The sequence below is a fragment of the Sarcophilus harrisii genome, chromosome 3 (assembly GCF_902635505.1).
Source record: "Sarcophilus harrisii chromosome 3, mSarHar1.11, whole genome shotgun sequence".
Taxonomy (NCBI): Eukaryota; Metazoa; Chordata; class Mammalia; order Dasyuromorphia; family Dasyuridae; genus Sarcophilus; species Sarcophilus harrisii.
Window position 1 is genome coordinate 573379435 of NC_045428.1, and position 260102 is coordinate 573639536.

The window sequence follows — 260102 nt, forward strand, 5'->3', positions numbered from 1 at the left end:
GAAAGTGAAGAAGCAGCTCTCGCAGTCTGAAGTGCTCCCACCAAAGACCTCAATAAAGGGGAGAAGGAAAATCAAAATTTGTGTGTAAGGAAATCTGGGAAGCATAGGAAGCCTGGGAGAGAGAATTTCAATTTACCCCAATCAAAGAAAGTGGAAACAGAAGTGCTAATAATTAAGACAAATTACTTGGATAATATATATATATGGATAATACACACACACACACACACACACACACACACACACACACACGTACGTAGAGACTGGATAGCCATGGAGAACTTCATTTATCCAGAAATCTGTGGGAAATCCTGCTTTACCAAAATCATGGCCACTAATTAATTACTTCTCAATTTGTCTTTGTGATGATTTCATATTTAAAGCAGAGAACCTTCCTCAAAGACAACAAAGAGAACCAAATGTGACCAGCGAGGACAAAATGGTGGCTGTAATAGGAATGATGGGCAGGGAACCATTTCATCTTAGAATTTTGTGATTAATCAACAAGCATTTATTAAGCACTTACTGTATGCAGGTGCTAGAGACATAAATAAAAATATGAAATCAACTCTATGTCAAGGAGAGAGACAACAAAGATACACACATACACTATGTGAATCCAAAAAGAATGATTATGAACAAATACAAAGTAGTTAAAGGCAAGGTAACCTGCGAAGGAGAGGGGCTCGGAAAAGGAATGATGGGAGTCTAACTGGATTTTGAAGGAAGAGAAGGATTCTGGGAGGTTGGAGTGAGAAGGAAGTATCTTCCAGGTATGGGAATCACTAGGACAGTCTTGGAGACTGAGGTTGGAATATTGAGTGTGAGGAACAGAGAGAAAGCCAGTTTGGCTGGATCACAGTATGAGATGAGGTTCGATGGCCAATGGGGCCGAAAGAAAGAGATTGGGGGCAGGTTACGAAAGACATCAGAAGTTACAAAGAGCAGTCTCTAGCTTATCAAAGAAGCAGTAGGGAGGCATTGCAGGTTATTGAGAAGGGGTAGAATGAATATAAGAAACAAAATATCTCACCAAGAACTTCACCGACTCATTGATGAATGCTGGAAAGATTTGATTTGATATTCTTGCAAGAATGAGCACCAAGGCTAAGAGACACGGTTTTATTTATAATCTCTTATTTCCTATCCTGAAAAGCAAATCCCTCCCCTGATTCCCCACGAATTGAGGGTTATAGAAGTAACAGAGTATGAATCATTCTATCACATAAGCCAGTCCCTGCTTACATTCTTTTGGGGGAACTAGCCAGAGAAGGGGAAAGGGGAAAAGTCCAGAGGGTTCCTCACAACTGGGAAGTGAGGCTGTTCTTATCTCCACTTTACAGATGAGGAAAATAAGGCTGACTTGCCTAGGGTCACACAGCTGGTTAAGTGTCCCAGGCTAGAATGAAACTCTTCCTGTCTCTGGGCCTGTTGCTCCATCCACTGAGCCACCTAGCCACTAAATTAACCTTAAGCAGCAATAATGGTGGAGGTGATGATGATGATGATGGTAATAGTGATAATTTTTTAAGCTTTTTATCTATTTACTGAGGCAATAGGGTTAAGTGATTTGCCCAGGGTCACACAGCTAGGAAGTGTTAAGTGTCTGAGGCCAGATTTGAACTTGGATCCTCCTAACTTCAGGGCCGGTGCTCTATCCTCTGTGCCATCTAGTTGCCCCTAAGCTTTTTCTTTTCTTTTTTTGTGTTTTTTTATTATATCTTTTTATTGACAAAACATATGCATGGGTAATTTTTCAGCACTGACCCTTGCAAAACCTTCTGTTCCAACTTTTCCCCTCCTTCCCCCCACCCCCACCCCTAGATGACAAGGAATCCAATATATGGGAAACGTACAATTCTGCCATACGGACTTGCACACTTATCATCCATTTTGCATTCTAGTCCAGCTCTTCTTTGGTCACAAATTCCTTCCTTCTCCCCAGATCAGAGAGAGAGAGACAATCCTTTGTTTTTCTAATTTGCTTTATAACATCCCACCCTTTTTTTCCTTTTTTTTTATTATAGCTTTTTATTTACAAGTTATATGCATGGTTAAATTTTCAGTATTGACAATTGCAAATCCTTTTGTTCCAATTTTTCCTCTCCTTCCTCCCACCCCCTCCCCCAGATGGCAGGTAGACCAATACATGTTAAATATGTTAAAGTATAAATTAAATACAAAATAAGTATACATGTCCAAACAGTTATTTTGCTGCACAAAAAGAATTGGACTTTGAAATAGTGTACAATTAGTCTGTGAAGGAAATCAGAAATGCAGGCGGGCAAAAATATACACCCCACTCTTTATGTCTAGACCACGACCCATTTCGACCTCAGGTGGTAGTGGTCATTATGATGGTGTTGAGAACTGTACTTGTTCTCCAGGGCCACAAGAAAACTAGACCTTGTATCCAGGCAGCGCAGCCTAGTGGACGGGAAGCTGAACTTGAGGTTTGAAAGAGGCTCTGGTACCTCCTGGCTCTTAACTCTCAATGCCCCCAAGGAACTCCTGAGACCATTTGCACTGGTTGCCTGATCTACCTTGGTGAAGAGAACTTTCACACTGGAAGCATCCAAAGCAATCAAATAATAGGTCGTCTCCTTCCTCTGGTCCATCTTATGTACCCATAATGTTCAAGCGGTAGAGGGAAGGCCTGGGCTAGTGCTGGAAAGTGAAATATTGGGGTAAAAGAAGAATGAGTTGCTAGGGAAGGCGGTGGGTGAGCTCCCCATTCCTGGAGGTCTTCAGGCAGAGACTGAATGACCAGTTGGTGGGTGTGTGGGAGAGGAGCTTCCTCTCCGAGTCTGGGCTGGCTCCAGTTCTCCCCCATCTTCTGGGATCTGATTTCTCCCTCTCTGTCTCTCTCTGTTTCTCCTCCTCACCCCACCCCACCCCACCCCACCCTCCTCCCTCTCTCTCTCTCTCTCTCTCTCTCTCTCTCTCTCTCTCTCTCTCTCTCTCTCTTTCTCTTTCTCTCTCTCTCTCCTCTGTCTCTGTTTCTCTCTCACTTGTCTGTCTCCATCTCCATTTCTCTCCCTTCTTCCCTCTCCCTCTCTCTCCCCTCCTCTCTCTGTCTCTCTCTCCCCATCTTCTCTCTTTGTCTCTGTCACTCTCTTTGTTTCTCTCTGTCTCTCTCTCTGTGTCTCTCTGTCTGTCTCTCTCTGTCTCTGTCTCTGTCTCAGCTCTACATATATTCAGAAGCACTTCCCCTCCAGATGTCCGTCTCCACCCTGTGGCCGAGCACCCCGAGCTCCCATTGGTCTGATGGACCGCAGTCGGCCACACTGTACCCTGCCCCCGACAGTGATGTGACTCTGGTCCTCCTGGAGAAAGGCCATCCAGCCTCTGGGTTGAGTGTGAAGCTCGGAAGCCACGAGTTCGGCCACTAGGGGTCACTCTCACACCAGGCTAACAAGACGCCTCCGGGTCCATCCACAGCCTCCCTAAGAACATTCTGCAGAGGCCGCTGGTCAGGTCCACATCTGAATGAGGATTCTTCATCATCCCCATCACCACCGTTGTCCTCCTCCTCCTCCTCCTCCTCTTCCTCCTCCTCTTCCTCCTCCTCCTCACAACAATAACACTGATAGCTAATATTTATCCAGCACTTTAAAGTTTACAAAGTGCTTTCAATTTATTATCTCATTTGAACTATAATGTCCCAGGCAAGGGGTCATTGAGTGTTTGAAGACTCCCAGTGATGGGCAGCCCATCGCCTTACCCAGAAGTCCAGTCCCTCCCTGGACAACTTTAGCCAATGAACCTTTTCCTGCCATTGACTCCTTCTAGAACTTCCAGTGCAGCCGCGTGGTGCAGTGGATAGAGTAGCAGAGCAGGGGTCGGTCTGAAGGAAAACCTAACTTCAGACACTTACTAGCTGGTGACCCCGAGGAAGCCCCTTCGGCCCCGTTCTTTGCCCACATCCACGAGGCTCTGCAGATGGAGCAGCCCAAGCAGTGGCCTCCCCAGCCCACTCCTTTCTTTTCTTTTTTCTTTTCTTTTCTTTTTTCTTTTCTTTTCTTTTTTCTTCTTTTCCTTCCTTCCTTCCTTCCTTCCTTCCTTCCTTCCTTCCTTCCTTCCTTCCTTCCTTCCTTCCTTCCTTCCTTCCTTCCTTCCTTCCTTCCTTCCCTCTCTCTCTCCCTCCTCCTTCTCTCCCTCCCTCTTTCCTTCCTTCCTTCCTTCCCTCCTTCCCTCCCTCTCTCTCTTTCTTTCTTTCTTTCTTTTTTCACTGAAGTAATTGGAGTTAAGTGACTTGCCCAGGGTCACATAGCTATGAAGTATTAAGTATACGAGATCAAATTTGAACTCAGGTCCTCCTGACTTCAGGGCTGCTGCTCTATCCACTGCACCACCTAGCTGCTCCTGATTTTCTTTTTTTTTTTTTTTAATTTTATTTATTTAAAAAAAGAAAGAAGAAAAATAAAAAAGGAGCACAAAAGAGAACATTGTGGTGTGCCCAGCAGAGCACCAGAGAGGATTCGAAATATATAACAAATTACCATATAAAGAAAATATATATTAGTATTATAATTTACATTCATGAGTGTCCATCCTTTCTTTACTTCCTTGCAAATTGTTCTTTTGTTCTCCTTTTCCCCTCTTTCATTCCCTCCTTCAAGCAGGCTAGTAGTTAAGGATATATTTATGTTTACATATGTAGATATATACATACACACACCTTGCCCCTCCCCCTATACACACATACACACACACACATACACATCCTTCTTTCCTATCCCTGCTGATTTTTTACTTTAATTCTGCTCCTAATTTGCCTCGCTACTCCTTAACCCCTCCCACCCCCCATGGATTCCTTCTTTGTCTCCTCCCCTCACCCTCTGCTTCCCCACACACCCATCCCTCCCCCCTTATTTCTTTATAGATTTTGGAGGGTGCAGTACCCCTGGTGGTATATATGTAGTGCTGCCTATTGCACCCATTCCCCATGCGAGGTTTTCAGAAGTCGGAGGCCCCCCCTCCCATTTAATGCCTCTGTGTCTCTTCTTCCTCTGCACCTCATTTGTATAATTACTATTTTTGTCTCAACTCTGCTCCAATCTTTCCTGTGAGCTGCCCTATTGTTGTTGTCAATCTTAATTATAAGACATTCATTTCCCAGTCATAAAAATCATGAACAATTTGTCCATGTTGAGTTCCTAGAAACTGATCTTTGAGATTGGCTCTTATATGTTAAATTTTCTATCAAGTTTGGATGTGATTGACAGAAAGTGCTGAAAATCTGTGAGTTCGTCGAGTGTCCATTTTTTTCTCATCCAGTATTACCGATAATTTTGCTGGATATGGTTTCGGAGCTCTAGGTCTTTTGATTGTCAGTAGATGATTCCAGGAGTTTCAGTCTTTTTACGGTGGCCGCTGATATATCCTGGACAATTCTAACTGTAGGTTCCAGTGTATTTGAATTGTTTTTTGCAAAATTGTCTTTGATCCGGGGGTTGTGAAATTTGACAAGAATAGTTCTACACGTTTTCCACAAAGGATCTGGTTGAGGTAGTTGGGGATTGGTGGATTTTTCCTATTTCTACCCTTCCCCACTTTCTATCACTCCAGAACGATTTTCTTGGATTATTTTTTGTATTACTGTGTCAAGGTCCTTTTTTTTTTTTTGGTCACAACTTTCAGGCAGTCTAATTATTCTTTCTTTTTGCTCTCTTCTCCAGATTTGTTGTTTTTCTTCCATTTTTTTTCTTCTTGATCTCTTCTCTAGATTTGTCTTTTTTTTCCATTTTTTCTTTCTATTTTTTCATTCTTTATGTTTTGTTATTTCTTGTTCTCTCAAAACTTCACTGACTTTCTCTTGTCCAATTCTAATTTTCAGTTATTTTCATTTTTGAGATTCTCTAGCTCCTTTTCTAGTTGGTCAACTTTTTCCCATAATCTTATTTTTCTTGGATTTTTTTTGTTTTGTTTTTCCTCAAGGTCTCTTATTTGATTTTAAATTCTTTTTTGAGTTCTTCTATAAATTCTCTCTGGGCAAGGAACCCTTTCACATTACTCTTTGGAGTAGAAATTTTTTTTTTTTACTTCAATGACTTTCTCTGAAGACAAACCCTGCTCTTCCCTGTTCCCATTATAAGGTTTCTATCTTTTTTGCTGGTTTATTTTTTAAAAGTAATAGTGTAAGCACCTCTGATTGTGGAGTGGGGGGATGGTGCCTCAAGTTTTCTTCAGGTGTTGTACCAGGACCCCAGTTCTGCCCAAGTTTTTATTTTTTGCCAGTCTAATTGCCCTGAGGGGCAAATTTGTTCTATTTGTGGGGGAAATTGGGAGAGCTTGAAATTTACCAACCTATTCCACCATCTTCCCAGAATCCTCCCCCCAGGCTTTCTTGAAAGAGAAAAAACCCCAAACAAATTAAAAGAAAATTAGGCCAAATGTAAGAAAAACAGAGTCACAACGAGGGATGATGAACGAGCCTCATCCCAGGCTGTCTGAGAGTTACAAGGACCCCAATGAAGACCCCAAAGGCAAGGAGAAGCCGTCAGAGGAGCCTGGCCCATCCCAGACTTTTTCATTCCCCACCCGTGTGAGCGTGGCAAACTCCTGAATCTCTGGTCCCATCCGCTCCACTCTGGCTGGCCTGGTGGGGGCCTTCTCTGGCCAAGACAAGGGGCCCTTCTCTGGCCAAGACAAGGGGCCCAGCGGCAGGCGGTGCCCTGGCACAAGGGGGCAGCCTGGGTACCCCAGAGGAGCTCGGGATCCCTCCTGGGGCAGGGCCGGATGGCTGGCAGAGCCCTGGCCGGCTCATGCCTGAGAGGGTTGGTCCGGATGGTGGCTGAGCGTCTGTGACTCGGAGCGCCTGAGATGGTGGCATTTAAGAGGCTGGAGACCAAAGGGTAAATAGGATGGTGCTTTTATTAAAAGGTAAAACGGGGATCACTCTCCCGTGCCGGAGAGACCGGGACTCCAGTTTGGACGCGTCCCCCCAGAGAGCCCAGCCATGACGGACAAGCTGCCGCCCTCCGGGAGCCTGTTCCCTGCCTCGATGCCCCGCTGCCGGGGCAGGCCGCCGGGCAGAGCCGCTGTTCCCACGATCAGTTTCTAGAAGTTCTAAGAAAGCAAGGGCAGAGGGCACAGGAGGGGTCTCCCTAGGGCCGCCGGGCAGACCCTACGGGAGGATTTTCAGAGCCTGGGACAGGAAGAGACGCAGCGCAAGCTGAGGAGGGCAACAGAACGTGCCGGGTCTGCGGAGTCTGCAGCGTGCTTAGGCGTTGTAGGATGAGGAAGACACGCTGCCCCCGTGGCCCGTCCAGTTGGTGTGGATGAAGTGTCCTGGCTTGGCTAAGAGTTCATAGGTGTGAGCCCCGAAGTAATCTCTCTGAGCCTGGAAGAGAGAAACAAGTTGTGGTGATCACAGCCCAGCACCGCCCCTCCCCCCCACCTCAGGACTGCTCCGCCCCGGGCCCAAGAACCTACCTGGATCAGGTTGGCGGGAAGCATCTCATGCCTGTACCCATCATAGAAGGAAAGCGCAGTGGTGAAGCAGGGCATGGGGATGCCAGCCTGCACGCCCGTGCTGATCGCCCGCCGCCAGGAGTCCTGGGCAGGAAACCCAAAGCAGGTTTGCTCAGAAAAGTGGAAGAGACCTGGTCCAAGCCAGAGTACCGCTGCCCCCTCCCCCACCGCGGGGGGCCTCAGAGAACAAGCTCCGACCTCCCTCCCCCCTCCTCCCCCCCCTCCGGGGCACACACCTGGCTGTTCTGCACTGCGGTCTTGAAGAAGTCGTCCAGGAGCAGGTTTTGGAGCTGAGGGTTCCGGTCAAAGGCGTCTTTTATCTTCCCCAGGAAGACGCTGAGAAACCAAGGGACAAGTGAACCAGGGCCCTGAGCCCGGGGAAGGGACCGGCCAGCTGCCGCATGCACCATTCACACCCGCAGCCCCTCTCCTCTCTGCCCCAGGGAGCGAGGATCAGTTCTCAATCTGTTATCTGTGGCCAGGACCGGACGTTACAGTTTGTGGCCATTTAAAAGAAACACTGGGGGAAACACAGTTTGAGAGCCTGGGCCGCTGCCAATAACAAAGCGCAACCAGCAGGAGGCAGGACTGGCAGAGAAGCCATGGAGAGGCTCCGGGGGCTCTGGCACGGCCACCACAGCTGCCAGTCTGTGACAGAGAGGATGCTGACCCCCACAGCAGGTGGCAGGACTGGCAGAGAAGCCATGGAGAGGCTCCGGGGGCTCTGGCACAGCCACCACAGCTGCCAGTCTGTGACAGAGAGGACAATGACCCCCGCAGCGGGCGGCCTGTCCGGGGGCCAGGGGAGCCTTCTCACCTGCGGATGATGCAGCCGCCCCTCCACATGAGGGCGATCCCACCGTAATTGAGCGTCCAGCCGAACTCCTTGGCTGCCTGACGCAGAAGCATAAAGCCCTGGGTGTAAGAGATGATCTTGGAGGCGTAGAGGGCCTGGGGGGGAAACACAAGACTCAGGCAGGCTCTGAAGCAGAGGTTCTCGCAGGCCGGTTGGCCCCTGGCAGGTCCCGATTTCAGAAAGTGAGCAGGGGGCAGGGAAGCCCACCAGCCCTGGCTGGCCTATTCCTAAGATCAGAGACAGTGGAAGGGACCTGAGAGGCATTCTACTCTGAGCCCCTCATTTTACAGATGAGGAAACCGAGTCCCAGAGAGGAGACTCCAGTTACCAAAGAACCTCCAGGACCCTTTCCAATACCCACCATGATCTCCCTGGACAGGTCACCTCTCAGGGCCTCGGCCTCCTCATCTGTAAGGAGAGATCATCCTTACGTGCCTTTGGCCCCGTCTCGGGCAACACAACGGCCTTTCCAAGATGGCAGGAAGGCCACGGGGGCCAGGACCACGTCCCAGACAGTCTGACCCATGTCTCCAGCACACGCGCTGCTCCACCCTCTGCCCAGATGACACACAGAAGCATGGACCTCTCCTCAGACCTACCTTTCGAATGTCTTCCAGGAATGATTTCTTGTCACCCTCAAACTTAGTTTTTGGGGGGCCTGCCAACTTCTTGCTGGCCTGGACACGCTCATCCTTCAAGGATGACAGACATCTGGCAAAGACAGCTTCTCCTGTAGTGAAACAAGAGGAAGATGTTGAAGATCCCGCTCAGGGAGGGGCCACAGCTCGCAGGCCGGGCACGGGGAGCCAGCGAGGGACAAGGTGGGCCTCGGCTCCCATCACCACGTTGGCGGCGGCTAATTTCCGGCAGGAACCCATCTTCCACTCTAAGTATAGGGAATCTCAATGGAAATCAATGGAAAATTCAAAGGGCAGTCACAGGGAAAAGAAGGCAAGAGGCAGGCTCCAAGCCCCCAGCGCCTCGGCACCCGGGATTCTGCTCAGGCGGCCGGCACCTTCTCAGGCCCTCGCAGATGGTTGTGTCATGGAGCCTCCAGCAGGCAGGGAAGCCCAAGTCTCCTGTCAGAGGAATGCTTTTAAGTGCATGAGATACAAAGAATTATAAAAGGAAATTAATGCTATTGGAAAACTTCTAAAGATATTTTTTAAAAATCCAAGTTCACAGAGAACTGAATCCAGAGGTCCCAGGGGCCAATAACACTCCTGGCTGTGGCCTAAAGCAGATTACCGGTAACTAGGAAATGTTTAACAAACTAAATTGAAATGAATAAAGTGCAGAAAATATTACATTTGAAAAATAACAACAGGGGCCCACGGGGAACTGTGGGTTTGCAAGAGGATCCTGCTTCTCTCAGGGTCTGGCCTCATTGGTGCTGGTTCAGGGACACACGGCCAGCGTGTTTCAGCAGGACTTACACCCAGGTCTGCCTGACTTGGGAGTGGGCTTATCGTCAGCCACCCCACTATGGCTGGTGCTGGGGAATATGTGCCATTCGCTGCAGCTCTCCGTCCCCTGTGTAACGCTGTGCCCCTGGGAGCTGACACAGCGTAGGGAGACCAGGAGAGAAGGGCTGGGGCTGAGCCATCAGGGATTTTTAATTGTTTTCTCCTTTCTACCAAAAAAACCCATTTGTATCTTTTTTCACCTATTACCTAAATTCCCTTGCATGTTTTTTCCCTCTCAGAGGGCCGCACAACATACCAAAACCTCCACCACGTGTTCAGTGTTTCATGAGCCCTACGCCCTCCACCCCCTCCCTGCAAGGAATAGTGGGAAGCACCTTCTCACGTTTCTTCACTGGGGCTGGGAAACCAGAGCAGATGGAGGGAGGCAAGTGTGTGTTTGCTGCCCCTGAGAAAGCTGGGCCGATGCCCCGGGCAGAGACGGGAGGCTAAGTCTGGGACCGGCCCCTCCCCTACAGCCGGAGAGCAAACACCCACCCAGGGGTCTCCCAGCCGGGCCCCAGGGGCCCCCGTTGCTAATGCAGGATGACTTGGCATTTGTGGGGAGGGAGATGTGTAAGCTACCTGGCGCAATGAGAGCCAGGGAGCCGCCGCCCAGGGGTTGCATAAGGGCCTTCACTTCCTCATCTGCTCAGGGAGCCAGAGGTCGCACCCCCAGCCTTTCTCGCCCTCGCCCAAAGACCGGACAAAACCAGGAAAGCCCCGGAAGGCGCCCCTGAGCATCTCTATGCTTGTGTTCAATCAGGGGGACCTTCCTCTCCCCGGTAATCTGCCTGCGCTGGGCTGAGCCGTGGCCAGCTCCCTTCTGTGCATGCCAACCTGGCAGGGTAGGGAAATGATCCAAGAGGAAGGAAGGCGGGGAAGAGGAGAAAAATATCACTTAATCCTCTTGCGAGGACAGAGAGCTCTATAGATGATGAGAGCTGACAATGTCAGTGTGGGATTAGCTGGCTAAAAGCAGGGGCTAAGCCAGCTTAGACCTCACCTCTGACTGGATCCCTTCCTCCTCTCCGCACACAAAGCCGCCACCTCCTTCACCTGTTCATCACCTTTCCCCTGGATTCTCAGCCTCCGGCCACGTGCCAAAGGGCCGGTCTGATCATGCTATTTCTCTTTTACATAAAAATCAGTGGCTCCCTAAAATCTCCCTGATCAAATGCAAAATCCTCATTTTGGCATTCAAAGCCCTTGCCACCTTTTGTGCCCTCCTCACTGCCAACGGCACACCCAGGCAGCTTCCCTGCCCCTGCCTGCACAGTCACTGCACTCGGGATGTGCCGGTTCCACACCTCAGGCTTACTTCTAGGCTCAGTTCAAGCCCAGCCACCCAGCCCCACTGGCTGCTAGTGCCTTCCCCTTTCAGATCGCTGCTCATTTACCACGTATGCAGCTGGTACATTCATGGTGTCTTTGCTATTAGAATATAAGCACCTTGAGACTAGGAAAAGTTTTTTTTCTTTTTATGAATTTCCAGAGCCTGGCACATAGTAGGCACTTAATAAATGCTGGTGGACCAACTGTGTGACTACAGTTAATGTGGGGAGCTGGCACTAATCTACAGCCACATAAGGCCAACCTTGAATAGGTTGGAATCTCCTAATCACATTATACCAACGACTTCCTGAATAGGAATCTCCTAATCACATCCTAACTTTGAATAGGCAGATATCTAGGCATCCCCTAATCACATCCTAGAGCTTCCTGCCACCAGAAACATCTAAGCAGCTCATCCTTGGGCGGGATACCAACCCTTTGTCTAGGACCCCCACCCTGTACTGTGTTTGAACAAACCCTGCCTTCTTTTCTACTGCTATATATATCTGTACTATTGCACCCATTAAAATGAGGCTTGATCAGAATGATTTGACTTGCCTCCATTTTGCGTGTCCCCTCTCTCTTGCCCTTATCTCTTTTCTTCCAGGGTCCACACACTCTGCCTCGTGGGCCGAGGCAAGTTAACATTTCACTTCTCCAGCCCTCAATTTCCTCATCTATACAGCTGGAGAATTACACCTGAATCATCTGTCTCCTAAAGGAGCAAGGGGATGTATGGGAAGGGCTTGGAGATGCCTGAACCACTGTATACATATTAACAACAAATACTGATGATGAACCTTTCCTAATGGTATACTTTCATAGTTCTTATTCCAATGCCTTCTGATTTTTAGGCTGGGACCTCTAGTCTTACACACATCAACTCTGAGTTAGCCAGGTCTCAGAGGCTGCCCCTTCCAAGTCCTTCATTTTACAAATATAGAAATTTAGGCCCAGCAGAGGGAAGTAAATGATCAAGATCACATAGAAGGGAAACCCCAGAGCCCAGCTCAGACCCAGACCCTCCCTAATTGATGTTCTTCCTCTGAGTTGCTGCTGCCAAATGAGAGACTAAAGCTATTCCAAATATTCTCTTGAGAGAGGATGGCACCCTGATGGCCCCAGAGCCAAAAAGCATCAAAAATGTCTAGAATTGATGTAGAGTGGAGAAGAAAGGGGCTAAAGTGAGAGAAAATGGCTGAAATGTCCTTTGTGTATCTTTTTAAATTGAGACGCAATCTTTGATGCTATAGGTGCTCATGTAGAGAGCTCATGACTCTCCCATATCAGACAAAATACCAATTTAAAAACTTATCCCTGTCATAAGTGATTAAAAACATCTGCCCCAAAAGTAATGGGATGAAAAGCATGCATCTCTAGATTTAAAGCTGGAAGGACCTTAAGACGAGATCTTCTTGCTTAGTTTCTGAGTTTTATGGGTAAGAAAAGCAAAAAGGTTCATCCTAGTTACCCAAAAGTTCTAAAAAAGAACTTTCCCTGCCTTTCTAACCTGCCTAAGTTCCCCCAGGAGGCCAACAGGTCAGAATGGGGGCAGTAGGGTGGGGAAAAAAAAGGGGGAAAGGAAAGGGTATTGGGCATTACCGATAAGGGTCACAGGGATCCCATACTCCAGCGCAGAGATGGCCGTCCATTTCCCAGTGCCCTTCTGGCCGGCGCTATCCCTGATCTTTGGCAGGAGGTGCTGGCCATCACTATCTTGGAACTTAAGGATGTTGGCTGTGATTTCAATCAGGAAGGAGTCCAGCTCTGTCTTATTCCATTCATCAAAGACCTAAATACAGAACGTGGGAAGAAACGAAAGGATAAAAATGATGATGAGATCAACAGGTACTCTGTGGCCGGTCTTCCGAACCAGATAGTCCACTTCCATTTTTAAATCCTGCCGGACTCAGTGCCAGCAGCTTCCCGAGCATTCTCAGCCACAAGAGCCAGAGGAAAAGAGGCAAGGACGGAAAAGAATCTTATCAAATGTTGCAATGTAAGAAAAGAATAAACACGGAAGAACAGACCAAGAGTGATCGAACACATGGAATGCTAGAGTGGAAGTAGGCGGACTAGGGTTCGGCTCTGGCCTCACACCTGGACAGGTCACCTGACCTTTCTGAGTTCATCATGGCCACAATATCTACAGTGGTGATCCCAGAACTGTGGGAGGGATCGAATGAGACAGTCTTTGTGAGATGCTTTGCAAACTTTAATACACCACACAAATGTTATTTAAAAGAGAGACCCTGTGGCCTGGGGCACTGTGTGCCCAGCATCCAAAATACAAAAAAGGTAGAAACCCCTGTCCTGAAGGAGCTCCCCTTTCAGGGGAATAGACAACTCGTACAGAGCAGAACATATAAGATAAATGCAGAGTGGATGGGCACTGATCCTTGGTAAAAGTAAGAACAGAGCCAGTCTTGGAGTCCCGAAGAGCAGATTCTACCTCTATAACAGTCTGAACTGGGTGACTTCTTAGTTTCCCAGGTAACTTCTAAAGGCACTGAGTTATGAGTTTCCAATTTGCATAAAAAAAAAAAAAAAAAAAAAAAGGCTTTCACCCCAGGAAATGCCCACAAATCCAAACTCAGTATAAGAGGAAAAGAAGATGAGAGAGAATGGACAAAGAAGGCTGATGGGAATTTCCCAACTCCCCCTCCCCACCCCCCCATCAGAGAGAAGCCTTTCCTATCAAAGAAAAATAATTAACCCAAAAATCTTGAGAGAGGGACCATGACGGAGACGGCATCCTTACCTCTGCCATGATGGAAACAAAAACATTTAGTACTTTTAAAACAAAGGCCTGAAAAGACAATTATTAAGCACTCACTCTATGCGGAGCACCATGCCAATTCCTGCTTTCAAGGAGCATACATTTTAATAGGGAGATAACATACCCAAAGGAGAGAGCAGCGAGCAGAAACAAATGCATTTCATTAGCGGGTGTGCTGCCGTACAGCCAGGCCCGGGCTCCAGACCCACCTTGGCCATCTCCTCGTGCTCCATGCCCAGGATGTCCTTCATCAGGTGGTAGGCCTCACAGATCAGCTGCATGTCTCCATATTCTATCCCATTGTGCACCATCTTGACAAAGTGACCGGCACCTTCTTCTCCCACCTAGCAGAGAGCAGGTACCAGAAGAACGTGAGGAAGGCTGCTGGAGCACGGAAGGGAGCCGCCACTGTGTACATGAGTCTTCCTAACCCCGACTCCAAGATCCCTGCTCCTAAGGACAGACTTGAAGCCACTGTCTTACTGCTTGTGTGACTAGGTCCCTTATGAGAGAGGTCGTCTAGCTTAATTTTTTTACAGCTTTGTTTTTTTACAGATGGGGAATCGGAGGCTCAGAAAGGCTAAGGGACACGCATGACACCATATAACCAACAGGACTGGGATGAGAACAAGTTAGGTGGTGCAGTGATAGCCACGTCCTCTCTCCAGGCCCCAGTTTCTCCATCTGTCACATGAGGGGGCTAGGCTGGATCATCTCTGAGGACCCTTTGTGGTAAAGGCCAGTGACGAGAAAGCTTCTGGTCTTGCTCTCTCAGTCCCAGGCCTAAGCCAGTATTCCTGCTCCTCTCTTGCCGAAATGGCCCACGGCCCAGCACAAAGGTTTCTATGGCAATTTAGCACAGGGTGGAGGGATGACTCTTAGCTGGGAACTGGGGCCTTGGCAGCCTCTCCCCATACTTTCACTTAGGACAAGGGCTGTTCCTCCTTTAAACAGAAAGGGCAGATTTACTACAGGGCCAAGAGACAAATGAGGTCAGCAGGAGTGGCCAGGGTCAGGCCCAGGGTCAGGGCCAAGCCCAGGCCAGCCAGCTTCTAAACCTCCCCAGGCATATCCTCAGAATCCTCCCTCTTCTTTGGATCCAAGCTGGCCTCCTGTCCTAGAACATGGAATGGGCTCTTGGAGGGAAGTTAAAGCATGTTTTAACAGCAACAGGGAAGCACTGAAGTGCAGTGGAAAGAACACAATGTGGAAGCTGAGGATTAGGTTCAAATCACAGCTGACATTTATAACCCTGAGACTTTGGGAAAAACAGAGTCCTCCTGGCCTCAGTTTCCCCATCTGTATAAGAGCTCATAGATCTGACAATGTGGTGAAGTGGGAAAAGAAAGTTGGATCCAGAATTTAGGCACTTAGTGTCAAAGGCTGGCTCTGCTGCCCATGAGGAAGTCATGGAAACCTCAGCTTCTTCCTCTGAGGTGCCCTCCACTTAGGCCTGGAAAGCCCTGTCTCATCTGACCATGACCAGAGACCAGGTTGTGGGAGGTGCCGGCTTCTCCATCTCTATCCAGAGCCCCATGGATGTTCTAGATCGCCTGCTTTCTCCTGAGAATATCCCCAGGTGGGTTCTTGCTCCAGCAGCTATCAGCTGTGGAGTTTAAGAACCTGCCATGCTACAGACCTGCCCCATGCAGCTCTGGAGTCCTCTCTGCCCCATCTTTCCCAGCCCCAGCTCTAATGGCACAACCCGGTACTTGCCCAATCACAGCAGGGTTCCCCAGTGCCCACTTTGGCAGCGATGCTTTGGAAGATGGTCTTGATATGGGGCCTGTGGAAAGGAACACAGTAAACTCAGCAGCCAGAAAGAGGGGGCCAAGGTTTCCCCCCCACCACTTTGTAGTCCCAAGAATGAACTCTTTCTTCCAAAGAACAGGGAGAGATGCCTCCCCCACCCCCCATTTAGGGAACAATTCTGTAGGATAATCCCAGAAACCAAAAAGTGTTTTTCAATTACTCACTAAGCAGGTCCCTCTTTTAGCTCCCAGGGGCCCTTAGAAACAGCAACCAAAAAGAGGGTGGGGCAGAGAACTATTTCAAAAGCTAAAGACAAAACTTCTGGGTAGAAACGGCCATTCCAAAGAATTGGGAATTCCCCATGGGATAAACTCCTCCCAGCTGCTAGCACTCCCCCTAATTTAACCCCAATTATTTGCATTTACTTCCTCCCCATCCACTAGTCCCCAGATGTACCATTTCCCCCAATAAAAGTAAGATCCTTGAGGATGTGGATGGATTCATTTTTGTCTTTGTAGCCCCAGAACCTGCCAGAAAACCAGGCCAGAGAGACTGTGTGTACCCTAATGTAGGAAGACTAAAGAATTCAGGGAAGAAGGAAAGATACATGAAGTGATACAAAGTGGAGCAACCAGGGCCAGAAAATCCACACACAGGCTGCCTGCAACAATGTAAATACTAAGGGAGTATGAGGAGCATACGCAGCCCTCGCAGAGGTGGGGGTCTCTGGGACAGGGAATGCTCTAGGCTGGAGACTGAGTGATATTCTGGGAAACGAAGGGGACGTAAAAACAAGGCAACAAAACATTTAAAAACCGGGTTGGGCTGAACTGATTATCAAGAGAACAAGCTGCGACACAGAGCTGCAAAAGAATTTAAAAGTCCCTTTCTCCCCAATCAGCCCTCTTCTCCTGCTGGGCTAATCGTGCAAAAACTTAATTCAAAATCCCTCTGCTTTGTAATTCTAGTTCAATGCCAGCTCCAGGGTGGCCCAAGGTAAATCCCTCAAGGCTGAGATGGTATTTTAATCTCACCAAGGGAAATCTGGGTAAAGAGCAAGGGTTGTCCCAACTATGTAAGAACTCAAGATTGTGTGTGTATGTGTGTGTGTGTGCATGTTTTAAATAATCTTTTAACAACATTTTTTGTTTTTACATCATCTAATTTTCTTCCCGCATCCCTCTCCCTTCAAGAAAACCATGCCTTTACAACCAATTTTTTGAGGGGAGAAGATCTGTTATTCAGAGGAAAAAAATGTAGATGACTCTCTCCCCAGTTGAACATAATAGTCACCATTTTGAGACAACTATTTTTTAAAGTTGTTAATACTGGCTACTCTGGGACTCCTTCAGACCAGTCCAGGGGAAGGCCTGATGAGCAGTTCCAGTCAACAAATATTTATCAAGCTGCTACCATGTACAAAGCACACAGCGAAGTACTAAAGATGCAAAGACAAAAATGAATACAGTTCCTGTCCTCCAGGGGCAAGATGGGACTGGTCTGAAGCAAATCACAAAATCTGGCAGGAGATGAATAGCTAACACATAAGGTGAAGGGTTAACACTGCTCTATCTCTGAATTTCAGTGCCTTTCCCCAAATCTTTCCCATAGATCTTTGTTGCAGTTTTCCCCATAGCACTAGGTAGAAAAGTTAACATGAGGGACCATGAGGAGGGCAGGCATCTTGACCTCCCTCCCCACTACCTTGGGTCCAACAGTTCTGAAAAATGTCATTGCCTCCTCTTGATTTCAATATCCTGAAGAACTTCCCTATTTAAATAAAAGCCGCTTCCCCAAAGTTACCCTTGAGACTGAGACAAGTTAGAAAGGAGCCTTCTCAGTCTGATTCGTTGCGTGCAGCAAAATAACTGTATGGACATGTATACATATATTGGATTTAACATATACTTTAACATATTTAACATCTATTGGTCTACCTGCCATCTGGGGGAGGAGGTAGGGGGAAGGAGGGGAAAAATTGGAACAAAAGGTATTACAACTGTCAATGCTGAAAAATTACCCATGCATATATCTTGTAAATAAAACTATAATTTAAAAATAAAAAGGAGAAGCCTTCTCATCCCTGATAATATGCATATTCCATCCTATACCATTAGGGAATCAAACTGAGAAAACAAGGTTACCTGTCTCTAGCTCCCTCACAAAGGATCCTTCCTTTGCTATTTTCTCTTCCTCTGTTCCGTCTCTGTCTTCCTGTATCTGGCTGTCTCTTTTTTCAGGAGTCTCAGTGGTGATCTTTTCCCTCAGACTAATTTTTATATATAATTAAATCATTTGCAATTTTCAGTTTTGATTCCCCCTTTCTCCCTCCCACTTTCTTCCAAAGCTCGATGATACTCGAATTTTTTTTTTAAGATTTTGTTCCCAGCCCTCCATTCCCACCAACCTTTTACAAAGGTTTTCCTCTTTTCCCCTTTATTTGTCCAGAATTATTAATTCTTTCATTTGGCAAATGTATTCTAAGAACCTATGATGTCCCAAGGACTGTGCTGGGTGGAGGAAGTCAGAAACCTGAACCAGCACTGGTCTCTCTCTCTCCCTCTGGGTATCTCACAATCCAGGAAGGGAGAGAAGGAAGGCAGGACAGTGGCATTATGGAGTGGGGGCAGTGCAGCCACACCCACCAGGCACTTATGTAAGCTCTTTGGAAATGAGGGTCTTTGATCTACAGAGATCACAGTGAGAGCAGAGGCCTTCCCTGCACAGGAGCAGCAAGACTAGATTGGGTATTCCCAGGAGGGGCGACTGCTCTGTCCCATCTGTTGAGTCTTTCTTTTGGCAACAAAAAGCGACTCGACAACAATGTCCCCACTTCTCCCCCTATATCTGCACTAGATACAGAGCTTGTACTGCTGTAAAGGCAGGGGCCATTCCCCAGGCCGTTGTGAGCTGGCACGCAAGTGTCCAGGGCAGGCCGAACCTTTTGAGTATTTCAGTTTGGGCCCCATTTAAGGAAGGAACACGAATTTGACAAGACATACGTCAAAACAGTGAACCGGCTGGGTGAAAAAGAAGATCCCTAAGATCCTTCCCCTCCCTGCTCAGGGCACACCTCCACACACCCTGCTCCTCATTCATAAGTAGAGACTTCTCCAAAGCTCGCGGGGGTTAAGCACCTACTACATGCTTGAGACCACCAGACTCACCAGGCTTCTTTGTTCCCTCCGGGCATGAGAGACGGCCCGTAGCGGGCTCCATCCTCTCCACCACTCACACCACTTCCCACAAACAAGATGCCTTTGGCCTTGAGGTCTTGGCAGCGCCTCTGAAGGGAAAAGAAAAGGAGCTTCATTACATCTCAGATAAGATCCTCTCTACTCAAGGACAGGGTCCGAGGGGCAAGAAAGAAAGGGAATGATCCTTATGCCCTCTAAGGATCCTTCCCTCTCTCTATTACAAAGGGATCCAAGAGTGATGAAATCACCTAGAAATGCATAAAGAGAAGCAAAGACAGGTTTTGGAATGGGCCCATGGGAGAGGGAGATTCCACGAAATAGACTACCATGATCACACCTAATGTCACATGGCAATGTTGCTGGGAACAACATTGGGATGGAGGGGGGGAAGGGGGAATCTGTTGCACAGGACTCCCCAGAAAAATAAATTAATTTCTCCAAACAGATGAAGTTGGTGGAAAGCCTCAGAATAAGGATGCCAAGAAAGAAAATTAAGCTCCTCCTCTCAGAAGGGAGGGGGAGAACCCTGAGCTGGTGAAGCAGCTGCCTCATTCATTCAATGGGCCACTCTGTCATGTCTTTTTGCCTAACTTTTTTCTGTTATAAAAGAAAGTTTAAATGGAGAGGAGCATCTGGGGAATGACTAGTGCACAAATAAAATGTATCAATAACTGTTTAAAAAGAAAAAAAAGCAAAGATACCGGCATACAAAAGCAAAAATAGGAACCTCTCAACCCCATTCTAAAAACCAAACAACACTGTGAGGTGGTCAGTGCCAGTGCTGCCGTCACAGCCAGACCACAAGGGCTCCTGTGAAGAGTCACAGATCATGTTGGGTCAGAGCAGGGGAACTCCTCCTCAGACAACAAAAGTAATATAAATGCTTGAATCAAGGACAAACCTTGGACAGCCCCAGTCCTGCTCTCAAACCCTGAGCTTTGGAAAGAAGGAGAGAAAAATACTTACTGTGGTATCTCTGTACTCTGAATTCCCCCCATCAATGATAATGTCACCAGCTTCCAATAGGGGCACCTGCAACAAGACCCAAGCGTTAAGAGGAATACTTTATTAAAATCAGAACTGCCTTCCCAGGAAAACCAATGGAACCTCTGTGGCCTGAGATTACTAAGTCAAATCAAGAGAACCCAATCAGAAACTTGTGCCTTTTAGCGAAAAGGCAAAAAGAACCAAAAGTTTGGTTTCGAAAACTTACAAGGCAAACCCTGATGCCCTAAAACTATTCACAGACCCAACATTAAGAATTCCTGGTCTAGAATCTCCCAGCTCCCAGGCCAGCCTTCTTTCCACATGGTTTTTCTGCCTCAATAATCATCTAAGAGAGAGGTATCACATATGTGAATCCCAAGTCTGCCCTGAATCAGATTAAGATGCAACTGAGGGATTTAACAACAACACAAAAAATGCCATAGAACATAGAAAACTGCATTTAAAAAATAAGTCACCATAAGGGCTGTAGGGATCCTTCCAAACAGTTTAGTGGCCCCTGTTTCTATTTAATATTTGGATTAACACTGAGAGGAGGCAGGAGAAAGCTGAGGCTAGGATCAGATGTTTCTCCCACTGGCCATCCATTAATTCATGCTCCCATTTTTAAAGCATCTACTATGTGTAAAACACTATGCTAGGGGCTCAGGGAGATACCAAATGGATCTTTCAGCCTACTCGGATAACGTCAAGATCCAGTATCACAAAACGCACACATTACATTAGAGAGACAAAACAAAGGTCCCTGGCAGGATTCTGATCATCTGTTACCAATAACTGCCAGAAAGGAAAGAGAAAGGCTTAGAGAACACCATGAGGCCCGAACAGATGCTCCCTCTAACCCCAATCTCAGATAGAAGCTGACCCAGCTTTGGCAGACCAGGTCCCTGATGCCCAGGTTCTCTCCCACTCACGGCACAATCAGGCAGAAGGAAGGCAACTGAGACCTCTGTTTTACCAACATTTACTAGGGATGTCCCAGAACATCGGATGTGGAAGACTCAGAGCCCACCTGATCTGGTCCAGTGTCCCCTTTCTAGGACAAATGGTCATTAGAAATGGCTGGAGGAAGGGGAGGCCTGAGGCACCAAAGTGGACCTTAAACCTCCTGCTGCCTGCCATCGCTGGCTTTCTGGGAGACACTAGCAGGTAGTGAAGGTATCCCCAGCCCCCTGCTAATGACACCATCTCTTCTGGACCTTGAGGCTCAGGAAGGGGGAGAAACTGAGCTTCACTAGGAAGAAACCTGAGTCACCACTTGCTATAGGCTGGCAGAGGAAAAGGTAGCAATAATAAACTCCATCAATTCCCAGAGTTTCTGAAGAAACTCCATCTTGTTCCTATGTCCTCTGGGACATTCTCCAAAATGTTTGTTCAGCCCTCTCTTCCATTTCCAGCCACATCCCCCAAACACCCATGGTCCCCCACTGACATCTCTGGAAGCCTGGAATACATGGGTTCCTCCCAAAGGAGCCAAATAACATGTAATGCCCTTTTCCCTACCCCCATCCTCAGTGGAGTAGACAGACAGGTGTAACTTAAGGCCCAAGTGCTCAACAAAGGGCTCACCCTAAAATGGTTCACAGCTGTCTCAGTTGCCCAGCCCAATCCCACCCAGTCCACCTGAGAAGAGGGCCCTTCCCAGTAGCTTTCAGGGCCTCCCTGCCTGGGGCTGCAGAACCTTCCAACCTCATACAGCAATTCCATGTACTAGGGACTCCCAAACCTAACAAAGTGCTGGCCAGGCACATGGCGTGCTCACACACCAGGGGAACTAGATTGGCCCCTTCATGGTCATTCACCAGAAAGGCTAAGCAGGACTTAGCCAGAATGCGCCTCCCAGGGAGGCACCTCCCAGAATGTCCACTGCCTGAAGGTAAGTTCATGTCTCCTTTCTCTGGTCTTTTGCTCTCCCAAAGCTGCCCATGGGCCCAGCAACATCTGCACCTCAGTCAGGCCTCGGAGTTAGGAAAGCTGCTGGGGCTATACATCCTGCACTCATGCAGCCCCTAAGCCAAGGGCAGCCCCAGCCCTTTGAGAGCCAGAGGGCAGCCGGAGGAGGAAAACCAAAGCCATGAACTTCCTCTCTAAGCTGGATTTCACTACTTCTGTCTGCATCAGGGGTTCTTAACCCAGGATCTGTTTTTTTTTAGTTTGACAAACTATATTTCAATAGAATCAATCTCCTTTGTAATCTTCTCTACTTGATTTTATGCACTTAAAACATTCTCCTAAGAAAGATCCATAAGTTCCATCAGACTTCTGGTAATGACTAAAGGGAGGTACACCCTTATTAATCTGGTCAGGTAAGTTTGGCTCCTTCCCTGCCTCTGGCAATGACAGGGCAGGAGATGGCCTCTCTGAACCCCAGCTTCCTGTCCTCTCCAGAATAAAGATAATGTGACCTTCAGTACTCAGCCCAAATCTAATGTCTGCAAAATCCCTGGCAAACTTTCAAGGGCTATCAGCTGTTGCTATTACTTTCTCCATTCTCAAAAATGCTTACTTTTTAAGAATTCCCCCATTTAAAAAAATAGGCTATTTTCCCTCTAAAATGCTTCCTTAAGTCTCATCCAGCTGTGATTGGTAGAGCTGGAAGGGATGCTTTGGACACCTCTCCCAGACCACGCCTTTTACACCAGAGGCAATGGAAATCTCAGAGACAGCCAAAAACAATGGGGAAAGGACCCAAGTTCAAATCCAAGCTCTTTGACCTGCTACCTCATAGTTCTGGGCAAAGCGTAATTGCATCTGTGTGGGCTGAGATAAGATGACCCCAGTGTTTCTTCCAGCTTGGGTTCTATGATCCTAAGGGAAGTGACCTGCTCACAGTCACAAAGTTTTCAAGAATAAATCCTAATACCAAATCCAGGGCATTTTCTGCAAGAATAAAAGCTCTGCGACAGCAAGGTCAGCTTTCCTTTTTGTCCTCAAATACCCAGAATTTAGCACAGCATCTGGCATAGAGCAGACACTTACAATTGTTATCTGATGAGCTTTCATTAAGGCCAAGACATCGGGTGACTGGCCCAGGGGCGTACCGTGGTTAGCACAAGAGCTTCTGGGGGCTCTTGCTCCTAATTATTTGAGAATGACTGACTTAAAGTTATACTGAAATTCAGTGCTTCTGTTTGGGGGCCAAGTAAAAGACAAAGTGAGCAATAGAGTCACTGCATGAGATAATAAGCACGTCTGTTATGGCCTTGGAGTCTGTCACAGATAAAGCTCACACAAAAGAGCCTGCATGCTACTATGATTAGTTAATGAGGTGTTTCCCAGAGTCAACTAAATAGTACACCTAGGGAATCCCTCCAGGAGAGTGGGTGAGGCTTAATTAGAGTTCATCAACCTTGGGATAGCTTAGGCCAAGAGGGCCCAGGGGGCCACTTCTAGGCAGGCTAGAGAGAGGCTGGGCAGATGCGACAGAAATCTGGGAGGGCGGGAGGAAGGAGATTTCAGCTCAGAGCAAGGCTCACCAGTTTCACAATGAAATCATCCACAGCCTGGCCGGCCTTGACAAGCAGGATGATCCGACGTGGTTTCTTCAGTTTGGAGACCATTTCCTCCAGGGAGTGAGCTCCAACCACCTTGGTCCCCTTTGCCTCATTGGCCAAGAAGTCATCAACTTTGGAGACCGTTCTGTTAAAAGCACACACCTGCAAGGGAGGAAATTGGCCATGAATCAGGATTCAGAATCCAAGGGTAGGTGGGGGTGGAAACAGTTTCAGAGTATTTCTAATCTACACAGAGTTACAGTTGCAAGGCCACTCAGTCCAGGGCTCAGTTAACTGGAGCACCCTGGCTCAGACAGGCCTGTTTCCTATTTGGCCCTGCAACATTCACCTAGGCCTCGGATTTTAGTGAGCTCAAGATACAAACTTTCAAAGACTCATTCAGCAAAACTACCATTTGTCACTATCTCCAAAGAACCAGTCCTCCTACAAAGGGGCAATGATTGTTGTTTTTTTATTAAACTGTTTCTAACATCGACCACGTCCAAATATCTGATAATCCTGATCCTCCTGCTCATGGACTCACCAACCAGCTACTAGAATAAAAAGGTGTTACTTCCTCTACTCACCACAAAGCCATGGTCATTCATGTTTAAAATGAGGTTTTGGCCCATGACAGCCAGTCCAATCAGTGCAATATCAGCTCTGGAAAAGATGGGGCAAAGACCAGAGAAAAGGATGTCAAAATACTCAGTCACTCCCAATTGAGGAACCTTCATTTTCTAGACCCTGCTAGCAGGGACACCCCATTGTAATTAATGTGGAGATTCCTTCTAATGCATAGAAGAAAACTCAGTCATCTCTGCTCACCCTTTGAGTCTCTTGCCAATGTTTTCTAAGTTTTCTAGTTTATGATCAATTTCCTACCATTACCATTCATAACTGGGTATAATTAAGTGTGTGTGGGGGCAGTCTTCCCTGCTTAATTAGCTAATCATTCACTGTCACTCCACAGAGTCTCAATGTAACCAATTAACCTAGAAAAAGGCCACCCCAATGTATTAAGTACTTAAGTTATCTGCTGTGGAAAAACCTCAGCAGCTTGATTTTGTTCTTTGGTGGTTTTTGTTTTTTAATTTATCTGGCTTTGCTTTGTCTCCCCAAAGAATCAGGGCAAAGAGCAGACAGGTACTCTGAAATCCACAGTTTGAGTCTGATTAGGAGCAGCGAGCGGGCTGCTATCCCGCACAGAGCAAAGCTCAGCTCCAAAACTTACTGAGTTTCCTTTGCCGTAAGATGGTGCCAGCAAATTCTAGTGATGGCCAGCTTCCTACGGCTTATAAAGTGTTTTTTCTCGAAACAAGGGAGGGAGACGGGGACCACAAGTGTAAAGATGAGGAAGCAGGCTCAGGCTGAGGACCCGACTGACCCGAGGTCATTCAGGGAGTGTCGGGTCCAAACTTCAAATCCTCTGGGGTCCCCAGGGGGACTAGTCGAATCCACTAGGCTATAACTGTTTACCCTCCCCCCCAAAAAAAGTCCTCCGCAAAAGTGGAAGGGCTGCCCAGAAAGGCGAGCTCTTGCTTATTACTGCTCCCCAGCCGTTTGGGGGTGCGCATGGACCCTGAGGGAGGGGGTCCGAATGTCCGCATCTTTAGAACAGTCAGATTAGGGATAAAAATCTTCTTCATCCCTTCCCCCTCCTAAGATTCTCCCACTACCCCTTCCCCCTCCGCTCCCCAGACCCAGCCAATAGCTTAGGGAGGGGGTCCTCCTCCAGCCCGGGAAGGAAGGATAGGGGGGAGGGAGAGCGCAAAAGGGGAGGGGGAGAGAAAGCAGAAGGAGGGAGGGCGGGAGAAGGCCCCCCGGCCCCCGGAGGAAGGCGGACACGTGGGAAGCTGTCTCCCCCCACTCCCGGAGAGGAGCCAGGGAGGGGTCGGGCCTGGGCGCGGCCCCGGGCTCTGGGGGTCCCCGAGGCCGGCTCGGGCACTCACTGGGCCATGGCGGCGGGCAGGACGGGCCGGGCTGGGCAGGGCAGGGCCGGAGCGGCGACCAGACAGAGATTACCGCGCGAGGTTCGGACTCGGAATCAGCCAGCTCAGGCTCGGTTCGCCCACTTTGGCGTCCGCGTCCCCGCCCCTTCCAGCGCTGGCCACACAGAGAGCGGGGCTCGGGGAGGCGCCGCGGCGCCATTGGTTCGTCCTGGCGCCTGCCAGCCGCCTGAGAGCGAGAGGCCCCGCCCTCGGGCCGGTGCCGGATCAGTGGAAAGCCGAGGATATCGATCGTTTAAAGGGCCCTGGGGCTGGGCGCTCGGTCCGTCCCCTTTGGCCCGGTGGCCGCGTTCTTTCCTCCCTCGTAACCTAGTCGGCCCGGGCTGAGGATAGACTAGGCTGGAAGCCAGCGTTCCGGCCCCGGGATGATCCCTTGACAGCACCGGAGTTTGCACTGAGCTCCGGGACGGGGAGCCGCGGAAAATGCACTGAAGTTAGGGTTGCCCGCTTAGTCCCAGGTGAACTCTGGTGAGTCACCCAAGCTCCCGGGCTCGTGGTGCTCCTCCTTAGGGGTGTTGTAGGCATGAACTGGATAAAAGTCCGCAGGGCGCCCCTAGTACTCCGCAAACACCGGGCGTGATCAGGAGCCAGCGTCGGCGATCTGATAGCATCCCCCGGGAGGAGGGATTCCTCACCCCAGGGCTGGCCCGCACCGTCCGGGCCTGCTCCCTTCTACTCGCCAGCCCCTCAGCCGTTGCCTCCTTTGCGCCTCTTTTGCACCTTGATTTACTCAGCGGAAGCCTTTCCTGAGCGGCAACTTTTGGTTTAAAAACTAAAACATCTTTAAAAAATGCAACAAGTAAATCTAAGGGAATCCTCTAAGTCCATAAGCATTTATTAAGCAACAACTGTGTGTCAGGCACTGGGCTGAGCGTTGGGGACCAAGGAAAAACAAAACAGAGCCTGCGCCACCAGGCAAACAGCTATCTACAAACGAGATAGCGATGGGATCAATTGGACATTATCGCCAGATCGAAGGCTCTAGAATGCAGGGGGATTGGGAAAAGGTTTCTTATAGAGAGAGGATTTTAGGAAAGACTTGACAGAAGCCAGGGAAACCAAGAGAGAGAGCGTTCCAGGCCGGGAATCATCCCCAAGAAAATGCCTGGAGTTGAGAGATGGAGAGGAGAACTATTAATTTAGACATTTATGTAATTTATATTTCTTTCCCTCTTTTGTAAATTATCTATGGTGCCCGTAAGGGGATTGTTGATTGACTTGTTTAGGTGAGGTGGGAGGGCTGAGATTAGAACTGGCCCTCTCTCAGAAACAGCATACTGTGCTATAGAAGGAGCATTAGTCTGGGAACCAAGAAACATCCTGGTTGGACATTGATGAGTCAGGGTCCTCCTGTGTTAGTTAAAAGAGAGATCTGGCTGTAGCTCCTCTATAATAAAGTTCCTTTGAGTTGTATAGGCCTATAATTCTCAGTAGCTTTTGCAAGGTTCTTGTGATTACAGCTAAATAGTTTGTAAAGGCAGTCCAGCTCATCTCTAAAGGACTAAGGACTAAGAAAGGATATGCAGAAAGCAAGGACAGAAACCATATCTAGCATTACACACACACACAATTGTAAAATTAAAGCAACTTCAGCCATCTAATGAGCAGCAGTCTTTCTTAAGGGTTTTCTATGGTTACAAGTCAATCTTGATACTCTGGTTACCCTGGAGCTGGTTTGATCCAATACTAAAATTAGTGATGGCAGCAAATATTGTTATTACTTTCTGCCCCCTTTCTATCCCCCATCCCCTTGGCCAAAAACTGCTAAAGAGGAAGAAAGAAATTCAAGTCATGGCAATTTGCCAAAGATCTCTTTTCAACATACCAATGTCTAAATAGAATTGGGAAACACTTTTTTAGAAGATAAGAAATGAGGTAACAGAGGTAAAGTGCTTTGCAATTCTTAAGGCATCCTAGAGATCCTATTATTATTTTTATTTGCTTGCAACAGAGATACAAAATATAAAAGTGCCACTTGGGAATTTCTGGGACAGGGTGTCTTAAATTTAATTTTACTTTCAGCCCTGAATTCTATTTCTTCAATTTCCCCTCTACCACCTATTGGGAAAGCAAGAAAAACAGAACTTGTTATAAACAAGTGTAGTCAAGGAAAACAAATTCTTGCAATAGGCAGGCTTACACATACATACATTCTGTCTTTGTCTCTCTCTGTGTGTCTGTCTCTCTCCTGTAGGCCTACCCCATCTCTGTAAAAATAAATCCCACATACATGTACATGGATATTTACATATACGATACATATGTGTATGTATGCCTCAATCTGCACTGAGTTCAGGTCTCTCTCAGCAGATATGCTATGTTTTATTATGAGTCTTTTGAGACTGTGATTGGTCATTTATGTTGACTAGAATGTCTAAGTCTTTTAAAGATATTATCATTTATTGTATAAATTGTCATCTTGATTCTGCTCACTTTACATCAGTTTTTCCCAAGTTTCTCTGAAACTGTCTCCATCATTTGTAGCACAACAGCTTTCTATCACATTCATACATCATAACTTGCTTAGCCATTCTCCAGTAGATGGCCATTCCCTCAGTTTTCAGTACTTTGCCCACTCCTACAAATATCTTTGTACATATGCATCCTTTTTTCCCCTTTGATCTCTTTGGGAATGAGACCTAGTATCATTGGGTATAAGGCTATATTAGTCTCATTCCCCACGTTTTCCTTCTTCCTTTGCTCCCTCCATTAGATATGATAAATTGCAACACTGAGGGCAAAGTTTATCTTTCTTGTTTGCATCTCTAGTGCTTAATAGTACCTCACATATAGTAGGAACTAATAGGATGATCTTGGAAAAGTCACCTAAACTGTCTCAGTTTCCTCATCTGTAAAATGGGGAGATAAATAATAGCACCTCCCTCTTGTTGTGAAGATCAAGTGAGACAATAATTGTAAGGTGCTTTGCATAGTGCCTGGTACATAGCAAGCCCTATATAAATGTTAACTATTATTATTATCATCGTTATAAAAACAAGATAGTAGTAGCATTTTATGTGACCACAAGATCAAAGAAACCTTAGAAACATTTAGGTGGCTCAGTGGATAAAGAGGAGGGAAGATAACAAACATTAAGCTCCTATGACATGCTAGCACCGTGCTGAGAGCTTTATGAGTGCTAGTTTGGGGGTTGAGATCTGCCTCAGACATCTAGTAGCTCTGTGACCCGGTCTTCACAAGTCATCTGCCCATCCCCATCTGTTAAATGAGGAGTTGGACTAGAACACCTCTAGAACTGTGACCCTGTGGTCATTGGAGATCTACCTCATCATGTTAAGATGAGACTGCAGAGGCTGGGGGTTTGCACTAAGATGGAGCTCTCCCTTCTGGGTTCTATGGCAACCTGACCATTTTGTTGATCCCTATCTCAGTAGGGTCCTTCATCCATTCAGGGTTAACCAAGGTTCTTTGGTCTGTAATAAGCACACAATGGTTGCTCACCACACAATTATGTCTGGGAATCAGAAGGGACTTAAGGTATGGAAGTACTTTACTTAGGGTACAATTTTACCTAAGAAGCCAATACTGTCCCTCAGTATTTCTATCAGTAGCAGGTTTCCGAGCCAGCTCTGTTTTTAAGATATAAGGGCATCTCACTAGAACCTCCCTTGTGCCAGGCTGGCCCTGGCCCACTCTCTCAAGCCTAGGGACTTCTTCAGAAGAGACCCCTTTTGATCTCGCTGCATTTGCCCCTTAGCAATTCCTTTTTCATGACTATTCTGAACGAGACAGATGCTCCTCCTGATTTGACAGCCTCTACAAAGATGGCACTATGCCATGTTGACTTGAGGGTCTGAGCAGAACTTTTAATTGTCTGAATCACACAGGATTGTAAGGACTTATTTCTCTAGTGAAAGTCAAAGTTTGCACCTGAGAACCAGGAACATATTTACTTTAAAACACGATGACTTCTGGCTGAAGATCTAAACACCACTTTTGGAGAACCAGGAGCAAAAAGTGGCATATTGGGTAAGTTCCTCACACAACAAACTCACTTGAAGAAACTGGTGGCAATGTGAAGTCATCTAGGCTTCCATTTGAACAACTTCCTTGTTCCATAGCTTTGCCTACAAGGGTCATGTGAAAGGACTGTATTTCTGGAAGCAGATTGATTGCTCTAGTCTGAACTTTAGAAAGGGATCAATTGTGCTGAGTCAATGTGACCATACAAAATGATCCACACCAGCACAGCCTAACCTGTTCATTGAATAGGCAGGAAATAGTTTAATTACACTGCAAGTGGCTGATTTTTTTTTTTTTTAATAGAACCACATATGAATTTTTATTCAAAATGCTGCCGATCAGGGACACTGGCAACAGCACACATACGTGTAAAATGGTTTCATGGTTACTCCAAATGAGAGAAAGCAGCCCAGTCCAGGTGCCTGATCTTGGGCCCCTTGTCGATTTAAAAAAAAAAAAAAAAAAAAAAAAAAAAAGCCTTTCCTATCTCAACCTCCCCTACTTCCCCACCCATCATTCCTCTCAAAACATGATTTTGATACAACACTTATTTATAAGTAACAAACAGTGGCAACAGTACACATATTCCCGGATGCACTGCACTCTGAATAAGGAATTATCTCACAATATGACTGTACCAGTGGAGGATGGGAAGAGATACTGGACTCCCACCTGTGCCACTAAATTGCTATTATTATGACTTCAGAGTAAAAGGGTGAAAAAATAACATAGGGTAAAGATGAACAAATATTTAGTAAGGGGCAAGAGGTTTCTAAGGAAAATGGCAACATATGTTCATCTGCCCCCCCAAAATACTGAGAGTAGTACTAGAGTAATTAACTTCATGGAAAGAGCTGAATTGAAAGGCAAAGGACCATTGTTTGAGCTACTGGCTACTTGGACTACCCATTTGAAAATAAGAAGTCACTTCATAGTCAATAATAGCTTTTAGGGTCCTTCCAAGTTTAGATGCTAGAACTTCTTGCTGCTAGGTAACATCCAAAAGCACTTTGTAAATTAGAAACAAGGCAGGGAGCAGAAGGGTCTGCTGGGAGATGGGCAGTTTGGTCATGCTCATTGGTAAGGGGATTAGATTAGCTGACCTCAAAGTCTCCTTTCAGTTCTAAATCTTGTGATCCCACAGTCCTGCTGTCTAACCCAATACTTGGAAACACCATGGGAATTTGTGGAGTGGCTAAATACAGAAACAGGTTCACGTCTGTTCATCATCTTTACAGGATGGCCAGACATTGCTTTGTTCTATTAAATTCATAAAGCATAATTTAGAGATATTAAAAACCAAGAGTTCAAAAGTAACTATGTCTAGCCTAAAACAGGAACAGTGATACATATCCTGATTTAGTCCTCAAAGTACCCATAAACTCCTTGAGAGCAGTGACTGACAGGCAGCAATAATTTTTTTGTCAAATTGTTTTTCAGTCATATCTGACTCTTTGTGATCCCATTTGGGGTTTTCTTAGCAGACATACTTCCCTTCTCTAGCTCATTTTTACAGATGAAGAAACTGAGGCATACATACTTGCCCAGAGTCACACTAGGAAGTGTTTTGAGGCCAGATATGAGGCCTGGAGTTCCATCTACTGTGCCAACTATTACTTTCTATTAATGCTTTTGTCCTGCCAACTCCAAAGTTCTTTAAGCCCCCAGGCCAGTGTCCTGAACATATTGGATGTTCTATTAATTGAGTTGCAGGAGGGCCATTCCCAAAACAATAAAGGTCTTTGGAGAATGAAAAGGAGTAATAAGCAGAACATTCAGGCAAAACCATGGCAAATGTCCAGTTTCTGAGTTATAATTTACAGACGGGGCACATTTGATCTTCTAAACAAAAAAAGCTATAAAGGAATGCATAGTGACTGCAAAGGATGACCTTGGAAATCCAGACAAGAAAATCTGTGCTAATCGATGCCTTAGCATGAGAATCAAAGAACAGTCACACAGGGAGCCCGAATGCACTGGTTGTACCTTTATTATTTTACCTCGTTCACTAACAGTTCCATGGTGCAAGGTTACCATACACAGTTATTGAATGTCTGCATTGCACATCTAAGGCTATACAGCAAATGAATCAGAATTAGTACAAATACATGAACTATATTTACATTTTGTATACTGAAGCTCCAAACATCAGATATATTTACAAAATAAAACATGAAATGAAAATCTGAAATTAATAATGTACATCATTGCTAATGTGCTTGATTCCTTCACTGGGGAGAGATCAGTTTGCAAAGTATTGGTTCAAGAAGGCCACTTATGCTTTATGGTTTTTGTTGCTGGATGAGAGGATGGCAATGGGAGGTGGGTATAAGGGTAACAGCATTTTTAGCAACAACATCTAAAATACACAAAACACATGAGTGTTGATGGAATCGTGTAGGTCAATTAATGCCAGACATGAGAAAACGAGACAGCAGCAAAGATGTGGTGAAACACCAACAGTACTCTAGCTTTCCATCTGAGCACAGCTGTTTGGCTGTAGGTTTTGGAGAGAGACTTAATATCAGGTACGGAAGTTTTCTTTTTCTTAAGTAATTGACAGTTTTCCTAAATTTCTTACAGGGCCTGGACCAAAATTTCACAAATGGCCTTTTGAACAACAAAACTCTCTTTCTACTGAACAGCTGATGTTTCCATTTAACAAGGAAGCACAAAGTTAATACATTCCCACTACATACAGTAATGGTTTGGAATATTGAGTAATTAATTAGTATCCACAGTGGAGAGATGCAATGCACACAAGTTAGAGTCCTATTTCAAATACATTCATTCAGCAAACCTTCCGAGAACAGCAGCATTAGTCTCTTTTTAAGAAGCAGGTTAACAACTGGCCTTTAAAAAGAGAACAAAACTAAAAGGAAAGACAAAGGCCCACAAGAACGGAAGAACTGGTGCTATACAATAGAAACAGAGTGATGGGCAGGCAGTAGGAGTCAAACACAGAACACCAAACAGTGTTAACCTCTGGATAATCTTTTTTTTTTTTTCCCCAGCTAACGTGCAATTAATTACAGATGTGTAAATATACAATACATTATAAAACAAAATTAAATATCCCTGTAAATTAGATAATAAGCAGCAGGCAGCAAAGTCTTTGCTTTGAAATATGTGCCAGGAAAGTCACTATTTTGGGAGGGGAGGGGAGAGAGGGGCCTGAAAAAGACCTTTTGCAATGATTTTATTTCCTTTCCTTTTATCATAGAATAGGGGAAAAAAGTGTTAAGTAGTCCATAACTTTCATGTAGCTGCAGAAAAACCACAAATGTTAAGGGTAGTTGTTTCTTGGCTAGGATACAATCATTTTTGATATAATGAAATAATTTAAAAAACAACTAAGAATTCCAGGTTACTCCTGAGATTTCTGGCCTAGTGGCCTACTCTATGCTGGTGGCCATAGTCAGTGGGTTGGCTGGCCCCTGACATGGTCCCTGCCCTGAGAGCTGGCTGACTCTCAAGTAGGCTGCACAAAATCAGGTCGAATTTTTTTTTTTTTAACACAACTGTTGCTTTCTAAAGGGAAAGGAGGTGTGAGCAAATGAAAAGAGAGGGAAGAGTGCTTGATTTTTAACCATCACACATTCCCCTTTAATTCTCAGGGTGCTTTTTAGAGGCTCAAAGGCTAATTAGTATCGCCTTGTGAAAAGTAAATAACTTAAAATCACTCTACATTTCCCACTGTGTGAGTACAGTTGGATTTGTCTACTCAAAGCATCATACAATCGTGTTTCCTGGGGACCTAGGTGGTATGAGCAAAGTTCCTCAAGTTTGAGCCTCAAGACACAAAATGGGTCCCTTAAAGAAAAGGTAGGAGGGCCCAAAGTAACTTTTAATAGGGATAAGAAGAAGCCATGCATCTGTTCTAGTCCCCGACACAGGATGGTGTCATTCCTCTAATTCAGTTAAATGTGTTTTCTCATGACTTATCCAAAGCAAAGACTTTCCCATCTAGTTTTTTCCTACTTAAGAAATAAACCAAAAACAAAACCAAATTAAACTAAACTCAAGTTACTTGAGTGTGCCACATGATTTCACTGCCTCTCGGCCTTTCACCCACATCTGTGACAGACGTGCCCTCTTGAGTTGGGCATCACAAGAGCCTCAGCCTTATTGCATAAGGCCTAAGTGAGTCTCCACTTTGTTCTTCATTCATCAGTAAGCCAGATGAACTTCGACCCAGGAAGCCATCCACGGCATGAGCAGAGCCTGGTTTGTACCATGTTGTGTCCATTACAGAGATAATAAAGAAACATCTGAGTGCAGTAAAAATTCCACAAACAGCTAAGAGAACCAATGAGGGGAAGGGAGGGGAGGGGAGAGAAGGAGAGTGGAAAGAACCCCCAATAAGAGATTTCAGCTCTTTCCAGGGCCCAACATGTTACAATCTCTGCCTTCCTGTTCTTCTTATGATGCTCATCACCATAACTGAGGGGCAGCTGTGGGAATGATGCCAGGGAACCTGGTGCTGAAGGGACGAGACCTAACTGGGTGATGAACAGCCCGCTCAGCTGGTGACCAATGCTCTCGCTGACTTCTCTGGCTTGTGCTGTGCCCTGCTGGGGATGCCATCCACCTCCAGGCCAAAATCTCGGGGCAGGGACTTTCAGCAAGGCTATGGTGGAAGTGAGGGGCTACTTTGGAAGAAAGCAGAGAATGGCATAAACCTCTCCAGCCATCCAATCAATTAATGGCGGGAACCTGGAGACCTTTGTTTTTTCTGTCATTTCCATAACACTCAATGGCCAATGAAAAAAACAGCACATAGGGATAACATCTGAACAAAGCCGTGGTCCTCTCCAGGGACTGTCCCTCTGAAGCAGAAGTGGTTACCTAGAGGGGAGGATGCCCTTGCCCAGTAGCAGCCTTCTCCTTTTTCAGTGGGGAACTTTTCTGTTCTAAGCAGGACCTGCTAACCCTCTGGAGAAGAAAGGCATAGAGCAGAAGAGAGGAGAGAACACAGAAGAAGAAATGGTTTCTCTCCAAGTGAAGGAAAAACATGACACCAAACTCATGAGTTCAGGCATATACACTCTCTTCTCTTCCTTTGTATGCCCACACACACACACACATACACACACACACCCCAGAGGAGATTTTGTTTCGGCTATCTCAACTCTGGGACCTGCAAAATAAAGCTAGAAGTCCACAGGGGTACAGAGGAAATGTAATTCCTCCTCTTGGATGAAGGCCAATCTGGTCAAAGGCAGGGCTGCTTGATTACCACTCTTGGTGATGATAGTTTTCTTGGGTCAATCATGATCTTATCAGTTAACAACAATATTATAATTATCGTTTATCACAAATGAAACCTTCCCCCCTTCTGGCAAATTCTCCTAGTGCAATGCATGGATTCCTAAGGGCAGCCCCAGGACATGACTGGTCCTAAGGAGATACTTTCCGGTTCCTAATCAGCAGTCCCATGGCCCACAGGTATTGTGTCTTTCCAGCTGTGTGGGACCTGGAGAGAGGAACGAGTTGGTGAAAACTCATCTATCGATTCTCATCCCATGTGGTTTGGAGCCTATGTTACAATCCTTACCTGATGCCAACAGAAGAGCCTATGAAAATAATTTTCTCCTCAACACCCCTAACCATCAAATAAACTATTACAGAATCTCATTCCAGGTGAGCTCCAACTAGTTCTCAGAATGAGTGGTGTCCAATTTTTCATTATAGCTGCTTTGTCTGGAAAGAAATTTAAGGAGAAACCAGAGCCAAAAAAGGAAGAAAAATAAAGAAACAGAAAGTGATCTAACTGTGGTTTCTGGCATTGGAAGGCCCCTTATCCAAGTCATAAAGGGGCTGGATCCCTTCCTCTTTCCATAGGTTGGAGGTCACTGGGGAAAACTGTTAACAACCTCACCACAAATTGGGAATGGGGAAGAAAAGTCACAAGCAGTTTTCAGAGACAGACAAAAATATCCCAAGAGAGCAGTACAGACACCAAAGGTGGTCAGAAGAGCTAACCGATAATCCAAAACGAACACCCTCTACCCCAACAAAAATAATTTAGAGATTCATTGGATCCCCTCTTTTCCCCATTTTTCCTTTTGTTTGACCACATGCTACTAGTAGTATTCTCAGCATAGGAGAAATGAAAAGAAGACAGAGCAAGAAGAGTGGGGGAACAAAAGGGCTAGAAAAACTGCAAGGTGGGGAAGAAGCAGTAAAGTCACAAGAGCACGTACAAGGAAAACCGTCAAGAAGCACAGAGAGGATGTGTGACGACCCTTTTCTCCCCTGTCTGAAGGCGAGGGGGGTTCGGCAGCATCTGCTTAGTACTTCAGTGGACCTGTGCGTCTGCGAGAGAGTTTTGACCTATAAGAGATAGGTAAAAACCGTAAGTAAATTGGATTATACTTTTCTCCCCTTCCTGCCCCTCCTCTATGACTCACACCTGGAGTCTCTTCTCCCAGGGATTAGTGCCAGGGAAATGGGCCTCTTGGACAGAAAACCCAGACTATCACAACTTCCTCCTGCAACATTAGCAGAATAGCTTCTTACAGAGCTGAACAGTTTTTAACTCCCAGATTTGTAGCTATTACCCAAATGATGGAAGAGTAGAACTTAAAAAATTCTAAAACTTGGCTTCCATCTCATACCTGAAGAAGTGTAAAGAACAGGAACAGGAAATGGAGACAATGAAAGACAGAGAGAAGGAGCCAGTATGATTTGAGCTGTACATATAAGAGTAGGATATGACAGGATATGTCTCCCTGGGAGTACTGGTAGCCTCAGACTATTTCCAAGGCTCAAATATGAAATGCTTTTTCTCCTTTTCATAGTTATAATAACTATTCCTCACTTACAAATCTATTGCTTTTATGGGGCTCAAAAGTAAATATCAGAAAGGAAAGAAAGGAATGTGCCATTTCTTACCGTATCGTGCCAGCAAGGAGTGGGTTAAAGGCATATAACCAGTCATTCATGTCTTTATCATTGATAGCTTGCAAAAGGACACCACGGTGCTTTGTGAATACAGCAAAGGTATTGGATGTCTAGGAGGAATGGTAAGATACACAGATGGTAAGAGTTAATAAGAAGACTAATAATATTCCAGTATTTTATATTTTTGCTAAATACTTTCACCAAGAGGCAACAGAATGGCACAGAAATAGTACTGGAATAGGACTGGAAATCTTGTCAGAAGCACATGTTCAGCACCAGTTAAGTGAGACGGCTCATTTAATATGTTGGTTGGGAAATGAGGTGCTTCCTCTAATTCTCCTGACAAAAGATGGCATACTTGTGGAATATGCTAGCTGTCCCTCAGTTTTTGTCTTGTTCTCACCATGAGATTATTCATTCTTTTGAGATCATCCATTTCTTTAATTATATCTTTTACAACACTTTACCCAGCCTAATTTCTGGCTTGTGACATATTGTAGACTGTTTATACCCATCACATACTTCTCCAGGGCTCTTTAGGAAATCCTTAATCCCAATTTTTCAGACTATAACTACTCCATGACGTGGAGCCATCTAATATCACCAAACACTACTGATAATAAAAGGTCTCTTTAGGAAGAATGTTTGGGATCACTGTGGCAATTTTTCAAAGGTAATCCAGCCTCTGTTCTTTTCCTATTCTGTTCTAGGTCCAGTTAACTGCTTGTTTGCAAAGTCTGTCCAAGTCGTCTAAACTGATGGATGAGTGCTATAGATTGTTCATCCATATTGCACAACGGACTGAATAACAGGCAAAAATTTCACTAATTATAGATTTCACTTAGAAAAATATGTCTTGTTCCAGAGTTTGCTGCAGTCAACATGTCATTCACCAACAGGAATGTTTGGAGTACTTGTATTTACAGGGACCTTCTCTTTGGAGAAAATGCTCTTTCCCATAACATTTTTAATGACTAAATGTCTCCCTGGCTGCTGTCTTGATTCACATTAACAATCAGCTTCATAGAATCAGCTTCAGAGACAGAACATTCAGAAAGAACAACTTCCTAGGCTATAAAGGTCACCACTTCATTCATGTGCTGCAGTAGAAACCAGACATGTCAGTACTGACCTTTACCATGGCCTGCTGGTCCTCACTGTATTCCACCTGGGCTGTAGATAAATTAATAATCCCTCGCTCCACTGGATCTTTGTCACTGTTGTAAATGAATGCATATGGACGTCGCACGACTACAAAATGTTTAGCCCAATTGCTGGAATATGGCTCCTTAAAATGGAGGTAGCCCTTTTTAGAGACCACTGAGCTGGAGGACAACAAAAGAAAGATCAATAGCCAAGGTTACATATATATATATATATATATAGAGAGAGAGAGAGAGAGAGAGAGAGAGAGAGCGAGCTTATTTGACTAAGAGCTAAAATTAACTCTGCTTTTTCTTCCCCAATTAGAAAGTTCCTTGAGAGCAACAACTACCAAAAATTTCTAATTATACCTCCAGAGATTAGAAGTGTTTTGTCTATAGTATGCACTAAATGGTTTTTCATTCATTCATTCATCCATCCATCCATGCATCCAGAACAAGTAAAAACAGGTAAATGGGTCATTTAGACATTCATATCTACTCCTGTGGCTTTAACTTTTCTCTCTCTGAAGGTGACTCAAATCTAAATCTTTATCCCTAACTTTCTCCTAAAGCTCCAATCCTAAAATTTCTGACTACTCACTCTGTATATTTTCACCTGCATGCTAGACCAGCACTTTATTCCCAAAAAGTTTTCGGGTTTTTTAATGAGGCAATCTGGATAAGTGACTTGTCCAGAGTCACCCAGTTAATATGTGTCAAGGGACTAACTCAGATCATACTGACTCCAGGACTAAAGTTCTATCCACTGCATCATCTAGCTGCCCCTCAAAAAGTTCTTAACAGAACACATCTTCACCTAAAATTTTTTTGTCCCTATTTCTGGTACCAATAATCTTGAAACTTTGAAGTCATTTTTTTTGTCATTCCTTTTTCTCATCACAAATAATCAGTTTTCTATATAGAGAATTAACTCTAATTTATAAAAAATCAAGCCATTCTCCAATTGAAAAATGGTCAAAGGATATGAACAGACAATTCTCAGATGAAGAAATTGAAACTATTTCTAGTCATATGAAAAGATGCTCCAAGTCATTATTAATCAGAGAAATGCAAATTAAGACAACTCTAAGATACCACTACACACCTGTCAGATTGGCTAAGATGACAGGAAAAAATAATGATGATTGTTGGAGGGGATGTGGGAAAACTGGGACATTGATTCATTGTTGGTGGAGTTGTGAACGAATCCAACCATTTTGGAGAGTAGTTTGGAACTATGCTCAAAAAGTTATCAAACTGTGCATACCCTTTAATCCAGCAGTGTTACTACTGGGATTATATCCCAAAGAGATTATAAAGAAGGGAAAGGGACCTGTATGTGCACGAATGTTTGTGGCAGCCCTTTTTGTAGTGACTAGAAACTGGAAACTGAATGGATGTCCATCAGTTGGAGAATGGCTGAATAAATTGTGGTATATGAAAATTATGGAATATTACTGTTCTGTAAGAAATGACCAACAGGATGATTTCAGAAAGGCCTGGAGACTTACACGAACTGATGCTGAGTGAAATGAGCAGGACCAGGAGATCATTATATACTTCAACAACAATACTAGATGATGACCAGTTCTGATGGATCAGGCCATCCTCAGCAACGAGATAACCAAATCATTTCTAATGGAGCAGTAATGAACTGAACTAGCTATACCCAGAAAAAGAACTCTGGGAGATGACTAAAAACCATTACATTGAATTCCCAATCCCTATATTTATGCACACATGCATTTTTGATTTCCTTCACAAGCTAATTGTACAATAATTCAGAGTCTGATTCTTTTTGTACAGCAAAATAATGTTTTGGTCATGTATACTTATTGTGTATCTAAGTTATATTTTAATATATTTAACATCTACTGGTCATCCTGCCATTTAGGGGAGGGGGTGGGGGGGGGTAAGAGGTGAAAAATTGGAACAAGAGGTTTGACAATTGTTAATGCTGTAAAGTTACCCATGTATATATCCTGTAAATAAAAGGCTATTAAATTAAAAAAAAAAACAAAAAAAAACCAAAAAAACAAATAATCAGTTTTCCATCTTGTCCCTCTCATTATAATCACCCTAATATTTCCACTTGCTACATCTCTCCCCTTCCAAACCACTTTATTTATTTATTTACAAAACATATGCATGGGTAATTTTTCCAACATTAACCCTTGCAAAACCTTTTGTTCCAAATTTTCTCTACCTTCCCCCCAACCCCTCCTCTAGCTGGCAGATAGTCCAATATATGTTAAATATGTTTCAAACCATTCTTAATTTTGTTCTCCACATGATGTTCCTGACAGACTGCTCTAATAATGTCCTCTCTTGCCCATTCCATGCTTTTCCACTTTCCTATTCCAACAGTTACAATCTTCTTAGTTTATTCTCATTTCATAGTCCTTTTTCACCTGGTACTCTGGGGTACCAGCTAAGCTGGCTGACTCTTTGGCCCCCCCCCCTTTCATCTCAGACTTTGTTTCTAGATGGCTCTATAAGGAACACTTCAACCCCAGACAAAGTCTCCCCTTTTTCAGGTTCTCCCTTTTTTCCCCCAAGTCTATATGGTTCAGATAGTTCCTCTGTCCCTGACAGACTTGTTTTTAGAGCAGAGACATCTGCATACCTGTCTTTTCTGCTGTTTAAGAAAATGTGTTCTCTTTTCTTTTTACATAACAAATTTCTACCATAATTCTGCACATATTAGTTCATTTTTAGTGAATTAAATTTAGGCAAGGAATCCCTCCTAAAGCAGCTCACATGAAGTAAGCCCTCCTGCTCTCAAAGCACCAAATATATTTGGCTTAAGTGACCCCAGCTGGAGAGCTTTCAAAGCAATAGCAACCTCATAGCTAGCAACCCTGCGCCAAAAACAAATCCTTCTTACCCAGGTCTAATTTCTTCAATATCTGGAACCAGGTTGAGGAATTCATTTTTTCCAGCTCGAGCCAAGTAGGGAGTCTCCACTGTTGGGACCAACTGGAACTGTTCAAACTCTGGGCAGGGACTTGAGGCCCGAGAGTTAGCTTCTGGGGTCCTATAAAATAGGGATTAAAAGTATGAGAAGTAAAATTAAAGTTATTCCTAACTTCTTTTCTTTTAATTTTTTAAAATAATAGCTTTTTTATTTTCAAAACACATGCAAAGACTATTTTCAACATTTGCTTTTGAAAAACCTTGTGTGCCAAATTTTTCTCCCTCCCTTCTTTCATCCTTCTTCCCTAGACAGTAAGTAATTCAATATAAGGTTAAACATGTGCAATTCTTCTAAACATATTTTCACATTTACCAGATATATTTTCATAAGAAAATCTGAGTAAGAAAAAAGAAATCTCCCAGATACACTAATATCACGAGAGAAACCAACAACTTAAATTAGATGGAGAACCCAAATAGCTATGTTGAAAGGGATGCTTCCTTTTCTTAGCCATTCTCTTCACATCCCTAATAGTCTTTTAAAACATCAACCAAAATGAATCTGTCTGGAAGAATATAACATTTTGTTTACTGTGGGTGGGGATTTTAATTTTTTTGATTTGTCTTAGGACAATGAATGTCTTAGGACAAATGTGTTCCTATGATAGTATTATGTTGTGGTTGCTTGGTTATTTCAATCATGTCCAACTTTTCATGGCAGTTTCAAAGGCAGTTTGCCATTTCTTTCTCCAGTTCATTTTACAGATGAGGAAATTGAGGCAAAAAAGGTGAAGTGACTTGCCCATGATCACACTGCTAGAAAGTATCTGAGCCCAGATTTGAATTCAGGTCTTTCTGACTCCAGATCCAGCACTATGTCCATTGCATCACCTAGCTGCCCATTTCATTTTACAGGATTATCCTATATATGTATTTCTTTCTATATAGAATACAAAATTTATTTTAGAACAAAGATATTCTTTTTCTAATGTACAAAGTTTTTTTTTTTTTTTTTTTTAACCACAACAGATTACATTTTTTTAAAGGGAAAGTTATATAAAAAAAGGTAAAGATAAAGAAGGGTACTTTGGAGGCAACCAAAACAAGAAAACAGAATCAATTCAGCAGCTTAAACTGGGTGTTGCCTTGTGTCATCCACATTATCTTTTCCATGTGGAGAGGGTACTTACTTCTGGTCAACTGAACTGCACCTTGAATCTACCAGAGAGGGACAGGTAGATGAAGGGGTAAGGGTAGCACTGCTGAAACTGGACACTGAAGGATCTCGCCCAATTGGAGATATATCAGACAACTGTAGGCACAAATAAAACAGGATACATTAGATTATGGTAAAATATCAGAAACGTTAGGGAGGAGTTTAAAGTTGCCATTTACAAAAAACATGAAATGCCAGATTGTGAAGGACTTTTGCCTTTATAAGCCTTATGCATTAGCAAGTCATTTTTAAAAATTTATTTATTTACAAAGCATATGCATGGATACTTTTTCCAACAATGATCTTTGCAAAATCTTTTGTTCCAAATTTTCCTCTCCCACTCCCTCCCTTAGCTGGCAGGTAGTCCAATATATGTTAAATATATTGAAATACATGTTAAATTCAATATACGTATACATATTTATACAGTTATCTTGTTGCACAAGAAAAATCAGATCAAGAAAGAAGGAAAAGAAAAACTGAGAAAGAAAACAAAATGCAAGCAAATAACAACAGAGAGAGTGGAAATGCTAGTTCCCCTGGTTCTCTCTCTGGGTATATTCAGCTCTCTTCAGCACTGAACAAGTGGAACTAGTTTGAGTCCTTTCACTGTTGAAGAGAGCCACGTCCATCAGAATTGATCATCATATAGTCTTCTTGTTGCTGTGTATAATGATCTCCTGGTTCTGCTCATTTCACTTCAGTTCATGTAAGTCTCTTCAAGCCTCTCTGTATTCATCCTGCTGGTCATTTCTTACAGAACAATAGTGTTCCATAACATTCATATATCACAATTTATTCAGTCATTTCCAATTGATGGGCATCCACTCAGTTTCCAGTTTCTAGCCATTACAAACAGGGCTGCCACAAACATTTTTGCACATACAGGTCCCTTTCCCTTCTTTAGTATTTCTTTGGGATATAAGCCCAGTAGTAACACTGCTGGTTCAAAGGGTATGCACAGTTTGATAACTTTTTGAGCATAGTTCCAGATTGCTCTCTAGAATGGTTGGATCTATTCACAGTTCCACCACCAATGTATCAGTGTTCCAGTTTTCCCACATCTCCTCCAACATTCATCATTATTTTTTCCTGTCATCTTAGCCAATCTGACAGGTGTGTAGAGGTATCTCAGAGTTGTCTTAATTTGCATTTCTCTTATCAATAATGATTTGGAGCACCTTTTCATGGGACAACATATATGTTTCAATTTCTTCATCTGAAATTGTCTGTTAATATCCTTTGATCATTTACCAATTGGAGTGAATTTACCTATCTGAGTCAATTCTCTATATATTTTAGAAATGAGGCCTTTATTAGATGCTTTGGATATAAAAGTGTTTTCCCAATTTATTGCTTCCCTTTTAATCTTGTCTGCATTAGTTTTGTTTATACAAAAACTTTTTAACTTAATATAATCAAAATTGTCTATTTTGTTTTCAATAATGGTCTCTAGTTCTTCTTTGGTTGTAGAGTACAGGCTAGCTCCCTGAAGGGCCTGGAGGTCAGACAGAGTCAGGAAGAATTAAAGTCCTTGGTCTTTAGAGGGAAAAGTGAAGAAGGCAGGCAAACTGCCATGAGGCTTGCCAAAGATCTCTCCTGGACTGTGGAGTCCAGAGTCACCAGCTTATCTCCTCCTCCTCCTGCCACCAAGTGACTCTGGCCTCTCCCTCCACCCTCCAGTCCTTGCCTATGATTATTTTAACATCAAACATTCAGCAAGCACCAATGCTGAGAAGAGCCATTTATCCAAATATATGCTAATAGAGTCATTATCTCACATTGAATAAGTAATTAGCCCTAAGTGCTCTAATTCAAGCATACCTTTTTGGAGTTTCAGCCTTCTACATTTGGTTACAAATTCCTTCCTCCTCCACAAATCTGAGAGGCAAGATTTGTGGCAAGTTCAGCCAAAGTGGACTATTCTTTCTCCTCTCTAATCTAATTTGTTTATAATATCATTCTTTATGTTTAGATCATGAACCCATTTCGACCTTATCTTGGTATATGGTGTTAGGTGTGGGTCTATGTCTACTTTCTGCCATACTAGTTTCCAATTTTCCAAGCAGTTTTTGTCAAATAGTAAATTCTTATCCCAAAAGCTGGGGTGGTCTTTAGGTTTATCAAATACTAGATTGCTATAGTCATTGACTATTTTATTCTGTGAACCTACCTATTTCACTGATCAGCATGTCTATTTCTTAGTACCAAATGGTTTTGCTGACTGCTGCTTTATAATATAGTTTTAGATCTGGTACAGCTAGGGGCAAGTTATTTTTTAAAAAAGAATTAAATCATTCCATCAAATGCACCATATTCTTGATAAAGAGCAGGTAAAGGAGGAGAGAAAGGCACAAAGGCACACACACACACACACACACACACACACACACACACACACACACACACACAAAGACAGAGAGACCAGAGACAGAAAAGAAAGACAGGAAAAAGGAGAAAGAATAAATATAAATGGAATTTAAATACTCAGTATTCAGGGGAAAAGGGCCCCTAGTTGTATATCGAGGAATATTATTAGAGGAAAGAAGGAAGTTATCAAGGGGATAATGCAAAGGCATAGAAAATGGGAGATGGAAGAAAGAAAAGTCCAGTTTGGCTGAACTGTTGAGTATGAAAGGGGATGACAGGAAAAATGGGTTGGAGCTAGATGGTGAAAGATTTAACAAGCCAAGCAGAGGAGATTTTATTTCTAGCAGGGATCAGATCTGTGCTTAAGAAAAATCACTTTGGTAGCAGACTGTGGGAACAGACTTGAGGCAGGGAGTTCAATTAGGAATGTGTTACTGTAATCCAGGCAAGATGAGGGCCTGAATTAAAGTGGTGACTATGGGAGTAGAAAGAAGGGCTCAGAAGTCAGAGAAGTGGTGACAAGAACCATCAAATGATTAAATATGTGGAATGAAAGAGAATGACAAGTCAAGAATAATGCCAAAGTTATAAATGTGAGGTCTTGGAAGAATGGTGGTTCCTTGTACAGAAATAAGAAAGCTTGGGAAGAGGGGAGATTTTAGAGTAAAGATAATAAGTTTTGTTTGGACATGTTGAGTTTCAGATGCTTATAGGACAACACTCAGATTGAAATGCTGAAATATGGAAAGGGAGGAGGGAAACAAAAGCAGTAAGCCCCTTAATGGCCGAATAGACTGAGAGCATGAATATAATGGAACATGACTGTACCATAAGATATGATCCAAGAGACAATTTCAGAAAATTTGAGATACTAATTCATTCAGAGTAAAGTAAGCAGAACCAGGCCAACAGTTTATATAAGGACAACATAAAGAAAAACAACTCAAAAAGACTTATACTCTTTTCTGGTACTCAAAAGAACAAAAGAATAATAAGCTAAGAGGGTTGGATTCAGTGACTTCTAAGGGCCTCTCCAGTTCCACTAGATCTTGTGACTCAGGAAATACATTCACACTTCTAAGGAGTCCAAAGCTGGTGTTTTTCATATAGCGATTGCACAATGAGGTTTAAAAGCTCTTATTTTCCTTCAAGGCTTGACTCCGAAACATCTCTTACATCAGGGCTTTTTAACCTTTTTTGTGTCCTGCATCCCTTTGGTAATGTCTGGGGAAGCCTCCAAAATTTTACTTAGAATTATAGCTTAAAAACACACAAAATAAAATACATAAGATTACAAAGGAAATCAATTATATTGAAATACATTTTAAAATAAGGTCATAGATTCCTCAAGTTAAGACTCCCCTCTGTTCTACTAGGGACTTTTCAGGATGACCTCAGTTGTTTTGTCTTCCCCCTGAAAATACTGTGCATTTACTTATCTGTGAGCATGTTCTTATCTTTCATTTAAGCTTATCTCTTCCCAATGGAACATAACCTGTTTGAAGACAGAGACTGTTTCATTTTTATCTTTGCAGTTCTCCTGCCTAACACTCTTCTATATGAGGTACTTATTAAGTGTTCATTGAAATGAATAAGGCTTTTCACCTTCCTCTGGTGAAGGCTGACAAACACTTTTCTCCACTAAGGAGATATGGAACACCTTTTCCCAAATCCCTCAATGATGTCTTTATTGGGGGTTTAGGAATCCAAGCTCCTGGTCTAAATATGTAGGAACAAATACAAGGAGCTGATTTCTTGACTGACCTCAGCAAATATTAGTATGCTTAACTTAAGGAAAAGAATTAAACAGATAACTTGGGAGATGGAAAAGTAAGATGAGTTGGAGAAAAAGAGTCATTACTATATTACAATGATGACTAGGGGTTAAGCAATTTGCTCACCTTACAGTCACTGATGCTATTGTGCACCTGGTTAAATTCTCGGTTGAAAGTGTGGGTGAGAAGTTGCAGGCACTGGAGAAGAGAAACAAAACAAAACTCAGAAGATCCCCAGACACATAACAAGAAAAAGGAAAAGTATAATTATTAAAGCCTCAGAATATCAACTGCACATTTACTAACTTTATTTCATACAATTCTTCACTTTAGCCAGGATTAGGCATCTAAAAGTGTTCACCCTCTTGGAATGCCTTGATCATTTTGGCATAGGTCCACTTCCCTACTTCCCCCCACTTCCTCCTCCATAGCCCAATTCAGACATTTAGCAGTCATTCATGAAGCCTTCATTGGGGCTACCTTGTGCTGATCAGAAACCCTTTTTCCCTTTACTTTCCTCATGCTCAGCCTAGTCTGCCTTTGAGCTGTTACACAGGCGCTCACATTGGTCTATGTGCTGCACCACAAACTCCATTGATACTTTTCTTTGTTTTTCTCAGTGTCTCACAGAGTACACTGAATGCAGAAGTTATTTAATGAATGGGGGAACAATGTAGCAAGAAGGAAAGAGCTCCACAGGGAACTTGAACAATTACATTATATGAAATAATGCAGTTACAGTTGCAGAATTCTTAGGATCCCCTATTTTGAATAAAACTGAGCACACTGACTCACAAGGTTAAATGATGAGGAGGTCTTGGAGGAAGTATTAGTTAATAATATACAATATATTATTATATTATTATAATAAAATAAGTAAAAAGCATATTCCTCCCCACTCCCCCTCCCCCACAAGAAAACACTCTTTCCTAGTCCCTCACATTGTCAGTTTATGAGACTGACTGGTACCTTGGTTGCCAGCTCTTTCTCCCGATCCACCAAACTCTCAATGTCAGCTGAATCATAGCCACTGCTCTCACTTGGGGTGACTGCACTCTCCAACGTGGTGGTGGAGATTTGAGAAGAGATGCTGGTGGAGGTGCTCAAGGTCCCACTGCTGAGGCTGGGAGACAGTGAATCACTCAGGGATTTGGGGATGCTATCACCAAGCTTCTCACGGAGCAGCAGGAAATGACGAGTCTTCTCTACCTAAAAATGGCCACACAAATTTCAATGACTGGGAACAGAGAGAGGGGAACAAGAAGGTGTGATCTACCTAGCACAGTCTAGCTTTGTCTTACCTAAAACTTAAGAATGGCTACTAATTTGGAAAGTGGATATAAAGCAACCAAAAATAAGTAGACGAATATCCACAATTTCCCCTCCTGGATCATTCCCTGACATGGCAGACGGGCTTTTGTGTAGATCAATGGAACTACAAAATATGCCAGGCAGTGTTATCTAAGATGGCCAGGTCAGAAGTTCTGACAACAAGTAATCCACAAAACTGAATCGATGTCCATCAGTTGGAGAATGGCTGAATAAATTGTGGTATATGAAAATTATGGAATATTACTGTTCTGTAAGAAATGACCAACAGGATGATTTCAGAAAGGCCTGGAGAGACTTACACGAACTGATGCTGAGTGAAATGAGCAGGACCAGGAGATCATTATATACTTCAACAAAAATACTAGATGATGACCAGTTCTGATGGATCAGGCCATCCTCAGCAACGAGATCAACCAAATCATTTCTAATGGAGCAGTAATGAACTGAACTAGCTATGCCCAGAAAAAGAACTCTGGGAGATGACTAAAAACCATTACATTGAATTCCCAATCCCTATATTTATGCACACCTGCATTTTTGATTTCCTTCACAAGCTAATTGTACAATATTTCAGAGTCTGATTCTTTTTGTACAGCAAAATAACGTTTTGGTCATGTATACTTATTGTGTATCTAATTTATATTTTAATATATTTAACATCTACTGGTCATCCTGCCATCTAGGGGAGGGGGTGGGGGGGGTAAGAGGTGAAAAATTGGAACAAGAGGTTTGGCAATTGTTAATGCTGTAAAGTTACCCATGTATATATCCCGTAAATAAAAGGCTATTAAATTAAAAAAAAAAAAAAAAAAAAAAAAACAAGTAATCCACAGTGGAAGAAAATGCAAACCACTCCAGTTTCTTGTCTAAGAAAATTTCATGGAAAGTATTAAAATGATAAAAGAGATAACACCAGAAGTAAGGTCCCTCAGTTTAGAAGGTGTCCAATACTGAGGAAGAGTGGATGACAATTACAAGTCGCTCTAATTAGCTGCCAAGGGATCTGAAGACAAAAATCTAATGCTAAAAAGATCAATATTGTGCACAGGAGCCAGAAATGTAAGTTCTGTGAAGCAAGATAAGCTATATGTAGTCAAACAAGAGATGGAAAAATTAAACATCAATATCTTGGGTGACAGTGAATTTAAATGGACAGGAATGACTGACTTGTCATTAGATATATTATTATGGGCAAGAATTCCTTAGAAGAAATGCAGGAGTCCTCTTAATTAATAAAAGGAGGAGAAAAACAGTACTGGGGTATAATCTCAAAAATGACCAAATGATATCTGTTTAAAACCAAGATAAATAGTTAAACAGTAATACAATTATATACTACAACTACTGATGACAAAATATCTATGACATCTTCTAGAAGTAAAATAAAAAAGAGATGTCACATTCATCATAGGGGAGTGGAATGTTAATGTAGGAAGTCAAAAGGTAACTGAACTGGAGTAACAAGAAAGTTGGTTTTAGAGTATAAAAGAAAAAGGGCAGACTAATAAGAGTTTTGTCAAGACAATTCACTGGTCATAGCAAACACTTTTTTTTCCCCAACAACCATAAGGCAACTCTACATATGAATATCACCAGATGGACAATAACAAAATCAGACTGATTATAGAATTTGCAGACCAAGATGGAGATTTATATAGTCAGTTAAAAAAAAAGACCTGGAGCTGAATGTGGCTCAGCATCTCACTGCAAAATTCAAACTTAAATTGAAGAAAGTAGGAAAAACTCTCAGGCCATATAGATATACCTCTTATATGATTAGGAAATGAAGGTGATAAATAGATTTAGGGGATTAGATCTGGTCTGAAGAAGTATGGACAGAGATTTGCAATATTTATACAGCAGGCAATGATAAAAACCATCCTTACAAAAAAGAGGAGCAAGAAAGCAAAATGGCTACCTGATGAGTCATTACAAATAATCAAAGAAAGAAGGAAAGAGAAAGGAGAAAAGTAAAGATACATCTAACTGAATGCAGAATTCCAGAGAATAGCAAGGAGAGAGAAAGTTTTTTCTTGAATGAGCAAAGCCAAGAAATAGAAGAAAGCAACAGAATGGGTAAGACAAGATCTCTTCTAGAAAATCAAGAGATATCAAGGGAATGCTTCCTATAAAAATGGGCATGATAAAAGACAAAAGTAACTTAACAGAAGTAAAAGAGATTAAAAAGAGTCAGCAGAAATATTCAGAAGAACTATTTGATAAAGATCTTAACATCACTGATGGTACAGTTACTGATCAAGTGCCAGATATTTTGGAGAACTGAAGTCAGTTGGGCCTTAGGAAGCAACATTACTGATCATGGGCTAGCAATATTCTAGCTGCTAGCTATTTAGCAGCTAGCTAGCAGAATTCTAGCTGAGTTATTTAAAATTCTAAAAGATTTTGATGTTAAACTTAACATTTGGTTACGGGATTGAAAAAAAATCAATTTATATCCAAATCCTAAAGAAGGGTGAGGTCAAAGAATGCTGAACTCATTTCACATGCCAGCAAGATTATGCTTAAGATTCTGCAAGCCAGGGATGTGAACCATGAATTACCAGAAGTGTAGGCTAGGTTTCTAAAGAGGCAGAGAAACTAGAGGCCAAATTGCCAACATTCACTGGATTGTGGAAAAAGTAAGGAGTTCCAGAAAAACATCTCTTTCTGCTTCATTGACTTAGCTAAAGCCTTTGATGATGTGGATCACAATAAAATATGGCAAATTCTAAAAGAGATAGGAGTACTTCCGAGGAACCTGTATATGAACCAAGAAGCAGCAGTTAAAATCAAACATGGAACAACTGATTGGTTTAAGATTGGAAAAGGAGTACAATAATGCTATCTATAGTCCCTTTATTTAACTTAGGTACAGAGTATATCACAGGAAATGCCAACCTGGATGAATCAAAAGCCTGAATTAAGATTGCCAGGAGAAATATCAACAATCTCAGATATGCAGACAATACTAATCTAATGGTAGAAAGTGAAAAAGAATTAAGTCTCTTGAAAATGAAAGAGGAATGTGTGAAAGCTAGCTTGAAGCTTAACTTTAAACATTAAAAAAATTAAGAAGCTGACAAGTGTTCCCATGACTTCCTGGCAAATAGAGGGAGAAGAAATGGAAGTAGTGTCAGATTTTGTATTCTTCAGTTCAAGATCACTGCAGCTGGAGAATGCAGCCATGAAATTAAAAAGACATTTGCTCCTTCACTTTGCTGACAAAGGTCCATATTGCAACAACTATGGTTTTTCCAGTAACATTGTATGGTGGTGAAAGTTGGACTATAGGGAAAGCTGTGTGCCATGCAATTGACATTTTCCAAGTTGTGGTGCTGAATAAGGCTTTTGAGAGTCCCTTGCACAGCAAGGTGAAAAAAATCAGTCAATACTTAAAGAAATTAATTCAGATTATTTACTGGAAAGACAAATACCCAAACTGAAATTTAAATACTTTAGCTGCATAAGAAGAAAACAGGACTCATTGGAAAAGATCATGATGTTGGGAAAGAGTGAAGAAAAAAGGGACCGTAGAGGATGAGATGGATAGATAGTGCCATGGAAGCAAAGAACATGAACTTGAAGAAACTTTGGGAGATAGCAGAAGAAAGGAGAGCCTAGTGTTCTGTTTTCTAAGGAGTCATGTTAGATGTGATTGAATGAATGAACAACAAATTCATGATTTCTTTCTTTTTTTATGGAAGCAATTATAAAGATTATATTTTTCATTTTATTTTTTAATATAATAGCTCTCTATTTTTCAAAACACAAGCAAAGATAGTTTTCAACTTTTACCCTTATAAAACCTTGTGTTAGATATTTTTCTCTCTCACTTCCCCACTTTCCCCTCCCCAGAAAGCAAGAAACCCAATAAAGGCTAAACACATACAATTCCTCCAAACACCCCCCCACATCCACATGATTTCTTTATAATGTGAGATGATGGCTGTAAAGGAGTTTTCACTTCTCAAACTATTTTTCTGTGATATCTCTCACTTTGAAGAGAAGATTCTCTGAAAGCCCTGATGGTATAAAGGGACCCCAATCTTCTGATACCTCATGCAGAAGCTCTAATTTCTCCAGTTCCCACTGATGCTCAAGAATCAGGCTGTCTCCTCTGGGTCTCCATCCTGCTAGGTTCTCTTCTCCCCGGACATATGCCACAGATGTATCCAGAACTTTTCTCCTCCTTCTTTGCATACCTAAAATGAAGAAAGCAGAAAAATTTCAGAACACATTTTTATAAATTTACAATATCTTCCTTAGTCTACAGAAAATTAATGATCCACTAACTTAACAATCTGTGCTTAGAAACTGATTTTCAGAGACTTGGAGATTATGCAAATTCTATTTGGCCTCTCATACCCCTTCCTCCCTCAAAAAAAAAGGGAAAAAAATCCTACTCTTTTTTTTAAACCACATTTGTACTGTTAACTGTTAGTGGAACTGTGAATTAGTCCACCAATCTTGGAAAATAATTTGGAGGTATATTCCCTAGAATGTGCTTTGGCCCAGAAATTTCACTGTCAAGGCTAAGGAGGGAAATGGAAAAACAAAAACAAAACACCAAGCCCCCATCTCCAACTTTAACACATCAAAAAATTCATCCTTAGCAGAACTTCATGAAGTAGCAAAAAAGGCAAGCAAATAGATGCCCACTGACTGGGGGGATGGAAGAATAAATAAGTTGTACTACACAAAGGAACATGATTATGCTATAAGAAATGCTATGAAAAAGAAAGAAGTATGGAATGACGTCTATAAACTGATTTAAAATGAAATAAACAGAACCAGAGAAAGGATACATAGTGACTGTGACAATGAAAATGGAAAGAGCCAGAACAACAAAACAACTTATTGAAATTGACTACTATGAAACTGTAATGACCAAAACTAGCACCAAAGAAGCTAGAGGAGAGAGGAGCTGCCCCTAGTTTCTTTGCAGAAGTTGAGGACTCTAAATGTGAAGCCTTGAATATATTGTCAGACTTTTTTGCTGTTTGTGTTGTTGAGCAATTTTCTTTCCCTCCTTTTTATTCTTTGTTATGAGATTATTCTCTAGAAGGGAGATGTAAAAAAAAAAATGAAGATTAACCTCCCCCCTTACAAACTTCTGCTATAAAGACTTAATTTCAAATTAAAGGCTTCATCTTTTCTATATGAACCAAGCATATGAAATCCTGGTTTTCTCTTTCTCTCTTTTTTTGCTGAGGCAATTGGGGTTAAGTGACTTGCCCAGGGTCACACATCCAAGAAGTGTTAAGTGTCCGAGGCCAGATTTGAACTCAGGTCCTTCTGATTTCAGGGCTGGTGCTCTAGTGGTTTCTCTTTAAACATGGTTCCTATAAAGGTGACAATCAGCTAGAGACTGAAAAGTTCTCGTTCATTCAACTAAGGTCCTTTTGCTCTCTCTGATACTATTAACAAGAGGATGTGAAGATTTTTTTCAGTCCATGGAGCTAGTGATAAAAGCAATCAACTTACACCAAAATTTGTGTTTTGAGAGCAGTTAGAAGACCCTTTCTAAATGGCAATGATTCTTTTGGAGTTTGTGATATCTCAATGTGCTGTCAATTCTCTCCAGGAATCAAATTTCCAAAGTAAGTTCATTTAAATTTACTTTTAATTTCTAAGATATGCAGCATTCTATGTATGCATCATGTCATTTGGATGACTCAAAATTGTGCTGCAATATAAGAAACAAAAGAGAAACCCACCACCACTCTCAATAGAACTTGTGAGAAGATCTGTTACAACAAAATACAATTTTTGTTTATGTTTCGTTTCATTTTCTTTTATCCCAGATGGATATTTTCGAGCTTTCTGGAACAATATAACTCTACCAACCCATGTGGTTATAGCACCCGTGAGTAAGTATGACACCATGCACAAATGGCAGGTACTTACCAGGACTGCCTGTGTCTGCCATTTTGCATAAACTGAGTTCATAAATTCCAGTTACACGGTTTCTGTTTAAAAAGAAAGCAAACCACAATAATCTCATTAATTTTCATAACAGAAATATGAAAAAATTTTTCTCTTTCACACAAGTTGTCAGTTTACCTCTGTAAAAATGATCATCCATCTCAAAGATAATCAAAAGCACTTTAGAAATAATAACAATGTTTGCATGGAATTTTAAAATATACAATATATCTTAAATCATTTGAAAAACTGTGTGAGTATTGTTACCTCTATTTCATAGATGAGGAAACTGAGGTACATAGTGGCCAAGTATCATGCTTACAGCTGTGGTGGAGCCTGATGCTTCAGAAGGAGGCCAGGGAACTAGATCTGATTACTGGCAATATACTGGAATGTATTATCAAAGAGATAGATTTAATAGATGGTGACGGTCACAGAGAGCTGTGCAAAATCATTTATTAAATGCTTTCTCTGTGCAAAGTACTAGGGTTACAAATAAAACACGCAGACAGATCTTGACCTCAAGAAGCTTCCCTGCATTAAACTGTGAACTCCTTGAAGGTAGGCACTGTCTTTTTAGAGTCAACGAGTATTAAAATGTAATTCTTTTTATATCCCCAGTATTTAACATAGTGCTTGGCATACAGAAAGTGCCTAATATGTGTTTACTGACTGAATGATATTCAAATGGAGAGACAATAAATATAGGAAGTTCCAGCTGTGAGTCAGAAAAGTCTAGTAGTCATTAGAGTACAACAGCAAATGAGTGGCAATCTTTAATATAGATTTCCATTTGTAGAACTACACCCTGTTTCTGATAGTGAACCATTTAATGATGTGAAGGAGTCTGAGTGAAAAGAATTTTAGTAGCTCTGGCTGCCAGAAGGCAAGCATTACAGCACCTGCAGAAGCAGCTGTCAGGTCACATTTCCACAAAGGGTGCACCGTGGACAATGACTTCAGGAGTTGGATTGGAAGAAGAGTCAATGGTCTGGTTACCACTGCTTTTTCTAGGCTTACTAGGATGGGCTGTGTTCACCAGAGTCAATGAGTATTAAAATGTAACTATTGGTACAGTAGTGGTCTAGTCTCTGTATGAAGATTTCCGGTGAGCAGAAACATGCCTTTTCCTGAGGCAGCCACTTGGGAAAGTTTGTCCTATTTTCAGGTATAAAGTTGCTTCTGCCCATTTACTTCTGGTTCTGCCTTCTTCATCTAAGCACAAATCTAATCCTTCTTGAAGACAGCCAGTATCTCTTCCCTGATCCTTTCCTTCTTTGGGCTCGATATTCTCAGTTTCTTTATCTGATCCTTATTCGGAATGAAGGAGGGTTCTTTTGCTGTCCTGAGGGCCTCTTCTGGATGCTCTCTACCTAATTAGTGGTCAACCCAATGGGGGTACTAGAAATGAAGATTGCAACAAATGATTTTCATCTTATTATTCCTGTATGTTGTACATCTTTTAATACAGAATAATATTCATTAACTTTCTTGCCTGTCACATCACATTATTAATTCATATCTAGCTTACTTTTAAGTCTATTAAAACTTCCAGTTCTTTACAGACAAATTGCTATCTCTTTCTCCCCCATATTGTATTTATGAAGACGGGTTTCTATCCCCACATGTAAGACTTTCCTTTTCGCTCTAATACTCTTTACTGCCATTCTTCTACCTGTCACTGTAAAAAAAAAAAGGGGGGGGGGTGTGTGCTTAGGGCAATTTTGTATTTTTTTTTGTTTATTTTTGTTTCTTTGTACACTAAAGTAAAACAAAAATCTGGCCTTTGAACTTCTTGGGAACTTCATATTTAGCAACTCATTTAAAAAAATGGAAATATGTATGTAAATTTTGTTTTCAAAAAGCTATTTTTGAAACCATCATACTAATTTATCAGTGATTAAAAAGGCCTTCCTAGTACTAGCCTTGCAATACTATATTAAGGGAACATTAGAATGGAATGGATTTAACTTAATTATAGCAAGAAAAATTTAGACTGGACCATTTGTAAAAACTTACGAGTCTGGGGACTTGGAGTAGCCACTCCCAAATAGACTGCGAAGGGAACGTGGTGGTGAGATCTTGGCATCTCTCGAATAGAAGACCATACAAACATCCTTAGTGATTACAGCTGGTTGAATGCAATGGTCAAGCTGGAAGCAGACAAAAACATGCTAAGGACTAAAATACGGCATGCTACATATAATTAATTAGTGGGGCTTAAGTACTTTAGAAGGAAAATTGTATTGAGACAAGTTTTAGTCTTATGGGACAAGAGGAGATTTTTGCAATGATTCCTCCAACAAGTGGTCAGCTTCTATGTCAGACTGCAAACTCCTTGGAGCTTTGCCCTCTCTACTTGAAGCAGTTAATTCAGTGCGGAGCACATAAAAGGAGCTAAATAAGTAACTACTAAAGTAATGCTCTTGCTATCTTGGTGTAGACCAAGATAGATGGGACCATAGGAACTAGGAACTGACTTTGGTATATCTACAGTTTCATAATCTGCCAATTCATTCAAGTAATGAACATATATTTATTGAGTGTCTACTGTGTACCCTCAAGCATTGCCCTTTCAAATGTGTTACTGTTTTCAAATTATTTTCAGGCTATTTTCAGACTGCTTCCATAGAGGACAGCCAAATGCAAGTTTAGTCCACAACTATAAGGACACATTCTAAGAATAATAGTTTTATTAGGATGCTAAAGCTTAAACCATAATAAAAGTCATGCCTTAACAAAAGACACACACATGTGGTTTAATCTGTGTCTGGGGGGGTCTGGGGTGGGAATTCACTGTACCTATACAGATGGACAAGAGGCCTGTTGCTTCTGGTTTCAAAGAATTATCCCATGCAGAAGAGATTAAAGTGACATGTCACACACTGCTAATACATGTCACAAGGATAAAACCTGAAGACAGGTGTTTCTGACTGCTAGGTAAGCCCTTTACACATGATGTAACATGTCCCTTGATGTACTACACCTAGACCAGTCATAGCAAAAAGTGGCCAAACAAAGCTTCAGCATGTGGGGTACTTTTGTAAAGGCACAAACCAACCATCCGACCCTTTTCTTAGCATTTATTGCTCTCCTGATACAGTGCATTTCCACTATCAGGTCTGAATATGTGTCCAGTATCTCTGACCCAAATACAAAACACAAAAAAATCAGGACCCACTCACCTCTAGGTATGCAGACAGAGTCATATAGATCTTCTCTCCATAAGGAGTCACTCGGTTCAGTAAAAGGGAGTTATGCAAAGAGCTGTCCCACACAGCCTCAAAACGATAAAAGGTCCTGAAGTAAGTACAAAGAGGAAGTGTGATCCAAGGGAATCTATGAGCACTTAGGACCAGGAAGCATCATTATCAAATAACATACTAGTGCACCTGTCAGGATGTGATATGTTCCAGGAAATGTCCCCTAAAACTTTCAGTTTATTATTTAACAAATGGTTCTTCAAATTCATCAGAGCATAGCCCTAATTCCAACAATGTTGAAAAAGCAAAAGGTACATTCAGATCAGCATTAAAACTCATTAAACTATTCTTGGTCTACAATCAGTTTGTCTTCTTCCTTTGAGAGAGACAAAAAAATCTGGGAGATAAAGATTAACATAAATAAATGGACGGGTAAGAGAGTTTAAGTAGAGAGCTTCTCAGTGGATATGGAAAAAGAGTCTTTTTTTTTCACATACTTTGACACAATTATTTAGCTTTCAAGTTCTGCCAAAATCTCGATAGCATTTTACTGAATAATTCCCAATGTTATCTTCCATTTCTTGAGTTGCTAAAATTTAAGTTTAAGGAGAAAACTGATTCAGGACTTGAGAATAAGGTTCCCTCAGTAAGTCTCCACAAGGTAAATTGCATTATCCTTCTAGAGAATTCCTTCCTACCTCCTCCCTGACCTATGAGAACAAAACCAAAGAAACCTTTACCAAGTATTCTGATGCAATAAATCCTTGGCATTTATTGCCAACTCTCTAAACATCTATGCCTCCTTTAAATATGACTGCCAAAGAGGTCTCTAGAATCTTCAGTTTCTAGGTTTTCATGTCAGTGTGATAGAGATTGTTGATTGTATTATGTAATTGTAGGTTCATTTAAAATTCTTTATGGACCACTGACAATATGCTCTGTCTTTCTCTTAGAGAGAGAGGGAAATGAAAGTGCATCAACAAACAACACTAATGGTGGAGGGGGAGTGAAAATGTGGGAGAGAGCAACAAGGAAGGGGAGAAAAGGAGGGAAGGAAGGGGCGGGAGGGGGAGACATACATAGAGAGACAGACAGACAGACTGACTAACAAAGGGAAACCTAAGTCTCTTCTGAATAAACCTTATACTCAATTAACCATGTTTAAGGCCAAATTCTATTTCACATGATTCAGATAACTCAAATTTAATGAAAGTTTCAATTTATCTCCAAATATACACAATTTCTTTTTGACTTTCTATATTTCATAACAGAATGTAAATATTGCTGTAATGATTTAATATTGCAAATTCTTATATTATTATACATAATTTCTACATAATTTCCAATGTTTAGTCCGCCTTTAGTATCATTAGGTGGGTTACATGATTCAAAATTAGTGAGGCAAAAACTTCCAATTCTCAGTAGAAAACAACTTGGCATTTCTATAATTCAGGGTCCTATTTTTATGCTTGTGTCAAGTAGAATAGGGCAAAAGAGTTAGGGCAAACACATAAAAGAACAGTGAAAGCTTTGGATACCTCCTGATGACCTTCCTTTCAAGCGAGCACTTTTGCATAAAGTTCCTTTGGGAAAAGTGTTTTAAAACCCTGTAGCAGCTCTGGAGACCTAAGCTTAAGTGCAAGTGTTATCCCTTCCTAGCTGTATGCTTTCTAGAAGGTCCCTTTCTCTGGGCAAGCTCCTGTGAGCTCCCAGATAAGCTGAAGGCTTAGACCCTATGTCCTCTGAAGGGTTCTTCTGAGTTTTAACTTAGTGGATAGTCATTTTCTTGAGCAATTAAATTAGACAAATTGCTGGGGGCGGGGCGCAAAGGAAAGAGAGGAGAAAGAAAAGAAGAGAAAGAGAAACAGACAAAGGAAGGACAGCAATAAAATAATGGTTTTTAGAGTGTCGCTTACAATGACTCTCCTGGAGATACTTTTAACCATGTCAGTATTGGTGGAAAAAAGGCACGGTCAACTAGGGAGAGCTACAATCCTCCTTTTTGAACTTTATGGCTTAATTTGTGTTGATTAAAACTCTCCTGACTTTATAGGCACAGCTGGCAGACTTCTCTGAAAGGCTCATGAGAAGTTATTCTAAGCACAATAGATAATACTTCAAAATACTAACTTAAGCCAAAGGTTTAAGATGAAACAAGTTAATTTATTTACCTAATGAAAAATACCTGGTAGTTTAAAAAATGGGTACTAGGACTCTATTAAGCAAAACAGTTATAGAAAGTTTCCAATATAACGCAACCAGAGCTTTGGTTTTGCTCCAAAAACAGGGGGGTCAACAGGGTAAAGAAGTCTCAGTCATCAAAGAAAGAACATTTTAAGTACAGTCTTTCTCACAGGTTCTGCTCTCAGACAGCTAGACTTGACTTTGCTATAATATAAGAGAAACAAGAAAGGACAACATAACCAACAACTTAAACATTTATGAAGCATCTACTATGTGTTAAGCACTGTGCTAAAGCCCTGGGGAATACAAAAAAGGGACAAAAGACAACCCCTGCCCTCAAGGAGCTCACAATCTAAGGAACAATCAATAGCAAACCTCTCTAGCTTTTGGTTTAGATAAATAAGAAAATCAAAGAGTGAGGGATTGTGAATCAGGGCTAAAACAAATACTGGGAACAATTTGTTTTTCAAATAAGAAGACTGGGAAGTAGTATGAAATTTACTCAAAAATCTCCCACTGAGTAAATTAAGAACAAGATCATTTATAAAGAGACAAAGGAATAAAAAAGGGCAAGTTTAGCACATGGAAAAAGTAGTAAATCATCCACATGCTGTACTATGTTCATGAATCACAGAATTTCAGTGGAGAAAGAGAATTACTTCAGAATAATAAAAAACAACACAGATACTATATCTTAAGCATCAGCTGAGAGGTTTGCAGAAGGAAAAATACTAGGTGTACAATTATAAAGAGGGTACAATTATAACAATATAAGGCAGAGCATTCTGCTAAACATGAAACTTTAGGTGCATAAGAAGCAAACAAAAAATACCTAGGCATATCCTTATCAAGAAAGAGCCTGCAAAAACACAGAAAAAGCTCTTGTTAGTGCAGCCAAAAGCAAGACAAGAAAGCAGAAAAGTATAAACAAAAAAGAAAAGAGAAAAACCAATCTGCTGATAAGCAAAGAAAAAATAATTAGAAAACAACTGTGTAGACACTCAGCTAAGAGAATGCCCCAAAGCCCTCAATCAGATCGGGAACGCCTGGCCCCCTGGGGTGGGAAGAGGGTGGTGCTGGCCTCTCCCCATCCTCCTGTCCACAGCCCTCTTTGGAGCTGCCAGAGTCCTGCAGAAAGCGACAATGAGAAGTCTAGGGAGGGAAGGATCTAATTTATAATGTAACATTAAGAAAGACAATCTTGGGGGCTCTGAGATAAGTGCTGGCTAGGTGTAAATGAAAATCCATTCTCCCTGGATGTAGTTTTCTCTTGGCCTGCAGGATAGGGGTGTCATCTCTTTAGACATGGACAGGCCAAGCCTCTTGAACTTTGCCAACACTTCAAGCTTCTTTCTCGATGAATCTTGCAAGCTGCACGGCACTCTCGGAGATAACAAGCTGATGAATACCAGTTACTGGCAGCAGAGGGCAGTCTACACACAGGGATGTCTAGCTTCAAAGCAACAAGGTCCTCTGGTTTGCTTACCAGCCTGGACATGCTGGATGGGCTCAGTCAGTTTCTGCCTCTTGCTCTTCAGATACAATAATCTGAGTTTTTCTATTTATGTCCTAAGGCACTTATGAACATACTTAACCTCATCACTGACTTATGACACAATCAATATACAAAAAGATTCTTAAAGTGGAAGGGGTTTTAGGATACAGGAAGAGGCAGTGCCTTCCCCAGCTGATGATCACTCCCATATTAGCAGGTTAAAGGAAATGATCTAAAAGAAATTAACATAGGCTCATTTATTTTGAACACATTTTCAGAAATAAACACACTCCTCTCCCTCACCATGGAGAAGATCAAGAATTCTGGCTTCCCCACAACAAACAATTTGGTTTTTCTTGGGCAAAAAGAAACCCTTCTATTAAACTGGGACCCAGTGAAAACCCTGGAAATTACAGTCTGACAGAAGGAAAGAAGATGGTCACTTAATCAAGACATTTACAATGATCAACATTACTGGGGAAAAAGAAATCCAAATGATTTTAAAAATAGAGACAAAAAGATCTTTACATCAGTCATGCTAGATCAAAGAGATCTATATGTAGATTTACCACTGTGAATCAAGACAAAGAAAACGGCAATGAGCAGGATCAACACATTTCTTTCAAACAGCAGCAGCAATCACAACTACCCACAAGAGGCTTCCTTAAACACTGAAGGGATGGGAGGAGTAGGGGGAAATGTGTCTGTGCAGGAACACTGCCATCAACAGCACCTCTCTCCCACAGCAATTATTCACAAAAGTATAGCCTTAGTGATGCCTTATTTTTAATTTTAATTCTTTGGATAACATGCAGATGCCTTTCCCCCACCTTCTTCTTTCCTAATCTCTTCACTTTATTTTAAAAAAAAACTATTTTCCTATCTATATATTGATCACTACTATAAACATAGACACACATAGAAGAATTATTCTGGTGGCAGCATGAGGACATCTGAAAACAGAGTGGAAGTAAATGAGACCCCTGCCCCAAGAACCTTAATGATGCAGGGTTCAAAGTGCGCACTGACCACTTCTCAGTATAACCTCAAGGGAGTTTCTGGAGCCCTACCTGCTAGAGTTGTGGGAAGACTTCAGATACTTGGCAGAAATAATGTTCAGAGAGAGAATGGCATCAACAGCAGCTTCATCCACCTCTGCTTTGCTCCTGATTCGACCTGAGGAAAAAGGAAGTTCTGTTATTGTCAGAATACATGCCTAAGACAAAAAAAGTAAATTCCTTAGACTACAAATTATTAAATAAATTCAAAATTCTAGAGTTCCAAGAGCAAAGAGAGCTCCTCAGGTTGACTGTTTTAAGTGCTTGGGCCTCTGCTTTTCTTTGATCCCCTCTGCCACTTGTGACAGTTTTCAAGATTTCCTTCCTGGGTCAGGAAGAAAATGGTGAAGAGAGGAGAATGAGTGTCCAAATGCTGGCTCTGCTCTACACCAAATGGGAACTTGGGAATGGTGATTCCTCCACTCTGAGCCCTAATTTCCTTATTTCTAGAATGAGCTAGATAATCTCTAAGGTATTTCTCTATCTCTAATATTCGATGACCTTTCATTCAAAGGTACTTCTAACTACACAGAGGGAACAATCTATGTGGATGACCCAACTTTATCCCAAATTTGTCTCCTAAGACAAACTTTTCTTGAACAGAACAGGATCCTTTCCATTATCTTTCAGTGGTACCAATCTCCTCTTGTGAATCCAAACTTAAAAATTTCAAAATCATCACTAAGTCTTCCATTTCATCTTCCATTTGAAGTCAGTCACAAAATTCTATCATTTCTTCCTGTAAAACAGCTTATATTCATCCACTCTTTTTATCCCTAATGTCACCTGCATTTTAATCAATCAAGAAGCATTAAAGACTTAGTTATAGCAAGCACTAAGGAAAAAAGTCAATATACAAAATAATTCCTGCTCCCAAAAAGGCTATATCCTAATATAGAGCAATAAGTATATTTAAAATAAACACAAATAAAAAATTGATAGAGAAGGTGGGCACCAGCAGTTTCAGAGGAATTGGGGGATTTTTTTGTGGCAAAGATGAGGAGCAAGTTCTCTTGAGTGGGAAATAATCACTTCATATGGGAATATTGCAATAGGGTCCTGAATGGGAATTCATCTTATCCTATCCCTCAAATTAATTAATTTAATTATTTAATTAAAACCCCCAAAATGCTCATGTACAATATTCATATTCCTTCTTTATTTAGAGCCTTTACTTGCACTGTCCCCCTTTCCCCAATTTTCCTGTAGAATGATAGCCAAATTTCGAAGCTTGACATACATTCTGGTCCTAGAGTACTAACAATTCAGCTCAGTTGTCCCCTTCACTGTTCCCTTAGATGTTAACAATTTCTTCCTCCTCACATTCTCTAATATTTACTTCTCCACAGACATGTCATATATCCCGAGCAGATGGCAATAAATTTTGTGGGTGAACTTAGGACCCAGAATCAAGTAGGCACTTAACTAGTATTGTAATGAACTGAATTCATGTTGAAGGTTCAAGGCTAACCATATCCACAATATCTTTCCTGATTGCTCCAGATCACTCTAATCTGTACTTTTCCTAGCCTTCTGTCATTACTCACTCAATGACTTAACTAATTAAAGAATTAAAGAATGAACTGATAAGTCAATAAACAGATACTTGTTATTGAGATGCACAATAGTGAGGCTATGCCATATTGAAGACAGAAAATTAAGAGAAGGATAAGGGTTCTACCCTCACAGATTACAATTTAATAGAGGGGAGAAAAGAAAGATAACTATAATTTACAATGGCATTACAGGGTAAGTGCATCAGAAAGTTAAAAAACAAAAGACTATGTGAGATCAGAAGGAAAAAGCTGTTGACCAGCAACAACAGGAACCAATGTTCTGCAGGAGGTAGTGATTGGGTTGTGATGAGTTGTAATTCAATACATGAAAAGGGAAAAGAGAAGACATTTCAGACAAACAATACCATAAACAAAAGCATGAAGGAATGTGAGGACACAAAGTAGGTATGGTTTTGTTTTCCCAGTGATATTGTGAGCTCATAAAGAGAGTTTTTATAATTTTTTTTAATAATTCCTATGGTCCCTGAATAGAGTGCTTTTACAGAGTAAGTAATTAATATGTACATGTTGAATGAATGAATGATTACTGTGACAGTAACAGGAGGGAAAGTAATTTCAGAGCCAAGGTTCTTATATGAGGTCGCTGAGTATACTGATCCTCCCTAGCTCTGGTTTAGTCAATATCTAGGAATTATAGCCAAAAAAAAAAAAAACCTCTTTGGTGACTCTCAATTTCTTCACTTTCCAGTGGGTGCACTTACCCACCACCAGCTCTCGAACATCCTTCCAATGGAGCTCACTGCCCTTCTCGTGGATAATGGTCACTGTGATCCTACGCTGGATGCCCTATGAAGAAAGCAGAATGGTGGGTCAGGGGGAACTGCACTTCTCTCATCTGCATACCAGTCTACTGTCTGGGAGGGGGTGCTGTCTGAGCCATTGTACAAACAATTCTCATTGAGTTTCCTGCCTCACAGAACAGGCCTGAGAGTATCCACATAGGAAAAATCTAGTTGTGGATCACAAAAAGTGTTTAATCACAACAATTTTCATTCCTACTTCTTCCTCTATTGATGTAATCTGGACTGCAAGTGCACAACTTCTTTAAACATTTCAACATGAACTATACAAACTATATTAAACAACTAAATGTGCTTGTGAGAAATGTATCACCTAATTGCTTAATGTTATTGAGATACAATAATATTTAAATGCTGTGAAAACTTTTAAAGTCCTATAAAGAGTTGTAACTTTTTTCTTGAGACTTGAGGCTGGAAGGACAGTGGCCACAATTCCAATACTGATCAGCACAGAAGCTTTAGCTTGATCTGTTTTCCCATGAGGGTCAGCTCATCCTTTCTTACACATACTAATGACCTTTGGCTACTGGTGCTAGACATACTGAGGTCACGATTACCTTTAGCCCCACTGTTGCTCATTCCCCTTCTTAAGCCTTAACAGAATGGCTACTGATGTACACCACCATACTCAAAAGTTATTTACAAATTTCTTTAAAATTACAAGGATATACAGCAAAATATTGAGAGGAAAAATTCAAAAGCCAAATTTATGAAAAAAAAAAGTTACTGGAATCCTATTATCCCTCTCTCCTCACTACCTATAGAGAAATCTTTGTCATGAAAGGGAGAGTTCTTTAATTCAACACTTTGTATGCTTGCTCCCAAGCCCCTTCTCCTTTATTAATACCTGGTGAAGCAGAAATGTCCCTTGACAGGGAAGGCCTGCAGTGTGATCAACCACAGCTGGGATATACCTGTATAAACATTGGCATACACACACAAAGAATGAGTTAGAGAGGAACACTAACCTAGTTAAACAAACCTGACCTTTTCAAGACCCTACTGGTTACTTAGTATATAAACACAAAACCACAGAATCTCAGAGTTGAAAACTACCTCAGGTCATTTAATCCAAACTATACTTGAAAAAGAATTCCCTTTGTAACATTCTCAACAAGGGGTTATCTAGTATTTACTTGAATACTTCCATGGAGGGGAAACTTGATACATGTTGGGTCAGTCCATTTCAAAAGAGGAGAGCTTGGAAGCCTCTTCTAATATAAAGGCAAAATCCTTTCCCAACATTCCATATATTATTACTATTTCTACCTCTGGGATAAGAAGAACAAATCTTATCTCTCTTTCATGTAAGAGATTTTAAAATACTTGAAGAAAGCTATCCTCTGCCTTTAAATATTTTTTAACTTGATAATATTTTATTTTTCCAATTACATGTAAAGATAGTTTTCAACATTCATTTCTGTAAAATTTTGAGTTCCAAATTTTTTCTCTCTCTTCCCTCCCTTTTATCAAACAATCTGATATAGATTATACATACACTATCATTTTTAACATAGTTCCCTATTATTCATGGTGTCAAAGAAAAATCAGAACAAAAGAGAAAAACCATGAGAAAGAAAAAAACTACAAAAAATGGTGAAAATAGGATACTCTGATCCACATTCAGTCTCCATAGTTCTCCTTCTGAATGAGGATGACATTTAAGTTTTCTTTTCTACAAGCTACACACCTCCAGTTCTTTTCTATGTACCTTTAACAATTTTTTTTTTTTTTTTTTTGCTGAGGCAATTGATGTTAAGTGACTTGCCCAGGGTCACACAGCTAGGAAGTATTAAGTGTCTGAGACCAGTTTTGAACGCAGGTCCTCCTGACTTTAGGGCTGGTGCTCTATCCACTGAACCACCTAGCTTTTCCCCATACCTTTAGCTTTTATCTTCCCTACCTTCTCCTTTCCAGGCTAAACTTCCTCAGCTCATTCAGGCAACTCTCCTGGCATGACCCTGAGGGCAGCAGCTGTCTGAACTGCCCTCTCTCTGAAGCTTTTCAAGTTACTAATGCCTTTCCTCAAATGTGGTGCCCAGAGCAGTCCAATAATCTAGATGTGGTCTGCCCAGGGAAGAAGACAAGGGGATTATTACACCTCCCTCCTTCTGCATAGAATTCATTAATTGCAATCCTAGTTTGTATTAGTTTTTTTGGCTGACAAATCACACTGATGACTCATATTGAGTTTAAAGTTAACTAAAATTTCCAGATCTTTTTCATACAAATTGTCATCTAGTAGCCATAGACTTTGTCTGCATTTCCATTTCTCCCTGATCTTACACTTATGAAGCTGATTTTCTGAATCCAAGTATAAGATTTTTCATGTGTCTCAGTTTCATCTTATTAAATTTAGCCCCATATCATGCTATGTAAACCTCTGGAATCTTGCCAGTGGCATCTAATGATTGCCACCATATTCTGCCTCTCTGAACTCTTGGCAGCACTTGTCTGCACTGGTCCTAGAATAATTGAGAGTTATTTGCTTTATTGCTTCTATGAACTACACTTTCTCAGGAATGTAAACAATAACTGTACAATGGATCTGCCTCTTGTGAACTTCCTCACCAGATTCTTGGTCACTCAATATGCTATTTGGCATTGTGCTTTAATGTAGAGATGACAAACATGCAATCCACAGGTGCATGGTGGCCTGTAACATTCCCCAATGTGGCCCCCAAACCACACTGAAATGTAATTAGGAATATTTAACAAAACAAACAAAATTACAATGGAATATACATAATGATAACATGTGGTTTTTGAATTCAATATACAGCCACCAGAGATGTTTAGTTGAGTGGCTCCCATTTCTATTTGAAGTTGATACCATTGCTCTAATATATTAGAAGTTCAAAAATATTTAGGATTATTAATAAAACTACATAAAAATACTAAAAAAATTTCAAGCTTACAATTTCCCTTCAGTCTTTTGCTATATGCTAGAGTACTTTCCTGTTACAGACGTATTAGATTTTGCAAATAATTTAGACACAGCTTTTATTCAATATCCACATTTATCATAATGTGGGAATTATCATAATTTATCACCCCAGAATGAGAAGGTCAGTGTGAGTCTGTTTTCTTGATCCAGGGGAGGACTTTGCCCTTTAGAAACTCCCTGAAATTCCTGACAACTTTCTGTGGAATAATCTCCTATATCTTTGCTTCTGATGAAACTCACACAGCGGAAAGAGAGTAGGACAACATGCTTACATGACAAAGTATAATGAGGTTAACAGCACTGTAGCTCTAGCTGGAAGGGCTTTAGAGTCCACACACTGCAGTTTACAGACAAGGACACCAAGGCGCAGAAAGGTGATGGAACTTGACACTTAAGTATCAGAAGTGAGCTAGAGGTCTTCCTGGTTCCAAGTCCAGGGTCCTAAGTACTATGCCATACAGCCTCTCAAGTTGTTCCATCAGTCCCCTCTGCCATCTGGTAGCAGTGAAAGAAGCTAAAGCACTTATAAATAGAAAGTTCTGTGATGTGAACACCTCACTGGTGAATCGATGCTGACATAACCAGGTCAGCTCATAATTGTAGATGACAGGGATTCAGCAAGTTGAACTAGTAACAACAATAATAGTTAGCATTTCTATAGAGCTTACTACATACCAGAAGTTGTCTAAGGGCTTTACAAATATTATCTCATGATCTTTACAACCTTGGAAAGTAGGTGTTACTGATAGCTTCATTTTATAACTGAAAAAACTGAGGCAGACAGAGATGAAATGACTTGCCCTGGTCACAGAGTTAAGTCCGCTTTTCTTGACTTCACAGCAATCTGTGCACTATGACACTCTCTAGCAACCTTATATATCACATATTATAGTCCTCTGTTTCCAGCCTTTTTCTTCAGTGAAAAATAGATTAAGATGGACTTACTCTCCTGTAGGTTCCAGTTCACTGATCTCAAACCAAACAAGAAGGTCATATTTGCTCATACTCTGGCCCAAGCTTGTTTTGCTCATAGTGTTCAACTTTGTTGCTGGTACTTTATGGGGAAAAAATGAGAAAATATGAGTCTTGCTTATTCAAAACCCCCTACTACATTGCATGCTGTTCAAATAGCAGTCTCTGACTCTTGGATCATTTTGGTAATTGCCACAAAAACCAAAGGAGTAACTTAGGACCAGAAAACTAGAAGGTAGAAGCTAGAGAATACAGAGAATAAATAGAATTGTTCTTTCTTATTATAGAGAATGAGATAAATGGGTAAATGGTAAGTAGATCCTCAGACAATATACTGCATTTGTGATCTGTATTTCCATTCCCTATATAATCATTTCCCCCTAAAAGAATAAATGACATGGTATGATGCAGTTTGCATGTTTGAATCAGACACATCTAGATATCACAGCATGAAAGTTTCACAAATTGTGCTAAATAACTTAGGCATCTTTGTGGGAAGATTTCAAATTTAAACAAAATCTTTTCTACAATTTGTTTCAAAAGCATCTTTTTGAAACCAAGAGTACAGCAAAACCCCAAATATTCCAGAGCAGGAGTTGGTAAAATATTATCAGTGAGTCCACCACTTGTTTTTGAGGGCCCAAAAGCTAAGAATGCTTTTTACATTTTAAAATACAATAATATTTTATTTTAAAATGTAAAAAATAAAAAAGTCTTAGATGATGAGTATTATAAAAAAACAGGAAAAAGCCAGATTGGGTCATAAGCAGCAATTTGCTGACCCCTGCTCTAGAGAATCACATTTTTTAGTTTACAAAATATCAATTACAATACAGTTCCTTTTTTTTTTTGATACAGTTTTGAGAAAAGATTCACGTTTAAAATTTTCATTTGCACAAAGTTCTCTCCAATTTATGAGTAGAGTCTCTATCTCCAAATACAAGATTCTGAAAGTTATTTTATATTGTTTACTTCAGATTTAAATTTTATACCTCAACTAACTTTGAAATGTTTAAATGAATAAATTAGCCAAACTCCTAATTATTTTGCTAAGAATTTCAATTCTTATTATTTTGTTATGCTTTTGAAACACTACCTAAAAATAAACTTGAACTAAAGAGATCACAGTATATTCCTAGAACCATAGTAGGCTATCATTCCAATCTTTCCAGTTTATATATAAGAAAACTTTAAGCCCAGAAATGTGAAATGATTTCCTCAAGGTCACAGGTAGAAAGTGGCTCCAAATTTCTAGTTCTAGTAAGTCATGGAAGAATTCTACTTCTACTCATAAAATCTATGCCTGAACCAAAATCAACTTATTTGAGCCAATGGTGCCAAGCAAGAAAGAAACAGAACCCTTAATTCAGAGTTATCTCTGTTGTTGGGGGAAAAAATCTAACACCAAGAAACTACTTCTATATATTGTAACTTTGGAATGAAAACTTCCTTGAAGTGTACAGCTTCTGAAATCTAAGAAACCCAGCAGTCAAGCCTTCAGGTATAACCTGCCAAGAAAGGACTTCCCAAAACCTTTTTCTAAGCCATGTTTTAGGACTTCCTGACTAAAAGAACCAGGTATTAAATTTACAGTATCCAAAGAGGGCAGAAAAGTCTGCGTTTCATTCATACAACACCAATGTCTTAGGACAGTTCTATCTCTAAGGTGGAAATGGTTTGGCCACTAACCATCTCGCTTAGGCAGCCGTTCGTTCTGGCAGCCAGGGACGGGCAGAAAGAGAAAAGGCAGTTGTGGGTCAGCCCCCTCCTGGAAGCTGGCGACGGCAGAAGATGCAAGGACACTGGCATGCTCAGAAAACACGTCCAGTATGTGAACATTCACATAGCCAGACATGAGATAGCGAATCAGTTCAATCTTTCTCTCATGGTCTGGTGAAAGGGGGAAGAACCACAATACAGAGAACAAGGAAGGAGAACAAGTGGGTTAGGAATTAGGAGGATGGATGGTGTGGGAAAAGGAAGAAAATAAAAAGAAAACAAGATAATTGAACATGCAGAATAACTAGATTATGCAAAGAAAAGTTCTGAATCATTTCAATGTAGCTAAAAACATGCAGGGAACAGGAGAAATCGTAGTTACAAGAAGAGAAAGAGATGGATCACCAAGATTTGGCAAATGCTTAGGAAGCACACAAGAGGGGTTCAGCTGGCCAGTAGGAGTATGCTGTCTAAAGGATTATACAACCTTATCTCATCACACTTTAGGTGCTGAACGATTTAGAAGCTGAGGAGATAGCTGCTTTCTCCAGAAAATTTAAAGTTGATAATGTAGACTCTATTATACCCTTACAGCTGTTCAGAATGATGGACATGCATAAGAGTGTGTGTGTGTGTGTGTGTGTATGTACACACATACAAATGACGGGATTCTCACCTGGTTTGGAGAGTGGCATAGGTGGAGGAAAGAATCGCCGGGAAGGTTGAGGAGGACTGCAAAGAAAAGCAGTAAGTGAGGTTTCCTACACACTGACAAAGGGTTTGGGGGACTTATACCACCTCCATTCTAATTTCTCTTCAAGCAAATCTTTCCATTTTTCATTTCCATATTGCAGATGCTCCTCTTTTCCCTCTACATTCCTACATTAGACCTCATTTCCCCTACATTGCAATGCTAACTAAAATGACATTTTCTATGAATTTTGTCTTGATTAAAACATTCTATCATCATCATTACTCTACCATAGAATTTCTATGCATTTTTTTCTTTCATCAGTTTAAAAATCTTAAGAAAAAAAATTTTTTTTTCCAGCTAATCTGAAGTATAGCACAGCAGTGCATCTCTGGTAAAGCTGCTTTCTATAAAATCATATAAGAAAATCTCAGTGTCCTCAGAAAGGGGATCTTTGGTAAAGTCTCTGTAAAGCTAGTAATAACTTTAACTGAACAGAGAGAAATATAGGGTGGCTGAGATAATATGTCCCTATAAGGATCTCTCTCTCTCTCTCTCTTTTTTTTTTTTTTTTCAGTGAAAACAACTAAAAAACAAATCTTTTTGATTCATTTGGTTCAAACCTGTGAAGGTCCTGTCCTTGAACATGAAGAGGGTGTTGCTGGTAATGCCCAAAAACTTCAAATACTATAGGCTTGGTCTTGATGTAGTCCACAAAGGATTCAGTTACCTCCACTGCAATCTAGCAAAGGAAAAGGAAAGCAAACAAGAGAAGTGAAAAAACTAACAAAAGGGGCTTTTTCCTTACCCAAAATCTGAATTCAACATTTCCTTGTAAAAAGTACACACAAACATAGTACCAAATACCTCCATAAAAATGATTCAATCTCAATTCCACATTTCATTATGTGTGAGTGTTAGAATTTGCATTATGTATATATGATCTACCTTTCTTCCTCCTCTTAGATAAGGAAGCTGAGAGCCAGAGAGGACATAAACAGAGAATTAAAAATTCTGGGACTAGAATCCAGGCCTGTTGTCTTGTCACTATGCTCTCTTGGAATTAGTATATGAGGTGTGTCACCCTTTGGTATTAGACTTTACTACTTTTGGTTACACACTCCTTCCTGCACCTGTACCCCTACCCATCACAAGCCACTTTAAAACTCAGTTTCTTCTGTGATGTTCTGCCCAACGAGCTCTCCTAGAGGGTTCTCCTCGATTGGGTGGGTGGCCCAAACAATCATGGCTATTAGTGTGACTGAGATAGTGCAGAGAGCCAGGCATGCTCCCCTACTCCAGAGGGGCCTCCCCATAGGTTTTGTGTTCTTACTACTCTAGTCAGAGAACAGAATACAGCCAGGAGCTGCACAGTCTTAGAGGTTTGTTATCTACCATCAGGAAACAGAACCTGGAATTCAATATAAGATAAAAAAGCACAAAAGACTTAAGTTTGTTTTCTTTAAAAAAAAAAAAAAAACTTTCAAAAGTTTTAGAATTTACTAAGGAATTTATTTTATTCAGTTTAGTTGACATTGGGGTTAATGGCTTAACATTTAGTGGTCATCTCAATAAAATGCCTATTTAACTTGCCTGTATTTTTCTGCAGAGAAAAAAGCAATTGCAAATGATATGATAAGCCCAACACTAATGGAAGATTTCCTTAGCCTCTCCTACCATCCAATCATACACCCATATACATACTGATGACTAACTACAATTTGCACAGGGCATGCTTACACTTGACAATGAAGATTGTACTACTACTTTAGGTAGTTCCCTCTATTATCTTCTCTTGGGCAGCACCTGATCTCTGAACTCATCTTCCTTTGATTTGGGAAAGCTGAATGGAAACTGTACAGTACTACCCATTCTTAGCCAAACTCCAAAGAAATTAATGTATCACTTACATTCTGAACGTGATAAAAGCCAAGAGGACTTCCCCTGCCATTGTTTTTTAGGGGCTCAGTAGAGAATGCTTCATCATGACGATGTAAGAAGCTAAGTGAATAAAACAAAAAGAGCTTTTAATAACTTGTATCATTAGGACCCTCAATTTCAAACATATATAGAGATACAGGAATTCTTAACTGAATACTATCTACAAATTTTACATATATGTATATATGCATATACATGAAGACCAAAACAGCATAAATAAAAGTGTGATTGAAATTAATACCCAAAGTAATCAATATTTTTTAATTTGTTTAGTTGGTTTTTTTGCGGAGACAACTGGGATTAAGTGACTTGCCCAGGGTCATATAGCTAGGAAGTGTTAAGTGTCTGAGGCCAGATTTGAACTAAGGTCTTCCTGACTTCAGGACTGGAGCTCTATCCACTGCGCCACCTAATTGCCCCAATCCGTATTATATAAAACTAACTTCCAGAAATTGTTTTAGGGTTTAATCACTCAGCAATATGTGCATCTGAAAAACTGCTTGGGGATAGAGTGGTGAAGAACTGAATAGCCTCATTTCAATCCCATAATCATGATTTACAAAATCAGGAAATCATTTCATATAAAATAGATCTGCAAGGGCTTTAGATGTTACAAAAATGTCCTGAGGCCTGTCAGTAGCACCTACATGCCTGGGGATAGTTTATATAGAGCATCCATTAAGAGTGAATTGTTGAGACTAATAGAAGGTACTCTTTACATTCATAGACAATTAAAACTATATTGCTAAGGGAAAACAAGGAATAAAAATAAGCAGATAAGAAAACGGTAATCAGTGTGTGAACTATTCTCAGATTAAAGATGTAATATTAGGAGGAGAATACTGAAAAGCAAAGTAAATGAAAGTTTCACTGGAGAAGGGATTTAAAAACATTTGTTTTGCAGAGTAGTTTTGTGATCTTGAGGAAAAAAGTAGTTTTTGACAGGAGGGATATAAATCATTTGTGAGTAATATGTCACTCTATCATTTGCCACATAAAGACCTTTCTTTTGTCCCTCCTCCCTACTTACTTCATTTATTCTCTTTCTTCTCCTTCTTAGCTATCTTATAGAAAGTTCCAGGTACATGGTAAGTAGTTGACAAATACTGATTGCATTTGTTATTGGTGGGGATCATAAAGTCCCACTAATACTCAGAGTTAAAATGGTTACTCTCAACTGTCCTATACCATTTCTACTATGTCAGCAAAAATACACTATGATTATAATGTAATGAGATTGATTCATAAATCATAGACCAGATCATTAACATTATTTTATTTTTAATTCAATTTTATTTTATTTTCAGCACTAAATTCTCTTCCAACTTCTCTTCCCTACAAGAAAAACAAAACCCATTACAAGTATGTGTAGTCTAGCAAAACAAATTCCCACATTAAGCATATATATATAAAGAAGAGAAGAGAAAAGCATCTCAATCTATTCCCTGACTCCATTGCCAATCTCTCAGGAGGTAGGTCACAATTTACACTGTGAATCTCTGGAATCATAATTAATCATTTTTGATCCCAAGTCTTTCCTAATTTTTCCTCTTATCTCTTTTACTTTATTTCCAAATCTCTTTTGAGCTCTTATGTATCCTGAGACCAATTCTTATTTTTCTTGGAGGCTTTGGATGTAGGAGCTTTGACTTTCTTATTTTCTTCTGAGTGTGTATTTTGATCTTCTCTGACACCATAGTAACTTTCTTTGGTCAGAAACTTTTTTGTTTGTTCATTTTCCTAACTTATTACTTGATTTTTGACTCTTTTTAAGTAGGGCTCCATTTCCAGGGTGGAGGGTGCCCTGTCCCAAGGTTCAGGGATTTTGTGCAGCTATTTTCAGAGATCATTTTAGGGACCACAAGCCCTTTTTTCTGCCCTGAAACTGTTAGGAGTGGCCCCGCTTCACTGTACCTATAAGATCTGCTGTGCAAAAGCAACAGAGTCCTGCTTTGCTTTGCTGCTGTTGGGGCCAGGCTGTGTTGGCATGAGCTACACTGGGACTGTGCACTAGACTCCCACCCTGTTGCCACAGATCTTTTCTGCTGACCTTCCAAGTTCTCTTTGGTGTCTCTGGGCTAATAGGTCTGGAAGCCACCAGTACTGCCGCTGATTCAGAGGTTCTTACATGCATTTCTGCTCTACTGCATGGGGTTAAGGCTACACTAGCACACCCTGCACCAAGACTGCATGCTGGACTCCTACTCTGTCACAGACCTTTTCTGCTGACCTGCTAGGTTGCCTTCAGCTCAAAATGTTCTACTCCACCTTTCTGGGCATGCTCTAAAGTTTGTTTAGAGTCATTATTTAAAGGAATTTGAAGCAGTTTGGGAGAGAGGTTGGGCAAGTTGCTACCTTTACTCTGCCATCTTAGCTCTGCCTCTAAATCTCAAGTCTTTCAATTTTTGTAATCGTTATTATTGTACAAATTGTTCTGGTTCTGTTCACTTAAGTTTGCACTGGTTTATATGTGTTTTCCTAACTTTATGTAAAATCATTCTTTTCATCTTTATTATTGTACAACAGTATCACATCACATTCACATGCCATAATTTATAGAGATTTCTCCAAGTGATGGGCATCTTCTCAGGTTCTTACTCTGCCACCAGAAAAAAAGGCTGCTAAACTAATTTTGTACATATGAATCCTTTTCCTATATTCTTGATCTTTTGGGGATATAGATCTAGTGGTGGTATTGCTGGTTTAAAAACACAATTTAATAGCTTTTGGGGCATACTTTCAAATTGCTTTCCAGAATGGCTAGACTAGTTATACTAGACAACCCTCAGGTTATTAATATATCTATTTTCTGACATCCCTTTTGATCATATCATGTCCCATTTTTTCAAATTTGCACATTTGATAAATGTGAGGCAGTGCCTCAGTTTATTTTGCTTTTTAAAAAATTTATTAGTTTTCAACATTTATTATTATTATATTTTGATTTCCTTTTTTTCCTCCTGCCATCTCTCTAAGATGGCAATCAATCATAGTTGTTTTAATTTGCATTTCTCTAATTATTAGTGACATAGAACATTTGTTCATATAGCTATTGATAGTTTGGATTTCTTCCTCTAAAAACTGTCTTTTCATATTCTTTGACATTTCTCAGTTGAGGAATGGCTTTTTTCCTGTAAATGTGACTCAGTTCCCTATTGTAAGCTCTTTGAGGAGAGACTGTCTTTTGCCTCTTTTTGTATCCATAGTACTTAGCACCATGCCGTGTATATTGTAGGAACTTAATGCTTATTGCATTGAACTAATATACTGAATAAATGAAACCTTTATTAGGGACAGCTGCTGCACTGATGTTTTCCTAATTTTCTGATTCTTTTTCTAATTTTAGCTTCAGGGATTTTGTCTGTGCAAAAATTTTAATTTTACATAACTGAACATGTAACCTCCTGTGAACTTTTCTATCTTGTTTGGTCATGAACTTATCACAGATCTATTATGTCATTCTTTTTATCTAAATCGGGAATTCGTTCTGAGTGTATTTTGGTATACTATATGAGATGTTGCTCTATATGTAGTTTCTATTAAACTACTTTCTAATTTTCCCAACAGTTTTTGTTGAATAATGAATTCTTATTTCAATAGCTGGAATTTTGGGTTTATCAATCACTAGATTACTGTGCTCATTTGCTTCTGTTTCCCTGCCAGTACCAAACTGTTGGTTTGTTTTTTTGTTTTTTTTTTTTGACCTTGCATTTTTAAAAATTTATTATAGCTTTTTTATTTAAAAGTTATATGCATGGGCAATTTTACAGCAATGACAATTGCCAAACCTTTTGTTCCAATTTTTCCCCTCCTTCTCCCCACCCTCCTCCCCCAAATGGCAGAGTACACAACTTTTGACGACGTCAATTCTCTTTTCATACTTTTGTTATGTATTGCTAACTCTGGCATTTTGTAGTTCTTTTTTTTAAACACTTGATTTCTTTTTTCTAGGAATTTTGCTTGGACTTCTGTCCAAGCTTCATTTTTCTTTGAAGCCTAGCATGTAGATTTTTTAAAAAGTCATTTTCTTTATCTGGGTTTGTGTCTTGAGCATCTACATCACACAATAGAGCTTCATGATGGGCTTTTTTTATGGAGGGCTTTCTTCTAGGCTACTACTTGACTTTGGGTTTTGTTTTAGGATTGGGCTACACATATTTCTGGGGGGAATATCAGGGCTGAGTTTCTAGCCCCTTACATTCTTCTGTTGCTTTTAACAACCTTGAGCTGAGGACCTATAAGCTTCCAGGGCTCTCAAAGAGAGATCATCTGGGAGTAAAGTCTTTTGGTCTGAGCTCTTTAAGTTCTTGACCCAGGTTTGGGCATGCTAATTGTCTCTGGTTGGAAGTGCTAGTACTATCTTAGTGCTGTTGGATTCAGCCACAATTCATTCCATTGGGAAAATAAAGTTAGATCTGAACAATTGAAGAGTACCAAGTGTTCATGGGCAGGTTGAGCTAATATGATAAAAATGACCATTCTATCTAAATCTACCTATTCAATGTTATACCAACCAACTGCCAAGATATTACTTTATAAAGTTCGGAAAAATAATAGCAAAATTCATCTGGAAGAGCAAAAAGTTAAGAATTTCAAGGGAATTAATGAAAAAAAAAATACAAAGGTAGCCTAACATTACCAGACCTAAAGCTATATTATAAAGTAGTAGTCATCCAACCATTTGGTACTGGCTAAGAAACAGAGTAGTGGATCAGTGGAATAAGATTAGATTCATACACAATTCTCAGATGAAGAAATTGAAACTATTTCTAGTCATATGAAAAGATGCTCCAAGTCATTATTAATCAGAGAAATGCAAATTAAGACAACTCTAAGATACCACTACACACCTGTCAGATTGGCTAAGATGACAGGAAAACAATGATGATTGTTGAGGGGATGCGGAAAACTGGGACATTGATGCATTGTTGGTGGAGTTGTGAACTAATCCAACCATTTTGAGAGTAGTTTGAACTATGCTCAAAAGTTATCAAACTGTGCATACCCTTTGATCCAGTAGTGTTACTACTGGGATTATATCCCAAAGAGATTATAAAGAAGGGAAAGGGACCTGTATGTGCACGTAATGTTTGTGGCAGCCCTTTTGTAGTGGTAAAACTGGAAACTGAATGGATGTCCATCAGTTGGAGAATGGCTGAATAAATTGTGGTATATGAATATTATGGAATATTACTGTTCTGTAAGAAATGACCAACAGGATGAATTCAGAAAGGCCTGAGAGACTTACACTAACTGATGCTGAGTGAAATGAGCAGGACCAGGAGATACTATATACTTCAACAACAATACTATATGATGACCAGTTCTGATGGACCAGGCCATCCTCAGCAACAGATCAACCAAATCATTTCTAATGGAGCAGTAATGAACTGAACTAGCTATACCCAGAAAAAGAACTCTGGAGATGACTAAAACCATTACATTGAATCTCTAATCCCTATATTTATGCACACCTGCATTTTGATTTCCTTCACAAGCTAATTGTACAATATTTCAGAGTCTGATTCTTTTGTACAGCAAAATAACGCTTTGGTCATGTATACTTATTGTGTATCTAAGTTATATTTTAATATATTTAACATCTACTGGTCATCCTGCCATCTAGGGAGGGGGGGGGGTAAGAGGTGAAAAATTGGAACAAGAGGTTTGGCAATTGTTAATGCTGTAAAGTTACCCATGTATATATCCTGTAAATAAAAGGCTATTAAAGAAAAAAAAAAAAAAGATTAGATTCATACAACACAACAGTCAACGACTGTAGTAATCCAGTGTTTTATAAACCCAAAGCTTCTGGGATAAGAACTCACTATTTGACAAAAATTATTGGGAAAACTGGAAAACAGTATGGCAGAAACCAGGTACTGACCAACATCTAATATCCTATACCAAGATAAGGTCAAAATGGGTTCCTGATTTTGATATAATAGTGATACTATAAAGCAAATTAGAACAAAATATAATCTACCTCTCAGATCTGTGGAAAAGGAAGAATTTTATGGTCAAAGAAGAACTAGAGCACATTATGAAATGCAAAATGGAAAATTCTGGTTATATTAGATTTAAAGGTTTTTGTACAAGCAAAACCAATGCAGCCAACATTAGAAGGGAAACAGAAAATTGGGGAAAAAAATTTATACCCAAGAATTTTGATAAAGACCTCATTTCTAAAATTATAGAGAATTGACTATAAATGTTCAAACATGAATAGATAATTTTAAAGCCATTTCTGATGATATGAAAAAAATACTCTAAATCACCACTGATTAGAGAAATGCAAATTAAGACAAATCTGAGATACCACTTCACACTTCTCAAATTGGCTAAGATGATATGAAAAGATAATGATAAATATTGGAAAGGATGTGGAAAACTGAGACACTAATACATTGTTGGTGGAGCTGTGAACTGATCCAACCATTCTGGAGAGCAATTTGGAACTATGCACAAAAGGCTATAAAACTATGCATACCCTTTGATCCAGCAGTGTCTCTACTGGGGTCTGTATCACAGAGAGATCATAAAAAAGGGAAAAGGACCCACATGTGCAAAAATGTTTATAGCAGCCTCTTTTGTAGTGGCAAGGATCTGGAAATTGAGTGGATGCCCATCAGTTGGGGAGTGGCTGAATAAGTTATGGTATGTGAAGGTTATGGAATATTATTGTTCTATACAAAATGATGAGCAGGTTGATTTCAGAAATGCCTGGAAAGACTTACATGAACTGATGCTGAGCGAAGTGAATAGAATCAAGAGGACATTGTACAGCAACAACAAGATTTTGTGATGATCAACTGTGATGAACTTGGTTCTTTTCAACACCGAGGTGATTTAAGGCAATTCCAATAGACTTATAATGGAAAGAGTCATCTGCATCCAGAGAGAGAACCAAGGGGACTGAATATGGATCAAAGCAAGAGTATTTTTGTCTTTGTTATTTGTTTGCTTGTCTTTTTTTTCTTGCTCATTTTTCTCCCTTTGATCTGATTTTGGGGGAGGCACAGCATGATATATGTGGAAACATGTTTAGAAGAGCTGCACATATGTAACCTATATTGGATTACTACTCGCTGCTTAGAGGAGGGGAAAGATGAGCAGAGAAAGAGAAAAATTTGGAACACAAGATTTTGCAAAGGTGAATATTGAAAACTATTTTTACATGTATTTTGAAAAATAAAAAGCTTTATTTAAAAAATAAGAATGCTAAGCTCCTCTATGGTAGGGCATGTTTTTCTTTTTTCTTGTATTTGTAACTCCACTGGTTAAGCACAGTATGTGGCACAGTTAGTGCTTAATAAATGCTTGTTTCCTTCTTTCCTCCTCCTTTCTCAGAATGTAATATCCCTAGAAATCAGTCACAAGAGTTACTGATCTTTATTTTTAAAGAGTTAAAGGTGACAGAGATGAAAATGTTAATATAATTTCAGTCACCATATCAACATCAAATAATAAAAGACCTTTTTCTTTCAAAGTTATCATTGGTCTGACTTGAATAAGACTTGACAGTCCCTCAGAATTGTCAATTTTTATGTCCAATTCAAACTCATCCTAACTTTAGTGAGACTAACTAATATAAATTAAGCAAATGAATGATACTTGACAGGAAATATTTAAGTATTAATAGGCTACTATAAGTATTCCTGATATTATCCACTAAATCTTAGTTTAGTACTGAATTGAGAACTCCCCAGGGGATGGAAGCAGGATTTCTCGATGTCCTGGAATCAGAAACCACAAAGAGGGGAACAGGAAACTTAGGAAGTGCAATGTTTGCAGTGCTTGAGTTCTAAACAGCTCTTTAGTAATAGCAGTACCAAATTAGGGGATGCATATATCAACCTTAAGCATACTCTATATCTTTAATCTCATATTCTTTTACTTTTTGAGGGACGGACTAGACTTGGAAATTCATCTGCATGAATTTCATCAAGCATATATTTAGTGCTTACAATGTGCTAGTATGCTTACTAGTACCGCAGTTGATAGTGGGGGATACTTTAGGAAAGGGCTAACAAAGAAAAGCAAGAAAACAGTCCTTGTTCCAAAAGAGCTCATATTTAATAGGGCAGACAACATGCAAACAACTATTTGCAAAGAAGATATATGCAGAGTAAGCTGGAGGTAAGTTTAAAGGAAGGCCATAACATTAAAGAGAACTGTAAAAGGTTTCTTGTAGGAGATAGGATTGTAGCTGAAACTTAAAGGAAACAGGGGAGTCAGGAAGCAAAAAGTAGAAGAAAGAGTTCTAGGAATAGAAGACACAAATGGATATTCCTAGAGTCAGGAAGATGGTGTATCGTGTGTTAATAACAGCAAGAAAGCCAGTGCCACAGCATCACTGAGGGGAATGAAGTGTAAAAAGAGTAGAAAGATAGGAAGAGGCCAAACAGAAGAATTTCCTGTGATATTGCAATTTATTGAATGGAACAAGGGAGGGGAAGAGGAGTACTATGGTGAGACCTTAGTTTACTGAAGACCAGCTGAACAACAAAGGCAAAGAAGGGCTGAAGTGGGGAGTGACTAGAGCGAGAGAAACCAACTAGCAGGCTGCTGCAAGCATTTTAGCATGGGATTAGAAAGGCCTACAGCAGGGTAGTGTAGTATCAGTGTCAGAGGAGAGAAGAGGGTAAAGAGGAAAATAAAAGGAAAATTGATAAGATTTGGCAACATATTGGATATGTGGGAATAACAGGGAAGTGTCAAGAATGTAAGTCTGTGACAAGAGAGGACGGTGATGTCTTTAACAATATTAGGGAATCTGGGAAGAAGGCAGGGTTTTGAAGGAAAGACAATGAATTCCTTCAATCAGTTTGGCACCTTCTTTGCATTTTGTACAATAAAGAATTGTCCAGAGTACTAAGAGATTAAATCATTTACCTAGGATCACAAAATCAGTGTGTGTCAGGGGCAGGATCTGAATCCAGGTCTTTTTGGTTTCTAGTCCAGCTTCCTGGCCACTGTATGAAGCTGCCTCTGCACTAAGTTTTGGAATATCTTGTACAATATCCAGTGGCTATGGAGAGCCACATACATAGCTTCTTTACTGTAAGGTTTTTTTCCTCCTCCATAGACTGGGGAAGAGGACTGAATAAGTCTGATAAAAGAATATCACTTAATACAGAGGTCAGGAGAATTGAGTGTAGGATACATGATTTTATTGTTTTTAATATATATATATTTTTAAACTTTATTTTAATTTATTTTTGGTGAGGCAATCGGGGCAAAGTAATTTGACAAGTATCACATAGCTGCTAAGTGTTAAGTGTCTCCTTAGACACTTAACATTTGAATTCAGAGCCTGAATTCAGGGCCAGTGGTCTATTAATTGGGCCATCTAGCTGCCCAAAGCACGATTTTAAAAAAAAATGTTTCAGAGCCACTCTCTTGTTGAACAAATCATGAAGCTGAGAACTAGCTGGCCTCTTGCTCTTCACTTCATGTACTACTGATCATTACATATGGATTGTCTCCTCTACTTAAAATTGCAGACGCTATCTTATATAGAACTTATTACTTAGCATAAAGGAATAAATGGCTATCAGTGACAGCTAAGCATGGGTCACAGTTTTCAGACTCCACTGTCTTATAACATACACGAGTATTTCAGCGTCTAAGTGCCAGATACAATGGCCCTTCTAGCCATTCTAGTCTAATCAAGTTCTATGCTTCTGACAAAGGTTGACTGCTTAACTATTAGAACATTATTGCTAAACAGAGAAAGCATTCAAATCCCTATAAGAAGAAGAAAATTATATCAACAACTTAATTTTATTCTATTAATTTTATATTTCTTGTTCTCATTCCTGTCCTGTGTAAAGAAAGCATTGTTTTAGGGTACACTTTTCTTACACAAGACAAATTGTAGAGAGAGAGAGGAAAAAAAAAACCTCAACAGCTTTGCTTACTTGAATTGGCAGAAGATGTCCGCATACTCTGGGAGAATACCACTGGCCTGCAATACGGTCACACGGAAAGTGAATGCACTGCCCAGTTTCAGATGATCTCCAACCTCTTCAGGAAACCCTTCCATCACCATTTTACCATCCAGCAAAGTGCCTGACTTTAAGTCTAGAAAGGAAGAAATGACAATTGTGTGGTTGATATTATATACAACTATCCTTCAAGAAGTTAGTCTGACCCTGCTCAAAGGCAGCTTCTGGAATGCTTACCTTTACTCACAAGAAAGAAACATCCCTTCCCCACCATTACATCTTTTTTTCATTTACCTGGCTCATTTCCTCGAATGATTTCTTCTGGAGGAGTAATAATGTCAGAACTCTGACCCTGCCCTTCTACAATCCTTAGTTCTTCAAGGGACAATCCAGAGCGAGTCATTGCAACTGAAGAAAAATCATTCTGAAAACAAGGCAAGGAGTCACACATGACCTAGCATTCTGATACTATTAAAAAATTTTTTTTGTCTTAAAAAAGGACCAGCATTTAAAAATACATGATTAAAGAGATTAGAAAGAAATTATAAAAGTATTACTTGAACTTTTAAATCTTAAATACAGGGGCAGCTAGGTGGTGCAGTGGATAGAGCACTGGCCCTGAAGTCAGGAGGATCTGAATTCAAATATGGCCTCAGACACTTAACACTTCCTGACTGTGTGACCCTGGGTAAAGTCAATTAACCTCAATTGCCTCAGAAAAAACAAAAATTAAATTTAAATAATTTTGTTATAATACTGTAACTTTTTAAAATGTAAAATTCAGAACAAAAATTATTTCTTTAAAAAAAGTACCTGGTAAATGCTGAAAATTATCTTTGCATGTATTTGGAAAAATAAAATACTATTAAGAAAACAATAAAAAATAAATTAAAATGTACCTGTTTAAAACTATCTGAAACAAACAAAAAAAATGACAGTAAAAGATAAATGGTTCCAGAAGTGAGTGCAAGAGATAATGTTATAAAAAAATTTCCCAGGCATGGGCTCTGTGAATAAAAAGTTATAATAAAAAAAAAAAAAAGAAAAAAAAGATAAATGGTTCCCCTCTGTTTGAGGAAGATATGGAAAAAGGAGGCAGATTGATCAGGCTTGGAATCAGTATTGGTTTGACAATTCCAAGCTGATGACAATGGCTAATAATAAGTTAAAATTTGCTGACAACTTCCCAGGAATTGGATGTACAAATTGTTTTGCAGCCAACAGTAGTGTAGAATTTTTGGTCCAATTTCTGGAGTTTTTTTCCACATTTTTCTTCTACTCCCCCCAACCTCAAATCTTCCTATTTTATTTGAAGCCTTACCTGATTAAAATATTCATTATCAAACGATATTTTAGCTGTCCCTGACTGCCGAATTCCAGAGCCATAATCAGGAGCTTCTTCATCAGCTGTTGAAATAAAAAAAAAAAAAGAAAAAATCCAACATTGTAAGCCAAAACTAAAATCAAAGTAGGGCTCAACAAAGACTAAATTCTCGGGCTAAAAGTGAATGATATCATTAGACTGTTGAAGTCTTGCCAGTTTAGATTTTGAAAACTGGACAACACCAGATCTATCTATCTAAGAAAATCTATCAAGGAATAGGGATGGAACAACTCAAGTAAAACAATTCAGTTAATTCATTTTAATCCATTTGTCCAAATGAAACTACAAATAAGTAAAAAAAAATGCAATCAGATAAATGGGTTGAATTATTATAATGATAACAATTAAACTAGTTCCAAAGAACTATGAATCTTAAACCAGTCCTACTGTAGATTCTTGATGCAATAAATACTGTATAGCGATAGTATTACACTACTTAACACCTCCCATATAGCAACTACTTTATCTTTTATAAATGTTTTACATTATATCAGACATTTTAGCAATTCCCTCATAATCTGATTTAGAAACACTACTAATAAAATAAGCTGCTTTAGTGGAGTAATAAGCAAGTGGGGATTCATGTAATACTTGAATGATAGAACCTACATGTCAGGAAGGCATGACCTCCTGAGGAAGCTCATTCTATTTTGGAATAGTTCTAATTCCTGGGAAGTTTTTCCTGAAATCAAAAGTCTGAATGTGGCTCTTTAAAATTTGCACTCACTTATATTTCAGCCCCGAAGATGCTCTCTTTACTTTGCAAAAGTCTGCTCTATTCTAGGCTCACCATCCCCATTTACCTCACTTAAATAGTTCTCCAAGTAGGGTCTGAAGATTCACCCTCAACTCTAGCCATCCTGGCTAAATATTTTCTGCCTTATTAATTTCCTTTTTACTTTGTGGTACCTAAAGTAAATACATTACTCCAGACACAATCTGACTAGGGCTGAGTACATCAGAACCTAATCCTTAGCCTTGGAAATTCCCTACTCTTTCCAGTGCAGCCTACAAGACATTAACTTTTTTGGATGACATAACACTGTTGACTCACAGAAACTTACAAATCCACTAAGATCCCCAAGATCTTTTTCCAGACCAATTGTTACCTAGTGATGTTTCTTGCATCTTGTACTTTCAGATTTAATCTCTTTTCTGAACTTGTGTAAGACTTTTTATTGATGCCCACTAAATTCAACTTCTCTAGGTCAGTCAAACTTTGTAGCTTGTCAAGACTTTCATGAATCTTGACATCATCAATTATTTTTGCCATCTCATCCAATTTTGTATGATCAGCAAACCTGATTATGGTGTTGCTTTTTATATTCCAGGGTGGGTATATATTTTGAGCTTGTCATGGTGCCTTGTTGAAGATACTGATCTAAATCAGATTGAGGACCTTTCATAGCCATGGCTAAGATGGAGAAATTCTTTTTCTTCTTTCTCTTTTAAAAAATTAATTAGAAGATTCTCAAAAAATATATTTTCATCATAAGAAGGCTAGAAATGAGGTTGCAGATGAAATCATGAATCAATTAGATACAGCTTTTAAAGAAATATATGAAACTTAATGTGATAGTAACAACATTGCCAATAAACAGCCTGTGGCCCTTAAATTTTCTTTTGCTTTCTTTTGTGTATATTTAAAATATTTCATTTCTTTTCTTCTTATTTTTGCCATAAAGTCTCATACTTTCAGAAGTAGAAGGGAACCAAAAGGCCCCCTAGTTTAATCTGCCCACTTTGTCACACAATTACTTAAGTGACAGGGGCAGAATTTGTATCCAGGCCTTCATGACTCTAAAACTGTACTCTATCCACTAAAGCATGTTGCTGCCATTACTTCCACCCCAACTCTCCCCATTTCTTCATCCACATAAAACCCTATCTTGTAATAAGCAAAACAAATTACATAGGAGAAGAATTCTTAATCATTCTAGGACAGAGAGGCAACATTATGTGGTTAAAGGTCTGCTGGACTTTGATTCAGAAGGCCCAGGTTCAAATTTCAGCTTTGCTACTTTATTGTCTTGGAAACCTTCAGCAAGTTCCTTAACCTGTCTGAACCTCAATTTCCTTAACCATAAATCAAAAGCATTGGGGTAGACTGCTTCCAAAGTCCCCGATAGCTCTAAATCTATGACCCTATGACAGCTGACAATTAAAAAAAAAAAATTCAACTGCAAGGAACTGAAAAACTTTGCATGAAGAAAATCACTGCAGCTAGAATAAGAAGTGATCAATTGAGAAAAATCTCTGTGTCAAGAATTTCTGACAGAGATTTGATACAAAAGATACGATATGAAATATTACTCCAAATCACTACAAATAAGAGATGCAAATCAATCTAATTCTGTTTTACATCCAGTAAAATTAATAAAGACAAAAGATACTAAAGGAAGTTGCAGAGAGTGGTCAGTTATAAACTTACAAACTTTGGCAGAGCTGGACAATGATCTAACCATTTATAAAAGCAATGTGTAATTATGCTAAGAAACTAACTAAAATGTCAATATACTTTGAGTCAGAAGCCCCATTCCTAGGCACATATTCCAAATAGGCTAAAGACAGAATAGATTTCATATACACCAATAGTAGCATTTTTTTGTAGTAGCAAAAAATTGGAAACAATGTAAGTCCTGATATATTAGAAAAGAGCTCATCAAATTGTGATGGATGAATATGAGAAAATATTACTGTAATATAAGAAATGATAACTAGAAAGAAAAGAGAAACGTGGGTAGACATATGAATAATGCAAAGAGAAACAAATAAAATTAAAAATATATAAATTACTGCAGCAATGTGAAATAGAAAGAAAAAGACTGAATGTGATGTAAAGGTAGCTAGGTGGCACAGTGCACAGATCTGAATTTAAATCTGCCATCAGGCACTCACTAGCTGTGTGGACCCTAGTTCATTTAATCTCCACCTGTCTCGCTTTCCTCATCTATAAAAGGCTGTAACAGTGAGGATCAAATGAGATAAAATTTGCCAAAATCACTTAGGCACTATGTAAATGTTTATTCCTTTTCCCTTCCCCATTGTGTAAGAATACCAAACTAGCCCAGAAAGAGATTTTATAATATACCTCCTTCCCTTTTTTGTAGATGTTGGCAATTATAGGAATGTAACACTGCATATACTATTCATCTTGGTTAATTTGTTGGTTAGTTTCACGGAATTTCTTTTTTTTTTTTAATTTTCTTTCTTTATTCTTTGTAATAAATAATGAATCTTTAGGTAGAGGACTAGGAAGTAAGGAAGACAAAAACGACAGATATTCATAACATTTTAAAATAAAAATTAATAACATGTTTCAATGATTTTGTCTAAATCAATGATAAAAATTTTAAACCACACAACCATCTTCTCCATCAGAGACCTCCTTCCACAAGGTGACACAAAATAATTATTAACTAGACTGGTTTTAGCCAAGCACTCCTGAATTTATTTAACTGTAGTCCAGTTTAGCCCACAAGATCTCCACAAAGATCAGCATCAGTGATTTTATCAAATGCCTTGCGAGGTCACTCTTACAAAGAGAGAATATTTTTCATTCCCCTACTATTCCATTTTAGTGTCAGAGAGGGACAATTTCATTGGTAGACACCAGAACAATTCACAAAAAGCAGTCAGTTGGTAGAACTATCTCATAAATTGTTTTATGTTTAAAAAGGATTAGTGGCACATACATGGCAGAGGCAGGAATGGACAGAGTCTTCTTGGTTTCAAGTCCAGCACTCTGGCCATTATTCCTTTGTTTAGCTACCTTATCAAAAAAGGAAATGAGGTTCACATGGTTTGACCAGACCTTGATAAAACAACAACAACAACAACAACAACAACACCCCCAAAACTGTTGGCTCTTTGTGTTAAACACTTCCCCCCCAAATGTTAACTAGCCAACTCATTAAGAATACATCCTTGGGGCAGCTAGGTGGCACAGTGATGGAGCACCAGCCCTGAAGTCAGGAGGGCCTGAGTTCAAATCTGGCCTCAGACACTTAACACTTCCTAGCTGTATGACCATGGGCAAGTCACTTAACCACAATTGCCTCAGCAAAACACAAAAATAAAAACAAAAAAAATCCTAGAAAATTTTCAAGACTCAAAGTCAAGTTTACTGGTCCACAGTTGAAAGATTCCATTCTTTTCCTTCCCCCCTCCTCCCAAACTGGGACATTTATCCTTTATCCAGTGGTTTCATTTTCTTTCAAATTTTCCATGACCTTTCAACAATAACTGATAATGGCTCAGAAAGTACATAGTACATTTCTCTGTACCCCAGGATGTAATTCATCTGAGCCAAGTGATTTGAACATTTCTAGATGAGCTAGGTTCTCTCTACTATCATATTTTCCTTTTTAGTCTAAATACCATTCTCCAAAGTAGAGAAAACAGAAACTTTGAGTTGAGTACCTCTGTGTTTCTCTACCATTACTTTCTTCCCATTCAGCAAGTAGTCCCCAGCTCTTTGATTTTTTTCTTCTCCCCATAACTAAAAAACAAATTACTCTTGTCATACTTGGCTTTCTTTGCTACCTCAGCTCATTCTGAGTTTTATTACTCCTATGGGCAATTTCTATTTACTCTAGTTAGATCAGGGCTACACACAAATGGATGTGAATGAACTAAATTCTACCTGGGCTTCTTGAGAGCAAGGAATGTCATTGTTTATTTTTGTATTCTCATACTTTTTATGAACACAATTATGTAGTGTTTGTATGACTGATGACTTACTATTCTTCTTTGAAAGTAATCAGGGTTAATTGACTTGCCTAGCATCCCCACGGCAAGTTAAGTAAGTATCTGAGGCTGGATTTAACTCAGTTCCTTTTGACTCTGGGACAGGGGCTTTTCTTTAATGAGAATCCCTTCCTTCTATGGCACATACAAGTAATCATTCAACTTTTTGTTTTAAAGTCTCTAAGAAAATAGGAATTTATTATGTCTAGGGCAGTCCGTTTCATTTATGGATAACCCTGATTATTACCAAGTTTTCTCTTACATCAAGTCTAAATCTGCATCTGTAATTTCATCCATTTCTCCAAAATGGAAAAGCAGAACAATTCTAATCCTTCTTCTACTTATCCCTTCAAAACTTAGAAACAGCTATATCCTTCCACTAGGAATTAGCTCCACCAAGTTCAATATTCTTGGTTCCTTCAATCTTAATATGATAAAAAATTTGAAAAATTTCAGCATCTAATTACTCTATTCTGGAGATCAATCAGACTGATGCTGTCCTTCCTAAAACATAGCTCCCAGAACCAAATGCTTCTCATTTTGTCTAATCAGAGCAAAGGTCAGAACTATCAACCATTTTCTTGATTCAACGTGAATATGCTTTTTTTAATGCCAGCTGAGATCACATCATAGCTTTCTTGAATGCCATATCACACTTGTGACTCATAATAAATTTGTAGTCCATCAAAACTCTCAGATCTTTTTAAGACACATTGCTATAGACATAATTCCCTTATCTTTAACTTGTGAAATTTCTTTTGAGACCTATGCATAAGATTTTATACTGGTTCTTATTAAATTTCATCTTATTGTCAGCCAATATTTTTGCATCACAACTTCATCCTCCAATGTACTAGTGCTCCATTCAAGCTTTGTCTCATGTAGGCCTTCACCCAAGTCACTGATATAAAATATTAAATAGCAGAGGGTGAAGAATAGATCCCTGGATTACTGCACTGAAGATTTACTTCCAAAGGAGACAATGAATCATTAATGACAACTCTTTAGAGTTTGGCCATCAAACCACTTTTGGATTTACTTAACAGTGCTATCATTCAATGCATTTATCTGAATAGCCTAAGAGATTGGACCAAATATTTTCTAAAATCTCATTAAGCTATATCTATGCATGGAACAGCTAGGTAGTACAGTGGATAGTGCTGGGCCTAGAATCATCTTCCTCAAATCCAGCCTCAGACACTTATTAGCGGGGTCACTTAACTCTGCTTACTCATTTACTCATCTGTCAAATGAGCTGGAGAAGGCAATGGCAAAGCACAAATCTGTTTGTCAGTACACCAAATGGAGTCATGAAAAGTCGTACATAACTGAAATGACTGAATAATAAGTATCTATGCAGTTCCCCAATTTACCAGTCTAGTAACTTTGCCAAAAAAGGAAATGAGGTTATGCTGGCATAATTTATTTAATGCAACTCTGTTGGCTTTTTATGTCCATCACTTCTTTCTTAGCTATGCATTAGCCAACACTTCAATATGATAAAAATCAAAGTCAAATTCATTGAATGGACTATCAGTTGTTAAGGATGATACGTCCAAATAAAGTTCATTTGAAGAAACTTGAATATGTTTGTATGCTTGATAGAGGAAGACTGAAGCTTAAAAAGAGTGAATGGAAAATAATTATAAAAGTAATCTGCCAAAGATATAGGAAGGAATAGGATCAAATATAAAAGTAGAGGCCTTGGTGAAAGGAATAGCCATCTTTCATCAGTGATGGTTTTAAGTGATAAAATTTAGAATAGGGGAAAAGAAAAAAGTTCCTAGTTTAAAATTTTCTAATGTCTTAGAAAACAAAAAGGCAGGTTCCTCAAGAATAAGAGAAATGAAGAGGGAATGATGTAGAAGACCAGAGGAAAGAAGTAAAGGTTTGGAAGAGCACAGAGATTCAATTAGGGAAGAATAAAAGGCAGCAAGAACCCAGTAGAGAGTAGATAAATTATTAATGAATTTAGGGAGGAGGACCTGGAGAAGCTATGAAAGCAGCAGATGGGGAATAATTTACTGGCAGCTATTTTCTAAGGCATGGGTGAATGTGTGCCTGTACTAGTGCACAAGCAGGCAAATGTGCTTTCTCCTTCCTTTTCAGTTTAAGGACAGTCTAATTAGATTCCAGGTAAATACTTCCCATCATTCTTATATAAGCAAGTGTCCAGATAGCCAAATCTCATTCTAAAACCACCTTTTTTTAGGGAGTCAGGGAGGGGCAGCTATGCCTTTCGGATTTGAAGCCTGCTCCCTCAATTATTCATAAGTAATGAAAATACCACACCTGTATCCTTAAGTCTTTACTTTCTTTGGAAGATTACATAATCCTATGCAAAGGCTATTGTGCTTTCAGCTTCACATAAAAAAACGTATTTCTATGGTTTAGTTATTTTACTACAACACTGTAGAATGGTAGCAGATTAGTATAGTATAATTGTCTGGCACCACTATTATCAAAGATGAGAAGAGGTCATTATAAATCTGATAAACCTATTCCACCTTATGTCAGTTCATCATCATCCTTCTAGTTTCATTTAGAAACACTTTTCAGATGGCTGGCCTTAATTGGGTTTCATTCTAAGCCATCAATAGATTCATGTCCCCTACTACCTTTACTTTTATTCTTAAGTGTTTCCTATTTTTCAGAGTCCAAAGCTACTGGTTGAATGGGAACAATTGTAATTGTATACAGTATCATCTCATTTTTATCCTTTATTCTAATCAGGTAGTGATGATGAATTTTGCTATAAACCACTGTTAATCCAAAGGCACACAAGAAATTGATTGTGAAAATGGCTCCCACAATGGTCACAAGTTGTTGTCTATCAAGATATATTCAATTTCAATTTTTGTCAAGATTTTTGGTGTCTCCCACTATCCAATTCCTTTCCAGCTTTCTTATTGAAAAAATATTCAGAATATGTGTATGAGGCTTCTGAATCATTTACAAATCTCTTATATCTCATTTTTTAAAATGCCAAATCATTTTTCCTAGTATTTTAAAATGCTTTCCCCCAGCGTTACCCTTCAAACTAAAAATATTAAAGTATACAATGAAATGCTTTGGAGGGTTTTGTTACTGGTTCAGTTATTTCAGCTTTTTCTGACTCTTCATGACCTTAGTAAAGATATTTCCTTCTCTAGCTCATTCTATGTATGAGGAAACTGAGGCAAAGAGGGTTAAGTGACTTGCCCCAGATCATACAGCTAGTAAGTAGTGTCTAAGACTGGATTTGAACTCAGATCTTCCTATCTCCAGACTCGATGTTTTCTCCACTGTAACACTTTGGAGGGCTTTATTGAGCTCTTATATTTTCTCAATTTCAATCTCTACAACAAACATAAACTGTAATTATTCAATGGTAGTGTGTTGCTTAAGCTCAAATATCCCATGAAATTATTCTTGTTTTCTCTAGACACATAATGAAGACAATTATTGCAGTTCCATTACTCATAACCTGTGGATAACCCTTCCATTTAACTTCAGTTTCTTTATGCCTGATGATGTCATTTATATGACAAAAATCTTAATGCAATATGGTTTGGGCGTTTTAGTATTGTATAGACTCTGATTGTAGAATAGATTTCACATTTAGGGTACTGAAAATTAAATGACTGTGTATGTGGTCTAAAAACTGCATAACTGGCAGCCCCCTCTGCCTCCTCTTCAATTTCTATATGACCATTCTTTAAGCTCTAAATTTATGATACTCTGATCAAGGGCCATTGTGCCTTCTGTTTCTGATCTGTTGTCATATTAGACATGATCATGACAGGATGCGAGGACCTAGAGGCCAACTTTATGATGTAGATCCTCTCTTGTTATATATAGATAGACTGTAATCTGTCACTGGGACCACACTCTTTGCAGTTTGGGCGAAACTGAATTTTGCTTGCAGACCCTTTATAAATCTAAGGTCCATACTCAAATATGCGGGGCCATTGGAAATTTCACAGAGAAAATGTTTTTCATGAAGAACCATTTTTTTTAAGAAACAAAGATATCTGAAAAATTTTAAAATAATAACACTGAGGACTGTGTAATGATTTTTTGCTAAACATCAAATTAAAAAGTATAAAGCTATTTTATGAAATGGCATTTACTTACCTGCAATAGCTTGTACTGCCACACGCAGAAATCCCCGAACTTCTCCCTTCTCACTGACAATAGCCACTCTATGAATCAGGGGTACTGGGTATAACAGGTTACTCAGGTATACAAATGCCCTAGTTACAGAAGTAGAAAGACAAATATTATAGCCTTGACTACAGAGAAAATCCAGCATTTGGATTCATGGAATCTTCATGAAGTCTCTTGCTGACTTTTTTTTTTTTTTTAAATAAGGATCCCTCTCAAACTATACTGCACTGTTAGGTTGCTTCTAAATAGCTTCTAATGGGACAGTTGCTCATATGAACACAATCAAGTTCTTGGCAAAACATTTGCAAAAACTGAACTGCATCATTTCTTTCTCAATTATAACAGGTGGATGAGTAACAACTAAGAGCTAAATGAATTCTATGAAGTTTGTTAGGAGAAAAAACATCCATTTATGAACTTACTGGACTATGCACAAGTAACGGCATTAGATGATTTGATTTATATTCCTGCCCCCGCCCCAAATGGTTACAACAAAAAGCAGAGACATAAAAGACAAAGAAATGTGGCTGAGACTCAAAGTACAACTCAAGAAACCGATATTACTCAAAACAATGTCTATTAGCACTATGATAAAGAATTTATGTTAGGAAAAAAGAGTTTCTATCAGGAAAGAAAAGTGGCATATAGAAGAAACAGATAGAGAAGCAGAAAGCCTGTGCCGTCAGATTTTTCTGAATAAAATAGTTTGGGGGGACGTTGGGAGGGCATCAAGATAAAATTACCACAAAGAACAAAAAAGTTACTTCTCACGGGAATGTGTGTATGTTTCTGTGTGTATATACATACACACATGCTATCTCTGTCTATCTATCTCTCCCCTCCATACTCTCTAAATTATCAGGAAAAGAAAATAATCCCGTGTGGGGATTAAAATGTATAATTACAGACCTGATTTTTTTTTGAGACCTGATTTTTAATATCATAAATTAACTAGAATCCTCTCACATTTAGCTTCTTTCCTTTTCAATTAATTGGTAAAAATTATTTTTATTTAAAAAAAGCTTTGGTTGATGCAATTAAAAAAAAACAAGTCTGATATCAATTCAAAGTTTCAGATATTAGTTTGGATCAACAAATATTAGTCTTCTGATATAAAAGAAAAGCAGTAAGCATCTAAGAAATTAAATGACTACTTCATATGAAACATAATTCTCTAATCTGTCCTTTTGACCTTGGAATAAATAAATTGGAAACAAAGGCAACCCCCCCCACACATAAAATGGATATATAGAAATTTCAATTGCAAATTAACTAAACAATTAAAATAATAAAGTAAGCAAACTATATTACAGAAAAAGAAAAGGTTACTAAAGCTTTAAAACTACAAATGAAACAAATGTACATAAACAACAAAATAACTATAAATCTACAACAAAATAGAAAATATTTTCAGTCTGCTCCAAAGTACAGGCATTATTAAAATAGGGAGTATTTAACTCTGTGGTATAATTTAAAGTGATCTCAAAAAAAAAAAAAGTTAGATTAAATCCTAGGTCTTTTGAAGATGATTTCACACAAAATTAGCAACTGTGGATTACTTATTAAAAAGTCAATACAATTTAAAATCTGCTTAAACTGGGTACTGAATTATGTTTTTTTTTTTCCACCCATAAGGATGAAAGACAAAACATACCTCCAAAAGAGTATGCAGTCTGCCCTGACTCTTTATCTGAACACAAGACTTCAGCCCCCTCCTTTCTCTTAATCTCACGTAGGAGGGTATATAACTGACAGTAGGCCCCATTATAGAAAAGAAAGACAAAGGCACTGAGTCTAGATGGCTAAAGGCGGTACTTTATAAATGACATGAAAACATGTAATTGTAGAACAGGCAGGAACCTTTAACATTATCTATTCCAACCATAAAAAATGATCATCTAAAAACTGAAATCCCACCTTTTGAAAAAGGAAGATTACCTCTCAGATGGGCTAATGAACATGACTACAAAAATCACACAAGGTAAGGCCCTTCTTTAGTACCAATCATATTTTGCTACTGATAGATCTTTAACATTTAAACACATGAATCTGCCTCACAGTGATCTTGTAAAGATTACTTCTGACTAAAGACACCTGGAATCTCTATAGTGGTTATATCTCTGAGCACGGGAGTAGCAGAAGCTGTGATTGCAGTTACTGCGAACATATCATCTATATCTATATCAGGGCTTCTTAAATTTTTTTTCACTCATGACTTCTTTGTGCCCAAGAAATTTTAAGCAATCCCACATATATAGGTAGACAAAACAAGATATATAAATTAAACATTTTGTGATAATCATAATTTTGGAACCTCCACATTCAATTATGAGACCCCATATGAAGTTGTGACCCATAGTTTAAGAAGCTGGAATCTGGATATCTGAAGTTCTTTGGTATCAGGGGACACATTAGTGAAAAATGAACACTACAGACCAAATTCTTCTAATATTTTAAAGAACTTTTCATTCATCTTATTATGGAGTACCCTTAAACCTTGGCCAAGCAGACTGAAAGTGGAGGAGGGATGGTGGAGGCAAAACACATATTAGATGAAACAATGGCAAGTTAAAATGGAACAAGCACACCAGAACATAAAATGAATATAAAAAAATTTTACACCATTAAAAAAAAATTCCACATAACTAGTAATTTTTATAAAAGTACAGGATAACTGTTCATCATTAAAGAAGTCAGAATATAATCATCTTCACTGCAAACCTCCCCCTTTCCCAGAAACATTAATTACTTAATACTGTGTCCCAAATATTATTGAATGGTTCATGATATCCCAATATGTCTTAAGAGATGGCTAAAGGGACAAGCTCTTTTTATTTTCATACAAGGATTCAGTAAAAGGCAGCCAAAGCTGAAAATCAAATGCTACAAGCAGAATAACATGAGAAATTGAAATTTTAAGACTGAATAGTATTTTTAATTATAGCCTAAAAAGGATATATAATCTTTTTTTTTCTTATAGCTTTTTATTGATAGAACATATGCATGGGTAATTTTTTAATATTGAAGGAACATATAATCTTGTGAATCATTACAAAGGTAAAAAAAAGGAATCTACTCCTCCAATATATATGCAATGAAGACTTCACATTTTGAAAAAAAAATGGATGAAGATTACTTTTCTAAGACATTTAGCAATTTATTAAAGACAAAATGCAATGCTAGATGAAGAAAAAGTTTAATCTACACATAGAATCTCTGTTCAAAGACAGCAAGCATGGGACAAAAACACAGAGAGAAGATGTTTATTTCTCATTTTACTGATTTCTGAGATTTCTTTCTTGCTTTTTGGTTTTTCCAGCTGCTTCAAAATTAGTTCAAAGAAAAGCCCCACCAAGATGAGGCCCAAAACACTGCTCAAATGGGAAGGCACAGAATCAACTCTATTAATGGCCAAAGGAATAAAGCAGAAGCAAATGTTCTATACCTACTCAAATCAAATACAATAGTATTTGCATTGTAGTAAATGAATAGTAGTCAATGAAATTGCCTTCAACTAAGGAAAAGGGTCAATAAATTTCTGCCTTGAGATGGGTTGTAATCCAAGATGCCTCTTCCAGTATTGCCAAGCAGCAGTTTGATTGTTAGAGTAGAGAAATGGCCCATCACTGCTCAGAGTGAACTCAAAGGCAGCTTTAGGTAATGTAGGCTGACCTCTAATAATCAAGAAAGCTAAGGATCAGAAAAGTTATATCACTTGCCCACTGTCAATACAAGTTAGTGAGAGAGAAAAGAAAATTGTTACCTCTACTCTCAGGGCAGTGCTTTTTCCACCATAATGTGTTATGTAATATATTTGAATGAGACTTCACTACATGGCACATAAGAGAACCAGTTAGCAGTTGCAGGGAATGCACAGGAATCCCTGAGATGAAGGAGCTCAGATACAGTACTTCCTTCCAGCTGCTTCCAATATTTTTAGTATGAATTTTGCCATCAGCTAAGATCCTAAACATCTATTTCATAATAGGCTTTACAAGATTTTAAAGTTTATTTTGTTTATGCTCTTTTCTCACCTCACATATCATTAAGTCTGTTTCTCTGAAATTCTAAATATTATTTTCTTAGCTAAAAGCCAACAGGAAAGATGACAAGTGACTAAGAATACATATAATATCTCTTTACTTTACATTGGTTAATTTTCAGAAACAAATTTAAAAAGCTATTTCCCCTGCAGACCAGACACTGCCAGTATTATTTCCACTTAACATTTAAACGAAGTTCAAAAACTAGCACTCTTCATAGGTGTCTGATAAGATCATATAATCTTTAATATAGGGCTTTTTTTTAACCACCTAAATGCTATTCTCCCATTTTGCATCATTATCATCAGCAATTCACTTGATAAATTCCACTAAGCATATGACATTATACCAGCTGCTGTTTTCTTAAGAGTATAACAGGGTTTCCCATCTAACATTGATAGTACTGGTTAACAGCAAAATATAAAGTGGTTCCACTACCAACTACATGGTCACTTTAGTGCCCAGAAATATTGGGCAAATTTTCTGATCAATATGAACTTTCTGTTATATGACGCAATGCTGAGTCTAGAAGGAAATCACTTCATTATGGAAAGGATGGTTACAAATAAAAATGTTAGGAATGGAGTCCATGCAAAGGAAGTCTTCTGGAACATACAGATGTACAAACCATAGAAGAATGGAGTGACCATGTAGTACTAAACGATGACCTAAAGCAATAGCCGCAAAAATCATGCTTTCAGACTTTTAAGAACATGCACAGTTAATTCCTCAAGGAGAGGTTCTGTGTAAAAGGTATTTAATTTAGTCATGAAATAGAGAGAACTTTTTAAATTTCTAGCTTTCACTATTGAGAGGGAAAATGAATGCTGTTCCCATTTTTATATTTACTACACTTATTGCTGCCCACACCATTATAACTCTGGATTGATGTAGACTATCCAATTGTATCCTTCTTCTCTATTGATAAATATCCCTGAAGTAATTTCTTTACTGCAAATGGTGCCAAAAAGAATATCTGGGCTCCATTGAAATACTGCTGTGCATCAAAAAAAAAGGGATAATGATCCTATTTATATGAAAATATTTATAGCACCTATTTTTGTGGTGGCTAAAAATTGAAAATCAAAAAATTCCTCTAATCAATTGGGGAATGGCTAGGCAAGCTGTGGTATATGATTGTACTGGAATATTATTGTGCTGTACGAAATGACAAGCAGAATGCTTTCAAAAAACCTGGAAAGACTTGCATAAACTGATGCATGATGAAGTGAACAAAACCAGGAGAATGTTGTACACAGAAATAGCAATATTATTCAATGAAGAACTGTGAATGACATAGCTGTTCTCAGCAGTGCAATGATCCAAGACAGTCCCAAAAGACTAATGATGAAGCATATTATCCGCTTCCAGAGAAAGAACTGATAGTTGAATACAGACTGAAGCATGTTATTTTTCATTTTCTTTCATTTTTTTTCTTTTATACAAGTCTTGTTGTACAAAATGATTAATATGGGAATGTTTTACATAAAAAAAAAGAAATCCTGTCTGTGACCTCATAATTTCAATCTCCAACCATGGCTATGTTTACATATATATTATATAGACTCTTTCTAAGAGCCTTATTCTTTGGGGTACATGAAGTGAGCACACAAGAATTTTGAATGACTAACTCTGAATTTATTCATGTAGCACAGAGATGCTTATATAACAAGAGCTGGTCCCTTTATGCCTTTCTTACAATAACCTCACCAACCTTCCCACTAAAATGAACCAAGGGGATCGGTCGTAAAACGGGTCGTGCCCATCACTGAAGAGATCTGATCCCTCCTCCGTCCCTGCGTCAGAGCCAGTGTCATCCACGAATGCCTCATCATCAAAGTCCTCCATTTCATCTTGCTGCTCATCAGCCAGCTCAGTGATGTCGGAATCGGCCGTGGAAAAAGTGGGGGAAGGCGTACGGTCAGCAAGGCGCTCATTCACACAGCCGTGGAAAATAGGGGAGCTAGATATCAGGTAACGGAACATGTTGATTAACACAGCCAAGGAGAAAGGAATATTTGGTTAAACAGAAAGAAATGGGTGCCATCAGGAGGGAACCAGCTGTTGAATCAATCAAATAAATAGTATAAAAACAAAAAAATCAGGTAAGGGACAACTGAGAAAGGTAAAGCAATAGGTGGTTCTTAAAATTAAGAGAAAGCAAGAAAATACATGGCTAGGATCAGATAAATACTGGGTTTATTTACAGAGCTACAAGAAGCATTTGTATGATTCAATATGCAAAAAGAATCATACTCCTCCTAACCCATTAAGTAATCTAAAGGAAGAGGCTCAGAATAAAGGTTAAAAAGCAAGAAAAGGCTTTTAGTCTTCATTCAATACATTATAAAATACCAAGTATAGACAGACTGATATTCCAGATAAAACATTTACATGTTAGGGGCAACATGTCTGGCAAATTTTAACTCTTAAAAACCAACAAATTGTAAGAGTAGTAAATTTAAAAAATTACATTTTATTTCTAGAGCACGCTATGCTTCTACCATTTCTTTAATGCTTTTGAAAATGTCTTTCAATCATTATTTGTGCTACTAAAACACAAGTCAAATTCCAAACAAGAGTAAAAGCAAACCAGTTACCAATGAAAAGAATTTAATTCACTAATCTCAAGGCTATAAGGTTTATTAATGTTTCCTTGCTTCTCAATAAAATTCTAAACATCAAGAAGCCTTTGAGATCACAAAAAGGTAGTTTATTTTCATCAAGTCCTGATGCTAGCTACTATATGAAGAGAAAAGTAAGGCATTGAATGAAACCCTAAGGATACAAAATATACCACTGATCAAGAATAAAGTCACATGAGTTAATAACTAAAGTTAGCCAAGTCAAATAAATACATACCTTCCTACAAGTTTGAACCAATGGAACCGATCATAAAACGGGTCACTGCCAGTCATTGTTGCTTCTCCATCATCCTGGGCACTGGAAGCCATTTCTCCAGCTCTGTCATACATCTCTCGCATCAGTTCCAGCCTTTGTCTACAAAGCAGATAAATTATCAATAAGAGGCTATGAAACTTTTGCCCCTAAAATAGTCATAATCCTGTGTTTGTTGATATTCCTCTGTAGAAGTGAAGCTCTTGAGACCAAGGACTGCCTTTTTTTCCCCTCCACCTTTATATTTCTGCTCCCTATCCCATACCAGTCTAGCACTTTTCATACAGCTGGTTCTTAACAAAGGCTTGTTGAATTGGACTCCCGAGTTCAACTCAGTAATGATAAATTGCTACTAATACAGTGTCACTATTTATAAAAGAGCACATGTGACAGCAGGTTGTGGCAACTATTTTGGAAAGCAATAGAGAAACATTCAATAACAGCAAAAAGCCTTATCATACTTTTAACTCAATAATTCTAGTTTTAGGAATTTAACCAGAATTATCATAAAAAAGAAGGGAAAGGACCTATCCTTGCAAACAAACTCAAGCTACTCTATTTGTAATGGTAAAAAATTGAAAACAAATCATTTAGGAGAGCAGATAAATAAATTGTGGTACAACAATAGAAACAGAATATTACAAAGCCTTTATAGAAAAATAAAGCATGTAAAATAATGAAAGCTCTTCATGAGATAACACTGTGTGACATCAGCAGAACCAGAATTATTTCTATATTGATTGTAACTATATCTCCCTACATATGGTAGGGAAGGAGGGAGGGAGATTTTGACTTCTATTTCATATATTTTTATTGATAGTAAGTCTGTAACTTAACATTTTTAAAAAAATAAGTCAATGCAAAAAACAAATGGTCCATAAGCAAGAATATTCATTTTTCCAAAGTATGTATAAATGTAGAGAAAGAGCCAACAGTACCCAGTTTGGCTATCCGTCTCATAGGCTTAACAATCCATAACAGAAATGTGTTCTAGTTTATATATATATATATATATATATATATATATATATATATATATATAAATACTTCAGTAGTACTGAAATAAGAGATCTTCTTATCTTAGCCAAATGCATAGGTTTTTTCCATTTATCACTGACCTTCACTGAAAGGTCAGACTGTGGTTAAGGTTAAAAAAATGAAGTCCTTAGTGATGTCAGAAATACTGCATGTATACAAGCAACATGGAAAAGACTTTAAAAACAGCTTTCCTTCAGAGGGTAAATTTAAATTATGTTTGGTTAAAACTGTGCAAAGATCTTTGAAAACTAAAGTTATGATGTTTAAAAACAGATACAAATGGTGAAAGGTAATTTCAGAAAGACAAGGAAGTCAAAATATTCTGGAGGAAAGAAATGACCAAGAGAAGAAAGTAGTTTCCAGGGTATTAATTTGAAAAGTATAAACAGTTGGATTATGCCACTGTTATTTCTAAATTTACCAATTTTCAAAACAATATTCCTTCTATAGGGTTTTCATACTTGAGTTTTTCCAAAGACCAATAATGTGTTGCTCCATTTTTCAGATCCTGCACTTCCACAGCCACAACTGTACGAGGGAAAGGTCTATCATCCTGAGTTTTCTCCATCTCAGGGGGCAGCAGCTCAGGTGGCAAAGGGGAGTAGAGTGTATCAGTCAGCAGAACAAACTGGAACTGTACCTGAATTGAGAGGAAATATCACTTAAAAATTAAGGATAATATTGGCCTTTATTTAGTATTTCCTGAAAAGGTTTTTTAAATGTTATCTGGAAGGATAAGCAGAGGGCAAGGCTTTTAAAATTTTCCTAGTATGGGAATAGATTGAGGCTAAAATAAGTACTCAAACTGTTAATGAATGATGAGAAAATATATTTTCCTAATCTCAAGTTTTTTGCTTTAGAAGTTAATCATTGGGAATAACACAAATTTTCCAAGATAAGGCTATTTTCTTTTATAGGACATCTGAAACCTTAATTTGGAACCAAGTACAATTTTCTCTAAACTCAAAGTATAAGAATGTAACAGCAGTACTAATGAACTGTATCAAATTATTTTTGGCAGAAAAAGACCTAAAGAAGACAAGGTTAACTCATAGATATTAGATTAAAATACACTTGGAATTGTACTAATGAGATTTAAAGCGAGGGAAAAGTTGCTGAAAAAGGGTCACAGGACTTAGTAATGAATCAATAAAATGTATGTATGTCCACATGTATCTGTAGGAAACAGGAAGTCAATATGGTAAATGGACTTCTGTAAAAGTTTTTTTTTAGTTATTATATTTCTTTAGTACTAATCAACTCAGTTTTCTCAACTGCAATGTGAAGCAGCTAGACTAGATGACTTTTAAGGTCCTTTCTAAATTGAAAATTATTATTAAACTTAGGTAATGTATGTGTTTTGTAGTAATATGCAAGCGAATCAAAAAAAAAGTTATTTGTGTTATAGGCTGAAAGAAGGCATCTGGCATATAGCAAACATTGTTGAGTGATTTCAACACATCCCATACCTTCTTCTTCAACTCTACGCTGATAGCATTGGCTTCCTTCAGGTAAACTGCATTTCCCCAGAGCAGATCTCTTAAGGAGGTAAACTGGTGAAATTTCCATTTCCGAAATGCCCACTGTGCCAGTTCAAATTCATGTTGTGTCCAAGGGACTTGGGAGAAAGAAGGGATGACGGAGAGAAAACCAATAAACAAATCAGAATCAGTAAGTTTAATGATGATAAAAAAACTGAAATAGTAAATTACATATTTTTCTTCTCTAAAATTGTTTATATAAAATTCAGTAAGTTTACTAATTATTCTTTTATATTGAAGTTTTTATTTTCAAAACATATGCAAGAATAGTTTTTTCAACACTGATCCTTAAGGGAAAGGGACCTGTATGTGCACGAATGTTTGTGGCAGCCCTTTTTGTAGTGGCTAAAAACTGGAAACTGAATGGATGTCCATCAGTTGGAGAATGGTTGAATAAATTGTGGTATATGAAAATTATGGAATATTACTGTTCTGTAAGAAATGACCAACAGGATAATTTCAGAAAGGCCTGGAGAGACTTACATGAACTGATGCTGAGTGAAATGAGCAGGACCAGGAGATCACTATATACTTCAACAACAATACTATATGATGACCAGTTCTGATGGACCAGGCCATCCTCAGCAACGAGATCAACCAAATCATTTCTAATGGAGCAGTAATGAACTGAACTAGCTATGCCCAGAAAAAGAACTCTGGGAGATGACTAAAACCATTACATTGAATTCCCAATCCCTATATTTATGCACACCTGCATTTTTGATTTCCTTCACAAGCTAATTGTACAATATTTCAGAGTCTGATTCTTTTTCTACAGCAAAATAACGTTTTGGTCAGGTATACTTATTGTGTATCTAATTTATATTTTAATATATTTAACATCTACTGGTCATCCTGCCATCTAGGGGGGTGGGGGGGTTAAGAGGTGAAAAATTGGAACAAGAGGTTTGGCAATTGTTAATGCTGTAAAGTTACCCATGTATATATCCTGTAAATAAAAGGCTTAAAAAAAAAAAAAAAAAAAAAACACTGATCCTTGAAAAACCTTGGGTTCCAATTTTTCACCCTCTTCCTCTACCCCCTCTTCCCCAGATGGCATGTAATATGTTAAACATGATAAAAATATATATTAAATCCAAAATAGGCATATATATATATTTATACAATTATCTTGCTGCACAAGAAAAATCAGATCAAAAAGTAAAAAACAAAATGAGAATGAAAATAAAATTCAAAAAGAGTGAAATGCTATGATGTAATCCACTCTCAGTTCCCACAGTCCTCTCTCGGGGTATAGATGGCTGTCTTCATCACAAGACCATTGGAACAGGCCTGAATCATCTCACTGATGAAAAGAGCCATGTCCATCAGAATTGATCATAGTATAATCTTATTGTTGCCTCAATTTTGATTATATTAAGTTAAAAAGTTTTTGTACAAACAAAACTAATGCAGACAAGATTAGAAGGGAAGCAATAAACTGAGAAAACATTTTTACTTTCAAGGGTTCTGAGAAAGGGTTTCATATGATTAGAAATGGTTTCAATTTCTTCATCTGAAAATTGTCTGTTCATATCTTTTGACCATTCATCAACTGGAGAATAGCTTGAATTCTTATAAATTTGAGCCAATTCTCTATATATTTTAGGAATGAGGCTTTTATAATAATTAATTAAAGAACTAGTTAACTAAATATATTCCTAATATGCTATAAAAGAAATGTTTTTGTTCTTGTTCATTTGTTTCACTTGCGACTCCTTTAGGATTTTCCTGGCAGAGACACTGTAGTAGTTTGTCATTTATTTCTCCAGCTCCTTTTATAGATGAGCAAACTGAGGCAAATGAGGTTAAGTGACCTGCCTAGGGTCACCCAGCTAGCAAGTGTATAAGGCTACATTTGAACCCAAGAAGATTGAGTCTTTCTGTCTCTAGGCCTACCATGCTATGGACTGTGTCATCTAGTTACCAAACATAAAATAGCAGTTCACACCTTTTTTTTTTTTCTTAGAATCTAATTTCACTTCCTAAAACCCTGAAATTTCTGCATATCAGAGACAAGAGAGATGAATGCTAAATAAAGAATGAAAAGGGGTTTCAAAAGTAAAATTCCTCAAGAGACTTGATGATCATGGACAGCTATATTCTTTCTCCACCTGGGACATTCAGGCTGACCTTAGGCAAGGGGGTCTGAAAAAGCAGGGGAATCACAATTAGCAATTGTCTGAGATCCATTCAAAGAAAGGCTGAACCAGTTGCAAGCACTAGGTCTGGCATCTACTTGAATTCAAGCCTTTACTCGGCCACTTGCCAGCCTGTCACCAAGGAAAAGTCATTTAAGCTCTCAACTCTGGTTTTCTCACTAGAGATTATTTGTATATTATGGGGATCACTGTGGGAAAAGATTTTTTTATTAAACTGTAAAGCACAATTTAAATTAAGGCTTATTATCTCCATCCCCCTATTTATGGGATGTATTATAAAACACTTAAAAAAGAAATCTAGGAAGTCATCCTAAGTGGTGACTAAAGTACATTTACCATAATGAATTTAATCGCATTCTATGTAAAGAGCACTGATGGTTTCCTCCCCTCTCTTGCCATGATATGAATGAATGGTGCTAATTATGTAGAAAGGCAGTATGCAGGGACTCAAAGAAGCTGTGACCAGAATCAACTAAAAGCTCCCTCAAAAAATGCAGCCTTAGTTTCCAGAAAAGAAGGTCCATTAAATCACTACCTGGCTCAATGACATGGCAAACAAAGTCAAGGATGGCCATGGAGAACACTGTGTACATCATTAGTGAAAGGCAGCTCAATGGAATGGGGAGGATATTGGGACAAACGAAGCTCAAATGACACCCTAGACATTTCCTATTGGGAAGTCACATCTCTGTCTCACTTAATCCATAACCAAGAGCTGGCTCTGATGGCCTCAAAGATCCTTTCTATTCTCTAGGAGGCTGTGATGGAACAATTAACTAATAACCAACGAAAAATGAACTAGTAAAAATTTATACTCATGAGAGCTTTTGATCTAAAGAACTCACCTTCTTCCTCTTCCTCTTCCTCCTCAGTGGTTTCAGCAGTAAGTGAACGGGTCTCAACCTGCTTCTGTAGCGCCTGCAATTTACTTTCATAATCCTGAAGGAAGAGAAAGGAGATACCATGTAGGAGAGAGAGAGAGTGTGTGTGTGTGTGTGGAGGGATGGGGTGGAAAAAGAAAACCAGAGAATTGGAATAGAGAAAAAGAGAAATTATAGGAGGTGTGTAGGGAGAACAAAGAAAAAGAGGGAGGAATGAAAGACAGACAGACAGAGACTGGAGATGAAAACAAAGTTCAGAGAAAAAGCTTAAGAAGTACAAAACAGTAGGAAAAAACTAATACAAGGTATTCTCCTGGTGGTAACTCCAAAGAAATGTAACAATCTCTTTCAGTTTCCTCAAAGATCTAAGGACTTCTAAAATTGGGGAAATGAAATTGGCAGTAGCAGGGGAGAGGTTGGTCGAGTGGGCAGAGGAATAGTGCCCATAAAATATTAATTAATCTAAAATGGACTATAATATATTTTTTGAAGAATAAAATAACACTGGAAAAACATCACTATCACTCCTTATTACTAACATGGTTTTAATTAAATATTTCCTCTAATGGGGAAAATAAAAGTTATAGCCATTAAATCCTTTTATGTTTTAAAGTCAGAATGATCACCCATATGGCTTCTGTTTCTAGATGAGCATAAAATTTACAAATCTAGATTTTCACAGGAACCTTTTAAGAACTAAAATAATGTATACAATTCATTTACTTATTATGAGAAAGGTTATATTATTAACCACATTGGAATAATAATAGCTAACATTTACATTGTATTTTAAGAGTTGTAAAGTGTTTTATAATATCCTCACAATAACCTGGGAAGGTGGGCAGTACTACCAATCCCTATTTTACAGAAGAGAAAACTGAGGCAGACAGTTAAGTGACTGGCCCAGAATCAAATAGATAGTAAATATCTGAAACTGGATCTGAACTAAGATATTCCAGGTCTGGGGCTCTATTCAATTGTACCACCTACCAGGCTCTTTACCCTAAGAAACTAATATTAATAATAGCTGATATATCAATAAGTGCTTTAGAGTTTACTAAGCACTAGATGTACATTACTTGACCATAAATTTTAAGATAATCTGTTCTTCAAAATACTTTAAAGGAATAAAAGAGATTTCATTGTATTCTGTTTTGTGAAATATAAGAAAAGACATTAACGAGTTCAAATTTGTTGAATTTGTTGAAATAAAAATTCACTTTTTAGGTGGAGCCAGAATGAAAGAAATATTATCAAAGGCAGAGATAACAAGACATTAACGAGTTCAAATTTGTTGAATTTGTTGAAATAAAAATTCACTTTTTAGGTGGAGCCAGAATGAAAGAAATATTATCAAAGGCAGAGATAACAACACACACACACACAAATTTTAAATTCCTATCCCTCCATAGAAGTCTCAGAACAAAGAATAGATCATTTTCTAGATTGGATGGGAAGTAAGGTCCTTAATTTAAGTGTGTTTCTCATAACCACCATGTGGTAGATAACAAGTATAAAAACAGTCTACTGAAAAAAAAAAACAAACAAACAAACAAACCCTATTTGCATTAAAATAGAAGAGCTAAAGTATGTACGCAGCAGAATGAGAAATACTGATTCGTTTATTCTGATTATTCTCATTTCTAATATTGAGAATAGATTTTAACCAATTTCCTTTTAGAAGGTATCTAATTTTCAGAATATTGAGGTAGTCTAAAAAAAAAGTACTACTTTCTCATTAATCTAAGTACATTTTGTAAAAGCAAAAACAAGGTTAGATAAGAAAGATCCTCCTGAGAAAAAGTGTAACAATAGCATTCCAAAAGCAGCACAGCCCAGAACCTTCCTGTTTTTTAAGGTTTCATAGGTGTGGTCCATTAATGGAGATCCTTTTAAAGTCCAGAGAATTTCAGGGTTGGGCTGTTGGAGTGAGGGAGGGAAGGAAGCTAGCTTTTCAGAATCAAAAACATACTCTGTTTTGAAGACCATAACTAAAAGCAGACTTCATAAACTTTCATACTAAGGCTCCCCATGACAATGACAGGCAGAAAAGGAAAGAGTTTTAAAAGGGGATGTGTGGGTTGAACACATACTACTAGTTACAAGCATTTTCTGAAGTTCATTCTTTTTTTTTTTTTTTTTTTTTTTTTGTTTGTTAGTGAAAGCAGCAGTTATCAGGAGGTAAGGTTATAGCTCTACAAATAAAATTCATTTTATGATGATGGTGGGGGGTATGCAGTATAATATAGCAGAGAGAACAACAACAGCAAGAAAACCTGAATTTGGGAGCAACCACTAAATAACTAAGTGATTGTGAGAGGGTTGCTTAAAATTCTTTAAAGTTCAATTCCTATAAATATAAAATGAGGATAAAACATATTCCTGCTTAACAATGCTATTGTTTGGTTCCAACATGATAATGCACATGACAGGGCTTTGTGAATGGCAAAGAGCTTTAAAACCTAAAGTGTTTTAAAATGTTGTGTGTCCTACAATTGATATATTGGGTCCTTTGATGCTAGGATGGTGATAGTGGATGTTTTCCTATTCATTCATCAAGTACAGAAAATATTTCAATAATAAGCTTGGTTGAGTTATCATAATAGCTAGGATTTTTATAGCATCTACATGTCAAGAACTCTACTAAGCACTTTACAAATATTTCATTTGATCTTCACAACCCTGGAAGGTAGGTGCTATATTGTTCTTATTTTGCAGATGAGAAAGGGGATAAAGTGATAAAGGTAGAGTAACATGCCCAGGGTTCCACAATTAGAAGCTGGCTTCAGACTTGAGTTATCATAGCCAAGTTTCTATAAAATGTTCCAAATTGAGTTCTAGTTAAAGGGCTGTGATTATATCTATGTAGAAAATGGCCTCCATGATTCAACAGAAGAGTGAACGGATATTTCCACACATCTTATTAGTGGTCTGAGGCCCACAGAACTTAAAGAACCTTTGTAGGGTCCACAACTCAGAAATGATCAGTGGTTAGAGCTGAACACCGGGCACTCCACTGTGCTACCTCAGTCAATATGTTGGCTAAAATAGGACTAAATATGGCTAAAATAGGACTAAAATATGAAAGAAAAGCTGTCTTTAATATAAAGCAGTTTTCATAATGACTCACAAATTTGCTCTTAGTTTTTTATAAAAACCAGAAAAGTATATTCCCTTCCTAAAGTCTGTTTGACATCAATGAAACCTTACCATTTGATTTTGTTTGAAACTAATGGGAAATATAAACTGATTAGAGTACTGGATCCTCATCAGAAAAATACAAGTTCAAATTCAGACACTGATTAGTGATGTGATCCTGGATAAGTCATTTCATTGAAACCTCTTTTTCCTCATCTAAAAAATGGGGATGCTGGCATCTACCTTACTGGGTTGGGATGATTAAATAATACTCAAATGATATATCTGTAAAGCACTTTGCAAATGGCATAATGCTATATAAATACTAGTGATGATGATGATGAGATACTGTAATTTTTTTCATTCTAGATTCTTAATCTGAGTCTTGGGGGTGGGAAGTGCCTGCCTGTGAATGTGGCAAAAAACACAAACATATCTTCATTTTCATCAATTTCTAACAAAGGAGGAATGTGGGCCACAAACATTCTGAAAAGGAATCCTCAGATTCTGCCACACTGCAAAGGGAATTGATAACACAAAAAAGGTTAAGAATCTCCCATCTAGAGTGAAAAATATATATCACAAAAGATATATTTCAAAGTATGATAAAATTATCCATTAGCTGTTTTGGTTCACAAAGAAAGATCCTAGGCCATATTCTCAAGCTGACTCAGATGAACAACCTCAGAATGAATGCTTTATAAAAGCATAGTTCTAAATGTATTAGATATTTGTATCTTCTGAGAAACTGGGGAAGTTGAGAAATAAAATTAGATGGAAAACTACCTTACGAAAAATCGACAAACCAAAGAATAGAATAGGTTCTTTCTGATTAAATCCCACTGAGTAGTACTTATCTTGCCATTTTTAAAAGAAAAAAACATCGCCTATCAAGTGGCAGTTCTCAGCAACAGGCAATTGAGTGAGCCTGGTTTTCTAATGGAGAGTAGAAAATGAAGTGTGAAATAATCTCTAGGCTTTATGGATGAAATGTGGGGAGTTTAAACTGGCCCACCTGCTATAATATAATTTAATATAACAATATTCATTTATACTGGCAGATTGTAATCAACAGGTTGAAAAATCCAAAATTGAAACAAATTCCTACCAAAGCAGAAAATGTTATTTAAAAATACGGCTGAAATATAAGAAAACAAAGCTAAGCAAAAATATTTTATCCAATGAAGTTCGGTTTCCACTGGCATGAGCACTCGAAAACAAAATAGCCCTAAGCTATAAATGAAAAAATGAGAGCTTCATCTTTTTGTTCATGGGAAAAATACTTCTTAACTATAGTATTCTATAGAGAAGGTGCTCAGTCATTTTTAATTAAGAATACCTTTAAGATAGACTTTTGCTAGAAAGAAAAGCTAAGATCAATTGATTTAGTGAATTAATTTTGCACTGTAATACAGGATTCCATCTTTAATTCCAGATGTCCTGAAAATGGAGTCTCTCCCTCCCCCCCCACCCAAGTTAGACCACACAAGGCCATACTTTTATTTCACTCTCCCCTCATGGCAAAATGAGGAGTAGGTACCCACTTCTAAGAGACTTACAGAATTTACTGAAGGACCCTCTGTACCAATACAAACTATCTTTGCTTTTCTAGAGACTAAGTTTTTGCACTCCAGACATTTTTAAGTTAAGAAACATGGAAACAAATGGAAAAGTCCACAGGGTTTTTCTTTTTTATTGGAAGAAAAATTCAACACTTCCTTTTACAGTAAAATGGGAAGAAAAATTAACAAGAATTTCACATCCTAAAATGGTTCAAGACAAATATGTAAAGCAAATTTTATTATCTATAAGGGATGACAACATTAAATACATATTACCAAAATTATTATCAAAAGGCCCTCATTTTATCAGGCAATTTCCCTAGTTTGCATCGCTCCTAAGAAGGCTTCTTCCTTAAGAGAGATGAGGACAGAAGAAACCTCTTTGTACTGTCTTAAGGCAACTGAACAAATGACAAATAACAGACCTCAACATTCCATCACAGGGAGTTTGCATTGCATCACTTCCTGATAAGAAGAAACTTCAACAGGCCCCAAGTGTGAAAATTTCAGCATTATCACCCTTATCTAAAATATGAACAGTATGGTCACTTCAAGCCACTTCAATGTAATAAACAAATTCTAAGAAGCTGTACTATTAAGGACAAGTAAGTAGTAAAAGCATTTAAAGGAAAAAACACTTTGGTTGATAATTAAGTTAACAAAATATTGTTAATGAGGTTTCACCCTTTTTCTCTCTTAGTGATACATTTTGGTTTGCTTTGTGAAGTTATATTAGTTAGTAGGGCTCCCCTAGATTCCCATTATTGTCCATTAGGCATAGATGCCCATTATGGTCAACCACTATCTAGTTCCAAACCTAAGGGTTGTAGTTGTGTCCATTCACCATTATAATAGTATATAAAGTTCTGATTATCTTTTTTATTCCTCCAATATTTAGATTTAGAATTAAGATTAATATAACATTTAAGATGCTATTCAAATAATAAAATTGGGTTAAATGGAAAGTATCACATTTCAAAGTGTGAGGTGGATTAATAATTTCATCCAGAAATTCATTAGGTTTTTTATTAAGAAAGATATCTCTTCTGAAATGAGTTCCTAGAGGGCATCAATGCTATCAGCCCCAACTGCCAATTTTTGTGCACTAAAGGGCTACTTTAGAATTTTGAAGGTTGTTTTTTGACCAAGAAGGTAAGTAAAAAATAATTTCAGTGTGAATATAACTATATAACCAAATGTGACAGACACACATGAAATTCTTTGGAATACCGTTGTGCATATTATGATCTATAACTATAAAAGCAAATAGACTTTTTTTTTCCATTTTAACAATTTACCAAGTTATTTCCACCATCTACAAGAGAAAGGTAGCACAGACATAGGTTAAATATGCTACCATATATAAAAATCATATAACTATTCAATTGGAAATTAAGAGCAAAAAAGAATATTTTCTAGAGTTGGGGCTTGAGTAATTACTTTTCAGATTCTAATATGTATATATATTGCAGAAGTAGAAGAGTGAGAACATATAAAAGGACAGGTTGGTTTCAATCACCTAAGAAAATAATGATAAGGGACAAAGACAGCCTATACCAAATGCACTGAAGTGACCTGAGGTAGTCTACCAAGTACATTCATGTGATGCATGATAGGAGATTGTCATTTTAATTGAATGTATTACAACTGTGATTCTTCCCATGTTCAATTAACAACAAAAAGTTTAAGAACAGGATTGGGTTCAAACACTGAAGGCAAATGTGTTCCCCAAAGATTCTGATTTTTATTTTTGAAGGTAAAAATCAAAGAGCTAATATGAAGCAAATTAATGTTTTAGCACATTAAGAAAGCATCTTCTCAGAAGCAAAGAAACAAATCCCACAATAGTAATGTGTTTCAATAATGCCTAAGTACACACACACACACACACACACACACCACACACACATAATACCCCTCCCCAAAATAAACCCCTCACACAATTATTATCCTTAAAATTTCCTTAAACATTACCTGCTCTATAATTTTCCCCTTCATCTAAGAAGGTTCAAGATTAAGTAGATGTCTTTACTTATATAGTTTTGTAAAATTTGAAAAATTAACTTTACAGGAATCTCTGGTTCTCCATATTTTTCTAAGGTTAGACTGTGAGAAGGCACAAAGAATTGGGAAGGAAATCAAAAAGAAAACTAATCTCTGCTTCCCATCAAAAATAGTTTCATTTGCCATCATATTTTCCAAAAAGTGAAACAATCTGAAGCTAGAATACACTAAACATGAGGTATCTATATGAACACGGATTTTTACCATCTTTCTCTTCTCAATAAGACTTGTAAAAAATACATAAAACTTGTAGGTCTCTCCCCTCTCCCCCAGCCAATTTTTAACTAAAAGAATGCCTTCTCCATCTACTCTTTCAAGCCCCAAACAGATTTACTTTTCTGATTTCATTATCTGGTCAATGAAAGCAGTGCCATTTTCTTACCCCATTCTACCCCAACCCATATCATTTTACAAACAATACTATCTAAAGACCAGATTGCTTCCTTGACACTTTGTTACTTTAGGTTTAAATTGGAACAAGAACACAAAGTTTATTAAACATTGGGTTAAGATTCAAGCTGCAAACAATATACATATTCCCAATTACTGTGCCATCTGATACAAGTTTCAATGTCATGGCAAATTTCACACAAGTAATGACATTAACAGAAGTAGGAGGGAGAAAAATAGCCTTTTTTTTTTTTTTTTTAAACTCATTCTACAAAACAATTGACTCAGCTCTTCCCTGCAAACTATGGAAGAAAAAGAGTAGCTCTGTGGAAGATGTAAACCCAAAGCTCTATAATACTTCCATGTCAATCAAAATCAAGTTTTGGTTTGTGGATAATTAAATCCAATTTGGGGAAAGAGAATGGAAGTTGGACAGAAATCTAAAATTGTGATTATGTAGTTGCATGCCATTTTATCCATTTCTAAGAGTTAAGAAACCTGACATTCAACACTGGACAAATATTTCCTTTTTAACTATCTGCATAAATTTAAATGACAGTTTAACTTTTAAAATATAGCACTAGATCAAAACAGAAAAGTTTCTGTTATTAAATCTAGTATTCTGGCAACACACAAAGGCACACACACAAACAACACTCTGAAAAATCAGGGAATCTGAAATCCTTCCAGAATTCCAGAAAATGTCCCATCAATGGTACATAATCAAAAAGGAATATATTCAAACTCCAGTGTTTTTATGTATGGTATAAGATTAAGAATTAGTTCATCTCTGTTGGAATACAACTTCAAAATCACAACAGGAATCCTATATGGCCACAATATACAAAAGTCAACCCATTTCAAGTGTTTTTCAATCATAGGTCAACATTTCCATTCCCATCTTTCTCCCAACAAAATTTCAAGCTTGTTCAAGTTCAGTTACACTGTGGTTTCTCGACCAGTTTTGAGATTAGGTGCAGAGAACTGTCTTCTCATTCGAGGTGGTGTCACAAACTGGTTATAGTGGTTGGGTCGGTCAGTCTGCTTCTGGTAGAAACTGGATATATTGCCTTCCATTTGGCCTCCAGTGTTGTAATTATAGTAAGGCTGGCGGTGCTGATGAATATGGCGCTTCTGCTGGAAAGTTTGTAGATCAGGGTTCTGGTGCCCATTGAAGGACTGTAATGACTCTGATGAAGAGGACTGAGCACGTACATTTTTCTGCTGGCCATTATTGAGGGAATTACTTCTCCACCGTAACTGAGGAGGTGGTTGTTGATGATTATTAAGTTGCTGCTTGCTAACTTGTATGGAATCTTGGCTTCGATTGCCTTGATGACCCCACATGAACTGGGGGTCTTTAGATGTTGCTCTACTGATTTTTTCTTGGCTCTCTTCACTTCCCTTTCTTTCCTCTTCCTCCTTTGGAATTTTTAACTCGATAACCTCATCTTCTGTTATAATAATATGTGTTCCTGGACTCCAAGAGTTTCTATGTTTGGGATTGCTTTTAAATGGGAATCTAGGTTTTCGGTTCTCTGGGGGGATAAATCTATGTGGTACATTCTGTCTGCGGAGCTGCTTAGTTATCTCCTGCTGTTGCAAGTTCTTAAATCGAATTTGCTCCTGCCTCATCCACCGAAGACGACCACGCCTAAAGGCTGGATCCCCATCCATCAACTGTGAAACACGCTCTTCTTTCCCAGGTTCCTCACTGTCTGACTTGTTAGTAACACCAGCAGAGTTTGGGTCTTTAATTCTATAGTTTCCTTGAGCTTTCTGCTCTTGGGATCCAATCAGTGGCAAAACCTTTTCCATTTTTAACATTTTATTTCTCAATACCTTGATCTCTTCATCTTTCATATTGTTTTGTTTTTTTACTTCTTGTAAAATATCCTCCAGCTTATCTATGTGTACTTTGAGGTCATCTACATCAGTGACTCCTTTCCCATTGGCCATCACATCCTCAATTCGCTCATCTCCAACACCAACTGTATCCCAGACATCTCTGGCCACTGCCCTCCAAGAATCTCGCTCATTGGGGTCTTTCTTCCCATACATAGCACAAAGTTCTTTCATTTTAACAATGGCTAAGGCCTCAATCTCCTGCCGGCTATGTCTGAAATCATTGAGGGCAACCTCATAGCAGATTTCTTTTACAGCCTGAATCTTGAGGTCTGAGATGGTGACCCATTTGGAGTCTTTGCTGAGGCGCCTTCTTTGGGGAATCTGGTACATTTTGATTGGTTCTCGTTTCTTTCCGCTGCTGGGGAGTCCACATTTTTTAACAATGGTTTGTAACTTGCTGGGAGGTAGCTTTTCTCTCAGTGAAGTGATCAGCCTCCAGCTCTCCTCACAGGACCTCTTGTCTGAATCGTCCCCGCTATCAGAATCTGCATCCTTTGGAAAAACAAAATCAAAAAATGGCCCCCAAATAACCAAAATTAAAATGGAAAAAGGAAAATCAAATTGAAGAAAAAAAATCAAGCAAAAAAAAAAAACTTAACCAAACTTAAAAAATAAACCAATTATGTAAAAACTTCTAAGGGCTCAATATTAAGATACTAAAAAGTCATTGGCCCCTAGCTTCATTTTCTTAAATGATGACAGCTCTACTTAAAAAATTTTCATGATGCCTGGTAAAATGAACATTACAAATATTTCAATCGTTTTTGGTCACCCCCAAACTATAAGAATATAAAATATTGTTTAAAAAACCCAAAAAGCTGCACCCCAGACATGCTTTAAAACCATGCAAACACTCCCCAACATTTGCCTTGGTTATTGCTGCTGCGTCTTCCAGAAACTCTTTCCCCCATGAGCGAGCACAGGTGTCATACAGAGATGTGACGAGTAGCCAGATTAACATTGGTTAGTAATGCTGTAGTATGCTGAGGCATATTTTTTTGGTTGTTGTTTAGAGTTGGCTTTACTAAAAAGAGAGGAGCCCTAGAAAAAAGTTAGAAGATAAGAAAGTAGAAACTAAGCAGTCAACAGGGATGGTGTTAAAAGTGCGTAGAGTGCCCCTCTACAGAATTCAGTGTGAAAGTTTATCCACCACAGAAGTTTACTACAAGATAAATAAAAGGACAACTACAAAACTATTTTTCCCAAGAATGTTTTCAGTTTGCAGCTTTCTCATGTCATTCATTATGTGTGCATCCAGTTCACATACAAAAATAAAATTTATTGTTCAAAGAACAAAAGAGGAAAAAGGAACAAATACAACTATGTTGATTTTTCTTCATATGCTTAAACCAGGAAATATCATTTTCATAAAGGGAAAAAAAGCTTCACCAGAAAATACTAGAAGGTATTAGATGATAATTTTTAAAACCTACTAGGCCAAATAGGCTTTGTTTAAGTTTTCTTTTCATAAATCCTCCAGCTAATTTGTTTAAAAATAGATTCCATTTTTACTGTTTTCAAACATGGAAAACTTTGCTATTTGTAGTTGCTGTTATTTCCATGCTGTATTTCCATTCATTTGTAGTTACTGTATTTTCTATGTATTTCATATATGGAAAACTATGCTATTTGTAGTTGCTGAGGCAGCCAGGTGGCGCAGTGGGATGTTGAACCTTGACTTCAGAACAAGTAGGAGTCATCAAAAGTCCTAGCTCTTGCTTGACAACATGCTAACCACAAAAGATAAGAATTTGCCAATTTAAAAACAAAAAACAACAGTAACAGAATTTTAAAATTCTTTGTTTCCAAAGTAATCTTTCCAACCAGTGCTTTTTAAAGCCACAATGATTTAGGGTTAATACACTAAATAATTTGCAGTTATATTTAGTCAATCACAAATATTTAGAAGTGAAAAATCTTATCAACAATTCTCTAAATGAAAGTAATATATTTTTCCTTTTTAAAATTGGGTATTTTAAAGGTTAAATAAATCAGTTTCTTTAAATATGAAAAAAGTTCTATAGAAATTCAAAAATGAAAAATAAAAATATCACATTATCCATTCAAATCACAGTAACCATTTCCCCTAACCCCTAGGAACTTTTAAGGACAGCACAAGAAAATCATAATTTGAAAACAGCCAATCCTAATTCATTTTTCAGGCTAAAGTAAACATAGTGCATTTTATACATATACATGTATATAAATGCATATCTATTTATGGAAAAAGTAGGTAATCTTTAATTGCAATTATAGTAATAAATTATTCATAATTTATTTTTCAATATTATTGAATAATTGAATAAGATTATTCAATAATTTATGAATAAGTGATTTACCACCTAAAAAATTAAAACTATATATCAAAGGAAATTTCATTTCTTGCCTTTTTTAAAGGGAATATATTTCATGAGTTTTCTCAGTTTATGTGATAATAATGTGGCACTAAACAGCTGGCTTATAGTTTCTATACTTACCCCTATCTTTTTGATTTTTAGTGAAGAAAAATTTATACTTATTTGATGAACTTAAGAGCATATGTGGAATACCTATTAACAGTATGAAAAACAACTGAAAAATATATTTTTTTCCTAGAAATTTTCTTGAAAACATATATGAATTAAATTCATGGATGATGATGATGATGTTGATGATGATGAATTTTTAACAGATAACTTTGTTCCACAAATCTTATAAATACTAAACTTTAAGTCAATCCCTTAACAATGTGCAATATCTGAAAACTATTAAGAAAAACAGCATGGAATTAACGATGGCTGATACACTGCACTTGAAAATTTTTTACAAACATTTTATTTAATTAGAACATCACTACAATCCTTTGAGGTATAGTATTGCAGATACTTATATTACCATCTACATCTTAACGATGATAAAATCGTCTCAAAGAAATTGCAACTTTCCCCTGGTCACAGAGTTCCTGAAATAGTATTAAAAGAAGGTTTTCCTGTCCAATTGTAACCATCAAAAATTATAAGAGATAGGAAGAGAGGAATTTAATATGTCATTACTAATTTTATTATGAATTCTATAATTTTTTGAGTTGTTTTGCTAGCTTTATATAGCTTTAAGTTTGTGTATATTATTCTTTTGGTTCTGGCTTCTTCATTCTACATAATTTCACGCAGATTTTTTTCTTTGAATTCTTAATATTCATTTATGGTACAATAGTATTCCTTTACAGATAAAGTCTTAATTTTGCCTTTTCCCAATCATTGGGAAAATAAGCTGTTTCCAACTTTTTGCTATTATAATGATGCTATGACTATTTTAATAGACCTTTATTGTCAACTGCTTTCCTAAGGTAGAGCATTGGTCCTGAAGTCAGGAGGACCTGAGTTCCAATCTCAGATATTTGATACTTAATAGCTGTGTGACCCTGATGAGTTTCTTAATTGGGGAATTGTCTTGCCAAGGGAAAAAAAAAGGAAAGAAAAAAAAAGAGATATAGAGAGACCACTGGGTCAAGGTGTATGAATAATTGTTTAACTTTTTTTTTTGCATAATTCTATTTCTTCTTTCTTCTGAAATGCTTGAAAGAAAATACATAATGACAGAAGTAGGAAAAAGACCTCAGGGGAAATGTCCTTACTCAAGTCCACATGTGAAAAATTATTTCCTTTAAATCAAATATTTGAAATGGTCAAGATCTAGATATCCTCCATTAATGGTGCAGGTTGATAGCATTGTCAATAGAGTGCAGAGCCTAATGTCAGCAAATCCTGATTCAATCCAGTTTTAGACACATTAGTTCCATAACCTGAGTACAATGGATCAGAAGCCTTTCTTTAGGTCTAATTTAAATTTGCCCTTTTGATTCTTCTATCCATTATGTCTAGTTTCACCTTTTGAGACCAAGCAGAAAATTAAAACAACCAATAGTAAACCAATAGTAAGTTGTCATCCCTCCACCTACATTAATTTTTGATTAATTAATGACTTTTAGAAATCATATTTGTCAATTAAATGTGTGATGTGAATTTTTTGGAGTTGTTTTAACTTGCATTTCTCTAATTATTGGTGATAGGAGCACATTTTAAACTTGTTAACAATTTGTATTTTATTCTTTGGCAGAGTGTTCTTATCATTGATCATTTCTCTACTGGGAAAAGGCTCTAAATCTTATTGATTTACTCATAAATTCTCTATACATTTTAGATGATGTTTTTTGTCAGATGTTTAATGCAGAGGTTTTTTTTTTTAAGTCCATAAATTCTTGTTCTAAGCAACATTGATTTTATCATTGTACTACTGAACTAATCTGTTTTGACTTTTATATTTGTCTCTATATTAGAGGTATCAAATACCTCTAATCAAATAACCATGGGTTATGTGGTCTGTAACATATTCCAGTGCAGCTCAAACAAAATTAAAATATAAGTGGGAAATATTTTAAAATATCATGGTAAAGTGTAGTTTTCTAAGTCATAAAGCTTCAGAGATCTTCACATATGGTTCCCCCAATTTTTAGTTGCTTTTTGACACTTGTTTTCTAATATGGCTAGTTACAGATTCTCCATCTAGTGAGAAGTATAAATCCATATTTCTCATTTTTTGTAATGTGACTTTTTAGTTTAGATTATATATCCAGGTGAAATTTGTTGAGGAATAATGATATCAAATGCTTGTTTCACTCTCCTTTTCAGAAGCAAATTTGCCTAGCAATTCTTTTGGGCTTTAAAGGTTTCTCAAAGATTAAACTGCTATTTATGCCTTTAAGTCTTGCTTATTAGTGAAGGGCAAACCCCTTTTTACAAATTTTTTTTTTAATCCATATAATTCTGCTCTTTTGCTTCTCTCACATTGATTTTGTGGTCTTATTTTCTGATTCTATAAAGCATTCCTTTAGCAATGTGAGAGTGATTGTATATAATGTGCATGGTATTATCATTATAACAATTATCTTATGTCTGTATTTAAATGAGCCTTATATACCATGATAGGTAAAACCCTCAACATTTAATTTATTTTATGACTAAAATATTTCTCCTAATTTGTCTTTTTCCTGGCTTTTACTAAAATATTGAAAATTAAAGATTTTTGTGAATTTATATTGTTACTACATTTGAGGTATTATACCGATTTTTCTAATTAGCCTACTCTAAACAAATATCCTACGATCCATGAAAAATTTGGTTTTCCTTCTTATTGCCAATTCTTATGAACTTTCCCCCCCTATTATTCTGGCTAGAATTTCTCATATTGTCAAATAATAACTGTGAAAATAGGCATTCTAAGTTCACTTCTGAACTTACTAATAATGCTTTCCCATTAAAACTAATTCTAGCGGGCAGCTCTATGGTGCAGTGGATAAGAGTGCTGGCCCTGAAGTCAAGAGGACCTGAGTTCAAATATGACCTCAGACACTTACTTCCTAGCTGTGTGACACCCCAATTGCCTCAGCAAAACAACAACAAAAAACCCTAATTCTACCTCCTATCTGTAGATAAATGCATTTAGCCAAAATTAAAATTCTTATTTGTTATGTTTTTTAAGTGTTTTTAACACGAGTACAGCAGGATCTCTCTGTGTCTATAGATATAACCCAGTGGTTTTGCCAATTTAAGTTGTGATATTTACTTTCCTAATGTTGACCTACCCTTAAATCATGATGATATAATGCTGTAATTTTGCTGCTTATTTAATCATTTTTAAAAAAATGATTCTACAGTTATCTCTTAAGAGAGAAGTAATATGGTGTCCTGGATAGAACGTTAAGCTTGGAATTAAGAAGACCTGGATTCAGATCAGGCCCTTAACATTCATTATTTAGCTAACTATAGGAAAGTCACAATCTATGAAAAATGCTTTTCTTTTCCAGGCTCATTATCATTTTTCTTTGAGGAAACTCCTGATGTATAAAGTGAGAATAATACCAGTAAATTCTCACTCCACAGGATCTGGGGCAAGCTTAAATGAAGTGATAAGTAAAAAATTTGCAAATCTAAGCTCTCTTTTCTTATTTCTCCTTTGTTTTGGGAGTCAAAACCATGTTTATCTAATAAAATACTGGCTAAGTATCTTCTTTATTTCTCAAAACAGCTTTTGTGATACAGTGATTATTTGTCCTTTAAATACATGATAGACTATGTGTAAAGGGTTGGAACTCTGGAGAAGTATCCTTGAAACAAGGTGTTAACTCAGTGGAATTGTTGAGATGATGGTTCTCTAGTTCACATAAATTCTTAGTACTTAGTATGGTGATATAATAATTTTCTAAGTTTACACATACTAAGTATGCTGTAATGATGTAATTACAATAAGGTATATAAGGGTTAAGAAGGACTGGAAGATAGACATTCTAGCTTTGACCAAACTCATGGTGGCTCTCATACCTCCTGCACTAAAACCACAACTGGGCCAGAATAAAGAATCTAGACTCTATTCTTAACTATTCTCATGGTGTCTATCCTGCTGAGACCAAGGCCCATCCGAAGGATCTCTAGAAAGCTAGCCTGAACATTACAAATATGCTTGTAAATCTACTGTCCTACTGATTTTTATTTTTACATAGGAGCTCAATTATGCTTTGCTCGGTTTCTCTGAGATTGGATTACTTAGGTTACCTAATTTGTGTCTTCCCTATTACATATTTTTAGACAGTCATAATTTTATTTAAATTTTTAGTCTTGTTACCATGGATTTAAAGACAAAGGTTTCTGGAGTTTCTTTATTCTCCATTTGCTAGGAATGCCCATTTCTCATTTTGCATTTTGGTAACTAAATATTCCTCTTTGTATGATCAAATTTGTTAATGGTTTGCCAATTATTTTTTGTCTTAAAAGAACCACTACCTTTTATTAGTGTAAAATTTTTTGAATGCTTATTGATCCTTAAGAATTTAACATATTTTTTGTGCTTGTAGAGTTAACTCGTTTCCTACAGCTTCTTTTAAAATTTCATACTCCACTCACTTATCCTCTCTTTTCTATTTTGTTAAATAAGTGCTAAGGAAAGCGATTTAATCCTCAAATTTACTTTAGTTATATCCCATGAATTTTCCGGACTACTATCATTTTCCTTTTTTAAAATAATTTTTTAAGATTTGGTCTGTAATTTGGTCTCCATGTTGTTCTTAATAGTTTGTTCTTGTTTCCTTTATTGATTATAATTTTTATTGTATTATGATTTATAAAAGTTTAAGATTTCAGCCATGCCACATCTATTTATTAATTTTAATATAAAAGTTTTATTTAACACCTTTAGAACGAGAAATGTTTATTGTACTACTTTCCTTTCAAAAATCTCCATATAGCTTTCAAATTTTTCCAATATTCTGTCCAACTCTGCCTTATTTTTTAGACTTTTACACCTATCAATTGACATTTCCTTTGGCTGAGAGATCATTTGGTACATACTATGATAATTCAATGGATCTGTGATCACATCAATGTGAATATTCCTTCCAGTAAAGCAAATGGTGAGCCTCCTCAGTCTGTGTGATGCTTATCCATTCCTCCTTATAAATCTACTATTATATCCATCACACTGAAAGCCATTTTTTTAGTTTTCTTGATGTTATATGGATTCTAATGGATTAGGAAGATCATCTGTTTGCTACTGTCCTTGAAATGCTCCTAACCCGTCTTTCTTTCCCCCTTAGTCTAAGTTTTCTTATTGTATCCTTTACAACATTTTGCTTGTATAATTTCTCATTTGTAATTTGTTACAGGCTGCTCATATTCACCAAGGGCTTTCCAAAAGCCCTTTTAGTGATGCTGAACTTCAATTCTTCAGAAGTTGTGTTAGACCATTATTCACAGGCATACAATAACACAGCTGTTATAGATGCTAATGAATATTTTATATTTATATTATTTCATTTGCCTTTACTTATTGTACTTTTTTACTTGTCTCCTCAATAACATCTATATTTGCAATTGTGTTATGTGGAAGCATAATGGGCCAATTCCTGACTTCTGATTCAGCTGAAATATAATTAATTTTATTCTAGACCAGGGTTCTTAACTTTTTGTATGTAATCTTTTGCATAGTCAGGATCGTGAAGCCTTTCTCAGAATATGATTTTAAATGTATATAATACAGAACAATACAAATGAAATCAATTATGCTGAAATATAATCCTCAAAAATGTTTTTAAATTCATAGTCTCTAGCTTAAGAAATCTTGCTCTAGATATTAATTTTGAATGAATATGGCTTGATAATGTTTTAGGTAAATTTCATGAAAACAACAGATTGTTAGGTTTTATCTTTTAACTCTTTCTTGCCATTGTATTGGCCAGTTTAGGGTTTTAAATACATATAGGTGCAGACACACATGTATATACATATATATGTCTCTATCTATCTATATCACATTTGGTTTTGTCCCTGTTAGATTCTTTTCAATTACTTTTTCTCCCTTTTAGCACATTAGACAGCTAAAATTGGTTCCACTAATTCAATCTATATACTTTGTAACTCTACAGAAATACTTTCTCCCTTCCCATTCATTCCAAAAAAGATTCTACTTTTCACTGATTTGTTTTTTGTGAACAAAGAATAAAATTTCATCATCAGAGGGAATTTTTCAGGTGGAAAATCACTCCATAAAAGTACCATGTTATTTGTAACATAGTCTTAGGAAAATGATTGGGAAATTGAAGTGTTAAGTATAAAAATTAACTGCAAAGTTGCCTACATGCTGTGTTATGGTTCAAGATGATTACTTTTGCTTGGATCATTTCTTGTCACCAAATTATCTTATTGAAGCTGAAATAGGGCTTATTCACAATGTGAATTGTTTTCTATAGACTGTTCTCAGGATCCTCTCTGACAAGGAAGCCTAAGAACTTGACTTCATTTCTAAATGAATTAAATTTAAGTTACTTTTTCAATATATATATATTGGTTGTGCTGATTTTTCCCTCACTCCCTTCTTTTTCCTCTTTAAAAAGTACTATTTGGGAGAAGCTAGAATACACAGTGGATATAGCACTGATCATGAAGTCAGGAGGACTTGAGTTCAAATGCTGCCTAAGACACTTGCTAGCTGTGTGACCTGAGCAAATCACCTAACCCAATTGACTCCTGAAAAACAAACAGCAACAACAACAAAAAACAAAACAAAACACGTTTGGTGTTCTGATTCACTACAGAGAAATGCAAATTAAAACTATAAAGTACTACTGTATAGCTATCTGATTGGCTAATATGACAAAAAAAGGAAAACGATAAAACAATGGAGAGGATGTGGGAAAACCAGGACATTGATGCACTTTTGGTGGAGTTGTGAACTGGAGCAACCATTCTTGAGAGTAATTTGGAACTATGCTGAATTTTAAAATTGTGCTAACTCTTTGATCCAGCAATATCACTGTTAGATCTATACCCAAAGAGATCAAGGAAAAAAAGAAAGGGACCAAAGGAAAGGGACCTATATGTACAAAAATATTTATAGTAGCTCTCTTTGTGGTGGCTAAGAATTAGAAATTGAAGGAATGCCCATCAATTAAGGAATGGTTGAACAAGTTGTGATATAAAAATTATTTATGTTATAAGAAATGACAAGCAGGATGATTTTAGAAAAACCTGGAACTGACATGAGCTAATACAAAGTGAAGTGAGCAGAACTAGGAGAATGTTTTACACAATAACAGCCCTATCATACAATGAAGAACTGTGAATGACTTAAATACCATTCAAGACAATCCAAAAGGATTCATAATGAAAAATGCTATCATCATTCGCAGAAAGAATTGATATTGGACTGAATTTCCTTCCTTCCTTTCTTCCTTCCTGCCTTCTTGCACAAAATGACTGACATGGAGATGTACTGGGGAAGTAAGCCATACAATTTCAACCTCTAAATAGATAAAAAGAATGTTAAAAATTGTTTCTGCATCTAATTGGGGATGAAATAAAGTATTTTAAAACAGTATTATTCATTAAATCAGTTCTCTGAGAACTCTCCCCCAGTAGGGGAAAATTATGATGATGTAAAAAACCAAAAGACTATTCATATATTTATTTATATTTTTAATAACAAATTTAAGCTAAACCTCTGTGTGCATTTTGTGTGTTCTATTTGCACCCCCAGAGCTTTTAGTCTATTTTTGGGATGAGATTTCCTGGAATATGATATTATGACTTCTTGCTTATATTTTTCTGGAAGATCAACAATTCTCAGATTATCTCATCAAGTTCTGTCACTTTGGTTTGTAGAGATAAGAAATATTTTCCCAGTTAATTCTTCTTCTTCTTCTTTTTTGCTGAGGCAATTGGGGTTAGATGACTTGCCCAGTGTTAAGTGTCTGAGGCCAAATTTAAACAGGTCCTCCTGACTTCAGGACTGGTTATCCTCTGTGCCACCTATCTGCCCCCACCTCCCCATTAATTCTCTAGAAAAATTTTGTCATTGTTCTTCCAACCCTCCATTTTGGTTGGGTTTCTTTCTTTTCTTTTTTTAGATTTTGTTCTACTCAGATCATTCTATTCCTCAAAAGTCCAATGGTCTATTAAGATTTTTTTTTACACACCTCTTCTGAGTTTCATATCATCTTACTGTATTCTGTATTGTCTTGTTTATAGATACTGGATATTCCTTTATATTTCTTATCCTAAATTATTCTAGAGGTTCTGCCATATTCTTTTTTGGAGGGCTAAGGAAAGAAGGAGAGGACCTACTTTTTGCCAAAGCCTTGTTCTTTCATTCCAGTAATTTCTTTGTTTTCTTTTTATCCCATAATACCCATAGTACAACATGGTCAATTGGTACAATAAGGTCAAATAACAAATCCCAAAAAGTATTCACATTATTCAAATTTGCCCTGTACTGGCCTGAAACCACTAAGCTGACATAATTATAAATTCAGAGAGTATGAATTCAAATATGTGGGACTACTATGGGACTCATTATTTGAACTAATTCAGACCTTACTGTATTTTATTCATTGTATTCAGTGAGGAAGTCTTTTTGTTTATCCATTTCTTCAGTTTCTTAGTTTCCCTTTCAGGTTTTTCCTATAAGGATTTCCCCCCCTCTTAAAAAAAATTAAGTATATTTTTCTTTTCTTGAGGTGACAGAAGTATAGTTATGACTTATTCATCCACATAGTCTAAAGTCTCTAATTTACTTTTAATCATAACAATACCTAACATACTATTTTAAGGTTTATAAAACTTTCACCACAGCAACCTACAAAGTGAGAAGTATAAATATTATTACCACCATTTCACTGATAAGGAAACTGAGGCTTCATGACTTGTCCAGGGGCACAGAGCTCATATACATTAGAGCTTGGGATGAAACTTGGTTTTGGGATGACAAGGAAAAGATTATATATCTTTTACATACAATGTTAATTAACTGTTGATACTTCTCTCTAATGTCCCTACAAATGTTTAGGGATAAAACAAGTAATTATTACTTTAGAAAATGGTTAAGCATTCTCACTCCTGAATCAATTAATTTAGTAAAAAATTATACATTCAAATAAAAACTATAGAACAATGAAGAGAATCCAAATCAAGCCAAGAGAAAGAGGTTATAAACAATGCCAATAGCTGAGATTTCAATGCTAATCTCAGGCAAGAACTACTTAAGTTATTTGGTTTCATTTATTATGTTTTAAAACATACTTCTATAGCTGTGACATTCATGGATATTTAAAAGAATGCCAAAAACAACATCACTCTAGTCCTTCTATGAGACATCCTCTATGAGACAGATTCAGGATTCATTAAACTCTCAGCCCTGGGTAGAAATATAATAGTAGGCTCCCAGACAGAACTGTTACGTGAGGAGACAACTAAAATGAATAGATCTCAAATTATACAGAGACCCTGACATGCCAAGAGAAAGTCTAAACTACTTAGCAACCAGTGTAGAAGAGGAGTTATTTAAAATTCAGGAACAATAATGCCACGACTACAAACCACGGAAAATTAAGATAATATCCCATCAGTGTGTTCAATTTCAGAATATATCAAGTTAAAACTGTGGAATCTGAATTTTTCTTTCACATTATTATTTTAAAATACTACATATTATACACATTATACACACACTTAGTTAGATTGTTTTGGGGTAAAGAAGCCTTAGGATCATGCGTGATACTTCCTCATATTTTCAACATCTCAAACAACATTTTGTATATACTGGCTGATGAAAAACATACGTCTATGTTATAAATAAGAGCTATGGAGACAACTTATTTATTATTATTAATTGAGCTGTTTAAAAAATACTGGCCTGTTATCAGAAGCTGATGATATTGGTAATCAAACCCTCAACGCTTATTACTATGCACTAGAATAATAATAATGATGACGATGATAACAATGATGATGATAATTATGATTTTCAAAATACTTTTAGAAATATTAACTTGTTTTATCCTCAAATAACTCTGGTGGGCAGGTATTGCTATAATCCCCATTTTACAGATGAAGAAACGGAGGCAGACAAAAGTGAAGTGACTCACCCAGACTCACAAAACTAATGAATGACTGAGGTCTGTTCTGAGCCTTGATCTTCCTGACTTGTGGACCATCACTCTGCACTCTGACTACCTAGCCGCCTTGCCTCAGGAGAAAAAACCATTTAACAACTAAACATATCTTTCCAGAATTTTTTTCTATATTTAGGGAACCAAAGTCACATCATTTTTAAATATTATCACAATAATACTGTCATCACATCTGCTCTTTTTTGATCTTTGATGATGATTACTACTTAAATGAACCATATTAAACTACTGAAAACTCTATCACACTCCTAGAAGAGGGGCTTCTCACAGTCACTTTCCACAATCTAAACTTCCTCCAACCATCCCTCTGCTACCCCCTGGGATTTTCCTTTACCCTCAATTCTTTTTTTAACTTGACTGAAGTTGCCAAGATTACAAAGTGACTTCAATCACATGCCAAGTAGGACCATTGTACCATACTGGGAAAAAAAACCCCAGCTACAACTCAAGGATTTTGAGCTTTCATTTGTCAGAACTTTTATGCCAACTTCAGAAGATGGATTTAAGATTAATGGTGGATTTCATTTATTTTACATGTTATACATTATTGTGAAAGGCAATCCTCACTGTCCTAGCTTTAGGAAATAAAGTAGCCGATTATCTCCTGTTCTCTATTCTCCTTTGTCTTAAAAAAAAAAAAAAGTTTAAATTACAGATTCCTCAAAAAAAAAATCACATCTGGTCTCTTGAGGTTTTTCTGTTCCCTTAATTTATTAATCCACATATCCACAAGTTTCTTTAGGTAACTGAACTAAAAAGGTCTGAAAATGAAACTCTATTCAAGAGAGCAAGTTTTTATAAACTATAAAAACTAACTAATCCCAGAAGTGCATAGGCCATTGTTGACATATTTGGGACTTAATTTACTGACTATTCCAGCTAATCATCCAACTATTTCCTTTACATTTAAATGTGATTAAAAAAAAAAAAAAGACTTTGCTCTTCACTCCTGCCTTGGTTCTTTATACCTTGACCCTTTATTACCATATAAAGTAACAAAAAGAACCTGGCAGATGAATCAGACTCCATGCAGGGATAGGAAAGAGGTTAAAACATGCAACTGTGCAGCAACATTTTCAGACACAATATATTTTTAAAAAACAAAAAAACAAAACAAAAAAACCCAGCATAAGAAAATAACCAAGTCAGCCCAAGAGGATAGAATTAGTATCATGTGATCAAAGACAAAACCAAGGCAAACATCCACCAAGTTAAACAATTCACATCAGTTATAATAGTAAGACCACTGAGGATTCAAATCCAAAGACAACTCAACTACAGGAAGGAAAATCTTTCTGCCCAATTTGTTACCCAGGAAAAGCCCTATTGCTTTCCCCAGAGAGGTTGATGCAGATTTAATAAAAACTCTCAAAAGGCCCAAACCTTCCTGTAGAGTTTTTCAAGTTGAGTTTAAAAGGCATGGGTTAATTTTCACTAAAGGAGGAGTAATAGACTATGGTATCAGTGACAGCTCAGGGGCATATTCTGAAACAGTTTATATTGGTGGCAAAAGCCATGGCAAGAAGGTTGTACTAGGACACTAACGGACTGGAAGAAGCAGATGCCTACCAGTCTCTGCTGCTCCAGTAAGAGGTCAGCTTCCTCTTTCTCTTTCTTATACAAAATTTCCATTTCCTGGAGCCTACAAAACAAGAGAAGGGGAAAAAGAATTAAACTGGAGGCAGAAAATTAAAGCAACTACATAGAATGGCATTAAGCAGTCTCTTTTGGCAAATTAGAAAATTTTGACAAATTTTTGTTGTATTTTTATTTAGTCCATAAAAACTAATACAATAGAAAAACCAAAAACCAAGGTAATTTTTTTTTTTTTTTTTTTTTTTTAGCTTTTTTATTTACAAGATATATGCATGGGTAATTTTTCATCATTGACTCTTGCAAAACCTTCTGTTCCAACTTTTCCCTTCCTTCCCCCCCACTCCCTCCCCCAAATGGCAGGTAGACCAATATATGTTAAATATGTTAAAGTATATGTTAAATACAATATATGTATACATATCCATACAGTTATTTTGCTGCACAAGAAAAACTGAACTTTGAAATAAGGTAAAATTAACTTGAGAAGGAAATAAAAAATGCAAGCGGATAAAAACAGAGGGATTGGAAATGCTATGTAGTAGTTTCCACTCATTTCCCAGAGTTCTTTCCCTAGATGTAGCTGGTTCTATTAATTATTGAACAAATGGAACTGATTTGGTTCATTTCATTGTTGAAGAGAGCCACCTTCATCAGAATTGATCATATATAGTTTTGTTGTAGAAGTATATAATGATCTCCTGGTTCTGCTCATTTCACTCAGCATCACTTCATGTAAGTCTCTCCAAGCCTCTCTGAAATCTTCCTGTGGGTCATTTCTTACAGAACAATAATATTCCATAACATTCATATACCACAATTTATTCAGCCATTCTCCAATTGATGGGCATCCATTCAGTTTCCAGTTTCTAGCCACTACAAAAAGGGCTGCCACAATCATTTTTGCACATACAAGTCCCTTTCCCTTCTTTATCTCTTTGGGTTATAAGACTGGATCAAAGGGTATGCACAGTTTGATAACTTTTTGAGCATAATTCCAAATTGTTCTCCAGAATGGCTGATCTGTTCACAGTTCCACCAACAATGTATCAGTGTCCCAGTTTTCCCACATCCCCTCCAACATTCAGCATTATCTTTCCCTGTCATTCTAGCCAATCTGAGAGGTGGTATCTCAGAGTTGTCTTAATTTGCATTTCTCTGATTAATAATGACTTGGAGCATCTTTTCATATGGTTAAAATAATTTTAATTTCTTCATCTGAAAATTGTTCACATCCTTTGACCATTATCAATTGGAGAGTGGCTTGATTTCTTATAAATTTCTTATATATATTCCTTATTTTTCTTATAAGTTAGAGTCAATTCTCTACATATTTTGAAAATGAGGCCTTTATCAGAACCTTTGACTGTAAAAATGTTTTTCCAATTTATTATTTCCCTTCTAATCTTGTCTGCATTAGTTTTGTTTGCACAAAAGCTTTTTAATTTGATATAACCAAAATTTTCTATTTTCTGATCAATAATGATCTCTAGTTCTTCTTTGGTCACAAATTCCTTCCTCCTCCACAGTTCTGAAAGGTAAACTATCCTATATTCTTCTAATTTATTTATAATCTCATTCTTTATGCCTAAATCATGAACCCATTTTGACTTTATCTTGGTGTATGGTGTTAAGCATGGGTCATTGCCTAGTTTCTGCCATACTAATTTCCAATTTTCCCAGCAGTTTTGTCAGACAATGAATTCTTATCCCAAAAACTGAGGTTTGGGGATTTGTCAAACACTAGATTATTAAAGTTATTGGTTATTTTGTTCTGTGAATCTAACCTATTCCACTGATCAAGTAACCTATTTCTTAGTCAATACCAAATGATTTTGCTGACCACTGCTTTATAATATAGTTTTAGATCTGGTACAGCTAGGCCACCTTCATTTGATTTTTCTTTCATTAGTTCCCAAAGGTGAATCTTAAGACCTATTCCAGATCTAACATGTTACAATTCAAATTATTTCTCTTTTCAAAGTCCCCTTTTAAGTGTGTTGTCTTGAAAAGAAGACAGGACCATGAATTCATGAGCTCTTCTAGACTTCTTCCATGACTACCTTAATAAACTGAACGTCACGATGACTAATTAAAAAAAGAAATTTATATATTACCTTTTTTCCATCTCCTGTTTCATATCAATGCCTTGTTTCTCTAGAAGCTCTCTCTGGGCAAATGTCCAGTCAACTGGTTCAGAAGGTGTCTCAGCTGATGGTGTCTTTTCGCGCTCAGCCCGTGCTTGCTCCGGATGGTTGAAACGAAAAACGTGATTTTTACCCATGATGATGCGATTTCCTAATATAAAATAAAATTAGACTTAGAGAACCTTAGACAATCAACTAAACAAAATCATTCAAAATAACAACTTTAATAAAGTTGCAGTATATAAACCCACATAAATCATTCACACTTCTATATATTACAAACAAGACCTAGTATGAAGAGACAGAAAGAGAAATTCCACTTAAATAAACGCAAACAGTATACTTGTTAAAAGATACTCAGGAACTATATGAACAAAATGACAAAAAACTTTTCACACAAATAAAGACATATCAACCATCAGAGAAATATTAATTGCAGAGAAAAATTAATTAATTAATTAATAGGCCCACCCAACATAATAAAATGACAATTCTACCTAAATTAATTTATTCAGTGCTATACTAAACTACCAAAAATTATTTTTAAAGATCTAGAAAAGGTTGTGCAAGAGTGAATGCTGAAAACTATCTATGCATATGTTTTGAAAATAAAAAGCTTTAAAAAAATTTTTTTAAAGATCTAAAAAAAATAAAATTCATCTAGAAGAAAAAATTATTTAAGAATGTGAAGGGATTTAATACTGGCTAAGAAATGGAGTGATTGATTAATGGAATAGATTAGGCCCACCATACACAATAGTATTTAATACTTTTATAATGTTTAGTAAACCCCAAAATTCATGTGGGGGCGGGGCAAGATCTCAAAAAATGCTGGTAAAACTGAAAAATTCTGGCAGAAATACAAAGATCAACATCTTCCACTATTTACACTAAGATAAGTTCAAAATGTGTACGTGATCTAGAAATAAAGGGTGATATCCTAAGTAAATTAGGGAAACATTCCCTACCATTTATCTAGGGAAGATAAAGAAATTATCTAGCAGAGAGAGAATTTATGGCCTAACAAGAGACAGAGAATTATAGCAAGATAAATGGAAAATTTTTATTACATGAAATTAAAAGGTTCTCATATAAACAACACAAATGCAGTCAAAATTAAAAAGAAAACAGGAAACTAAGGAAAATATTTTCTACAGAAGTTTCTCTGATAAAGGCTTCATTTAAATATGTGGATAACTGAACTAAATTTATAAAAATAACAGTCATTTCCCAAATGATAAATGGTCAAAGGATCCTATTTCTTATGAATAGGAAGTTTTCAGAAAAAAAAAAATCAAAGCTATCAATAGTCATATAAAAATGCCCTAAGTTATTATTGATTAGAGAAACACAAACTAAAATAACTCAAAGGTACCACCTTGTACCTATCAGATTGGCCAAGATGATAGAAAAGAAAACTAACAAATCCTGGAGGAAATGTGGAAAAATGTGGATACTAATGTTAGAACTAATAGTGAACTGGTTAAACCATTCTGGAAAACCATTTGGAACTACGCCCCAAATCTATAAAATTTTGCATACTTTTTGATCCAGAAATACCAGTACTAAATCTGAATCCCAAAGAGATGAAAGAAGGAAAAGAATCCATATATATGTATATATGTGTTCACGTGCACTTGTGTATATCTATATGCACATCTATATTAAATAATAAAATTAAATATTGTTATAAATATATATAGAAACATTTATAACAATATTTATTTAAATTTCAGAAAAACGTGGGAAAATAACTGATGCAAAGTGAAGGGAGCAGAACCAGAAAAATATTGTACACAGAAATAGTAATAGTGCATAATGATTAAATGTGAAAGAGTTCGCTATTCTTATCAATAAAATGATCTAAGACAAAAGCACATTATTTTTCACTTTTTTTATTATTCTAGATCTTTTTTTCCCAACATTTGATTAATGTGGAATTAATTAGGTTTTATATGACTTCACATGTACAATGGGTACCATATTGCTTGCCTTCTTTAAGTTGTAGGAGGGGCTGGAAGGAGAGAAAGAATTAGGAACTTTAAAAAAAAGTGCAAAACAATAAAATCAGGATTAGGAAACCATTTTAAAATATAAATAACAAACATATGCAAACCTCCCTTTGCCTACTAAAGCAAAAAACAGGGTAATCTATATGTACACAAATACAAATATTTAATGTTATCTTGCTGCTTTAACCCAAAAGACAAAAGTCAAAGTATTATTCATATAAGTTATGACTTGCAACATAATATTTAAGAATTTGTCCACACTCACCTGAGCGTAGCTGTACATGCTGTACAACCCTCTTGCCATTCACATAAGTTTCAGAGCGCTCACAAGGTTCTAAAGTTACAATAACTACAAGAAAGGTAAAATGGAATTAGGATTACAAACCATGGCACTGAGTACTGGAAATATTCCTGAACTCAATGAATTCCAAATGCAGAATAGAGAAACTATCCCTCACCCCAAACTTCTTTACAACAATAAAAAACTATGACTATTTATCATTGTTAGACTAAATTTGCTGAATTATTTCAAAGCATAAAATAATTATATACCAAAGTAATCTTTGTGGCAAGATAGAAGTCAGGAGTAGCAACCATTAAAGTTACATAAATCTATGTGAACTACTCCAAAATCACAGAAAGAATAGCTGATAAAGAAGTTTTTATCTCCTTTGGGAAATGAAAGGAGTTATCTTCCTTTGGGGAAGGGCAAGAATTGAAAAAGAGAATACAGTTTTAAACATTACCCCAAAACATTTCACTCAAGCAAGAAACAGAAAGGGAGTGGCCTGAAGGAGAATTAAGCACACATCTGAATCTTGAAGTAAACTAGGGACTAAAACATTCTGAATGAGGAAAAATGAACAGTGCACAAATGTACCGACAGGATGTTTTTTGTTGTTGTTGTTGTTGTTGTTTTTTAACTTAGAATAAATGAGGATTGGAATTTTCATTCCCTTTTAACATAAAATAAAAATCAAGTTTACTGAGTTAAAGACGGGATGGAGTTCCTGTAGGGCTCTGTCTATGAGATTTGCCCCTCATCTTTTCTATGAACTCATTAGTATTCAGGGCTACACTCAGCTGCCTATACACTTTTCAGCAACTGGCAGGATAACAAAGCTTTACTTTGTTAAGGCCATTTTCACGTTAAAAAACTTTACTGGTCCTGCATTTCTAAGGAAACCAAGTTACTCCACTATTGATATACCATACTGATTCTAAAGAAAGTATTAAGGAAAACTTTATCTTAGGGATTTTTTAGGACATAGAATAAAACTGAAATCAAGAACCTCACCTTCCCCATTCTGATTTCTCTCACTCCGAAAGATACAGTGCTCCTCTTTAATGTGAGCCCCACTAAGCACTATGTCTTGGCGCCGTTCAGCATCTGCTTGGCCAACCCTGTATCCAAGAGAAAATATTTCCCAGGAGCAATGAGACATAAGAAATAGGAGAAAACAGAACTTACGTTCATAGTGAATTATCTAATTTTTAATTAAATATTGGCAAAAAGATATTAAAAGCTACATATTAAAATTATGCTTTAATATCTCATAAAGACTTCATATCAACAAATTTTAAATCAAAATGACTTGATAGACCAAGGTGACTGGTTTAATATTTCAAGCAAATAACACTTTAAACCTTCCCTGAAAACCCTGAAAATCCTTGGAAGAACATTATTACCCATTATCTTATGGTGGGAAAATTACCCATGCCAGCAGTCATCATGGAAACTACAATAGCAAAGCCCTTTATGTAACATGAGATGTTTCAGACAAACTACTTCAAAAAGAAAAAAGTACAATTCACAGAAATGAGTTTTTCAAACATCACTCTAGTTATTAAATCAGTAATTTAATAAGTAAAGTAAAATCTAACTAAAAAAAATTTTACCGTGTAATCCCATCTTTGATGTAGTAAAGCAAGCATTCAGACATGAGCGGATCTTCATTGAGGTTAACAAGATGTGGTGTCTGAAAAATATTACAAACATTCTTAATCCAGAAAAGGATTAAAGCTTTCCTTAGAGAACCAGTTGGAGCCTACAAGATCCTATAATAGCCTAATGGTTTCTTTCTTTTTTTTCTCAGTGTATAAGAGGAACTTTCTTTGCCATTAAAGAAATTGTGGTTTCATAATAAGACAAAAATTCTCCATATTGTGCCTTGTCAACACATTTAAATTAATTTGATTTAAAAATGGACAATTTTTTGGTATGATTACAGAGACAATTCTAGACAGGGACAAAATATAAGAAGCATGAGAGGTTGATTTCATGGGTTAAGCTAACTCAGTTCCAGTTCTTAAAAAGAAAAATGTCTAAAAATATTATACAACTAATGAATTAAAAGAAATTCAATCTTCATATAGTTACAAAATATACCCAATTATCTTCTTTTTTATTCCTCTTTAGTTTCTGTGATATTCCTCTTTACCTTCTGTGACTTGGTTTAGTAAAATAATCCATGTTAGAAGGGAAAAATCTAAATAAATGATACTTGCTATATATATGCTGTAAGCATATACATTTATTTAGAAGACCTTTTGACCTAGTTCTACAATGTTTCTAAAACTATTTAAAACCAACCTTCTTTGGTGAAAATACCCCACTGGAATCCACAAATAAATCACATGGTCTTGGGGTAAAAATCTAACCAGGGTAAGGCAGCAAGATATGAGGAACAAAAGAAGAGTTAGAGGACAGTTAAAGAAATGAAAGCAGGGAATAGGGTAGAGGAAAAGGAGTTTCCAAAGAATGACAAAAAGTCATCTCCCCCAAACAAGAAACAACAACTATAATAGGTAAGAAATTGGAATAGCTAGAAATAAGTAATCAAAATTGAAGTCATCAAAATTTAAGAAATCAAGACATGGTCAAAATGTACTCTATTTAATGAGCCATTTAACAATGAAGCAATATTTAATGAGCCATTTAACAATGAAGCAATTCCTTTCATGATTTACAATTCTATGTGTGAAATATATATTGGACAATCTTTTATTTAAAACATTTTTTCAAAAAGTCGTATTCTGAAAGCTTAATGGTATTCTACTTGGGAAAATTTAAGAGTTATATGGGCAGCACCTTCTAAATTGAAAAATGTACCTCCTCAAATCGACAAAAAGAAGATACCAACTCAAGAAATTGTAAACAAGCAAGTAGCTTCCAAAATTGAGGTTTGATCATTTCCATGGGCATCAATCATTTCCCTTTCTAATGAAGTTTATTTAGAAAGCTCAAGTAAATTATGAAAGGAAAATTAGGAAATATGCTTTATGACTCATGTTAAATGCATCAAATAGTACTAAAGATTCCTTTTCCCGATTATAGGGAAATCTCTGGGTCCCAATTAGACTTCATCTAAATTCTAGCAAACATAGCCTTCTGCAAGTTTCTCCAAAGTTGTTAAATCTAAATAAACAAACTCCACTTAGGAAGAAATCTAAGCTACTGACACTTGGTAATCTAAATAAATATTTCCAACAGATTTTTTGCCTATCCTTAAAATGCTTCTAGAATTTCTTAAAAGCCAATCTACTTTAGTCAGTCAACAAACATTATACTTCAATCAGTACTCTGAATCCATCCATCCCCTCTTCATCAAGAGATGAATTATGTCAAGGAATTGGAAACTGAATAGATGCCCATCAATTGGGGAATGATTAAATCAGCTATAGTATGTGAATGTAGTGGAAAGTTATTTTTTTAATAAAAATTGATAAGCAGTCTGATTTCAGAAAAGCTTGTCAGGACTTACATTAACTGATGCTGAGTGAAGTGAGGAAAATAAGGAGAAGGTTATACATAATAACAACAAGACTATGTGATGATCAACTATAATAAACTTAGCTCTTCTCAGCAAGACAGTGATCCAAGTCAATTCTAATAGACTAGCAATGGAGGATGCTATCTGCATCCAGAGAGAGACCTATAAAAGCTGAATGCAGATCAAAACATACTGTTTTCATCTTTTTTTGGGGGGGGGGGGGGGGAGAGAAGGTTGCTTTTTTTCTCTCTCTCACAGTTTTTCCCTTTTGTTCTGATTTTTCTTTTACAACATGAATAATATGGAAATATGTGCAAACAATATCAGTTTCCAATTATATGTAAAGATGGTTTTCAGCATTCATTTGTGTAAGATTTTGAGTTCAAATTTTTTTTCTTCTTTTCCTAACTTCCTAGGGAGGTCATTCTTGTTCCTTCCCATTCCCTCAGGCCATCTTTTAGTACCTTCCCTCACAGATTATGCTACATTTTCATTATGTATATTTTTATATGCATTTTTTTTGCATATTGTCTTAATATTAGAATATGAACTCTTTGAAAGTCGAGACTTTTTTTATTTTCTTTGTGTCTCTAGGATTTAGCACAGTGACTGACAAATAATAGACACTAAATAAATTACTTCTTGACTTGAGGACAGAGATGGTGGGTTTTTTTCTTTTTTTCATTATTTTGTTATCACCAACACTTGCCAAACTGCCACGCACACAGGAAATGGTTAATAAATGCTTGCTGAAATATTGTAAAGACAAAATAGCTTTGGATGACTTGGAAACTCTGATCAATGCAGTTTAATAGGACTCATGATGAAACGTGTTATTATGGGCCAGAACTTGAAACAAGGTGCTAAGACAGTGGAATTGATAGAAACAATGGTTATTTAACATGGTGCTTAACAGTTCTCTAGTTCAGTACATGTACTTAGTATTTACAATAGTTCTACAAGATTCACACCTTTTTTAAGAGAGTGTATAAGCTCGAACAAGCTCAGCCAGAATCAGAACTGGCCCATAATAAGGTACTAAAAGATGGCCTGAGGGAATAGGAAGGAACAAGAATGACCTCCCTAAGAAGTTGGGTTTAAGTTTCTGGAAATCAGTAGAGGAGGCTGGAGGGAGAATAAAGAGCATCCCAGGAATGAATGAAAATGCATAGAGGCAAGAGATGAAGCATCTTTTCAAGAAATGACCAAAAAAAGAAGCTTCCTTGAATTATAAAATATAGTAAAGGAATAAGGCATAAGAAAATTTGAAATACAAGAAGGGATTAGTTTGTGAAAGTAAAAGGCAAAGAGAGAATTTTATGGAGCCATTGGAATTTATTAAGGAGAGAGGTAGAAATAATATAATCCAATCTGCATTTTGAGATTAGTTTGGTAGCTGAGTAGAGGATGGGCTGGCGTGGGAAGAAACTTTAGGCAGGGAAACCAATGAGAAGGCTATTGTAATAGCCTAGAAATGATGTGGTAGAGGCCACAGTGAAAGGCTGATAGCTATGTAAATGGAGAGAAGGGACATATACAAGAAATGTGGTGAAGACAAAAACAGTAAGACTTTGAACAGATTGGATATGCGGAGTAAATGTGAAAGATGTTAAAGATGACAATAAGACTGTGAACACTGAGACAGTAACTGAAGATGATGATGCCCTTGACAGTAATAGAAAATTGGGAAGTGGTAAGGATCTTGGAGAAAAGAGAATGGACTTTAGTGCAGACATATTGAGTTTCAGATGCCCAAGAAGCAGTTGGTGATGTAGGATCAGAGCTCAAGAGAGGTTACAACTAGACATACAGACCTGGGAATTATCTACATAGAGATGATAAAGGAGTCCATGGGAGTTCATGAGATCATCAAGTGAGATGAAGAAAAGAGGGACCAGAACAAATCTTTGAGGATACCCACAGTCAGTGGACATAAGATGAATGATGATCCTTCAGCAATGGACACTAAGAAGAGGTCTGATAGATAGCTAACTTATAGCAGCATCATGAAAACCAAGAGACAGTATTCAGAAGAGGGTGACTGAAAATATCAAAAAAGCTTTAAAGAATGAGGATTGAAAAAAAGACAGTAGATTTGGCATTTAAGAGATCACAGGTAATATTAAACAGCAGTTTCAGTTGAGTAAGTCTAGCAGCCAGTTTGCCAAGGATTTAGAAAAGAACAAGAAAAGAAAAGGAACCTGACATAGATGGTTTTCTCAAGGAGTTTAAATGAGAAAGGACTTAGAGACAAATCACGATAGCTAGCACAGTTGGTCAGATGAAATGACAAATTTTTTGAGGGGGGAGATATGGGTAGGTTTGTAGGCAGCAGAGAAGTCGGTAAATAGGAGAAAATGAAGATTATTGAAACACAGAGAGAATGATACAGGGCAAACTGCTAGAGAAAATAAGATAGAATAGGATCATTTGTGCATATAAAAGGGTTTAACCAGGTAAGAAGGATCACCTCTTTATATAGGAAAGGAGTAAAAAAGGACATAGTGAGAGACTCTTGGGTTATGTAAAGTGAGAAAGATGGAGCTCTCAATTTTTTCAGGAACGTATAAAGCTAGGTTCAGTTTAAAAAATCAGAATTAGCGTCCTCCTCTCTTCCCCCCCAAAAGTCATGGTAGGAAGTCAACAAAAACAACAATTTCCTATAACCAAATCAGAAATACTGATAATATAAACTTTACTCTGCTGCCTCTACAATAATATAAGGAAGCTGTCTTTAAATTCCATTAAGCATGAGGACAGGAGCTAAGTAAATCTTCAAGGTCAATACTATCTTCTGAATTGAATGACCAATTACATAAGATGTCTTAACCATAAATATTTTATACAATGAATTATCCTGGTATAATTATCACTAAACATACATATACACACAGACTAAATAGTTAAGACAGTAATTTTCAATTATAACAAGGCTACAACAGGATAAAAATTTGTAAAATTTTGTAATGTAAAATAAAAAATTCAACTATAAGCTAAAATAGGCACTATATTTTATAATTATGTTTGCTGCAGGTAGAAAGATAATTACAAGAATTGTACAAAAGAAAAGCAAAGAAAGGAGGAGAGGAGGCTAGTGGAATTGGACCTAAAAGGCTTTATTTAATGAGAGGTAGGATTGACTAATTTCTACACAGCTAATTGTCTAGGAGAACTTCCCTACACAAACCTGGTCAGCTGAAAATTCTTCCAAAGACTCATCAAATAATGTTGAGGGCCTCTGTGGGAAAATCTACATGAGAGATGAGCCACAGCTTTAGCAACACAGGGGAAAAAACTTAGCAGGATGATGACTAAAAATAGTGAAGTAGGAATGAGATTGAATTGATAGGAGGTACACTGTCTCAAGTTTGTGATTTATAATTACTACAGGATGGTGCATATAATTGTTTCCAGAGACACAGGTTGTTTTTATATTGAAGGCATATTTTAATCAGTAAGATTAAAGTTAAGCCACATATCAAGACAAAAAAGAATATATCTGGAAGGCATGAACTACCTGAGTGACTAAGTAAAAACAAAGCAAGAACCCATAAAGGAGGAAATATTTCCATTTAATTAATAAAAAATTTTCCAACCTTTTTTGGTGAAAAGACACCCAGAGTTCCTCCATCTTCCCGAATGGCAACTCCCATTTCAGCTAATAAGGCCTCTCTAGAAAAAGCGAGAGAAGCAGCATATCAATAATACACCTTTGATATTTCAATGGAAGTTAAACTAGACTAATACAGTAAACAAATCAAAATAAGTTCATGGTATAGAGGTAACACTTTAGGTATTCAAAGGCTACACTAATACAAATTGTGGCATTTCCTACCAAACTAGAAAAGCTTTGAATATGATGGGACAACAATTTAAATTTTTAAAAAATATTTTTAAAATTATCAAACATCTTTATTAATAAAATTACTATAAAGTGCATATTCCAAACACATATTTTAAACTTCTGCATTACAAAAAATAATGAGTGTATGATGTATAGTAGCTCTTTGTGGTGGCAAAGGAATGAAAATGGAGAGGATGCCCATCATTTAGGAGATGACTAAACAAAATCACAATACAAAATGAAACTCTGCAAAACCCTAAAATTAAAATTGAAAAAAAATATCTATGATGGACAAGAGTAGATAAATTAAATTACAACTTTATTTATAGAAAAACTCATCAAAATTTTGAGTGCTGTCTTGCTCACTATAAACTAAATCTTAACTGTACAGTTTGTTTTTTGTCCTTAAGTATGTTTATTGAAATAAAGCAAATACGGACAAATTTGTCAAATCAGATATTATTTCTTAATCAAAATAAAACAGAAGTTGATTTTAAGGAAAAATATCTATTTCATAAAGAATACCTTCACTAAAGTCTCTGGAATAAAATTTTGTCTTGTTTTAAATATAAAAAACACTCAATGTTTCTGAAGATATGTTTAAGTAAATATTTTGCTGCTTTTACTCTTAGCAATATGTGAATCTTTTAATTTTTTAATTTAATTTTATTTTTAATTAAAGCTTTTTATTTATAAAACATATGCAAGGGTAATTTTTCAACAGGGACCCTTGCAAAACCTTCTGTTCCAAATTTTCCCCTCTTTCCTCCCACCCTCTCCCCTAGATGGCATGTAGTCCAATAAATCAAATATGTTAAGATAAATGTTAAATCCTATAAGCAATATGTGAATCCTTTTCACAAATACATTCTACTAAAAACAATAGTATTTCTTCAACAAATAAACAGTTCTATCATCTGAAAGTTAATTGGAAAAGAAGTTCATCACCACGTAACAGATTTTTCAGTCCCAGCAGCTCATGAAGATTAATTTACTGAGGGAATGAAGAACTCAGACTTGTATCAATGAAGGTTTTATCTACACTGATGAAACTGTTGACCTTTGGAAGTATGAATTAAGAAATGCTCAAATCATGTATTGAATTAATGTATTAAATCAGTACTTCATTGAAAGAATTTCAGGAAAGAAAAAAAAATTTCCTGAATATAAACTTATTTACAAATAAAAAGTACTTCATACTGCCTATAAGTAGAGTGGGCAAAGAAATGGGAGGAAAAAAATTTTGGAAAATAAGTTACTTTTATTTCTCAATTGATAAATAGTCAAAGGATATGAATAGTTTTTTCAGTGAAGAAAACATAACTATATAGTCATGTAAAAATGCTTTAAATCACTGATTTAGAGAAATGCAAATTAAAACAACTTTGAGATTATCACCTCATCCCTATTAGACTGTTAAAATGACAAATGTTGGAGGAGATGTAAAAAAATTGGGATGCTGTATGGAACTGTAAACTGATCTATTTTGGTGAACAATCTGGAATTATGTCCAAAGAGTTACAAAACTGTACATATCCTATGACTGAGGACTGTTTCCTAAGTTGATCAAAGAAAAATAAAAGGAATTTATATATTTTGAAATATTTATAGCAGCTTTCTTTGTGGTGAGAAAGAACTGCAAATTTAGAAGATGCCCATCAATTAGGAAATGACTAAACAGTTGGGATATATGACTGTAATAGAATACTATTGTACTGTAAGAAATGATGAGCTGGTTGATTTTAGAAAAAATATGTAAAAGTTTACAAGAAATAATAAAGAGTGAAATGCGCAGAACCAAGAGAGCATTGTACACAGTAAGACCAAAGCTGTTCAAAAAACAACTGTGAATGACTAAATTACTTTGGGTGCTACTACACATACTCAACTACAAAAGGCCTATCAACTATAAAAGATTTACAAAGGAAGAAGCTATTTACCTACACAGAAAGAACGGATAAAAATGTGTATACACATGTGTATACACAGTAGGGAGGGAGAAAAAATAAAAACAGCACAGAAAAGAAAAAAAGAAAACTCAGAAGGAAGCACTTAAAGCAAGGTAGCTTTGAAAATGATATGTAGTATTTATTACATAGTTTTTCAAAACAGTAAACAGTGTGAAATGAAGACTTACAATTTCATATTGAATCTTCTTTGTGTTGCACTGTGTAAATGAAATTTTAAAAATCTTTTTGTATTTAAACTTTTTTGAAAATATTTTAAAAGGGGTCTGTAAATCCACAAAAAAACAAACATACCTTGTAGAGAATGAAAAATTAATATCTCATGCAATTACATTACTATCATATGTATATAGCTCTCATGATTAATTAAATATAAATTGATTTAAAATTTTGTAAAAGATCAAGTTACCATAGCCCCTATGAAAATGATTCCAGAAAACAAAAGTCAAAGTCAAAAGATATGGTCAAACAGATATACTTTTCAAATTCTAGACTCTATATCAATATCAATTTATCTTTGCAAATGAAAGAATTTTACTTTGTCAATCTCCAGTCTTCCATGGATATCTGAAGAGTATTAAAAGTATGTTTACTATCTAATTACTGATTTCACCACAAATTTGTAATTTTCACGTCATAATCTAACCCTATGGGTTCCATAAGCCAGATCTTAAATGCTTCTATCTTTTTATTTCCTGACCTCTCCATTCTGATGGCTTCTGTTTTACGTAGCTTCTCTTCCCATGTTTCATTCAGTTCAGCAATGATCTTCTCAGATTCCTGAGGAAAGGAAAATCCACAGCTAAATAAAAATTAAACTAGATATAAAAGCTAGCTTCCTTATCTAGAGTCCCGTGGATTTATATCTGTTAACAAGTCACTGGCACCATACTTTATTATTCAAGATCAACTTCAAGGGCAACAATAAAGACAATTTTTAATATCTTTAATGGCAACTGATGAATATTTTACATTGCTGTAATCTTTTCATTAAAAATTTTTATAAGTTCTATAACTTAAAAAGGGTTAAACCCTTTCCTTGTTCAGAATCAATCTAGCATAACCCATTTCATGAGTCAAGGTCTGTCTTACATAATGTATAACATGCCCAACTCATTTATCAACAGGTAAGTAATACTGAGAACTTGATTCTTGGCAAGTTATTAGTTCTTTCCTGTTTCTGTAATTGATGTTCGCTAGTACTTATAATTTAAACCCTAAGCCTGATTATTATTCCAGGCAGATAAAGGAACACAAAAAAGTATAGTTAAAGAAACCTCATTTGTGTGAGGATCTTATTTAACAGTTGGCAACTTTTATCAAGAGATAGTTCAAATCAATCTTCTAGCTTACATTCACATATTGCTTTATAAATGATGAAATTCTTTTCATTCCTCAGCACCTCTGTGAGATAAGAGGTACAAGTATCATTCTACTCATATTGCAGCCAAGGAAAGAGAAATAAATGACTTGCTTAAGATGATATGGAGCAAGGTAAGACCAGGAAGTGGCCCCAGAGTTCTTTGCCTCAGCCCATTCTGTCTCTCTGATCGACCTTACATTAGGCGGCTGAATGAACAGCAGTAAGGTAATGATGGCCCACAAAAAAGATTTTGAATAGAATAAGTGTCAGCTGTGATTTTAAAGCCTTCTATACAAAGTATTATATAACATACCTAACAAAGCACAAAGAAGCCTAAGGGTTTTTGGAGTTTTGGGGGTTTTGTTTTTTACTTTAAGAAAGGTAATGTATGGATGAGAAAAGGATATTCAATAGATTGAATATCAGTGGTGCTCAGAAGGTCTTCTAAAATAGCAGTATATAGCACATGGCTGTACTCAATGGAGAGTTAAGCTTTTTTTTTTTTTTTTTTTTTTTTTAATTCCAAGAAAAATAAGGCAATAGGAAAACAGGAGGCGGGAGGGGGCATTTATTAACTTCCTCTCCTGCAGTTTTCCATTACTGTCATTTTGCTTAGAAATGTCATCTCTCAGAAATATAGTCTCTTGACCCTTAATCATTAAATATTCTCAGGCTCTTATCTGAAAGCCACTGCATAGGGCAAACTACATGTTACCTTACCATAACATAAAACAGCAACAGCACTAAAAAACTTTAGCTTCTGTCAACTGCAGTGGTACATTAAGGATACTCAAAAAGCTTTTTTCTCATGAATAAAACTGGAGAAAACAGAAAATTGTCATTACTTTTCAACTCTAGGTGAAATGAAATAGGAGTAATAACTTAAAGTTACTCACATTACTTTGAGAGAAAAAAAAGATTTACTTCTCTAATAAAGAAAATTAACTGCACTGTTGTAAAATGTCTCAGAATAGCCAAGCCATTGCAGCATTTGTCGTCAAATTCAATTATAAGAAACAAAATTCCTAATCTCCAAAGATCTGTTGTAGTGGGAAGTACATAAAAATGTGACACTCCCTCCTCTTTCTTCTCTTTCCAAGAGAAATAAATGTTTCTTTAAAACTTACTGAGAATTTTCTTCAAGGCATTAGAGTACTTCTAAAGTATCTGGTGTTTGGGTTCTGATTTCTATGTTTTACAGATATATTATTTTCATTTGGTTTCATATGATAGTATTCTGAGATAGGCCAAAGGAAGCAGCAGCTTCAGATGAATATTATTAAAGGCTTTATCATCAACATATAACATTCAGAATATATAGGTTTCTCTTCCCCACCAAGGAGAGACAATTTTCAATAATAAAAATAGAACTTTAGATCAGATAGTCCAAACTTTTAATCTGACTGGAAACTGAGATTGTTCAGGAAGGATAAGTAACTGGCACACGACCATATAACCCACTGGGTGGGATCTGAATACCTCATCTGAGATCTTAATATCATTGTCAAGAATTTTGAGGATTTAATTTTATCAAGTTTATTACTGCACTGAAAATCAAATTAGGTTTCATGGCTTGAAAATAACACCCAAATTTCCCTTTCTTGCTAGGAATACAACTTCTAGTAACTTTATGCTTGGAGCATATCATGAAAAATGAATGTTAGTAAGGGAAGATAACTTGCTCTTCTGACAAATTCACAGCTCCATTTTTGGAATTTTGATTTTCAACAGCAGAAAATTTTCAATTAATTTTAGTTTTATGAGTACACTTCTCTCACTTATCTTTGCTATGTTTAAAAGAAATAAAAACACTTAATCTTCTTTTCTCAGAAGTTGCTGCTTATTGTAGGACTAGCAATATACAAAATAAAAATGGGGCTGGAGAGAGAAAACAAGAAGAAACAAGAATAGAAATATTATAGGGAACAATAAAAACTTCAACAAGCAAGGCTTTCTTTTTTGGTAAAATGTAAATTTTCAAAAGGCCTTACCTTATTCTAGAGACATTATTATCTTTTTCCTTCCAGATTTTGGCTACCTGTACATATTCAAATGTATTTAACATACTTAATTCTTAGGCTAAATTTGCTCTTAGTTGTGAAGAAGCTCAGCACTTTGAATCATAAAAAGTACAGCATTTCCCAACCTGTGCTTTAAGGAGAAGCAGTGATTCTAAATACTGACTGTAGGAGGAAAAGAACTGTCTCCATTAGCTTTCAGCAAGAAACAAAACTACCACCTTCCTTACAGTGCTATCTGCCTAATCTCTACCTCTCCCTGGCATCAAATCTTCTGCTTTATAGAATTTATTCCAAGAATGCTACATGTAAATCCATGGCAAATTTTTCAATGGAATGAGGTGAGCAGCACAGCAAACTAGTTGAATTGCCCTTAGTCTCTTCAACACAGTCAACAAGGCCTGGCTCACACTTTCTTCCTAGGGATGCAAAGGGGAAAGAAGAGGACAGAAGCAAAGTCCTTTTCCCTGCAGCAGCACTGAACCTGTTCAGCAGCTCAATGGACAGGTGGACAGACAGACAAGTGTACAGCTCAGTCTGGAAGAAGGGGGGTCTCACTTTTAGTTCCCATATTTATCTCATAGGGTAAGGAAGAAGAATTTGTGAGCAGGACTTGTTGCTGTTTTGTTTCTTGTGCTACTGAATATAAAAAAGTGCTCTAGTCAGCACAGGATGAAATATAAGGCAAGACACAAGGGATAGGCGTTTCCCTCATTCATTAGGTTGCTGACATGTGCTATTAAGCATCAGATGACATGCTTTAACTCCTAAATGTTAATAGTATATATTTAGGCAAAAAGGACAATCTATGTTATTAAGAATTTTCCAAAGGATATTAGTTCACATTTAGGAATGAGTCTCATGACCCAACTAACAAAAGGCTGAAGTGCTCAAATTCACAAATGCTTAGTCATCTATGTGTTTACTACTAACTTTCGTTCTACAAAGCAGGTTCTTTGCAACTACATCTCCCAAACAAGATCATCTGAACTCCACTACTCCCCACCTGTGAATCCTATAATATTTTTCACCATTAAGGACATTACCAGGTTGATTCTGGGTTAGTCACATGTCCTTTATGAGTCTTCATTTCCACACGTGTAAAGTGAAAACTTAAATTAAATTAAATTAAATATCATCCCAATTATGAATCTGTGATCCTGTGATCCTTTGGAATAACTCCAGAGTTGGAAACTCTCTCCTTACAATGTACCTGGGCAACTTATCTACTATAATTTAGAGCTACAAAGGTAGGTACAATGAGATGATAAGTTGACTTATCCAGGGTCCCAAGTCAGCAGTGTCAGTGTCAGACTTTGAACACTGGTTTTCCTAACTCAAAGACCAAACCTCTATCCACTAAGCTATGTTGACTCTCAGGACATCTCAAGATGTCCTATTCAGTTTCAATTGTCACTTACCTTAAGACGTTCAATGGCCTCTTCTCCTCCAGGAGTAGACATGATCCTCTCCTGAATACTGGTCACAGATGTTAAGCCCACCTGACTACTGAGTGAGCAGGAAGATGGAGATGTTGTAAGAGACCCCATGGATGCTGTGGAAAAATTGCCAGGGCGTTGATTCTCAGAGGCTAGCAAGTACCTATGCTTATTGTTCTGAAAATCTTTCAGATCTGAGAGACAGATAGAAAGAAGGGAAGGCAGAGAAATAGGAAAAGGAGACAAAAGAGGAAAAGGAGCAGAGGAAAAGGAAAAAAAGGAAGGAACACCAGTGTAAGAAAGGAGAGCATTAAAGCGCCAACACGAAGACAAGTTTAATGATTTTAGATGGCAGTTCTGAAACAGGTCTATCTTGAATATCAATATTCTGGAGTTAAGAAGTATAACTTAGTTTAAGATCTTAGTTTTCCAAATAAATTAACATTTTCCTAGTAAATCTCCTTAAGCGATATGGCCAACAAAGGGATAAAGATATCATTTTGGCCCACAGTATTTTATGAAATCCAAGAAAGTTTAGTAATGTTTTAATTTTCAGATACAACAAAATTATGAACAGACAAAAACTTCAAAAAAACTTTTTGAAACCCTCTTTCAAGAAACAGTTTCCTGCCCATACAGACAGGATACATAGTATCCTATAGAACTAAATGGGAAAAATTGTATTCATGCTTAGAATTCCTTTTGAACATCTGGTCAATGCCTGAAGGAAGATGAGATCAGTCTGTTTGTTCTATAGTAATATGTATGGCATGAATTCCCCTGAAAGGAGAAAATAATCATTTTTTAGAAGATTCAAAAAATATAGTAACATGTGAAAAATCTACATCTTTAGGATGAAAAAAAATTATTTTCATGCTATGCCCTTCACCAGTGGAATCTCCTAGATGTAGTTTTATATTAAAAAAGAGCATTTCCAAAAATGAGAGTTTTATATACACTAATAAAAGTTAAGATGCTGCTCAGTATTCCGATTAACATCTATACACCAAAGAAGAACAATGAGCAATTCTAAAATTATAGCTTAGCCAATTTCTTAAGTGAGCAGATATTAAAAAAAAAAAAAAAAAAAAAAAAAAAGGACAATTATTTCTTAAGTTTATATGAGCTCTTTGCCATGAGATTTTAAACAAATATGATTGGTCCTACTCAAACTTTCCGTTTAGTCTCTTAAGCTGCTGCTACCTTGCAATACTGCTCTGCAACACTGATGCAACAGATGATTTATTGAAGTTGATGATCAGCCTTCATTTCTATTATCTTTGTGTCATCACTGCTCTTATATTGTATAAATGTTCTCTAGATGAAAGTCAGATGCAAAAAGCCGTAAAACATAGTTTTACATAGTTGGAACTTTATAATTTATTAAGAATAACAACAGTGGGGGCAGCTAGGTAGTGCAGTGCATAAAGCACCAGCCCTGAAGTCAGGAGGACCTGAGTTCAAATCTAGTCTTAGACACTTAACACTTCCTAGTTGTGTGAACCTGGGCAAGTCACTTAAGCCCAAATGCCTCAGGGGAAAAAAAAAGAATAACAAATAGCACATATTTTCTGAATAACTGGATGAATATTTTTTAATATGTTTTGTCACCTGGTTATCTAATATGGAATGCAGGACTTAAGGATACAAAAAATTTTCATTTATTAGGTTCTATAATAAAATTTGTTTTATCTTCAATAATATGCATACAAATAAAACCAGATTTTATGAATCTGTTATTTGCTTTTCCTTTATGAAATATTAGCGAGTTAAGTTTCAGCCATAAAAAGACAGAGAAAAATCACAGGTGTGAAATCATAAGAACTCATATAAAAGTAAGAATTAGGTTAGTATCTATTGTAATAAAATATATGACTTGCCTAGAATTAAATAAAGTTACTAGATATGTTTCCTAAAAAAAATAAAAGTAGCCATGAAAAGTGCTAGATATAATAACTAGGGTTTTATTTCAGCTCACCCACCCCTGGAAGTCTATTTACTCTAAGGCCTAAGAAAAAAGATTGCTTCAAGTCAGTTTGAAAACCACCATCTACAAATACAGGAAACAAGAATACAAGCCAAGAGACAATTATAAAAGGCATCAGGGGGAAAAAAAAGCAAATGAGCGGGCAAGCAGGTGAAAAAGAACATAAGGAACTTGATTTGCAAAGTCCAAAATCAAATTATAGGAGTGGACCAAAATGATATAGTTGCTACCAACTAGGGCTTATAATCATGTCTTGTTATATATAATCAAAATGGAGTCATGCATTGCTTTCCAGAAAAACTATTGCTGCCAAGGAAAAAGTTAGACAAAAAGCAAGTGGCCACAGCACCTTAAGCACAAAAGCAAATTGCCGATCAAGTTGTGACCACACCAGTATCATTCAGCTAGGAAATCTCAGACAGAGATATTCTACCCAAAAACAAAATACTCATTTTCTAATAGAATATTATGTGAAAGTCAGCATTTAACTGCATCCTAGCAATCAGTTCAACCCTGGGGCATTAATTACAAGTAATGAAGCATTACTGACCCTTTTAGTATGTTTCAGTTTCTTAAACAAACAAAAAAGTTTCTATGCTAAGACCATATTCAAAATGGGTAGGAATGAATGAAGCCTACTGAATATAGAGAAAAGAGCAAAGGATGATGGTATTTTAAAATGTTTCCTCTTCAAATTTTAAACTTATCTTATAGATTTTACAACAGACTAGTCCTAGCTTTGGATTTGATTTCTCTTTTTTAGCTTGTTTTCTTTTTCCAAATGGAGGAAATGGAAAACGCCTCTACCCATGGAGTAGAATGATCATGGGATCATAGATTTATAGGGAACTTATCAGGTTCAACTCTCTCATTTTACAGAGAAGGAAACGGAGAACCAGAAAGACTGAAGATCTTGCTCCAAGTCCCATAAGCAAGAAGCGAAGTTTTCTGATTCCTAATCTTTTCATTATCTCACTGCTCCACAAACCCCTACCGGGGAAGGGGCCAAACAAATTACTAAGGACAGTTCTACAGCAACATGTTGAATGATGCTTTAGCATCAATGGCTTGCAGACTAGAGTAGCTTGAATTTAGAGAGAGCTGCACAAACTTAACAGGGTTTTCACACTAACTAGCAAGGCACTGAAATAAAATAAAAATACTCTTATATTATCTAGATTTTATAACATATCAAAATTTATTAACATGAGAGAAGAAACAAACCCAATAATGATAGGCTGTTATGTCTTTTCAACTTTGTACAAGCCACAAATTAAACTTCACTGAACTTTAGTTTGATTTTTTTTTTTAAAGGAGGATCATTTCTTATTCTACATTAAATGCTCTGTCTGGGATTTCCTCATTAGGATTGCTGGCATGCAAAGCTAATTTTAAAGCTGACCCAGCAAAGGGATACTAGCAAGTCAGGACACTAGAAAGAACCAACACACATGATACACACATTTGACTCCACTTCCAGAGTAATCATCGACCAATGGATCAACTGAAGGTAAGCAGGAGGGAAAATATGAGAAGTATAAAGTTTATGTTCAATGGTGACAGAGAACAGAGTGGTATTTGGTTAGGATGAAAAATTCACTCTACTTATAAAACCCATCATACAAATTTTATCCACTTAAGAGGTAAATCTAAACAAGAAGAACAACTAAACATGAAAAGGGCTTATAGAACCAAATGGGATTCAAATAATTTTAATTCATTAGTAAATGAAATAATTTTTTAAAAACTTGATGCCTTGTTTAACAAACGAGAATTTATCAGAAAGGTAAGCAATAGGCTCCAAATCTGAAGAATCCATTAACTTGCTTAACAGGACTTTCAATAATGAACTAAAGGTTAATCCTGGGACTATATAAATTGAGTTTGCAGAGAGTGTAATTTCTTAAAGTTCAAAATATTTTAATTTTTTCTGTAGACAAAATGAGTTTACCCAATCCATCAATTACACAGGATGAGTGACAGCTAAAACATTGCAGTGAGCATTCTCTGGACTCAGTGTTGAGATCCACTAAGCCTCTGTCTCAGACTATTTCACCCAGATCTCTTTCTCAGTCAAAACCTCGCCCTACCAAACCATTTTCTTTCATCAATGGACCTTTGATGCCCTTCAGAGACACTAAACCAGAAGAGGCAGAGAATGATCTCTACAAGATACTTCTCAATTGACTTACTATCAATGATATCTCCCAGTCCCTGAGCACGCAGAAGGTCTTTCAGTCTTGTGACCTCCTCCTTCAGTTCACGAACTAACTTGGCATTGGGATCCTCATTGATAACAGCATTGCATTTAATTTGTTTCGCACGATCTGCGTATCTGTATTCAAAATGAAAACTTTTATTTAATGATCAAGTCAACAAACTTTCAAATTTCCAAATGAATAATCCTGTCATTTCAAAATAAAAGCTCTTCATAGTCTATCAATTATTTTACTAATACTATGAAGGTCAGAAAAGTGCAAGTTAATTTAAGCTGGGAAATTATTAATAAATAGAAAAATAATACTCTATTCTAGCAGGAATTTTTTTTTCTTCTAATCTCTATACATGCCTATCTGCATTCTTTTGCGTTACTTGGATGTTTCTAACATGACAAACAGCAAATAATAAAGAGAAATTTTTTTTTTGGAAAAGAAATGAATGTCTCAAGATAATCATTTACCAATATCTGACAAATTTACATAATTGATATAAAAACTTTACTCTGATTAAGAAGGAGTACAAAGTCATTAACCCTGAAGAAAATCAAATACAATAAAATCCTATTATAATACTAATATTAGGAAATAAGAAAGTATTCTATAATTTTCCCATAGGCAAGGTATGCCATTCCACATATAAAAGAAGACATGGCCTGACCAACAAAATAAAAATTCCCAGTGCTTCAAAATAATTTATGAAAGAGCTATATTAACTAGCTCGGATTAGTATACCTTAAAGTGCTCAGAGTTTCATCATAGTTGATATCTGCTGGGCTAAGAGCAGCAACCATTGCAGTTCGAGAGTTCCCACCTAGAAAGATGAACCATCAATTATGTGAAATCATACCATGTTAGGAAGATAAAGTATTTTATTCAAAACATCATCATATTTTACTCTATAGGTAGTGCAGCATGATAATTAAAAGAAGCAATAATGTGCTGAGTGTTGGTTGAAGCATATTGTTTTTCACTTTCTTATTTTTATTTTATTATTATTATATTATATATTATTATTATTATAACACAGCTAATATAGAAAAACATTTGCATTATCTTCACCTGTATAATGGGCATCATATTGATTGCCTTCTCAATGGGTAAGGAAAGGGCAAAAAGGAGGGAGAGAATTTGGAACTAATTTTTTTTTTAAATGACATATATATAAATGCATGAAAAGGGAAGGAGGAATAAAAATGTGCAAATCCAACAAATATAATATAGGTGAAAGGAAAATGATGGAAGGCGTTTAAGTCAGGTTCTCAAAATTATTTCTTGCTCACCAAATTACAACAAAAAGTGCCTAATAATTGCAAGGAGTACATAATCCTACAATCTTACCTAGATTCTCTCGAAGGAGCCAAGTCAGAACAGAATCTCTGTATGGAATAAAATCTGTTTTTTTCTTCTTTTTACTCTGTTGAAAAAGAAAAAAGAACCTTACAGAATCATTTAAAGATAAAGGATTTTTTTTAAAAAGGCAACTAATTTGCAAATTCTCAGCAAGATAAATGCTTCGATTTTTCCCATGACTAATTAGACTATCACAAAACCAGTAGCTAAAACATACCAAATGGAAAGTTAACAATGTACAGGAGTAGACAATAAGCTCTGAAAAGTTTTCTTCGCAAAGTCGGTGCCATGCCTTATAGCAAAGAGGTTCTCAATAAGTATTTACTAATAAACCAATCACCAAATAAAGCTTTAAAAAGTCTCTTTCTGAAGAGAAAAGAACCATCCACCCAACAAGTAAAGAATCTGCAATCCACTTCATGAAGAAACCGTGAGAATAATAATAACCTGAAGTAGATTTAATAATTTAACAATATTCATTTAAACATGAATAATCTGAAATAGAATTTTCCCTTAATAGGAATGTGAAAGATTCAAAATCAGTAGAATGTAAAAAATCCAAAAGTAACAGCAAAAAAAGAAAAATCTTATTTATTAGTTCAAAAGTTCTTCAAGTTGTTATTAAACTTCTTAAAAGAGCACAATAGTATATCGTTTATGAATGGGTTTGAGGTAAAAATGGTAGTGTGGTATAGTATGCAGCCTGAACTTGAAACCAAGAAAAATCAAGTTCAAATCCTAATGTTAACATGTTCTTAGTGTTGGCCATGCATTTGTATATACATGCACACACATACATATATAAATGCACATGCATGCACATATAAAATGGACACATTAACATATACATACATATATACATGCATCCACATAAGTCTGAGAGACTTAGGTGGCTACTTTCCTTGCCAAAGCCACCCCCTATTTGTATCCTGATTCTTCTCCCCATTCCTTTTCTCTGGTATCTTGCCACTTTCAATTATCCCCCCTTATCTCCTTTATTTTCATTCTCTGCTTATCAGCAGATTTTCCTTATCTTCAAAAAAACCCAAAAAGCCCACCATCAGGTTTACTATCCTTTCAAGCTATTATCCTCTCTCTCCCCTCCCACAGCCAAACTAAGAAAAATCTTTCTACATATACTGCTACCCTTTTCTCAACTACCACTCCTTTCTCAATCCTTTGTGGCCTTGGTCTCTATCTCCAATAGCTCGAGGATCTCTTTATTGCTTAAACCCCAAGATTTTTTTCACCACAGCCCTCACACTGCTTGGCCTCTCTGCAGCATCTTACCCTTCTACCCACTCCCTCACTCTGCCTTATTTTATGATCCTACTCTATGGTAATTCTTATTCTGACACACTGAGTTTCTTAGTTGACTCTGCAGCCTGATTTGATACTTCTGATGTGTCCCTTATCAGACCTCTGTGCTCACCTATTCACTTACCCACTGAGGCCTTCCTCGTTGCCAAGCCTTGCTGTTGCTGCCACCACCCCAGGTCTCCACTTGGTCCTTTCCTTTCTCCTCACACCATAACCAGATTAGTTCATGTCTGCATCACCAGTCACCTGAACTATTATGAATCCAGTCTCTCTCCCTCTACCAACCAACCACCCTGACACAGCCAATATTCCTAAAGCACAGGTCTGACCTGTCAATTGGCTATTTGAGAAGTTTTAATGGGTCACAACTGCCTTTAGAATAAAATACAAAAAAATTCTCCATTTGGTATTTAATGCACTTCACAATCCTATCTCTATCTTCCCTAGGCTTAAACCACATCACTTTGCTTTATATATACATAATTTTAGGCCTGCTGAATATCCTCTCCATGACATTCTCTCTTATGCCCCCATGCTTCTGCATGTCTATCCCCCATGCCAGTTAATGTGCTTCCTACTAACTTCTGCTTCTAAGCACTCTGAGACCCCAAGGGTCACTTACTTTTAAGGGTACATTCCTAATCTCCTTCAATTGTTAGCATCTTGTCCCCAAATCACTGGATATGTATTTTGTATCTGTTCTTGATTTACTTATCTCTGGATGTGCTCATCCTCTCTAGAGGACAGAAGCCCCTGAAAAGCGAGAATGTGCTACTTACTCTGTTTGTGGTCCCAGTGTTTTAACACAACTCCTGATTTACAGCGGGTTGTTAATGAAAGCTTATTGATTTTGACTGTATCTATGGGAATCACTCCTGTTGGATATTAGGTTTAGAAATTTGAAAAAATTTTTTTTACACAAGAGTGCAAAACAGGACAGCAAACAGAAGTTTTTCAAATCTCTGGACAAAAGATATAGTTAGTTTTTAGAAGTAAGGAGAGTACAAGTAAACCTATATAATTTAAGATATAAATGTGTATTTCAGCATAAATGTTGTTCATATTCTGATTCTTTTTGTAATCAACAAAAAAACTATTAAGGGGTGCTTTAAAAAAAAATCTGAGGTCTATCATCTATAATTAAGGGTTAAATTATCACCAACATTATTTGTGGTTGACTCTGTCAAAAGCTATTATTATTAAAAGCACAAACGTCATCTAAATGTTATTCAGCTTCTAATGAATTAAAAGTACAACTCTAATGCCATATCAATAGAAAGCAAAAATTTTCTTTCACATTTCTCTAATTTTAGTTTTTCACTTAGCTCTATCCAAAGACTAGTAAGAACAATAAAGTACTTGATATTAGAGTGTTTGGTCTCATTATTTTTAGCCACTCCTAATTAAGATCCTGAGTACAGGCATAAGAAAAACAACTAACCAAACTATTTTTGAAGGCTACAGCCCTAACTCATGCCTCCCTACATCCTTGCCGACTATCTGGAATTACAGCAGTTGATCAACTCTCTGTTCATCCTTGCCAAACCCCAACCATACCTTGCTGGTGCAGTTATCCTAAAGTTGAAAGCATTCAAAGAAGAGAAAAAGGACAAGAGTAAGCTTCTGGCTATAAAATAATAAACAATTTAATTGTAAAACCTAAAGAGAATTTACAGTGAATATTGTCTTTCTGTAGACAAATGAGTAAAATTCTCTGAAGCTCAAAAGCAATACTCAAATAGATGAAGGTACAAGGTGTTTTCTTGGTTTTTCATTCTAAATGCTGTATTTACATATTAGAAAATTACTGTAGATCTACTATTCCACTGTCATAGAAAGGGAAAACAAATTTAAAAAAAAACTTTCCATTTTCTATGTGGCTCTCAAAATTGTTGGTATTCCAAAAATGCCTTTAAGGCCAACCAGATCCAAAAACTTCCAAAGTGAAGAAAACACCAGATAGCAGACATAATGTCTTTACTGTAGTACAGAAGAAAGAGTTTGAGCTCATATTAAAGGACTAGGATTCAAGATACACTTTTCCTGCTTACTACTTGTGCCTCTGAATTAGTGCTTTATCTTCAAGGCACTCAGTTCCCCAATATGGATAATTAGTCAGTTGAGTCAAGATGGCCTCATAAGGGTCCATTCCTTCACTAGCTCCATGCTTCTCCATACAAGGTGTGAAAGGGAAATCAAAGTCAAGCAAATCAAAAAAGTTCTGCCCTCGATTTTGCCTTATTTAGCTTCTTTTACACTTTAAAATTCTCTTCTAAATCTTTTCCCTAAATCTTATTATTAGATTGCTATCTGGGTGATGCTTCAGGAGCATGTGGTCTAAAAAGCTGTAAGAGATTGTCAGGCTATATGTTACTCAGAGAACAAACAAATACAACTGAGAATAATTAAATAACATTATGATATTACTAATATGTATGTTGGCAGATTACACAAATTCTTCCTTTATAACATAGTATTGAAAAACTTACCACTTCTGCCAAAGCTGAAATGACTTTGCCTAGAGTTGTAAGAGATTTGTTGATATTTGCTCCTTCCTAGAAAAAATAAACAACAAATCAGAAGAAGTTATGATCAGGAGCTTCAAATATTCCAAGGTGTCATTTTCAGTATTGGATTCCAATACACTAAAGAAATTTCTTTTAACATGGCACTACAGATTCTACCAAAAGCTATTGTTTCTTTTTTTTAGGTGTAAAAACAATCTAAATAAAACTAGTTCCAATAATTTTTTTTGAAAAGAATAATAATAACATATCATCCAAAAGCAAATGGAGGGATCATTAATTAGAAGTGATGGAGTCCAAAGAAGTGAAATTAATTCATCAGTCATGTAGGTACTAATTGGTGAATCATTTGCATTTATAACCAGAAATTCAAATGACATTTTGATTCTCTGAATTTTTCTCTACTCCATTTGTTAATTTGTCAGAATGGGCTCCAGGAATCAGTGCAGAACAAAATCAGCTTCTAGAGACTTGATGCCTACATCAGAAACGCAAAATATTACAAGTGAAAATTCAGGATGCTACAGTTAGTTATCTTATCCAACTGCTAATGGAGCTAGTTGTTGAACCATACCCTTATATTTAGTCATCAGAGTACATGATGTATTCCTCAATAATGTAATCTCCTTTAGGTCAAGCATTGGGTTTTTTGGGGTTTATATGGGGGTCAACAGGGTTTGGCCTTATTTCCACCTTCTAAAATAGTGCTTTACATATAATAGTCAAATAAACATTGAATGGAATTTCTTACTAATTTTCTTCGCTACCTAAACAGTTTTCTCACATTTTCTCAAATCAGCTCTCCTCAGTTTCAGTTTAAGAGATGGCATAGTGGATGGAACACTAGGTCTAGAGTGAGCAAGATCTGAGTTCAAATTCATACTCAGACACTAACTAGCTGTGTGATACTGGGCAAGTCACTAAATGGATTTGCCTCAGGTTCCTAACTATAAAATGGGAATAATAACCAGCACCAAACTCCTTCCTTCCTTATCTCTTCATCCATAAATTTGCTCCTGCTGCTGCCTAAGAATTTCCTTCCACTTTTCTCCACCTACTTAAATCCTTTCTATCCTTTTAGGTCCAGGCCAAATTCTAGTTTCTCTCCATGAAATGTTCTCCCAACCTTCTAACATATATGGTCGTTATTGCATCTGAATTTTTATGACACAATGTCTTTTTGATACTGCCTTTTAATATTAACAAATTGTTAATATTTATTATTAGTAATGAATTGTTAAAGTTGAATTACCTTTAATCGAGTCCCTTTGGCACCAGTTGAGTCAGCTCTTTCACTTCCAGCCAAATCCACCAAACTGATCTTACTAACCTGGTAAGGAAATACAGATCAACATTGGCAACATGAATTATCCACAGGAGATTTACAGAAAGATAAATGAAAAGGCAAAAGGATGGACACAATTCCACAAGAAGAAATATTTAAAAGAGAAAATGCTATATCTTTAAAGTTGAAAGTTGAGAGGGCAAATGATCCAGGTCCACACAATCATGGACAAAATAGTGATTTATTCACTAAATTCCCAAATAAAATTCTTAACCTCAAAAAGGTCATTTTTAGGAAACAGAAAAGAAAATATTTGAGTACATTGAGCATGGTAGTTTTATAAGTAGCACTGTACATTCTCTGAGTTGGAAATAATCTCAGAGGTCCTATAATTCAAAACATCTGAAATCTTCTAACCTAGATTTTCTAGAGGAAATCTTTTCTAAGCTCTCTTAATTTTAGAGCCTTCGGACTCTTAATTATCTTCTTTAACCTCTCCCTCAGACGCTCTGGAGTTGTTTTCTTATCTACAAAAGAGGTCATAGGAGTCAATGGCTGCAAGGGCTCTCCTTCTATCTCTAAATATGTGCTCCTGTACGTCACATGGAACTTGCTATCAGTCCACTAAAAACCCCAAGTTATTCTTCATATGAATTACTATCTAATCATGTTTGCTTCATTATTGCCTCTTTGCATTTTATTTTTTTATCCAAGAATAGTACTTGATTATAAAAGTCATTTTTTATAAGCAATATTAAATATAAATGGCATCAACAATACCAAAAACAGCATGGTATAGTGTATCAATCCTTTGGAATCAAGAAAACTTGTCCTGCCTCAGACATAAGCTAACTGTGTATGATGGGTAAGCCATTCACACTCAGTGCCTCAGGCTATTCCCTAAGGATATAAGTTGCAAAGAGGTTGCTGACCTACATGGCTAAAAGGAATGTTCTCACCTGGGAGTTTCCCATACCAAAGAAATTTTAAGCCTAGCACTTATCCTTTCTAATTGGTTTTCCTGTCTATGTCTCATATCTTCCTCATAGCTGCCAAAGTGATATATATATGTGTGTGTATATATATATATATATATATATATATTTTTTTTTTTTTTTAAACTGCCTAACTATATCACATCCTTTCACTAAATTCCCATGGTTATCCAGTACCTTTTAGAAAAAAATATAAATTACTCTATTTAACTTTAGAGCCTTCTACAAGCTGACCCTAATTTACTATTCAGTCTAACTATAGACTTCTCGAATTCTTGTACTCTACAATCCAAGTCACAATGGTCCCTTTGTTCTTCTTCCTACCTGACACGTCATGCCCTGTCTTTGTGCCATGGTCCTGGCCACCTCCTATGCCTGGGATGCCTTTCCAACCCTCATCTCTCCTTCAAAGCACAAATTACCTTCTTACCACAAGAAGCCTTTCCTAATATCCCCACTTGCTAATATCTAGAAAATATGAAGTAAAGAAGCTATGCCAAGATGGTTAACTGTATCCTTTCATAAGCCCTTCCAAACCTTCATAGACCTTACTCCTGACATGTACCCTGCTCCAGTGGCTTCCTTGTTTTTCCATGAACAAGACCTGCTTTGACTATCTTCCATATCTAGAATGCTCTCCCCCCTCATCTCTACCTATAGGCTTCCTTTAAGTCCCAACTATAATCTAATTTTCTAGAGAAAATCTTTTCCAACCTCTCTTAATTTTAGTGCCTTCCATTTCTTAATTATCTTCTATCTAACCTGTACATAACTTCTCTGTGGCTTATAGTCTTCCCCCCATTAGTCTGTGAGCTCCTTGAGAACAATGCTTATCTTTTTTGCCTTTTTTGGATCCTTTGTACTTATCAGGTACGTAATAAATGTGTATTGACTATCATTTTGGGGTAGGAGATTTAATAAAACCCCAAAAAAAATTGTTCTTAAAAAGAAATTACAACTGGTAAAAGTTCACCATTATATCACGTGATGTCAGTATTAAAACAAAAAACACAGAAACAGCATTTAAAATAAAATATATTTGTCAATATCCTCAACTAAGGATCTGTTAAATTCAACTACTTTTGCAAAAAAGAAAAGTATGTCATTAAGTTAAGCTAACTACTCAAGAGAGGCAGCAAAGAATGTAACTTGAATTCTTTAGACATCTAAGAATGTCTCACTTGGAAATAGGAAAAGTAGAAAATAGAAAGCACAGCCACTAAATGTTTGTTAAACAACAAGATGACATGAGGATAAAGGAGTTTATTTTCTAGCAACATATACATACACACACACATATAAATTTCTTATTCACAAATTTCATGGTGGCATTATCACACCTCAAATAAAACAGATCTGAACCACCACTTTTAATGAGGCAGTAATTAAATAGTTGACGTAAAGGACAAAGACTGGCAAATTTCTATTCAGAAGGATTTACTCCATTTTCTGTCATTTGGTAGCTTTTGAGATGCCAAGTTATAAATTATTTTCTTTTTTAATTTTTAATTTTTGCTGGGGCAATCAGGGTTAAATGACTTGCCCACGGTCACACAGCTAGGCAGTGTGAAGTTTTTGAGGTCATATTTGAACTCAGGTCCTTCTGACTTCAGGGCTGGTGCTCTATACACTGCACCAACTAGCTGCCCCCAAGTTATAAATTTTTATTTCCTGATTCTCCATCTCCTAAATTTACCTCAGAACTAATGATCAAAGATCAAAATGACTTGAAAAGTCAAAGGAACCAAATGAAATACTTCAAGATTTGTAGTGGCTAGAAACTGGAAATTGCAGGGATGGCCACCAACTGGAGAATGGCTGACAACAATAACTACATGATGATCAATTCTGATGGACATGGCTCTCTTCAACAACGAGAGGATCCAATGGATCAGTTCCAATTGATCTGTAATGAATAGAACCAGCTACACCCAGAGAAAGAACACTGGGAAATGCGTATGGACCACAACATAACATTTCCACTCTTTCTGTTACTGTTTGCTTGCAATTTTGTTTTTTTCTTCTCAGGTTATTTTTACCCTCTTTCTTAATCTAATATTTCCTGTGCAATAAGATAATTGTATAAATATGTATACATATATTGTATTTAACATATACTTTAACATATTTAACATGTATGGGACTACCTGCCATCTAAGGAAGGGGGTAGGGGGAAGAAGGGAAAAAGTTGGAACAGAACGTTTTGCAAGAGTCAGTGTTGAAAAATTACCCATGCATATGATTTGTATATAAAAATCCATAATAAAAAATAAAATTTAAAAAATAAATAAAACACAAATAAATTAATTTTAAAAAGAAAAGAAAATAAATACTTCAAGAAAAGTGAGCACAGCAATCTTTTCCCCTTCCACTGGACATATACAGCAAAAAATGAGCCATTCTCTCTAGTTCTTGTCCTTGTCCCACAACTCAAAATCCACTCACTACTTTCTTCTTACCTTCTCTGTTGAGAGGTTTGTTTCAGAATCATGTTTCTTCTGTGTAAAAACAATGGTGAATACAGCATGGGAACGGCTACTGGTCTCATTCATGTTGGTAGCTGCCACTGTCCTAGATAAAAATATGAATATTAAGCTTAGCCTTGGATGGAGTTCTTGGAAAGTAGAAAAGGACAAAAGAGTTCATGCTGTAAACAACTTAAAATAATTTAATCCATTGTATATAGCTATTTATTCTCTAAATTCAAAGCGTCATCTTCCATTCCCAAAGGCCATTTAGCAGAATCTCTTTATCTAATCTAGCTGCCATTTTATAAACAATTGAAACAAATAATTTTTTATGATTATAAAGTATTCATTTGGTTAAGAATTTGTTTTCCCAGGAATATTATACAAGATGATGACTAATAATTTATTGTATGCCCTTTGATGCAAAATGTGTCCAAGAGGGTCACATAATCAAAGAACAGATGTGTTACCTAAGTGAGGGATTTTGATGTGAATAAGAAGGGGAAAAGAAGAGAAAAAGCATGACTGGAACTATGTACCTGCCATGTGTCAGGTCTTGTACTAAGCACTTTTATTATCTCATGTAAAAGAAAGTAAGTTAACATAGCACAATGATTTTCTCTAGTAGATCCAAGAGCTCATAAGATTTCATGATAAAAGCAAATTTTAGAGCTAAGAATATATTTTTGATCTCTCAATAGAAAGCAAAGTGATTCACATTAGACCCTTACTCTTTGCCCATACCTGGCTTTGTTCCCAGCATCCATGAGGTCTGCAATATCTGTATAAGAAGTAACTGCCAGCTTAGATAAGTCTTCTACATAGGGTCCAAGAAGAGGATGCTCTCGGACTCTCAAATTACCCTTGTTTTTTGGATTCAGCAAATCCCGCACCCTCTCACAGTAAATTTCCATGTAACTCACCTATGAATAAATAAATAAAATCAATAAGTGGACTTGAAAAAAAGAGATTATTTGGGTAGGGAGAGATGGGAGGAAGATAACGTGACCTATTAAAATCTTATTTTAAAAAGTTTTCCTGATTAGAAGATTTCTATAATCACACTAGATTGGCCCAAAACCCCTTGACATGCAAGAAAACCCTCTTGCAAATGATGAGTTATGTTAACACTGGCCTTGAACGGTACAAAGGCTAGATGGAAAGAGAGGTAGTCTTCATACCATCCAGTTACCACAGCTAAAACACACATATGGAAGATCACGACTTCATGCTCTCAGGAACAAAGGCATTTTACATAGCAACTTTCTAGTAACTTGTAAACATTTTTGTTTGCAGGAAGTCTGAGAAGAAACCCTCAATGCTAACTCCATTTCTCTTCTGCCTTTTTTTCCATTTAGTTTCCCTAATCTGACCAGAGTGGTTTTTAAAATCCTCACTAGGTACTAATGAAAATGTTTTAACTGATGACCTTAAAAGATATGATTTTTGGTCCACAACAAAAAGTAACATGATAAATCTCCTTCTTTATATCAGTTTACTTCAGGAGCTAAAAGGCACTCTTAGTACATTTAGGCCTTGGCCTTGCTGCCATAGGTACCAGAAAGGTGAGGACATTCTCTTGTAAAATTATCTACTTCTCCCACATACCAGAAGCCTAAAGGTCCTAATAAATACCTCTGAAAGATTTCATGTCAAAGATAGGGATAGATTTGGAGTCAAAAATATCTGAGTTAGATTTCTGCTTCAGACACTAGCTATGTAAATCTTGGACAATTCAGTTAGTTAACTTCTATGACTCAGTTTATAGAAGTGGTTGTGTGAATCAAATGAAAGAATATATGTAAATATATATAAAAGGCTTTGCAATCTGTTAAAGCACATCAGCTCTCATAATAGTATCAAGCACTTATGGAACAATTTCAAGTCTGAAAACACTTTATATCTTATCTTAGTTGATCCTTACCACAACAAACTTAAAATAAGATAGGTGCTATTATTATACCATTTTATAAATAAGGAAATTGAGGCTGGAAGAGGTTAAATGACTTGTTCAGGTTCACAAAGTTATACTTGTTCTTATACCACTATTAATGTATTAATTATTATCATTCCATGATGAGAATGTAATTTTAAAAAGTATTTTTGTACCAGTACCTAATCTCTATAATACTATTATTTCAACTAGCTGGGATGAAAAGTAGAAGAGACATTCCTAGTTTCTATTTTTCCAGTTTTTAACCTTCAACTAGTATTAAATAACACACATGGTAAAGCACTATATGATCTGATTGAATTCCATTATCCATTCAGAAGCACACAGTATGGTCATTGTGGTGTAATATAAAAGAAAACTATATTTTGTCTCAACTTGCAAATTCAAACATTTTAATGCATTTTTTCTTTATTTTTAACTTTTTTTGGGAGTGGGGGAATGAGGGATGGCATCGGGAGCAAAGCAAATTGGGATTAAGTGACTTGTCCAGAATCATATGACTAGTAATTGTCCAGTGTCTTGAGGCCAAATTAGAATTCAGGTACTCCTGACCCCAAGGCTGAAACTCTATCTACTGTGCCACCCAGCAGCTCCATCAAACTAAATCCTTTAAAAATTAATGAGCTTTTTCTATTTCACAATATTCCCCTGTCCCATCCTGCTTACTAGGGGAAGAGAAGGGAAGAAAAAAAAACAAAGCCCTTTTAAAAAATATTCATAATCAAGAAAACAAATTTGCATATTGAGAATGTCCAAAAATGGGTTTTATTTTCCATATTTAGTCTGTCAATTGGACAGAATTTATTCATGATTCCTGATAACTGATTATGAAAAATGCAATTTGAGGGGCAGTGAGGTAGAGCAATGGATGAGCATCAGCCCTGAAGTCAAGAGGATCTGAGTTTAAATCTAGCCTCAGGCATTTAATACTTCCTAGATATGTGATCCTGGGTAAGTCACGTAACCCCAATTGCCTCAGGGGAAAAAAAAGAAAAGAAAAAAGCAATTTGACTCAAAATATTTGGAGAAAACTATATCCCTCTTTCTAGATACAAAAACACAAAGTTGCATTCTTTAAAATTTCCAAATGTTAACATAATTCAAATAAATAAAGGAAAAATGCTGGAGTTAGTTAAAAAGAAAATCAATGATAACTTGGCTTTCAGACTCACCAAAACAGAATAAACAAGGAAAGTGAGTTCATTTGGGAAAAAAAAAGATCATAATAACATCTGAATGTCAAACCAAAACTATTATACTGATTTTAGTGACTTCGGCAATTATGATATAAAATAATGGAAATTATTTCCACAAAAACAGGCATATTATTTAAATGAAGACTGGTGAACAAAAGGAACACCAACATTTCAAAACCAATATTACTGAGCCATATTTGCATCCTTCCTTCAATTTTGATTTACTCTATATCAAGATAATAGTAATAAGAAATCACATTCCTATGTGGTAGGATATATATTATCTCCCCTTTATCTCCCTCTACAATTCATTCACAATCACTCTGTATTTCCCCAAAAGGAGAAATTATTATAACTAAAAAGATCCTTGTGCTTTTGCCCTAGAAGCAAAAAGCAGTGCTTCCACAAACCTCTAATGACAAACTGCCAAAACGGCAAAATATAGTCTCATGTCTTAAACCATGATAAATATTCATGTACAACTCAGCAGACCAAATGCTATACTGACTGACCACTTAGAACCAAAGTTAAGAAAGAAAATAAGCTTTAAATTCGAAATCGGAAATATATGTCTTAAGATAACTTTGCCTCCCACTTAAAATCTCAGAGAGCCTATTTCTCCTGGCTTCAGAAACATATATTAATTAGGCATTTAAAAACATGAAGAATGTAAAATTTACATAATAACATTTACAAATGTCACAGTTTTGTGGGTTAGGGAAGAATGCCCTATGTGCCAGGAAAGAATTATAATCTTTATTTCTAGGAAAAAATTTGTCTTCTTTAACTTTGGATGAAATAATCAGAGTAAAAATATTTCTCAAGATTTGTACAAGGCAATTTCCCTTGGGAATGTTCTAGATCTGGAACATGGAATTTTCAGTTCATATTATTTAATTCCATACTTGATCTAAAATCTACTAAACTGCCATTCACAGCATTGTAGAACTATAAGATGTTTTACCTTAAAGATTATCTAAATCCCATCAAGAGTCAAAGCCATTCTACTTCATAGTTAGCCTTAATTTCTGGCCAAGTTTTTTTTTAAGCATATATATATATATATATATATATGCATGTGTAAATATTTACGCATGCATGTGTAAATATTTATGTACATATGCACATACATATATATCATTAACTGATTGTAACTTCACACACCATCTTCACTCAAATGTGTTTTGTATGCAGAACTCTTTTAAATAGCTTATTCTCAAATGCTGGGATGAAAAATGTTCTAGCCTTTTTAAGCTACATCTTTATAAAAGTAATACTCAGTAAGAAAATGGAAATGGTTTATCATAAAAATATTATAGTATCATGAAAAAAAAGAGTCAAAGCCACAATTTGGCTGAAAAGAAAAAAATCAGAAAGTTAATTAACTCATCTGCGTTCTTAAACAAAATTATTTCAAAATCTATCTTTGAATCTCCAGGATGTACCACAGAACATTACATAAAAGATCAATGAATTAAATATACATGAATTAGTACTAGAACCTTGGTCTATTGATTACTAAAATTCCATTGTTCTACATTACATATAACTAATAATAATAATAAAGAAATTAGTGAATTCATAGTGACTGTAATAGTGGATGGGATAAAACAACCTAAGAAATTATTGTTATAAAAAAGGCAGAAAATATATACAGCTACTGCTAAGACCTCTGCTTTCAATCTAATACTACTCACCTCCACAGAGTAAGACATTTCTTCATTACTGTTATCATTGATTTTCTCAAACAGTTCCTCACATAACTATAGAAACAGAAGAAGAGTCATGAGTCAAATATATTCATTATTAATCAATATTAAAAAAAAACTAATATGACCAGTGTATCTTTTTTTCTCCTCCCAAAAAAGATGAATGATACTAACAGCACTCTTTGAACAACACTTTGAACAACAGAAAGTGAAGGAGAAATTCTTGGAATACAAGATTTCTTTATTACTTCCATGTACTCTTCTGTTTCCCTTAATAAGCTTCACCTTATCATTATTTTAAGGTGCAAAAAGAAAGAGCTTGTTGGAAGGTAGAATACAAAAAAAGGATTCCACTCAATATGTTTGACAACAATCAGTTACATTAGGTGACTGACAATAAATATCAGTGGAATTATAAGAAAATAAAACAAGAGATTGAAAACTCTTCATTCCTACTACCTGTGAAATCAATGGCATTTTTTATTATTAAAATAATCCCCAAATTCTAACAGTATCACATTTACCAAGTCTCTTAGAATCAAACCAATATTAATTAGGTTTACATGTTAATGACCACTAATAAGTCTAAGTAGGATTTAATGTATACTGTACAAGATGATAAGTTTCAAAAATAACAGGTTTTTATTTAATATGAAAGTAATATATACCTACCATCAGGAAGGGAAAAGATAAAGGTTATACAGAAACTACAATAATAAATAATTTAAAGGATTAAAAAATGTGCATGATAGAAATTTTAAATGAGATTACTATTTGTAATTTAACTTGCCATTATCAAAAACTATCAATGAGGCTACTTTTGAATATAAATGATGCTAATTATATAAACTGAGAAATTGTAAAAATTGATGTCCTTTTGTAACATCACAATCACTTCCGTCATGATACACCTCTCCCTCCAATAAATCCTCCTTTGAAAGAAATAAAAATAGAGAATAATTTTTCAAAACTTATTTCACTAATTTTGCTAAGGGCTGCATAACTTCAGACAAAAACGACATTTGTTCTGAAGTTATGCAGCCCCTGTAACGCCATCCTCTGCTTTCATTCCTGATAACTTTAGGCCAAGGGAAGAAAAAAAATTCCTGAAATAAATGTTAACAAAAATGTTATATAGTATTAGTTCAATATGGCACTCCATTTCTGCCTTATTTGGCAAAGATAAACTAAATTTCCTATTTATTTCTATAGTTAATGTTTCCAAAAGTTTTTTTTTTTCCATTAGTTTTACAATGTTGTTAGAGTAAAAAATGTCAACTGAGTAAAGAAACATTCCATCTCCATCAAGGATCTCATCTTTAAGATACATTCCTAAAATGTTTGAGAATTGCCTATTTAAAAAAAGAGAAACTAGAAGCTATTCCTTATTCCTTTTTTTAAACTTTCTAAAAAGTATAAATTAAGTAGACATTATAATTTAAGTTTTGCAACATAATCATTTTTAAATACAAGGGAAATATTCTAATTAAAAATCACCTGAAATTTTCTGAAAAGTTTGTATTATAATACAACCCATTCTGTGTTAAAACATGTTGTTTTAATAATAAAACAATTTTCACCTTTTAGAAATTTCTGGAAAATGTCAAATAATTACAATATGAAGGCAAATAATAGCACCTCTGTGTTTATGAATCCACCATGATACATTTTCAAAGAAACAGCTGCTCTTCCTCATAAAAGGCAATAAAAGGCATTTAGTCACACCCATTCTGTGCAGAGTGAGACTTTTCTCTCCCAACTATTGTTAAGATGACAAATGTTCCCTACTCTACTTGTTTAAGTCCTTGTTTTAAGATAAGTAAAAACCAGATAGAGCAAAAAGACTAAATAAAACAATATTAGCAATAAAGGCTAAATAAAGATCAGGAGCTCTTGATTCTATCTTTATCAGGTGACTGATGAAAGGATATATGACAATTTCTGTTTCTCAATTTCTTCATTTATAAAATGGTGCAAAAAGCACTGAGGTAAAATTCAAAGGGGGATTTATTAAAAGCAATAGACGTGACTTTTTCTTTCTCTGGGTTTTCATTATACTTACATCTGAGTTTCATGAATTACATTTTGTATTGTGGTTATTTGTGGATAAGTCTAATGTCCTAAAGTATAAGCTCTTTAATTAAAGAAGCTTTACATAAGGCTTCAAATAAATACTTATTAAATTTGTCAAAAGCATTTCAAAAAAGAGAAATCTTTACACATATCCAAAACAGTCAAATATTAAGTCAGGATAAAGCTACCAAATACAAATATGAAAACTGTGGGATAAAAAGAGTAAGTAATGACCTACTAGGAGATACTTGTTGAATCTTCCCCTCTTCACCCATCTTCTGATGACTAATAAGCCATAATTTGAATGCTTTTCTCCAAAATCTTGTTTTTTATGACCAGAAATCTTGACAATGGTCTCTACTAGTTTGGGATGATAGTCTTCCAACTTAAAATTTTCTTCTTTTCAATCCCCTCCCAAAATACCCTACTGAGTTCTGAGTTGAAAACACCAATCATATAAAAGCAAGGAACTAATAATTACTTTCTGGAGTAGATATGTCTTTAATGTCTTTAAAGCTAGCAAGGGAAAGATGATTTATTTGTTATCACAATGGAAAAGTTCACTTACAAGTTTAGTAATCCATAACTAAGGATATCTAACAATATAATTAACAATCCTAGGAAAAAAATAAGGCTATAAAACTTCAAACCAACTTTCCCATGGGATTTGATTTTACCTGTGGAATGATGCCTGCCTGACTTTCTTCCTGTTTGCCCATCATTGTATAGGATTTTCCAGCACCTGTCTGTCCATAGGCAAAAATACAAACGTTGTAGCCTTCAAAGGCATGTAAGAGCATTTCTTTTCCAATGTCATTGTATACCCGGTTCTGAGATGCAAAACAGGGATCTTCAGGCTACAAAGATTAAAAAAAATAATAATATTTTATCTTCATTCTTTCAAAAGTATGCAAGGCAAACTGACTAATTCTTGTATGCCCCTCCACCCACAAAGAAGTAGTTGCGAAAGTAACTGAAAATAAGGAAGTTTATCTTCTCAAAAAATGTAGACAAATTTCTTAACTGAACTGAAAGCACCAATGTCATTGACCAGGAAATAATTGTTCAATAATAAATGGTCCTTAAAAGACAACCCAACAGCTCAAGAGGAACCAGTTAATTCCAGAGTTTGAAACACAGTTGAGGGAGTATAGATAACACAATTTCTAAAAAGGCAAACACAAGAAGACACAGTCATTCTAACTGAAGCTGGTAGCAGCTTCAAGAATGTTAAGCCCTGGAAACAGAAAAGAGAAATCAACCATGGTTTCAAGAGAGAACTGGCCCTGGCAATCAAGAATCAATTCATTGAGAGAGCTCCCCAAGGAGAGAAAGAAAATTAAGGATCTGCCTTACCAGAGGCATGATGGGCATTGACCACATGTACTCCTTCTATAAATGTCTCCACTCCCATGCCTATACCAATCACTTTCACAAAACAGTGGGTATATTTGCTCCTCATATCCCTAGTTTCTGAGGAGAATGTTTTGTAGCTATTGTTCTTGCTACATCATTTTAGTAAATGCCTTTCCTGTGATTGAGTTTACTGGCTGATTACTGAGTGCAGCTCATACTTGAAGGCCCAAGAATTATAGTTTTAGCAGTGGGAACCCAACGAGTATTCCATGAATTTGGCTACACATTTTTTTCCCTTTTATTTCTACTAAATCTCAAGGAGGAAAAGAATTAGATGAGGTAGATATGTCTAGGGATAAAATATTTCTTCCTAAGCTATGTCTAAGTTGCCTCAAAAAATACAGGATATAGACTAAATAAAGTGTTTCCTTCTACTACTAATATTTTTCAATGAATCTGTGGCTTTTTGAAAATTCAGTTTAACATATTAACATTTAAAACTATTCAAAAGAATTAATTTTAATTTGCTATTGCCCTACACTCTGTCACTATTTCAAAGTGTGAAAGATCCAGAAACTTTTAAATTGTTAGAAATAGGAAAGGAAAATATTAAAAGTTAATCCCATACACAAAGGCTCTTTTCTGAACTTTACAACAAACATATATATTGTCTTTGTTAAGTAAGTATCAGCAACAAATATTTCCAAAATGCTTTTAGTCAACTTACTCTGGTATATGGTTTGGTTTCTCAGCCAAAGAAAACGAAACTTTTTTTTTTTTTTTTTTTTTTTACCAACTAGTTCAGTAAAATGTACCTGTCTTTATGATTTACACAACAGAATTAAAGACATAAGAATAAATACCATTAAGATGGTCATATACTGTTTAGTATGTTAGAAAACAGTTAGAAAACAACTGTTCCAAATTCAATTGCACAAATGATCATTCTGCTTTAAAATGAATTTCAGCTTGACTGTTATAATGTTTTTTGCAGATTCCAGCCTCCTAGCTGAGTATATATTTTTCTGTTCTGTTATCACAGGTATGGAATGCTGTATTGGAATTCCCCAAAAATCGTGAATTAAAAAAAGATCCTTAGACAATGGACCTTGACATAATAGCTTACAAATAATAAAGCATGGGAAGTTATCCCCAAAGCATGAATGCAGTATGGAATGAGGAGAAAGAGAAAGAAACCAATGGGTGAATTTAAGTAAATCTAATACAAAGGAATTCAAAGGCTTTTGCCAAAATTCTGGGACACAAGGATACTCACCGAGGTGTGAGACCAGTAGGAATAGTCAAAGCTAAAGGACTTTGGAGCTTCCTTTGGATTCTTTGGGTTGACAATACCTAAAGGAGAAAAAAATGTGGGGTATAAAAAAAAATAAATCTTAAGTCATTCAGTTTTAATGACTGGTTAAATATAAACTCATTATCAGGCCAAAAAACCCACTGTTTTATATTGAAAGCAAAATTAGATCAGTACATGCATTCTACTGAATTTGGATAGGACACCTAATCAGGAAAAATAAACATTTTTATTTTAAAAATTGTTAATATATGTAACATAAAAAAGAATATCTAAAAATATGTATACATTACAGCAGCTGGTCTCCTCATAAAAGCCAGCAGCAGAAAGTTGGAAATGGTCCATGTTACTATTTTAAGGATGAAACTAAAACTTCCTAGGGCTTGAAGCTTTTAGAGAGGTCAGAAATTAATATATTAAAATTATTTTTAAAAAAAGACCAAAGCTACATGTAACAAAAATTAAACACAATCATCATTGCTCTTTTCATTTATCTCAGAAAGGTATCTACTATCGGAAGCTGCCCTTTATATTTAACAAGCCCACAGCTTTCAATAACTGATGCTCCTTAAAAACTTGAAACCCTTCCTTCTCCCCAAAGAACTACAGAAATACAATTCATTGTAACTAGTCAACTATCTTCATATGCTATAAACAAAAGGGAGAATTCTGCTTTTGATCCAATGAATTTATGCCATCCAAAGGAATTCCTAACGTAAACTAATCATATTGTTCTTTACAGATAACATGAGAATGCTGAAGCCTAATTCCATTTTCTTTTTTCATGAATACAAAGTTTCAGATCCCTAAATAAATGGAGAAGAATCCTTTAATCATGGAATCTCCTTTCAACCAGATGCTGTATCTCTAAGGCAGGGCCACAATTTGAGGCTATCAGAAATAGAGAAAGAAAAAAAGTCTATCATAAACAGCTGCTTAGGACACAAATAGCAACAGTTGCTACTGTACTTCTCTTACTTTATTCCATGCATATAGTATTGCCAGAATCTAACATTCCAACCTCAAATACTGACACATATGCAGAATGGAGGATTATTATAGCTCATATTATAGTCATGTGACACTTGCTCAAGATAGCAACAAAACATACTTGGCTCCAAATTTTCCTGTTTCCTGCTCCTTTCCCATCCTTTAAGGTGACAAGCAATATGATACTGATTATATATTTGAAGTCATACAAAACCTATTTTCATATTAGCCATGTTACAAAAGAAAATACACTCACCCTTCAAGAAAAATAACGTTTAAAAAGTATGCTTCAGTCTGTACTCAGAATTCATCAGTTGTCTTTGGAGGTGAAGAGCACAAGCGGCATATGCATGCAGCATGCACGGGCACAGACATATACATACACACTCCCTTTATACACATCCCCAGCATCCCAAGTGACTCAAAATTATGAGGGATAAGTAGCTTTAGCATAAATATCAAAATACTAGCTCTCAAATATCTAAAACAGTGGACATCTCAAGTACACAATGACACAGAGAGATTTATAACATTCATTATACCACACCATTGAAAAACTACAATGAACTGATGCTAAGTGAAATGAGTAGAACCAGGAGTTCACGCTACATGGCAACAACAAGATTATACGATGATCAATTCTGATGGATGTGGCTCTCTTCAACAATGAGATGATTCAGGCCAGTTCCAATGATCTTGTGATGAAAAGAGCCATCTATTCCCAGAGAGAGGACTGTGGGAACTGAGCATGGATCACAACATAGCATTTTCACTCTTTTTATTGTTGTTTACTTTCTCATTTTTTTCCCCTTTTTGATCTGATATTTCTCGTGCAGCAAGATAATTGTATAAATATATCTACATATGTTAGATTTAACATATTTTAACATGTTTAACATATATATTGGATTACTTGCCATCTAGGGGTGGGGGTTGAGAGAAGGGGAAAATTTGGAACACAAAATTTTGCAAGAGTCAATGTTGAAAAGTTATCCATGCATGTTTTGAAAATAAAAAACTTTTAATTAAAAAAAAGAAAAGAAAAGAAAAACTACATGCTATATATATATTGATCCAGCAATGCCACTACTAGGTTTCTATCCCAAAGAGAACATAAAATAAGGGAAAAGGACATACATATATAAAGCAGCTCTTTTTGTGGTAGCAAAGAATTGAAGATTATGGGGATGTCCATCAATTGGGGAATAATTGAACAAGTTGCAGTATATAAAAGTTATGGAATACTACTATGCTATATAAGAAATGATGAGCAGTCCCTAAAATTACTGGTTACACAATGATGATTCAAGGCAATTCCAGGACACTTGAGATGGAAAGTGCCATGTGCATCCAGAGAGAGAATTATGGAGACTAAAATTGGATAAAAGCATAGTATTTTCACCTTTTTGCTATTGTTATTTGTTTTTTTCCCCTTTTGACCTTATTTTTCTTATGCAGCATGATGATTATGAAAATATGTTTAGGAGAACTGTACATATTTAATCTATATTGGATTGTTTGCTGTCATGGGGAGGGATGGAGAAAAATTTGGAACACAAGGTTAAGGTGAATGTTGAAAACCATCTTTGCATGTATTTGGAAGAATAAAACACTATTAAAATGTCATTAAAAAAAAAGAAATGATAAGCAGGCTGATTTCAAAAAAACCTGTAAAGACTTACATGAACTGATGCTGAATGAACTGAACAGAACCAGAAGAACACTGCACACAATAACAGCAACATCATGTGATTATCAAATAGGACTGACTTCACTCTTCTCAGCAACACAATGATCCAAGACAATGCCAAAAAATTCACGACAGAAAAGGCTGACCACATTCAGAGAAAGAACTATGGAATCTGAATGCAGATCAAAGCATACTATTTTCAGTTTTTTTTTCATAATTTTTCTTTTGTTCTGTTTCTTTTTTCACAACATGACTAATATGGAAATATATTTTATGTGATTTTGTGTGTGTGTGTGTGTGTGTGTGTGTGTGTATACACATATACCTATACTTACTGTTTTAAGGACAAGGGGAAAGGAAGAGGGAGAAAAATTTGGAATTCAAAATCATATAAAAATGAATATTAAAAATTATCTTTATATGTAATTGGGAAAAATAAAATACTATGTTTAAAAAAAGGAAAAGGGAAAAAACATGCTAGAACATTGCCTCAATAGCCCAAATTAACAAAACATTTAGACAATTAGCCAAATCAGTTGCAGCAAATTATTGGAAATCTGTCCTAACATATTTTCATAATTAGTCCTCTGGAATTGTGGTTGATCATTATTACAATCAGAGTGCCTGAGTTGTTTAAAGTTGTTTGTCTTTTCAATATTGTTATCTAAATTGTTCTCCTGTTTGTGTTTACTTTATTCAGCATCAATTCATACAAATCTTTCCAGGTTTCTTTGAACCCATCTCCTTCATCATTTTTTAAAAATAAGTTTTAATGGATGTCTTCTGTTTCCCAAGTATCCCTCCTGCCCTCAGAGTCATCCCATATAATAGTGAATATTTTTTAAAGAGAAAAAAAGACATTGAATACATTGGAAAAGCCAGATAGTATAACACTATGAACTTCCCACATCCATGAAAGGATGAGTTGGGGTAGAATATTTTAACATATTTTAGAGAAATGATCCTGACGTTATTCACATTCTCTAGTGTCGTATCTTCAACTCCCTATAAGGTATCTCCAGTTGAATATGCTAACACCTAAAACTGAAGAAGTCAGAAGCTGAATTCATTTTCCCCACCAAAAAGGTAACTTCACAATCTTCCTACTGTGAGCTGTATATAATTACTTGTCACATCTCATTTTGCCACTCTACTCATTCAATGAAAATATAAAAACTAATGCTTCATTTATCTTCCCTTTGCCAGTTTATATGAAAACAGCATTTTTCTAGAAAAACTTAAGAATAAAAGTGACAACAGTCTGTAACACTATTATTAGTGTTACAAAACACTAGTTTCACTACCCTGACTACTTTCAAAATTTCCAAGTATACGAGGGCCATTTTTTTCTATTTCTTTAATACAGAATCAATTCTTCATCAACTCTTGAAACTTTTCTCTTACAATGTCTATTTCCAAAACTACAAATGCTACATGGCTAAATAACTTCATTGACTCTCAAGAAAAGAGGGATACATTGGGATATGATGATGTTAGAAACAGAAGACATCCATAAAAACTTATTTTAAAAAAATAATGGAGATGGGTTCAAAGAATCCTGGGAAGACCTATATGAACTGAATAAACAGAACCAGGAGAACAATTTAGATAACAACAATATTATAAAAGACAAACAACTCAGGCACTCGGATCATAATAATGACCAATCACAATTCCAAAGGACTAATTATGAAACATGCTACCATCTCCTGATAAAGAGATGAAAGAGTTAAGAGTGTACATGCAAATATACATATATTAAATTTTGAACATGGCAAATGCAAAAAATGTATTTTGTTTGCATATGTAAGTTCTGTAATAAGTTTTGCTTGTCTTTTGTTCTTAACCATGGGTTAAGATGGGTTGGGAGGATGGGAAAAAGACAAAGTAGATTCTGCTGTTTAAAAAGTTGCAATTTAATTTTTTTTAAAAAGAGACAATATTGCCTGTGACATTAAAAAGTCAATTAATTTATCTTCCTGGTCAAATATGAATATAAACAGAGCCAAAGTAAGGCTAGTTAGCAATAACCAGAATTGAGAACATCAGAGGTTGATATCATAGCTTGGGAAAGCAAGAGTTCAAGTTATATAGGAGAGAATAAAGTGGTAAGAATGTTTTTTATCCTTTCAGAAAATGTCTCATGTCTTGGCTATCATCTGTATAATATGGGTTGCGGTTTTTTTTTTGGGGGGGAGCGCTTTATTTTGTTTTGTTTTGTTTTTTAACACATTAATTCACAATCAATTCTTTCTCTGAATATGGATAGCATATTTTTCATAAGTCTTTCAGCGTAGTCTTGAATCACTGTGTTGCTGAGAATAGCAAAATCATTCACAGATGATTATCCCACAACATTAATATTACTTTGTACACAGTTTGTGTAACTGCTAATATTCATTTAATCACATATAATCAGTGAAAATGGAGACTAATGATACCATCTTTTTAAAGTCAGGATTTTATATATTTGAACACACTCAGTATTAATAGTTCCCCCAATTCCCTAGTGGCAATCAAGGCAACATGATGCAATACAAAGAGTACTGGACTAGCTAAAAGTCAGGAGATATGGATTCAAATCCTGGTTCTGCCAGTATCTGTGTGATCCTGGTCAGATCACTTTCCCTCTCTGGGATTCAGTTTCTTCATTTGTAAAATGAGGAAGTTAAACTAAATTCTCTCTTTTCAGTGTTAGCTAATGAAGAATAAACATCATGGGTGATTTTTTTTTTTTTGGTTCTATCTACACCACTAACTCTTTACTATCTAATTATCATTACATTTTTCTTCATTACCATCCTCTCTTTCCATGCAGTCAAGGATAATTTTTCTCCTTCTACTATACATTTCATCTGATACTTCACTATAAGGCATACCCAGATAATGTTTTAATTATAGAACCCTAGAAAATGAAGAAGACAATCACAACAGGTTTACATTTAAAGGCCCTTTTATTTTTGAGAACAAATTTGTTTATCTGTTATCTCAAAGTCTCAATGTGACAATTAGACTGTTGTTGGCAAACTAATACTAAAAAAACTGTAGACAACTATAATTAGTCTATCAGCATGGTAATGGTGTAACTTTAAACTAACTTTTCTAAAATATTTTTAACCTTTCATTAACAAACTCAATGACAATATCTTTCTTTCAAAAAGCTTCCTGTATACAATCTACAAATGAGAAAAAACACATAAACTTTATTATATTTGAAGACTAATAAAATTTTAAAAAACAGAACTTTCTGAGCATCATTATATCAAATACATGCCTAAAAACTGCATTGCCTCGCAGTGTCAAAATTGAAACAAAAAATATTCCTCTAAGAGCAATGTTTTAATTTGTGTTTGCAAACAAATTCAGCAGCAAACAAATCAAACAAAAAAGAAGACAGAATTATAAATTTCTATAATTACTTAACATCACAAAATTTCACTCCACATTCTAGAACATAGACATAAATATTATATGCATGGATTAAACAAAGTAAATACATAGCACATAAATTCAACTTTGACATGTCTTCTATTTTTGGTGATTGGTGACTTCACCAGCAAATGTAATTTCAAAAATTGTAGTTTCAAAAAAATTTTGAACCTAAGATTTGGAATGGATACCTCATCAGTCAGTGAGTCCAACCTATACACTTGACTAGTCACAGAGGAAGGTATGACAGAAGCTTCACTGGAACCCAGCAGCTCTTTGCTCTTCAGTTTCAATTATTTTTGAAAGACTGTGATATTGTTCTGCTTAGAAATGAGGTAGAAGCTAAAGAGAGACAGAATTAACTTAAATGAAAACTTGTCTAACTACTAAAACTGTGAAAAAGTGGTATGGGCTCCCTTAGAAGGTTACAGACTGAGATGACTGGTTTTTGGGAATGAGTGACCTCTGAGAGGTCTCTTCTAATATCAAAACTCTGTGATTCTCCATACATGGTAACAACATAACATAAAAGGATCCTTGCAAAAGTATCTCATTTATTTTTGTATCCCTAGTACCAGCAATAGACCCAACATGCAGGCCTGATAAACATTTGCTGGTTGACTGATTGAGACTGAACAAGTTCATCAAGCACCACACTTCAGAAGCAACACATAAAATAATAACTAAGTATTTTTGTTGTTCAGTCATTTCAGGCACATCCAACTCTTCATGACCCCATTTGGGGTTTTCCTGGCAAAGCTACTAGAGGGGTCTGCTGTAATGGGCTGAGGTTTGACTTAATGCACTGAGGTCCCAAGTACATGAGGCTAAATAGTAATTGGACTATACTCTATTAATATACATGATTGGATAAAGAATGGTCCCTGCCCACTCTCTGTGCAAGTCCTGATGTGTTGTAGAGGAAATGACAATTTTGGTGGGTGGAGGCAGAGAGAGACAGGAAGAAAAGCTGGGAGAGATTGGGCCTGGGTTCCTTTCTCCTAGCTGCTGGTCGTGTGGGTGCTGATCCAGCTAGCTTCTTGACTCAGCTGCACACATTGCTATCGCTGATTCTCTTCCACCTCCGATCCTTCTTCACTGAGAATAAAGACTGACGATTTTCCCCTAACCTGAATTCCTGACTCCTGCTGATTTAAAAATACACGGTCTTCACACAAGCATCTGCACTTACCCTGCCACTAAGAGGCATCAGTTCTTGCCTTCCCTTTAGATACATTACGAGCAGCCTACCTCAGTTGAGAGGAAGCATTTTAAAGAAAGAGATAGGATGTTGTACCTGCATACATGAAGCCCTGGGTTTGACTCTTGTCGCAGGCCAACTAACTTTCAGAGCCTGTGTAAATCTCTTAACTTCTCTGGCTCTAAGGTTTCTCTGTAAAATGGGATACCAGATGGCTTCTGAGGGACCTTCTAACTCAATAATTATGTTTCCTAAAATTTGTATTACTGCCCAGTTGTTCTGGATAAAGAAAGACAAGTGAAGAAGAAAATAGGAGTGTTCCACGGAACCCTAAAATTCAGGTTTGGCTTAGGATTAGAGCTGGGAAGCAGTAGACATTTAGGGTTAGTGTTGGTTTGGAGATAGGTACACATGATCCAGGAATTGAGGGAGGGAGAGACCAAATAGGACTAACACACACACACACACACACACACACACACACACACACACACGTCAACCTACATCAGAAAACAGGGATTTATTTGAGCAGCCTCAAAAGAAAACTGAGCTAGGGGCAGCTAGGTGGTGCAGGAGGAGGACCTGAGCTCAAATCTGATTTCAGACACTTAATACGTCCTAGCTGTATGACCCTAGGTAAGTCACTTAACCCCAATTGCCTCAGCCAAAAAAAAAAAAAAAAAAAAAGGAAACTGAGCTGTGGTGTCTGAGTTAAAAACAAAAAACAAAAACAAAAAAAAAAAAAAAAAAAAAAGGTTAAAAAGAAAAAGAAAAAAGATACTACCATCAGGAGTTACAAAAGATTTATTAGCTAAGACACCAGAGGAATCTCAAGCTGACTGAAAGCTGTTTCCCTGGCAAGAAGCTCTCAAGCACCATCTGTTGCAGGAAAAGGTAAAACAGCAAAATCAACAAAGAGAGAACCACCAATGGCGGTGGAAGACAAAGATAAATGGCAAGTAAAAGGCAAGAGTTTTAAACCTTTTTTATGTGATGGACTTTTCAAAAAAAGGTGAAGTTTTCTGAACAATATTTTTAAATGCATAAAACCAAATACAAGAAAATAAAATATAACATTATATTTTAATAGAACCCTTAGGTTTCCATAAACCCAAGTTTTAAGCACCACTACCATAAATATTTGAGAGGATGACCTAATGAGTAAAGAATAGGCCTCAGAGACAGGGAGATCTGAAGTTCAGTCCCACTCCTGATGCTCATCACCTGTGTGGCCCTGGAGAGTAACTTAACTTTTTTAGGTCCAAGGTACCTATCTTAGAACTATGTAGAAAAGAGGATACACATGAGAATCAGGAGATAGGGATCTTCATGGGAAATTCCTTACACTGAGGAAATTATAGGTGTGATAAACAAACATGTATGGCAGGATTGAACAGAGGAGCAGTGGAGCACCAAAAGGAAACAGTGACCAAAAGATGCTGGCCAAAGAACCATACAGAAGCAATCACCGAGTGGAAGAGTGACTTAGCTATCTCTCCACTTCCTGGGGATCCAACCCAACCCAAGACTATAAATCATGGAAATAGTACAAGGGTTGAGAGTGGGGAAAGATTCCAATTAAACATATCTTGTAATTCTCCATGGGCTTATAGAATACTAAAAAAATTCTATATTTTGAACCCTGTGGGCCTAAGAGTTTATACTAGAAGCAGGATTATTATTCTCAGGGGAATACCATATATTAAAGTGCCTGGTTTTTCCAGCCATTTGGATGAGGATATAAGAGATTAGAGGTCTCCAAAGTAGTGGAACTCTTGTTATCCTTATTTTTGAAGGGGTGAGAGAGGGTAATCCTTATAGGTATCTGGACAGAAAGATCTTTATGGAAAGAGTATCTATGTTTGGCATTTCTGAGATGAAATCCAGAGAGAGCAGGTCTTAGGTAAGACTTGGCAAGGAATGAGGGTGCAGAGAAATGGTTTGTGGGCAAAACTCTTTGAGAGCATGAATGTGAACTCACATTATGTTTAAGTGAGCAATGGCCTAAAAAGTCGCTCAAGATGACTATGGAGATCATTGGGAATTTAGGAGATAATTAGAAATCAAAGGAACGGAAAAAAGTAACAGCAATGAGCATGTGATTGTTCTATCACTGGCTCAGCTATATACAGAAGGATGTAAAAGCCTAGCAATTAACTAAAAGGGAAAAGTCTTACCTTATGGAGAAAAATATTGCAAATTTGATGTCTTTTCTTAAGCTGAGGAACTATAATTTAAGTGATGGTTTGGCTAGTAAAGGTGGTTTTATGAGAGTGTAATTAAAATAATTTCAAAATTATGGACTGAAAATAGATTACTGATGGCATAATGAATTGTTGGAGGAAAGGAGTTACATACTTGCACAAGTATGCAAGTTGTGAATACTAAATATAGTACTGTTCTCAATAATATTTTATTTCCAAAATACATGTAAAGATAGTTTTCAACATTTGTTTTTGTAAGAATTTGTGTTCTAGATTTTTCTTCTTCCTCCCTTACCTTCTCCTCCCCAAGACACCAAGCAATCTGATATAAGTTAAATATGTGCAGTTCTTTTAAACATATTTTCATATTTGTAATATTGTGCAAGAAAAATCAGATCAAAAGGGGAAAACTATGAGAAACAAACAAACAAGAAAAGAAAAAGGTGAAAATATTGTACTTCAAGGTGTTATTTTCTACAGAGGCATCTATTTGGGGTTGGCGAATTATGGAACACAAAGAAGAAAATATTCAATTACTGAATGTAAATTATTTTGATACTTGTATCCAAAATGCAATGAAAGTTATTCAGGGAAGGAATTTGGAACACTTGCATCTGGGAAGTAACAGAACAAGAATTGGACGACTATTGCCTCCTACTGGATTTATTCATCATTATTCTGATTGGTTCAGTCCAAGGATGGATTGTTAGCACAAAAGAGAGATCAATATGAGAAAAGAAATCAAATCATCCAAATGTACAAATTATTTATATACCAAGAGGAGAAAGTGGCAGGTTAATTTTCAAGTCAACTGAAACTAGAGTAATACAATACTAAAATAACATTCTAGATGTATAGGCACTAAATGGAAGATTACCAGACCTGAAAAGGATGGATAATAAGGCAAGAGAAGAGAATCACTTAGCTATGATGAATAGAGGGATTCTCTCCCAAAAGCTATTCTGAAAGTGTGAAAGGAATGGTCAGCACTGACTGCTAATGGGTTGGGAAGTCAACCTAATGAATGGCAAGAGGAGGAACACCATCTTTAGCTATGAAGCAACTGTCCCAAAGAGGTCACACCACCATGGAGAACAAGGTCATGGATCAAAGAATACTGGAATAAATGATATAGCATGATAGACATTCCCATAGAAAAGAGAGAACTGCCTCTTAAAAGGCTTCAACAGAATATGGTTCCTAGCTACACCTGAACAGAACTCTTCTGTTTTGCTTGGCCCATTGGCTGTTTGGTAGCATGACTTAAAAAAGAAAATAAAAAAAACCAAAACATTTCATTACTTGAGATTTGATTAGAACAGCTCCTCCTTTATTGAAACTGGGTCTAATAAATTCATATGAACTTCTCTCCAAAGTCCAAGATGGGAAGAACTTTCTGATGAGGCTGTATGACATAAGCAATAAAATATTGGACATGTAAGTCACAAAGAAGGGCAGATAGATGGCACAGTGGATAGAATACCAGGCCTGAAGTCAGGAAGACTCATCTTCTGAGTTCAAATCTGGCCTCAAACATTTATTGTGTGACCTTGGACAATCACAACCGTCTTTATCTCAGTTTCCTCATCTGTAAAATGAGTTAAAAAAGGAAATTACAAACGAATCCATTATCTTTGCCAAGAAAACCCCAAATGGGGTCACAAAAAGTTGGACATGACTTAACAAAAGTCACAAAGACTTGCGTCTGAATTCCCAACTCTTATTCTTATTAGTCTGTATGACTATGTGTGAGTAAATTAAGTACTCTGAGCTTCAGTTTCCTCTTCAGTAAAATAGGATAATAACTGCTGTACCTATCAAGCCATATAAATTATGTAAAATACTTTATGAACTTTAAAATATTCCATAAATATCAACTATTATTATTATGAGTTTTATTAGGCATAGTTTTTGTAGGGATATTTTTGTATGGGTAGGTAGAAGGAAAGAGAATGTTGGATCAGAAGTAGTCTGACATTATCTCTGCAACCCTGGGAAAATCATTTAACCTCTCAGAGCCTCAACTTCCCAATATGTAAAATGAAGATAATAACAGCATATACTTCACATGATTGTGTGATGATTACCTATGATAACCTATATAAAGCACTTTATAAATATTAGTTATTGTTAATATTATCAATATCACTATTGCCACTACTGCTTGAATACAGTTAAATCTGTCATTAAGGAATTCTATATATCATTATGTCAGAGAAAGATCTGAATTATGTCAAACTGATACAAGAAATTTTAAGAGATCCTAGAAATAAAAAGGTAAACTATGTGTAGGCTTAGCATTCAAAGACCTTCCAGTTGAATTCATTCTGAACCTGGCCAGAACCTGTATATGTATAATTGAGGAGAAAGATGTTTGGGCCCCCAAGTAAACTTGAGATTACCCAGACATGCCACATAAATATTTGGGGGAAAAACAGTATATAGACCTGAAATTACCCATTTTGGGTTCACTAGGAAGACCCTTGAAAATGAGATCTCAATCTAGGCATTGGGATATAATATAATTCATATGATGAAATAACTTGGCTTGCACATGAATCATAATACAGAGAGGTACCTCCCTACACTTGTGGAAAAAACAAGTGACTCCTCCCTCCCCCGAACAAAATAATACAATACCCTCAGAGCTCCAGAACACATAATGGAATATTTTACAGCAATTGGGATTTTTACTCTTTGTACTGGAAATTGTATACAATGGCAGAAGCATCTTCCAGATCTTGTTTGTAGATAACCCTGTGCTGAATGAATCAACTCTCAGACTATTATTGAGTTTCCGGATGATAAGTTTGTCAAACAGATTGACTCTTCTTTTCACTTGAACACTTAGAAGTCATGGTGGGATTATTAATTGGCCTCATTTAAACATTATTGAATATCGGGGAACAGAGAGGCCAGAAGAAGAAAGGGAGCCAGAATAGCTTGTTGATAGAGCAGTCAGAACACATTCAATACATAATGATTAAGATGGGGGCAGTTCATGGTATTCCAAAACAATTATAATAGGAACATGAAAGATCTCTGATCATATATAACCTTAATAGGTGCAATAATAATGAAAAATTAATTATAAGAATTACCAAAATGTAACAAAAAATGATGTAAGTACATGTTTTTGAAAAAATGATATTGATAGATTTGTTCAACATAGGATTGCCACACAACTTTAATTTCCCCCAAAAAATACCTCAATAAAATAAGGAATGCCTGTATTTTACAGATAGGAGACAGAAATATACTTCAGAAATATCGAAAGTTAAATTTTAATCCAGGACTTCTTGACTCCCAACACAAAATTTTAGCCACTATAACATGTTATTTCAGTTATTAAAAACAATCAGGGAATATAAATCTCAAAATGAGCTAAGACTTATAAAAATATTAAATCAAATGAGGACTTTCCTCTGCTCTGATCAAGGAAGAGGAAGAAATGGGGCTAATGCTTTAGGAACATGATATAATTCAGCAGCTGAAACAGAGTAAACATTTGATAAATGTTTGCTAAATAAAATTGAAAAGATTTTTTTTTCTTTTTGAGCAGAACTACTTCAACTCTGAATTTCTTCCTTAGTAAAAGGAGAATTCATTTTTCTGAATACCAAAGGAAAAAATATTATTAGGAAAAATCATTAAGATAAATAAAAAGATAATAAGACAGCCACTTTAAATGAAGTGAATCTCCAGGTCTAAACAAATAATTTCTAATAGAATGTATAAATTTAAGTGTGAAACATCTCTTATAGAGACTTTTTAGGTTTTGATTTTGCTTACTTAATTAGATACATTATAGAAGACTGAAGGTGAGTAAATGCTGTCCTAATTTTTAAAAAAAGAGAATGAAGTAGGTTCAAAGATTCCTAACAAAAGGCTGGAATTAATTCTAATAGGAAGATTCATATTTAAATCTTGCCACTAATATTTGCTGACTCTTAGACTTTGGATAAATCATAACCTCTCTGAGCCTCAGTTTCTTCACCTGTAAAATAAGGATAATATTTGTGGTCCTTACCTCATATCATTACTGTGAGGATCAAGAGAGATAATGTACACAAATTTTAAAATGCTATATTATGGGTTTGAGTATTATGGGAAAAGCATAGATATTTGGGGGTAAGTAGCTGGAGGAGTTTCAAATAGTGGCTAACTCCATGTAATGAGACTGACAGGAGAAGCTGAGAAAGAGAAGAGCAGGAGGTTAACTGGCTTGTCCCAATTCCTTTAAAGTGACCCAGCTTTTACAGATCAGAAGCTATGTCTGAACCTAGGCCTTTGAGATCCCATACCAACTACTCTTACCCACCATCCTATCAAAGCCTCTTACACTGATCCAAATGTAGGCAATATGTTGCCTTTCTATTCTGTACTATTTTCTTTTTGAAGACATCTAGTTTGTAGATACATAGCTTATATTTGGGTGCAACTTATATTTAGATCACAAAAATCTATTACTGCTGCACGAGGTATGCATGAAAATATTAGGTACTTAGAAAAAGGATAAATAAATAAGCACCAGTTAATGTTTTCTTAGAAATTTCAAATTTCTAATGATACATTGCAACTATGTTTATATTAAATTTATTACTTTACAAATATCATAAAGAAACAAAGTTATCCTATCAGAAGGCTAATTTTATAATATGACAAGGGAAATAAATCTTTTTAGTCATCAAAGTATTCTATTCTCCACAAAGTGACTATTCTTCATTTTAGGTGTGTCTTGTCTTATGCAGAAGAATAGTTCTGGAGCAATCTAACAGTCTTGTATTTGAAACAGACAATCCATACACAGGGCTCTGCTGTACATTGTAGCCAAGAACTTCAGAGTCAGATGATCTTCTTGAAATAGCTCTGCCTATTGCACAGAGGAGGAAGAGATGCGCTGTCTTCCACAAGTGTCTATTCCTAACCAAGCCACTCATAACCACTGATGAGGGAGAACAGGAATGCTTCCAATAAATCAACTCTTTTCTTCACAATAAAGATTTACAAAGGTTAGACACAAGTCTAAAAAGAACTCACATTGGCATTACATAACATCTGCAAGCTCACATGATTTCCATTTTTCAGGAACCTTAGGCAGCCTAATTGCTCACACAATAGTGGTCCCACTCAGAGGTCAGCATTCTTTCCAAATATGTTTTTAGAATATGTTGTAAAGCTGAGCACAATCTCTACACCTACTATTTCTATACAGAATCACAGGATTTAGAGTTCAGTAGACCCTTGGAGAAGCTAATACAACAGTACAATAGAGTAAAAGAACACAGAATTTGGAGTCTGAGGAGCTAGGTTTTTGAGTCTGAATCCTGGCTGTTGTCATTTTCTGCCAATGTGACATTAATCAAGTTATTAATTTTTTAAAAAGCAGTAACAATAATAAAAATTTAAGACTGTTTTAAATAGATGTGATATAAAATATTCAATTTCTAAGATAAACTAAAGTGAGCTAACCACAAGTACACATGAAATATTTTAACAACACAAATACTTTCAAGATACACATCATGGGGGCAGCTAGGAGACGCAGTAGATAAGAGTACCAGCTCTGAAGTCAGGAGGACCTGAGTTCAAATTTGACCTCAGACACTTAACACTTCATAGCTGTGTGACCTTAGGCAAGTCATTTGACCAAGGAAGGAAGGAAGGAAGGGAGGGAAGAGCTGAGTTCAAATCCATCCTCAGACATTTAACACTGCCTAGTTGAATGACCCTGGGCAAATCACTTAACTCCAACTGCTTTACCAAAAATAATAATAATAAAAGAGAATTGAAGTTTTAAAAAAAGAAGTTAAAGAGCTATTAAAATAAGAAAGAAAATTTGAAGAATCTGAGAACAAAGATAAATTCTCACCTTTAACAAAAATCACAAGCATTATACCTACTAACAAGAGAGTTAACAAAATAACACTAATGTCTCAAATAATTTTGCAAAAGAAATGGACATAGAGGAGAAATTTCAAAAAATTCTTTTAAAATTTAATCATATAAACTAAACTAGCAGACAAATCATAGCAAAACACAGTAATACAAGAGCTTGGATTTCCTACAACTATCTGGGATAAAGAAATTCTTCCATTATATCTGACAAAAATTGTAAAAAAGATTTCATGACCTGCATACAGTAGTACATATGGCCATCAGTGCCATACCAAGAACCACAAAACAACAGTGGAACTAAGAAGGAATATCCCTAAAGAAAGGTATCAGATATCTTAAAGGATATGAGAAGGCTTTTGAAAATGTTCTGAAAAGTACAAGATTCTATCAATATCCAAGCTTATACAGAGCGCAGAAAATTCAAATTCCACATGATCCAAATAAAATCAACAACAGGATCAGACAAAAAACAGCATCCACAAAATCAAAGGCTAGCAGAAATTCCAGATTTCAGCAATTGAAAATATTAAGTAAAAATGTTTACGATGATAGAAATCGAAGTAGGTCAAACAACAATACAATTCAGTACAAATAAAAAAACCAAAAACAACAATTTCATAGCAGAGGCATGAGAAGTAAAGAAATGAAAGGGAACTCCTGAAAACAGAGAATGTGGAAAATTTTTGGACATCTATATTGTTGCAAGTTCAATATGAGAAAAATACATTAGATCAAATGAAAAACAGAATACTTAAGAAACATTTTAAAATAATGAACAGCAGAATATTACATCAATCAAGGGAACTGATTTTAGTTTCTCTGCAACACTGGAAAGTGGCAAGGACAAATAACATTCACAATTATTAGCACTAATGCTTTTGAAATTTCCTATCAGAAGTAAACCTGATAAAGCATTACATAATTACTACTCAAAGATGAGAGTCAATGACTTCCACAAATATAAGTTATTTACATGTTTATGAACTTGATTCGAAGCATTCCCAGTTTGTACCAATGGGGGAAAATCTATAGATGCTTAAAAAAAAAACCCAATACATGTCAAAGAGTAAAAGGATACACTAAGACATCTTAAGGGTATAAAAAATAGGGAGTCAAACTCAAATAGAAACTTGTGTCCACTAATCCACATATAAGGATCCCTGAACTTAAGTTTTAAAATATAATGTTATTTATGTTTTATAATAATTTGGTTAAATATTTTCAAATTTTACTCTGATCTTCATTCTCCCTTCTGTCTTCATGGTTTTTGACACAATTGGTGCAAGGAATAAATAAAGAACAATTTAGGCCTTCTGTAGTGCTTTTGTAGAATTTTTTAAAGTGACTACAGAAGGAATGAAAATAAAGTTGCAGAATAATATCTAAATAAAGGGCTTTTTTTTTCCACAGAGCTACTGGTAAGCCTATCACCCTCAGCTGCTTCTTACAGATCCAATTACTATAAATATAATCTCCACAGCTGCTGTTTGTGGAGACTGTATGCCAGTGGACTTTGCCTAAGGAGTTATCTGTTAAAAAGCATATGTTCTTTCAGTATTTCAGCCTTAATGATATTTCAAAGATCTTTCACTTCACTAGTGTGATACTTCCTTTTAAAGACCTATCTATGCTTTAATATACAGTCTTAATAGCTGTATATGAAAAATCCATTGTATGGCAAATTTGGTGATGATTCTCTTTAGTGACTATTCCTTGGGTGATAATGTTCATTGTTGAGTCTGTTTACTCAAAGCTTTTCTAGTTTGGTCACACCTTCCAAAATGTTCATACTGACATAACTTGTCAAATGACATAACTTTCCAAGCACCCAAGGTCATAAAAGTAAATCAGTGAAATGCCCAATAGGGAATAACTGAATTCAATAAACTGAGAGTTTAATAAACATATGATCTAAATCACTTGATGAATAATTCTCTATTTGGCAAAAATATAGAAAATTAAAAACAATTTAACAAAAATTAGGTTTAGACCAACATTTTATATGATGAACTAACTATAAGTTCAATATGGATATATGACCAGAATACTAATGACCAATAAAAAAATTAGAAGAAAATCAGATCAGGTATCTTTTACAGGCATGTCTAGGTGAAGAGTTGTTAACCAAAAATAAATGATCACTGAAGGTAAAACAGGTAATATGGATTACATAAAACTGGAAAGATCCTATGCTTGCCAAAAAAATCAATGGAATTAAGACAAGAAAAGCAGTCAAATGTCATAAAAATCTCATCATCGGTATGTTTGGCAAGAATCTCATGTGCAAGACAAATAGCATATTGATATAAATATTTAAAACCAAAAGCCATTCTTTTTAAATAATCAAAGGACATAAGTAGTTCTCAGAAGAAGAATAGTAAAGTATTAACAGTCATATGAACGACTGCTTTAAAAGAGAAATTAAAATCAAAACAACTTTAGACTGTAAATTGCAAAGAAATGGGAATGGCTAATGAAGGAGGAACTGTGAAAGGACAGGTACACAAATACACTGTTTGTGGAGTTGCAAATTAATTCAGCTGCTTTGGTAAGAAATGTGGAATTATGTTACAAAAATGACTGTAAGGTTCATACCCTTGAAACCAAAGATTTTTACTATTGGTATATACCTAAATAAGTCAAAAGTAAAAAGAAACACAAAATAAACCAAAATATTTATGACCAGATTTTTTTGTTGTTGTACAAAAGAACTACAAGGTAATTTTTATTCTTTATTTTTTACAAAGACAATTGGGGTTAAGTGTCTGAGGTTTAAAACTACCTTAACTACAGGTAGTTTTTAACTCAAAGAATTGGAAACCCGGGAAATGAGCATCAATTACATGTTATTCCCCCTGCTACACTCTATGATCCAATTAAACTTGTCTTCTCTCTGTTTCTCAGTGTTCTACTTATTTCCATGTCTTTGCAGTAGCTATCCCACATACCTGCAACACACTTTCTCCCCAAAGAATCCCTTTCTTCCTTCAAGATGAAGTTCAATCTTCTCCATGAAATCTTCCTACTCTTCCCAACTTCTAGTACTCTGCTTTGTATTTGACTATCTTGTAGTTATTCTCTTTATATATATTCTGTATATCCTTACAAAAATATCTATTTCTCCCAACTGTATGGAAACTTTTTGAAAACACCAATTTCTTCCTTCTTAATATTTGTGTCCTTAATGCTTAACACAGTACCTGGTACATAGTAGTAGGAACTTAATAAATGCTTATTGATTGACTGGTAAATAAATAAATTACAGTTATGTATGTAATGGGAAAACAATGAATTATAAGAAATGCTAAATATGAAGAATTAGAAAAACATGAGAAGATTTATACAAAATGATATAAATGAAATAAATAGAACCAAGAAACAATGCTAAATGACAATAAAGTAAAAGAAAAGAACATCAATCTCCCCCCAAAAAACTAATCATTGTATAATTATAATTACTAAGGTTGTCCCCAAAGAGATAAGAGAATAGTAAGAAGAACCCTTCCTTTTCAGATATTTGAAACTAATGGCTTTAGAACACTGCAACAAATGTTGTACTTGATTGATTTATTGGCTGGTTTTACTAAACTGCTTTTCTTTTTTCTTTTTTTATTATATGGCTCTTTGGTTAAGAAAAGCATGGAGAAAGGACTGGAAATGAAAGCACAGGAAGCCTTGAATAAATGGATGCTGAATGAAGTAAGCAGAAACAAACAAAAAAATTTTTTTTACAATGACCACAATAATAGTATGAAAAGAGTAGGGAACAGAATAGGTTATCTTGTCCTTCATCCTACTTCCTTCACTGAAATAATGAAAACAAACACAGAGTGTGGCCCCAAAGGAGCAGGGAGAGTGGCCCAAGGTAGTTGTTATGGGTGTTTCACCAGACCATTTGGGCATAACTCAAAGGCTTCACTTTTGTCTCACTACACTGTCCCATCAGCTCTCAGCATTTTTTCTTGCTTAATTTTCCAACTTTCATCATCTTTTCTCATTATCACAGAGTCCTAGGGAAAAGGGTAGAGCATCAAAGCTATCTCTCTAACCATGTCCTCCTTACCCTCTACTCCCTTATTTCTCCTCTGCTGACTCAATCAAGATCAATTCTTTATGTCCTCATTTTTCCCAGTATCCTCTTCTAACCCAAACTCAAACATCATGGATCTTTGTAAACTTGAATAAAAAATGTCTGTTGTATTGAAATTCCTTTCCTACACTTCCTAATCCCATGACATTGTAGCTAGGTCAATAAGGATTATATCTGTAACCTGCAACAACAGTACATCATTTTCTATCTCCCAATTACATGTCTGTATAAGTCTCTCACTCCCATATCTTCCTCTATAATTCCTAGTTCAATCAATTCATACCCCTCTCCCTCAAGCTATAAATGTTTTACAAATTGGAGTCTTCCCCTTCTCTAGCATTTATTTCAAATCCAGGGAATTTTCAATAGCTACTAAGAGCTCCAAAATGGTAGTTCAGGTATTATTAACTCTTCTTTCCACTCCCCATTATGAGTTAAATTTATTCTTTTCAAAAACCTCTCAGTTTCCACCTACATTATTTCCTCTAGACATACACATCAGTTTTCATTATGGCCTGCAACCTTCTTTCCAATTCAATTGTCTGAAAATAAAACTGAGAAGTTTATGGGTGTGAATTAAAAACCAATGCTTTTAGATAAACATAAAATATAAACAATAAACAAGAGATAAGAAATCATTCTAACTCCATTTGGTTAAGATCAAGTCAAGCTGATAAATATAAGGACATAAATATCAAAAGAAAAAAGAGCTAAAACTTTGTTGAAGAGACAAAGCAAAATGTCACAAAACAAGCAAATGCTGAGAGCATGTATTTCAATTAACATAATTTCAAATCAGTTTTATACATTTCATCTTTTTCCAGGAAACTATGATTCATCCATTACAGATAAGGAACTGAGCTCAACACCTTGTTTGTAATTTATAATCTTAGAGTTCCTAGGATACTTAAAGGTTAAGGGACTTGCTTAGCATCACTGAAGCAATACTTCTTATGGATTTGTTACCCTTATAATTTAAGCCAAGAACTTAGCCCCAATTTCCTTTTTAAAAATAACCAGATCGTTAGGAATACTTCCTGAGAAGGAGAAACTTAAGATACAATGGGATATTATTAAACAAAGCTACTTTTATGCTGTCTGGTACCCAAATGTCAAAGCAGTAACATTTATCCTTGCCACAAGCACAGTTATGGAAAATATTCCCTATGAGATCAGAAAGTGCTTCGATGAAATTTTGAGACTTCTCAGTTTTCAGACGTTTGGCACCTCTCCCAAAAAGCTCTTCACCCTCATCTCCTTTTTCATAAGAAACCTAATGGCAGGAACACTCAGCTGCATTCCATCTGCAATCAGCTATGATCTCTGTAAGCAACCCAGGCCTCCTGCCAACGCAGCAAGATCTTAATGCAGTTAACACATGGGAATTGTGTTGGACTCAAGGTTCAAAATATATACTTTCTCAATTCCTAAGCACGTAGTTTTATAACTAGGAAATATTTTTAAAATGGAAACCCATTTACCTGAAGACCTTCCACCATTTAGAAAGCATTATTCCATTTATCGTTAGTCAACAACCTATAGAACTGTCACCCACACTGTAGAAAAAAGGCAAATAGAAAATGCTGGTAAGTTTTAGCATTGAGGTGGAGTTTGAGAAGTGAAGTGGCTAGAGTGGTTAACCTAGAGTTTATATATATATATATTAAGATTTTTTAAAAATCGTGATCCTGGAAAATAGGTTAAAGAGAGAAAATTTAAGAATCACTGGACTACCTGAAAGAGAAATTTAAAAAAAAAAGGCAGCCTAACCAACATATTTCAAGAAAACTGCTCATATTTCTTATAACCAGAGAACAACATCAACAAAAAAAATACACCATTTTTTGAAATAACCGTTAAAATGAAATCTTCCAGGAATGTCATAATCAAAATCCAGAGTTTCTAAGTAAGAAATATAAGAAAAAAATATTTAAAGCAGCCAATAAGAAAGCTCAAGAAACCACAGCCAGAAATACATAAGATGTAGCAGCTGCCACTCATAAAGAATAGAAGTTTGAAATATAATATTCCAAAAGACAAAAGATAAAGAAAGGTTCATCACCAAGAATAGCCTAACTGGCAAAAAAAGAAGTATAATACTATAGGAGTGGAGGGAATGTACCTTCAATGAAACTGAGGATTTCCAAGCATTCTAATAAAAAAAGGTCAGAATTTAGGGGATACAGATCTCCCATCAGATCACCTGAGTTCAATTTTATTAGTTGTGTTCAAATAACCACAACTCTCTTAAACTTTAGTCCCAAATCAACAACACCTCCTAGATATTTCTACTTGGATATTCCATAGGCACATCAAACTTATTTTGTACAAAACAGAATTTAAAACTTCCCTCTAAAACTACACTTCTTTGTTTCTGTTGGTTTGCTAATTTGGAGTTATCACTAACTTGAAAATCACTTCACTGATAAATCATTTGAACTCACTGAGAAGATCTGAAAATGGAAACAGAGGAGTTAGGAGAAATGGAAAGGCTCACACATTTTAATCAACTGGAAGAGAATATGTGAAGATAAACTGTTTACATGCTAACAGGAAAAGACAAGAAACAAGTATCCTCTCAGAATCCAAACATCTTGAAGGATCTTCAAAGGATTAAAAAGTTAAATAAGATAGGCAGAGGAACTGGGGATGTTTTTCTTTTGTTTCATAATCAAAAAAGAAAAAGCAAGTGGGAAAGCTAGATCCTATACTGGAGAGGAAAAAAAGAGGAAGAAAACTCACTATTCCATTTCACATAATAAGAATGAATGAGATGAAGAGTATATAAACATGGAGGAAGGGACAGAAAGAATGAATATTCCACAAATATCACTGTTATCTGAACGAAAAAAAAGGTAATAATGCTCACAAACACAGAGTAACATAAAAAAGCATGAAAGTCATCAGAGACGGGAAAAAGGTGTTTAGGACTAAACAAAACCAAGTATTAGGGGGAGAAGGAAGAGGAAGGAGAAGGAGGAGAGATGGAGGAAGAGAGGGAAGGAGAAAGAGAGGGATAAAGGGAGAGAGAACATCTCTAGGGAACTGGGGATAAGACAAGGGAAAAAGAAAAGGAGCAATGAAGTAAAAACAGATCAAGCAATGTATTGATCTCGACAAACTCCTTTTTTAATGCTTTCTACTTTGTAAAGAGTGAGTAGGGACTAAGAAAGGAAAAGCACAAGAGGATAGGATGGAGGTGAATACACAGTTAACAATCATATTATGCATATGAATGGGATGAACTCTGCTAAAAAGACAGAAAAGAGCCTCAGAGTAGATGAGATAGGTAGGGAAACCACATTATATTTAAGGCACCACAAATAGTGAATTAATAATGTATTTAATATATGTACAAGAAAAAGCAAAGCACTGTTTAAAATACTATTTAAAAAGTTAATTTAGCTACAGGAAGAAATAAGATAGTAAAATTATAATAGTGGGATGCTTCAATGTACTCCTTTCAGATCTAGACAAATATAACAGCAAGAAAAAAAGAAACTGAAGACCTGATTACACAATGCAATTAAAACTACATTTCATAAAGGGATTTCGAAAAAACATAATTGGGCATTAAATAAATTAATCCTACAGAATTAGTGGGTCAAAGAATAAAATTATAGAAACAACAGAAAATTTCATCAAAGAAAATGGCAAAATATAAGGAAACATTTATGAGATGTAGCTAGAGCAGGAAAAAAAATTCTTTAAATATTTTCATCAACTAAAGAAAGAATAAATCATTAAATTGGACATACGGCCAGAAATTTAGAAAAATCAAATGTTAAATTTTTTTGAAAACTAATAAAATAAATAAATAAACAGAAGCTTTAATAAAGATAACAAAAGAAAAAATAAAAACATTTTGATTAGACCTGTTTGTTCTAAAAGAAATTTTTCTCTCTCCTAAATATCCAAAATTCCTCTATATCTAGAGAGCCAAACCCTAAACAGGTTGGGGAAAAGACAGAATTTAATTATTTTGCAAAACATTTTAAAATTACTGAAATTTTTAGATAACTTGTCTATGTTATGAAGAAATCTCTGATATCCAAAGTGTTGACCAATATTTAAGTCATTCAGTGGCAAAACTAGTAACAACTCAGAAATTATGCAAGTCAGAATGTTTAGCAACTTTTTTAGCACAACTGATAAAAGCATATATATATATATATATATATATATGTAAAGAAATTCAAAAAATTTAAAACTCTCATTTGACTAGAAATTATACCTATCAAGATTAAATGTTCTTAAATATACTTCTTCCTCTTACCCCCAATGTCTTATTCTCTTTAGACATTTATATATTCTTTTCAGTAACTTTTCCCCATGAACTCTGTGCGATGTTCTGTTCATTTAATGAAGATGTCATTTTTTTTTTATTTTGAGGGGGGAATAAATCTTCTGTCTTGGGCAACAAATAATTAAAATCACTCTAAGGGTATGAAGGGATAGCTAGGTGGCACAGAGGATAGAATGTCAAGCTTGGAGTCAGGAAAATATCTTTCTGAGTTCAAATTTGGCCCCAGGAACTTACTATGTGACCCTGGTCAGGTCTTCTAACTTTCTTTGCTTTATTTTATACATCTGTAAAATGAGTTGGAGAAAGAAATGACAAATATTTTGGTATCTTTGTCAAGAAAACTCCAAATGTAGTCATAAAGAATCAGATAACTGAACAAGGGTATAGAATTCCTACAAATTTCTACCTTTTTTACTTGATTCCTTCACTTCAGTAAAGAACTACTTTTTTTTTAAATAGCTTTTTATTTACGAGATATATGCATGGGTAATTTTTTAGCATTGACAATTGCAAAACCTTTTGTGTCAATTTTTCCCCTCCTTCCTCCTACCCCCTCCCCCAGATGGCAGGTAGACCAATGCATGTTAAATATGTTAAAGTATATGTTAAATACAATATATGTATACATGTCCATACAGTAATTTTCCTGAACAAGAAGAATCAGACTTTGAAATAATGTACAATTAACCTGTGAAGGAAATCAAAAATGCAGGCGACATAAATAGAGGGATTGGGAATTCTATGTAGTGGTTCACACTCATTTCCCAAAAGAACTACTTTCTTAGATGAGAATCAACTAGACATTATCTGGAGCTGGTAAGTCAACAACAACTACTTTTTTGACTATCTTAAAACTAGCTCTCTAAACCCATTTCATTATTCACAGTTGAACTCAAGACTAGTAAGTCCCATTTAAGATAGGTTTGTTCTTAGGGAAAAGGAGAGATGAGAAATAACAGCCTGGATCTGATTCTGAACAGACAGATCCAGAGAGCTAAATCACCAATTCAATAACCAGAAAATTGGAGAGTACAGTACCCTAATTTTAAAGGCAAGGAATTTATATTAATTTAAACATTTCAATTATAACACATACAATACTAATTCAAGATTAATTTATCTGGCTAATTTATCTGGAATCTACTAGAACAGAGCACCAATATAAAGGTATCCTCTTTCTTCTTCCTATATGTTTGGACTTTCTCCAACTAAATGTGCTGGATAGCAAATCTCCTAATAAGTTATCAAGCTCATATGTTGAGTTTAGCATCTAAGTGAAAGCCACCTTAATTAAGGGTAATAGTTATATACTCCTGACACTATAAGGAATAGTACAGTGACGTATTTTATTTGCTATCTAAGCCATCTTATGCTTATGACAGAATATCTAAATATAAGTAGTGAAAAGAAATCGAAATCTAGAAAATATATTACTCACTGGCAAAATCTGGTCATTGGACTGTATGATATCTCAAGTCACTTTCAGTACTTAATCAAACTAAACCAAACCAGTACTAAATTCTAAATAAAATAATTCTAAAAACAAAAGAAAAGAAAGCACAAAAAAAATTAAATTTGGACTAAAAAGAAAGATGAATCTCAACCAAAGCTTCTTAAAACTGTGCTTCATAACCCCATATGGGGTTGCATAACTGAACATGAGGAGATCAAAAAAATTTGGCAACAGCAAAAGATATCAAATATCTGCCAAGATTTAATTCCTTATGTAGAAATAAACAAGCACATCCATTTCATTAGTATGCAAATTTACTTTCATCTTTAATAGTAAAACTATATTTATACCAAAGAATTGTTTTAAAATAAATTTTTAATGATTTTTTTCAATAAATTTTTGATGTATATGTCTATTTTATACCTGAGGTCATGTAAAAATTCCTCAGGCAAAAAGAGATCACCAGAGGAAAAAGTTTAAAAAGTCATAATTTAAATGATCATAAAATAACATCTAGAACTAGAAGGGACCTTAGGAGTCATCAAATCTAAACCCTTCATTTTACAAATGAAGAAACTGAGAACCAGAGATTTACCCAAAATCACAGAGTTTTATAAAAGGAAACAGAACCCACCACCACCCCCAGTCCTGCAATTTCCCAAATTTGTCATTCTTTTTGCCTCACCACACTGGAGAGGAAGAATTAAAATATGAAACCAAGAATTCAAATAACTAGAAATTGTAAAATAATCATCCCACTTAACAGAGACAAGGAAAATAAGAAAATTAATTAGATTGGTCTGGAAAGGTCTCAAAGGTAAACTATCAATGCTGGAGAAAAGGGAAAAAAAAGGATTTTTAAAGATATGCATAGGACAAGAAGAGCAAGACAATTAGGCCTGCTGTTTGAGGAGGATTATACAAACACTAAAAATACAGAAGGTTGAATCACAATTCTTATTTGGTTTCCACCTTCAAAAAAGAAACATGGTTTTCAAATGTGAAGAGGATAGAATAAATAGTTAAGTGAAAATTATGAGCAAAAGGCCCAACAGGATACATCTGGAATCAACAGCTCTTTTGAAGAAGTTAGCCAAGGTTCTCTCAAACATGCTATTATTAGGGGAAGGAGAAGAAATGGAAGTGGGAGGAACATAGAAGAAAACAATGTCAATAGTTATGCTTTGGGCAGTGACTCATAAGATTTCATGTTAATTCAAATAAAGCAGAAACAGAATATAAAACTAATGAAGAATTATCTGTTAGTTACTTGAAAATGTAACACCTGTCATTTTTACAGCTTATGACTATCAGAAAGTGAGTTCAAATTTCAGCTCAGAAAAAGGATCCAAATGATCAAGACTGAATTTACTTTCTTTGTTGACATTCTCTATAGAGACAATTAACTTTCCATTTATTGTAATAATTAATAATAAAACCCTTATTAAATAGTATTCTTTGGATTCTCAACTTTAATAAGGACCAATTTGCATGCTGAACATTCCAGGAGAATTTTTTTTAACTTGGGTTAAAAATATGCTTTCATCCAAATTCTAGCAATTGATCCTAGAAAAGGGTCATTTCCATAGAAGTCATTCCTATAGAAAAAAGATCAAAGAATATGAAGAAACAATTGTGTTTTTTTTAAATGTATTTTAAACTTAAATACAAAATAAGAAAAGAAAAATTAAGAGGATTCAAAACATAAAACAATACACTTCTATTTCAAAAAAGCCTATATATATAATAAATACTACACATGTGTTCAGAACTGTCCATCTTTTCTTTACTTTCTTGCAGGTTTTCTTTTGTTCTCTGCTCTGAACTTACTTTTTTTTCCTCTCCATCCTTGCTTTCCACCCCAAGAAGGCTACAAGTAAACATGGATACAGACACAAAAGCACATACGTGCATGTGTACACACACATATTTATAATCACACATATATGTACACATGTACATTTTTATACATATATTTAAGACAATACTATACTTATTTCCACATGTTCTCTGCTTTTCTGAAAGTAGGTAGTATCTTCCTTTATAAGTCTAAATCTTTTCATATTTTCTAAATCCACCAATTCATCATTTTCTAGATTAGCACAATATTCCAACCTTATACTGTCTAGTTATTTTTAAGTAGTCTAAAACAATACTGACTAATATGGGTGACATGTAGTATATTTTCTCTCTTTTGATTAAATCTATTTTAGTTCTTAAAAAGAAAGGGGCCAATCCTATTTTAAAAAATCAGTTTTAGTTCTAACTTAATCTGAAATCAATTACCATCCCTGCTTTTTTACATAACAAATTCTATTCATGATTTTTATTCTGTGTTTGTATGTATCTCTAATTTTTTATGACATTCATGAAAGCAACACATTGCTGAATTCAAGTTTTTAACTTACTGTTTCTATTTTATGGGTGAATTCATCCAATTCATAAGTTATAATTATTTGTTGTGTATTTTTCTCCTTCCCATTTTCCTCACTGTGCTTCTTATCTTATTACTATCCCTCTTTATAATATAGTTTTAGGTCTGATACAGCTAAAACACCTTCCTTTGTGTTTTTTTTTTAATTAATTCCCTTGAAATTCTTCCAGATGAATTTTGTTATTATTTTTTCTAATTTTATAATTTCTTGGTAGTTTGATTAGTGTGGCACTGAATTAGTAGATTATTTTAGGTAGAATTGTCACTTTTGTTATATTAGCGCAACCTACCCATGAGCACTTGATATTCTTCCCGTTGTTTAAATCTAACTTGATTTGGTGAAAAGTGTTTTCTAATTGTGTTCATATAGTTCCTGGCTTTGCCTTGGCAAATATCTTATGTTATCTACGATTATTTTAAATGGGATTTCTCTTTCTATCTCTTATTGATGGATTTTGTCAATAACATATAGAGATGCTGATGATTTATGTTGGTTTATATGTCCTATAATTTTGCTATAAAGTTGTTAATGATTTCTAATACTTTAGTTGATTCTCTAGTATTTTGGGGATATACCACCATGTCATCGGCAAAGAGTGATAATTTTGTTTCCTCATTACCTACTCTAATTCCTTTTTCTTCTCATTGCTAAAGCTAACATTTCTAATACAATATTAAAAACTAATGGTGATAGCAGCCAATCTTCTTTTACCTCATTGCTATCCTTGACTTCTCTACTTTATTTCTATCCCCACCTTTCTTTTTCTAATACTTAACTTGTAATTCCTCCAACACTCCCTCCCTTATCCTCTCCCTTCACCCAATCCCCCTTGCTCTCTTGTTTCTGTCTTAATTTAGAAGACTATATATATATATATATATATATATATATATGTTGTTTCCTCTTTACCTCATTTCCATTCACCTACCCACCCTTCTATATTCCTTATCCTATTCTCTCATCTGTTATTTCTGCATAAATTTAGAAGACTTTTATTCCCTTCCAAATATATATGGTGTTCTTTTTCTAATCTTGATCTGATCTGAACAGGGTTCCCTCTAAAAATCTCTACCTTAGAGTTGTGAACTGATCCAAACATTCTGGAGAGCAATTTGGAACTATGCCAAATGGGCTATCAAAATGTGCATACCTTTTGATTCAGCAGTGTTTCTACTGGGCTTATATCCCAAAGAGATCTTAAAGAAGGGAAAGTTACCTACATGTGCAAAAATGTTTATGGCAGCCCTTTTTGTAGTGGCAAGAAACTGGAAACTGAGTGAATGCCCAACAGCTGGAGAATGGCTGAATAAGTTATGGTTTATGAATGTTATGAAATATTATTCTTCTGTAAGAAATAATATGTAGAATGATTTCAGAGAAGCCTGGAGAGATTTATATGAACTGATGCTAAGTGAAGTGAGCAGAACCAAGAAATCATGGTACACAGCAACAAGATTGTACAATGATCAATTCTAATGGACATGGCTCTCTTCAACAATGAGATGATTCAGACCAGTTCCAATGGTCTTGTGATGAAGAGAGCTATCTGCACCCAAAGAGAGGATTAGGGGAACTGAGTGTGAATCACAACAGAGCATTTTCACTCTTTTTGTTGTTTGTTTGCATTCTGTTTCTTTCTAATTTTTTCCCTTTTGGATCTGATTTTTCTTGTGCAGCATGATAATTGTATAAATATTATACATATATTGGATTTAATTATATTTTAACATGTTTAACATATTGAATTACTTGCTATTTAGGGGAGGGAGTAAGGGGAAGGGGAGGAAAATTTGGAACATAAGGTTTTGCAAGGGTCAATATTGAAAAATTATCCATGCATGTGTTTTGAAAATAAAAAGCTATAATTAAAAAAAAAAAAGAAAAAAGAAAGAAAAATCTCTATTTTATCCTCTCCCCATTCTCTATCCTCTTACCCTCTTATTTATTACTGAATTTAGAAGACTTTTATATCCTTCTAAGTATATGTATGGTATCACACACACACACACACACACATACACACACACATATATATATAGAGAGAGAGACAGACAGACAGACAGAGAGAGAGAGAGAGAGAGGGAGAGACAAAGAGAGAAAGAGGTTGTTCCCTCTTTAATCCATTCCCAATGAGTAGGATTCCAGAATTACCAGCTCTCCTCTTCCATCTAATTCCTTTTGTATCAGTTCTCTCTCATTTTATTTGTATGAGATAATTACTCTTTACCTTTTCCTACGGTTTTACTTTTTAGAATCATACTCAGCTCTACCCCATCTTTCTTTCATACTACTCAATTATTAATGACAATCTCAGACAATTTACATTTCCACATATAAGAAGTAAACATTTTTCCTTAAATTTCTTGTAATTAATTAATTTTTGATGTTTATCATCTATTTCTCTTGGATTTTGTATGTCAAATTTTCTATCAAGTTCAGGTCTTTTTGCAACAAAATACAAACATTTTGCAATTCATTGAATATTCTTTTTTTGGGGAGGGTTAAGAATTATGCTTAACTTTGCTGGGTATGATATTTTTTGGACACAACATGAGTTCTTTTGCTCTTCGATATACAATGTTCCAAGATTTGCAGTCTTTTAATGTAGCCACTGCTAGGTCTTATGTGATTCTAATTGTGGTTGTACCACATCTGAATTGTTTTTGGCATTTGACTGATATTCCTGTAGATTTTTTTCCTACAGGTAGTAATAGGCAAATTCCTCCCCCCCCCCCCCGCCCATTTCTACTTTCTCCTCTTATTCTAATACCTGAGAACAATTTTCTTTAACTATTTCTTGTACTGTTGTATCAAGATTCTTTTTCTGATAGTAACTTTCAGGTAACCTGCTTATTCTTACATTTTCTCTTCTGGATCTCTTCTCTAGATCAATTGTTTGTCTTATGAGATGTTTCACATTCTCTCCTATTTTTTTCATTCTTTTTATTTCACTTTGTTATTTCTTGATCTCCCATAATTTCACTGGCTTCCCTTTCCCATTTGAATTTTCAAGGAGTTTTTCTTCCTTAAGCTTCTGGATCTCCTTTTTCCATTTGGCTGACTTTCTTTTCATAATTTTATTGTGGTTTTTTGATTTCTCTTATTTCTTTTTTTAATTTTTCCTCAATACCTCTTATTTATTTATTTGTTTGTTTTGCTGAGGCAATTGGGGTTAAGTGAAGTCACTTAACCCAGGGTCACACAGCTAGGAAGTGTTAAGTGTCTGAGACCAGATTTGAACTCAGGTCCTCCTGATTTCAAGGCTGGTGCTCTATCCACTGTGTCACCTACCTACCCCAATACCTCTTATTTAATTTTTAAAGTCTTTTTTTTAAAAAAAAATTGTTCCTATGAATTTTTTTTTTTGGGGGGGGGGGCAGGAATGTATGAGAAAGAATCAGTAGACTACCAGTGAAGACATGGAAGAAAGTGATTCCAAAAAATCAGAAGAAGCCAAGTTGAGAGCTTTCAATGATAAACTGTAAATTTTTTGTTTGATCCTACACAGTTTAATGAGGAGAACTGCACTTTGTATTTACGGAGAGGGCAGATTACAAGAATGAGAACTTAAGGTTGAGAATCCAATGAGAAGGCTACTGGAGTAGTCCAGGAGAAGAGTCTTGAACCAGGGCAGTAGCTCCGTGAATAGAGCCAAGGGAATGCATGTGAAAGAGGTCAAGAACTTTGGAGAAAGCAGTTTCAGCTGAATGATGAGACAGAAAGCCAGACTATAGAGAAGGAATGGGGAATCTCTTTTCTGCCAAGATCATTTGGATACTTATAATATCATTTACAGGTCATGCAAAATTATCAACATATAGAATTCAAGCAATAGAATGTTGTTGTACCTAGCTTTTAGTTCATCATCACCTGCAGTTGCCTTAGCAAATAATTTGACAGATCTTATGAGCCAATGAGCCAGATATTCACTCCCCTGCTGTAGAGTTAAAAACAGAGTGAGAGAAGATGAAGTGGAAAAACTTACGTAGATGGCCTTCTCAAGGAGTCTGGCCACAAAAAAGAAATATGGGACAATAGTTGACAGAGATGAATGAATCAAGGGAGTTTTATTTGAGGATAGAGAAGCCATAGGAATGTTTGTAAGTTATAGGGAGGCAGACAGGAGAGACTGCAAATAAATGAATGGGAGTAACAAGAAGATTATATGAAGACCAATTGTGATGAACTTGGTTCTTTTTAACAATGAGGTGATTCAGAACCAGTCTCAATGGACTTGTGATGGAGAGAGCCATCATCTACACCCACTGAGAGGACTGTGGGGACTGAATGTGGATCACAACATAATATTTTCACCATTTTTATTGTTGTTGTTGTTGTTGTTTGCTTGCTTGTTCTTTTTTTCTCTCATTTTTTTTCCCTTCTTGATCTGATTTTTCTTATGCTGCATGATAAATATGAAAATATGTTTAAAAGAATTCCACATTTTGTGGAAGGGAAGGAGGAAGAAAAATATGGAACACAATGTTTTGCAAGGGTAAATGATGAAAATTATCTTTGCTTGTATTTTGAAAAATTTTTTAAAAATGAGAGTGGGGATGATGAGATCACTTGTTTATGTAGAGGAGTTAATAGCCTTGGATAGAAGGGTGACATTTTGATGTAAAGCAAGGGTGAAAGAAAAGATATTAATAAAAGACATCTAGGTGACATGAGAAAGAAGGGGAAAGAAGGCCCTCATAGTGAATGGCCTCAAATGTTTCAATAAACTAAAGGTTATCAACTAAGAAAGTACAGAGAAATACAAACATGAGATTTAAGGAAGAATAAAAAGGTAGAAGTTGAAGATGACTCCGAAGTTCCAAAATTGAATGAATGGGAGAATGGTAGTGGTCTGGACAATTAATAGGGAAGTTCAAAAGTGTGGTAGGTTTTGTGGGGAGAGATGAGTTCTGTCTATTTTGGATATGTAGATTCTGATAATTTTATGGGATAGCTAGTTTGAAATTTAAAATGAGTACTTGGTGACATATGACTTAAGCTCAGGAGTAAGATAAAGAAGAGAATCTTCCACATAGCATTAACTGAATCCATGGGAGTGTATAAAGTTGCCAAATGAGAAACTAGAGAAAAGAAGACACAAACAGATGGGGTGGGAAAGGGGGTGACACCCATATTTTTGGGGGAGGGGAACCTGAATGAAGATCCAGCAAAAACGGGGGAGCGGTCAAACAAGTAGGAAGAGAACCAAAGAAGAACAGACTCATAAAACAAGACAAGACAGTGATCAGCAATATCAAACATAGCCAGAGGAGGGGGAGGAGGGAGAAAGGGTTAGTTTTTTGAATGGATGCCCATCAATTGGAGAATGGCTGACTAAATTATGGTATATGAATGTTATGGAATATTGTTGTTCTGTAAGAAACAACCAACAGGATGATTTCAGAAAGACCTGGAGAGATTTACATGAACTGATGCTAAGTGCAATGAGAAGAATTAGGAGAACACTGTACATGGCAACAACAAGATTATATGAAGATCTATTCTGACGGATGTGGCTCTCTGCAACAATGAGATGAACCAAATCAGTTCCAATAGAGCAGTAATGAATTGAACCAGCCACACCCAGGGAAAGAATTTTGAGAAATGAGTATGAACCACTACATAGAATTCCCAATCTCTCTATTTTTGTCCACCTGCATTTTTGATTTCCTTCACGGGTTAATTGTACACTATTTCAAAGTCTGATTCTTTTTGTACAGCAAATAACTGTATGGACATGTATACATGTATTGTATTTAACATACACTTTAACATATTTAACATATATTGGTCAACTTGCCATCTGGGGGAAGGGGGGGAAGGACAATTACATTTGTTTTATTAAATATTTCTCAATTACATTTTAATCTGTTGACCAGGTCAGGCATGTGCCTGCAGGCCACATGTTTGACACTTTTCTACAGGAGGATAATTAGTGGGAATGGAAGAAACTAATGAGGATTTTTTAAAAGAGACTTAAGCAGTTTGTAAATAATACGTTAGAAACAAGTAGATGAAAAGAGAATGAACAGCCTATTACAAATAAGAACTCTATATGACTTTTTCTCCATGAGACATTACGAAGTACTATATTTCTCTAATGAACACATATATCATATTGTGATTACTTAATTGTCATTTGCCCTTATTAGTCTTATCTAGATGTCATTATCTCCCTGGAAATACAGACCTATAGATACATTGGATGCATTTCAAAATTTGTTGAACTGAACTGTTGAACTCATAAAACTACTGGGGAGAAATAAGCATAGATTTAAGCCTTGCTATTTGAAAGCTGATAAAAGTTTTGCCAAGGCTATTAGCTATGTGAAACTGCAACTGAAAAATGATTTGTACAGAGAAATCAAAATATGTATCTTAGAAGCTTCCAAAGGGTCAGTCTCACAAGAGTACAAAGTGAGCTCCTTAGGGGCACAAATTTGCTCTCCTTTGGTTTTTGTGACCCCAGCATGCAACACAGTATTTGGCACAGGCACTCGTTTAAGTGTCTGGTGAACTGATATGAATCACAGCACTCAAACACCATCCCTGCTTTATAACTTCAGTAACCTATTAATAACCCTTGCTAGGCTAGGGTAATCCAGATAGACAAGTACTTTCCAACCTGCCCTTTCAAAATAGTTCAACTAAATAATCATATAAATTGTAATTTAAATGCTGCAGGGCGTCTCCTTGTCCCTCCTGGATAATTCAAAAGAATATTCAAAATGAGAGAATACTAGTACCTATACTAGGCAGAAGTATTAGAAGGGAAAGGCTGTAAAAGTAGAGAGAAGATACAATTTGTATAATTACAAAATCGAATGTTGCACTTACTGGTTGAGTTGCCTTGCATCTGAATGATACATTTGGATTCTTTGCTGGTCTCCCGGGAATTGAAGGGCCTGACCCGAACAGCCACTTTCACTGAGGCCCCTGACATTCTGACGGCCTTGTTATATATATAGTTCAAATATTGAGAAAGAAGTCTTCTTTCAAAGTTATGTTCAAATTTCCTTTAAGAAAAAAAAAATCCCAAAAGGTATTTAGAATTAGAAAAAGCTTTTGACAAGGTAGAAAGAATATTCTTGCTTTAAATAATTGTTAGAAACGTCAATATAATTTTATAATTCAATATAATAATGGAATTTATGCAAAATTTGCCACTTATAAAGTACTTTACCTGCTTTATCTTATTTGATCTTCAAAAATCAATCAATAAGCATTTATTAAATATTATTATGTTCAGATACAAGTTAAGTATTGGCAATACTTAAGGCAAAAGGTAGAACCTGTCCTGGAGGAGCTTACAATCTAATGGGGAAGACAATATGCAAACAAATATATACAAACAAATATGCTACATACAGATTAAGTAGTAAATTAATAGGGGAAATACACTAAAAGTAAGAAAGGTTGGGGAAAGTTTATAAAAAGGAGAATAATATTTTATTTGGGAATTAAAGGAAGCTAGGGAAGTCAGTAAAAAGAGATGAAGGAGAATGTTCCAGATTTGGGGGAGAGCCAGAGAAATGTCGGGAGCTAAGAGATCAAGTATCTTGTTTGTGAAATAGCCAAGAGGCCAATGTCACTGGGTCAAAGGGTACATTTTGGGGAATAAGATGTAAGATAAGTGGAAAGAGAGGGCTGGGTTATGAAGTACTTTGAATGCCAACTAGAGGATTTTGTATTTGAACCTGAAGGCAAAAGTAAGTCACTAGGGTTTATTAAGGGAGCTGACAAGTGGGGGATCAGAGCTGCACTTTGAGAAAATCACTTTTGTGAATATAGAATAGATTGGAATGGGGAGAGACTTGTGGCTATGCAGTACACTCTTACAGTAATTCAGGCATGACATGAGGACCTGCACTAGAATAATGACAGTGTCAAAGGAAAGATTTATTCAAAATATGCTGCAAAAGTCAAATCAACAGGCTTGGCATATATATAAAAAGGAGTCAAAGATAACATCTAGATTGTGAACCTAAGGAACTGGGAGGATGGTGCTGCCATTGACAGAAAAAGTATGAGAGGAAGAGGACTTGGGGGGAAGATAAGTTTAGACTGGGACATATTGAAATTAACATGTCTACAAGACATCCAGTATAAGATGCAGTTAAAGATGAGAAGGCAGTTAGAGATGCAAAATTGAAAGTCAGCAGAGAGGTTAAGGAAGGATTGGTAAATTTGAGAACCATCAGCATAGAGAAAGTAATTAAATGGATGCAAACTGGTGAGAACACTAAGTAGTTTAGAAGGAAAAGAGGACCCAGGATAGAGCCCTGAAGGACACCAAAGTTAGAAGAAATAATGTAAAGAAGGAGTGAGAAAAAGGCAGAGAAGGAGCAGGAGGAGAACTAGGAGAGAGTGGTGTCCCAAAAATCTAGAAAGAAGAGAATATCAAGGAGGAGAGAGTGATCAACAGTGTCAAAGACTAGTGAAGTCAAGGAGAATAAGGAATAGTAAAAAGACCATTGGATTTGGCAACTAAAAGATCATTTGTAACTTTGGAGAGAGCAGTTATAGTGATACAATGATTTGGTTGGAACCTGAATTGTAATGAGATTAAGAAGAGAGTGAAACTTTTTTTCCTTTTTGATCTAATTTTTTTTTTTTTTTTTGCTGCAGCATAAATGTGGAAATATGTTTAGAAGAATTGCACATATTTAACATATATATACTGGACTACCTGCTGCTAAGAGAAGGAAGTAGGGGGAAGGGAAGGAGAAAAAATTGGAACACAAGGTTTTACAAGGGTGGATGTTGAAAACTATCATTGCATGTATTTGGAAAATAAAAAGTTATTATAAAAAAAGAAGAAGAGAATGAAAGTGTAGGCACTAGTTAATTGTAGATGACTTTTCAAGATGTTTAATTACAAAGGACAAAAAAGATAGACAATGATATCTGGGATAAAAGTATCAAGTGAGGGTTTTTTCAGTAGGGGGCATATTTGAAGGCAAAAGGAAATGCCCCAGAAGAGAAAGAAAAATTGAAGATAAATGAAAGAATGGGAATGACAGAGTGAGTAATCTAATGAAAGAATAAGCACTTACTGGAATCACTTAAACACAGAGAAAGATTAACCTAGATGTGGAGTAAGGTCACTTCATGTGAGATGGGGGTGAAGAAGGAAATAGAAGGCATGCAAATGACAGAAAATAAAAAAGAGGGGAGAGGAGGGAACACATGGTAAAGACATCAATTTTATCTGTAAAATATGAGACAGGGTTCTGAACTGAAAGAGTAGGGGAAGAGGAATCATGGGAGGTTTGAAGAGAGATGAAAAGTTCTGAAAGAGGGAATAAGAGAGGTATAAAATAGAGATGCTAATGGCAGGGAGGACATAGGTGATTTTGTGTAATAAATTTGTAGAGTACCCAGGCAGAGCAGTTGCATGATTTTATGCATCTTCATTCAGCTATATGTGTGTAAGAGTACAAGTAGAATGATGGAATGCTAAGGCTTGGCTGGACATAAATAATGATAAGATAAAGGGGCAGGGAATCAAGAGAAGAGGACAATATAGAGTTGAAATGGTTCACCACAAGGTCAAACTGGGGAAAAGAGAAGAGAGGGGTTAATGTATGGGACATGGCCTAGGAAAGAATTTAGGGGTCAAGAGGTCATGGTATGGACAAAGAGTAAGATTTTGTAAGGGAAGGCAGAGAGGGGAAAAACCAATGGGTTGTGATCAGAAGAGAGCATTCAGAATTCTTGAACACAAAGATATAAGTGATGGCAAGATCAAGTGTATGATCATCTTTGTGTATGGCTGAGGTGGGAAGGAGTAATAATTCATGGGAAGTGAGGTAGTTGAGGAACTTCATAAGGCCCTTGTGAGGCAGGTGCTATTATTATCCCATCATATGGATTAAATAACTGAGGCACAGAGAGATTGAAGGACTTAACCAGGATCACATAGCTAAAAATTGTCCAATGTCCTATCTGAACTCCAAGTCCACAAGCTATCCACTGTACCTCCTAGCTACATGTCACATTTTAAGCAGATCATTTTTTCAAAAATCTTCAGATTTTGTAATTAATGAGCAAAGTAAAACTGAAATGTAAATGTGAGAAAGCAAATTTGACTTTATGGATGTCATTAACATTTTTAGGGTGAGACTCATATGTGAAACATGACTCTGGAAGTAGATACCTTATTTAGAAGAAACAGGATCAGTAAGAAAAGATAAGGGGGTTAAAAGAGGTAAACATATTCAACATTGCATACTAAGAAGATATAGTCATGTGAAGAAATCCAGCAACAAAAAACTGATAATCAATAAAGGCAGAAATAAACTGACTATACTATAGAGCTCCTGGACAATTAGAGGAAATAGATAAGGAATTAAGAGAACCAGAGAATGAACTTGGCAGAGAGGCTCAACATGATAGTAATAAAAGTATTAAATGATTTGGCCAACTGATGGAATTTTTTCTCTGTAAAAAGCAAAGAAGGTATTATGAGTACAGAAGATAAAGAAAACAATAAGTGGAACTGCTTGCTACCCCTACCTTTCTAGTCTTTTTACAATTTAGCCCCCTCTCCCCTGCACCCTTCTTTCTCACACTCTGAGTCAGTGACACTGAATTATTGTTCCTTACACAAGATACTTCAACTCCATATATCTCTGGATGTCCCCCAGGCCTGGAATGCTCTCCCTTGTCTTCTCAATGAGTTCTTTCAATTCCCAGGAAAAATCCCATCTTTTAAAGGGAGCTTTCTAATTCTTTTTGCAACTAGTGAATAAGTAGATTGAGCTCTAGTATACAGAGTCAAGGAAACCTGAGAGGTCAAATCCAGCTTCAAATAATTTTACAAAAGCTTTAATCCTGGGTGAGACATTTAACATGTCTGCCTCAGTTCCCCCATCTGTAAAATAGGGGTAATAATAGTATCCATATCTCCCAAAGTTGAGAATCAAATGAGAAAACTGGAAAGCCTTTAGTACAGTGCCTGACACATAGTGAGTAGTCATATGTGTTAAGTCATTATTTATTATTAGTCTATGTGATTACTGTCATCTCAATTTATTCTGTCCATAGCTGGTTTGTGCATAGTTATTTATGCTATGAGGTCTTTGTATCCCTAGCCATTAGCACAGTGCCTGGCACACAGTGGATGCTTAATTAATTTTTAATGATTTGAATCACCAACTATTCTAAACCTGATGCTAAACATCAACAGAGAAGAGTAACTTTCTAAAATATAAATAATGGAAACCTGGGAGAAGTGACCACTTAATTTTATGATTTGTGATAAAAAGATAAGTTAACTTCGTCTCACATGCACTCTAGATTTCAGAACAGATTTCAAAGGATTGAGAAGAAAGATGTTTACTCTCATGAAGTAAAATTCTGCAGGGGATCTAAGTTCATAAGAGATGGCAAGCATTCTAGAACAAAACCCGAAGAAACAAAGAGAAATAAGTCCAGTGAGAAGGGGGAAAAAAACTAATTTGGATATATATGGAAATCACTGACCAACTTGAATTTTAAAAGAAATGTACAGAACACGGCAGCAGGGAGATGGAGCCAAAATATCAGAGAAGCAGGAAGCAGTAAAATACACTCCTCCAAATTCTCCTCCCTCCTCCAAATTCTTCCAAAAAAACAGACATATAACCAAATCCCTAAAAGGAAATTTTTTCTAAGTCAAAATGAGAAATTTTTCCAATCTTGATCAGTATGAGACAGAGAAAGAATGCGTAGATACTGGGGGTGGATTCTGACCAGGAGCATGCCTGAGGAGCCCCTCTGGTGCAAGAAAAGACTGCACTAGAGAAATAGGAGGAAATAGGAAGAAGAGAATAGATTAAGGGAAGAATTAGTCCTCAGAAGAACAAATTTTAACAATGGGTGTACAAAATATTTCAAGTTCTCTTCCAGATGGCAAAAAAATTGGAATCTGATGGGGTATCTATCAATTGGGAATAGCTAAACTAATAATTATGGTACATAGATGCAACAGAATACTTTTGAGCTATTAAAAATAAACAGAATGGTTTCAGAAAAACCTGGAAGACCTGTATGAACTGATTCAGAGAGAGATGAACAGAACCAGGAGAAATATTTATAGAATGACAATGTGGCAAAAACACTGAAAGCTTTGGAACTTGGATTTATCTAGGACAATTATGATTTTAAAGGACTAATGATGAAACATACTATCCACGTCCTGAAAAAGAAGTGAAAGATTAAATGTAGAGAGCAATATATATATATTTTTGACAAGTAAATGCAGAAATCTGTTTTCTTTGACATATATATTTGTCACAAGGGTTTGGTTTTTGTCTTTTTCAACTGGGAAGGATAGAGGAAAGGGAGAAAAGAATAATTTTTACTGACTGAAAATATGTATATATGTGTTTTGTGTGTGTATCATTTTTAAAAAGAAGATGGAGATAGGATCAAGCCATAAAGGATAAATATGAACTATGAGGGGTCTTATATGAATAAGCACAAGAGATAAAGCTATGAGGAATGCTAGAATTACTTGGTTTTTTTTCCTCTAATTTTTTCCCTCTTTTTGATCTGATCTTGAGCATGATAATTGTGGAAATATGTTTAGAAGAATTCTACATGTTTAACTTATATTGGATTACTTGCTGTCTGGGGGAAGGGGGAGGTGGGGAAAAGAATGGAAGGGGAGAGAGGGAGGAAGGAAAATATGGAACACAAGGGTTTTCAAGGGTGAATGTTGAAAACTATCTTTGCATGTATTTTTTAAAATAAAAAACTATTATAAAAAAGAGAAAACTAAAGATAGTAAGTAGGGGTTTGGCTGTTTTTGTTTTTGTTTTTGTTTAAGGAACAAAGAAGAGTATTTGAAAGGGGTAGAATCACTGCTGAAATTGGATGAAATAATGATGACAGAAGACAGAGAGAATGTAGAAGTACTCAATTCTTATTTAGGTTCTTAGGTCAAGGAAGATGGCTTTTGGACAGAATGAAAATAAGTAATAAGAAATTAATGGTCAAAATAAGTAAGCAGATAAGATAAGTGAGAGAACACTTCACTGCTCCTGATGAATCCTATTCATGTCAGAGATGACCTACATTTCCAGGGTACCAAAAGAACTGGAAGATGTGCTGATGGAGTTACAGGCAGTATGATTTAAAAGACTCGAGAGACAAGAAAACAGGGCAAATGTCTCAGTTTTTTAAAAGGGAAAAATAGTAGTTTTCAAACTCCAGGTCAGTAAACTTTGATTCCTGACAAAATTCCACCTTAAAGTATCATATTGGCCAAGCCAAGAAAACACCAAAGAGTACAAAGTATTCAGGAGACAGTGGTCAACAGTGTCCCGAGTCGTCTTCACAGAAATCAATAAAAGAGAAAAGACACCCTCAGAATTGATTGTTGGTAACTTGATGGAGTACTTTCAGTTTGGCAATTAGGCCTGAAGCCACATTATCAGTCATAAGCATAAATAAACATTTTTTTAAAAATTATAATAGCACTTATGTAGCATTTTGAAGTTTACAAAGTACTATACTTATGTAATCTTAATTTTATCTCTTACCACTCTGTGAGATAGGTGCTATTATGATCTCCATTTTACAGTTGAGGAAACTAAGGCACAAACAAGTTAAATTATGTGCCTAGGGTCACCTAGCTAGTTTGTGTCTGATCTGGGATTTGAACATAAATATATTTTTAAAAATTTTCAATAGTATTTTATTTTTCAAAATACATGCAAAGATAAATTTCAACATTCAACTTTGCAAAACCTCAAGTTCCAAATTTTTCTCCCTCCCTCTCCCTTTTTCCCCCTCCCCAACATAGCAAGCAATCCAATATAGGTTAAAAATGTGCAATTCTGGGGCAGCTAGATGATGCAGTGAATACAGCACCAGCCCTGAGTCAGGAGAACCTGAGTTCAAATCAGACTTCGGACACTTAACACCTATTAGCTGTGAGACCCTGGGGAAGTCACTTAACCCCAATAACTTCAAAAAACAACAATAACAATGTGCAATTCTTCTAAACATATTTACATATTCAGCATGCTGCTCAAAAAAAAAAAAAACATCAAAAGGGGGGAAAAGAAAGAAAAAAAGGTAAACATAAAACAATTTTTTAAAGGTGGAAAAACTATGCTTTGATCCACATTCAATCCTCATAGTTCTCTCTCTAGATGTGGATGGCTCTTTCCATCACAAATCTTTTGGAACTGCTTTGAACGACCTCATTGTTGAAAAGAACCAATCCCATCACAGTTGATCATCACATAATCTTATTACTGTGAACAATTGAACACATATATTCCTGACTCCAAAACCTGAGCTCTTACGTAGTACTTTGTATGTAGCAGGAATGGGGAAAAGTCAAAAATTAGAGAGAAATGGAGGGATAATTATGGAGGCAATCTACCAGAGAATGGAGGTGCTAATAAAAAAGACTTCAAGAGAAGATTGAGAATGATTACTATGGAGAGTGTAATGGATAGAAACCCTTTGAGAATCACTAGTATCAAAGAGTTCTCCAGTCAACCAATCTGGCAATGAACTTCCATAAATTTACCTCAACTTGGTCACTGGGCAAGAAATATATAGCCCCTTCTTTGGAGCCATTTTCTGAAATATTTTCAGATAAATACAACCTGCCAGAATTTGTGTTTCACTAGCATGGATTTTGAGAAACAGATTACCTCCATTCTACAATGAAGCATTCAAGTAGGATTTTTGTAATGTTTTCAAAGCTGGTTTAAAAAAATGTGTATATGTATGTGTATATGTGCCTATATATTTCAAGTCTTATTTTAAAAAATGTTTATAATGATCATGGAACATATATAAATAAATATATATCTTATATATAAAATTTTTTAAAATAAGACTTGAAATAAACAACAAAGGGGAAAATATACTCTTTGGTCCATAAGAGAATTAAGCAGTCCAATCTTACCTATCTGGCCCAAAATATTATTTAAAAGAAATTTAGGGATGTGAGTGCATACCTCTAGTTAATGCAACTATGAACTAATTCTCAATAAAGGCAACTTCCTCTACCAGTGTAGGTCTATCTCTCTTCTACAACTCAGAATCTAGGAAAGTTGCCTATAGCACTGAAAGATTGAATAGAATTATAGATCTAGAGTTGGAAGGGATCATCTAATTCAATCCTTTCATTTTACAAATACGGAATATGAAGCCTAGGAAGTTTAAGTAACTTGTTCAAGTTAAGTAACTTGTTCATCCAGGTATCACGTGACAGAGTCATAATCTGAACCCAAGTCTTTTGACTTCAGAGTCTGTGTGGTTTCCATTGTACCACCACCAACGCTTAACAGCTTGTAAGTGTTACAAATAAGACTGGTCTTCTAGAGTCTGAGGTTTGGTCTCTAAACTATCTTTTACATTCCTTTAGTAGTTTCCCTGAACATAAGTCATATTTACTCAATGAAAACTAAAACTAGTGCATAGTTCTTGTGTTACTTTTATATCTCCCACAGTGTCTTAGGTAGTTGATTATTTATTTTTGGCATTTTAACAGTTTTTCAATTTTGACTTCTGAAAAGTTAATTCTCTTTGTTTCTTATCTAGATATAATACATATTTATAACACTGGATCCTAATGCTAAAATATCTAAAACCTAATATATTTACCATATCACCTTCATGGAGATTATTTTAAGATTAACAAATTTTGAATAGTTGAAAGACATCAAGTTGATTTCTAGTCTTTATTCCATTATCAGCTCTCTCTATCTATGTAGATGACTTTAGACAAACTGCTCAATTTCTATGAATCCATTTTCAGACTGCAAAATCAGGAATAATCATTTGTGGAATAGAAAAGGAAGGGTTCAGGCAGTTAGGTGGTGCAGTGGATAGAGCCCCAGCCCTTAAGTCAGGAGGACCTGAGTTCAAATCCAGCCTCAGACACAATACTTACTAGCTGTGTGACTGGACAAGCAAGCCACTTAACCCCAACTGCCTGGCCAAAAAGAAAGAAAGAAAGAAAGAAAAAGAAAAGGAAGAGTTCACATAAAGAAGAAATGTATGGAAGTTTTATGAACTGTCTAATATTGCACAAATATAAGGATTTCTTGACATTAATGTGAAGTATTTTAGATATTCTTAATTGGAAAAAACTAATAAGGATCTATAGAAGTGAGACATATGAAGCAGTTGGGCACATAGCAAGTAAGTTGATTTCTTTAGCTTTAAATTATTTTTAAAGGAATGTAATAAGCTTATTTTTTGTCAATTTATCATTAATACTATTTTTTAAACTTAATCATCTTAAATAATAAAACTATTCACCTAAAAAATGTATTACAAATTATATGGAGATAAGATACCCTAGTAAGAATTTATTTCCTTGAATGTAAACTGTTTGCATTTTTGTTTTTCTTTCTGGGTTATTTTTACTTTCTGAATCTAATTCTCCCTGTGCAACAAGAAAACTGTTTGGTTCTGCACACATACATTGTATCTAGGATATACTATAACATATTCAACATATATAGGACTGCTTGCCATCTAGGGAAGGGGATGGAGGGTGGGAGGGAAAAATCAGAACAGAAGTGAGTGCAAGGGATAATGTTGTAAAAAAATTACCCTGGCATGGGTTCTGTCAATAAAAAGTTATTATAATAAAAAAAAAGAATTTATTTCTTCTTTGTTCTTTGGTAATAAGATACAATAGTAAGAAATTTTTAAAATTACTATTTATATTATTCAACTGAAAAGTTACAAGGTTTATCTCTCTCTAGATACAGTAAAAGTATAATACCATGTGCACACGTATACATAGACACACATACAATTTCTGAAGTTTCAAAGGGATGCTCAATCTAACCATTTATATCACAATCTACATGCCCATTTTCAGTTCAATTCACTGCTACTTTGACCATTTTCCTCACATATCATTTCAAACCATAAGAAATCAAAATGAAACATGGCTTAGAATTACTCTAATCATTTGGCTTTTATCTTATCCCAATTCTGATCTCATGACACTTTCCTTTGAAGATCAGAAAAATCTGATCCTTATCAAGTCCTTAAAACACGTATAAGAAAAATGTAATGTTTGGGAAATAAATGATTGCCTAGTGTGGTACATTAATTAAATATATATATATATATATATATTATATATATATTAATGTAATTAATATAACATTATGGCCCCAACAAAATTATAAAGAGAAAGGAAACATGACAGTAAACAGCAAGTAGGCCTCAGAGTTAGAAAGACTTGGATTCAGGTTTGGCCACCATGAATAAATTCATGTTATCCTGGGCAAGTTATTAGCCTCTCAGAGTTCTGGGTAACTCCAGGGCAGTGGGGTCAAACTTAAATGAAAAGGGTGCCACTAATCCTACACAAGCTGCATATTGACTTAGTTTTAAAATGTTATCCAAGTTTTATTGCACATTTATTTTGTTAAAAATTTTCCCAATTACATTTCAATCTAGTTCAGGCTGAGGTATTACTGGGAGCAAACCTAGTGACTTTGATAACTAGTATGTTCAAGTCACTTTCTACTTTAATTCATCCATTACCTAGGCACTAAAGTGATTTTTCCAAAAGTGGGTCTGATCACATCTGCCTTTCTATCTTTCTCTCTTACTTGCTCTTGAACTCGCACCCATACCCCAGTTCTCCAACCCCTGCCAAGTCAATAAACTCCACTTGCTTCCTGATGCCTCCAGGATAAAATACAAAATGCTTAGTCTGGTATTCAAAGCCCTTTATAACCTTACTCCCTGACATGTACTCTTCAATTCAATGACACTAGTCCTCCAGGATGTTCCACACTGTTCCTCTCAGCTTGAGATATTTTCTCTGGCTGTCCTCCATGCCTGGATTGCTCTCCCTCCTCAATTCTAACTACTGACCTCCCTGGTTTCATTTAAATCCCACTAAAATCCCACCTTCTCTGGGAAGCCTTCTCTAATTCCTCTTAATCCCAGTGCCTCCCCTCTGTTAATTATTTCCTATTCATCCTGCATATAGTTAGCTTTGTATATATTTCTTAGCATGTTGCTTCTCCCATTAGATTGTAAACTCCTTGAAGGCAAAGACTTTTCTTGGATCCCCACGGCTTAACACAGTGCCTGGCACAAAGTAGATGCCTAATAAATGTTGACTGATTCATAGACTATAAACTGTAGGGAAAGTACTAACCTGCACTAATAGGGGGAGTTGACTTGTCCCTATCAAAATCACAGGTCCAATCTCTCTATCTCTATGAAGAATGCAAGGAAAGGTAGAAAACTCTACAAAGTAATTGAAACAGAGGACTAGAACCATACAGAAACTGAAAACTCTACAAGACACAGAGTTAGAACTAGAAGAAACCTTTAATAACTATCTAGACTGGGGAAAGGGAGTCATAACTATGGTCCAATAGGTTCATGCTAAAAATACTTAACTACTTAAGCAGTAAATAATTGCCCAATTATGTTACAAAAATAATATTCCATTGTGAACCAGATTCAAGACTGTTTGTCTGGTGATGGCCCAAATATGCCAAATTTTTGTTAAAAAAAAAAAAAAGACAACATTGAAATTAAATTAAAAATTATGAAAATTCTCTGAAAGGGATGTAGCATCCAAAATATGTAACAACTAACAGATATACACAAACATCTCACTTCTCTACTGATGAATGGTTATATATGTATTTATATTGGTTAATTGTTTGCATATCTTGGATATGCAAGGAGTTGTCTATTGTGATAGCCACCTGTCAGTGGCTGCTGAAGGTCTAACTCAGACCTGTAGAATGGATCTATTCACATGAGAGGATGATATCAATTCAAGGAGATTGAGAGGCAGTTGCTGTTCTCTGACCTCTCTCCTCTTCCCTCTTGCCTCCAATTTATTTCATTCCCAATTCACAAGGAACATCTGCAAAGGCTGCTTTGCAACTTCTTCAACTTTATGATTCACAGCTGTGGAAACTCTCAGAGAACTGGCCTGCCCCTTCACCTAAGTATGGTCCTGAACTATACTATGAAAATACATTTTTAAAATATTATGAAAAAATGCTCCAAGTCAGCAAGGGAAATGCAAATCAAAATGCCCCAAGATATCACCTAACAAGAAGAAAAATTGCATAGATGCATTCTCCAATTGATAAATGGTCAAAGGATATGAACAGACAATTTTCAGATAATGAAATTGAAACTATTTCCACTCATATGAAAGTGTTTCAAATCACTCAGAGAAATGCAAATTAAGACAACTCTGAGATATCACTACACACCTGTCAGATTGGCTAAGATGACAGGAAAAAATTATGATGAATGTTGGAGGGGATGTGGGAAAACTGGGACACTGATGCATTGTTGATGGAGCTGTGAACGAATCCAACCATTCTGGAGAACAATCTGGAATTCTGCCCAAAAAGTTATCAAACTGTGCATACCCTTTGATCCAGCAGTGCTACTACTGGGCTTATACCCCAAAGAGATACAAAAGAAGGGAAGGGGACCTGTATGTGCCAAAATGTTTGTGGCAGCCCTGTTTTGTAGTGGCTAGAAACTGGAAAATGAATAGATGCCCATCAATTGGAGAATGGTAAATTGTGGAACATGAATGTTATGGAATATTATTGTTCTATACAAAATGACCAGCAGGATGAATACAGAGAGGCTTGGAGAGACTTACATGAACTGATGCTAAGTGAAATGAGCAGAACCAGGAGATCATTATATACTTCAACAACAATACTGTATGAGGATGTATTCTGATGGAAGTGGATTTCTTTCACAAAGAGAAGATCTAACTCAGTTCCAACTGATCAATGATGGACAGAAGCAGCTACACCCAAAGAAAGAACACTGGGAAATGAATGTAAACTGTGTGCATTTTTGTTTTTCTTCCTGGGTTATTTTTATCTTCTGAATCCAATTCTTCCTGTGCAATAAGAGAACTGTTCGGTTCTGCTCACATATATTGTATCTAGGATATACTTTGACATATTTAACATGCATAGGACTGCTTGCCATCTGGGGTAAAGGGTGAAGAGAGGAAGGGGAAAAGTCGAAACAGAAATGAGTGCAAGGGTAATGTTGTAAAAAATTACCCAGGCATGGGTTCTGTCAATAAAAAGTTATAATTATTAAAAAAAAAAAAAAGGGAATAGTCAATGTTGGACAGTTGTAAGAAGAAAAGCACATTGGAGCATTGTTGGTGGAAATGTAAATCAGTATAATAATTCAGGAAAGCAATTTGAAATTATGCAAACAAAGTAACTAAAATGCCCATTTGGTCCAGAGATTCCATTACTTAGCTTATATCCCAAGGAGGCAAATCATATTAAGAAGGTCCACATGCACACCAAAATATTTATAGCATCATTTCTTTGTAGTAGCAAAGAACTGGAAACAACATACAAGTCTATCAATGGAGAATGACTAAGTGAATTGATGCACATGAATGTAACATGATGAAAGTAATGATGAATGAGCTGAATTCAGAGAAACATGAAAAAGTCTATATGAAGTGACACAGAATGAAATTATCAAGAAAACAATATATACAATGATTACAACAAAGAAAATGGAAAGAATCCCCCAAAAAAGTTTTTAAATGATTGTTGCAAAATGATAAAGAATAAGCATGGCTCTAACAAAGAAATAATTTGAGAAGTTTTATACACCCCACTCCTTTTCAGAGGTGTAAAGTCCACAAGGACTGTACATGGTATATATTTTCAGACATTTTCTGATATATTGATCATTTATAATGATTATTTTTCATCTTCCTTACTGTCTTTAAAAATGTTATTTGTTGGGGGCAGCTAGGTGGCATAGTGGATAGAGCACCAGCCCTGAAGTCAGGAGGACCTGAGTTCAAATCTGACTTCAGACACTTAACACTTCCTAGATGTCTGACCCTGGGCAAGTCAGTTAATCCCAATTGCCTCAGTAAAAAAAGAAAAGAAAAATTATTTATTACCATATCAATGAAGTATTTTAAGAAAAAATGAAAAACATAAAGTCAAAAGAAGTTGACAGAACTTCAGAGGGACTTAGAAATTCAGAGCAAAAGCATTTTTTTGTTTCATCAGTGTCAATTATTTTAGTTGGTTGGCTTTACTTTGTTAACTAAGGGTGTTAAGATTTTATTCCCTATTATGTATGTATCTTAAGTCTTTGCTTACAATTAAATTTATAATGATAATAATTATATTTACAATAATAAAAAACTGCTTTCTTTTTAATTCCAAAAAGAAAATGCATTAAACTAGATTGGTTAGAAATTGGGACTTCGGCAAGAAAATATCAACTATTCACTAAAGTGTTTTAAATAGCTTCCTTTTCAAAAGAAAATAGACCATTATAGTAATTTTAGTAAAAAATAAAAGTACTTTCCTTTTTCTTATTTAACAATAATGGACATATAATCCTTCTGATTTTATACTTCTTTGATAATAACATTAATGATGGTTATCCTGTACAATTGTTACAAAGAATAATACACTACAACTTACTCATATACACCACTGTCCTCTGGGTAATCTAAAACTTTAACTCTTTATAGACTGGCATTTCATGCTTTACAATCATAAGCATCACCAAAAGAATACTGAATTGGATGGGTCATGTAGCACAAACAAAGAATAATTGATGGAGGGAAAGTCCTGTGTTCCATTGAAATTCCCTTGAAACAATTCATTCCAAGTCAAAGGGTATAAAAAAGGAAGGCTCCACCCACCCACCCCACTGCCAGTATGATAGATGGAGTCTGTGAGTATTTGCAGGAGGATATGGACAAGAGTATTGATGAATAAGATGAATTTAGCCATACACTGATGGATATTTAGCAAAGTAAAGATTGCCATAAAAAAGACAGTTAACGACAGAGTAATTTCATTCCCTTTTGAAGATATTCTTATCAAAACCTAACCACAGGTAAATCTGACTAAAGTAAAAGTCCTTGGGGGTGGGAGAAAAGTGGCGAGGGGGAGGGAGGAGGAAGAAGACTCCTGATAGATCCTTTTTTGTCATTTATTTTTTGTCACAAAAAATGTATCCTTGGGTTAAAGGTCTGATAGTTTGACAAATCAAATAGCTTGCTATTCTGCTTTTAATAACCACAATATTTTAGAGCAGAATAAGACAGAATTCTCTATTCAGTGGGGCTCAAACCATTTCTAAGCATGAGATTAAAAATTCTTGCATTTTAGAAATCAAGTTAATTTGAACTGAAAGGAGCTAAAGAAAATTATACAAAATGCAAAAGTAATAGGAGATCTTATTTATTGGAATACAGGCAAATATTCAATCGATGAATTCTGATCGACCACATTGGTGGGTATTGAGGCAGCTAAGTGATTCAGTGGATAAAGTGGAGTCAGGAAGAACAGAGTTCAAGTGCTACTCCTGACAATTATTAGGCGTATGATCCTGGGGACCAGTCACAAACTCCATTTACTTTAATCCAATGAAGAAGAAAAGGACAAACCATTCTAATATCTTTGCCAAGAAAACCCTATGGAAAGTAGACATGATTAAAGACCACAAACAACCATATAGGTACTTCTTCCAATGGTATAAAATCCAATCCTTGCATACCTTCTTATCTACAGGATTCATAAATCTTCTACAGGGGATCTTATCCAACATGTTGAATGTCTTCAATTAATACAAAACAAATCTATTCCCTGCTATATACATTTTTCTAAGTTTGAATATCCATATGCTTAATTTAAATATGAAGCATAATATAAATCATTAAGCATTGCAGAGGCCACAAAAGTCACATAAGACATAGTCTCCTATGGCTGAATAAATTGTGGTATATGAATATTATGGAATATTACTGTTCTGTAAGAAATGATCAACAGGATGATTTCAGAAAGGCCTGGAGAGACTTACACGAACTGATGCTGAGTGAAATGAGCAGGACCAGGAGATTTATATACTTCAACAACAATACTAGATGATGACCAGTTCTGATGGATCAGGCCATCCTCAGCAACGAGATCAACCAAATCATTTCTAATGGAGCAGTAATGAACTGAACCAGCTATGCCCAGAAAAAGAACTCTGGGAGATGACTAAAAACCATTACATTGAATTCCCAATCCCTATATTTATGCACACCTGCATTTTTGATTTCCTTCACAAGCTAATTGTACAATATTTCAGAGTCTGATTCTTTTTGTACAGCAAAATAACGTTTTGGTCATGTATACTTATTGTGTATCTAAGTTATATTTTAATATATTTAACATCTACTGGTCATCCTGCCATCTAGGGGAGGGGGTGGGGGCGTAAGAGGTGAAAAATTGGAACAAGAGGTTTGGCAATTGTTAATGCTGTAAAGTTACCCATGTATATATCCTGTAAATAAAAGGCTATTAAATTAAAAAAAAAAAAAAAAAAAAAAAAAGACATAGTCTCCTATCTTTGTAGGGGTTTACAATCTAGTTGGGAGAGCAAACTCGGACACAGGCAACAAAAATTATTGCAATTTGGATCACTTTTGGCTAGTTGATGGAAGTAGTAAGGGGTAAAATTCTTAGTTGTTACAGAAAATAGGATGAATAAAAAAGAATGAGTTTGGTCACTTCATTATACAATCTACAAGTGGTAGTCTATACATAAATACCTTGAAGTCTTTACTTAGGCATCCAATATTAATTGATAACAGTCCTAGTGAGATATTTAAAATGGTCACTGCTTCAACTAAGAAGAAATTCTACCTCAGGAAAAAGTTAAGGACACATTTTCATAGACTTTCTGCATGTTAGTCATACTGGTATCAATTTTTTCTAATTTTTCTAACAATCTAATAATTAAAAAATAAAAGGAATTTCTATAAGTTCTTTTGTTTCTGTTCACATTCCTACACAAATTGTAAAAATTCACTGTTGTCCATTAAACAAGACCAATCTTTCAAAGAGACAGTTATAGAATGTAAACTGGAAATGTCCTTAATTTCAAATCCATCAGAAAATAAGCCATGTCAAATAACAAGATATATTTCTTTCAGAAAAAGACCTGTTAAGGTCAGCAACCTTAGGAAGGGGTATATAAGAGAGAACAGAGAAGCCCAATTCTTTATTTTTGTACAGGCCAAGACTATGGTCAGGAAAATAATCTAGAGTGAATCACTTTGCCTTGGAAACACTTTGTTGGCAGACTATTCTTAGGTATTTATTCACTGCATAGATTCAAACTGGAAAACATGAAAGAAAGGAAAAAGAAGGAACTGGATTCATATCTAGTCTTGTAAAGGAAAAAACAGCCAGTTCTAAAACCTGGACACTGTAATCAGCTGGATAAATTTTAGAAAAGTATTTGTCAAGGGATAGGCTTTCACAAATTCCTAAGATTTTGCTGCCTCCATATCTGATTCATAATTCAGCTAACCAGATCTCACATAAAAATAAATAAATAAATGTTGAAAACAGATTAGATGGAATTCTCCAATCATTTTAAAAAACTAATCTATTTTTAAAAACATTTGTGTAATTAGGGGAAACAAAATTATACAGCCAATTTCAAATTGTCACATTTTTAAATCAGTTTGAAAATGATTTAGTATCTACCTGAACTACAATATTGCACAGGAATCTCCAAAACTTTAAAAGGAAGGCTTAAAACCAAAATGATTAAAGTTGTAAGTGCTATTTTTATATAATAAGGTCAGTTATTTAACTGATTTCAAGAAATCCTTTTTTTCTAATAATAATATATTACATAATATATATTAAGAATAATATATAAGAATACATATATAATATATCATGTGATATATATTATATATAAATAAAAACATAGAATATATAATAAGAACACAAAGGCTGGAAGCTGATCTCTCAAGGTCCCATTCCAGCCCAGTGACTGTAGATAACACATGGTGTTTAGTCCTCAACTTAAAATGAAATAATATAAAGGTCTCTGATAATATGAAAGACTAACCTTCCACCATATGATCAATTGGTAATCTAATTTTCTTTAGATAATCAACTATTATTCTAACCAAACCACAAAACATGTCAGACTTTACTGTTTATCTGAATACTGAGTAAAGATTTAAATCAGAATTATGCTACAGAAACAAAATGGCACCCTTTTCCTAAAATCGAAGATGATACATCTCAAAGGTTGCCACATGCTAAAGATTGCACTTCCATTTAAAGATATGACAGGTACTCAGAAACATAGGATGACACAAAGCAGTATGTGTAATAAGTGAAGCAGCCACCTAAAAGATCCCCTGTGGGCAGTCTAACTCAAGATTACATAAAAATAGCTAATGACCATAGTTATAATGGTGGACCAAGCCCCCATTATCAGAGTATTTTTATTTAACATTCACAGTTATAGAACCTTTAAAGATAAGCAAAATATGCTGAATCAAGTACCTACCAGGATTAATCTTAGCACAAATCCTATTTGCTCGCAAATATCTTTAGGCAAGCCCACTCAATAACACATCATATCTTATGCTAAAGCAAAAGAGAAATCTTGAGGGCAGTTCAGATTTGTAGCCAATTTTACAATTCACCAATGAAAAAATATGACCTGAAAGCTCAATTCTACTTTTAAGAAATGGACTGTATTGTTCTGTTTTATATGAACAATGACTAGTCTACTCCAGCAGCCGCCCAACCCCCACAACTTGGCCTCTAATGCAACCAGTCACCCTGAAAGCAGCCAGGGCTGTCATTCCGTACCTTCCAGCAGCCCGGACTTGGATCCTAAAGGATTGTCAGATCATCCTCCCAATATGGCTGCCATGGTAATTCTATTCTGTGAATACAGAGACTACCTACATACAGCCTTTACCACATCTGGACATTACTAAATAAGATCCTTCCTTTTCAGGCTCTCTCCTCTTTCGAGCCTTCAAACCTTTAGTTTTTCCTTTCCCATTCGGTGTCTCTTATTTCATCGGTGGTCTCAGAAAAAGGAATAATTACAAGGCTCCCAATTGGAGCCTTGAATGACAGCAAAAACCTAAAAAACTGAGAGTGCAAGGTTTCCAGACGAAAAAGTCGCCTTTCTATCCAAAGAGTAGACAAGACTCGGAACCTTCCCCCATGCCCTCTGAAAATAAATTAACCAGTTTCTCCGTGAGCCATTGGAAAGTACCACCAGAAGAATCCTGGCATCCAGCTGCCCAGAGATCAAGTTAGTCCCCATCAGCACCTTGGAGGTCGGAGCAACAAAAACACGGTGGGCCTGGTGCCTTGCAAGAAAGGAGAGTAAACAACAGGGGGAAAGGGAATCAAATCCACAATCAAAGCCCTAAGTTGCTAACCCAGGCAAAGAACCACTGCGAGGAGGGGCAGCGCGCTAACCACTCGTCCGAGGAAATCATAAACCGGATTCCCTTCGGTGCGGAGGGAGGGAAAAAGAGAGAAGCGGGGCAAGGGGAGGTGGCGGGGAGACGGGGGTGGAGGAAGGGAGGGTAACAGGGGGAGAAAAGAGAAAAAAAGAAAGAGGAAGGGGGTAGAGAGAAAGGGAAGAAGGAAAGAAAGGGAGGGAGGGAGGATGAGAGGAAGGGAGAAGTCCATTTGATCTCCCTGCAATACCAGCTGTCAGAGGGGAAAGGATGCCCAGAAGCTTCCCTGATTCCACCCCCACCCCCACACACCAAGTGGGGTCCACCTCCCTCCGGATCCCCTAAGAATTGGGGGAAGTGGTGGAGGGGGGGGACGCTGGGCAGGCTGGGGGGAGGGAGGGTTCGCCCGAATTCCTGGCCTGTCAATCGCCACTAAAGCGTCCCCCGCCCTCAGTCCTTTCTGGGCGCTCCCCTTCTCTCGGCCCCAGCTGCCCGCGCCGCGCGCCCCCTCCCCTCTCTCCCCCGGGGCCGCGCGCCCCTTCCCCTCGCCTCCCTCCCCTCCCCCGGGGCCGCGCGCCCCCTTCCTGCTCCCCGGCCCCCAACGGCCCCCTCCGAGTCCTCCCCCCGGCCTCACCTCAGGACCAGCGCCGAGCCGGGCGTGGGCGCAGCGGAGAGGCGGGAGGAGGAGAGCGAGCAGCGGCAGCCGCAGTCAGCAGGAGCCGGGTCGGACAGCGAAGGCGCGCCGCAGCACCGCCCAGAGAGGAGCCGCCGCCTGGGGCTGCAGCCGGAGAGCGCGTCGGCCCGAGCCCGTCATGGCGAGGCGCGGCCCCGCATCCCAGGGGCGACACGGGGGCACCGAGGGAGGCAGGGACGCGGGGTGCGGGGGGCTGCGACTCCCACGGCGGCCGCGGTCACACTGGCCCGGCTGAGGCGGCGGGCGGCGGGCGGCGAAGGCGACAGCGGCGGATCCGCCCCAAGCCCCGCCCCGCCCCCGCTCCCTGCAGCCGCCAGCACCGCCCCCACCCTCTGGGCGCGTCACGGGATCCGCCTCCCAGCCCGAGAGACTGGCACCGCCTCCAGCCAATGAGGAGCCAGAATCCGAGGCGTTCCGAGCCTATAGGAGCAAAGGCGGGCCGGAGCAGGGGCGGGGGGCCGCTAGAGGGGCGAAAATTCTCGGGGACACCCACACAGCGCACCCTGGTGGCCCGGGAGCCCGCGGGGAAGGTACCCAGAGGGAGGAGGACCTGCTGGGCCTTTGCTAAAGGTCATCTCGTCTATGCAGCCCGACCCACGAGCCGGCCTAGAACAGCCGGACCCTCGCCGGCCGCCGGGCCCCGCTCCAGGTCCTGAGTCACGGGGCGCGGAGAGGGATCGAGCTCCCGGCGCTGGGCCCGGCGAGCTCGGCGGGTCACCCATCCCTCCCGCGGGCCTGAGCACGCATCCCCCCCTTAGCACGCCTGCAGGGCCCGCGCTTCGGCCCAGCCCGAGGCCTGTCAGCTCCGGGGGCTGCCGAGGAGCCTCACGCGCCCCCTCTCCCTCCCCGCCCCTCCTCCTGCCACCCCGGGGGCCAGAGCACGAATCCCCCCTTAGCACGCCTGTGGGCCGAGGCCTGTCAGCTCCGGGGGCTGCCGAGGAGCCTCACGCGCCCCCTCTCCCTCCCCGCCCCTCCTCCTGCCACCCCGGGGGCCAGAGCACGAATCCCCCGTTAGCACGCCTGTGGGCCGAGGCCTGTCAGCTCCGGGGGCTGCCGAGGAGCCTCACGCGCCCCCTCTCCCTCCCCGCCCCTCCTCCTGCCACCCCGGGGGCCAGAGCACGAATCCCCCGTTAGCACGCCTGTGGGCCGAGGCCTGTCAGCTCCGGGGGCTGCCGAGGAGCCTCACGCGCCCCCTCTCCCTCCCCGCCCCTCCTCCTGCCACCCCGGGGGCCAGAGCACGAATCCCCCCTTAGCACGCCTGTGGGCCGAGGCCTGTCAGCTCCGGGGGCTCCTGAGGAGCCTCCCGCGCCCCCTCCCCGCCCCTCCTCCTGCCACCCCGGGGGCTCTCCCGCTCCGTGGTTTCCAGGCCGCTCTAAGCGAGCGTTGGTTTAGCCAGTCAGTGGGTAGAAGAGTCACTAGCGCCTCTTGGGTGCCGCGCACTGTGCTAAGCGCTGAAGGCGCAGAGAAAGGCCCAAGCCGCTCATCTGCGGGAGAGGGATTGGTAGCAAACCTCGGCTCGGTCCCGTTTCTCAGGCCACGCTGCTGGACAAAATGGAAACAAAAGGTTGCAGGATCACCTTCCTACAGTGTTTCCTACAGCGTTACTTTGGGGCCTTTCTGTAATGGAAGATTTCTTCAACTTAGTGTTAAAGAAGCGAACTTAACATGTCTTAAGAACGTTAAAAAAAAAAAATAGATGTTTAAAAAAAAAGCTCTCAAGCTGCTCACGGTGTAATTGAGAGGATCAACACGCAAACAACTACGTACAAACAAGCCGTGTACAGGGAAATAATCAAGAGAGGGAAAGCGCCAGACTTAAGGAAGATAGGGAAAGGATGGTTGCGTAAGGTAGGACTTGGGCTCGGACTTGGAGGAAGCCGGGAGGTAAAGAGGATGGAGAGCGTTTCAGGAATGGCGAAAATGCCTGGTATTTAGGGATGGAGTGCAGGGTTGGCGAAACAAGGAGGCAAGTATCCCGGAATTGAAGACTATGCAGTGGGGTGTAAGGAAGTGTGAGAAAATTGCAAAAGTTTGGGCAGGCAGGTTAGGAAGAGGTCCCGAAAGGCCAAAGGCAATACTAAAGAATAAAATACCATCTCAGTCTTAGGAGAGTTAAGGGTAGTTGGGGAGATGACATGCATGAAAAACATTTAGAGTATAGCTCTTTTCGTTCCACAAAGATAAGTAAAAGTTCGTCCTTTCCTTCCAAGAGCAGAGCATTTAATAAAACCTGATAGTCTCCACTATCTTATCTTAGAAGATAATTCCTTGTCAAGGTTCCTCCACTTGTACCCTTGACCCCATCTCAGGAACTCCATTAATTGTTCCTTCTCTTTTATCTTCACTTTCTCCCTCCTCTTCCTCCTTTATATCTAACAAACAACAGTCTCCTCAATCCCTCTCTGGAAAAAACAAAAAACAAACAAACAAACAAAAAACCATAAACCTGCATTCTTGACCCTGCTATATTTTCACAAATGTTCTCTCTGTCTGTCTCTCTCTCTCTCTCTCCTTGTCTATCTGTCTCACGGTCTTCCCCATTTCTTCTTTCTCTCTTTTACCTTTGCTAAACTTCTGAAAAAGAGAAATCCTTATCCATTGTTTCACCACCCACTTCTATCCTTGTTAATGGGCTTCCAACAACCACTCTACTGAAACTGCTGTCTTAATAGCTAGATATAATGACCTTTTCTCAGTTACTTCTCCTCAGCTTCACTGTAGGATTTGACACCTAACAATGCTCTCTTACTGGATCCTTTTTCCTCCCTTGATTTTTGTGTCATGGTTCTCTCCTGGCTCTCCTACCTGTCTGATCACTTCTTTCTCACTGATTCATTCTTCTCCACCTGCCCCTGAGTGTGGGTGTCCTTCAAGATTCTGGCCTTGACCCTCCGCATTCTGTTGCAGTGATCTCACTTCCCCATGGCAGACACCTCCCCAGTTTGTAAATCCAGCCCAGTTGCTCTTCCTCAGATTCCAGGCCTGCAGCATCAACCACAGACTATACAGGGGTCCTCAAACTAAATGGCCAGATGTGGCAGCTGAGGACGATTATCCCCCTCACCCAGGGCTATGAAGTTTATTTAAAGGCCCACAAAACAAAGTTTTTATTTTTACTATAATCTGGCCCTCCAACAGTCTGAGGGACAGTGAACTGGCCCCCTATTTAAAAAGTTTGAGGACCCCTGATTCCACAAGTATCCCACCAGCACTTCACGATGCCCAAAATTGAAGGCACCATCTTCCATTCCAAACCTACCACTTTCTCCAAAATACTCCATTTTTACTAATAATAAATCATCTTCCCAGTTACATAAATTCTGGTCCTCTTCAATTTTTCTTTCTCCTTCATAACTTATATTCAGTGTTAACAAGCTCCACTGATTTTAGTTTTACAATCTCTCATGAATTTGTCTCCTCTTTTCTATTCATGCTGCTTCCACTCTAGTTCAGGCCCTCATGGCATCTTACCTAATCCAGTCCACTCACTGTGGACATACTTCCTTTGGTCTATCCTGAGCACACTTTTCTCTAGTCCCAGACTAGTCTAGTCTAGTATCCTTAGCAGGTAGCATCAGCTCCTGTGGTTCAATGATTTTCATGTAAACGACTCCCAGATCTCTATCCAGCTCTAAAGACTCCTGAACTCATCCATCATTACCAACTATCTGCCAGAAATCACTACGTGAATGTTCCATGTGCATATGGGACCCAATGGGCATACACAATTCAAAACATCAGAAAGAGAATTCTTTATATTTCCCCCAACTCTCCCAAACTTAAAGCTTTTCTTTTCTTATTTTTATGGTGCTAATTCTAAATTATCTCTCTGTGCTTTAATCCTCACAAAACTACATTCAAACAAATACCTCTGTATACAAGTGTACCTCTGTAACAAAGCAAAATGTAACCTCTGACCATCTCTCAAAGTATCAATTTGTATTTGTTATGAGTTACTCCTGGGTATTACTTGGGATTTTAGAAACAACAGTATCCAGAGGCTGCCAGTGACAATTTCATTAGGGATTCAGAGAGCTCCAAAATCCAGATTTCCAAATCGCTTCTTCAAATTTTCACATTTCTGTTGATGGAACTATCATTTTTCAAGTCACTTAGATTTGCCAAACTTAGATTCATTCTCTCCCTCTCCCCACAAAATTATCCTATTAGTCATCACTTTTGGTTGATTTTGCCTCTATAATATTTTGTGCATCTATTTGCTTTTCCTCACCCACAGGATCTCCATCCTAGTTCAGCCCTCATTACCTCTCTCTGCAGTCGTTGTTGCTGTCCTTGGTAACTGAAGAGGGCCAAAATGACACTGTGATATCTGGGTCAGTGTACAGTGTGTCTGACTGACTGATCAGACCAATAATAGCTCAGAAAGAAGGCCCTACCACAGGTTGGGTACAAACAGTCCATATGTCCACTTGGAAGGAGATGTTTCTAAATCTGTGTTTCTCATGTTTCTGTTGAGCTACTGCAATTCTTTGCTCAATTTCTTTGATGTAGGTAAACCCTGCTAAACAATCCTGGGCCAGTGTTCATGTCTCACAATCAACTCCAAACTTCTTCAGAAAGCCCTTGAGAGTGTTCTTATATTGCTTCTTCTGATCTCCATATGAGTCCTTGCCTTGTATGAGTTCTTCAAAAAATAGTCTTTTAGGAAAAAGCATGTTTGACATTCAAACATCATAGCCAGCCCAGCAGAGTTGTGCTCTCTGCAATAGAGTTTGAATTCTTGGCAGTTCAGCACAAGAGATGATCTTGCTGTCGGGTACTCTATCCTGCCCTGCCAGGTGATCTTCAGAATCTTCTTAAGAAGTGATTCAATTTCCTAGCATACCATTGGGAGGCTGTTCAGGCTTCACAGATTATTGCAATAGCTTTCTCATGGATTTTCCACTGTTGGTCTCTTCCCCCCCCCTCTATTCAGTCTTCTATGAAGATGCTAACTGTACATAAATCTGGTGGTATCCCACCTCTACTCAGTAATTATCAGTGGCTCTAGGATAAAATACAAAATCTTCAGTCTTTACAATCTGGATCCCTCTATCACCTTACCAATCTTAATTTATTATCAATTTCCTCTATGTACTCTCTATTTCAGTTAGAGGGGAAAGTTTGCCAGCCAGTTTAATCTATCTATTAACAAGCAGTTAAGTGCTTTCTACATTGCAGGCACTCTGCTAAGTGGTATCAATGCAAAGGTAAAAGCACAACAATCACTTCCCTGAAGGAATTTATATTTTAAAAGGAGAAATGACAAGTAGATCTAAGATAGACAGCAGGTAATCTTGAGTAGAAGGTTGTTGGAATACATAGGAGCCACCTGACAGTGGCTGCTGGAGATCCAACCCAGAATGGATCTCCTTTTGTGAGAGGGTGATACAAGGAGATTGAGAGGCAATTGCTGTTCTCTGACCTCCCCACTGAGAGGCCATTGCTTTGTCTGACCTCTCTCCTGATCCCTCTGCCTCCAATTTATCTCATTCCCAGGCCACAAGGAACACCTGTGTCAGCAAAGGCTGCCCTGCAACTCCTTCAGATTCTATGATTCACAGCTGTGGAGGCTCTCGGAGAATTGACCTGTCCCTTAACAGAAGGCAATGAATAGAGAGACCAGAAAGGCCTCCTGCAGAAGGTTGCATGTCCAGTAAGGATGAACTAAACCAGGGCTTCCAAGAGGCAGAAATTAGCAGGGAAAGCATAATATGGAGATGGGAGATGGAACAACTGAAAGTGAAATAGAGAGCAAGCCACTATGTTTGGACTACAGAGTGCAAATCTCTGAAAGAAAGGCACAAAGGTAATTAGTGGAAAGCCTTTTATTTCCTACATCTATTTTTTTGGTTTCTAATACTTCCATCACTTAGTACTTTCCCTAGCCATTACTCTTACTTTTCTCATTTCCTGGTTTCAACTAGGAGTGAACCAGTTCAGTTCTACATTGCCTTTTACTCTCCAATTCCTTGTATTCTTATTCTAGCACCACTCATTTTCCCTTTCTTTTGGGAGAGAAAAGGGTGACAAGGGATAAAAGATGTTCCCAGAAGCACACAGCTAATAAGTGTCTGAGGTTACATTTGAACTCAGGTCCTCCTAACTCCAGGGCCAGTGATCTATCCACTGCACTACCTAGTTGCTCTTAGGCTGGATTGTGGGCTCTTTTAACATAGGTATAATATCCAGAATTAGAGAGTGAGAATCACACTGGACTCTAAAAGTTACAATTTAGGAAGGATATTGATAAGCTGGAGGAGAATTAGTCAACTAATATTTATTAAGCACCTGTTATGTGACTGGCACAGTGCTAAGTTCTAGGACTACAAAGAAAGGTTAGAAAAGATAATCCCTCTTTTCAAGATGCTCAAAATTGAATGGGAGAGAAAATATGATACTAACTCTGCAAAAACAAACTAGATAGTGAAAATTGGAGGTAATTAACAGAAGAAGGGCATTGAGATTAAAGAGGCTTTTGAAAAGATTTATTATTAAAGCTTTTTTATTTTCAAAACATATGCATAGATAATTTTCAATGTTCAACCTTGCAAAACTTTGTTCCAATTTTTTCCCTCCTTTCTTCCTACCCCTACCCTAGATAGCAAGGAATGCAATATAAGTTAACCATGTGCAATTCTTCTATACATATTTCCACATTTATCATGCTGCACAAGAAAATCGGATAAAAAAGGGGAAAAAGAAAAAAGAAAACAAAATGCAAGCAAACAACAACAAAAGAAGTGAAAATACTATGTTGAGATCCACCCTCAGTTCCCATAGGCTTCTCTCTGGGTGCAGATGGCTCTCTTCATCACAAAACCATTGGAACTGGGCTGAACTGTAGAAAAGAGCCACATCCATCAGAATTGATCATTGTATGATGTTGTTGTTACTGTGAAAAATGATCTCCTAGTTCTACTCACTTCACTTAGCATCAGTTCATATAAGTCTTTCCAGGACTTTCTGAAATCATTCTGCTGATCATTTCTTATAGAACAATATTTTTTAATATTTTCAAGTTTCCAGTGAATCATCATGGTATGGGATGATCCTGGATTTTTCAAGGTTATATTAGAACATGAGCTCTAACAGTTTCTACTCTGCTGGAAAAATTTTAAATATTGTTTCAATGATAAGTCTATCTCCTTTCAAAAGATTATTCTTACTAAGGGCCAGCTAGGTATTAATAAAGTTCTGGGCCTCAAATCAGAAAGACCTGAATTCAAATCCAACCTTAGATACTTCCTTATCCTTGGTAAATCACTTAATCTGTTTTCCTCAGTTTCCTCAACTGGGGATACCTCCCAGGGTTGCTGAATATATAAATAATATTGTAAAGCACTTATCACAATACCTAGCACATTATTATTCCCCTCCCCTTCATTAAGTCCTGTCTACTCTCTTACCCCCCTTTCATTAAGTACATATAGAAAAGATCTGAAAGGGTTGATAACTGCTGTCAGTTTAGTCACTAATGAGCTTCAAAAACTTCTAAGAGGGGAAGTGCCTAAGAAATGGAGAAAGATTAAAGTCCCCATTTTCCAAAATGGGAGGTTGGGGAAGTCTTCAAACTGTTGTCCAAATAATAAGCATTTATTTATTGTTATGTGCCAGGCACTGTATTAAGCACTGGAGTTTGGTCAGTGAGTTTAGCTTCAACTCCTGGAAAATTCAAGACCATATTACCCAAGATACTGTTTCAAAGCATTTAGAAAGGACAAGGGCGACGAAGAATAAATCATATCAGACTGATCTTATTTGACAGGTCCCAGATTGGTAGAGCAAGGAGATACAACTGATACTTCACCACGGTATTTGGCAAAGTCTCTCACCTTACCCTTGTGCACAAATAGAGGAATGTAAGTTAGATGATAATCCATGTAAATAGATTCAGAACTGGTTGGATGACTGGAACCAAATTGATTAACATCAACCTGGAGAGATTCACCTATATTGGAACAGACTCAAGATCTTTGAGCCTGTGCTAGTCAGCATTTTTATCAATGATTTGGATGAAGACATAAATAGCCTTTTTGACAAATTTGTAAATGACGCAAAACCTGGAGAGCTGGATATCATTCTGGATGACAAAGGCAGAATGCAAAGGGGTCTCAACAGGACTGAACAATGGGTTCGGTTCAGTTGGGATCCACCCTCAGACACCCCAGTCCTTTCTCTGGGTGCAGATGACTCTCTTCATTACAAAATCACTGGAACGGGCCTGAATCATCTCATTGTTAGAAAGAACCAAGTCCATCAGAATTGATCATTATATAGTATTGTTGTTGAAGTGTATAATGCTCTCTTGGTTCTGTTTACTTCATTTAGCATCAGTTCATGTAAGTCCAGGCCTCTTTGAAAACATCCCATTGATCATTTCTTATAGGACAATATTCCATAATATTCATATACTATAATTTATTCAGCCATTCTCTAACTGAACAAACATTTTTGCATATGTGGGTCCTTTTCCCTTCTTAATGATCTCTTTGGGATGCACAGTCATCAGTGACACTGCTAAATCAAAAGGTATGCGCAGTTTGACAGTCCTTTGGGCATAGTTCCAGACTGCTCTCCAGAATGGTGGGATGCCTTCACAATTCCACCAACAATGAATTAGTGTCCCAGTTTTCCCATCCCCTCCAACATTCATCATTATATCTGAGAGGTACCTCAGAGTAATCTTTATTTCTCTGATCAATAGTGATTTAGAGCATGTTTTCATATGACTAAAATGGTTTCAATTTTATCCTCCGAAAATTATCTGTTCATACCCTTTGACCATTTATCAACTGGAGAATAGCTTGAATTCTTATAAATTTGAGTCAATTCTCTGTACATTTTAGAAAAGAGGCCTTTATCAGGACCCTTGACTGTACAAATTTTTTCCCAGTATATTTGAAAGGGTTTTTGAAGAAAGTAGGACTTGATCTTGAGACCTGAAGGAAACCAGGGAAGCCACAAGCATAGATAAGGAGGCAGAGTGTTTCAAGCATGGGAAATAGCCTGTAAAAATGCATGGAACTTGGCGATGGAGTGCCTGATTGGGGGCATAACAAGGAGACCAGTGTGTCTGGACCACAGAATACACAGAAGGATCAGAAGCCTGGAAAGGTTAGAAAGGATTAGAATACGAAGGACTTTGAAAGCCAACTAGAAGATTTTATATTTGCTCCTGGAGGTAACAGAGATCCCTATTGAGTAGGTGGGTGACAGGATCAGTCTCATACTGTAGAAAGCTCAGTTTGACAGCTGACTGGAAGATGGATTGGAGTGGGGATAGACTTGAGGCAGGAAGACCACCCAGCAGGCATGAGGCAATGAAGGCCTGCACCAGTAATAGCAATTTCAGAGAGAATAAGAGCTAGGGGAAAGGCTATGTAAGAGAAGTTACAGAGATAGAAAAAAGATTTGACAATTGATTGGATGTGGGAAGTGAGAAAGAATGAGGACCTGAGCATGTCATCTGGGTGACTGGGAAAATGGTAGATATTACTATGACAGTAATAGGGAAGTTAGGAAGATGGAAATTTGGGGGAAAGGAGAATGAGTTTTGGTTTGGATGTCTTGGGTTCAAGATGTCTATGGGACATTCATTTTGAGATGTCTAAAAGCCAGTTTGAAGATTCAAGATGAATTCAGGAGAGAGGTTAGGGCTGGATAAGTAGATGTAAAAGTCACTTATATAATACCATCTAATAATTGTTTGAAGAAAAGAATATTTAATCTGCAGAAGAAAAACTGGGGGATTGGGGATGGAGGGAAATGAGTTTGGGAAGTGATAGCTGTTTAAGTATTAAAAATACTAATATATGAAAGAGGATTGGATCTTTTCAGTGTCTGGGGAAGAAGGAAAGAGGTAATCAAATCTGCTGAATAAAAGTTATAACCATTACCCACCTGAGACCAAAGTAAGGAAAAATTTCTAAATAATCAAAACTATTTAAAAGTAGACTCAAGTGCCTCAGCTAGTAGGTACATTTTTCCGAAGATTGATGTTCAGGTACAGACAAGACTGTGAAAGTCCCTTTCTCCAGAAAATGTGATTCTTTTACTATGTATTCTGATAGGGAAGAGAACAATGGGAGTTGCCGTTGATGGGGAAGAATATATGATGAAAAATAAACATGACCTGGGCCTTGAAAAATGGGATTTGAATGAAGTCATTTGTGGGAGGGAGAGGGAAGGAAAAAGATGAAGTAATTATCAGCCTGAAGAAAACAGAGAAGCAGAGTATTATATTCAGGAGACACAAAGAGGTTATCATCTTTGGACCAGATGAAGGCTGCTAGAGATTGGTGAGAAATAGGGCTGGACAAGTAGCGTAAGGCCAGATTATGGATGGCCTTGCAAACCAAAACCTTGCAAAGGTTAGGTTTTTTATAGTAAGCACCAGGGAGCAATTTTTGCTTAGAGGGGTGGGACAGAGAGGTGATTTGATAAAAATGGCATAAGAAAAATGAATAATTTCTGAATTTGTGAAAACAAATATTAGTATCAGAATATTATATTCTCAACATCATATTAAGTATGGAGGCTATAAAAGAAGCATAAAATAGGATATCTGACCTCAACTAGCTTATAGCTTAGCTTGGGAGAGTAACCCATCTTAAGTATTTTCTAGGTACTCTGCTGTGAACATTAAACTGTTATAAAATATGAAGGAGCCCTAATAAGATCTTTGTCTATGTTTCTTTCTAAAGCTGATAACAGCAGGTAGGCATGGAGAGAAATAACCTACTTCCTTTAGTTCCCCAAATCTGAATTCCTATTATCCCCCCTTAAAAAAAGCAATAACACAAAAAACCTGGTTAGTTTTCTTTCTTTAATCATGGCTGTCCATTTTACTGCATTTCCCGGACACAGACATGATTAGATCGGCTCTCTACCCATTAGGAATCTCCATTCTAAAGAAGCACTGATGTGGGAAAACATTGAAAACATCAGACCAGCTGAATGGCCCCTGAGCCAACAGTGCATACAACAAACCATGGTCATTAGCATGCACACAGTGGTAGCTAGGGCCAGCACTAATAAGACAAATGTGAAAAGAATGAGTGCACAAAGAGTCTTCCTAACTGGAAATGAGAAGTGGATTCCCATCCACCCCCTAACCCAATTATACAACCTTCCCACTCAGATTTGTAAAAGGAAAGGGGGAAATGTAAAAATCTCTACTTACTCAATAAACTAAGTAGAAAGCTTTGTATCAGGATCATGGTTATAAAGACTGTGTTTCCTGCTTTGTACCTCATACGCTGTCTAGAAGGTACTCATTGGAGAACTGTTACCACAGTAAATATAAGCTATTATCTTTATTGTTGTTATTATACAATTCCAAATAAACATTAAGTAGCAGTAGTAACATCAACACAAAATAAAATTTAGATTTAGTTCGAGGGAAAACAGTTCAGGCTGAGTTCAGTTCTGTATTTGATACAACCTAATATTCAGCTGTAATAAGTATAATTATAATGTCAAGTATTATTATTATCCTATAAAATTGAGAAAAGCTCTCTAGTTTTCTCACAGAAATCACAAGTAAAATAAGCTATTTCTTGTTTCTGGACTTGGCAGAGAATTCTTTAGTCCAAACTTAAAATTTACGTCTTGGCTGTGACATAAACATGACAAATGCCTCCAAAGTTAACAATGTATAAGGTAGTGCTCTGAAAACTCTTCTTAAGTTGAAGCCTCATAGTTTGCTTTACATCCTGTCAGTCACCATTTATTCACCATTTTCCACTTGGAACAAAGGAGCATGTTAATGTCATTACTTCCTCTTTGGAAGTGGAAAGTTACAGTCACAATTACAATCATAAAATGTCAGAATTGCAAGGTAACAGAGCCATCAGTCCAACCTGAAAAATGATCTCCCTTTACAATTTAACCAACATTTGGTTGAAGGAAAACAAAAATTTCCCCAGCAGTGGCTAATTATGAGGAAGTTTTCCCTTAAACATCTAGATTTTTTTTCCCCCTCTTTTTGGCTTCCACTCCTTGCTCTTAATTCTGCTCCCTAGGATTGGCAGAACAAGCCTAATGCTTCTTCCATTTGACATCCCTTTCAATACTTAACACTTGACACGTCCCACTGTTTTCTCTTCTCCAGATCCCCATGCCTGTCTTCACTCATTTTACATGAAATGTTAACAAAGCTTGGTTCTCTGGTTTGAATATTAGAAGCAGGAAATTATCAAGTGGGGAGTTGGAAAAAAGAGCAGGAAATAACAGCAAGTCACAATGGGAAAGTAAATGCACAGGAGTCTAAGCTCACTTGGCTCTGGGTGATTTTTGATTGTTTCCAAAAAAAAAAGCAGATGAATTCTGCAAGCATGAAGATTTGCCACCATTAAAGACGTCCTAAAACCTTGCCACATAAAAAAAAGACAATTCTCTCAGAGAAGCTATAGAAATGTATAAGTCTGAAATATCCTAAGGTGGTTTAGAGTTAGGGTATAATTACAAGGATTTCCAAATTCTGAAGTGTTTGTTAAAAAACAAAACAAAACAAAACTGTCAATACAGCCATAGATAACACACATCTCCTCAAATATACACAGCAAATGCTGCTGTGGACGACATTCATTTTTACATGCACATAAAGCAAATCCTTTATTCAAAAGCTTTCTATCTTGGAGAGACATGGCAGAGGTTCCTTGGACTCCTTTAGCAGAGCCTTCAAGAGCACAGGGTCACCTCCATACTATGATGAGGCACTGAGGAGGACTACTAAAGATGTATTTATATATTCTTGCTTGGAGCACATTTTCTTAAAATACCTCAAAGGCAGCAATAAAACAAACTTATACCACTTAGGTCATTTTTTCCTTCCCGTGCAATGTTGATATTTAAATGAATGTGTTCTTGCCAATTAATTTACACACCCCTCTCTAGATTAGCACAATCAATTCCATCAAGTTGATTCTGAGAGAAACCACACATTAAGAAACCTTTTCTCCAGAAATAATAAATCAAACGTCAAACGTGAACCCTTTTGTAAGGATAACAAAAATGGTTCAATTGGCTCCAGTATGCTTTCTCTCCTCACCTCCCACACTCTTCCCATAGAAGCTTTAAATGTTGAAGATCTAATACTAAATATAAGATCTGCATCAGACTTTGGCTCTAATTTATATTCTGGGACTCCAATAATGGCATCTCTTCAGCACTGTCAGCACTTGGACCAGGCGTCCCCAGCCCACTGCTTTCCTGAGCTGTACTGGAGGTATGTAATTTGTCTGATGAGAAGGCTTTGCACGTTGTGTCTCCTGAGAGCTGCAGCTCATGTATCATCTTTCTGTAACAGGCATTTTCACTAATTAGGGACAACCTCATATCAATTAACTTGGGTCTTAAAACCATGATTAAAGAAACCAAATTGTTGTTTATAGGAATTGCTGTATCAGTGACAGATGGTTTCGGGATACATGGATGGTGCTTGAAATAGGCTTACCCCCAAATCCACAGACAAAGCCAAATGGCCACAAAGCATCCCTTCTTCATAGGAACAGACAAACACAGATAGGCAAGGTTGTAGAAGGGGAAAGAGAATATTTTGGTCAAAATGGAGGGGATGGGAAGAATCATATGCAAAGGAACAAGACTCCACACAAAGACATTTCATATAATATGACATGTCTCATTTTCCAAAACTCTGAGACCTGGGTCCAGGGTCTCAAAACATCAAACTTTTTGGATGATACCCATAAAAAACCACATGGGCACAATGAATCCTCAATGTTAAACTATTTTATTAGTAACTTCATTTTCACTTTCGCATTGGCACTATATATACATTTGTGAGTATATACAATAGAGAAAAAAAAATGAGAAAGAAAAAATGAGTCAATGGATGCAAGCTTGTGGAGTGGCTGGTATCCTACCAGGTGCTTCACTGGTCTTATTCACTCCACCATTGCATTTGGGGCATATTTTCATTGTGAACCTAAAACCCAAGTTTTGTATTGCAATCAAGCCCTCAAACCGTAGTGTGAATCCTCTGGGCTCTAAGCCCAAGTCAATGTGGAAAATCAATGATGTGGCTTAGTGCAAAAATAAAGGTGTTAGGTAAACTTCATCTGGAATATCTGCAATCGCTATTGACTGGAAAACACTTCAGGATCTCAAATGGTACAAAAAGTAGACATTGCTGATGGATTTTTTTAAAAAGCTGGTAGATCTTTCACTATCAACAAAACTATTCGCCAGCTGTGAAGGACAGTGTTGGAGGTAATGTCTAAAGCTCTGAATATTCCAATTGCAGCAATAAAAGTCCCAGATTTTTAGAGGGAGATCAAGGTAGAAAGGTTTTTATAAGTAAAGTACACAGCACAATGCCTTCACACAGCTGACGCAGTGGAAGGCAAGATTCAGGTTAAAAAAAAGTTTTAGTTTTAAGAATTTTATTTGTTTGAATTGATATTCTAAATGGGCATTTCTTTTGGCTACTATTTCCCCCATTTGTCAACTAAATCAAATATTTGTTGATTAAGACATTTTAGACTCATTTGGTTTCTGTTAGAGCCATTGAATATATTGGTAAAATTATGTGAATTTGTGATAATGTTAGATCCTTTGTTTCTTATATATTTTATTTTTATAATCAATGATTTGTTTGACTAAGTGAGGACTAAGACTTGGCTTGTATTCCCTATTTTTTCTCATTATTATCTTTTCTTTTGGCTAATTTTGACATTTGTTCTAGTCAGACTACACAGCGAAATGATTTTAAAATGACTTTCATCAGCAACAAGATTTTCCCCCCATTAAAACATAGTCAATTTTATTTGGGGGTGTGGAAACAATGGCATTAAGTAGTCACATGATTTCTAAATAATATAACTCCAGTTCCAAGGACTTCTCATATTCAGTTTAAAATCTATAATTAAATGATTAAGATTTTTTTATGTTTTGTTGAAGTCTCAGGCATTTGCTTTAAATAGGTTAAATGGGATTCAATTTGATTGAATCAATAAATCAATTAAATTTGAAAAAATAAAACTAATAAATACAAATATGTACAAAAAAGAATTTTATTTGCTGTTAGAGTATTTATGGTACTGTAGATTTCATGTGTTATGAAAATGATTATTATTTAAAATTACTGTTTTTTATTATTGAGATATTAGCACACATTGTCACAGAATTCTAAGGAATTACTAGTGAGAAAAAATGTTTTGCATGTTACCAATTTTATTTTATGTATTGCATTTTGTAGGTTATTTCATGGTAACTGTCCTAGGATATTATCAGAATTAATGTTTTGTCATAAACCATCGTATGCAGGAAAGTGTATTTTCAACAATCTGACAAAAGATTACAGATTTTGATGGTTGTGGGAACCTAGACTTCTATTTTTCATAGATTCAATGTATAATTTGCTTTGTAAACTTTTGCTTTGTTTTCTACTAATGAATTGGCTATATTTTGTATGACATATTTGCTTGAATATATAAAGCAAATATATAATAGTTATTTGCATATTAACTATATATTGTATTTAATACGTAGTATATTCTGAGTATGTGTATTTGAAATGTAAGACAGCCCAGTGGCACAGTGAATAAGAGAGCTGGGACTGAAGTCAGGAATTCTCATCTTCTTGAGTTCAAATTGGGCCTCAAATACTTCCTAGCTATGTGACTCTGGACATATCACTTCAACCTGTCTGCCTCAGTTTCCTTATCTTTGAAAGGATTTGGAGAAAGAAATAGCAAACCACTCCAATATCTTTGCCAAGAAAATCCCAGATGGGATCATGAAGTTGGACATATGACATATATACATATATGATTTATTATGTATATACATGTACACATGTATTTCCCTTCTCCTGTTGCTTGTGGTGCTTCTGCCTACTTCTCTCCTTTTCTCTGTCTCTGATGATCAACTAAGCTGCCTGTCTTGTACAAGATACTTCACCTTCTGATTATGTGTGTGTATATCTAGCTATCTTGGAATTCCCTTTCTCCTCATCTGGCTTTTGCCAAGTTTCAGCTAAAATCCCTCTTTCTACAAGCTTTCTCCAAATCATCTGGAATGCTGCTATTTTCCCTCTCTTGATTATTCTTGATTTATCTTGTTTGGACATAAGTCATTTAAAACTTACACAATTTAACATAACTTACACAACACTTTTTTATGTGTGTTGTGTCCCCACTGTGAGTGTCTTAAAAATCTCAGTGAAAAATGTTTTGCCTTTTTTTTTTTTTTTTGTATCCTTGGTATTTAGCCCAGGACTTGGCACATAGTAGGTGCTTAATAAATGCTTCTTAATTATATCTATCTTTTTATCTATCTACTCATTTCTATATATTTCTCCATCAATCTACCTCTCTACCTACCCCTTTCTCTTTCTTCTTCCTTATCCTACTCCTTTCTTCCATCACTTCCACTGAAGTCTCAGTTCAATGCTTCATTTTGGAAGAAAGCTTTTAGATTGGGGTAAGGCTTTTTGGTTTCAGGTCCCACTTTGGCAATCTGATGAAGCCGAGGTAACCCTTCTTAGAGCCATGTTTGTTGCCTATATTAATAACAACAAAAAAAGCTAAATTTCAGTTAGCGGTTAATGGAAAATGATGTAATTTTCTCCCCATCCAAGTTCATGGGCCCCCTAATTTCTATCCATGGACTGTAGGTAAAAAGTACCTATGCTGAAGAAAAATATTAATACTAATACTGTACTCTGCCGTTAGGCACCAGTCTGCCAGAAACAGACTTATTTAATATAACATTATTCTATATCTAAACCATCACTAGCTTGGAGGGAGAGATGTTTAAAGTAGTAGAGCTTCCCAGATTCTCTGACATGGCTCTGCTGCAATAAAGTTTCAAGTAACTTTTATAGGAATCTTCAACAAGGAAATTTAAAAAAAATTACACATGTATACACTCTTCTAGGAAATTTCAACAAGGAAATTAAAAACACACACACACACACACACACACACTGCGTAGGTCAATATTCTAGAACTGAGCTCCTATCTCAGATCCTTATCAGAGATTTCTATCAAGATTCTAAATTGAATAGAGGCATAACAGCTGAGAGACAGAGCCTCCCTCAGATTGGAAGATGACACTTCCTAGGGTTGGGTCATAGTCTACACCCTTCAGGGTACAAAGAGAAGAGAGTGCCCTTTAATTTAATTACCTAATGAAAGACTTTCTTGTCCTCCATCTTCTTTTCCAAGGGGCAATTTTCCCCAGGAATCTGTAAAGGTTCTGATGGAAAATATTATTTCTGCTATTTCCAGAGAAACAAAATTAGGAGATTGGTTTGTTTTTTAAATATGTTTCCCCACATATGGATTATAGATTTAGCTCTGGAAGAACCCTTGGAAGACCCCTTTAGTTCTATCTCCTTACATTACAGATGAGGAAACTGAGTTCTAGAGAAGGTGACTCAAGTAATAAAGGGGCAGAGGTAGGATTTAGATGAGCAGTCTCTGACACCAGATACAGCACCCATTCTCTGGCACCATATTGCCAAGCTACTCAAAGGCTCTTGCAGGTCATACCAAAGTGGATTTTCATGTGACTAGACTGGCACATGTGTTATTAAAGGATAAGCCTGACAAAATTGAGAAACTTGGAAACTCTCAAGATTGTAGGGTGTACGTGTGTGTCATGATTTATGCCAACAAAAGTACCCACACCCATGAGGTCACAGATTTTTGAAATATTAGAGAGTACATCTATTTTATCTTTTTTTTTGCTTTGATTTTTATTTTATTTACAAAACATACGCATGAATACTTTTTCAACATTGACTCTTGTAAAACCTTGTGTTCCAAATTTTCCCCTCCTTCCCCACCTCCTCCCCCCAAATGGCAGGTAATCCAATATAATGCATCTATTTTGTCAATCCATCAATCAACATTTATTAAGTGTGAGGCACTATGCTGACACTCAGCAATACAGAAAGAAGCAAAAGGACAGTTTTTGCCTTCAAAGAACTTATCATCTAATGGCAGAGACAAGAGCAAATAAATATATACAAAGCGAACTCTCTCCCTCTCTTCCTTCCTCTTCCTCCCCCCTTCTTTTCCCCTCTCTCTCTCTCTCTCTCTCTCTCTCTCTCTCTCTCTCTCTATATATATATATATATATATATATATATATATATATATATGTAAAAGGATAAAGAGGAAATAATTAACAAAGAGAAGATAATGGAATTAAGAGGGGTTGGGGAACCTTCCTGTAGAAAGAGAGGTCAATGGTTAGAGCAGAGGAAGGAGAATGTTCCAGGAATGGGTGACAGCCAGAAAAAATGATGGAAACCAAGAAATGGATGGATTGTCTTGTTTGTGAAGCAGCCAACCAATCAGTGCCACTGGATAAACAGAAAAACACTTCATCTGGAAAAGAAAAACAAGCCATGAACATCTAGAATGAGATCATGAGTCTTGGATTCTAGGCCTCCTGACCCTCCCTGATTTGTGGTATGACCAGTTTCCCTAAATTCAAATCATGGCTTATATTATCAACCAATGATACACGGGTGATGGCTCTGTCACTAACCAATGCTACTAACAAACAAGTCACTTTTCCCTTCCTGGTCCTTCGTTTCTTTATCTATAATATGAGGGAACTCAATTAAATGATATTCAAGGCACCTTCTAGTTCTAAGATTCTATCTTCATAGAATTTTCTTTCCCCTTTTTCTTTACAAACAAGCCCATTTATTTTTGAAAATTACAAGGTATGGAAATTAATTGAGGCTTTCATTAAAATGCCAAATATTAAAGCTGAAGCTTAAATACCGAGAAGGACTCATTGGAAAAGCCCCTAATGGTGGGAAAGAGTGAAGGCAAAAGGAAAAGGCAGAAGATGAGATGAATAAATATCCCAGAAACAATATACATAAACCTGGACATTCTTCAAGTGATAGTGGAGGAAAAAAGGTCCATGGGATCACAAAAAGTTGGATAATAACAATGCACACTTAATTATAAATCAAAAGACTGAATAAATATTTAGAGTTTAAAATATATTTCTCCACATGTCACAGAATTTCAGAGTTGGACAGGACCTTAGAAGCCATCTAGTTGAACCAAGACCTGAACAAGAATCTCTGTTACTATATTACCAAAATGCCATCATTTAGTCTTCGTTTAGAAACCTCCATTAATAGGAAACTTGCAGTCACTTGTGGAAGGCTGTTTCCCTATATTAAGACTAAATCTTATTCTTTACAGCTTCATCCATAGCTCCTCGGTTCCATACTCTAGAGCCAAAAAGACCAAATCTTTTCCATGTGACAGTACTTCAAATGATTGCTGACAATTATGTGTCTTCCAAGTTTTCTCCTCAGTTTTTTTCTTAACCAGTCTTCATATAGCATGACATTAAGGTTCTTCATCATCCATCATCATGGTCACATACTATGGTGTTCTTTTCTTTTGTATAATATATGATGGTTCTCTCTGGGGGAGCAGGTTTCTTGGGGAGGTTTTCTGGGAGCAGCTTTAGTTTCAGTTCAATGTAATAATCACCCCAAATGCAGCCAGGTGTTTAAGTAGTTCTTATTGTTTCTTCCAAAATAGCCTAGTTAGCTTTCTTTGGTTCTGAGAGCTCTTGTTGCTAGCTTCAGCCTCTCTCTGAATCTTGGTTCTGCCCAACTGTAGCTTAGCTTCTCAATCTCCCAAACTGAACTCTCACTCTGTCGCTCTTCTGAAGTGACTTCTGGCTCTAGCTCAATTCCGACTCGTGGCTTCTTCTGAATTGACTGACTGACTGAAGCTCTTAGAGCTTCTTATATATGATCTCTTAAAGGTATGATACCAAAGGTTGACTCCCCCTCTGAGAGTGGGATTATGGGAAGTGTGAATTCACAAAGTTACAAAGTTTTGTGTATCTCCCCTACTTGTGAACTCCAATGTGTGAATTCTCAAAGGTGTAAACTCAAGCATTGTTTCTACCAACTCTAATGACTTAACACTTTGTAAGGATTCTAACAACACACCTATCAATGTCTTTCAAGCTTGAATAGAATATTCCAGGGGTAAAAGAATAAAACCTTCCTGGATTTGAACTTTATAGTCAATTGGAAGCCAATAAACATTTATTGTTATTACTGTTGCTCAATCATTTACAGTGGTGGCCAATGCTTTATGACCTCATTTGAGATTTTCTTGAAAAGAGAGTGGAGTGATTTGCCATTTCCTTTTCCAGCTCATTTTACAGAACTGAGGCAAACAGGTGACTTGTCCAGGATTATACAGCTAGTAAGCATCTGAGGCTGGATTTGAACTCAGTAAGTTCCTGATCCTAGGTCTGGCACTCTATCCACTGTACCACTAGCTGACCCATTAAATATCAGATGCTTTGCTAAGGGATATAAATACAAATAAAAAAACAAACAGTCCCTGCCTTCAAAGAACTTACAGTCTAATATGGCTAGTGCAGTGGCTAGAACTCATGGTTCTGGAGGGTCCAAAAATCAAAATACCCTCTTTGGTTCCCCCCAAATTCTCATATACTCTTTGGATGAGTTGTCTTTTAGCTGGGCATCCCCCAACTTGTACTGAAGTTGATTTTTTTTATTCTAATGTAATACTTTAAACATATTTCGTCGGGTTAGATTTAGTGACAAATTTTACCATCAGCTTTAAAAAAAAGTCTGACCCTTTCATCTGATAAGCTAAGCTATCCCTCCCAATTTTGTGTCAACTAATATGTCTCCATAAAACCTAAATACTCTGGTATTTTGAGGAACCAATATTTCATCAGTGTAGAGGGTCTTGTTCCTCTATACCTTTTCTTCATGGGCTGCTGCAGCTGAAAAAAAAATCAGGAGCTGAGAATCAGCCAATTGGGGATGACAAATTCTAGCTAAGTTTGGAAAGGTTCTTCTGAAGGGCACACAGTTTATCACTGGACATTGACTCCAAAGTTTTTCCTACATCACCGGAGTCATCAGAGCTTCCAGTCTGCTTTCATTCCTGTGACAAGATCAGGCTTCAGAGGAGCATTTAAGGCAACAATGACAACAAATGATCAGGCGTTAACACAGTTTTTCATTCACCATTAGCTGAGCATCATTCATTAATAGTTTTTATTAGTTATTAGTAATACTAGTTATTACTCGTTATAAAGTGGTTTGCTATGTACCCTATCGTGATCATCTAAAATCACTGTCTGTATATAGACTAAAGATAAAGGGTAAATATTTTAGGAGTCATCTTTCTTTTCCATTCTCTCAATACCAAAACTAGATCATAATTGCAGATAAGAATGCCCTCATTTAGGTAAAAATGTAAAAGCATATTTATATACCTAAAGAAAAAGAATAGATTCAGCAATATTTCCAAACTCTCACTCCACTGTTTCCTTTCAAAAATTATGTATTATTTTACTTGCCCCCAATTATATATACAAATACTTTTTTAAATGTCTTTAAAAATTTTGACTTCCAAATTCCCTCTCTTCCTTTCCTTCCCCATCACTGAGAATCATCCTACTATTTCTAACGAGGGATTTCTTTACTTTACTTTTCTCAAAAAGAAAGAAACAAGGTTGAAGTAATAAACTTTCTGTGCTTCCCTCACTTCTACTTTACTGTTCCTTGCCATCATTAATGAGTGACCTACCAGAAACACAATTAGGGAAATTACTCTCTCTTCCCTCATTAGTCCATGTTTTTGCACAAGAAAGGAAATTTTGGTTCCAGCTATTATTCTGTCAATCCTTCTAGCTCAGGTTTATCAGAGAACATGTCCTTTCATTATAAAATGATAACTCAGATTTTGCACAACACTTTACATATGTCATTTCATTTGATCCTCAAATCTACCCTGTGAGAGTAATTACATACAGCTAAGAAAATATTATTCAACCAACTAAATACCATGCCATGGTGTCTAACATACTAGGAATTAACCTTAACCTAGACCTACTTTTTAAAAATAAAATGATAGTTCCAATAATCTTGTGATAAAGAGAGCCACCTACACCCTGAGAGAGTACCGTGAGAACTGAATGCAGATTACAACATAACATTTTCACTCTTTCTGTTATTGTTCCCTTGCATTTCGTTTTCTTTCTCAGTTTTTTTTCTTCTTGATCCGATTTTTCTTGTGCAGCAAAATATAAATATTATATATATATATATATATATTGGATTTAACATATAGTTTAACATATTTAACTGCCATCTAGGGAAGGGAGGGGGGGGGAAGGCGGGGAAAATTTGGAACAAAAGGTTTGCAAGGGTCAATGTTGAAAAATTACCCGTGCATATGTCTTGTAAATAAAAATCTTTAATAAAAAAAATGATAGCATCAAAAAAAAAACCTACCCTGTGAGATAGATGCTATTATTATCCCCATTTTACAGATCAGGATACTGATGTTGACAGAGATGAAATGATTTGCATGAAGTCACATAGTTAGTAAAGAGTCTGAAGTAGGATTGAGATCTTTTGGATCTTCTGGATCACAAGCCTTGTGCTCTATGCCTTATATAAGAGATGTCAAATACACTGCCTTCCGGTTGCAGATGGCACCAAATTCAAATGTAATTGAGAAATATTTAACTCAAAATAAATAAAAAATACAGCATAGATAACATTACATTTTAGAACTAAGTCATATGGTAGGGATCCTTATGTGTGGTTTAATGGTCCTCGTTTTTGTTTGAACTGGACATCGTCACGGCTGCCCTAAACCACCTTGCTGCCTCCACTAGGCTCCTTCTCTTAGACTGAGATTCTGTAGGTAATCAGAATCACAGATAAAGGGCCATAATAAGAGAATTGGAGGCCTCAAGATTTTAAACGAAAAAATTGTCTCAGACTCACAACAAAACTCAAAGACTGCAAGGCATTAAAAATTGAGATAAACCCAAGCAAAGGCTGGGATCCCCTCTTTGTTCCATCAATATTTCCCAAGAGTCCTTAAAAAAATCAATTGGAAATGGAGAATGTTTTCAGTATTGCTGATGGCCTTACTATGTATCCTGTTCATCTTGGTACAGAAAGGAAATACAGCTGAACCTTCCAAGAAAGAGAAGAATTCTGAGTAAGATGCTAATTTATTTGTGTCTGTATATTCAAACAGCTGACCATGTGTTTATGATAACTTAAAATAGCACTAAGTATTTATAATGTGCTTTTCTTCCACAGGACTTCAAGCTTTTAAAAACCATTACCTCATTAATCTTCCTCTACCCCCATGATGTTGATAGGAGACGTGATCATTTTACAAAATGGGTAACAGAAGAAGAATTCGCCTTGTGCTTTACTGAGAAAAAGGAGGCCACCCACAGTGAAGGTCATCCCTTTTCCCCTCTTCTCCACGGCTTCAAAGCTCCTCTTCTTCAATAACCGTGGTCTCCCCTTTGGCCCCAATCTCTAGGGGAGAAGTGATCCTTGCCAAAGCTAATCCCTACATTTATAGCTTCAATTCCACCCCTTCCTCTCCTCCAGAAACCTGTCACTTAATTACTTGATCTCTAAATCTCTTCATATTGACCAGCTTTCCTCCCTGCCCCCATCCCCCACCTATACACAGGTCCAGTTTCCCCTATCCTTAATAAATCACTTGACCCTGCCATTCTTTCAAGTTATCATTCAAACTCCTGGAAAAAGCTACAGACACTTTTTGCCTCCATTTCCTCAATTCTTTGTAATCTGGTTTCATAATTCCCCATTTCATTGCAGTCTCTCTCTGTGTTATCAAGGGGTTCCTACCTGCCAAAGCTAAGGGCCTTTTCTCAGCCCTCATTCCACATTCTAACATTAACTACGCCCTTAACGTGCCTCACTTGGCCTCTTTTTTCTTTTTATCTCTCTCTCTCTCTCTCTGTCACTCTTCTCTTTCTCTGTCTCTGTCTCTCTCTCTATCTCTCTGTCTCTGTCTGTCTGTCTGTCTCTCTCTTACTCTTCTCTCTCTGTCTCTCTCTCTGTCTCTCTCTCACTCTTCTTTCTGTCTGTCTGTCTGTCTCTGTCTGTCTGTCTGTCTCTCTTACTCTTCTCTCTGTCTGTCTCTCTGTCTCTCACTCTTCTCTCTGTCTCTGTTTCTCTGTCTCCCTCTCACTCTTCTCTCTGTCCCTCTCTGTCTGTCTCTCTCTCTTACTCTTCTCTCTGTCTCTCTGTCTCTGTCTCTCTCTGTCTATCTCTCTGTCTCTCTCTGTGTCTCTCTGTCTCTGTCTGTCTCTCTGTCTCTCTCTCTCTTACTCTTCTCTCTCTCTGTCTCTCTCTCCCTGTTCCTTTCCTTCTCTCTTTGTCTCTGTCTCTCTCTACATAATATCCTTTGCTGGACCCTCGTCTTCCTCCAAGCCGGAAAGCATGGGCATCTATAACAAGACCCTCTTCTCTGCTGGCTTGAATATATTCCTCATCAGTTCCTTGGGAGCTCTATTTTTCTCTCTCCAAAGCTTAGCATGTATTCCCTCCCCTCTTCCTCTTGGGATAGCTGCTGATTTCCTTCAGGGTCTGAGATCAAGTGATTATCTCCAAAGCCTTTCCGGATTCTCCCAGCTGCTAGCACCCTCCGCTCCCTTGCAAAACAAGCTCATCTTCATTTTGTATCTATTCTGTATATGCTTATATATTGACTTGTTGGTTTTCCCCAACAGAACAAAAGCTCATTGAGGAGATGGATGCTTACTTTTGTCTTTTATCCCCAATATTTAGCAAAGTATCTGTCCTATAAAAGCACTTAATAACTGCTTACTAAGACTCTCAAATCCTTATCTGCAGCCCTTCATTTCTCTCCTAAACGCCAATCTGGCCCCATCAGCTGGCTCCTGGTTATTTCCATCTGGCCCCAAACCTCACACATGCAAACATCATCTTGTTTATTCTTGCCCTTCTTAGCATTCCACCATGATCCTTCCACTCACAGCCTTGGAAGCTTCCTTGGCTCACTAGACTTCCACCATCCAACGCCTACCAATCCCGTGGACCTTGTTTCAATTTACTCACCGACCCTGTCCTGGACAAACTGGCCTGCCGAGCGTCCCTCTCCCATCTCCTTTATCTCTTGACACAAATGGTCTCCAAAGTCTCCTTTCCCGCTTCAACTTCATGAAGTCCCCAGTCCCTTTCGAAGTACAGCTCTGCTGCGAACTCCTAGGCAAGGCCTTTTCTGGTTATCCCAGTTAGCATTCATTTCCCTTTGAGGTCAATATGTATTTTGCCTTTATCTATTTGTGTACGTGTGCATCTCCCCAATAAAACATCAGCCTGTTGGAGGATGGTTTCACTTCTTGTCTTTGTATACTCAGTGTTTAGTACACAGTAGGTGGTTAATATTTGTTGAATTGATAAACCTTAGACTTTTTAATAAGCCTGGAGCATTTTGCATACCATGCCCACAATTGGTGGAGAGATTGATTCTACCCTGCTTGCCTGTGTGGAGTTAGGTGGAATAGATGGGAGAGCTTTAGAGGAAAGACAAGAGAGGACATGCTTGGAGCCAGATTCTCTTGGAGACTAACTGAAGACATGGTGAGAGAGGCAGAGAGACAGAGATCTTGGAAACTGCTTCACTGTAGAGAGAGCTGACTCTCAGACACATCCCAGAGGTCTGGTTTGTCTCCTAGAGATTTTGAAAATTTCTCTAAATGAAAATGGGCTTCTCTCCTGGGTGACCTTCTCCTCCTCTCACCTTATCCATATGTAAAAGAGCTCATTTACACTGGTATTTTCTGGTATATTCCAATGTAAGATTTTTCTGATGTGTTTAATTGCTTAGTTAAATGGATTTACTTGCTGGAAACCTGTAAAAAAGAGCCAAACATGCAACGGCAAGTATAATTTGGGGGATGATTTGGTGTCCATCCGTTAAGAGACAGCTATTTATTTTCAACCTGCTGAATCCTCAGACTAGCAGGTGACAGACATAATTCAAATCTAGCATCTCTCTTAGGCATGGGGAAAAAGGATCATAGTATTTTGGGGGAATCTGTCCCTTCCCCAGTTATTGTATTAGATTTTTCTCTACCTCTCGAGTTGGTCGCCAAGAGAATTTGGATCATGTGAATCCTGTCTTAGAGAAATCCCCTCTCCCAAAGCTCTTGTATCAGTTTTGTCCTTCAAGAAAACAATGTGAAGTTAGAATTCTCTCCACCAGTTAGTAAAGTCTCATGCAAAATGTCCCAGGCTTATCTAGAAATCAAAGTTAACGGAATTGAGCAGATGACGAGTCAGGGAATCATCTATAACATTACAGATAAGACTTTGGACTTTGGCACAGAGAACTTGTTTTCAGATCCCCTTTTATCCTAAGGCTTCACCAGGAATAGGGAATGTCATGATGTCATGGGGCTCAGGTTACACTTCTTTAGCCATTCAATCGATGGTCTCTTATCAGACCAGCTTAACTTCCATTAAAATGACAGTAGAAATAATTCAAGCCAGAGGAGAAGTAATACTGATACCATAAACATAATTAAGATTTAGAAGAGTTTACTTCCTAAAAACCACAACAGGTCCTCTCTCTCTAAACATTCCTAGGTGCCGTGGTTATTTGGGGGGCAGCTTGGGGACACAGTGCCTTAGGGCTTGGAGTCAGGGAGACTCATTTTTCTAAACTCAAATCTGACCTCACATCCTTACTAGCAGTATGACCCTGGGCAAGTCACTTCATCCTGTTTACCTCAGTTTCCTCATCTGTAAAATGAGCTGGAGAAGGAAATGGCAAATTATTCCAGTATCTCTGCCAAGAAAACTCCAAATGGTGTCACAAAGAGGCAGACAGGACTGAACAACAATCTGGGTATTTTATAACCAAAGTGGCAAGGGTTTTAAGCTCATCCTGTTTATTTCAGTTTCTTCATTTGTAAAGTGAGCTAGAGAAAGAAATAGCAAATTATTCCAGAATCTCTGCCAAGAAAACCCCAGGGTCAGCTAGTTAGTGTGCAATGGATAGAACACCAGCCCTGAAGTCAGGAGGACCCGAGTTCAAATCTGGTCTCAGACACTTAACACTTCCTAGCTGTGTGACCCTGGGCAAGTTACTTCACCCCAATTGCCTCAGCAAAAAAACCAAACCAAACCAAACCCAAATAGGGTCACAAAAGAATCAGACAGGAGTGAACAACAATCTGCTTATTTTATGATCATTGTGGTAAGGCTTTTTGCTCATATATTATGTCTTATCCATCATTTATTAAATGCCCACTATGTGCCTGCCCTCCACATATGCTGTATTTTTCTGTATGCATGTGAAATGTGAGCTCCATGAGACCAGACATCAAATGTTTTTGCTTTTGTTTCCATCCCCATCACTTAGCTTTGTGCCTTGCAAATAGTAAGATTTTAATAAATTAATTATCATTTATTAACGATCTTGAGGAACGATATTGGATGCTGGAGAGGTAGAGACAAAAATAAAAATATTCATACCTTCAAGGAGTGGAGATTTAGGGTGAGATAACATGTATGCACATATATATATATATATATATAGTGAGACTGAGACAACCTTAACAAACGAGGAAGATCCAGAAAGAACACTTGTAGGATCTGAGCCAAACTTTAAAGGAAATCCAGTGCTGTCCCACGTCTTACTCTTGTGACTGGTGCTCACTCACATACAAAATATTTTCAGTCAGTTTCGACATAGGACCAGCAATGGTAATCCCAAACTCCAGCAAAACTCTCCAAGAGATCACGTGATCTGTCACAAGAAAACAAACAGATGGCACAAGAACCAGTGATGTGCTCTGGTTGTTTCACAGAGACACGCAGGGGCCTGAGCTGAGATGGAGCAGAGCTCAGCTGGAGCTCGGAGAAAGAGGAAGGCCCCAGTTCTGAAGACAGTTACATCCTAGTGCTTGCAGAAAAACTGTAGCAACAGGAAAACAGAAGGGTTTATAGGCAAAATAAACACACCCAAGTATTTGGGAAGGGGAAGAAAAAAGCATCCATCTCCTCAACTAAGTTTTACAACATCTCTGAGCTGTTGTTTCGGTGGTGTCTCATCTCCCCAAGTCATGATGAATAAGGTTTTTAAAACCATTCTGGCGATTCATCACATCAGATTTATGATGGAATGAAGCAGGCTCTCTGGAAAGAAGTTCTTATGCCCTGGCCCTGTTCATTTTGTGGGATATAGGAAAGAGCAAAACCAGGCTTGCTGGCAAGCATTGTTTCCTCTTGTCCTTGAGGAGCGTGTACTCTAGGACAAGGGCTATCCCCATTGCAGAGCCAGACACGTGGGGTGCACAGACTAATGGGGTGGTATTGCACCTTAAGTGTCTCAGAGACACAAAGAAAAGTACTGTGTGAAGAGTAAAGTCACCACAAATCAATGGATCAAGGAAAGTTTCCTGTAAGGTGAATCTGCACTTTTAAACAGGTGAGAATTTTAACAAACCAAGAAGGGAAAGGGAAGATAATAGAGACAAAGAGAAAGCATTTGCTCAATTGTTGGGAGAGTGATGTAAAGAATTTTAGAACAGTGGAAGGGGTTCAGGGGCCTTCAGAGCTAAATAAGAACCCAAATGTAATGTTCTCTGGGAGCAGGTTTCTTGGGGGGCTTCTGGGAGCAGCCTTTGTTTCAGTTCAGTAATCACCCCAAATGCAGCCAGGTATGAAAGTCCAAATTCTTTGTTGTCTCTTTCCAAGTCTTGTCTCCTTTCTTGCAGCCTGGTTAGCTTTCTTAGAGGCCTTCTTGGTTCTTGGTTCCGAGAGCTTGAGCTCTGGCTTCTGAATCTCCCCGTCTGCCTTCTCTGGCTTCTGAATCTCCGGGACTGAATCCTGGTTGAGGCTCCTAGCTTATATAGGCTCTCTTAAAGGTGTGAATCTTGTAGAACTTAGCATAGTTCCAGGTACACAGAAGGCACTTAATGTTTACTGATTAACCATTATAAGTCTGGTAATAACTTAAAGCACTGCAAATACAAAGAAAGGCCATAACATTCCCTGGTCTTCAGAAATTCCCATTCTAACGGGTAGGATGACATGCTAACAACTATGTGGAAACCAACTGTATACATAATATGATAAATTGGAGATCCTCTCAGACCTCCATTAAGGAGGAGGAGGAAAGCCTTATTGAAGGTGGGGTTTTAGGGAATGTTCTGCCCGGGGAGCTGTAGTGTATGGAGGAGAGGAAAGTGTGAGAAGACTAGAAAGATAGTTAGGGAAAAGAGGAGGTGATGGGAGAGTTCATCCTGGACATGGGAGAGACAGCTAGTACAAAAGGATGCAGACTGAAGGGCGTTGTGTTGGGAGAAAGTCATTTTGGCTACATCATAGAGTGGAAGTTGGTGTGTAAACTGGCTAGGGAATTTGGTACGTTTGTAAAGTGCTTTAAAAGCTAAGCAGAAAGGGCAGCTGGGTGGTGCAGTGGATGGAGCACGAGCCCTGAAGTCAGGAGGACCAGAGTTCAAATCCGACCTCAGACACTTAGCACTTCCCAGCTGTGGGATCCTGGAGTTTACTTAGTAGCACAGCGACATGGACAGCCCTGTACTTTTAGGAAACCACTTTGTGGAAGAGGGATGACAGGAGGAAAAGTAGGAGCCCAGCTACAAGACTGTGTCCAGGCAAAAGGTTATTAGGTCTTGAACTAGGGTGATATTCATATGAATGGAGAGAAGGAAATGGACGGGAGAGATCGTGGAGGGACAAACAAGTCTTTGGAACTGACTGGCTATGTGGAGGGGCAGGGGGAGTGGGAAAATGAGCAGCAGAAAATAATGCTGAGCTTGCAAGCCCAGGTACCTAAAAGGATGTTGGTGCCTTTGAGACGAAAGGTGGAGAGAGATTTGAATCATCTGCAACGATGGTAATTAAACCCAAGGGGGTTGATGAGATCACCAAGTAAAACAAAGACCCAGATGCATGCATGTGCCTCCACTTCCTTAAATCATTGACAATTTATAAAATGCTTTGCAAACCTTATGGTGCTACAAAAATGCTAGCTGGTATTATTCTCTCCAAAGTGAAAAAATATACCCTGCTACTCACACGCTGGCTCTCCCCCAGCTTTTGACCTCCTTCTGAATAAAGAAGCAGTATCACTAAGTCTACTTTGCTCCCCTGGATTAGGATCTCCAGTTCATGTTGCTGATACATGATGCATTTTTATACAGACGGAAACTGAGGTCTTCGTGAGCATTTGGATATAGCCTCCTGGGCACGCCAAGGCCCAGAGAGCATTATTCCTTCCTCTGCGTTGTAGGTCCCCTCTCCTCAGCATATCTAACTTGGTGCACGTACATAAGGAGTTTTCACCTTTTCCATTTCTCTTTCTGATTAAAGTCTTTTGGATTTTACTTGCAAGCCTCTGAGCAAATGCACTTTTACCAGCTGTCCTTTGGTGTGCTGGTGCCTATGTTTTAAACCAAGGCCTAGAAATCCAAATTCCATTCTGGGGCACCATCTTCTTGTTCACTCCCCAGATTTCTCTTTCATGAAGCCCTTGTGTTCTGTGGGCTGCAGAGATGGAAATTCCATCTGTACTTCTAAGGTTTTCTATTTCTTGCCCAAGATTGTAATTTTTTTTTTTTTTTTTTTTTTTTGCTGAGGCAATTGGGGTTAAGTGACTTGCCGAAGGTCACACAGCCAGGTCGTGTTAAATGTCTGAGGCCAGATTTGAACTCAGGTCTTCTTGACTTCAGGGCTGGTGCTCTAACCACTGCACCACCTAGCTGCCCCAAGATTGTATCTTTAAGCAATGTTTTCTTTTTTTTCTTTTTATTTAATAGCCTTTTATTTACAGGTTATATGCATGGCTAACTTTACAGCATTAACAATTGCCAAACCTCTTGTTCCAATTTTTCACCTCTTACCCCCCACCCCCTTCCCCAGATGGCAGGATGACCAGTAGATGTTAAATACATTAAAATATAAATTAGATACACAATAAGTATACATGACCAAAACGTTATTTTGCTGCACAAAAAGAATCAGACTCTGAAATATTGTACAATTAGCTTGTGAAGGAAATCAAAAATGCAGGTGGGCATAAATATAGGGATTGGGAATTCAATGTGATGGTTTTTAGTCATCTCCCCGAGTTCTTTCTCTGGGCGTAGCTGGTTCAGTTCATTACTGCTCCATTGGAAATGATTTGGTTGATCTCGTTTAAGCAATGTTTTCTAGGTTTCTCCAGGCGGCATCATTTGTGACTTCATGGATCGCCAGAATGAGTGACTGAAAAATCTATTTATTAAAACATTTACTATGTGTCAGAACAGCTGTCTGAAAATAATATAGTGCTTCCCCACCCCCCTCAAGAATCTTACGTTCTAAATGGGAGAAATGACATGAGAAGAGCTAGGTTTGGTAAGGAAGGAACTTGTGAGAGTTATATGAATATGACAGCATGTCTGGAGATGCTGAAATAGCACGGAGGGCCCCGGTCCAGGGCAAGATAAAAGTCAGAGCCCCAGCTTTGTTCAGGACCAGGAGTCTGAGTTCTCATGGGAAGAGTCTGGAGTTCCAGAATATCTTGGAAATGCCTGTGGAATGACATGGTGGATCTGAGTCCCAGTAGGTGAAGATGAAAACTCCCTCATCAGAGCTCAGGGTGCCAAGAGCAAGAGTTCTGGCGGGAGGAGGAAGCCAGTGTGTAGGCAGCGTGGCTTGGAGATGGATGGAAAATGAATGGCAATTATTGGGGAAGTCTTCTGTCACTGCATGTGTGCCCAGGGAGGGAGCATCTCTTTGTGCCATTGGGCAGATAAAAAGTAAGTTGTACATAGCAGATTTGCAATTTCTTATGCAAATGTCTTTTTTTCTTCTTCTATTATACCATGGGAAATGCTTGTTTTATTCCATAAGTTAAAGATAAATTTTTTAAAAAAAAGTTGTGCAAGTACATTTCTGCTGGAGTCATCAACCATCACTATTCATTTCTCTTTCCTCTGACCCTGGTAGGAAGCCTTCTCCCTTGATAGCATCATCCTATCATAAAGCGTGAAGGAAAGTGGCTGCTCTTACTAGAGATGGCTCTTTTTTAGGAAAAAAATCTCATCACTTTTTTTAAAAAATGCAACTTGGCAAATAAATGAATATACCTGGTGACGTTTAGCTGGAGGGGTGGCTACATAACACATGATCCCAATTTATCTTTGGGTCATCCTCACAGAATGCTATAATATAAATGAGAAATAACTATTGCATTTCTGATTAAGATCATATTAGAGCAATTCTCTTAAATGGCAGTCCTATTGCACCAACTGCTAATTTGAAAAGCAACATGGCCATGAAAAATGAAAATCATGTTTCTACCTTAATGCACTCCTCTTCCAAAATTCCCTGGGCATCGACATGAGTATCCTTCACTCATTACACAACATCCCCAGCCTGTACCATCATTTAATTGATTAGCCAAACCTTGGAGATTCTATCAATACAACTCTAGAAAGCATTCCGTTCTCCCTATTGCCACAGACACCAGCGCCACTGCTCAAGCCTTTATAACTCCTTGTATGGATTTACAATTTTTCATGTGGGCAACAAACGAACCTTTCTAAAGCACAGGTATGACTGGTTAATTCTCTAAAAACAAACAAACAAAACACTTTCAGTGTTTCCCTATGGGTTTTAGGACAAATTATAAACTCAGCCTGATGCGTGTAATCCTGCACAATGTAGTCCCAAAAGACCTTTCCACTCTTGCTTCACAATACTCTTCCCCATTCTTTATATAAATGTTCTATGCAAACTATGATATGTCACTCAAAGTCAATGTCATATATATCCTTGCTCCTTCCACAGGCTGTGCAAGATTACCCCCATGCCTGGAATACACTCATTCCTCACCTTTGCATCTCAAAATCTTTATATTGCTTCAAGGTGCCACCTCCGCCATGAAGTCTACCCTGATCTCAACCACCTGCTTCCTCCTGAGATGGCTTGGTATTTTTGTTTTTGTATGAGTATCATATTCCCACCCTGTACCCTTTAATAGAATGCAGGATCCTCGAGGGCAGGGACTGCTTTTGTTTCTGTATCCTCCCGTATCAGAGTCTGGTGCACAAAAATGCTTAATAAAAAAAGGCTGGATTGAAGCTCCTGGACCTCCCGTTCTATATCATTTGCTGGAAACTAGTTTCATGAGAAATGTTAACCAAAACGTAAAGGATGATTCTGTTCGGTGATGTGCCGGCACTTATTTATTACACCTCTTAGTTTACACACAGATGCTATAATGTGCATATTTAATCAGTCAATAAACTTTTTTAAAATTTGGCAAGGATGTTTACCCAAGTTAACGGAGGATGATTACTGTGAATATAAATAGGTCCTATTTTGTGGAAATCAATGGGGCACCTCAAAAATGACATAGAAACATATTTTATGCTTCAAATATAAAACTAATACATTTTGAAATAAAAGACAAAGAATTAAGCAGTATTTCTAATAGATTTTTAAATCTATCCTAAAAATCAGTAAGTCTAGACAAACAAGATGTCTGGTTTGACATACTACATCTGGAAAGGCTCATCTTTAACCTACTGATCCCTAGAGTACTCTTCCCATCTGCTTCTAGAATTTTTCTGCTCCTTTAATCAACCTCCTTTTGAGCAAAGCTCACCCTTTAAATTCTTTAAAATTTAACAATGACTGCTCAAAAGAGTTAAAATTAACCAGTAGATTCCGTAAAATAGCAAAAATATACCTCAAAAATTAATTTTTTTCTATTTAATAACTCAAAATGTATTTTCAGTTCTGAATTTTTTCCCTGAACCCTCCCTCTCTTCTACCCACTGAGAAGGCAAGAAAAACAAAACTCCTTATGAATATGTTCAGTCATGCAAAACATTCTTGCACTAGCTATATCCAAAAATAGAAAAAAAGAGAAGAAAATAAGCTTTAATCTGCACTCCGAGTCCATCAGTTCTCTTTTTTTTTGGAGTGGGGTAGCACATTTCATAATAAATCCTTTGGAATTGTAGTTGATCATTCCGCTGATCAGAGTTTCTATGGTTTCAAACTTGTTTATGTTTACAATATTGCTGTTATTGTATAAACTGTTCTTCCAGTTCTGCTCACTTCACTTTGCATCCATTCATGTTCATGTATCAGTTTAGAACAAAAGTCTCCCAGGTTTCCCCAAAACCATTTTATTCATCATTTCTTACAGCATAATCATATTCCACCATATTTACATATCACAACCAATTGATAGGTATCCCCTCAAATTCCAATTCTTTGCCACCACAAAAAAGATCTGCTATCAAGATTTTTATATTTATGGATTTCCTCCCCTTTTAATTTGTTCTCTTTGGGATTTAGACCTAATATCAGCATTGCTAAATCAAAGGGTATACACATTTTAATAGCTTTTTGGGCTTGGTTCCAAACTGCTCTCCAGAATGGCCGGACCAGTTCACACTTCCATTAACAGAATATTAGGGTACTTGTTTTTCCATCATCCTTCCAGCATCTATCATTTTCCCTTTTTAGCCAATCTGATATATAAAATGGCACCTCAGAGTTGTTTTTATTTGCACTTCTCTATTAGTGATTTTTCATATAGTGATATATTTCTAAAATACTTCTAAAAAGCAAAAATGCATTAACTGTAGAGGCAATATAAGTGGAATTTGACTCCCTGCGTGGTTCAATCTAACAAACATTTATGTAGCTTCTACTATGTATAAGGCAAGGGGGAATGTAGATAATACTAAAATAATTCCTGTCCTCAATAAGCTTATGGTTTTTTTGTGGGGTTCACATCAAAGTCACATGTTTAAGTAGATAAGTAGATAAAAAAGTAGATAAGATTGTTAAAGGCCCAAGGACCGAGGTAGTGATGGCCTGATTTAGGATATAAAAAGATAATGACAGATTAGAATGGTGGGGGGATAAATATCAAGTCCTATATGTTAGTCTGTTTTTTAAATCAATCACACAAGTAAATTATGGAATTTAAAACATGGGTAAACAGTTCAAGGTAAACAGATGTGAAAGTTTTAGTGGATTATAAAGTTAAAACACATCAAGAATGTGAGATGGTAATGAAAAAGCTTAACACAATTTAAGTCTCAGTAAGGTCAGGAAGAGGAAAGTCTACTATATTTTGCCCTCAGACTTCAAAAGGAATACTAAGCCATGGGAGCTGATGAGATCATAGGTAAGAAGTGTGAAGGGAGGAAAAAAAGATGGTCCAAGATAAGAACCTCAGGTACATCTATGCACAGAAGGCACAAGATAACAATCCACTAAAAGAAATGAAGGAGCAGTTGGCTATGGTGTAGAAGACTAGGATAGAGTAGAGTCACAAAAATTCAGGGAAGAGAGGGTCTTGATGAGGGCAACAAAGTTTGTGAAAATGTGAGTTTTCATTCATAAGATTGGGAAGAATAATCCTTTGATAGCTTGACTGACACGGCATTAAATATGTAAATAAAAAAAGGCTATTAAAATTAAAAAAAATAAAATAAAACAAATAACAAAAACAACAACAACAACAACAAAAAGATTGGGAAGGTAAGGAGAGGAAGCTGCATAAAGGTCCAGGAATGAGCGTGATGGAAAGCCAAGCTTGCCCTCACGGTAGTAAGTGGTACTGTACTTTAAGGCATCTGTCATCTCTGACGTGGCTATAATCTCCACTAGGATGCAGATGACAACCTATCCATACTTCTCATCCTGTGTGTGGACTATAGTCCCTGTTCCCGCCTAAATTCTCAAGGGGGCTTGGTTTAAGATGATGTAGGCCCTCTAGGTAGCTCTCATTACATGACTA

The 260102-nt window shown here is 37.0% G+C and overlaps 2 protein-coding genes across 12 annotated transcripts; both read right to left on the reverse strand.

The window, feature by feature from the left end:
- Positions 1-6858: 6858 nt before the first annotated feature.
- On the reverse strand, positions 6859-25445 carry PGD (phosphogluconate dehydrogenase). The gene is made up of 13 exons (XM_031962890.1): positions 25310-25445; positions 23945-24020; positions 23340-23519; positions 19825-19890; positions 18829-18947; positions 15626-15695; positions 14119-14253; positions 12733-12922; positions 8932-9062; positions 8294-8427; positions 7713-7812; positions 7438-7560; positions 6859-7345 (listed from the first exon to the last, which is right to left on the reverse strand). Exons 1-13 carry the CDS (start codon positions 25315-25317, stop codon positions 7226-7228), a joined length of 1452 nt encoding a protein of 483 aa, XP_031818750.1. The 5' UTR covers positions 25318-25445; the 3' UTR covers positions 6859-7225.
- A 5872-nt stretch (positions 25446-31317) lies between these two features.
- Positions 31318-224452, reverse strand: KIF1B (kinesin family member 1B). Of its 11 annotated transcripts, none has more exons than XM_031962883.1 (49): positions 224380-224452; positions 204311-204489; positions 169742-169818; positions 167787-167966; positions 165025-165090; positions 160922-161100; positions 160169-160280; positions 156682-156759; positions 155394-155459; positions 154462-154479; positions 151573-151648; positions 150967-151045; positions 150208-150350; positions 149478-149519; positions 146011-146144; positions 141909-141988; positions 138994-139069; positions 133524-133603; positions 132922-133028; positions 131890-131973; positions 129583-129763; positions 127442-127514; positions 104282-104375; positions 101203-101351; positions 100195-100373; positions 98660-98797; positions 97512-97760; positions 91722-91840; positions 82794-82879; positions 81767-81896; positions 81446-81608; positions 71492-71582; positions 70205-70323; positions 69567-69622; positions 67145-67253; positions 64100-64166; positions 63154-63238; positions 60888-60993; positions 56121-56235; positions 54955-55088; positions 52918-52979; positions 51067-51212; positions 46648-46887; positions 45805-45876; positions 41508-41629; positions 40289-40438; positions 37389-37581; positions 36248-36366; positions 31318-35686 (listed from the first exon to the last, which is right to left on the reverse strand). In XM_031962883.1, exons 2-49 carry the CDS (start codon positions 204414-204416, stop codon positions 35644-35646), a joined length of 5373 nt encoding a protein of 1790 aa, XP_031818743.1. In that variant the 5' UTR covers positions 204417-204489; positions 224380-224452; the 3' UTR covers positions 31318-35643. The 11 variants fall into 11 exon arrangements, with proteins under 11 accessions (XP_031818743.1, XP_031818741.1, XP_031818744.1 ...); XM_031962880.1 differs by having other exon boundaries at positions 35644-35686; positions 146011-146222; XM_031962881.1 differs by lacking the exon at positions 154462-154479 and having other exon boundaries at positions 146011-146222.
- Positions 224453-260102: the final 35650 nt, after the last annotated feature.

Coding starts and splice junctions, on each gene's coding strand:
- KIF1B (XM_031962879.1), bottom strand. CDS start 204,416: ATGTCAGGGGCCTCAGTGAAAGTGGCTGTTCGGGTCAGGCCCTTCAAT. Junction 71,583..81,445: donor GACATCTTCTGCCAATTCAA/GTAAGCAAAGCT, acceptor TTATTCACTTAG/CTTCTTACATCGTCATGATG. Junction 63,239..64,099: donor GGACATTTCTGCTTCACCAG/GTATTAATAAAG, acceptor CTTTCTTCATAG/GGCATCCAGCGTAGGATCAC.
- PGD (XM_031962890.1), bottom strand. Junction 19,891..23,339: donor ATGATTTCATTGTGAAACTG/GTGAGCCTTGCT, acceptor GTCTTGTTGCAG/GTGCCCCTATTGGAAGCTGG. Junction 8,428..8,931: donor TCCTGGAAGACATTCGAAAG/GTAGGTCTGAGG, acceptor TTTCCCCCCCAG/GCCCTCTACGCCTCCAAGAT.